At 41.1% G+C, this 243,557-nt stretch overlaps 2 protein-coding genes across 6 annotated transcripts; both read left to right on the top strand.

Moving 5' to 3' along the window:
- The first annotated feature begins 45,679 nt into the window (after window positions 1–45,679).
- Window positions 45,680–206,429, top strand: DDR2 (discoidin domain receptor tyrosine kinase 2). Of its 3 annotated transcripts, none has more exons than XM_033855804.2 (18): window positions 45,680–45,700; window positions 67,898–68,045; window positions 143,299–143,407; window positions 168,500–168,602; window positions 170,089–170,320; window positions 170,634–170,781; window positions 171,172–171,277; window positions 175,286–175,469; window positions 180,666–180,909; window positions 184,010–184,072; window positions 184,871–185,001; window positions 187,657–187,867; window positions 189,294–189,517; window positions 190,758–190,885; window positions 193,333–193,524; window positions 193,818–194,052; window positions 195,957–196,106; window positions 199,521–206,429. In XM_033855804.2, exons 3-18 carry the CDS (start codon window positions 143,326–143,328, stop codon window positions 199,653–199,655), a joined length of 2,568 nt encoding a protein of 855 aa, XP_033711695.1. In that variant the 5' UTR covers window positions 45,680–45,700; window positions 67,898–68,045; window positions 143,299–143,325; the 3' UTR covers window positions 199,656–206,429. The 3 variants fall into 3 exon arrangements, with proteins under 3 accessions (XP_033711695.1, XP_033711688.1, XP_019787540.1); XM_033855797.2 differs by lacking the exon at window positions 45,680–45,700 and adding an exon at window positions 46,060–46,218; XM_019931981.3 differs by lacking the exons at window positions 45,680–45,700; window positions 67,898–68,045 and adding an exon at window positions 130,000–130,382.
- A 4,177-nt stretch (window positions 206,430–210,606) lies between these two features.
- Window positions 210,607–243,243, top strand: HSD17B7 (hydroxysteroid 17-beta dehydrogenase 7). Of its 3 annotated transcripts, none has more exons than XM_033855787.2 (9): window positions 210,621–210,786; window positions 213,053–213,256; window positions 216,403–216,495; window positions 217,581–217,695; window positions 222,884–223,078; window positions 226,641–226,745; window positions 227,661–227,717; window positions 231,140–231,238; window positions 241,402–243,243. In XM_033855787.2, the coding sequence occupies exons 1-9, from the start codon at window positions 210,752–210,754 to the stop codon at window positions 241,501–241,503; spliced, it is 1,005 nt and encodes a 334-aa protein (XP_033711678.1). In that variant the 5' UTR covers window positions 210,621–210,751; the 3' UTR covers window positions 241,504–243,243. The 3 variants fall into 3 exon arrangements, 2 of the variants coding, with proteins under 2 accessions (XP_033711678.1, XP_073661096.1); XM_073804995.1 differs by lacking the exon at window positions 210,621–210,786 and adding an exon at window positions 211,026–211,166; XR_012331911.1 differs by lacking the exons at window positions 217,581–217,695; window positions 227,661–227,717; window positions 231,140–231,238; window positions 241,402–243,243 and having other exon boundaries at window positions 210,607–210,786.
- Window positions 243,244–243,557: the final 314 nt, after the last annotated feature.

The raw sequence follows: 243,557 nt of genomic DNA, 5'->3' as shown, positions 1-243,557 counted from the left end.
GTAGAATTTATGTTAGAGTTAATAATCACTGAGTTTGGTCAAAATCACCCTTGCTATGTGTTAATAACTTTGCCGATAGCCACAAATGAACGTATAAGCCCAATAGAGTGTGATATCTGAATATTTCTTTTTCCTCAGTTTCTCTCTTGCTTCTCAAAATTGATCCAGTTTTGATGTCTAAAAAGGAATTATTAGTGTTATCTATAGGATGGTGAACAAAAAGAATTCCATTTTCAATTTCTAGTCCTTCTATTCCTAGAAGTTCGGGCTGTCACTGGTAGTATGTAATTTCATTTCTAACTCTATCTCTCTCCAGCATTTCTTCTTGATGATTCATCATGGTACAGTAAGATCTCAGTTATCCAGGTAAAAAAGAGGCAAGGAAAAAATCATGCATAACCCAGGAGAGTGACTAAAACACAAGTCATTCAGTTGGCTTAGAAATCTGTTCTTTCTCTGGCTGAGACTGATGCTTTTGCAATTCATGATCCTCTTTGGAGCCCTGATTTAGGAAAAGCATGTTGGGAAGTGATGAATGAATGAGTCAGCCAATAAAGGTTGAGTTCCTATCACATGTCCAGCACTACTAAGGGATAAAAAGTGTAACATAGGGTCGTCTCCTTACAAAGCTTGCATTCTGCTTAAAGAGATAAAATTAACCCACTTAACACATTGGGAAGATAATCTAGTACTAAAATGTAAGGAATGAAAAGTTCAGTAACAGTTAAAGGTCATCGTTATGACCTAGAGTTTGGTGTGGCAGAACTCAGCAAAGAACCTCCTCATTTCCCTTCTCAAATTGGGGTCAGAAGTTTATGTTCTAACAAGAAAATGTATGTCAATAATTCTAATATGTATAATGAAAAGTCAGTGAGGTTTTTAGTAATCAGAACCCTGTTTTGCCCCTAGTAAGCACTCAATGTTTACTCTGACTTATTGACTTTAATTGCCTTAAAATGCAAACGTATATTGTGATTCAGAAATGGATTTTTAAAGGGAGATTATTATTCTGGGAAGAAGGAGTCACTTACCTGTGTGAAGTTGCCAGGTTATGCCCAAGTTATGGGTTAATAAAATCTGTGACAGTGATTTGCTAAGTGTGGTCTCCTGATCAGGAACATCAGTATCACCTGGAAACTTGTTAGAAATGCAAATTATCAGAATTGCTACATTACACATTTGTGGGTGGGGCCCAGAAATTTGTGTTCTAACAAGCCCTCCAGGTGATTTTGTTGCATACTCAAATTTGAGAACCACTGCCATAAGAGAATTCAGGGTGGCTAATCAAACGTTCTGAGATGGTACCAAAAAGAGAACATAAATGAGGGGAGAAACAGAGTTTCCTGGAGCAAGAATAGTTGAGCCAGAAACTAAATAGCTTTATTCTTTAAAATACCAAGGGAACTCTCTTGCATTCCTATACACTAATGATGAAAAATCTGAAAAAGAAATTAAGGAAACACTCCCATTTACCACTGCAACAAAAAGAATAAAATGCCTAGGAATAAACCTACCTAAGGAGACAAAAGACCTGTATACAGAAAACTATAAGACACTGATGAAAGAAATTAAAGATGATACAAACAGATGGAGAGATCTACCAAGTTCCTGGATTGGAAGAATGAGCCTGTGAAAATGACTATAATACCCAAAGCAATCTACAGATTCAATGCAATCCCTATCAAACTACCAACTGCATTTTTCACAGAACTAAACAAAAAATTTCACAATTTGTATGGAAACACAAAAGACCCCAAATAGCCAAAGCAATCTTGAGGAAGAAAAACTGAGCTGGAGGAATCAGGCTCCCTGACTCCAGACTATTACTGTAACTACAAAGTTACAGTAATCAAGACAATATGGTACTGGCACAAAAATAGAAATATAGATCAGTGGAACAGTATAGAAAGCCCAGAGATAGACCCACACACCTATGGTCACCTTATCTTTGATAAAGGAGGCAAGAGAATACAATGGAGAAAAGACAGCCTCTTCAATAAGTGGTGCTGGGAAAACTGGACAGCTACATGTAAAAGAATGAAAGAACACTTCCTTACACAAAAATAAACTCCAAATGGATTAAAGACCTAAATGTAAGGCCAGACACTATCAAACTCTTAGAGGAAAACATAGAACACTATATGGCATAAATCACAGCAAGATCCTTTTTGACCCACCTCCTAGAGAAATGGAAATAAAAACAAAAACTAAAAAATGTGACCTAATGAAACTTAAAAGCTTTTGCACAGCAAAGGAAACTATAAACAAGACGAAAAGACAACCCTCAGAATGGGAGAAAATATTTGCAAACGAAGCAACTGACAAAGGATTAATCTCCAAAATATACAAGCAGCTCATGCAGCTCAATATCAAAAAAACAAACAACCCAATCCAAAAATGGGCAGAAGACCTAAATAGACATTTCTCCAAAGAAGATATACAGATTGCCAGCAAACACATGAAAGGATGCTCAACATCACTAAACATTAGAGAAATGCAAATCAAAACTACAGTGAGGTATCATCTCACACAGGTCAGAATGGCCATCATCAAAAAATCTACAAACAATAAATGCTAGAGAGGGTGTGGAGAGAAGGGAACCTTCTTATGCTATTGATGGGAATGTAAATTGATATAGCCACTATGGAGAACAGTATGGAGGTTCCTTAAAAAACTACAAATAGAACTACCATATGACCCAGCAATCCCACTCCTGGGCATATACCCTGGGAAAACCATAATTCAAAAAGACTCACGTACCAAAACGTTCACTGCAGCACTATTTACAATAGCCAGGACATGGAAGCAACCTAAGTGTCCATCGACAGATGAATGGATAGAGAAGGTGTGGCACATATATACAATGGAATGTTACTCAGCCATAAAAAGAAACAAAATTGAGTTATTTGTAGTGAGGTGGATGGACCTAGAGTCTGTCATACAGAGTGAAGTAAGTCAGAAATAGAAAAACAAATACCATATGCTAACACATATATATGGAATCTAAAAAAAAAGACGGTTCTGACGAACGGGGCAGGACAGGAATAAAGATGCTTACGTAGAGAGTGGACTTGAGGACACGAGGAAGGGGAAAGGTAAGGTGGAACGAAGTGAGAGAGTAGCATTTACATATATACATTACCAAATGTAAAATAGATAGCTAGTGGGAAGCAGCTGTATCCCACAGGGAAATCAGATCCGTGCTTTGTGACCACCTAGAGGGGTGGGATAGGGAGGGTGGGAGGGAGTCTCAAGAGGGAGGGGATATGGGGATATATGTATGCATATAGCTGATTCACTTTGTTATACAGCAGAAGTTAACACTCCATTTTAAAGCAATTATACTCCAATAAGGATGTTAAAAAAAAAAATACCAGTACAAATACTGGTAGAAGAATGGAAGATGGAATTTGCAAGGCCTGACCAGTACAATTGTAATCGCTAGAACGGTGGTTTCCAAGCCCTGTAGTTTCTCTGAATCACTTGGAGAGCTTTAAGAAAAACATACTCCAGTCCTAGAGATTATGATTCTCAGTCTGGTGGAAGGCCTGGGTAGCTAATTTGTAAAAAACATTCAATGATTGTAAAGGGCAGCCAGAAGTGAGAATCACTGACTCGGAGATGTTGACTTAATTTAGAAATCAACAACCAAGGGTGAGAGGGGAAAAGTTTGAATGTGTTCTGGCTTTGGAAAAATAGACAAGGGGTGGGGCAAAGAGTGAAGAAGATTTCACTTGACAAGAGCAGCACAAACAGGATGGATGGATGGGGCCGGGAAACAAACATTCTGGAGACGATTTGATTTTGCAGATATCTCAGACTGCTAGAAAGGAACCACCCTAAACAGTGCTCTTTTTAAATTTTATCCATCTTTGGCTTAGCGTTTCCTAAAACAAGGGATGATAGGGGACAAGAGAAAGTTAATAATTTTGTTTAAAAATATTATATTTCAAGCTGAATGAGAAGTGAAAAGTAAAATGATGCATTAAGGTGATGGCATTATGGGTGGGGTGTTTTCCTCTCATAAATTTTTGGATAATTCATTCTTAGTAACTATGATGTTTTTCCTTTTATGAAGGCTCAAAGGATAAACCATGGGTATTCACATTAACTAGTTAGGTACAGCTGTGAGAGATCTTGGAGGTAAAATGGGCTGTGGTAAAGTTGGGGGGATATAAACGTACCTTCAGATAATGGAATATTGACAGTGCACTACTGTAGCGTAGAACAACATGGTCTTCATATGCTGTTCTCTCTGAGCTTGGGCATTACTTGGAACGTCTTTGTGAAATTTGATGATGTAATTCAGACTGATGTATGAAGCAAATATGCTATAAGAATTCAAGGTAATCCACTTGGAGTTAAAGCTTTTCTGTGAGAGGCTTAACATGAGTCCTGTAGCGTAATACATGAATTCAGTATTTTATTATGGCCTCTTAAAGATGAGAGGCCTAATAGGCTTGCCAAAAGCTCAGTGAGTCAGTGTTGACACCAAATATGTTTATATAGACATAGCGTTTTCAAAGTTCTGAACAAAGGACAATGTAAGAATGAAAAGTCTATCGTCATAGCTTCATGACTCATTGTTTTCACATCAGTTTTCTTATTTCTATCTCAGTGACTCTACTTCTCAGGAAGTGTTACTTCACAGATTTTCTTCTGGCAGGCAAAGTTGTTTTTTTTTTTTTTTAACAAAATGATGTGTAGAACTCATAATATATATATTTTATATGGTAAAATAAATAACATAGGTGATACGAATAAGATTGAAATGAGACTTGACAGATTTCGTTTTAAAGTTTAAAATTTCTCCTAATTTACGTATTTCTAAAAGATCTGAAATTTGACAGAAGGGAGATTAAATCTCACGAACATACAAATGAGTAATTAAGTAATGATAACTATGCCCAGCATTTCATTATGGTGCTTAACCGTGAGCCAGGCATGTATTAAGCATGTTATGTACATTGTCTCATCTAATCCTTATTACTTTCCTATGAGGTGAGAACTCTTACTGTTTGGTCCATAAGGAAACTGAGGCTTAGAGGTTAAGTAAATTGTTTAAGATTTTATATCTATCCAGTAAGAAGCAAAGCTGGAAAGTGAACCCAGAGTCTGAATCCAGAGACCCACTCTTTTTGTTAATTTTTTAATCAGAAAATTTCAAACATACACAATAGTAGAGAACAGAATAATGACCCTTTGTTACTTAGTTCCTAACAATTAACATTGGCTAATCCTGTTTCATTTAATTCCCACTTCCCAAACCCCAGTGAGTTACTTTAAATTTAATTCTACATAAAAACCTTAATATAATTCTTTTATATCATCTGCTATAGACTGGATGTTTGTGTCCTCCCAGAATTTATATATTGAAAACTAACCCTCAGTGTGATAATGTTAGGAGGTGAGGCCTTTGGGAAGTGATTAGGTCATGAAGGGGAGTTCTCATGAATAGGATTAGTGCCCTTATACAAGATACCCCAGAGAGTTCCCTTGCCCCTTCTTCCCTGTGAGGACACAGTGAAAAAAGATAGCCATTTATCTATGAACCAGTAAGTGGAAACTCACCACACAGTAAATCTGCCAGCATCTTGGTCTTAGACTTCCCAGCTTCCAGATATGTGAAAAGTAAATTTCTGTTGTCTACAAGTCACCCAGTCTATGGTATTTTTGTTATAGTAAGCCTGAATGGACCAAAACATCATCTAATATCCAACCAGTGTTCACATTTCCCCAAGTATCACATATTTATCTTTTTAATATTGATTTATTTGAATCAGGCTCTGCTTGAGTTCATTTATTGCCTTTGACTATTTGTCTGTTTTTAACCTATCCAGGTCCTCCTCCCTCTTTTTTAAAAAGTATTTATTAGTTGGAAAAAATTAGTTGTTTTTCCAGTGTCATTTTGCAGATTTTGGATTTCATGTTCATGGTGTCCTTTAGCATTTTCCTCTTCCATATTTCCTGAAAATTGTAGTTGAATCTGAAATTTGATCAGATTCAGGCTTTTTTTTTTTTTTTGATAAAAAATACTTTGTAGATGGTTCTGCATACTTCCAATACAACTTAAATCTGGATAATTCCTCCAGACCTCACTGAGGTCACCTTCAAATGAGATTGCAAGCCCTTTAAAGATAGAGGTACCCAGTGGTGCCCAGCAGTGGGAAAGGAGTCCAACTTGTCAAAGGAAGCCATTTCTCCAAAAAGCCTTGGTTCCTTTGAATAAGAAATGGTATTTAGATACTGTAAATATCTAGGCACTAGTAGTATTTATTGCTAGAGGTTCTAGACTCTTTTAGGAGACTGAGCTAGAAAATACATTTTGTCTGTTGTGAAAAGAAAAATATGATGTGTTATACTGATAATTCCAATTTTTAAAAATCAGGTACTTTTTGGACTTTATATTTGTGTCCCTTCTTAAGCTGAAAATCTTGGTTCCTAACAATCAGTGTAATTATTTATTTTCTTTATATTACTGTGATGGTTAATTTTATGTGGCAACTTGGTTGGGCCATGATGTACAGATATTTGGTCAAACATTATTCTGGATGTTTCTGTGATAGTGTTTTTGGGTAAGATTAACCTTTAAATTATTAGACTTTAAGTAAAGCAGATTGCCCTTCTTACGTAGGCAATCCCTTCAACTCCAATCACAGTTGAAGTCCCTAATAGAACAAGGACTGACCTGTCCTGGGCAAGAAGGAATTCTGCCAGCAGATGGCCTTTGAACTTGAACTGCAACATTGGCTCTTCCCTTGGTCTCTAGCTTTCTGGCCTACCCTACAGATTTTGGATTTACCAGTCTACAATTGCATTAGCTAATTACTTAAAACAAATCTCTCAATATATACACACATCCTATTGGTCTGTTTCTGTGGAGCTTAAGAGAGACTAACTGGGTTTGCCCTCCTACCTGAAACAACTAAAAAACCAGATTAAATAAATGAAACAATGGCACTGAAGACATTGGCCATCAGGCAGTGAAGGTCAGTAATCCCTGGGAGACAGGACATAAATGAAGTAAGCCCTGTGATTGTTCCAGATGGCTGCCTGGAGAGGATTTGCAGGCAATAGCGCAGGAAGGAGGAACTAGGAAAAATATGGCTGTCTCCCTGAGTTGAGGAAATAGAGCTAGGAGTTTGGGAAAGCCAAAGTAGCTGGAGTTCACAGCACAGCATACTAGAGAAGAGAGAGCTGCACAAAGAAAACAAGATCTGCAAAGGCACTTCTTTGAGTATTCAGTTGAGTATGATCACATGTGTGCAGAGAACCTACTTGAGGCTGAGGAAAGAACCATCTGAAAGGACAGTGCTTGGAGTGGAAAACCTCGTAATTCACATTATTGGGTAGAGTACTAAGAAAGTTCTTGTTTAGACTAAGTGCAGTTCCTCTGCAGCCTAACAAAGCTTAAAAGCAAGGCTGAAAGGATCAAGCTGTGTCCACGTAATTTAATGATGTCTGTATTATTTTTTTATTGCTGCATAACAAAACCATATATATTTTCTTATAGTTTCTGAAGATTCAGAATCCAGGCTTAGCTGCATGGTTCTGGCTCAGGTTCTCTCATCAGGTTGCAATCAATCTGTCATCCAAGGTGGAAATCATCTGATGGCTTGACTAGGGCTGGAGAATCTGATGCTAAACTCACTCATGTGGCCATTGGCAAGAGTCCCCAGTTCCTTTGCTATGGAGCCTCTCCAGATTGCTGCTTATAACAGGGAAGCTGGCTTTCCTCAGCATGAGTGATCCAAGCAAGAGAGAGAGCAAGCAAGATGGAAACCACAGCTTCTATAAGCTAATCTCAGGAGTCACACAGCAACACTTATTGAATTTTGTATTGGTCATTTATTGTGCAATACTGGAAGGGACTGCTTAAAGGTGGCAGAGATCATTAGGAGTCATCTTAGAGGCTGGCTGCCATGAACATAGGTGTAAAATTCTTAACATTTTAGCAAATTGAATCCAATGATATATAAAATGGATAATGTATTATAACAAAGTGGGATTTATCCTGGGAATGCATGATTGGTTTAACATTTGAAAATTAATCAATGTGATTCACCATACTAACAGCCTAAAAAAGACAACTTATAGATTAAGAAAATGCATTTGACATAATTCAACATCCTTTGCTGATGAAAAGTCTTACTGCACTAGGGATAGAAGGGATGAATGAGATAAACAAATGTCATGTATGTAGAATCTACAGTTTAATATCACAATGGTGAACGATTATATGCTTTCCCTCCCAAATCAGGAACAAGGCAGTATGTTCATCCTCACCACTTCAATGTTGTATGGAAGTTTTAGCCAGTGTGATAAGGCAAGCAAAAGATATAGAAGGCATCCAGCTTGGAAAGGAAGAAGTAAACCTGTCTTTATTTGCACATGATATGACCATCTACCAAGAAAATCCTATGGGATCTACATAAAAGTTATTAGAACTGATACGTTGGTTTACTCTTCGAAGTTGTACCTCAATTAAGAAAAAATAGATATCTTACTCCCTATGCGTTTTGAGTTTTAAAATACATTTAAAAATAATTCATTGATCAAAGAGAAAGTTTAAATAACATCTAAAATTCCGTAACTTAGTAGATGGAACAGTAGGAATGAAAATCCACCTCCATCTGACTCTAAAACGCCTGCTTTTCATTACTATGCTATCTGCTTCCTGCCGTGCCTTCTCCTAATCCCAACAACATTCTAAAAAATGCTATGTGCACCAACTATAGCTTTTGAAAGAGAAAAGTAATGTAATAGTTGTGTGTTGCAACTCCTAAGTTGTCAAGGTTGAGGAGGAATGGAAAAAACTAATAGTGAAGGGAGAGCAGTTGCTCTTAGTGAACTTCACAATTAGCAGTTCAATTGAAAGGCAACTTGGTAAGAGATTGGTTTGGCCTACAGTCTCAAAGGAGGCAGGATTTTAAGCACAACAAGAGAGATACCAGATGATGATCAGAACCAGATGGCTGTCGCCAGGGCCGTGCTCAAGTCAGTGTGAAATAAGGGGAATCACGACAAGGTTATGCAACGCCAGTCCCAAGCCAATTACTGTTCTTGAGCCTACACTACATTTCCTCTTTATAGGAAAGCGTGTGTGTGTGTGTGTGTGTGTGTGTGTGTGTGTGTGTGTGTGTGTGTGTGTGTGTGTAGTTGCGGGGAATAGCAAAGAGCAGTTCTGGGAGTAACTAACCAACATTCGAGAGTAGACTTGGGCTATATTTAGATAAGTGTAGTTGTTTCAATGGAAAAGTTTTTCTCATACTTTTTCCCCCCTCCCTTTCTTGTATTCTCAGCCCACATCTGTCCACTGCTCATAAAAGCCATACTAAGGGGCAGTGCATTTGGCAGGCTGAATTTGGCACTGGTTGGGTTGTCTCAGCAGAGAAAAAGGCCAGAGGACACTAAATTCTATTCAATCCCATTTACTGAGCTGTTGGGAAATGGAATGGGAATCTTGATAACTTGCTTCTGGGGAGTGAGAAGAAAAACAAACACAAAGCTACAGTTGTACTTTGGGTTGCAGGTGGAAGTTGAAAACTTATCCCCGCAGAGAACAAAGTTGTAAGACTAACTACTTTGCTTATTGGCCTATTCTCAGAGATGAGAATACCCTAATGGTGATCAAATTAAGGGCCCATAGTACTCTTTCAACTAACAGCTATTAGGAAAGTGCTTTTTTGCCTCACCCTATCCTTGTATCCATCTTTCAGTGGCCTTCCAATAGTGACACTCCCAGGGACTTGTTTCTGGAGTTTTCTGGAGTCCTCTGGAATGTGGCAGCAGCCCTTGGCCCCCTTGCTTGTCCTACCTTAATTTGCCCGGCTATCAGGGGGCTGGAGTAAGCAAAACTTGAGGGTAATGATGAGGTCATATCTGAAGTACTGGAGCAGAATGTATTTGCTTAAGCAGATTTTTATAGCTTGATTTTTCACTTATTTTCTGACTGCATTATAGGTTAGTTCCTGTGACTCACTTGCCTCCCAGAGGGCCTTGTCCTGGCTGGCTTTGGTTCTTGGAGGCCTCCTAGCCTTCCTGGTGGGATTTTTTCTGTGCAGTAGAGGGCAGCAGTTTCAAATGCTCAGCCATTAGGAGAAAAGTGGGAACTTGAGGTTCCAGAATGTTGGAATATGTATGTGTATCTCAGAATGCCAGCATAAGTGCTCCGTGAGTCCACTTCCCGCTCCAGATTAACATTTCAGGAGGAGTCCTACCACAACCAGACCCACACAAACGTGTCTCCTTCGTTACCACTCTTATCTGCGGAAGGCATAAGAGATCACTCATCCGAGTACTTCACTTTACAGACAAGGCAACCCAGAGCCAAAGAGAAGTGACTCCCCCCAGGTCGCATGTCTCATAAGTGACAAAGTTCAGACTAGATTCTAGGTCTGAGCTGGAGTTAGGATTTGGGCGTCATCAATTTATTGAGAGTAATTAAAGGTCTAGATGTGGATAAAATGGTAATGACTGTAGAGTAAGACAAGGAAGGGCAGAGTAGGACGGGGCCCGGACCGCGTCCCAGAAACAGTACCAACAGTATGGGTTAAAGAAATTTGTGAAATTTTCTTACTTTCATATGCTCTCTCCAGATTTCGCTCCAACAAAAGCCCTTTTGCGAAAAGGATCTGATAAATTTATTAATACTAAAATGATGCTTCACGGATTTCATTTGTTACTTCCCTTGATGTGTTTAGAAAATTAAGTGATAGTAAAAGGATTATTAAAGCAATACTCATTCTTTGCCCCACTTCTACTGAACCTCCCTCCCAGTCCTGTTCTGTAGAAGTAACCGCTTTAAATTCTTGTAGCTTTTTCTTCTGGTATTTACTTCCATATTTCCATATACAGATTTTCCTCAACTTACGATGCAGTTACATCCCAATAAATCCATCTCAGTTGAAAATATTGTAAGTTGAAGTGCATTTAATACACCTAAGCTACCAAACATTATAGCTTAGCCTCACCTACTTTAAATGTGCTCAGAACACTTACATTAGCCTGCAGTTGGGCAAAATCACTTAACACAAAGCCTATTTTGTAATAAAGTGTTGAATATCTCACGTAATTTGTTGAATACTGTACTGAAAGTGAAAAACAGAATGGTTGTAATTATATCCATTGTTTACCCTGATGATACTGGCTGACTGGGAGGTGTGGCTCACTGCTGCTCCCCTGCATCACAAGAGAGTATTGTACCACATGTTGCTAGCTGGAAAAAAAAAAAAATCAAAATTCAAAATTCGAAGTATGCATTCTACCGAATGCATATTGCTTTTGCACCATCTTAAATTTGAAAAACCGTAAGTCAAACCGCAAGTCAGGGACAATTTACACATGTATTTGTGTATGTATATACTATGATTTATTAATTTATCAATTTTAGATGTTATCCATTAACTTTCTGTTATTATAGATGAGGAACTAGCTTTCTAACACCTTCTCTTAATTATCTCCCCTTCATTCTCTTAATATTCTCCTAATATAATTATATCACAATATTTATAGTCTTATGTTTATATAAATGTGTCCCATAATTGCTCCAAGTAGTATGCTGTGATTATGCTTTCTTTTATACGTAAGTTTTGTTTAACCTAGGGTTAATAATTTCCTCATTTTTTCCATTTGCTTTGCTTTCTACTTACCTACTGCTATTTTATCTGAATACTCCAAAAAATCTGTAATGTACAAACAATAGTATTTTCAAAATTCTCAAACACCTCAGAACTCCCTTCCACTTCCCTCTATGCTCCCACATGAACTGGTTGTTTTCTAAGCCTTGTTCATGGCTTTTGTCCAGGTTCTTTCTTTTGCACCTTTCTATTGTTGGATTCTCTGTTTCCATGTCTTCTTCACTGACTTATTCCCTTGCAATGATAGAGAACATACTCCAGTACCTTCCCAAGAAAGTGTGTATGACAGGTAAATTTTTTGAATCCTTGCATACTATAAAATATTTTTCTTTACTGCCATACTTGATAGATAGTTTGGTTGGGTACAATTTTTTAGGTTAAAAAAGTTTTTCCTTCAGATTTGGGAGGCATTGATTCATTGCCTTCTAGCTTCCAGTACTGCTGCTGAGAAATCTGGTGCAATACTGATTCTCAGCATAGATCTCTGTGTGTATTGTTTTCTCTCTATAAGCTTTGAGAATCTTTTATCTCTGTTGTTCTGATTTCATGATAAAATTCCTGTTATTGATTTTGCTGACTTCTTGAGGATGCTTTCAAACTTGAGATTCATGTCTTTCAATTCTGGGAATCTTTTGTATTATTTCTTTGGTAATCTCCTCCCCTTTAATCTCCTTGCTCTTCCTGTTGTGAAACTCCAGTGAGATATTGGACCTGCAGAATTTATTCTCTAATTTCTCATATTTTCCAATCTATTTTTCTTTTCTTTTTGTTCTACTTTATGGGGGATTTCCTTGTATTTAGTCCCTAACCCCCTTTTTCCTGAATTTTTTATCTTGTCTATCATATTTATTTAATTTCTAGGAGCTCTTCCATAATCAATTATGTTTTAAAAAAATATATAACATCTTATTCTTATTTTATGTATAGTGTCATCCCTCCACTTTCTTCCATAAAAACAAACTTTATCTTGAAGGTTTAAAGTTTTGTCTGTATTACCTCTGTTTTCTGCATTAGGTATATTTTCTCCAAATACCCTTCTTTTTTGGTTTATTTTAGTGTATTTCATGTTAGAAGTTTTCCTCTAACATTTATTTATATACAGTAATTGTATTTGTTTTATTTATAAACATATTTAAGAGTAGCTCTTAAAAAAAAAGGGAAACTCCATGTGCACAGCAAGGCTTGTGTCCTTCTGAGTTTGACTGCAGGGTCTCGATGGGTTTTAGCTGGCGGTTTGGTTGGTTCAGGCTGTGCAAACAACTTCACCAAGCTCACTCTGCTTTCAAATCTGTGCTTTCTGCTGCCCTGTGCTGTTCCTGTTGCTCCTGAGCCCAGAGCCTATCTGATTAAATCTCCCTGAGAATGAACGTTGGTTCTCCCCTGGCAGAGTGGGCACAAATTGGAGATCCTGACTGCTTGGGTTGTGGAGGAGAGTCTCCCTCTCCTGTGAGCCCTGTGCCTCATCCCTGCCTGCTTGGCTACATGGGGCTTCTCAGTCCTAAGCTTTTCCAGTGCTCTCTGGGGACAATGTGGCCCACTTTTCATCCACATTTCCCTGTGGAGGCACTTAAGCTTTATGATACTTCAGCTCTGCTAAGTGTGTTAACAAATCCTAATTTATCTTCCTAAAATTTGTTGAAATCCTTGTTCACTATTGCTTCCTGTCCCACATGATCAACCCACCATATTTAGTTAGGAAGTATCATGTTTATATTTTAGAATTAGAACTTTAAGTCAGAGAAACAAATTCCTAGTTGTGTAATTTTGGATATAATGACAGCTGTTTCAGAGATTTTTGTGTTCGGGAGGGAGGGAGATGGAGTGGGATATGTGTTGGGAGACTATAAAGAAATCTTTATTGAAACCTAAACAAGACAAAGTAAAATCTTTTCTGTTTGCTGCCTCTTAGTAGTTTAAAAGGAAAAAAGAGTCTGTCTTTAAAAAAAATACAGGTGAATGAGTGAGGGCAGTTTGACTCAGAGAGGAAATAGTAGAGAATTATAAATGAAGAATATCATATGCTATTTTTCGAAAAAAATAAAATTTTAAAGCACAAATAAAATTCCTCTGTAGAGAAATAAGCTATTGATGACATTTGGGAAGAAAAGTTGAGGCTATTTCTAATCATAGAGAAATAGAAAAGTATTTTAAAAATACCTTCTCGATAGAAACTGCAAAGACATTAGGATTGCTGTAAGATCTTCTAGTAGTCTCAGAATTGAAACAAAGATTAGAGCCTTTTTATAGCTATAAAGAAAGTGAAGATGTAGATACGTGAAACTTATAGAGTTACGGTAGACTGAGTAGCCGTAAGCACACCCAGTGTCAGATCTTGGTTTCTAAATACCATTCCTTAGGGCTTCTTGGAGAAACAGCTGATTCTATGGCTGGGACAGGGAAAACACAAATGAGCATCTTGTAGTACCAGGAAGAAAGTACACAATCAACCAAAAGGATGGGGCATGTCAAAGGAACGCAGGAGTCAACTTGAAAGAGCTCCTGATGATCAAAGCTGGAATAATTTGAGTAACAAAATAAATAATGAAGTGTTGGATTATAAACTAAGGTATGAAATAAAAATACATGAGTCCATACTGATATAAATGAGTGAATGAATGAAAGGGGGAGAAGAGACAAATCTTTCTTAGAGAAGAATTCTAGAGAAGATACATCCTTCTCCAGGGGGTGAACCTCAATTATCATCCACCTCCCCTTGAGAGTGGGCTAGATTTAGTGATTTATCTCCAAAGATTAGAGTAGGGAAGGGGACACTACTAATTTAACAGTGGAGAAAACTTGCAAACCCTGGCTTAACCAAGTGATGAAGGTTAACATCACCAGTGATGTCATGTGTGTGTCATCTATCATCTGATATGCAACGAGGCAAATTCAACTCTGTGCTATTTCTTCCAGAAACTTATAACCTCAGTATAGTCATGAGAAAAACATGAGACAAATCCAGGCATTCTACAGGATACTTAGCAGTACTCTTTTTTTTTTTTTTTTTTTTTTTTTTTTTAGCAGTACTCTTGAAGACTGTCAAAGTCATGAAAAATAAGGAAGGATTGAGAAACTCACAAACCAGAGGAGACCGGAGAGACATGACAGTTAAATGCAATGTGGTACCATGAATTGGATGCTGGAATAGAAAGAGGATATTAATGGAAAAACTAGTGAAATCCAAATAAATCTGAGGTTTAGTTAATAATGTTCCAGTGTCAGTTTCTACTTTTTGAGAAATGTAAGAGTTAACAATGGGGGAAACTGTGTGAGGGTCATATAGGACATCTGTGTACTATCTTTGCAACTTTTATAAATTTAAAATTATTCCAAAATAAGTTTATCAAAAGGAAAAAAATTAAAAGTACAGTAGAAAAAAGGATACTTTTATAATTTATACTGGAGCTACCTGATGTCCCCTGCTCTCTCTACTGCTTTTGAATAGAATTACTTTTGAAAGAAGTCAATGTATTTCCTTAGGATTTGCCAAGCCAAGCATTCCTGCTCTATCTTTGTTGTGTGAAATGCCCACAGGCCTTCCTGGTTTTTCTTAAATTTATACTATGGAGAAAGCTGCCTAATTCATCTACCCTTAAAGCCAGGTCAAGTTACATGTAATGAGTAAAAACCCACCCACCGTCGGAGAGGTGCTAACATCATCCATGCTTGCACTCATCTGCCTTATTCTAGCAGATTAAGGGAATTCACACGCATTAAAGGAAACTCGGAAATGCAGAGAAATGGAAAGTGTATTTAAAGTCACCTCTTCTCTAATGCAGATGCTACTAATGTTTTTGTGTTTTTCTCTCAGATATTTTTTCTATGTATTGATACTTTTAAAAAGTCTTTAAGTAATTGACATGGCAGCATGTTGTTATTTAATATTTATAAACCTAATTTTTATTTGCTGGATAATGTTTCTTTGGATGGATTTGTTGGTCTAACCTTTTCCTTAGTGTTAAACATTAATATTTTTCTTCTAGATTTTTGCTACTATAAATAATGCTGTGACAAATATTTTTTTTAAATAAGAGGTTTTCCATATTTATGACTATTTCCTGTGTATGTATTCCCAGAAGTAGAATTATTTGGTTAAAGGATATAAATACTCTTAAAGTTCTGATTACATATTTTAATATTGCTTTCCTACAGGATTTTGCCAATCTATACTTTCACCAACTATGTTAATTTTCTACTGTTACTGTAAGAAATTACCACAAACTTAGTGGTTTAAACTATATACCTTTATTATATTTGTGCAGGTTAGATGTCTGGTATGGCTCTCACTGGCCTAAAATCAGGTTGTTATTGGGACTTCATTCCTTTCTGTTGGCTCTAGGGCAGAATCTATTTCCTTGTTCAATCAGGTGGCAGAGTTCAATTCCATGGGTTTGGTCTGAGGTCCCCGTTTCCTTGCTGCTGGCAGCTGGCAGCTGCCCTTAGCTCCTAGGGGCCTTTCTCTGCTGCGTACACGGCCCCTACTTCTCAGAAGCAGCAATGGGTATTGAATCCTTCTCATCCTGCCATCTTCCAGCTGACTTTTCTGCATTCCATTGTCTCATCTCTCTGATCCAGCCAGGAAAAGCTCTCCATTTTTAAGGGCTCATGTGATTAGATTGGGTCCACTTGGATAATGAAGGATAATCTCCCCATCTCAAGGTTCGTGCTCTTAATCACATCTGCAAAATTGCTGTTGGCTGTGTAAGGAAATATATTCATGAGTTCCTGGGATTAGGGCGTAGACATCTTTGGGAGCCATTATTCTACCTATCACACCAAAAATAGACAAGTTGTTTATTTCACCCAGTCTTAACCTCACTGGGTAATATAATTCCAAACATTTTTGTGATAATCTGATAGGTTAAAAAAATGGTATCTTGTTATTTAAATGTGTATTTTTTATTTACTTGTGAGGATGAACAGTTTTCATACTTCATACAGTTATTTTTGTCTCTTGTAATTTTTGTTTATGCTTCTCTTGTTAGCAGAAGAACATACGCCTTTTCTATAATATTCCTACCAATTCTTCCTATTGCTTGGAATTTATTACATCTTTCTTCTTGAAGACACATCTACTTCTTTCTGCCACATTCTTCTTGAAATCACAGCTGTATCTTTCTTGGTTTTCATTCTCAGTTTGCTCCAAGTGTCCTCAAGCAACATCCTCAGAAAGTGTGAATGAGAATTAAACTTTCTGAGTTCTTACAAACTTTATTCTCATACTTGATAGATATTTTGTCAGAGTAGAAAATTCTAAGTTGGAAAAAATTTTCCTTCAAAACTTTAACAATCTCACTTCATCATCTTCAAACATCTATTGTTAATGAAAAGCCTGATGCCAATCTGTCTTGTTTATTTATAGGTAAATTATTTTTCTTTTCTCTGGAAGATTTAAGAATTTTCCCTGTATTCTGGGAGATGAAATTTCACCACAATATGCCTAATAGAGGGTATGTATCCTGATACTCCCCCCACCCTTTTTTCTGGTAGTCTTTTAAAATTAGTTAATTTAAACTTTTTATTATGAAAAATTTCAAACATATAAGTAGAGAAAATAGTATAATGAACTTACTTGTATTCATGTACCCCTCACCCAATCTTGACGATCAATTTATTGCCAATCTTGTTTCATTTGAACCCTTCATTATCCCCCCAACTGAATTATTTTGAAGAAAATGAAAAGCATTATATCATTTTATCCTTAAATAATTCATTGTTTCTTTAAAAGGTAAGGAATTTAAAATTTATAAACCACACTAATAAAAATTCCTTAATATCCTCCAAATATCCAGTGTGTGTTAAACATTTCCCTGATCTGTCCTTTCTTTTGTTTTGTGTTTTTACAAGTTTTTTCCAATCAGGATTTAAGTAAAGTCCATACACTGCAATTAATTATATGTCTCTTAAGTCTTATTTAAGCTATAAATTTCACATCCCGCCATCTCTGTGTGGGTCTCTCTCTCTTTACTCCCTATGTAATTTATTATTTTAAGAAGATGGTAAAGAGAGCTTCCCTGGTGGCACAGTGGTTGAGAGTCCACCTGCCGATGCAGGGGACATGGGTTCATGCCCCGGTCGGGGAAGATCCCACATGCCACAGAGAAGCTAGGCCTGTGAGCCATGGCCGCTGAGCCTGCGCGTCCGGAGCCTGTGCTCCACAATGGGAGAGGCCACAACAGTGAGAGGCCCGCGTACCGCAAAAAAAAAAAAAAAAAAAAAAAAAAAAAGAGCTTCCCACAGTTTTGATCTTATTGATTGCAACCCTAAGTAACGAACTGCAGTATTTTTTTGTGAATTGGAGTGAGATGAGAGGCTTGATTATATCATATTCAATTTTTTTTGGGCCAGAATATGTCATAGATGGTGTCTGCCAGAAGGTACATAATATCTAGTTCTCTTTTCTGTTTGTTTTTTTTAAACTTGATCCTTCCTTCCTGCTGCAGCTATTCCTCACATTCTGGTAGTCAGCTGTTGATTTGTATTTAAGGGGAGGAAAATACAGCTGCCTGGGAACTCTGTGATTGTTTCTTTCTCCTAGTAGTCTTTATTTTAGTACAGATAGGCAAAGAGTAAGCTGTTACAGTAGTACCTCCCAACTGCCATAATGTGAGAGCTGTCTTGAGTACTGTTGCTTTTTAGTAAGTTTTGAAATTGGGAAATACGAGTCCTCCAACTTTGTTTATCTTTTTCAAGATTGTTTTGGCTGTCCTGGGTCTCTAGCATTTACATTGAATTGCTGGATCAGTTTGGTAATTTCTGAAAAAAAAAAAGCCTGATGGGAATTTCATAGGGATTGTGTTAAATCTGTATATCATTTTAGGGAATGCTGTCATCTTAATGATAGTCTTCTGATCTATGAGTAAGGAATACCTTTCATTAGGTCATTTATTTTTCAACAATTTTTTTTTTGCAATTTTCTGTGTACAAGTCCTGCACTTCTTTTGCAAATTTACTCCTAAGTATTTTTCTCTTTTTGTTACTATTATAAATGAAATTGTTACCTTAATTTCATTTTTGGAGTGTTCATTGCTAATGTTTAGAACTACAATTGATTTTTGTATATTGATCTTGTATCCTGCAACCCTGCTGAGGTTGTTTCTTAGTTTTAACCATTTGTGTGTGCATGTGTGTGTGTGGATTCCTTAGTATTTCCTATATACAAGATCATGTTACATGAGAATAGAGATATTTTTTCTTCCTACATACTGAGCTAGATTCCTTTTATTTCTCTTTCTTATCTAATTGCTCTGGACCTCCAGTGTGATGATGAATCGAAGTGGAGACAGTGGACATCCTTTTCTTGTTCCTGATCTTAAGAGGAAAGCTTTCACTCTTTCACCAGTGAGTACGATGTTAGCTGTGAATTTTCATAAATGCCATCAGTCAGATTAAGGAAGTTTCCTTCTACTCCTAGACCGTTGAATGTTTTTATCATGAAAATGTTGGATTTGTTAAATGCTTTTTTGTCATTAATTTAGATGATCATGTGCCTTTTCCTTCGTTCTACTGATGTGATGCATTACATTGAATGATTTTTACATATTGAAGCACTCTTTCGTTCCTGGTAAAAATAGCACCTGGTAATGTGTAAAATCCTCTTAGTATATTGCCATATTAGCTTAAATTTTTTAAATTAATTAATTAATTAATTTGGCTGCATCAGGTCTTTGTTGTGGCACACGGGATCTTTGTTGTGGTGCGAGGGCTCTTCTTGCGGCTCGTGGGCTTCTTTCTAGTTGTGGCGCATGGACTCTAAAGTGCGAGGCTCAGTAGTTGTGGTGTGTGGGCTTAGTTGCCCTGCAGCATGTGGGATCTCAGGTCCCTGACCAGGGATTCAACCTGTTTTTCCTGCATTGGAAGGTGGATTCTTAACCACTGGACTTCCAGAGAAGTTCCCATTTTACTAGTATCGAGGAATTTTTCTGTCTATATTCGTAAGGGATATTGTTCTGTAGTTTTCTTTCCCATGATGTCTTTGTCTAGCTTTAGTATCAGAGTAATGCTGGCCTTATCAAATGAGTTATAAAGTGATCCCTTCTCTTCTATATTTTGGAAGAACTTGAGAAGAACTGACATAAATTCTTCACATGTTTGGTAGAATTCACCAGTGAAGCCATGTGGGCCTGGGCTTTTCTTTGTGGGTAGCTTTTTGATTCTTAATTCAGTTTCCTTTATTATTTTAGATCTATTCAGATTTTCTGTTTCTTCTTCAGTCAGTTCGTGTACTTTGTGTTTTACTAAGAAATTGTCAGTTTCCTCTAAGTTATCCAATTTGTTGGCATACAGTTATAGTATTCTCTTATAATCTTTTAAAAATTATTTTTGTAAGGTTGATAATAATGTCCTTCTTTCATTTCTGACTTTAGTAATTTGGGCCCTCTCTCTTTTCTCTTGTCAGTCTAGCTAAAAGTTTGTCAATTCTGTTGATCTTTTCAAAGAATCCACCCTTGGTTTTGTTGATTTTCTCTATTATTTTTCTATTCCCTATTTTATTTATGTCTGCTCTAGTCTTTATTATTTACTTTCTTTTGTTCGCTTTAGTTCTCTTTCCTTTTTCTAATTTATTAATTAGAAAGAAGCTAGAAGTAGAAGTTAGGTTATTTTCAATATTTCTTTTTTAATATATACATTTACAGCTGCAAATTTCCCTTTAATCATCTTTTTCTGTCCTTTAACTTTAATCTATATGTGTGTTTGAATCTAAAGTGGGTCTCTGGTAGATAGTGTGTATGTATATACAGACACACAAACGTACATATATATTTAATTTTTTGGCCTTTTAATTGGATGTTTAATCCACTTACATTTAATGTAATTATCAATAATGTAGGATTTACATCTGCCATTTTGTTATCGTTTTCTATTTGCTTTATGTGTTTTTTACCCTCTGTTCCTACATTAATACCTTCTTCTGTTGGTTAAATAAGTATTTTCTAGTGTATCATTTTAATTCCTTTCCTTTTTCTTTTACTATATATTCTTCATTATTTTTTAGTGCTTTTCCTGGGGATTACAATGAACATGTTAACTTAAAAGAATCTGGTTCAAATTAATACTAACTTTATGTTGGAGAGGATGTGGTGAAAAGGGAACCCTGTACGCTCTTGGTGGTAATGTAAATTGATGCAGCCACTAGGGAAAACAGTATAGAAATTCCTCAAAAAATTAAGAATAGAACTACCATATGATCCAGCTATTCCACTTCTGGGTATCTATCTGGTTGAATATGGAAATGCTAATTCAAAAAGATACATGCACCACATGTTCATTGCAGCATTATTTACAATACCCAAGATATGGAAATAACCTAAGTGCCCATTGATGGAAGAATGGATAAAGAGATGTTATACACACATACACATACACACACACACACACACCAGAAGACAGAATACTACTTAGCCATAGAAAAGATGAAATCTTGCCTTTTGTGACAACCCAGATAGACCTGGAGGGTATTATGCTAAGTGAAATAAGTCAGACAAAGAAAGACAAATATCTCACTCATATGTGGGGAAAAAAATGAACAACAACAAAAACAACAAAAACAAACACATGGATACAGAAGGCAGATTAGTGGTTACTGGAGGGGAAGGGGGATTGGGGAAGGGCAAAATGTATGAAGGGGGTCAACTGTATGGTTACAGGTAAAAACTAAACGTTTCCTGGTGAGCACACTGTAGTGTATACAGAAGTCAAATTACAGTATTGTACACATGAAACTTATATAATGTTATAAATCAATGTCAGCTCAATAAAAAACTACCAATTTAATTTTAATAATATACAAAACTTAGTATCCACTATTGCTCTTCTCCTTACCCACTCCTTTCTGCTATGATTATCTATGCAAATTATATTGTTATATGTTATATAACATATTTTTATAATTCTTGCTTACGTAGTTATCTTCTAAATCAACTAGAAGAACAGTGTTAAAAACAAAAATATGTTTATACTGTTTTCACATATACTTGTACGGTTACTTTTACCAGTGCTTTTAATTTCTTCATATGGTTTTGAGTTTCTGTCTACAATTCTTTCATTTGAGCCCGAAGTACTCACCTTAGTATTTCTTTCAGAGAATGTATGCTAGCCAAAAATTCTTTCAGTTTAAAAAATACCTGGTAATATCTTATTTTCTTTCTCATTTTTGAAGGATGTTTTACAGGAGATAAAATTCTTGGTTGGCATTCTTTTGGTTTCAGCACTTTAAATATGTTATCCCACTGCCTTCTGACCTCCATGGTATCTGATGAGGAGTCAGCATTTAATCTTAATTTTGATCTCTTGTTATGATGAGTCAATTTTCTCTTGATGCTTTCAAGATTCTGTTTTAGTCTTGAGTGTTCAATAGGTTGACTATGATGTATCTAGGTGTAGATCTTTTACATTTATTCTCCTTGGAGTTCATTGATCTTGGATGTGTAGATTAATTTTTGTCATCAAATTTGATATGTTCTTGGGCATTATTTGTTCATATATTCTTCTTGTCCCTTTCTCCCTTGTTTTCTTCCAGGGTTCCCATTATGCATATGTTGGTACATTTGATAGTATCACACAGGTCTATGAGGCTCTGTTCCTTTTTCTTTATTATTTTTCTTTATATTTCTCAGACTGGGTAATCACAATTGATCTCTCCTCAAGTTACTGATTCTCACTTCTACCAGGTCAAATCTGTTGAGCCCCTCTAGTGAATTTTTGATTACAGTTATTGTACTTTTCAAATCCAAAATTTCTACTTAGTTATTTTTTGTAACTTTTATCTCTTTATTTATATTATCTATTTGATGAAACATTGTTCTCATACTTTTAATTCCTTGGGTATAGCTTCCTTTAGTTCTTAGAAAATATTTATAATAGCTGATTTAATGTCTTTGGCTAGTAAGTTCAACATTTGGTCTTCTTCAGGGATAGGTTTTGTTGACTGCTTTTTTTCCTTTGTGGGCCATACTTCCCTGGTTGTGTTCATGTGTCTTTTTTTAACTGGACAATTCAGATATAATAATGTGGCAACCTAGAAATCAGGTTCTCCTCTCTCAGCAGGGCTTGTTGGTTTTTTGTTATTACTATTTGTTTGTTTAGTGACTTTTCTTGACTAATTCTGTAGTCTGTATTCTTTGCATGTGTGGCCACTGGAATCTCTGCTGTATTAACTTAGAGATGAGTTATTGATTGGACAGAGATTTTCTTGAATGCTTTGAACAAAAAGTCTACCACTCTTTGCTGAGGGGCTCTGTCTTGCACACACCTTCAATACATTGACCATCAGTTTACAATTCTCCTTAAGTCTTTAGTTCCTACTTGCACAGAGCCTTGATGTTAGTTAGAGGAGAGAGTTTAGGTCTTTCTCAGATCCTTCCTGGGCATGCCTACAGATTTATATATGTGTGTGGCCTTCTAGGAATATTTTGGGACTTTCCAAAGTCCACTATGGACATAACATACCCAGATTTTCCTTTTCAGTTTTTTGACCAGCCTCTTGTTTGCCTCAACTAGTATTGCTGTCTTACATCACTGCAGTGTTAAACCATTGCCACTGATTGTTTTTTTTTTCATTTTTTTTTGCGATACGCAGGCCTCTCACTGTTGTGGCCTCTCCCGTTGCAGAGCGCAGGCTCAGCGGCCGTGGCTCACAGGCCTAGCCGCTCCACGGCATGTGGGATCTTCCCAGACCAGGGCGCGAACCTGTGTCCCCTGCATCGGCAGGTGGACTCTCAACCACTGCGCCACCAGGGAAGCCCTTTTTTTTCTTTTTTTAAATAAATTTATTTATTTATTTTTGGCTGCGTTGGGTCTTTGTTTCTGTGCGTGGGCTTTCTCTAGTTGCGGCAAGCGGGGGCTACTCTTCATCGTGGTGCGCAGGCTTCTCACTGCAGTGGCTTCTCTTGTTGTGGAGCATGGGCTCTAGATGCTCGTGCTTCAGTAGTTGTGGCATGTGGGCTCAGCAGTTGTGGCTCGTGGGCTCTAGAGCACAGGCTCAGTAGCTGTGGCTCATGGGCTTAGTTGCTCCATGGCATGTGGGATCTTCCTGGACCAGGGCTCGAACCCATGTCCCCTGCATTAGCAGGCAGATTCTTAACCACTGCGCCACCAGGGAAGCCCTCACTGATTGTTATTTATTTATTTATTTATTTAACATTTTTATTGGAGTATAATTACTTTACAATGGTGTGTTAGTTTCTGCTTTATAACAAAGTGAATCAGCTATACATATACATATATCCCCACATCTCCTCCCTCTTGCGTCTCCCTCCCACCCTCCCTATCCCACCCCTCTAGGTGGTCACAAAGCACGGAGCTGATCTCCCTATGCTATGCGGCTGCTTCCCACTTGCTATCTATTTTACATTTAGTAGTATATATAAGTCCATGCCACTCCAAAAGTCTTAGGGATAGGGTTTTATTACTGATTGAGATCTGAGTCAGATCAAGCCCTGTGAATGGACCTTTTCCAGAGAGCTATCAGGTAAAATAGTGACAGTTTTCTGGAGTTGTTGCTTTTTGGAGAGCTCCAACCCACCTCTGTCCCTTCTAGTGGCTACTAGGGTGCTTTTTTTCACAGATATCATGGTTTTGAGGCTGCTGGGTTTTTTAAGGGTCACCACAAAGCTGGGCAAAAGAGAATGAGAATATAGCAAGTTAAAACTCTACAAAGCTCATTTACCTGGTTTCAGCCATTTTTCTTCAACAAGTACTCCTCAGATTGTTGCAAGCCTGTGGTTAATTTCCAGTTTTGAAAAAGGTGATTTGGACAATTTTTTCAGTGTTTTGTTTCTTTTCTGAAGTAGATTTTTGAAGGTGCTTACTCCACCACTCTGGAAGTGCTTTTCCTTTTCCTAACATTTGCATGCAAACTCAGGTGGAAGAAGGTACAAATGCATGTAAATACATCATCTTGAAATGGCTAAATTTATTTTTTAATAATTGAACCTCTATATTACTATTCCTCCTGAAATATACTGGCCTCAACACATCTCACACAGGCAAATTATTTTATAATCATGTCTCAAGGTTTGTGAACATAACCTTAAAATCTGGAGTTCTAGCTTAAAAGAGAACACATATCATGACTAATCTAGTGACTTTGAATTTTGGAGAGAATACAAACTGGTGGATGGCAATGCATCCATATGCCTTTTTTTTTTTTTTTTTTTTTTTCAGTACGCGGGCCTCTCACTGCTGTGGCCTCTCCCGTTGCGGAGCACAGGCTCCAGATGCGCAGGCTCGGCGGCCATGGCTCACGGGCCCAGCCGCTCCGCGGCATGTGGGATCCTCCTGAACCAGGGCACGAACCCGTGTCCCCCGCATCGGCAGGCGGACCCCCAACCACTGCGCCACCAGGGAAGCCCCATATGCCTTATTTTTAAAGGATACCAGGTAAAAGATACAAATATTTTTCTCTCTTGACAGTTCCCTTAAATATATACAGACATTGTCCTTAATGTTCATTTTTATAAGTGGACAAACTGAAGCATTAAATTTTATGGTTCAGACCAGAATAATTTATAACCTATGGTTAGCTAAGAACCATTCATCTTTGAGCCTTTGTTCATCTTACTTAGTTTAGGTGAATGAACCAAAAAGGATTTAATGGGTAGTAAAGTTGGACCCAGAGCTTTGCTACACCTTCATAGGAATGCAAAAGATGAGACCCACAGGCCTCTTTCTCTGCTGTCATTAAAAAATCTCCCAACACGTTGCTTTTCTTACTTCCCATACTCTGCAAAAGATTCTCTATAGGAAAAAGCTGTTTAACTCATGGAGGAAAACTCTACCTAGTATTTACAAATAAACCCTTGACTGAAAGCATAATGAAAACATCAATTTTCAGCTGGCAGACGAAATAAAAGTTCTATTTTAGACATTTTTTTCTTATTGTTTTTCAAGTGTGCAGCTGAAATTATGATGGTAGTTTCACATTTCTATAATCTATTTTTTTCTTTTTTTATATTGGGCCTGTTTAGGTCCCCAAACCCAGAACACCAATTTTATTTTCATTTGATTCTTCTTTTCTTTGAAAACTACAAATTAAGTCCCTTTATATTATTCCAAAAACAGGCTTCCTTTCTTTTCTCCATCCTGGTTTCTCAAATAATTGCTCCTTTGTGAAGAACCGAACAATAGCAAACCACTGGTAATCTGTTGTTGGTTTAAGTCCTATGTTTAACCAGCAAGTTGTTTAATCAGAAACATAATCTGACCCATTGGGTAACCAAATTTTGTTTAATATATCTGAGAATAATATATCTCCATTTCTAACTGAGACATTCTCATCTAGTTTTCCGTGGACAACAGAGACTTTTTAGTACAAAACAAGATATACCAAAATTATATCATTTGATAAAATTTGAAAGTGGAAAATTAAAAGTTTAACCAATATTTTGTTTTTATTTTTATCATTCCACAGAAGGTTTTTGTGTGGTCGCTTTTTCTACTTTTGTTTTCATTTTCTTTGAGACATTATTCTCAGATGTACATTTTGGGATATGATTATGATTATACAATATTGTGTTTCAGATTTGGATACTTTGTGGGTTGTTTCTAGAGCCACTGTCTTTTAGACTAATTTCAATATAGAAATAAAAATGCTGGAGGACTGAAACTGAGATATAGGAGGCCAGTTCAATGCAGCCGGTCCTCAGTAACCTTCACATCTTAACTTCTCTGAGTCTCCCTCTTATTCTACTAGTAAGTCACTTCAGATCTTGATCAGCTGGTTGGGTCACCTTTACAGCATTTTCTGTGAGATGGTTGCTCTATACTGGATTGGGAATCAAGATCCTTAGGTCCTCATCCTGCCTTGTTATTAACCAGGGTGACCTGGGATCAAGTTATTTATTCTTTCTGAACCTCAGGTTTCTTCATCTATAGAATGAAGCAGAGTGTGTGGCAGGGAAAGAGCTGGGTTCAGTGAGCTTTAAGTATATTATTCTATGACTCAAAAGAGAAATATTTCTAGTTATGCAATAAAAGCCTTAATTACCCAGTGCCTTTGACTTTTCCCAATTTCCTTGATGATCATCCTCTGTCTATATATATATATGTGTGTGTGTGTGTGTGTGTGTGTGTGTGTGTGTATTTCTGTCTTCTGTATTCTAGCTAGTTAACATTTATTGAGTGGGAACTATGAGGCAGATACTGTTGTAACTGCTTTATATTTATTAGCTCATTATTCCTCACAACAAGAATCCAAGCTATATATCATGGAAATGGGGCTCAGGGAGATTAAATAAGTTGTTCAAGATCACGCTGATAGCAAGTAGCTTAACTCAAGATTTAAACTCAAATAGCCAGGTACCAGAATCATGTTCTTAAATGCTGCGTTGTATCACTTTTGTGTAAGAATCCTATGCTACATCTTAATACAGCTTCAAACTACTATCTTTTTATTCTTTGCCTTTCACTATAAAATTGTAGAAAATATTATTCCTCATTCAATGTTCCTTCTTTCCTCCAAATACTCATTCCTCAACACCTGGCAAGCTGACTCTTCATTCCCATTTTGAAGAGTTGTAACACCGAATTCAGTATCTCTTTCTCCTCCACATTCTGTTATCTTCTCTAACAGTACCTGGTTTTTACTTTTGCTCTGCCTGTCAACCACAAATGCCTTCCTCTCTTCTCTACTTCAGATACACGCAGGCATATTTGGGACCTTGTCATCGTTTCTTTTTGCCACTAAAATGTGGTCTGCACTTTCTGGCCTTGATATCTCTGTTGGCTTGGTTCTATCTGCCTGGAATTCCAAGTTGTATTTGTTCTCCAAGACCTTGAAAACTGCTATTTTCTCCATGAAGTCTTTGTGATCCATCCAACAGGTTGTTCTCTCTTCTAAAATCATATAACATTTGATATAACCCTCACTAATGGCATTTATTTTCTACCATGCATTATAATTCTGCTGGCATGAATTGAATTCCTACTATGAGCTAGAGATACTGGGAATACAAAGATGAATAAGGCACAATATTAATTTTCAAGAGGTTTTGAGGATGGTAGAGGTGACAGTCATTTGAATATTCAACATGGAGATGTGGGAGGGGAGGGAGAAGGGACTATGCTAGGTAGGGGTACTGAAACTGAAGCTTCCCTGCAAATATGCCTCTGTGGGAGGGTTTCCTGGAGAGACTAATGGACCCCAGTTAATCATCATGTTCTGTGACTGTGTAGAGGACCCTTCTTTCTTTGGGAAAATTTCTGGCAGAGACACTCAAGGCTTATTGTAATCATTTAGGAAAGTAACTGTTATATTTTCCAGGTGGGAGCCCTTAACACTTGAGAGGGAATTAAGACACTGATGGACTTAGATCTGGGTAGGATTGAAGGAAATGGTATTTGGGAGCCTGGAGTGAGCAGAAAGACCATTAAAGGAATTGGTCAAGCTTGCATTTAAGAATGATAATTATATTATAAAGGTAATATATAATGGTATAATTATAATTGTACTAATGGCTAATACTAACTGCGGAATTCCAGCACCATTATAGATTCTTGAAGTCTTGCAGCACCAACTCATTTATACCTATTAACATTTCCACAGGATAGATACTATTAACATCCCCATTTTACAGGTAAGAAAACTGAGGCCCAGAAAATTTAGGTCATGGGTAGAATGGCTTCCTTTTAAGTTGCACAGAATCCTAGAATGAAAACTTGCCTTGCTCACTGAGAATTTTGGTAAAAGTCTTGCCCAAATTCTCATTGTTAATAAGTGGCAGAGAAGATAAAGGGAAATGAGTCAAGGGGAACAAAGTTTTTGTTGTGCAAGAGGTATAAGTTCTGGAGATCTAAGCTACAGTAATGAATATAGTTGATAATACTGTATTGTATACTTGAAACTTGCTAAAGGCTATATATCTCAAGTGTTCTTACTACACACACAGAAAATAACTGTGTGAGGTGATAGATATGTTAATTAGTTTGATTGTGGTGATGCTTTCACAGTGTATGGATATATGAAAATATCAAATTGTATACCTTAAATATGTACATTTTTTGTCAATTGTGCCTTAATAAAGGTAGGGAAAAATGGTGGAACATGGATTAAAACACTGTAATTCTCAGGGACCAGCTAAGTCACCTGATGGGAGCATGCTCAGGGACTTGGCTGAAGCCACACACAACTGCACCCTTGGTGAAAGGCCTGCCAACTGCAGACTTGACTGCAGATCCAGCAACAGCTATAAGACTTGGGCCCTGCTTGACTGCAATTCTGGAGGCAGTCCCATTAATCCAGGCACCCAGCAGGGAAAGGTCTTTCAAAACCAGTCTGTAAAGACTGGAGGAGGTGTCTGCTCTTATGCATAGACACCAATGCAAGACTACATGGATCATGAAGAATGAGGCAAACAAACATAACACCATCAAAGGAAACTAATAAAGCTCAGTAACCAACCCTAAAGAAATGAAGAGCCATGAACTGCTAACAAAGAATTCAAAAGAATCATTTTAAAATCGCTAATGAGCTACAGGAGAACACGGACAAGTGAACAAAATTAGGAAAACAATACACAGACAAAATAAGAAGTTTAGCAAAGAAATAGAAACTGTTAAAAAGACCAAAAAGAAATCCTGGAGCTGAATAATACAATGACTGAACCAAAAAATTCAATAGAGAACTTCATTAACAAACTTGATCATGCAGAGGAAAGAATCAGCAAACTCAAAGACAAGTAATTTTTTTTTTTACATCTTTATTGGAGTATAATTGCTTTACAATGGTGTGTTAGTTTCTGCTTTATAACAAAGTGAATCAGTTATACATATACATATGTTTCCATATCTCTTCCCTCTTGCATCTCCGTCCCTCCCACCCTCCTTATCCCACCCCTCTAGGTGGTCACAAAGCACTGAGCTGATCTCCCTGTGCTATGCGGCTGCTTCCCACTAGCTATCTATTTTACCTTTGGTAGTGTATATATGTCCATGCCACTCTCTCGCTTTGTCACAGCTTACCCTTCCCCCTCCCCATATCCTCAAGTCCATTCTCTAGTAGGTCTGTGTCTTTATTCCTGTCTTACCCCTAGGTTCTTCATGAGAAGACAAGTAATTTGAAATGATCCAATTAGAGGAATAAAAATAATAAAAAAAGAGGGAAGAATGCCTACATGACCTATGAGACAAAAGGAAAAGAACTAGTATATGCATTATGGGAGTCCCAGAAGGGGCAGAGAATAAGGAAGTGGCAGAAAGTGTATTTAAAGAAATAATATCAGAAAACTTTCCAAATCTGCAGAGGGAAATGAACATCCAGATTCATGATGCCCAAAGAACCCCAAATAGACTGGACTTCAAGAGATTTTCACTGAGACGTATTATAATCAAATTTCTAAAAGTCAAAGACAAAGAGAGAATTTTGAAAGCAGCAAGAGAAAAACAACTCATCACATAGAAAGTGGCCCCATAAGACTGACAGCAGATTTCTCAGCAGAAAGTTTGTTTGGTTTCTTGAAAAGATAAAGTTGACAATCCTTTAGCTAGACTAAGAAAAGACTCTAATAAGATAGTAAAAGAAAGAGGATACATTACAACTAATACCACAGAAATACAGAGACTACTAGGAACAATTGTATGCTAATGAATTGGATAACCTAGAAGAAACAGAAAATTTTAACAGACCAATAATGAGTAAAGTGATTGAATCAGTAATCAAAAACTTCCCAACAAAGAAAAACCCAGGACCAGGTGACGTCCCTGGTGAATTCTACCATACATTTAAAGGAGAATTAACACCAACCCTTCTCAAACTTCCAAAAAAATAGAAAAGGAGGGTTCACTTCTGAACTCATTTTATGAAGCCAGCATTACCCTCATACCAAAGCCAAACAAGGACACTACAGGAAGAGAAAATTACATGACAATATCCCTGAAGAACATAGACACAAAAATCCTCAATAAAATACTAGCAAACCAAGTTCAATAGTACATTAGCATGATCAAGTGGGATTTATCCCTGGGATGCAGGGCTGGTTCACCATCTGCAAATCAGTAAATGTGATACACCACATTAACAGAGTGAAATTTAAAATCATATGATCACCCCAAAGGCGCAGAAAAGCTTTTGCAAAATTCAACATCCTTTCATGATAAAACCTCTCAAAACCTTAGGTATAGAAGGTATGTATCTCAACATAATAAATGTCATTAAGACAAGCCTACAGCTAACATCGTATTCAACAGTGAAAAGCTGAAAGCTCTACCTCTAAAATCAGGAGCAAGATAAGAATGCTCATTCTTGCCACTTTTATTCAGTATAGTGCTGGAAGTCCTAGCCAGAGAAATTAGGCAAGAAAAAGAAATGAGGCATCCAAATTGGAAAGGAAGAAGTGAAATTATCTGTTTGCAGATGACATGATCCTATATATAGAAAACTCCAAAGACTACCAAAAAACTGTTAGAACTAATAAACGAATTCGGTAAATTTACAAGATACACAATCAACATACAAAAATTGTTTGTGTTTCTATACACTATCAGTGAAATATCCAAAAAAGAAACTAAGAAAACAATCCTAGGGAATTCCCTGGTGGTCCAGTGGTTAGGACTTGGTGCTTTCACTGTGGGGGCCTGGGTTCAGTCCCTGATTGGGGAACTAAGATACCACAAGCCACATTGTGTGGAAAGAAAGAAAGAAAGAAAAGAAAGAAAGAAAGAAAAGAAAAGAAAGAAAGAAAGAAAAGAAAAGAAAAAAAAAGAAAAGAATCCCATTTAAAACAGAGTCAAATAGAATAGAATACTTAGAAATGTATTTAACTGAGGAAGTGAAAAATCTGTATACTGAAAACTACAAAACATTGATGAAAGAAATTGAAAAAGACAAAAATAAATGGAAAGATACTCTGTGCTCATGAAGTGGAATAATTAATATTGTTAAAATGTCCATACTACCCAAATCAGTCTACAGGTTCAATGCAATCCATGTCAAAATTCCAATAGCATTTTTCATAGAAATAGGATAAACAATTCTAAAATTTGTATGGAGCCACAAAAGATCCTGAATAGTCAAAGCAATCTTGAGCAAAAAGAACAAAGCTGGAGGCATCACACTTCCTGATTTCAAACTATATTACGAAGCTGTAGTAATCAAAACAGTATGATATTGGCAAAAGAACAGATACATAGACCAATGAAAGAGACTAGAGAGCCCAGAAATAAGCACATGCATATATGGTCAATTGATTTTAGACAAAGGTGCCAAGGATATACAGTGGGGGAAGTATAGTCTCTTCAATAAGTGGTGCTGGGAAAACTGGACAGCCACATGCAAAATAATGAAACTAGATCCCCATCTTAATACCATATACAAAAATCAACTCAAAATAGATTAAAAACTTAAATGTAAGACTTGATACTGTAAAACTAGTAGGAGAAAACATAGGGGAAAAGCTATTTGATATTGGTATGGATGAGGATTTTTCGGATATGATCCCCAAAACACAGGTAACAAAAGCAAAAATAGACAAGTCTGATTGCATCACACTAAAAAGCTTCTGCACAGCAAACAGAATGAAGAGACAACCTATGAAATGGGAGAAAATATTTGCAAACCATACATCTGATATGTAATTAATTTTCAATATGTATAGGAAACTAAAATACCTCAATAGCCCAAAACCAAATAACTGATTTAAAAATGGGCAAAGGATCTGAACAGACATTTCTCAAAAGAAGATATATTAATGGCCAATAGTTATATTAAACAGTGCTTAATGTCACTAATCATCAGGGAAATTCAAATCAAAACCACAGTGAGATGTCTGCTCATACCTGTTAGGATGGCTTTTATCAAAAGGTCAAGAGATGACAAGTGTTGCCCAGAATGTGAAGAAAAGGAAACCCTTGAATACTGTTGATGGGAATGTAAACTGGTACAGCTATAATGGAAAACAGCATGTAGGTTCATCAAAAAATTAAAAATAGAAGTACCATATGATCCAGCAGTCCCACCTCTGGCTATATATCCAAAGGAAATGCAATATGGAAACAACCTAAGTGTCCACTGACTGATGAATGAATAAAGAAAATGGGATACACACACACAATGGGATATTATTCAGCATTTAAGAAGAAGGAAATCCTGTTATTTGTGACAACATGGATGAACCTGGAGGACATTATACTAAGTAAAATAAACCAGACAAAGAAACACAAATACTGCATGATCTCACTTATATGTGGACTCTAAAAAAGTTGAACTCATAGAAGCACAGAGCAGAATGGTATTTTCCAGGGACTGGATGGTGGGACAAACAAGATGGTCAAAGGGTATAAAGTTTCAGTTATATAGGATAAATGAGTTCTTGGAATCTAATATGTAGGATGGTGACTATAGTTAGTAACTCTGTATTGTATACCTGAAATTTGCTGAGAGAGTAGACCTTAAGTATTTCCATCACACACACACACACACACACACACACACACACACACACACGGTAACTCTGTGAGATGATATAAATGTTAATTAGCTTGATTGTGGTAATCATTTGACAATGTATATGTTAATCAAAGCCTCACATGTAAACCTTAAATAAATACTATTTTTTATTTGTCAATTATGCTTCAATAAAGCTGTTAAAAATGAGCTCTGTAATTCTCACTCTAGAGCCCCTGCTCCTTACTGCTCTGTTTCCTGTACTGTTTCGGATTTTTCCTGCTGCTGGTGAAATGAGGGGACCATTGCTACATAGCCATAAGCTTTTATTCCTCCCTGGTTAGAATGCATTGGCAGGTGAGGGAGAAATGTGAAATTTTGGGATGCAGAGAAACGAGAACAAGGGTTCAGGGATAGCCCCTTTAAGGAAGTATCAGGATCGGGCTGGCCCCTAGTTTGGGTTCCCCCATCTCTATGAGTCTCATAAGGAGCGCATTTCCTAAGAACTGCTGGGATTTCAGGCTCCAGTAGCACCATGTTTTTCTTCAAGTCATTGTGACTCATCCTCCACTGATGGAGACATAGCAGAGTGAATGATGCCTGGAATTCTTCATTCCTGAGTGAGAAGATCTTATTCTCTCCACTTAGGCAAGCATAACTTGTTTTGAGGATAAGGAACAAAGCTCATAGCTAGCCTGGACCTATACTGGGATTTTCTGAAGGGATGGAAAGACTGCCAAACCCCAAAGTCTCCATCCCATCCACATCCTGATGTCCCACTACTCCCATACTGCCACATACATGCCCCTGCTTCATCTTTATCTTTCAACAGATTATCTTTCTCCACTATGAGGTTTAGATACCTCATGCAGCACCAGCTCATTTGGCTTATTGGAGTAAGAGCTGCCGAAAGAGCTGGGTACCCTTTTTTAAAAATTTTATTTTGTTGAAGTATAGTTGATTTACAATGTTGCGTTAATTTCTGCTGTACAGCAAAGTGATTCAGTTATACATGTATATACATTCTTTTTCATATCTTTTCCGTTATGGTTTGTCACAGGATATTGAATATAGTTCCCTGTGCTATACAGTAGGACTCTGTTGTCCATTCTATATATAATAGTTTGCATCTGCTAATCCCAAACTCCCAATCCATCCCTCCCCACTCCCCTTCCCCTTGGCAACCACGGATCTGTTCTTTATGCCTGTGAGTCTGTTTCTCTTTCATAGATAAGTTCATTTGTGTCATATTTTAGATTCCACATATAAGTGATATCATATGATATTTGTGCTTCTCCTTCTTAGTTCACTTTGTATGATAGTCTCTATGTCCACCCATGTTGCTACAAATGGCATTATTTCATTCTTTTTTTATGGCTAGGTATATTCCATTGTATATATGTACCACATATTCTTTATCCATTCCTCTGTTGAAGGACATTTAGGTTGTTTCCATGTCTTGGCTATTGTGAATAGTGCTGCTATGAACATAGGGGTGTATGTATCTGTTTGAATTATAATTTGTTTGGATATATGCCCAAGAGCTGGGTACTCTTGACCCCTACCTTGTTCATTTTAGTCCTCATTCCAGAATGGCCCTGAATGCTCTAGGAGCTTTGGTGTTTATCTCTCTCCAGGTGACTCCTAGAGGTGACTTCTAGGATGGGCAAAAGATATTCTCTCTGTTTTCTTTCTGTCTTTTTTGTTTAGAACACACACATTTCCAGCCCTCTCAGTTCTTACTGTGGGCATTACTTAATTAAGTCATTCAACATTCAATAAATATTTATGAGTTCCTACTATATGCCGAGAACAATTATAGACATTTGGGAATATGGTAGTAAACAAAATAAATAGTGTTTACATTCTAGTGGATATGAAGAAGTATATAGTGTGTTAATCAGTTCTAAAATGAAAAAAAAAAAGAAATGGCAGATAGAAAGTATTAGGGTAAAATATTAGAAATGGTGGTCAGATTTCACTGAAAAGTGGCATTTGAATAAAGTCCTGTAGGAAGTTAGGGAGAAATCCAGGTAACTAGGTGGGGAAGATTATTCCATGTAAAGGGAATAGCAAGTGCAAAGGCCCTGGGGCTGGTTATCTGATCTAAGGAGGCATACTGGCATATTGGAATAGTTGAAGCAAGTTGGAGCTGCCTTAGAAAGGCCATGGTTTAGGATTAGAAACATTCTGTGGAGAGGAGTGGTGCCTGGCACACTAAACCAGGTATAGCCATTGAAAGAAGGTTCAGGTGGCACAGCAAAGGCTGGCATCTAAGTAAGGAGGGCACACGTGGGTGGCAATCTGGACAAGACATTGGTAATGGGTGGAGAGTGTGTCCAAGTCGTGGTGATTTTGCCTGTTGTCTCTCAGCTTTAAATCCATTCTTCTATGCTCTGTTCTGTGACGCTGGAACTGGGTCTCAGAGATTCCTTTACCAACAGACCTCCTTTTAGATTCTGCCAATAAGAGGCAGGAGATGAGTGAAAGCTGGGAGGAGGAGAAAAGAGAAGAGAGTCATTTCCTGTTTCTTGGTATCAGAGTTGTTACTCCAGTAGTGGCCCTTAGCTCCAGCAGTAGCATTTCATGCCATCAGGGCAGTTTGGTCCAGGTTCCAGCTTCTTTCCACACTCCCATAACGAGCCTCAACATGTCATATCAATGGTACCATAAGAAACCAGATTATGAACCATCTTAGATAGGTGAGCTGTAGTTACGTGGTGCCCCCTCCTTCCAGCTCCTAAGTTCTCATAGCCCAAACCCCTTTTTTTCTCCCAGTGTTAACGTGGTGGCTGATTTCTGCAGTTATTATTTCTGATTGGTCAGTCCTCCAACACTTTTGTGGCCAATTCCTTATGTAAGATCCCTTCTGTTGAAATAGCTAGTGTGGTGTGTTTTCCTGACTGGATCCTGACTGATACAGGAGAAGAACTCAGAGCACAGAACTCAAGAGGGAGATATTACTCAAGAATCCAGGCATACAAGTAGTTGGTCAACAAGTAGTTAGCCAAAAAGTTACTGGGAATGCCTAGGTGAGACTCTGAGTGGGTTTTCTTGTCAGTTATAATTGGAATAAGGATACCCACCTTCTATTCTTGTTGAGGTGTTAATTTACCAGAAGAGATGCCTGTGCAGAGGCCTAAAAGGAGTGTGATTTCAAGTTAAAGAAGCCCACTTGATGCAGTTTGAGCAATACATGTGAATGTATTATAAGGATACAGAGTGTCTTATGGGATCCAAGAGCAGGAAATGCATCCTGACCTTGGAAGGAGCTTGGGACTGGGAACTAGAAAACTGCCAGGATTCTCAGTTGCCTTTTCATTTTCTGTACATTGACTTCATTCTTTTCTCCCTGTAGACCAGCTTTCTCTGCTTCCGTGGTCCATGTGATGCAGAGACTATTACCACCTAGGGTTTCAGAGTCAAGATCTCCTCTTTCTAAGAAACTAGTTCAGACTGGAGTTGCAATCCCTTGATGCATTTTCAAACTTTATGGAATGATTTCTTGCATTTTATGAAATATAATTCAAAAAACAGCTTGGATCACTAGCTTGGGTCACACTCTATTCAGAAAATAGCTTGTATATTCCTGATCCCTTCAATTATGGCCAAGGAAGTGAAGGTTATGTAATACAAGCATGGATTTTGGTAGTCCACCCCTGTAGGAGAGAGGGCAGTACTGAGGTCACTGTGGATTGAGCAGACCTACAAATATTTACTATCCTCGTCCTCAGATAAAACTTGGAATCAGGGCCATGACAAGATGTAGGTCTTTAATCAAAGACAGACCAGCCATGACTGCACAGATCCTCCTATATCAGGCTCAGAGTGATTCTAACAAGGTCGAGGGAGAAGGGGGTGCAACCGAGTCTGCAGGTGAGGATCCAGGGGCCTCCATTGTAGGGAGTGGAAGGGATGCAGACGTAGGATCCATCTCTCCATTCATCTCTGCCACATCTCTCTCAAGTGTATTTAGATTTCTCATGACAAAATAATTCTACCTCTATCTAACCTTCATCCTGTTGAAGAAACTGGGGCTGCCCATGGGCAAAGCAAAGAACAAGAGATTGTAGGACTTCATCTGTGTTCTCAGAGACTGCTGACATCTCATGAGGTGATCTTCTCCAGACTCCATTCCCATCTGGCCACTCCCCTGGCCTTCACTTGGTCTACAGATGCTTTACCTATTTTTTCCTATTTATTTTGTTGGCCTTAAATATTTTAACTGTTTAAAGTAAAAAAGTATTCTGTGCAATTGCACGGTGCTTTGGAAAGAGTAATGAATAGGGACTCAAGAGATGTGAGTTCTATGCTGTGCTTTCCCCTCCTGTTTTGTGTGACCTCAGAAAAGCCACTTAACTGTGCTGGGACTCAGCTGTAAAACAAGAGCGCGAGGCTTGTTGACCTCGGAGGCTCCTTCCAGCTTACGCTGAACTGGGGTCAGCGTAGAAGAATTTGCCCTTGCTTTGTGTCGCACGGGTTTTACAACTGAAACTTGTCTTGCTAGTTGTGAGAGCTCTGTCAAAAGGCCACTGGAGAATTCTGATGGAGCCTGGCTTGGTGTAAATGGTTCCTCTCTGGGATGTGAAGGGCCCTGGAGAACGTGGATTCCATCCATAAGACTAACATCTGAGCTTTCCCAGAAGCACACAAGGATTACATGGAATCAGAATCTGGTCTTTATCTTGAAAGGCAATTTGAGTGCTGCTGGACATTCCAAACTGGAATTGTACATGGAAAAATAACATTGGCCTATAAATTCCTTTCCGCTTTGAAATATGTTGTGTGTTAGAAACAGAAAGGTGGTGTTTATGGTGTAACTCAGGGCAATGGGATGGAGTTATGCATTGAGAGATGAATGATAGGGCGTTAAGCAAACAAAGTCTCTAACGTGAGATATTTTAGAGGATAAAATAATATTTGATAATTCTGTAGAGCCTTCCCCCCACAAGAACTCAGAGATATTAATCTCTGAAGCTTCTCAGTGCCCTCCATAGATACATGAGGAAAGGAGGATGAATCCCTAAAAGCAAGACTCAAATAACTAAAAGTCCTTTGATTTTTCCAAGTTTCTTGGATCCCTAACAGGACAGTCAGTGGGGATTATGTTGTTCCTCTTCCAGACGCCGGAAAAACCCCAGCCTGGACGAGAGGCAGCTGAGGGTCTTCAAATTTCATAAGGAGGGTTATCATTATGTATAAGATGATTGCTCCAAACTGGGCCTGAGCATGGAAAAATAATACTGCTGCTCAAACTCCACTCTGCTCTGAAATATGTGTGTATAAGGAGCTGGGAAATAATTTAGCTGAGGGTTATTTTCACTGAGTGCAGAGAGGAGGAGGTAACATGGTAGCAGGGGAGATTTGGGGTAGATAAAAAGCAGAACTTTTGACCCTGAGTGTTGGTAAACACGAAGGCTGTTGAGAGATCCTCTTCCCTTGGAGATATTAAAAGTAGGTTACTTTCTTATCTGACAAAGACAGTTTAGGTTTACAGACTTTAGCCCGGAGAAGGGTTACATTCCTAGGATGAGGCTGTGAAATGCATTGTTTTAAAAACTCTTTTTGTAACCCTCACTCTCCTTAGGAAATCTAAGGCTGAGCTACACTTCTGAGTTCTCCATGTCTGTTTTCTCACCCCTCATCTCAGAATTTCTACCGAGGTGAGGGTTTTGTTATTCTTTCTCCACGGTGAAAAAGGAAATGGAAGAACAGTAAAACAGGGAAACCAGATAACCTAGTTAACTAGAACTGGGTGTAAATCAAGAGGCTAGAGGCTCTCAGGTTTTTTGTTGATGCTAAATGGGCAGAAAGAGAACTGCGAAGCAGAAGAAATGGATTCAAACTCAGATTCTGCCATTTACCAGCAACAACTTCAAGTAAGTTACTACTTCCCTGAGCTTCATTTTCCTTATTTGTCAAATATCTTCACTGAGTACATATTGGGGCTGTCTGAGGATCAGATGAAGTCATGTCTGTGAAAGCACTCCTTTAAACTGTGAAATATTATATGTGGCATTGTTAAAAACACAAGTGAATAAGAACATTATTTTGGCCATTAACCTCAGCTTCCTCTTTACTTGACTTTTCAGCTCGTCCATGGAAGAGTCACAGACAGAATGATTTTAATTTTTAAAAAATTTCTCGGTCTTCCCTAGTGGCGCAGTGGTTGAGAGTCTGCCTGCCGATGCAGGGGACACGGGTTCGTGCCCTGGTCTGGGAAGATCCCACATGCCGCGGAGCGGCTGGGCCCGTGAGCCATGGCCGCTGAGCCTGCGCATCCCGAGCCTGTGCTCCGCAGCGGGAGAGGCCACAACAGTGAGAGGCCTGCATACCGCAAAAAAAAAAAAAAAAAAATTCTCATTTCCTTCTCTGGTGGAAGTGCTAAGAAGCAGTGACACAAAGATGGGCTTCAGGGGAGAAAGAATGGAATGGAAAATAATGTAGATGGTTCTCCACATGGATTACCAGACTTCAATCCCTGAATAGCTAAGAATTGACTCTTTCCCACGCACTGTACATCTTTCCTGTTCACCCATAAACACACACACTTTACTCTCAACAAAGCACATATATACATACATGTGGTCTAGCTCACCAGGTATGATCCTGGGCAAGTTAGGATTTTTGTGCATTAATTTCCACATATGGACCTTGGGGAAATAATAGCACGTACCCCATAAAGTTCTTTTGAGAAATGAAATGATAAATGTAAAGTTCCTAGAGGAATGCCTGCATACAGTAAGTACTCAGCAAGTGATTCTTTTCTGATCTCATTTTATTCTCACAACCCTGTGAGTTGTGCATTCATGTCATCCTTCATTTTATAGATGGGAAAGTTAATGACTTGTTCAAGGTGACTCTGACCACAAGGGGTTTGGACGTGGATCCTCTTCCACTAAAGTCCATCAGAGAAGAATAGCATCTAGTAGTATGTAGAGTTAAGACCCAGCCCATTGAGGGAAAGATCTCTTAGGGTTAAGATTATCTTTGAGACCTTCAAATCACTCATAAATGTAGTATTCATGCTTTTGTGGATACAACTCCATAGGATAACTATTAAGCACCCTAAAATTCTTGAATCATGAGCTAAACTCAGGAAGAAACCAAATGAAAGTCTATATGCAGCTATCTGGACATTAAGACCACTCTGCTTTTAAGAAAATCAAAGTATATCTATTGCCTACAAGATTTCCTCTGTATTGATTTTTTCAAAAATTAAGCCTTTCTGACTTAATACATGTCAATGGATTTATCTGTTATGGACAGATTAACCAAAAAAAAGACATCTTATTTAAAGGATTAGGTTCTAAAGTTGGTACTTAAGTTAAATATGTACACAATATGACTTCGCTGTATTCTTTGTCCTCTTGTTTTGTTTGGTGAGGTATAATTTCTTTAAAATCCAGGGATTGCTTTTGCGCAGCAAAGGAAACCATAAACAAGACCAAAAGACAACCCTCAGAATGGGAGAAAATATTTGCAAATGAAGCAACTGACAAAGGATTAATCTCCAAAATTTATAAGCAGCTCATGCAGCTTAATAACAAAAAAACAAACAACCCAATCCAAAAATGGGCAGAAGACCTAAATAGACATTTCTCCAAAGAAGATATACAGACTGCCAACAAACACATGAAAGAATGCTCAACATCACTAATCATTAGAGAAATGCAAATCAAAACTACAATGAGGTATCATCTCACACCAGTCAGAATGGCCATCATCAAAAAATCTAGAAACAATAAATGCTGGAGAGGGTGTGGAGAAAAGGGAACACTCTTACACTGTTGGTGGGAATGTAAATTGATACAGCCACTGTGGAGAACAGTATGGAGGTTCCTTAAAAAACTACAAATAGAACTACCATATGACCCAGCAATCCCACTACTGGGCATATACCCTGAGAAAACCAAAATTCAAAAAGAGTCATGTACCAAAATGTTCATTGCAGCTCTATTTACAATAGCCCGGAGATGGAAACAACCTAAGTGTCCATCATCAGATGAATGGATAAAGAAGATGTGGCACATATATACAATGGAACATTACTCAGCCATAAAAAGAAATGAAATTGAGCTATTTGTAATGAGGTGGATAGACCTAGAGTCTGTCATACAGAGTGAAGTAAGTCAGAAAGAGAGAGACAAATACCGTATGCTAACACATATATATGGAATTTAAGGAAAAAAAATGTCATGAAAAACCTAGGGGTGAAACAGGAATAAAGACACAGACTTACTAGAGAATGGACTTGAGGATATGGGGAGGGGGAAGGGTAAACTGTGACAAAGCGAGAGAGAGGCATGGACATATATACACTACCAAATGTAAGGTAGATAGCTAGTGGGAAGCAGCCGCATAGCACAGGGAGATCAGCTCGGTGCTTTGTGACCGCCTGGAGGGGTGCGATAGGGAGGGTGGGAGGGAGGGAGACGCAAGCGGGAAGAGATATGGGAACATATGTATATATATAACTGATTCATTTTGTTGTGAAGCTGAAACTAACATACTATTGTAAAGCAATTATACTCCAATAAAGATGTTAAAATGAAAAAAAATAAAATAAAATAAAATCCAGGGATTGTCAGGCTTTGTTAATTATTGATGTAGCAGATACTTTTGGCTTGTCTTTCTTTTTTCTTAAATGTATTTTTTATTGAAGTATAATTGACTTACAATGTTGTGTTAATTTCTGCTGTACAGCAAAGTGACTTAGTTATACGCCTATATACGTTCTTTTTTATATATTATTTTCCATTATGGTTTATCACAGGGTATTGAATATAGTTCTCTGTGCTATACAGTAGGACCTTATTGTTTATCCATTTTATATGTAATAGTTTGCATCTACTAACCCCAAACTCCCAGTCCTTTTCTCTTCCACCCCCACCCCCTCCCCCTTGGCAACCACAGATCTGTGCTCTATGTCTGTGAGTCTGTTTCTGTTTCGTAGATAAATTCATTTGTGTCATATTTTAGATTCCACGTGTAAGTGATATCATATGGCATTTGTCTTTCTCTTTCTGACTTGACTTAGTATGATAATCTCTAGTTGCATCCATGTTGAAGCAAATGGTATTATTTCGTTCCTTTTTATGGCTGAATAGTATTCCATTGTATATATGTACCACATCTTTATCCATTCATCTGTATGGACATTTAGGTTGTTTCCATGTCTTGGCTATTGTGAATAGTGCTGTTATAAACATAGGGGTGCATGTATCTTTTTGAATTATAGTTTTGTCCAGATATACTGGCTTATCTTTCAATGTATGACACCCCTTTTCTGAGAATTGACCCACCTGTGAACGTGATGGAGCAATTTTCATATTACATGACCCATTGCCCTCACAGTTTAGAGATAGAGGATGAATACATGCAACACACCTGACCAATCGAATTCTTCATCTCAGGATTCCAGAACTGGGCTTCAAAAAACTAGTCATTCTTTCTCATTCACTTGAAGTGAGGAGATATATATATATTTGAGAGATAAGACATCATTTTAGGGTAACCACCTTTAATAATGTGTGAAAAGAAGTGGAAAAGTCTGGTCTGCTGAAAAAGAATAGGTTAAAGCAAGATGTGTAGAGATAAGGAGAGAGAGATGGGAAATGAATGAATGAATGAGACAGAGAGATATAGGGAGGGAGGGAAGAAGAGAGGGAGGAGAAGGAGAAAAGAAGAAGGAGGAAAAAGAGAAGGAAAAGAAAGAGAAAACAATTAATTAGGCATTAGGTTACTGGTGGCTAATTTCTGATTTTAATTCCTTGTGAAGCTTAAATGTACCAACTGGGTTTGGTTTCTGTGAATACCCATATAGCCTCTTAAGATTTGTGTGTGTGTGTGTGTGTGTGTGTGTGTGTGTGTATTTCTTAAACTGAGTTAGTTACGTTCCTTTTATTTCCATCCTTTATTTGACTTCCTATGGCACCACAAATGTATCCAACCCTTGTGAATTTGGAGACAGAAATACTATAGTTATTTCAGCTCTTAACACTTGTATTTACCTGAACCTTGGTTTGTAGACTAGAAAAGATCTTGAAAAGTAATCTTGCACATTTCTTCCAGTTAATCCTGCATCCTGACCATTCCAGATAGATCTATCTTATTTTTAGTGAAGTCCAGGTAATGGAATTCTATACTGTTTGTCAGTAATTCGTTTCTAGTGTGAAACAGTCCTCATAACTAGGATATGTTACCTCCCATGGAACATAAATAATTCTGATTGCAATGACTCATGTTTCCCAAGCCAGTCCAGGGGGCAAAATCTGTTCACAAAAAAGTAACTAAATCATATTTCTCCACATCTGTTCCCACAATTTTAAGAATTCCAGGCTTACTCAAAACTCTGTCAAATAATTATGAGAATCTCCAGGAAATGTTTTCTGTGTATTCTGCGAATCACTGCTTTCAACTTTGAAGTGGCATTTGCCATTGTCTTTCTTTTCAGCTGTGGCTTCGTGCAGCCGTGGCTGTTGTCATATCTGAAGGAGCATACCCCTCTCCCCCAACCAGATCTGTAGACTCAAATCTGATGATCCCTCCTGATGCTTTCAGTATCCCTCAAATATTTTAGTAAAATACTGCTTTCAGCTTTTCCTTACTCTATTTTTGGTAGCATCTTCTTCTTAGAGTTCATGATTAGACCCCAGATTTGCATAAGAATAACCTGAATTATAGACATGGTAGTTTTCTTAGAGCTTCTCCTTACTTTTGACACAGCTTGGTTGCACTTGGTGCCTGTCTTTTGTCCCTTGGTTCTTTCTTCACTGAGCGAGTTCTTCCCAAAAGTCTCCTTGGTCTGCATACCAATAGACCCTTGACAGGGCTACCCGTCATTCCTCAGACAGACCCCAGTGTGTCTGAGTTTTGGAGTCAGCATCACTGGCTCAAGCTGGATTCCTAGTTATACACATACACAGAAAAACAACCAACCCTGACTATGGAGTAGAACCACCTTAAATACTGGTGTTTGAGGATTCATACTTTATCTGTCCTTTATTAGCTTCTGGCTTTATGAAATTATTATACTGTTTTCCGTATCTGACTTATAGTCTCACCAAATCTGTGAAATTATAGGTCAGGCTATCAGTGCGTTCTTCATGGTCATGCCAAAGAGGTAAGCAATTACAGGGCTAGATATTTGGGAGGATTCTAGGACTATTTCTATAACAAGTTGTCTGTAGTTGGTTCAGGCAAGCACTCAGTAAAGTGCCTGATAAATGCTCAATATATATTTATTGAGTTGAGCTGAGTTGGTCACCCTCAGCTAACTTTGGGCTTTCTAAGTTATTTGAAGTCTTCTTAATAGGTTTATCTCTGTGCTGTTTCTTCTCTTTGTAAAATAACCCTAGTTCTAGTGTTTCCTCTTAGGTCTTGTTTTCTACCTTTAATCATCCCTGTGGCTGCCCTCTAAGAACTCTCCGGATTCTCTGTGTCCTCTTCTTTCTGGCAAGTACAGATATGAAAGGCCACTTTCTGACTGAGCTTAAGGGCTTTTTTAGGGACTGAACACTGGCAGCTTGTCTCCTCATGGCATCCCAGTTGGAGGTCTTCTTGCCTCCCTGCTCCTTGCCTGAAGTACCTCTCGCTCCAAACTTACCATGGGGACGTCCTTCCATGATCTCTTTCCACTCTCCTCTTCCTGTTTGTCACACCTCTCTTCTTGCTCCTCCTGGGGGCATGCAATCCCAGATTGCCTGCCAAAGTACAAGCAGAGAAGAGTTGGGGATAGCTTAAGAGCCCAGAGGCAGTAAGTCTCTTTATGAGGAGGCCAACACTCAGAGGTGGGTTAGGTCTTTTTTTGTCTGTGTGGTACACGGGCCTCTCACTGCTGTGGTCTCTCCCGTTGTGGAGCACAGGCTCCGGACGCGCAGGCTCAGCGGCCATGGCTCACGGGCCCAGCCGCTCCGCGGCGTGTGGGATCTTCCCGGACCGGGGCACGAACCCATGTCCCCTGAATCGGCAGGCGGACTCTCAACCACTGCGCCACCAGGGAGGCCACGGTTAGATCTTCTTAACCTCTCTTTTGCCATCTACCTTTCTCTACAGATCTCCTGAACTTGAGTCTCTGCTTACCCTGCATTTCCTGTACTCACAGAGAATCAAGACCTCTAGGGCAGACCAAGCCTGTGCTTGGTAAAGAATGATCCAGGCTTGGAAGGGTTAATGCCAGGAGCCTTGATGGATGGGAAGAATTATTAGTTACTCTTTTTAAAGAGCCAAGGAAGGGTTCCTCCCTGTCACTTACACTCCCCTTTCACATGATCTCTCTTCATGGCCGTGGATAGGAAAAAAAAAAAAAAAGAGGAAAATGAAAAAAGTTTCAAAATAGTTTAGAAAGTCCTCACAAACGCTTGTGTTTCCATTTAGCAGCATGGATTCAGGACAGCCACAGACCCTCAGAGGGAGCAACCAACTGGGAATTGAGTGGAAAAAAATAGGAATCCTAGACTCTCAAACTATCCAGTTTTTTTTTTTTTTTTTTTTTTTTTTTTTGGTGGGAGAGATAGTTCCGGAGCAGGGAGGATTAAATCAAATCTTTTAGGGGAAGGGCTCAGCTCTGGGCTTTCATGGATAAAACACTAAAGATCAGCTCCATGTGTGTGACCCAACTGTCCTGGAAGCGTCAATTGGAAGAGAATCCAAACCTTAAGTTGTGCTCATAGCTTCAGCTCAAGTAAGAAAAATGAGGTGGGGGTCACAGGGTGGGGACCGAGTCTTAGATGGAAGAAGGGGAGGGCTTGGGGATGGATGCGGTGGGGATAAGGCGGAAGGGAGCTATGTCTTTAAGTCTGTCCTATGGTTATACATATTTTTTCTTCTATGAATGGGTTTTGCTGTAAATTATAGCTTTGCCCGTGGTCCCTTGGGTCAAAAGAAATAGTCTCTAAACAGAAAACAGCTCTGATTGGTGACTTTCCTTCTTCCCTCCCCAACCCCCTTCCTAATTGAAACCAAATGTGCAATATATTGGATGCTGGGATCCCTGGCGCTTTCCCAGGAATCCTCAGAATGTGAGGTTTCTCTCAAAGGCATCTTGCATCAGCCTGTGGATGTATGCCTACCACCGGGCTCCTCCACCGGCAAAGTGGAAAAAGAAGCGTTTCACAACAGATTCTTCTTTTTGGGTTGGGGGAACGCAGTGGATTATAGCTCTGTTTTCTTCTTTCCCAAACTGTGCACTCCTGGATGAACGTAAGTTGTGTGTTTTGGGGCTTTTTTTCCCTTCATTTTTTTTTTTTTCCTTTCTTTTCCGAAAACGAAAGCTCTAAATATCCTTCTCCTGGTGTCTCAGGAAAAGTTTTAAAAAGGAGGCAGAAGGGGGTTTCAAGTCAGGCGAGGAAGGGAAGGGAATGCGGCACCCTAGGCACGAGAAATCCAAGATTTCACGTTTTGGGGGGGCTGGATTTATGTTATGGAGAGAAGAATAAAGCACTGCTAACCAAAGAAGACTGAAGCATAATAAACGATTCCATCGCAGCTGCAAGATACAATAAACAACGTTCGCAGGGTTGAAACTGTTGGCAGGCAAGACAGGCCGATCACAGAGCTGGTTAGGTTTTCGGCATTTAGTAGCGGCGTTCGAGGGTCCTGAGTTTGGGAGAGGACAGCTTTTTGTATTTTTGATTTTTCAGGGGAGTCGTTGACTTAATTGTGAGAAGGACAACTTCGGGTGACGGGTGCCTTCACCTTGAGGTTTGGGGTGGTTGGGGGTCTGGGTGGATGGGGCATTTTCCAGTTGGTGATGATCCTTATCTTCCCCATTTCGCTGGCCTGGGTGCCTTTCCCTTTGTTACCGAATGACTTGGGACTGTTTGCAGTTGGGACCGCTGAGTCCTGGCTGAGGTTCAAGAGTCCCATCCAAGGGGAAAGAGAATTTTTCCAAGTGGCTGAAACTCTCAGGCCAGCCATTTGAGGTGGGAGTTCGCAGTGTTCAAGCCAGGAGGGGTTCAGCACCATTTTGCTGACTGCTTGCCTTCTGCCTCCTTTCCCTGGAGGAACGACAGAGTCAGAGTCTGTGAAGAGCCTTAGAGATCTCTTCTGACCTCCTCATTTCACAGGCGGTGGAAGTGACAGAGGGGGGTGGACACATTCAGGGTCAACACAGCACGTTAGTAGTGAAGTTGCAGATGAAATCCAAGTTTTCTTTACTGCTAATCAGTGCTCTTTCCATTCCATACCTCTATGTTCATGTTCATTTCTCTCGAGACTGAGGCGATAGAGGCAGTTTAATTAACAAGTCCCCACAAGGACGTTAGTTATCAGCAAGAGAGCATGCTAATGGCGGTTCATCAGCAGGTGGTATCTATGGTCATATTTAGTTTTGTGTCTGTGTGTAAAATAAAAAAAGCTAAGTGCTTGCTCTGCACCAGGCTCCATGCTCAGAGCCCTACGTACATAATTTGATTGAATCCTCAGAGTTCCTGAGGCATTATTCCTATTTTATGAATACGGGCATTAAAGCTTAGAGAAGAAGAATGATTTGCTTAAGGAAGTACAGCTAGTAAGGTTGAGACTCTTGCATGTCTGACTCTAAACTCTGTGCTCTGAATCACTCTGCAATAACACTGCCCTCCCCCACTCCACACACACGTTTGACTACTTTCCGAGTCAAGTTCCACGTTTCCCTCGGTGACTGGTGACTAGGAGGTGAAGGTGTCAGGCTAGGGGAGAAGTGCAGATTCTCTCTTGAAGGCCACTTCCGCACTTGGATGGGTATTTATCTGGATACCGGAAAGGGGCTGCGGGTGGGCAGCTCTCTGCATTAATTCTGGGTGTTTGGTATATACTTACCTTTGTTCTGCAAAGAGCCTGGGATTTAGATTCCGAACCCAAGTTCAAGTTCTGGCTCTACCTTTTATTATTTGGCAAAGTTGCTTTACCTTCCTGCACGTAGGCCTCTGTATTTATTACACGGTAAAAATAGCGATACTTTCAGTATTATTGTTGTTGTTGTTGTTTTTAAGAATTTTATTTATTTATTTATTCATTGGCTGCGTTGGGTCTTCGTTGCTGTGCGCGGGCTTTCTCTAGTTGCGGCGAGCAGGGGCTACTCTTTGTTGCGGTGCACGGGCTTCTCGTTGCGGTGGCTTCTCTTGTGGAGCACGGGCTCTAGGCGCGTGGGCTTCAGTAGTTGTGGCACGTGGGCTCAGTAGTTGTGGCTCATGGGCTCTAGAGCGCAGGCTCAGGAGTTGTGGAGCACGGGCTTAGCTGCTCCCCGGCGTGTGGGATCTTCCTGGACCAGGGCTTGAACCCGTGTCGCCTGCATTGGCAGGTGGATTCTTAACCACTGTGCCACCAGGGAAGTCCCCAGTATTATTGTTTCAAGAGACATTGGATGTGAATGCGTTCTGAAGGCTGTGAAGGCCTTTCCCATACCAGTTCTTGTGACAGTGACCCCTGAACACTGGAACAAAATGTGAGGCAGCCTCTGCCATGCTGGGTCATGCAGGTGGTGCTGATGCTGGTGTGAGGGTGGCTGTATTGGGCTGTGTGTGAAACCCTGGAATGGGTGGCCTTGGTCTTAGTGCCCATCTCTTTTGAGTGGAAGCAATCCCTCCTCACAGGGAATATTCCCAGGTTTTCTTTTTAAATTAATTAATTATTTATTTATTTATTTATGGCTGTGTTGGGTCTTCGTTTCTGTGCGAGGGCTTTCTCTAGTTGTGGCAAGCGAGGGCCATTCTTCATTGCAGTGTGCGGGCCTCTCACTATCGCGGCCTCTCTTGTTGCGGAGCACAGGCTCCAGACGCGCAGGCTCAGTAGTTGTGGCTCACAGGCCTAGTTGCTCTGCAGCATGTGGGATCCTCCCAGACCAGGGCTCGAACCCATGTCCCCTGCATTGGCAGGCAGATTCTCAACCACTGCGCCACCAGGGAAGCCCTATTCCCAGGTTTTCTATCTGAAACTTTCCTCTGGTGCCTGGCTTGGCCATGCTTCCTCACCCGGTGAGCTCAGTGGAAGCTGAAGGACACCATGGTGTTCAAGCTTCCCTTGCCTGGGTCTGTGCGGTCTCTGAACGAGAAAGGTTTAGTTAAGATCAGTCCACAAGTCTCTCCTCAAAGGAGATGGCTTTCGAGGAGCTTCATATCTAGTTGAGGGTAGATCCCTGACCCTGGATCTTCCTCATGTTCCCTCCTCTGTGCCTGTCATCAGAAGGAATGCAGCTGCTCCTGGGGGTGGGGTTGGAGGCCCAGCAGGGGGTGGGGAGGCCCCTGCCTCTGCTTCTGCTTAAGATCTGTTTGCTTTATAAACACTAAAGGTAAGGGAAGTAGGGAAGGCGTTTCCAGATTCTTTTACTTAGAATCCACGAGTTGTGACTCCAACAGTATCCATGTCTGTGACGTATGCAAAAAATATATATTGGTCTCTTCCCCTGGCTCCTGGCACAGAGCTCCTTGTGCTCTTGTAGTTTCCTAAGTGATAAGAGCACTAGAGCATCTTTTGTTCTAATATTTGGTCTCTGACTCCCATTCCTGACATAGAGCTCTTAAGTCCCTTGGAATTTCCTGGGTGAGAGGAGTGTCTTTTGTTCTAATGAGGTGATTTTGGGTGGGCTCCTGAATGGGGGCTTTGTCCCCAGAAAGACCAAGCCATGCTTAGAAGCTAGGAATTTTCAGCCCCACCTCTTCTTTCCAGGCAGGGAGGCAGGGCTGGAGACTGAGCTGATGATTAATCATGCCTACATGATGGAAATCCCCAAAGTATCAAGTTGGAGGAGCTTCTGGGTTGGTGAACACATCCATGTGTTGGGAAACTAGTGCACCCCAACTCCACAGGGACAGAAAATCCTACGCTGGGGACCCTTCCAGACTTTATATATCTCTTTGTCTGGCTGTTTATCTGTATCCTTTATTATATAATAAACTAGTACACATAAGTGTTTCCCTGAGTTTTGTGAGCTGGTCTAGCAAGTGATTGAATCCAAGGCTGGGAGTAGGGGAGGGGTCCTGAGAACCTCTGATTTGTAGCCAAGTTGGAAAGAAGTTGTGGGTAACTTGGGGACCTACTACTCGTAATTGGTGTCTGTGCTGCAGGGATGGTCTTGTGGGTCCGAGCCCTTAGCCTGTGGGGTCTGCACTAGCTCCAGGCAGTGAGTGTGTTAGGAGGGGAAAAAAGTGAGTTTTTCCTAGACGATGTCCAAGCACAGAGTGGGAGTGTCGTCCAAAGGAGTCTCATCACCTCCTCACTCTCCCCTCGCCTCTCTGTTAACTCACTGTTTTCTTCCCTTCTTATATAGTCACATCCCAGACTTTGTCATATGAACTATCTATCATATGCAACAAATCTAGTTCAGACCTTTCCATATGATTACACTTTTAATAGACACACTAAAAAATTAGAGGTTCCCCCCTTATATTAATGTCACACCATTTTAAATTAGCATTAACTCTCAGGCACTTCCTCCCAAGTTTCTTTGTAAGGTCCACTTTCAGGCGCTTTACATCACCCTCTCCTCAAACGCACATCTCACAGGCATTCAGAAAGCTAACGCCCCTCTGAAAACGGACCTCCACAGACCTGCTGATGTCACGCGCCAGCTGACATAAATGGTGACCTGCCCACAACTCAGACACGCTGGATTCTTTATGCCCCTTGCCCTGTTTGAAGCCGCGCAAGGTATGAGTGGACCCTCTCCTAACACTGACTACTCAGTCCAGATATGTGTCCTACATCCCCAGGCCTCCCAGAGCTTCTCTGAAGTCAGCAACCGTCCACAATGAGGGCTGCTCACCACTACGTTAGGAAGCTCAGGTAGACCTTAAGGATCAATTAAATTAGAGTATCTGAGGGTAGGGGTTGAAGTGAATACACTTCAGTATTTTGAAGTGTTCCCCATGTGATTCCAACCTGAACCTCTGCTGGTAAGTCTCCAAGTTTGTTGCCTCAGCCATTCCTCAGTGGGGAGTAAGGGCGCCCTTTATAGGACAATGCCACCCCTGTTGTCCTGTAAGGAATTTAACGGTCAGTGCCTCCCTCCTCTAGCTGGCTTCTTTGATCTTGGTCAGGACCACCTCATGGTGTCCACAACCTGCCTCTTCCCCTTAACACCTGCCTTTTCCCTGGACACTTGCCCAGGCCTCAGCCTCTTTCTGATGTGAAGTCAGACCTGATTTCCACTCCCAGCTCTATACGCACTGGCTGTGTGACCTCGGGCAAGCCGCTTCAACTCTCTCAGTTTCCTACTCTGTAAAATAAGGATCATAATTCCCATCTAATAGGTATTACAGATACCTCTTGTGAGTACATAGCATAATGTTTGGCATGTAGTTAATAAATGAAGTTGATGATGATTGCTTTTATTAATAATTTGGCACAGATGTTCAGCCACATAGCACCAGCCCAGCTATTTTTCCATATCCTTAGTCCAAAAACATTCTTCCAGGCAGCAATGTTCACCCACCAAAATCCCCTTCTACAAATAATGCTCCTCAAAGTACTTTTGCAGTGAAAAGGATATGGGTTTAAATTCTGGCTTTGCCACCACTTACTAGCCGTGTAACCTTGGACGAGATCTTGAACCTCTCCAAGTCTCATTTTTCTTACCTCATAGGTTTGGTATATGAAATAGGGGCCATTAGATATGCAAAGAGGCCAACACAGAGCCTCATACGTAGCAGATGCTCTGAGTAAGTGAATGCTCACTCAGTGTCACTTCTCTTTCTTCTTCCGGTGGAATCTTCAATGCTTTGTGGTTTAAAAGCCTATCATGTGTGAACCATCGAGATTGTTATCTTGGATTGATCCCTTTCATTTGAACACTTTGGTTTGATCATGGATGCGATCTGTTGGAAATTTGCCCTCTTTGATTTGAAAAGACAGCTGTCCGTTCATCTCCTTGCCTCCACTCCCTCATCCATTCCCACCTCACTTTTATCCAACCTTTCTCTTAATGCTCAAAACACACTTGTGCATAATGCTGTCTTTACAGGGGAGCTAAACACAAGAGTGGATTACTTGGCTAGGGGTCCGTACAACACCAGAAGAAAAAAAGGAGTTGGCACTTTGGGGCAGGTAGGGAAGAAGGGATACTATATATTATATATTAGACAAGATAATCCTATTACAATGGAGAGATTTAGTGGGCAGTATAAAACAGTATGGGTCACAATTGCTACTGCTGTTGTAACTAAATGCGAAATGCATTCAGGAAAGGGACAGATGAGTTAACAAAAGAGAAATACAGGTTTTGTGCTTCTGTAGAAGTCATCCAGCAACTAGCTCGTCCCACCAAGGCCTCCAAGATGGAGGGACCACTGGGGGAAAATTGATCTTGACTTATGTTCACCATTCTTTTCCTCTCCTACTCCTAATGCCCAAGTCTCTGCCCCTTTTCCCCATCTGGCTACTTTTTTCAGTAGTTCCTAACCTGTTTCTCTCCCTGATTGTTCTGGAATCCCTTGGCAATTCAATTTTATTTTACTTGGCTTAATTCTATTTAGCAAGGATTTATTGACTGCTTCCTAGTGTAAGGTACTCTGCTTAACATTTTCTAATAACAATAGCTTAATAAAGGAACTGAGATGTCCAGATGCCTGCCTGGGGATATTCATCAAAACACCAATCACCTAATGGCTAAAGTGATGGTCTCTCTAAACTTTCTCCATCTCTTTAAATTTTATTTGCATGCATTTGGACCTGTTATGATTGAGCCTATGTTATTCAGATATGATTTGGCTGAAAATAATTCTCTTCTTATTTTGATTTTCTTTCTTATTTTTGCTTTCTGTCCTTCCTGTTGTGCATGGAACTATTTGATGTTTCCAAGTTCTGTAATTCTCCAAGCAATGGAGATCCCAGCCTTTGACAAGTTGTATACTTATTAAATGGAATCTCACTTTGGTCTCTAAGCACCGAGAAAGGTTAGGTTTGAGCCAGCCCAAGTATCACTGAGGCCTGGAAGAGCAGTGAAAAGGCAGAAGGGTTTTAAATGGTGTTTAGACTTACTTTGAAACTCCTGGGTTCAGCTAGGCTTCTCCAGGAGATTGGCATTGTCTATAATGGATTCACTCATTCAACTGTCTTGTGGCTTGTGTTTTGTGCCTAGCGAGACCCCAAAGAAATGTTTGAGGAGTCCCTTGTACCTGCTGGTCAGAGGTTAATGCTGTGTGCTACGTGGTGTGGGTTTATAAGAATAGAACCTTGTGTGCAAAAGGTAGTGAGGAGAATATGCAGTAAGTTTTGGTCTCAGCACCATCATTTTCTAGATTTTTTACCTCAAAGAAGTCTTTTACCTTCAGTGGTCCTCAATTTCCTCATCTGTTTCCCTCATATACTTTTTTAATTTTTTTGCGGTACGTGGGCCTCTCACCATTGCGGCCTCTCCCGTTGCGGAGCACAGGCTCCGGACGCGTAGGCTCAGCGGCCACGGCTCACGGGCCCAACCGCTCCGCGGCATGTGGGATCTTCCCGGACCGGGGCATGAACCCACGTCCCCTGCATCGGCAGGTGGACTCTCAACCACTGCGCCACCAGGGAAGCCCCCTCATGTACTTTTATATCCTTTTTTTATGTTCAGAAAAGGTAATGTGTCAGAAGCTTTGTAAAGGGGAAAGCACTGTGCCTATGAAGATGGTAGGTGGGGATGCCCTTTTGAACGCATTTCATAGATAGCTAATCCAGCAAAATTTACTGTGTGCAAGGTTGCCTTGGAAGTGCTCATGCGAGCTATACCAACAACATGCCTTTCAGGACTGTAACTTCCCAGAAGCATATAAAACTTAGACGAGTGGTGAAGGTTACAAAGGCTGTTGGGGCTTGTCCTTTAGGATGTACTCTCTTGAGATTCGGGGGAACAAATTGATCTAGAGGAGAGAGTAGTGGGAGTTAAATTCACTCAAGAGTAGCTAATCGTTCCTCAGACGGATGTAGTTCTAATTCTAGAATGTGTACACTATATAGATTTTTAAAATTGAGATAACAATGTTAAAATAATATCAAAGGAAATTAAAAATAAATCCTAATCCCCCCCCCAAATCCTAGCAAGTTATCTTGTGAATACTGACAAACTGATTCTAAAGTTTATATGGAGAGGCAAAAGACCCAGAATAGCCAACACAATATTGGAGGAGAAGAACAAAGTCAAAGGACAGAAATTACTTGATTTTAAGACTACTGTAAAGTTACAGTAATTAAGACAGTGTGGTATTGCTGAAAGAATAGATAAATAGATCAACAGAACAGAATAGAGAGCCCAGAAATAGATCTACGTAAATATAGTCAACTGATCTCTGTCAAAGAAGCAAAGGCAATACAATGGAGCAAAGATAGTCTTTTCACCAAATGGTGCTGGAATAACTGGACATCCACATGCAAAAAAAACACAAATCTAGACTGAGACCTTACATTCTTCACAAGAATGACCTCAAAATAGATCATGGGCCTAAATGTAAAATGCAAAATCAGGAAACTCCTAGAAGATAACATAGGAGAAAGCCTAGGTGGCCTTGGGTATGGTGATGACTTTTCAACACCAAACGCACAATCCTTGAAATAAAAAATTGATAAAGTGGACTATGTTAAAATTAAAAAGTTTTGCTCTGTGAAAACTAGTATCAAGACAATGAGACTACAAGCCATAGACTGGGAGAAAATATTTGCAAAAGACACATCCGATAGAGGACTGTCACCCAAAATATATAAGGAACTCTTAAAGTTCAACAGTAAGAAAATGAATAGCTTGATTAAAAACTGGGCAAAAGATCTGAACAGACAGCTCACCAAAGAAGATATACGGGTGGCAAGTAAACATGAAACAATGTTCAACATTATATGTCATTTGGGAATTTCAAATTAAAACAACGATGAATTACTACTACCTACCTGTTAGAATGGGCAAAATCCAGAACACTGACTATACCAAATGCTGGTGCTGATATAGAGCAATAATAACTCCCATTCATTGCTGGTGGAAATGCAAAATTGTACAGCCACTTTGAAAGATAGTTTGGCGGTTTTTTATAGAACTCAACATATTCTTATGCATGATCAAGAAATCGTGCTTCTTGGTATTTACCCAAACAAATTGACAACTTACGTTCCCACAGAAACCTACATACAGATGTTTATAGCAGTTTTACTCATAACTTCAAGACCTGGAAGCAACGATGATGTCCTTCAGTAGGTGAATGGATAAATAAACTGTGGTACATCCAGACAATGGAGTATTATTTAGCACTAAAAAGAAATTAGCTATTAAGTCATGAAAACACAAGAAGGAACCTTAAATGCACATTGCTAAGTGAAAGAAGCCAATCTGTAAAGGCTACATACTATATGATTCTAACTATATGACATTCTGGAAAAGGCAAAACTATGGAGACAGTAGAAAGATTAGTGGTTGCAAGAGGTTACAGGGGAGGTGGGGATGAACAGGCAGAGCACAGCAGGTTTTTAGGGCAATGAAGCTATTCTGTTGGTGGTGGATACCTGCCATAAAATTTTCCAAATCCATAGAATGTATAATACCAAGAGTGAATCCTCATGTAAACTATGGACGTTGGGTGATAATAATGTGTCAGTGTAAGTTCATCAATTGTAACACATGTACCACTGTGGTGAGGGATGTTGATATTGGGGGAGGTTGTGAGTGTACGTGTGGAGATATATGTGAACTCTCTAATTTCTGCTCAATTTTTCTGTGAACTGAAAACTGCTCTAAAAAAGTCCCAAATCCCAAATTCCAAAAACTCTGATTTTATCCTGGCTATTTCTTTCTTGTTTGATGTCAGACCTTGTAATATAGTTATATAATAGACTCCTAATTATTAATTTTGTTTTTCAGTTAAGTATTGCCAGTTTATCCTAAACTTTAATAATATTATTTAATCTAATGGAAGCAGAAACTTAAAATTATCGAGAAAGACTAATTCAACAGGTTAATAGCAGATATTTGGGAAATCTCTTAGTCACATCATTCAAATTAGAATAACTTATCACTTGAAAGAATATTCATTGAAATTGTTTTAACTAATGCCACGTACAAACATTCTCACTTAAAATCATGGTATGGTGGAAAGAGTGATGGGCCAGGAGTTAACAGGGTGAGATTTAAATTTTAACTTTGCCACCTACTAGCAGTTGAACTTTGTGCAACTATATTTTTTAACCTAATTGCACTTCAATTTTCTCATCTGTAAAGGGCAATATAAAATTTCTACATTTTCCAGTTCAATTTTGCTAATCACTGCCTATACCAGCACCCATACCCCCATATTCACTTTCATAGTTAAGTGTTGAATCATTCGTCTCCACTTCAGTTTTCACTCCCCCCGCCCCCATACTGTAAGTATTCTCCTCTCTCCTCTCATGTTAGCCAAATACCACCGTTCCTTAAAGGTTAGCTTAAGTTTCCGACCCTCTGGCCAACTCAGATCTTACTTCTTGGAATCCCTAGTTCTTTTGGTCAGTATCACCTAGTCTAGTAAAGGTCATGTCTTAGGCGATCTCTATAACTCATCTTAGAACATAACCCATAAATATTTACTGAGTTCTCAAGATATAGTATGTTAGAGACTTATTACATGCCTCACATAGTAATTACTTGTTGCCAGAAAAATTCTTAGAGGGGAGTAATTGAAGCCTCACATACTATACTTTTTGTGGATTTAACAGGGCTCAAAAATTTTCTATTATTTGGTTATTCTGTAAGATTGGAATCTCAAGAGAGCCAGGTCATGGAGAGATGGTGTAAGCACTAGGTTTGCTATCAGAAGCACTGGGTTCAGATCGTGCTATTTTTAGTTGTGAAAATTGCAGGCAGTCATGTCTTCATGAGTACAAATGTGGAGGAATAGATAAGCTCACATATGAATACTTGGTGTGTACTGGGTATAAAATGCACACAGGGCTATTTTTCTTTAAGCAGTAAATAGAAAATGGTTATTCCCAGAGGGTGATGATTGTCATTCTAGGTTTTAGGATACAGCTGCAGATTTGGTTTTTCCTGGTTTGACCATGGGCAGAGCTGGTGTCTTTCTCCTCGTCATGCTTCTTTCCTTATAGGTGTGTCCAGACCTCTGATAATAGAAGTGCTTACCTTTCACTCTTCCCTTTCACACTGAGTGGTCTCTCTTCCCTGAGACCACTTTCATTAAAAAGAAAATTCTCATTTGATCATTTAGTGTCATGTAAAGAGTAAATTAACTGCTATTTAATATCATGTTTGGAGGTAAAGATTTTTCTAAGCCTTTTGTTCAGTCATTCATTAGAAAAGGGGTGTCAAGCTTCGATGTCAAGCTAGGATGTAAATTCTAGACTTACGTGGATCCCTCGAGGGAGTGTGAAAAGTTACTTACTAATCCTTTTGTATTAGCTGTATTTTTGGTGACGGACTTGGCCTTTGCAGGGTAAAAGTTGATTGAAGCTCTTCCCATTATCTCTCCTTCACAACTGTGATGTTTACTTACATCTTTCATTTTCATGACTTAGGGTGCTAACTTCTTGCCCTCTCCTAGATCCACAGGCACCCCACACCCTCTATAAAAAGGGGGCTGTGCCGTGCCTTTTGCTCAGCTGTAGGAAGTTCCCCTTCTAGGCTCCCGGGTGCTCACTTTCATTTTCCAACTGATCAAGTATTGCCAACATTTACAAAACATATTCTGTCAAAGACCTCAGGCTGTCTAATGTTATCCCATATATATATGTAAAATTCAGTGACTGTGACAGTGACCCATGTCCCCTGAATCGGCAGGCGGACTCTCAACCACTGCGCCACCAGGGAAGCCCTAGCATTATTTTTTATAACAAAGTACTTGGTGAGGTGGAATGGGGAGGTTGCTATAATATTTTCAGCGCTTGGCGCCTCTAAAGGTCTGAATCCAGCCCTTTGTAGGAACAGAAGCTATTGTCATCCACAACTTGTTCCTGAATGTACTCAGTCACCATTCCTCAGAGCTACTGGGAAAAGTACTATTATGCTCTTCAAAAATACGTTCAAGGGCTTCCCTGGTGGCGCAGTGGTTGAGAGTCTGCCTGCCGATGCAGGGGACGCGGGTTTGTGCCCCGGTCCGGGAAGATCCCACATGCCGCGGAGCGGCTAGGCCCGTGAGCCATGGCCGCTGAGCCTGCGTGTCTGGAGCCTGTGCTCCACAACGGGAGAGGCCACAACAGTGAGAGGCCCGCGTACCGCAAAAAAAAAACAAAAAACGTTCAAGTCCATCCTTACCATGAGGATGTTATTATGGTTACCACTGCATGATTCAGTAATTGGTATTGGGGAAAAATACCCACCCCACTGATCATGGGGTGTTAAAATACTTTCTCGTGGATAAAGGAAGGTTAGGTGAGAGTGGTGACAAAGCATTGGGATATTTAGGCCCATGTCATTTCCTTTCATCACAGCTCAATAATCTCCCCCCATCACCAACCACACTTCTTAAGGCCAAGTAAATGGCTTCAAGTGTAAGGTAACTGCTGTTCCACATTCAAAGAAGTACTATCTTCCCCACCCCCACTCTCCCCAACATAGTAGCTTTGCTGCTGCTGATGGAGGGTCCACTGGGAAGATAGACAGCTGCTGAGGCTGTAGGAAACTGACATCTTGTAGCGATGGTTTTAGTCATGGGTTTCTAAATGAGCAGGTTCTCTACTGCTTCCCTTGGGGAAAAGGCAGGACAGGCTTTTTCAAGAGAGACAGAATAGACTCAGCGCTCTAAAAAACTTCCCTTAGGATTATCTAATTGGGTATTACTCAAACCTGAACAATATATGGACCAATTTTATCGGGAAATTTTTTTCAGCTCCTTAGGATGATGGATCGTTTGGACACTATTAAAACATGTACAAACATAAAGCTAGGTATACACTTAAATGAGGTTCCTGGACCCAATTTCCACATGCGTGTTGTGTGCGTGTGTGTGGGTGTTCCCACACAACACCGAACAGTTCTCTGGACACCACCTGGGTGTCCTACAATTCAAATGAATTCTGACACTACCCAGAGATAGCATCAGATTCCCCAGGTTAAGGGTTCAGTCCTACAAGACCGCCCCCACCCCTTTACTACACCTCAGTTCAGAGGCCATTTGCAGGCTCAGGCTGCTATACCTGTGCTTCTGATCGACTGGCTACAAATCAGAGACTCCCAAGACCCCCTCCTTGGGTTTGATTAATTTGCTAGAGCGGCTCACAGAATTCAGAGAAACATTTTATTTGCTAGATGACAGGTTTATCATAAAAGGATTTAACTCAGGGACAGCCAGATGATGAGATGCATAGGGCAAGGTATGGGGAAAGGGAGAGGAGCTTTTGTGCCCTTACTAGGCACCATTCTCCCCAAATCTCCGTGTATTCTTCAACTTGGAATCTCTCTGAACCCTGTCCTTTTGAGTTTTTATGGAGGCCTCATTACACAGGCATGACTGATTAAATCATTGGCTCTTGGCGATTGATTCAACCTCCAGCCCCTCCTCTCCCTGGAGCTCAGTGGAGTGGGACTGAAAGTTCCAGCCCTCTAATCACAAGGTTGGTTTCCCTGGCAACCAGCTCCCATCCTTAGGTGGGGTCCTAGAATCACTTCATTAACCTAACAAAAGGCCTTTATGGCTCTTGTCACTTAGGAAATTCCAAGGGGTTTGGGAGCTCTGTGAGCCTGCATCTGTGGATGAAGTCCAAATATATATGAGAAATATATTTTGGTCCTCTGAATGACCAGATATTTATTTATTTATTTTTAGCATCTTTATTGGAGTATAATTGCTTTACAATGGTGTGTTAGTTTCCGCTTTATAACAAAGTGAATCAGTTACACTATATATTTCTTATAAATCACAATATCACAACATCTCTTATGCTTTAGTTCTTGTGCAACTATAAATCCAAAGCAGATTTATAAGTGAAATCAAATATAGTTATAAACTCAACAAAACATTATTTTAATGCGTGAGATGATTTGGTGTGTTGAAACTAACCACTAGTGTGGAGGTTAAAGATAGAGTGGACACATGTGGCCCCAGGGCCTGGTCTATATTTAATTTGGGTCTGTTGTTTAAGCAATTAATACTCATGCACAAAATGCCTGTTGGAGTGAGTTAAACAGATAGTTATTAATAGCCTTAAGGGGTTATGCGTTGAGGGGGTGGGAATCAGACCTCATACTTACTTAACCAAAGCTCTGCTGGTAGACAATAGTCAAATGTTAGTTTTAACTTGGTATCATTAGATAATTTGTTAAATGGTCTATTCACTTGAAGATAAGGTTAGCATGGGGGTGATAATGAAGTAGCTACACAATGGGTATGTAATCTAATTACTAACAGAATTAGTGACAGAACCGCTGTGCTTTGTGTGTTTATGCCTTATAGGTTTCTGCCTATAAACTGATAGGCTTCGGTATATAGAGTCAGAGCCTGCATGACACAGCTGCTTGCAGCATGAACAGGGCACTGACCACAATGGCTGAGCGGATTAAACTGCCCTGTACCACCCAATGACTCAACTCTCCCACGGCCCGTTTCCTCTGTTTCTAGCTTTGACTTGCTCTGGCTTTCATTTGGCATTTGGACGATTGTAAACACAAAGAAAAGGCAGGCCCTGAAATCACAGGGCAGTGCTTGGTTACCATTAGTATGAAAAGTTCCAAATTATAGAATCAAAGGTATAAACTTTACAAAATTCTAGAAATGTTGAGGACTGAAAGAATACATTTACACTTGGAGACACTCTGTTTTAAAACTAAATTCAAGCTACTATTTTTTTTCAGGAAAACCTTTCTGATCTGCCCTTGTTTCTTTAAATTTCATTAATAATCAAAAATGTCTAGGGAATTCCCTGGTGGTTCAGTGGTTAGGACTCAGAGCTTTCACTGCTGGGGCCTGGGTTCAATCCCTGGTCAAGGGAACTAAGATCCTGTAAGCCACAAAAAAAAAAAAAAGAAAAAACATCCATTTGTAAATTTATATATAATAAAACCTATCATGACAACGTAGTGATGAGTGCTTATGGTGTACCAAGATTTATGTTAAGCACTTTATATACTTGATCTCATTGAAACCTTATAATAATTGTGTGAAGTGGGTATTTTTCTTATGTTATATATGAGAACACATGACACTAAGAGAGGTTCACTTGCATAGTGAATAAGTAGCAGAATAAGAATTTGAACCTAGGTCTTTCTCACTGCAACACCTAACTCTTTACCACTGCTTCGTTACGCTCCTTGAGCCTGTGTCATACCTTGTGGATGTCTTTTTTTGCAAGTAGGCGCCACTGTTTTATAATCTTCTTCTTATATGCCTGTCCTTCCATGGAACCAGTGAGTCTCAAACTTCAGTATACATCAGAATCACCTGGAGTTCTTTTTAAAAATGCAGATCCCAGGGCTTCCCTGGTGGCGCGGTGGTTGAGAGTCCGCCTGCCGATGCAGGGGACGCGGGTTCGTGCCCTGGTCTGGGAGGATCCCACATGCCACGGAGCGGCTGTGCCCGTGGGCCACGGCCGCTGGGCCTGTGCGTCGGGAGCCTGTGCTCTGCGACAGGAGAGGCCACAGCAGTGAGAGGCCCATATACCGCAAAAAACAAACAAACAAAAATGCAGATCCCAGGCTCCATCTCAGACTTGGTTAAATTAGAAATTTTCTGTCCACCAGAGAGCCTGTGTCTTTTTAACAACCTCCCTTGGGTGATTCTGTTGCAGGTGTTCCTCTGCCTGCATTTACAGTAAAACTGCATTTGACTGTGGGTGCCTCGAGGACCATGATTGTTTTTTATCCACCCTTGTAGCTCACGGATTCACTCAGTAAATGTTTGTCAAATAGTTCAAAGAATGAATGAAGGAAGGAACAATTGTCAGTAGAGGATATGTTCTTGGAAAAAACATTCTTTTGGCTAGACCCGTGGAGAATTTAGAGATACATGTTTAAATATCACTTAATGTACTCAGTCTAGGCTGTCTCCTGGAGGCCAAGCACTGCAGGGAAACTATGAGAAGGAGCAAGAAAGCACAGCTCTGTCTGTGAAAAAAAAAGAATGAAAACTCGCCAGCTGCCCCAGGATGGGGTAAAATCAATCTTCGTTCCCTTTCCTAAAACTAAGATCAATTGAACTAAAAAGGTAGAAATGCCTTTGAGGCGCAGAAAAGGGTTCGTTTTCCTAGTGGTTTGTAGGCATGAAATTTTCTGCTTAACTCTTTGTTCCGAGGTCAATAAAGGATTTATTCCTTTATGCAGCAAAAGGTTTGTTTTGTTCTGTTTTTTGAGCATTTACTAAGTGCCTTGACTGTCATAAGGCACAGTCATTTCCTGAGTTTGTTATCAGCTAGAAAATTCAGGAAATGGTAAAGGAAACGTGGGGCTAGTTGCTCAGTGTCTGCAAGCACAGGAGTGCAGGGAAGGGGTTGTATTGTCAGGGGACTTGAGCTGGATGCTGGAAGTGGAGTAAGAATTGGATGGAATTAGATAGGCAGGAAGCAAAGAGCAGGAAGAACAGAGGCTTGGTAGTCAGACTGCTTATGACCCGCCGGCTCTGAACAGTGAGGATACGAGCCTGGGGTGGTGGAAATTTGCACTGGAGAGCATGGAGAAATAGCCTTGTATAGATGTGTTTTATTATATTAAGGAGAGCTGTGGATGTTGTGGAGTTTTGAACATTTTCCTTTATCTTAAAGCAGGTGCAGTGCTGTTTTGAGAAGATTAATGTGACGGCAGCATGTCAGGGAAGTTGCAGGGGAGAAGGAGTTAAGTCGGGGAGACTCACCCAAAGGCTGCTGTCAGTCCTCCAGATGTGAAGTGACAGGGTTTCGACCAGGGTGGTGGAAGGAGCAAGGACAAGCTAGAGCCGCTGTGGATGTAACTTGAAGGACACTGATGAGAGAGTATTGCTACTAATGGTGGGGCTAGAGGCAGGGTGAAACCCGCACGCTAGCTGATGTGGAGTGTTTGAGAACCTGGAAACCCATTTTCCCACAAGAAGTCAAGGTTGGAGATGATTTCCACTTCAACTGCCTTAAGCTTATAACCAGGATCCTGAGTCAAAACTTCTCAAGTAGCTGTTTCGCCCTTTGATGTTGGCAGGGCAGATGGCTCTGGATGAGACTGGGGCTCTTTGCTGTTCTCTTTCCTTCTCTGTCTCTCACTGCTACCCCACCCGGTTCACACAGGGAGGACCTCAGTATTGGCACTTCTTCTTGGGACCTAACAAAGGAAATCTTGCTAACTGGGCAAAGGTGGTCCTTCCCAAATTACAATCCTTGGAAACCAGTGGGTTTTTAAATGGACAACGATAGGGACAGGGCCAGGGCCAGAGTTCTGTGGCCAAATAAGTTTTTGGGAAGTATTCTTAGAGACTTGAGCAGGTTTCTTTACTGCAAGGACTTCCCAAGGTCTGTAATGTGGTAATAAGCGTTTTGACCGTCCAAGAGAGGTATAGCTTATAGCACTCCACAAACTTTTTGGACCATGGAGCTCATTTTTTAAAGAAGCATCTTGAGGGGAGAGGGCTACATAGCATAATTTCAAGAAATTAAAGACACGAAACATTGTCTTAAAAATAAGTCTCTTGCACTAAAGGTTGGTAGTGTAATGGAAAGAAGAAAAGAGTTTGGAATTTTAGTCTGGGGTCTACTGCTAACTGGTCATCTGGTCACTGAACTTCTCTGGCTCTGTTTGCACAGGGGCTATACTAATACTAGATGAATTCTTAAGTTCTTTCAACTCCGAAAGTCTGTGGTCATGTGCATATTCAGAAGAGGAAAATAATCTGATTTTTCTACTCTGTAATAACGACGGTAGCGGAGACAGTGGTAAGGAAAGTGAGGGCAGAGGGACAGTGACAACAAGATGAGTAAGATGTGGTTTGAACCCCTGAGCTGATTATATGGTTGGGCAGGGTCACAGTGCTGAACTGATGGAGCAGAGGTAAATGAAGCTTCTGGTTTGCTCTCAGGCTTCTCTGAATCCAAGCATGTCATACGGCGCACATGCAAGTATCCAGTTGCTAAGGCAAGACTAATTCCCAAGTCCCTTCATTTGTCTAGTCTCAGTTTTGCTGATAAGCAGCTGTGAGGCCTTGGATAAATCAGTTAACCGTCTGGGCCTGAGTCTTCTTTATCTGTAAACTGAGGGAGCTGGGTTAGATCAGGGGTGCTGATGTTTTGTGAGGAGGAACTGTTTTTAAGTTGTCTTGAGTCTCACCCAGAGGGTAGTAGGGGAAGCAGAGACGTTCTTCCACCAGTCCGTGCAGATAGGCCCCAGGGTTCTGTCTTTAGTTTTCTTCTTTTCCTTCTTCCCAGATCATCTCATCTTCTCAGACTTTAATTATTGCTTTTATGGACTTGATGTTCAAATATGAATCCATAACACCAAACTCTCTCCTTTTTATGGCCGAGTAGTATTCCATTGTGTGTGTGTGTGTGTGTGTGTGTGTGTGTGTGTGTGTATTCTTTATCCATTCATCTATTGATGGAACCAAACTCTCTCTTGAAGGCCAGACTCAGATTTCTACTCCTCTGCTCGATGTATTAATCTGTTTCCATTGAGAGGAAGCCAAATTCTTTATGTTCAAAACCAAACTCACAATCATCCTTTGTGAACCAATTCCTCTTCCAGTTTTCCCAGGTTTTGTTAATACGTAGTGACGTGCTCCTGGTCACTTGCAGGCTGGAAACGCAGGCTTCCTTGACTCCTTCCTTCTTCCCTGCTGTAGCTAGTCGCTGAGCGATCCAGTCCTCTCCACCGGATTATTATCATACCTCCACGTTATTTCTTTTCCCTTCCTGATGTCATTGTTCTAGGTCAGGCTCCCATTGGTCACTCTGCCCCTCTCTCTCCTCTAAAGCATCCCACATGCCAGGTTAAGCCTTATAGAGCCTCCCTCACCCCGTCATTCCTCTTCCAAAGCTTTTCCTGGGTCGCCTGTTCTCACCTCTTGCCGGCATCCGTAGCCTCAACCATCTTCCAGCTCTAGCTTCAATTACTGAGCTTTTCCTGTCCTCCAGCAACTATTTATTGATATCCTCATTCCATAACTTGCCTATTCAAATTGTTCCCTTTTCTTAGACTTTTATTTTTACTTTTTCTGACAAAATCCCAGTTATATTTCAAGAGTCCACTTAAATGATGCCTTCTCCCTCCTTCAAGTCTTCCCTGAACATTCCACTGGCTTGATTTCTCCTTCTTTTAGTATCTTATTCTTTTCTATCTTATTATCTCACCAGCCCAAATATATATATTATGTATATATATATACTATATATAGTAATTATATCTATTATATCTTATAATATCCACTATATCTTCTTCTTCAAGGACAAGGAACATGTTTTCTTCATCTTTAACACTTATAGTACTTGATGTATACTAGGAGCTAGAAATACTATTGGCCAAATTAAATTATTAATCTATTTTTTAAAATAATAATCTATAAATTGAAACAACCTATTAATCTTAATAATTGATCTAATCAAATGCAAATAAAATAAGGTAATCTACAAATCCAAAACTAATAAAATATTGGTTTTGGTGTCCTGCCATTCTACTTTGCATCTAGTTGAGGTATGATTTTCTGAAGAATTTTGATTTTGATTTTTTACGCTATTGGGTTAGTAAATCCTTAACTTACAGTTAAGGATAATTTCTCCCTCTGTGAGACCATTTCTATGAAGCTACCGGCCTTGCTATGTCATGACAGGACTGGTTTCCTTTCTAGTTAGAGCATCATATGATGATGTGGTTAAAAATTTGAGCTTTGGAATAGGACAAACCTGGTTTTGAGTTCCCACCCTGCCCTTGTTAGCTGTGTTACCTTGGGGAATTTACCTAATGTCTCCAGACTTTAGTTTCTTCATCTGTAAATGGAGGTCATAATGATTCTGTCTGTAATTATTGTAAGTGCTGCTTCGACTCCCGGGAATTGTTCAGAAGTAAATCTCTGCTCATCCTCACCTGAGGGGCTCCTCCAAACCTGATGGATTTTCTGTAGAGTCTGTGGGCCTAAAAGTGCAAACCACGCTGGCCTATATAATTTCAGAGACAGATGGAAAAGTTGAAACAGAAATGCCGGAAATGTTGGTGCCAGTTTTCCTGGCCTAGTGAGGAGGAAAGCAGACCTGTGTCTCTCATTTTGAATCAGACAGATGACAAACATATCACAAGAGGAAAACAAAATCTCCATCCTCTTCTCTTGTCCCAGTCTCTTATAGCTCCAGACTTCCTAAAAGACTAGATTATTGGGGTTCCCTGAAAAGCCAGCTCAGTCCATGACATGAGATCAGTCTCACACATTATTTCTGCTCATAGAACAATAAGGGGAGAGGGCTAGCAGTCACTGAGCATTGAGCACGTACTGTGTGCCAGGCACGTTTACTAGAGAATTACAATTCTTCTTCTTCATAACTATGTGAGATAGTTATCATTACCTCCATCTTACAAGTAAGTAGAAGCTAAGTAACTCCCAAGATTATACAGCTAGTAAATCTCAGAGTGAGGAAATGAACGCAGGTAGTCTGCATACATTTTAGCATTTGAAGCCTGCAATGTAATTAGACCAAATTAGCCATATGAGGTGAGGGTTTCCTTCAGACGACAGGTTTTCTATGTCAGGGAAATTGTGATCTAACAGGGCTAACCTTTGTAACCTTAGTACCACAGGGAAATAGTTTTCAGAAATACTGTCTGGGGACCCTTGGACCCTGATCCTGCTTTCTTCCCCCATGATGATGTGGCGCTGATGATAGTATGTTTCAAAAGAGGTTGATGTTTGTAAACATTCTGGTACAAACAGGCACAGAGATATTAGTACAGGTTTTTCTGGAACACTGAGGGAAGCCCCAAGTATAAAAGGACAGTAGTATTGCCAAAGTTGGGATATTTTCTCAAAGTTTGAAGACTTCAGCTGCATGCCTTGTTAGGGAACTAGAAGTCAGAGGAAGGCTGTACTAATATATGTGACATTCATTCTTGCTCCATGTGGCCACTTTATTTGCATTAAGTTCTAAATCCGTCACTGAAGAAATTGGCAACTTATGGTAGCCGTTCAGCAACCCACTTGGACCCTGTGGCACTATGTAGAGTTATATATCATTGTATCCACTGAGTGGAATACTATAGACCTGTGAAAAGGAATGACGTAACTACATATGCTGAAATGCAACTGCCCCCAACATGTATAACAGAAAAACCAAGGTGAAATATATGGGATGCTAATACTTGATTTTTTTTTAATTAAAAAAATCCTATCCATCCATATATTTTTACATATGTTTAGGATAGTTCTAGAAGACTACTCAGGTAACTGATAACTAGCTGCATCTGAGGAAGGGGACTGATAGTCCGAGGTGGAAGCGTGACTTCTTTTGACCGTATGGAGCACTGGTTCCTGTGTACTCGGGGGGTCCCTGCGAGTTCTTGAGACCCTTTCAGGGGGTCCACAGGATAAAAACTGTTTTCATAATAACACTAGGATGTTTTTGCTTTTTTCACTCTCATTCTCCCATAAGTATATGGTGGAATTTTCCAGAGGTTAAATGACTTGTGCTATTACGGCAACAAATTGAATCCAGAAGCAGATAGAAGCTGTTTGATTAAGCCAGATATCAAAGAGATTTTTAAAAATGTAAAACAATGTCACTCTTCTCACTAAATGTTTTATGAAAAATGTTTATTCAAAATTCTTATTTGTGTTAACATGGAATTATTATTTTAATGAATTAATAAGTAATAAATTAAAAATTCAGTTTTTTAATTTCTAAATTGATAAATATAGATAGCATAACCCCCATAAACAAAAACTCTGAGGATTTGTCAAATTCCTTCAGTGCCAGGGGTCCTGGGGAGGCTTCTCTTCGATAGTGGTGGGCAGAAATGTCAAACAGGAAAGAAAACGTGAATGAAGAAAACGTCTGTAATAAAACATTGCTTTCTGTTTTTTCCCCCTCTGTAAAGGGAGATCTACAACTAGTCGGGGGTTCAATGCTCTAGAAAGTGCTGAGACTTGTGACTTGAAGCAAAGAAGCTACGATCACTGAAGCGAAGCAGAGGCCAGCTGTTCCTGAGGATCCTGCCCCTCAGAGGATGTTCTGCACCCGTTGATGTAAGTAGGGCAGTCACTGAAGCTGGGTCACCACAGGAGATTGGGGGTGACAGTGTGGCTCCCCTCGAGCCCCTCACTTACCCTGGTAGGTGTCATGGGGAAAGGTGAGCCTCGGGTTCTGTCCTAGAGCTGACATCAAATGAAAAGATCATGGATTTGATTGTACAGGGAACCTGATACTGAATGTCTGTTTCCTCTTTGTACTTCATTGATCCAGTTGTAGCCAGCCCAGATTAGAGGCCCATCCTGCGGTGTCCTGTGTCCCCAGCTCCGAGTGGCCCAGGATCTCTAGGTCTTCCCTGTCCCTATAAGACCCACTGGAATCTCTGGAGTTCCTGGATCAATCTGGGCCTCTTCTAATAGAAAAGATTATTTATAAATTTTTAAATAAATTGCCCTCTTCCAGCAATAATTTGAGGTGGTTTAGAGAAAAATAATACTTAACAGAACTACTAAAATCAGGGTAAGAGAACCAGAGCCCTGAAATAAGTTTTGGGAGAGTTAAATGTACAAGAAAACCTAGCCCAGGGATGCTTATTGCGCTTAAGTGTACTACTTCGCTCTGGGACCCAAGGCAGAAAGAGAAACATGATACACTGCAGAGCTTTCATGAGGAAACCAAAAACGTTTGCACAGGTCTAGGTGGTCTGCTGTAGGTGAATTTTGGTCTGAATGGGACTTCTCAGTTCATTCTTTAGGAGACTCAAATCCCATCAACAAAACTAGGACTGTAGCAATTTCACGTGTCTGAGACCTTCTCAGTCTGGAGCTTATTGAAGGCAGAAACCATATCTCCTTCATGCCTGCATCCCTAGCATCTGGCATGGGGTCTGGCATGTGGAAGATGCTCATTGAGGACTCAGTGCCTTGATTTCGACTTACATCGCTCACAGCTTCTGTAATACTTGTTAAGTGAATGTGCAACTGAGTAAATAATGTGGACCATGTTTGGGATGAAGGATGAGGATGGGAGGGTAAAGTAGTATTTCCTCACATTCCCCAGGAGATTTCTTCTCACTGTCAAATGCTCCTGGGGTTATATACTCCTTTCTGTTTATGATCTAGGTCATCCTACCCACCCTCCCTCCGCATTACTCCTTAGCTTCCTTGTGGTGATAAAATAGCTTGGGTCCCTTTATTCCCATAGATTGCCTTGAAACTAATTTCCTCCCTCCCTCCCTCCCTCCCTCCCTCCCTTCCTTCCTTCCAATAGACTCTTGATACTGGAGAGCTAAGCAGTCTTAACTTGAGCCTTCATGGTGTACATTTCAGAATGAATAATCCATAGCTACACTTAACCACTAACCAGAGGTTACTGCAGGTTACTGCAGAGTTTCTCTATTCCATTTGACTCCTCAAACATTATTTATCTGTGACCCATTCTGCTTTACCTTTCAGAAGGGTAAAGTTACCTATCATTGTGGTCTTTTCTTCCCCTGCCACCCAACCTTAAATGACTAGTTCTAGAAATTATTATTATTATTATCTAAGCAGAGGTCTTCTTAGAAGCCCATATGATTTAAATCTATTTATTTATTTATTTATGGATGTGTTGGGTCTTCGTTTCTGTGCGAGGGCTTTCTCTAGTTGCGGCAAGCGGGGGTCACTCTTCATCGCAGTGCGTGGACCTCTCACTATCGTGGCCTCTCTTGTTGCGGAGCACAGGCTCCAGATGTGCAGGCTCAGTAGTTGTGGTTCGTGGACTCTAGAGCGCAGGCTCAGTAGTTGTGGCTCACGGGACCAGTTGCTCCGCGGCATGTGGGATCCTCCCAGACCAGGGCCCGAACCCACGTCCCCTGCATTGGCAGGCAGACTCTCAACCACTGTGCCACCAGGGAAGCCCTAGAAATTATTATTTCAATATCCAAGGCACGTGCTATAAATAGCCTTGGCTCGAGAAGCCTAATCTGGGTGCCTTCCCCACCCTTACCATCATAGTATTATGCCTAGAATTATCTCAAGTACTTTGGTTCTCCCAGGAAGGAGTCCTGGTTTCTTCTGGTCTCTTCTGGTCACCAATGCAGGCTTCCTCCTTTTCTGAGAATGATGAGACTAAGTATTTCAGTCTGTTTAGAGACTTAATAAGTTTCAGCTTCCTGTGTCTCTTATTAATAGGAAGCGTGAGTAATTTAACATCTAAACCGGAACACTTGTGAGGGAAAGGGGACATTATTAACAGAAACTCTGGAACATGAGGCTTCGTCTGTATGTATGCTCACGGACTTTTCAAAGATCTTGCATCTCTAATGAAGGCTGAATGCAGAAGGTTAACAAGAGCCTTTGGGGACAGACTCCCTGAATTCTATTCAGTTGTCTGTTTTGGGCCCAGGGGACTCTGACATACACTTCAGAGCTCTGAGTGTTTCTAATAAGCCAGTGGAGAGCCTGTCCCCTGGTGGATGACACAGCTCCTGGGGGAGAGCGGCAGGGTTGCCGCAGAACTGGTGGCCCGTGTTCGTGAGACCCAGCGGTGCAGGCCCCTCCCCCTTTGCCTTTTCCACCTCCTCCTCTGCTCCCTTCTCCTCCTTTTGTTTTTGACCCTCATTCTCTTGCTCTGCCACCCACCTCCTTCCGGTTTGTGCCCCCCGCCCTTATCTGTCTTCCCTCTTCTTTTCTCTTTTGTCTCCCTCTCTTTCACTATTTTCTGCTCTCCATTTGTCACTCACACTTCCTTCCTTTCCCTCTGTCTCCCAAAATGGCTCTTTCAACACTGCTGGAGGGCAGCTGAGAAGAGCACTGCTGCCAACGTTACTTTCTCCTTTAAAGGAAAGTCTCGTATTTCCAACTGTTTTCCCTTTGCAAGTGGTCTGTTTCTCACGAGCCACTCTGATGGAAGGTTCTGGTTTCATGTGTCCTGGGGGACATGTGTGCTAGGGCATGAAGACAGCATGGGGGGGCTGTTGGAGGGGGGAGGCCATGGGGGTGGGGGGAAGTTGGGGCCGTGACAGGAGCAAACTTGAGAGGCGTCTGCTTGTCACAGAATGGATTACAGTTGAGACGATTGAGACCCTGTGATCGTGCTGCTGCATAAACCCGGATGTCTGAGATTTTGGAGTTTGGGCTGTGCCGGGATCATTTTAGAGAAGGCAAGGTCTGGGTCAGCATCTAACTAATCAGGGAGCCACAGGTATGGTGGGTGTGCCACCTCAGGACAGGGGAGGGGAGCCCAATAGAAATGGAGGAAGCAAACCTGGCACAGGGAACTGGGGCTTAGATGTGCCAGAGGTTGATTTGGACGTTTCTGGATGAACAAGGATCTGAAAATGTTCTGAAAAGGAGAAACAGAACGGACCATGGTGATCTGAAAAAGAACCTATGGGTTAGACTACATGCTCTTTTTTTGTTGTCGTTCATGGTTATCCAAGGACTTTGCATAGTATTTTTACTTACTAACATAATAACGCTGTTTATGGAGCACCTGTGATGTGTAAGCGACTCTGGAAGTGACCTGAAGGGATTCAAATATAAACGAGAGAGAACCCAGCCTGAGTTGCTCATGGCTAATACGAGAGGGAAGGAGCACAAAAGAGAAGTATGCTCCAGGGAGGTAAGGATGTGTCAAGAGGGTGATGAAAGGTTGAAGGAAGGAGAGAGCACTTGTGTCCGGGCTGGTCAGAGAACAAATGCCTTGACTATGGAGGGCGTGGAGCTTGGGCCAAACCTTGGAGGCCAGGCAGGGATTCGATACTCAGAAAGGTGTGGGTCAGTCATTCTTGGCAGAGCGGACCTAGGCAACAAAGATGCAGAGTGACCAGTAAACAAGAATCGGATTGGGCACATGGGTGGAGGGGAAGGAGGAAATAGCAATCTCCTGGGAGCAGAGTGTTGGGGTCGAGGAGGGGTGGAAGATAAAGCTGGAAAGGAGGGAGGCTGCCAGCCTGGGGAGGGCTCTGCCTGCTGGCTGGCCTGAGACATCTGGATGCCGTCCTCGGGACTGAGCATCTGTGTGGTACATGCTCTAGGAGAGGGGGATGACGTTGCTTTGGGAGATGCTCGTTTCTGATGCCCCTCTTGCTGAGTGTGGGTGCATTTCGGAGCCAGATTTAAGGTGTCGTAATAATAAGTCTTAGGGGGAAGTATCTGGAGGCCTAAAAATACATATGCATGAAACACTTTGAGCCTGTTTTCTAAAATCTCAGTCTCTCGTTTTTGCTTTGATCTTTGTAGCTTTTAAGAGTAGATTTAAGGGTCAGCCACAAACTGTATTGCCCTCAGAGTTTACGTAAGTCTGGTAGAATCTTATTTCCATTGTTTTAATATTCAATGCCTTATAATTTCTCATATTACATCAGCTCTTTTATTCAGAGATTGTGGGCTGAAGGAATCGTGTTGTGTTCCTGGCTGGAAATGTTCACTGAATTTCCTCCTGACCCTGAATCTACTCAAAATTCCTGCTTCCTGGCTTACAGAGCCCCTGGTTCCTCCCTTTATGACGGATGGGAGGGATTGAGGGTCTTCCTGCTAGACATTCATAGCATATGTCAGGGTTTTTCACTGATGTCGTATTGTCTTACAAGAGACATTCATACAACCTCTTGTATTGATTACTTTTTTATTTATATGAGGTCCCCCCCTCAAAAGATTGTGAGACCCTCTTAGTCAAGGTCTCAGTCTCTGTCAGATATTTTTGCTTTGGCATAACATTTAGCATAGTATTATGCATGCATTATTCTGTTTGGAGGTAGAGAAACTGGGTGGGTAGTGGTGGGCTGCTGGTACCCACCAGTTCCCATGTTCTACCCCAGTATTGGGTTTTGTAGAGAATCACCAAAATAGATCTTTGCTAATTAAACATCATCCACTGACAGCATCAGTATCACCTGGTACCTTGTTGAAAATACAGAACCTCAGGCCTCAGGATCTATCAATATAATTTGATTAGTATTTGAGACACATTGGTTTCCAGATGTACTGTATACAGATCACCTGGAGATCATGTTAAATGTAGGTTCTGACTTTTTTTAGGGGTAATTTAGGTAATGGTAGAACGAGTAGGCCAGGTTTTGTAAATAAAGTATTATTAGAACCCAGCTATGCTCACTTATTTACGTACTGTCTGTGAATTCTTTTGTGCTACATCAACTGAGTTGAATAGTTGCAACAGAATTCTTCTGGCCCACAAAGTCTAAAATATTTGCTATCTGGGCCTTTACAGAAACAAGTTTGCTGACCCCCCCCGCCCCCCAGCATATGAACTGAACCCTGTTTCCTTAAAGGAAAGGACGGTAGCTGTGATCTTTTGCCCCAGTGGCAACAATTGCAAGCCCATTTTAATCCATCATGGAGTAGCTGAATCATTAAATCTTAATTCCCAAGAGGGCAGTGAAGGCTCTTGAGCCCCAAACTGATCCAAATAATGGTACCAAAGAGTCTGTGACTTTCCAAGGCCCATTTCATATCTCCCTTCTTAAAGAAATGACTGTGATTTTATTGATGTGACTCTCCTCCACAGACTGATTTCATCAATCGTTCAAAATAAGTTAGACTTTCCTCAAGAATTGGAAAGAGCCAAGAGGAAATTCTGAGTAGAAATGTTTGGGACCGAGGAATAAAGACAGCCTTGTATGGGTTTGGTAGAATCTGCCTTTTAACTACTGAACCAGTAGCCTTAGCCCAACCCACCCGTAGGCTGCTCACTGGGCAGCCAGACTCAGACGGCGTGGGCTTGGAGTCCTTCTTTTAATTCCCTGGGAGAATCCTACCACCTGTCTCTTATTTGGGGTTTCTGAATTGTGCAATGATGGCACACACAAGCTCCAAGCTTGCTGCATGTGTATGCCAAGCACACGAAGACAGAAGGCAGAGATTTGGGCCGAGAAGCAGGAAGTGCAGAAGGGGGGGGGTTGCTGGCACGGAGACATCTGCTCCACAAACACAGTGGAACAGGAGGTTGTGGGAGGAGACGGGCAGCCCCATGTAAACACTTGAGGATGTGGGCACATTGCTCTGATCTTCAAGTCTTCGAGATCCTGGCTTTCCTCCTTGCAGAACCAAATTTCAGAGGAGGTAGGCGTAGGAGAATTAGGATCCATTTTCCTTACACAGAGTTATCTGGAGCCAGAGGGGTTTAGTGTGGGATTCTGTGGGAATCTTTGCTGTAGCACTAGGAACTCTGGTCTTACTTCGTTTCTTTTCCCTCTGTCTGCAAAGCCCAGGACACTAAAAAAGGTTTTTTGAGGCAGTGGAGTAGACAAAAGTGGTGAGTCCTCTCCTCAATTCTAGAATCTATCAACCAATTCTGAGAGATTGTAGGAGTGAATTCGGGCTCCATATGTTGAGAACCATCTGCCTTGTTGCCAGGGAGCCCTCCTGGAATTCCCTAAGGTGCATTAGCTGATTAGCTCAGCTGGTCAGAATGTGGGAGTTTTAAAGCCAAAGTTACTGTTTGGGCTGGCATTTCAGCCATTCTCTCCACTGGAAGAAGCATAATGTATTCATTCATTCATTCATTCATTTCTTCTGTTACTCAATGAATATCCATTGAAAACCTACCGTGTCACAGGATGGTGGGAAAAACATGAATTGGAGAGTTGGACAAACCTGAGTTTAAATTCTAGTTTCCCCACCTGTGAGCCAATGACTCAGTCAAGTTGTAGTTTAGTTGACATGTTTCTTCCCTCCTCACCCACTTTCTCTGAATCTCCCTGAATCTGTGGGTTGGTCTGGATGATATCTTCTCTCTACTTGTGGTGCAGCTTCTGCCTAATCTGTCCTCACACCGTATTACGTCGAAATTATTCTTTTAGGTATCTCTCTCTCTCCCCAGATTGTAAAGTCATTGATGGCAGAGATCTTTGTGAATACTTGTTCACCCTTGATTTCTGACACACATTAGAATTTAAACATATGTCTGTAGCACAGAAAGGAACTGGCTATGTGACATAAGTTCCCTAAAGCATGGTTTTCTCATCTGTAAAATGAAGATGATAAGAACATACCTCGTGATTTTGTTGTGAGGGTTAAATTACAACAAGATATTGTGTGAAGAGTTCGGAATGTTTGAAAGAGTGTTCTGTAAATATAAAGTGTCTGCAGTATTGTGGTCGTTCTAATGTCTGGATTGATTGGGATTTGGTAGAAGACCAGTCCAAGAGAATCATGAGGATACGTGGGGATGCCCTAGTCCATTTTTCCTAAACTAGATGATTGAATGGGGGAGGACCTGGAGACTTAGGTTTCTGAGGCATGGTTTGGGTGTATGAGTTGACACTGGACAGGGGACACCCTCCTGCAAACTCAATGTCTCCTCCACTAGATTATCTGCTCTTGCAAGTGGGGCATGCCTTGTTTATTTCTGTACCCTTCTGTGTTCCTAAGCCCTCACTACTAGGAAAGTGATTAAGTAGATAGCTGGATTTTTTAAAAAAAATATTTGTTTGGCTGCACTGGGTCTTAGTTGTGGCACACGGGATCTTCGTCGCAGCACGTGGGATCTAGTTCCCTAACCAGGGATGGAACCCGGGACCCCTGTATTGGGAGCGTGGAGTCTTAGCCACTGGACCACCAGGGAAGTCCCAGATAGCTGGATTTTGATGGGCACTACAAGGCCGAAATCTCCTGACCCCCATATCTCCCTATATTCCTGGCTTGTATCTGTCTTGTCTTGAGAACCTGGATAGTGGGACCATTCTATAGAAAACGTAGATTGCAGGGGAAGAGAGTAAGTTCCGTTTGAAACAAGTTGAGTGTGAGAGCCAGCCGTCAAATATGCAGGGCTGGAGAACTGGAAGTCGGTGGGAGGGGGAGCCTTGTTATTTAACTTTTCACGTGTCTGTTTCAGCTCCCAGAACCAGACATAGAGCTCATTGTATAGCTCCCATGGTGCTTAGTGCTCACTCATTAACAAGCACGTGCTAAACATTTACTGATCCACTGCAAACTGTTGGGCCCTGTTTCGCATGTAGGTAACAAAGAACTGCTGCAGATGTTGGAGCAGAGTTGTAACACGATATGACTTCTGCTCCAGGAAGACCTGACCTTGCTGCGGTATATGAGAAAGATTGGAAGGGGAAGGAAGGAGGTGGAGGTGGGGAGCCCAGCAAGAGAGCAGGTGGGCAGTGAGGGAGTCTGAAGCAGAACTCTGCCAGGAGGGACGGAGAGGAGGGGGTCTGACTATACGAGAGGTTGGTGACTCATCTCTCTCCCTACCATTAGCCCTAGAGAAGTCTCCCTGCTCTGGGAGGAGCAATGACCAGCCTCGAGTGGCTTTTGGGACGAAAACCAATGACTGCATCCAAGGGAAGATAATGAGAAACACACAGGCCATGAAGATCAGGAAAGCACCACTAATCTTTTTTTTTTTTTTTTTTTTTTGCAAAACTTTACTTCCCGAAGCCCTGGGCAAGGGTGCAGAAGCCTCTGTGTGTGAACTTGGCCTCTTTACTGAGGTATACAGGATGGAGTGTCCCTTGATAAATCGCAGAACTGATCATATCCAAGAATCTGAGAGGCTGGGAGAGGAGAGGGGTGAGGCAGGTTGTGAGGAAGGGAAGAGGGCTGTAGACCTAATCAGAAGACAGGAGAAAGCAGCAATACAGAAAATGCCCAAGCGTGAGCAGACATTAAATTTCATGTAAAAACCCTCTGCCGCCCCCTGCCCTGCCCTGCCCAGCAGTCTAATTTTATAGAGATTGTTCTTTTCTTCAGATATGATATATTCTTGTAATTAGAGAAGAGCCATTAAAAAGGAGAAACTGCTTTCATTCCGTTAAAAACTCTAGCCATTCTCTCTATATAAAAAGACCCCCAGAATTATAAATCAATTCAACAAGATGAATGAATGACCTTAAAAATATGTCCATGCTATTTTATGTAGGAATTTAACTTTTATGACTCTGTTCTGAGAAAACATCCTGAAAGGGACAAAATTTACACACAGAGATGAAGCATTAGATGCAAAAAAGAAATAATGTAAGTGGCCAGCATTGAGGATATGGTTAAGTATAAAGGTTTTAAGCTTGTGAAATGATAGTTTTGAGGATTTTAGACACCACAGGAAGGTATTTTTGGTTTTATATTAAGTAAAATTAAAAGTCACAAAGTTATATAAAGGTATGGGATCCGTTATATAAAACATGCACAGGAAAAAAACCTCTAAAGGAAATATACCAGAAGATCAACCATCTTTGATTTTAAATGAGGAGATTACAGGATCATTTTTGGCTCTTCATACAACTGAAATTTCATAAATAAGCATGCATTACTTTTATATCAGAAAAAGACAGAAAAGAAGGTATGTAAGTTTTTAAAAAGGAAGATATTATAAAAGAGTATTTGTTCTTTTCAGAGAGAATATATGAAAAATCTAGGTACCCTCTTTCCTTCCCTGGGATTCAGAGATTATTTTTATTCTCAGGAAGATCTTTCCTTGCTCTAGTTAAATTATCCTCACATGTCAGTCTGTTTCTGGGGATGAAAAATAGCGAGTTTACAATCTGAGCTCTGCTCCAATATATGTGGTAGTTCTGTGTTACCTTCTTGGGAAAAATGGTGTAAACACATTGATATGGTATTCAAGGCCTTTCAGAACAAAACCCCACTCGATCTTTCCAACTTCATTTCCCATCAGTTTCCTACATGTATTTTAATTAATTGATTAATTATTTTTATTGAAGTATAATTGACCTACAACATTATGTTAGTTCCAAGTTTACAACATAGTGACTCGATATTTCTGTTCATTACAAAATGATCACATGATAAGTCTAGTTACTATCTGTCACCATACAAAGATATTACAATATTTTTAACCATATTGCCCATGCTGTACATTTCATCCCCATGATTCACTTATTCCTACCTGTATTTTCTGCTCAAACCAAAACCCCTCTCAGACTTGCTGTTTCTTGCCTGTGTCCCCAACATCCCGTTTCTGAACCTCTCCTTCAGGTTCCTGGGGACATGTTCACAGAACACGTATTAAACAGTCAAGCAGACCAGGGGCCTCTTTCAACATGACCAGGATGCTACTGCTGTGTGGTCTTTACAAGCCATTGCACCTCTCTGGACCTTAGATGGTACACCTGTGACATGAGGTAGGGTGATAGATGGTTGCCAAGGTTCCTTGCAGCTCTAGAGCTTGGCGAGCCTTGCTCCCTCATGGTCCTAGGTGGGCTCATTCACCTGCCTGCACCTTGTCTTGGGTTGTGACTGCTGCCGTATGTGCCCATGGCCCTCCTCTGCACCTGTCAGAGTCTACACTTCCTAGCTCATGTGCCTTGTCCTTCATGACGTGTCCCCCGCAGTTCCAATTAACAATGACTGTGTGTACCAGTCCTTTGGCCACTCATATGTACTGTCTCTTATGAAAACCATGTTGCATGCCAAGGATATAAAAGATACTATCATTTGAAAAATATTCAACTCCATGGGGGAAGAAAGACAAATTAAGTGAACTTTGAGATGAAGGTGCACACTTCTCTAAATCCTTTGTTTATGGTCCAGTAGGGCCCAATCTGTGATTCCCATATATATAAGGAGAGAGACTTATTTGCAATATTTAGACTATTTACAACATTCTGAAAATCCTAGGAAAAATCACCCATGAACCCACAGTAAGTCTGTGTTTCTTTATTTCGACTCAGAGGAATTTTTTCCTTTTTCACCAGCATATAAATGTGAACTTCACAGGAGCCATCAGAGAATAGTTCCCTGCTTCTATCAACCATTTGTTTAACCTTCAGTTCATGTATCACTTCTTCCACAACCAGAGCCTTCCACTCCCTTCAAATTTCTACAAATACATTGCTCCCCTCCTTTCTCTCCACTCACCATATGTTCAAACGGGACAAAAATAAGAGGTTGGTTGAGAAAACTGAAAATATGCCCAAATGTCGAGAGCATCTTTGCCATGTTCCAGCACAAAAGGGCACTTTAGAAGGAGCGGGTCAGAGTCATCTTCTGACTCAACTTCACAAGAGTAGCCGGGGCAGATGGACAGTTCCCCACTGTTTACTCTCTCTCTGCCCACGAAGCATTCCTTTTCCTTCCGTTTCTTATAAACAACAAAAGAGACTGTGAACTGCTGAAGGGCAAAAATTTTGCCTTGTTCATCTTTGCAGCTTTTTCTGGAACCAAGTGTGGTGCTAAACACAGGGTAGGCATTAGTAAGTGTTAGTAGAATGAATGAATGAACAAATGAAGGACAGACAGACTCTGATGGTGACAGGAGCAGTGTGAACTATGGAAAGAGGACAGGGTTGTAGTCAGAGTGGTGGATGGGTCATTGCTCTGACTTACTGGTTATGTAACCTTGGGCAAGCCCCTTCATCACTGTGACGTTAGTTCCCCCAGCTGTTGAAAAAGTGTGAGGGCTGTGTGTGTGTGTGTGTGTGTGTGTGTGTGTGTGTGTGGGGTTTGTGATGGAAAATGTGTACCTTAAGGAGAATATATGCAAAGTCATGTGGCACATGGTTGCAGCTAAAGAGCAGGCACTTATGTAGCACTGTTTTTCCTTAAATATTTTTAAATTAAAAAACCTGAAAATCACTCAGGAAACGCAACCCATAATCCCATCATTTAAGAATGATGTGAAATGAGAAGTAAAATTTCCCTTCTCAGCCATCTCTTTTTTTTTTTTGTGGTACGCGGGCCTCTCACTGTTGTGGCCTCTCCCGTTGCGGAGCACAGGCTCCGGACGCGCAGGCTCAGCGGCCATGGCTCACGGGCCCAGCCGCTTCGCAGCATGTGGGATCCTCCCAGACCGGGGCACAAACCCGTGTCCCCTGCATCGGCAGGCGGACTCTCAACCACTGCGCCACCAGGGAAGCCCAGCCATCTCTTTTAATTCCCCAGAGATAACTACTTTCCTTAACATTTAAGGTTTGATGCTCATCCTTCCTGATATTTTTGCAAAGTTGCATAGGCATGTCTATATGCACACATACCCACATTTTCAACACAGAACTATTCATATCTATTTGCCTATCAATTATCTATCATCTATCTATCTATCTACCTATCTTTCTTTTACCTACCTATCATTTATCATCTCTAAGCTGATTATTTGTTGAATGATAGCAGAATTATTCATTGTTTGAATATACCATAATGTATCACCATTGCCACAGTTGCACTGTTTTGTGATTACAAACAATGCTGCAGTGAACTTCCTTATACGTATACATTTATAAGCTTTTGTTTAGCACTTACTTTATCAACAAGGCACTTAAACTTTTATTATTTTCTTGACTCATAACCACTATGAGAAGGAAGGGTAGATATTGTTACTCCATTTTACGGATAAAAGGGAACAAGTAACAGCTGAATTGTGGCAGAGCCAGGAGTTCCCGGTGCCTTGAATTCTAGCTCAGAACTCCTCTTATCAAACAGTCAGGTGTGACAAAGCACTCAAAGCCCTAGTCAAGAGGGAACAGCCACAACCAGACAGAGAAGAGTGAGTCAGTGAGCAGGCAGCTGCATTAAAGTATATTAAACACACACACACACACACACACACACACACACACAAAAACAGAAAACACAAGAAAACTCAAGGCCGAACATATTTAAAAGACATTATTTGGAAGAAATGCACTAGCAGTGAGTGGGGGACCAGCATATGATGACCTGTTCTTATCTAGTTATCATCTCTTTTGAAATATTCTCCAGGTGACATCGAAAAGGTGAGGGAGGCTTAGGTTGCACAGATGTGGCAGGAGAATTACAAAGGACACCCCAACAGTTCCAACAATGACATTACTCCCACCCCACCCCACCCCAGGGAAGTATCTAGAAAGGACCTGTAGACTTCAGCTTAGGATTGGCCTTAACTGACATCTTCCTCAATTATCTGCAGGAAATATCAAGTATGTTATTAAAATTCACAGATGCAGTCGATTGTCAGAGTCACTGGAGACCAAGCATTGTTTCACAGGCATCAAGACTGTTGCGGAGGCTGGCAAGAAGGAGAACAATTCAGCCTGGAAAAATGCAGACTAATGGATACAGTGGGAAAAGGCTTAGGGGAACAGGGCTGGAGACGGGGTGAGTCAGGGAGGCACTCACTTCCGGTAGAACTTTAAAGGGGCTCTAGACACCCAGTGATCAAGATAAATAACAACATATTAAAGTACAGCAGCAAGGGAGATCCAAGCTAATTCTCTGACATGTGAAAGCCTTGGTTAAGCATGTGGAAGACATACCAACCTTAGGCTGTAATTTACAGAAAAAATACTCCGGAAGAAAAAGAATAAGTGGGTTTATTTCTGTTCGTTTCCTAGGGCTGCCTTAACAAGTTGTCACCAACTGGTTGGCTTAAGACAACAGAAATTTATTTTCACATAGTTCTAGAGGCTAGAAGGCCAAAATGAAGGTGTCAGCAGGGTCATGCTCCATCTGAAGGCTCTAGGGAAGCATCCCTCCTTGCCTCTTCTAGCTTCTGGTGACTCCTGCCGTCACTCCAATCCCTGCCTCTGTAGTCGCTTAGCCTTCTTCCCCGTGTGTGTCTCTAGGTCTCGTGCCTGAACCTCCCTCTCCTTTCTCTTCTAAAGATACCAGTCATTGGATGATATCCTAATCTAGTATGACCTCGATTCAACTTGATAACACCTGTGAAGATTCTGTTTCCAAATAAGGCCCCATTCATAGGTACTAGGGGTTAGGTCTTCTTTGGTGGGGGTGGGGACACCATTTGACCTACTACACTATTAAGCACTGTGGGAGCAGTTAACTTAGATGCAGCAGAAACATATTATCTGTTTGTAGGAATCTGGCAGCTGAGGCATGGGCCAATGCCTGCCATGATTTAAATACCTAAAGAAATATTTAAGGAAATACAGTTTGGTTTCTTTGGGGTACATATGTTATAGCCTCTGCTAATGGACAGGGTGAGAAATAGGTGCAGGATGTTTAAGAGTACTCCTGATTTCAAATATTCAAATAATAGTGACTGGAAAATCTTTTTGCTCAATTTTATATTTCTTTTGTTGACATTTTATTTTTTTCTATAAAAGCAATTTACTAATTGATTATGAGTATAATATGGATTCATGATATGAATATGATAACTTTTAGAGATTTTTCACATAAGTGCGCAAACTAGAGGAAAACAATCCTTTGTCAGACCCAGCATCCTGACTTTTGGTTCATGAAATATGGCCATTATGCCTCTAAGACCTGCTAGAAGGTGGTAAAACAGTGGGGATCTTTGGATGTCGTTTGCATTTTAAAATAAGTTGAGATGTACGTGGGAACCAAATCTGTTTCCTCCCATTTTTCAGACACATCCCAGCCAAGTTCCAAAACATAAATGGGGCATATAGTCCTTTTGTGAACATTGTTGTTATTAACATGCCATTAACATACAATTCGTTGTATCAGCAATAATAATAATATTAGTTATTTTGATTATTGTCTCATTAATCCATGATTATTATATAATCAATGTATCATAATTAAGTTAATGATTCAATAATAATAGCTAATATTTGAGTGCTTTTTATGTACCAGACACAGGGATAGATCCCTTTATGTGCATTATTTCACTTACTAATGCAGTAATTCTTTCTTACGAACAGTATTCTGTTTACTTGGGTTTGACATGGCCTACATATTTTTTCTGCTTTTGGTCAAGGATCACTAGCCCATTTAGAGATAATTCTGTACATAGGCTGTTTTCCATATGAGAGCATTTAACCTGAACTTGTAGGAAGCATGGCCAGCAAGGGCTGCTGGCACTGGTGAAGGAGTGAGTCCTGCTGTAATGAACAGAGAGAAGTCAGTTGTCATGAACACGCACATTGTTGATACATTCATTAAACTACTAAAACATTTTTTAAGAGCTTGAAAAGAGTTTACTTTTTCAAAAAGGCTAAACTTCTCTCTGCAGTGTAGTTTGTAGAAGTGATCGATTTGCTTTGTAAACATTTTTTTATAGTACAAAGGTAAAATTGAACTTATTTTATTTTAATTCAGTTTATCCCTCATTATAAACTAAAATCAGTAGAAACTAAATAACTACATAATTTTAGAAAGTGTCTAAAGAATGAAGTCCCAGAATTTGAATTAAGTGACTAAAGGAGTTTTTTCTTTTTCACACGCACACACACACACACACACACACACACACACACTGTATTTTATTTTTACAAGAGATAAATCAACTGACACCAAGCATTGTAAATGGATGACCACAGCAAAAGCAACAATGACTGCAATTACCAAACACGAAACACACTCATACTATGTCATAATATTGACATTCAGTCCAGGAATCCTCCACTGTAACGGCTCCTAAAGGAGTTTTTAGACTTTCCATTCCTGATGAAAATTTAAATTTGCTTAAATACCCAACATTTAATTGCTTTAAGTATGCACTTGTCTTGAGGCAGGAGAAGGGACTAAAATCAAGATTTGTAAATCTGAGGTTCACACACGAGTTCTCTGGGTAGAATTTGGAGGGGGGGTGTTCTAGCCTTGGATAGGAAAAAAATTCTATATTTATTTTTCTAAACTCTGACCAAAATTTAGAATTTCTTCCAATTAGTAGAAATTTATAGTATTTTTATATCACATTATAATTTTAGCAACTATCTCAAAATATTGTATATACTCATCAGCCCTTTGAAACTATAGTGTTATTAGACTCTTGACTAGATCTTGTTATTTAATGGATTAATAAGATATATTATTCTACTATACATTTTAAAATATTTTGATAACTGTATTTCAAATATTTTATAACCAGTATCGTTCGTTTTCTTTGTAATCCTATGTTCTTTTTTTTACGCATTTAACATTATTCCTGGAAAAGGCTCAGAAGATTTACCAGACTGGAAAAAGGGTCCATGGCACAAAAGTTCCATGGGTTAGGAACTTCTGGGTTGGAGGAGCCCTGCTGGGCTCTTCTCAGTTTTGATTCTATCTGTGAGTTCATGAGGGCTTGGGTGTGATGCTGTATTAGGATGTGTGTGTGTGTGCGTGCGCGCGTGTGTGTGATAGCAGGGTGTGGCCTTATAGATGGCTGATGGGTCAATAGGAAAGAAGTGAAATAGCTGTAAAGTTTTCCATTGCATGACTCCTTACTTAAGACGACACTTTGCTGTCCACCTTCACCCAGGGCAGTGTGCAGGCATCAGAATGTACATTGACTTGGAGCAGAGAGGCAGGCATCTGATCTGCACCTGGCTGCCTTGTAAGTGTGTGACAGTCTGATCAACCCCTCTGTGTCTTATCTGTAAAATGAGGTGAATAGCATCTCTCTTGCCTCATGTGATTGATCTCAGTGGTGATCGAGCAAGAGAGAGAGAGAGAGAGAGAAAGTGAAAGAGAGAGGGAATGGAAAACTTGCCTGTAAACTCCAAAGTGCCCTAGAAGCATAAGGGAGTCCTGTGGCAGAGAGCTCATCTGGACGCTGATCTAGTTTGACCCTGCAGCCTAGCACTATGGGACAGGCACAAGGAGCAGTGGGCAACTATACCCGGATGCTCTTTGGCCTGGGATGGCTGAGAGCAGAGGTAATCTAGTGGGAGAGGGCAAGGGGCTTTTGGTAGGCTGAATGATGCCCCCTGAAGATGCCCATGTCCTAATCCTTGGAACCTGTGACTGTGTTACCTTACATGGTAAAAGGGACTTTGCAGATGGATTAAGTTTGACCTTGAAATGGAGAGATTATTCTCTTTTATCTGGGTGGGCCCGATGTAATCACAAGGGTCCTTAAAAGAGGGAGTCAGGAGATCAGAGTTAAAGAGAGAAGATGTAAAGATGGAAGCAGAGGTCAGAGAGGAGAGAAGATGCTATACTTCTGACCGTGGGCCCAGGATTGTAGGCAGCTTCTAGAAGCTGGAAAAGGCAAGAAAATGGATTCTCCCCTAGAGCCTTCAGAAGGAAGAGAGTCCTGCCAATACATTGATTTTTAGGACTTCTGACCTCAGGAGAATAAATTCGTGTTGTCCTAAGCCACTAAGTTTGTGATAATCTGTTAACAGCAACAGTAGAAACCGAATACAGGGCCACTGGGCCTTTTGTTGTGGCAGAGTGCTACTGGCTTGTACAGGGCCCTTCTTGCCACAGTGCTGATGTTACCTCAATTTTTTGACTTTCATAAGTTTCATATTTTTCTCTTGTTTTACCTTTGTTTCTTTAGGCTGGTGTGGATAAACTTGAGTTACTAAAACAGCGAATAAAGAAAAAAAGTATTTTCTGACTGTCTGCATCCCCAATTAGAGAATCACCAACTCTTTCCCTTTCGTGGCATTCAAATCTCTTCTAATAGCTGCAGGGATCCTTAGGGGACGTCTCTCCAGTGGTTCAGGAACACGGGCCTCTCATCTACCCCGAGGCAGCTCCATTTTTCTCCTCTTCTTTCCCCACTCGCGCATCTGCCCTTGAGGGCTCTGATGCCTGCACAGCAGGAGGGAAGGTGTCAGCTCCTGCCGCTGCCACCACTGTTTCCTCTACAGCCACACCTCCTGCCCCAACCCAGCCCAGGGAATCACCCATGAATGTCCACCTCTGGCAGCTGTACCAAAGCTGCACTGAGACAACTCTGCTGGACCCCACCTGCCGAGTCTTGCCAAACTCCAACCCTCTTGATACCACATCTGGGTTTTTCACTGAAAAGGAGGTATCCTTTTCATCCAACTTTAATGCCAGGATCCAGCCTGTCTGGTGTTTTCAATGCCTCACAAAGAATATATATGTATGTGAGTGTGTATATATATATTTAAAATGAAAACAGATTTGTTTCAGCCTTAAGTTGAAGATCCCTCTCCCAGGTGCTCAGACACCAGGTGTGTCAGCGGTGGCTGGCGTGAGTATGACACACTGCACTGAACTCATTGCCATCCTCTCCATCAACACGGAGGCGGGTCAAGTGACCCAAGCTTATAATCCTGATTCTCTCTTCCTTAGGAGGAGCAGTTTCCCTGGTGGAGCCTCGGTCCCTCATCAGACGGACTTCTAGAAAATTCCATCTCAAAATTCCTCCACCCAGGCTAGGACATATCTGAATCCCACACAGAACTCCACACAGGCTCTCTGCTGCACGTGTGCAGTGTGGAATCCCAGCTGGACCTTTGGTTTCAGCTGAAAAATCCGTGGGCGACCCAGAATTGCTGGACGCATATTAAAACGATCGTTCTGTTCTCATTTTGCCTGAGTTTCCAAGTGTCAGGGGTTCAAGTGTAAACTCTCGAACTTATAACCTCTGAAATATATGCCTTAGTTGAGGCTAAAAAAAACCATCCACCTTTGCACTATATTCCCCACCCCCAACTGTGAAAAGAACATTTGAAGGTGGGATGCGTGGCAGGGTCGAGGTTTCAAAGGCCTGACCTAGGCTGGGTGGCAGAAGACAGAGTTTGTGTTGGATGCCCTGTTTTCCCTTTGGGCTCCTTCATCCTTTTGTGACTTAGAATCTACTTCCCTGAGCCCTGTGCCCAGGGCTGCTCTTGGCCACCCCTCCTAACTTCACTGCTTAGAAACCTGCTGTTTTTGTAGAGTTCTCCCTCATCTTAGGAAAAAGTGTTCAAAGGTTTTACGTCTATCAAATGGATCCTATTCCCTTATTCTCTTTGGAGTCCACATTTATGAGACAGCTGGGAAAGGGGAGTTCCAGGTACGTGCATTTAAGAGGGTTTGCAGCAACCACCAGCACCAAAGGCGGGGTTTCAGGCTGGCGTGAGAGGCACCTCTGGTGAGGCAGGCATCCTGGCGCTCATACACCACGAGATAACAGGCAGCAGCCCACTTCACCTGTCTTTATTCTGTTCCGTAGCCTCTCTGCCATCTAGAACAGGACGTGGCACCTGGTAAATGCTCAAAAAATATTTACTGACTGGGTGCATCTGTTCAGAGGTGATTCCAGATTGTGTCATTCAGGGTTCGAACAGAGAAGCAGATCCAGTGGGAGATACATATCACAAGCTTTATTGCAAGGATTTAGCTTGGATGATGGTGGCCACTGCCTAGGGAAGTCCAAAATCCACAGAGCAGACCATTAGGAAGGGCGGGCTGGAGCTGCTGTTTGCAGTGGAATTTCTTCTTCAGAGAAATCTCAGCTCTGCTTTTAAGCCTTCCTATTGACCGAATTGGTTCCATCCAGATTATCTAGGATAATCTCTAGGATTATCTAGGATAATAATTGATTATGGATTTTAATCAATTTACAAAACACCTTCACAATAACACACACAAAACTTTTTTTTTTTGCTTTTGAATCAGTATATTCAGGAGACATTCATACATTTCAAGAATTGCTTAAATTCTGATATCCAGATTTAAGCTTGTGAACATATGACTTTAAACATACAATTAAAGCTATTCATAATTTGCTATTCTACCAACATTAAATTACAGTTACTTTGGAGCATAAGTTAAATGGTTTAAAGTAATATATGGAATTTAAGAAAAAAAAATGTCATGAAGAACCTAGGGGTAAGACAGGAATAAAGACACAGACCTACTAGAGAATGGACTTGAGGTTATGGGGAGGGGGAAGGGTAAGCTGTGACGGGGCGAGAGAGTGGCATGGACATGTATGCACTACCACACGTAAAATAGATAGCTAGCGGGAAGCAGCCGCATAGCACAGGGAGATCAGCTTGGTGCTTTGTGACCGCCTGGAGGGGTGGGATAGGGAGGGTGGGAGGGAGGGAGACGCAAGAGGGAAGAGATATGGGAACATATGTATATGTATAACTGATTCATTTTGTTGTAGGGCAGAAACTAACACAGCATTGTGAAGCAATGATGCGCCAATAAAGATGTAAAAAAAAAATAAAGTAAGCCTGTAACATACCTGCAAAACACCTTCCTAACTCATACATGCAAATTACGTCTCATCACTCTAACCTCTAAGTTACCCTGCTCCAGAAGTGACTACTCTAAGGCTTACTGTGGTCCAAAGAGAAGGAAGAAAAAAAAAAAAGTAACCAGGACCAATAGCCAGATATATTAAAAAATGTTTAGTATTTGAATAGTATTTAGTATTTGAATAACTGGGCACTAGAGCGCAGCCAAGTTGACAGATCAAAAAGACTAGGAACTGGTGATTAAAGAAACTTCCCTCTAGTTTCCTCTTGGGCACCGAGAGCGTAGCTAATATCAACCTGAATACTTCTGATGATGTTGACTGAATTCAGCTTTGTTGCTCTCTCTGACTTCAGTTGCTTTAACCAAAAGTGCAAACCCTGAGCTGCTTCTGTCATCTGTTGATGCTCAAGGGTTCGAGTGGTCTGGAAGGGTAAGTGGCTCCTCTCTGATTTGCCAGAAGCGAGTGGTTAGGTTAGCTGAGGAGCCAGCACACTAATTTCAGTGATTTGACTCTGGTACACGTTCTGCGGGGTCAGAGGGTGGGATGATGCTTTTGCCTTTGGCCTCGGTAAACATTTTATGCTTGTTCTGGTGGTTGAAATGCTGGATTTGATCTTTTATTTATGCGCCAGGAGGTTCACAGTAAATGAGGGGTGTGGTCTGTTAGGGGAAAGTGGCTGTGGCTTGGCCGCTGTGCACCCTGTCAGCACACACGCATATTCTGTAACATGTGAATGCATCGTGCGGGGGCTGCTCCTGAGAAAGTGTGGGCAGTGGTCTGGGGGAGGGGAGGGGAGGCGGTGGAGCATGGTAGAAGCAGCACCGGCCTGGGAAGGAGTTCCTATTGCTCACTAACTCCTACTACTTCTCATCTGTCAGGTTTCTCCAATCCTCTAATCATTCCTTCATTCCCTAGGACATACTGAGTTAGTGCCAGGCTAAGCCATAGCCTTCTAGAATTCAATAGTGAACAAGACAGACCTACCCCTGTCCGTTTAGAGCTTACTATCGAGCATATACTATGAGTAATAATGATCCTATCCTTAGTACTTACTGAGGGTTATCCTGTCCTAAGCATGTTGGTTATGATGGAAGTAGCAGGGAGTTAGTGTACGTTAGGTCAGGGGAGACTCTGGAAGCAGATGACTAATTATTAATGCTTTTCCTACTTTGGACTCATGTCGTTTCTCTGACCTCATTTCCTCTGCTCTGTGTCCTGTCCCTTGGCTGTTTCGGGCCACCCCCTGGCTTGTCTACTCTCTTCAAAGACCTCTCTCTGATCATCCTCTTTATCCTGACCTTTTGCTCAGGCTCTTGTCTCGAATCTCCAGCTGCGTGATGGACACCTCCTCATGGGAACCCTCAGGCGTTTCAAAGGCATGACATCTGTGGAAGAACTCAACGTTGTCATTATTTTTTTTTTCTTCCCTTTTCTGTCTCTGAGAATTTTATCACAATTCTTTTTTTTCATTATGTTAAAATCTTAGTCACCTTTGACCTACCCTCTCTATCACACCTGCCAGTCACTTAGCCCTACCCTTAGTACCTGGGCAAGTTATTAACCACTGTGTTGCAGTTATTTCATCTGTAAACGAGTCGTGTCCATCTCATAAGGTTGTGATAAAGGTTAGATGAGTCAATGCGTGTGCAGTGCTTATTAAAGTGCCTGATATAATATCAGCATTCCATCCAGGTACATCCTCTGACCCCTTGTTTCTTCATGTTTTTCCTCTTGTTCCTTAACTTTTTGCTTTTCTAACTCTGATTGTCTATTATATTTCTAAATTATCGTTTGCAAAGTAGTCCACAGACTAGTGGCTGGACCTACATGAACTGCATGATACATGATATACTTGTTTTTCTTCACATTTCCCTGAAAACTCTCTCTCTCTCTCTCTCTCTCTCTCTCTCTCTCACACACACACACACACACACACACACACACACACAGGTATACATATAAATATATACATATATACTAAACTATAACACACGTATACACACATATGCATATATGTACTGAACTGTACAAACACACACACATATATATATAGATTCACATATACTCTCTTCTTTGATTCTTAATTAATTGACTCAATGTTTTGATAATGCTTCAAAAAGAAAAAGACTTATTGTGTGATGGTGAAAGATTAATTTTTCAAAACTGTCCAGAGAATAGCTTTCCATCCCACTCATCATGATATATATATATATGTGTATATATATGTGTATATATATATATACATGTATACATTTTTTCAATGTCCCAATCTTTCTGATAAGGGTGGATTTGCTGACTGGTCTTAGTGAAAATTATCTGGGGTAATGTTCTCAGGGACTCTCTGTCCCTGTGAAATGGATCCACTCAAGAGACACAGAAAACCTTCCTTAGATAAGCTCATGTAAATGGTTTCTGTGATGAAAATAGCAATGTGAGGTAGTGCCAGGGATTTCAGGTTCACAGAGTATAGTTAGGATTTTTCCTGACTCATTGCACACTGTAATTTCATCATTATGTACATCTTTTAATTATGGGCTCTAATTGCCTATTTTAGTTCTGTAATTAGATATAAAGATGTTAATTTTGTAGATATTACAATCAGCTCAAATATACTTCCAGATTCTTTCCCCCACCCTACCTTTAAAGGAAATTAATATATCATTAAAAAGTCTGTGCACAGGGCTTCCCTGGTGGCGCAGTGGTTCGAACACGGGTTCGTGCCCCGGTCCGGGAAGATCCCACATGCTGCGGAGCGGCTGGGCCCGTAAGCCATGGCCACTGAGCCTGCACGTCCGGAGCCTGTGCTCCACAACGGGAGAGGCCACAACAGTGAGAGGCCCGCGTGTCGCAAAAAAAAAAAGAAAAAGTGCCCAGAAGGAGCGTCTCAGAGGGCAGCTTTTGTGAGCCAGTGGGTGTTTTCATGGGAAGGATATGGGAGCATTACCCTGATTATATTCCCTGTAGACTGTGCAGCTTCATGTCAGAGAGACCTTGCTGGGTCTAGGGCAGTGAGAACTCCTTTTATTTATATAGAACCAATTTCTCTTGACTGGAATATTTAAGGTGACATCAATTCTTAATGAATCTCAGGAGAGGAAGGAACTAATGTTAGAGCAACTCTGGCTTTTCGTTTCTCTTGTGACTTATTATTTTTTTTAACTTTGTTTTTTAAAAAAAAATTTATTAGACTATAGTTGATTTACAAGTTATGTTAGTTTCAGGTGTACAGCAAAGTGAATCTGTATTACATAGACATATAGCCACTCTTTTTAAGATTCTCTTCCTATATAGGCCATTAGAGTAGTGAGTAGAGTTCCCTGTGCTATAGAGTAGGTTCTTGTGACTTATTGAAGATGAAAAAGCATTTTAGATTAATGAAGTTTATAGTTTTTATTTGTGTATGGGCAGCTGATTATCTATCTATGTTTCTATCTATCAGTCTATCCTCTCTGTATCATCAGAGAGAGGGAGAGAGAGAGAGAGAGAGAGAGAGAGAGGGAGAGAGAGAGAGAAAGAGAGAGAGAGAGAGAGAGCAATTGCCTTACATTTTTAACAAGCACAGACCTTAATTAAACTAGAATTTATTTTATAAGAACTCTCAATAATTCAGATCTCTCTTCATTTCTTTCTCTAGCTATAGCACTTTAAAAAAAAGACCTAAAAGATAGGGTTTTTCCCTATGGGCCATACTATATATTCTACATATTTATCAAGTTGCCCCTATCTATAAATTTAAGCAAAAAGAGGAGTTTGGTAGAGTAGAAAGAGCCTTAGTAAGGATCCTGGCCCTTTCATCTTCTCTTTTTGCATATATAGACTCTCTCTATTTCATCTCACTGGTCTCATACTTTAAATGCTGATTATATGCTTTTGTTCTTCAAATTTATATCTCTAGCCCCAACCTCTCCTCTGAGCTCCAGATTCAGGTAACAGTTAGAACTCTTGATATTCCCACTCGGATGACTCATAGGTATTTTATGCTTCTCGTGTCCAAAACTGAATTTACTTTTCCCCCAAACTCTTTGTTCTTCTATTCTTCCTAGACTCGGTAAATGACAACACCATTCACTCAGCTAGCCAAGGCAGAACCCTCAAAGTCATCCTCAGTGGTCCCTCTTTCTACACGTGAGCCATCAGCAAGGCTTGTTTTTTCTCCAGAAAATATCTTAAATCTGTCCAGTTCCCTCTTTCTCTGTTGCCAGCGTCCCAGTTCAGGCTGCCACCGCTGCTCACCTGGCTGACTGCAATAGCTTCTTGTTTTCTCCTCTTTGGTGCCTGTCCCTCTTCATCTTTCCCCCAATGCCAGCAAAAGCAATTGTTATAAAAACAAAACAAAAGATTGGGTCATGTCACTCCCTTGCTTAAAAAATTTTATGAATTTCCTTTGTATACAACTTGAATATCTTACCATGGTGTATTAATCATTTCGGGCTGCCGTAACAAAATGCCACAGACTGCGTGGCCTAAACAACTGAAATTTATTTCCTCACAGTTCTGGAGGCTGGAAAGACCAAAATCAAGGTCTGGCAGTGTTTAGTTTCTGGTAAGAGCTTCCTTTCTGGCTTGCAGAGGCTGCCTTCTTGCACGTGGCATAGAGAAAGAAAGTGAGTTCTCGGGTTCTCTTCTTATAAGGACACTAATCCTATCAGATCAGGCCCCCACCCTTATGATCTCACTCAACCTTGTTTACCTCCCTATGCGCCCTATCTCCAAATACAGTCATATTAGGGGTTATGGCTTCAACATGGATTTTGGGGGAGACACAAGTCTGTCTATAGCCCCTGGCTTTGAAGCTTTCTGTGGTGTGGTACTCTCCACTCACCATGGTCATCTTCATTCTAGGCACTCTTAACCCTTCTTCGTTTCTTCAACAGGTTAATTTCTTTTCTGTTTAGGACCTTTATGCAAACTATTTTATTTGCCTGGAACAACTAGCATCACCCCCTGCTTCTGCCCTTTCTCCTGGTGATTCCTTTATACCTTTCAGGTCTGAGCTTTCACCTTCTCAGGGAAGGCCTTCTATCTGCAGATACCCTTATTATTCTCAGTCCCTGTGTGCTGGACGTTTCTGTCACAGGACTCAGCATGCCTTGTAATTATTTCCCCCAACATGTAAATTCCACTAGGGCAGCAATTCATATACTCACTGATGAGGCTATCCAGCATTTAACACAGAACCTGGAACATATTCTATACTTGGTAATATATATTGAGGAATGAACAAATGAGTAACAGACACTCTGCCTCCTAGGAATGAATAATTCAGAGCAGGATTAGTGCATTTTCATAGGTAGTCAACGAACAGGGTAAAGTGTGACATTTACTTTTGGTGAGAGCAGACCATGCCTTTTGCTTTACTATTTCACCAACAAATCTCCCTTTTTTCCAGTTTTTTTCTTGTGGTAAACACACATAATATAAAAATACCATTTTTAAGTATACAGTTCAGTGATATTAAATATATTCATAGGGCTTCTCTGGTGGCGCAGTGGTTGAGAGTCCGCCTGCCGATGCAGGGGACACGGGTTCATGCCCCGGTCCGGGAAGATCCCACGTGCCGCGGAGCGGCTGGGCCCGTGAGCCATGGCCGCTGAGCCTGCGCGTCCGGAGCCTGTGCTCCGCAACGGGAGAGGCCACAGCAGTGAGAGGCCCGCGTACCGCAAAAAATTAACTAACTAACTAACTAACTAACTAATTCATAATGTGCAACCATCACCACCATCCATCTCCATAGCTCTTTTCATCTTGTAAAACTGACACTCTATAACCATTAAATGATAATTCCCCATTTTCCCCTCCCCTCAGCCCCTGGCTACCATCATTCTACTTTCTGTCTCTCTGATCCCCCTTTTGTTTTCACCAGTTCTTCTGAACACAGAATTCAGTCAGAAGTCTGAATTTGAGTCCTATTTCTGCCCCCTCCCTCATATTCTGGTGGATAATATTGTACTAAACTTATCATTTGCTAATTACCTTGTAATTATTATTACTAAAGCTAATATCAACGTTGGAAACCCATCTGGATTTTCCTTTCTAGAACCACTTTAACAGTGAGGGATAAATACTGAAAACCAATTTTTCACAATTGGGAACCGAGCAGAGACACTGCTTCATTCAACAAGCACTTCCTAAGGGCTTTTCGTGGTCCAGAGACGATGCTGGACCCTCTGGATATGGAAATGGATAATACAGGGATCACAGGCTAGTGGGAGGATGGGAATGTAAACGAATGAGTGCAAGAAAGGGATGCTGGTGTTGGCACAGCACTCACCACACAGCAGAGTGGATGGGACCACAGAGGACATGTGGTCAGTTCTGTGAGGGCGTGATGGTGAGAGAGGGGAGGCTGGTGATCATGTCACTGTCGGTGGTGACTTTACCAGTCAAAAGGCACAGATGAGCAAAGGCTCGGAGGCTGGAGATAGGTTGGGGCTTTCAATGAACCGCACTTCAGCCTGCTGAAGCATGTGTTTCAAAGAGAATGTGCCTGGCCCAAAGACTTGCACATAGTAGTCACTTAGTTTATATTCAGTAAATGAATGAGTGGATAAAAGTGGCAGGGGGAGGCCAGAGACGTTGGGAGAGGCAAGGTCATGGAGGGCCTCGTGTGCTGTGCTAGGGCTGGTGATGGGAGTTGAGAGGTGGCCAGTGGAGTCTTCTTTAAGCAGGGAAGAGAATTGCAATTTTTAAAAAATCCCTTTGGCTGCAGAACAGAGGATGTATTGGAGAGAATGAGAGTGAAGCCATAAGCACAGACAGGAAGGGTCATAGCATTAGGTGGGAGCTGAAAGTGTGGACAAGAAGGGCCTTCAGAGATGGTTATATAATCCAGGGAGAAGGCCTGGGGCTGGCTGAGCAGTGTGAAGAGGTAGAGACAGGCAGGTGGAAAGCCACAATCTGGGAACTGATTGGAATGTGTGGGAACAATTAAGTTGCATGTGTGCATTAGAGAGAGAAGGTTGGAAAGTATGTGTGTGTGTGTGTGTGTGTGTGTGTGTGTGCGTGCGTGCACATACATGTAGGAATGTGCAAGTGAGCAGTCAGAAATGATTTCTACTATTGCTTATCTATTTGGCCTACAGGCTCATGAAGTACTCCTTATGCCTTACTCCCGATCACATACTCCTGATCACATGCTCCAAGTCACATGCAGAAATGGGCAGAACAGCTCAGCCCCGTAATTCCTCCCTGAATCACACTAAGCTGTTTCCAGCCAACTTAATTAATCACTCCCCCCTTATGCTCACACAGCACTTTCCCCCATTACACTTGTCACACCACTATATTTACGGATTTATATAATACTTTCTCCTTGTTAGCAAAAGGAGAAAATGTGAAATCCTTATGGATGGGAAAACGCGTCATTTATCTTTCTATCCCCAGAGCCTAACTTATTCAGGCGCATAGTAGGTTCTCTAATGTTCGTTGAATAAGCTAACGGAAAAGCAGCAGTTTTGTAGCTTACTTAGCCAAAACCTACAGTCTCCAAAGCAAAGTCTCATTATTGCCTCCTGTATTTTGGAAACAATACTAATAATGGTTACCAACTTTAAAGAACCTGCTATGTGCTAGTTACGATGCCAGGTACATTATGTGCCATGTTTTTAGAGGTCCTTGGAGTTTAAAAACTCCTAGGAGATGAATAGTATCAACTGCCTTCTACAGATGACAGAGGGAGGCTCATGAAGGTCAAGTCACTTACCAAGTTACACACCTAGAAAGTACAGAGCTACAGCTGGAACCAAAGTCTGGCCCCTAACTCCTGTGTCCTGCAGCCTGCCGTTCCCTGTGGTGCCCCATCCCTGCACTCTGTTTCTTGCATGATGGCAAAAGTCACTGCCCTTCCTGTGAGAAATGAAAGGTTTAATCTGGTCAAAGGAAACAGTGTTTCCTCTGTGCTCAAGGAGGTTTGGCCAGTTGCAGAGAGGGAACCAAAAACAATATTATCCCAGAGATGTGGCCAGTTTGGGTTAACTCCAGTGCTGGAGGCTGGGAGCTGGTTCCCAGGAGCACAGGAGGAATGATAATCGTTCAGTTGAATTCCAAGCTCATGGCGGGTTGAGGAGAAAGATTCCCCTTCCCTCGAACGTTGGCCTTTTTCTTTTCTTCCCCTAGCATTCAGGCAGGATGCTTTCTACTCCGGGGGGGTCACTTCCAAATTCTGCTGCTACTGGGTTGCAAACTCCAACTTTACTGAGGGTTTGCTATTTCCAACTCTAGTTACTATGGTGGATTCAAACAGAAAGGCAAAGACTCCCTATCTCCAGATCGCCTTGCATGTAGTTAGTATTCTATTAATATTTTATTTGTTGATGGGTCCTAACTGGCTGGTTAGTCTTTGCAAGGCTCCATTCATGGATAAATCACAGTTGGTCTTCCCAGGCTCTTTAGCTCTTTTCCCAGTGGGTTTCTCATTGTCGTGGGTAACCCAGGGAGAAAGAGGAAGCACAGAGGAGGCTCTCCCACATGGGCAGGTGGGGGTATCCAAGGGAGGTGTTTTAGCTTGTTTTCTTTCTGCCTGACTTTTCTACACTCTCCAGTTTGGATGACTCATCCACACAGTCTTTTTATTTAGCATCTTGGGACTGAATAGCACCTCCCAGGGAGCCCTGGGAACTGGGCAGAAATGAACACGGGGAGGTTGTGAATTTTGGGCAGTCAGGGATTTGGGGGTTGCAGGGAGGTATCCTACTTCCAAAACCACTTCCCTCATCTGCTGGATATTAGCTTCATTCCCTTAGGCTTAGATCTCTACTTTAGACACACTGTTAATCACCTCTCTCATTTCATAGTATTTATACCTATGTGTTGGGGTTTGGGCAAGGGTTTAAAAAAAATTATGGAAGGAGATCCATGAAGAGTTTGGGCAACTTGTAGGGAAGGGAGAGGGTGAATTTAGTGAGACCTGAAGTCAGTAAAGGTCACTCATTTGGGAGACCCTGAGTTCTGCAGACAGATCTTCCAACATCTAGTAGTTATGTAAGATATATATAGTTATAACTGTTAAGAACATGGCCTTGCAGCCAAACTGGCTGAGTTCAAGAGTTAACTCTGTTACCTACCAGTTTTCTGGCCTTGGGCAGGTTAGGGAACTTCTCTGAGCCTTATTTACTTGTATGTAACTTAATGATAATAATCATTTTTACCTCATAGTGTTGCCGCAAGAATTGGATAACACGCTACATGTAGAAAACTCAGAATAGTACATGACACGCAGAAAACACTCATTAAAATGAGCTATTATTAATATTTGGTTTATCTAAATAAAGTCTGTCCCACCTGATATGTCAGTCTCTCTCAAATAAACCCTCTGGGATTTAGCATTAGAAACCTAGGCTTGCAAAAAGTTAGGGGTGGGAGGAACCTTAGAGACTCTGTTTTGTACTTGAGGAAATGTAGGCCCAAGGTCGCAGAGTGAGTCACGGAGTCATTAGCAAACAGTGTCTTGTCTGTTGCCCAGAACATGTTTCTTCTCACAGAGCTGCCCATCGTTGGCCTGGAGGGCAGATGGACCAGTCCTCCAGGTGTGACCTCATATCTCCCAGTAAAGCCATCTCCTCTCAAACAGTGGCACAATTTCTATGGGAGTCTGTCAGATAACATGGTATAATAGGTTGTGTTCAAAGACCAGTGAGGGAGAGAAACTGCCCCAGCCACTGATCCCCGGATTGAACTTGGTGAGGGGAGTTCAGTGGAGCCTGAGTGTCCTGGAGGCCTGTGTGTAAAGAAGTCTTTGGTAGGGAATGAGGAACACAAAAGTTCTCAAAGATACAGTTGAACATATTTTTGAGTTGAGGACTTGGGAAATTTTGTCGTGATGGTTCCTGCAATGCTGAGGCATGTTCTTAACAAAAATGATGCTCCCTAGCTCATTTCTTTCTTGTTAAAGGCCTCAGTTCACTAGTCTTAGACATATTTACAATGACGTTGGGGAAAATGGACTCCTTTAAGAAAAAAAGTGTAAAAATAATACAGCCCAACCTTAGAGAAGATTTTTTTTCTGGCGGAGAGGACTTTACTCATCATCCTATCAGCTGAACACATTTGAGTCTTTTTCTATAAACACAGTGTTTTATAAAGTTGAAATTATAGAGCTAAACATTTCTAAGAAAACTCAAGTCCTGCTCTTGCTGACTATTCTCAGGGTAGTCAGTCTGGCTTCTTTTGGGGGAGGAACATGTTGCATCCTTACAAATGGGAGCATTGGAGTCTATTTCTGTGATGGATGTGGTGGAAACCAGACTCTAAGCCCGAGCTCTGCTTCTGTGTTTGCTGGATGACCTTGAGAAAGTGTCTTCACCTTTCTGGATTTGCTTTCTAGCTTTTGGAACATAGGTTACTGATGCACGGGTGATAGTTACCAGCTGGTTTACTGTGTACTGTGCTCAGTCTTGACACAGGCAAAACATTTCCAGGGACTCAGGCTAAATTCTCATCTGTGTGGTCTTTGACTGCAATTTAGTTGATTGATTTATATGATTTGTGATTGTGGATTGATTGAGAGCTTTTACTATTTGTTTTTCTTCTATGCTCCAGGTCCTCTCCTCTCTGTGGCAACAGGGTTCATTTACCAGATCATTTTGTCCTTCTATTTTCATTAATTAATCCACTTAAGCCAACCCAGATCCCAGGAGACCTTGCGTAGATGATGGGGGTGGTAGGAGAGTGAATGTTCCCAGTGCAGAAATGTTCACAGCTGAAGGGAGCCATGAGCTGTGTGCAGAACTCCACTCCTTTGCCCTGAGTCATCTTATTTGCTGCTTCATTTCAAGAGAGGAAGGTTAATTTTGGGTCCCCTTTGGAACATTCAGGGGACTCTTGCCAAATCCATGATAGCCTTGAACGGTAACCTCATGAGGCCCCTGGATGTGTCTGTGTGTCTGCTTTGGACCAGACCCAAGGTGCTGCCCTGTGTCCTATCCACAGTGAGGGTGGAGGATGGGGCTCAATGTTTATCTTGGTAGACCTCACTTGAACTGGACACTGCTGTTTTGTTGGCTCAGGTTGAAGTATACCTCTCTTTTTTTCATTGTTCGGGGACTCTCTCCCTGAACTTGGTCTGCCGATGATTTTGACCCCTGTTGCTCAGGTCCTCTGGGATCATAAGGAGAGCACTCTTTCTCCCTGCCTGCCCAAATCTAATAGCAGTCACTTATGACCAGCATGCATGGCTACAAGTACTATCAGGTCAAAGGTCTAGCCAGTGAACTAGAACTTCACTTCTCTCCCTACTGGGGCTGAAGCTCCTGGGCAGGTGGACCTGTTAGAATACACATAGTCTGTGCCGAACTACTCCTGGGGCAAGAACAGGGTAGCCTGCTTGCTGCCTAGCTCAGGTTGTGAAGCACAGTGGAGGCAAGCAAGCATGCTGGTGCTAGGCTGGGTTCAAATGCCAACTCCACTGCTACCTGGATTTGTTAACTTAGGCAAACGTGTCTCAGTTTGCTAATTTGGTAAAATGGGTGTATTTTGAGGATATTGTATTGAGGATTAAATGAGCTAATACGTTAGATTGAAGCATATGTAATTGCTGATATTTTAACTGTTGTAAACCTATAAACATAACAAAGATTAGCAGAGTGCTGTATTTTTTTTAAAGATATTTTTGATGTGGACCACTTTTAAAGTCTTTATTGAATTTGTTACAATATTGCTTCTGTTTTATGTTTTGGTTTTTTTGGTCGCAAGGCATGTAGGGTCTTAGCTCCCTGACCAGGGATTGAACCCACACCCCCTGCATTGGAAGATGAAGTCTTAACCACTGGACCACCAGGGAAGTCCCTAGCAGAGTGCTTTAAAAACATGACTTCTATATGCTGTCTAAGAAACTTACTTCAAATATAATGATACAGGCATGTTGAAAGAAAAAGGATGAAAAAAGCTATATTATGAAAATATTAACCAAAAGAAAGCTGTAGTGGCTATATTAATAGATGTGAAAGTCCTCAACAAAATATTAGCAAATTAAATACAACAATGTATTTATACATTTTTTTTAAAGAATTGTATGCTACAACCAAGTGGGATTTATTCCAGCTATGCAAGGATAGTTCAATATGAAAAATCACATGATTACATTAATTGATATAGAAAAGTCATTTGACAAAATCCAACACCCACTCATGATAAAAACTCTCAGCAAGTTAGGAATAGAGGGGAATTGCCTCACTTGATAAAGAATATCTATAAGAGGTCTATAGCAAACAGCATACTTAATAATGAAAGACTGAATGCTTTCTCCCTAAGACTAGGATCAAGACAAAGATGTCTCCTCTTGACACTCTTATTCAACATAGTCCTGGAAGTTCTAGCCATTGCAAAAAAGAAATAAAGGAATTGGAAAAGAAGAAATACAGCTATGTTTAAAGATGACAGGATTGCCTACTTATAAAATCCCAAGAAACCTACCAAAAAACCCCCCTCCTGGAACAAATAAAGCGTTTCAGCAAAGTCACAGGGTACAAACTCAACAAGCTCATAAGATACAAAAATCAGTTGTATTTCCATATATGACCATGTGGACACCAAAATTAAAAATACAATGACATTTATAATCACTCAAAAATACTTACATATCTATTTAATAAAACATGGACAGACCTTGTTTGCTGAAAATTATAAAACCTGAGAAGAGAAATCAAAAGGACTAAATAAATGGAGAAATATACTATGTTCATGGATCAAGACTCAATATAGTAAAGATGCCAGTTCTCCCCAAATTGATATATAGGTTTAGCACAACTCTTATCAAAATATTAACAATTTTTTTTAATGAATACAGACCAGATTACTCTAAAATTTACATGGAAAGGTCAAGGAACTATAATAACTAGAACCATTTTTAAAAAGAATAATAAAGGGGGAGGAATCAGTCTACCCTGTTTGAAGACTTAAGTAGCTACAGTAGTCAAGACTGTGGGTACGGGCCGAAAGAACAGACACACAGATCAAAGGAGCACAATAGAGAATCCAGAAATAGACCCACACCAACATGGCTCTGTGTGGCTTTATTTTGCAAAAAAGCTCTAGATCCAGAGTCAGGAGGCCCAAGTTTAGGTTCCAGGACTACTATTCACTTGCTGTGTGGCCTTGGACCAGCGACTTCTTCCAGTTCTAAATGTCTTTGATTCTTTGGATCTAAATCACTTAACTTTTTCTGTCTCAGTTTCCTCTTCTATTTAAAGGGGACATCCTGTCCTCTTTTTTCCAACCCTCTGTTTACGGTGGGGCGGGGGGACAAAATACCTTTCTCTTTTATGTATCAAGGACTCTACAAGCCAAAAGAATTACTACATTGATTGAATTCTTTTTTTTTTTAAATGAAACTCTTTTTTTAAAAAAATAAATTTATTTTTGGCTGCATTGGGTCTTTGCTGCTGCATGCAGGCTCTTCTCTAGTTGCAGAGAGCGGGGGCTACTCCTTGTGGTGGTGCACGGGCTTCTTGCAGTGGCTTCTCTTGTTGTGGAGCATGGGCTTTAGGCACGTGGGCTTCAGTAGTTGTGGCACGTGGGCTCAGTAGCTGTGGCTCGCAGGCTGTAGAGCGAAGGCTCAGTAGTTGTGGCTCACGGGGTTAGTTGCTCCGCGGCATGTGGGATCTTCCCGGACCAGGGCTCAAACCAGTGTCCTGTGCATTGGCAAGCGGATTCTTAACCACTGCGCCACCAGGGAAGTCCAACATTGATTGAATTCTTAATAAACCTCAACACCATCAGAACTTGACTCTGTGCCCCCAAAGTCAAATGCCAAGAACTTTAGTGTAATTTGTTAATTTGGTTTCTTTCTTTCTTTCTAACACCATCAATTCCTCATCTGGACTTCTTAAGGAGCATGAGGAATGGGACTCATTTTTGTGGAAAAGATTTTGGAGTTCTCCAAGGCCCAAAGTTCTGGGTTTGGCTATGTAATAAACTCCTGAGAATGTCTGTGAATAAGACATTTATAGTAATTTATGAGAGGTTCAAAGATAGATACTGTGTTTCCCAGTAGAATACTTCTGCTTGTGTGGGCAGAAAGATCTTGAAATAATTCAACCAACTATCAGCCAATCACCCAAAGAAGATTATATGTGAAGTCATGTTGTGTGGGTACTGGGAGCTTCGAAAGCCACATACATGGAATGCAGATACACAGATAGACACACACACACATACAGTCTCACACACACACACAGCAATAGCATCCTTAGCATCTATGCCACCTTCTGTGTTTAGTACCGTAAATACTCCTGGTTAAAACCAAGTAAGAAAATTTAAAATATAGATGTCGTTAACACCCAAACTTTAACTGGGCCATGAGAACTTTTCTCTCTTATGCTACTGAGGCAGTACAGTATAGTGGTTAGAAGTATGAATTCTAGAGGCAGACTGCCTGGGTTGAAATCACAATCTCACCGTTTATTAGCTATGTTTTTAGACATATTATTTAACTACTTTGTGCCTGGTTTGCTCTTCAGTATAACTGGAATAATACCTATCTCATAGGATTGCTTTGAGGATTTGAAGAAATAATTTATGCTGAGCTCCTATGCATAAAACACATTTAGAACAGAGTAAAACAGACATAATTGTGTTCTTTCATATAATGTATGAATGGAGTGGGACAGTTGGAGGCCCACTGCCCTAAAATAATTTCTCCATATATCTTGTCATGGTACTGTTGCCACAGTACTCCCACAACATTATTCGTTTCTTTGTTTGAGTCACTAAATACAAAGATTTTTTTGAGGCAGGTCGGTGGAGTGATTTATAAACCAGCTTATTAGACTGAGGGGCAGTTTGAAGACCTGGGTTAGGGGCCTGGGTCTAATCTCTGGGCGCCTGTTAATAAGGTTTATAATTGTGGAGAAATCAGTTGGGAGTCGCTGAACCTCATTCTAACCTGTACACTGAGGAGGCTGAACTGTATGATCACTGAGGTCCTTTCTAGCTCTAACGTCTGAAGAGACAGGGTGCTCCTTAGATGAAGAGATTGTTCTCCTATGGAAGCTTAATAATAGTTAGATATTCATCGAGCACTGTTTCTGTAGCTGCCACTTTTCTGAGCCTTTTGACCTGTTGAACCCTTGCAGCGATCCTATGAAGAAGGCTTTGTCATTATTCCCACGTTATATATATGGAAATTGAAGCAGAGAGAGGCTAAATGATCTGCCCAAGGTCACGTGGCTATTAAGTGGCAGAACTGGGATTCATATCCAGGTAATGGAGAGTACACATGCTAGGCATTTTGTTCAGCAGCAGGCAGTGCTGGGCAAATGATAATTAAAGAAGAGGGTCTGTGTGAGAATACCTGGAGCTTCATATAGATCCTCAGTAAACATTTATCATTCTTGTTGTTGACTATGCTGATACAGATCTGGTGGGGATGGAGGAAATGCTTGAGGCACTAAACCAGAGGTGATATTGCCTGGACCAGACTGGGGTCAGGGAAGAATTTGAATTCTAAGACCTTGACCTCATCCATTTGGGCCCCAATATAGTTACTAACCTGATCCCACGATGAATAATGAGTATTTAGAGTACACATACCAAGCATTAATGGTGTAATTGAGTGGATCATTTTTATTTATTTATTTATTTGCGGTACACGGGCCTCTCAGTGTTGTGGCCTCTCCCGTTGCGGAGCACAGGCTCCGGACGCGCAGGCTCAGCGGCCATGGCTTACGGGCCCAGCCGCTCTGCTGCATGTGGGATCTTCCCGGACCGGGGCACGAACCCGCGTCCCCTGCATCGGCAGGCGGACTCTCAACCACTGCGCCACCAGGGAAGCCCGAGTGGATCATTTTTGTGGGTCCCCTTTTATAAGTTGGTAAAACCAGAGAAACAAGACATGATGTAGGTGGGCATCTGGTGTTTTCACTCGCAGCTTTTAGAAACTGCAAACCAATCTACTAAAAGTTTCCAGGCTGACTCAGTGCAAAGGTGACTGTTGTGGAAAATCTGAATGAGATTGGTTCAGCAACTCGGGTGTTATGCAAGTGAAGGGATGAAGGCAGTTGAAAGGACTTTTGCTCTGGACACATTCTAAGTGACTTTAACCAGGGGGAATACTTGAGCATGGGTTAAGGGTGAAACATGTGAGACTAACATAATTGTCCCGTCAAGCGCCGGCACACACAAATGAACATAGTCTCTTGTTCTGTACAGTGTGAGACTTCTTCTGTGTTTCCTTTCTCTTCATGTGCACAGATGCCTTTACCACCCAAATGCCTTTACCATTTGTCAGATACTTCCTAAGTGTCTTACATGTTACCTCCTTTAGTCTCATGGAAGTCATATGCCGTAGGTATAATTGTTATAGTTTACTGATAAGGCAGCCGAGGCTCAGAAAGGTTAAGATCTTACCTAAGGTAAGGAAATGGTTCAGCCAAGATTTGAAGTCAGGGGGCACCTGGCTCTAGAGTCTAGACTCTTAACCACAATGCTATACTGTCTCTATAAAATCTGCAAGGTTATTGAGTTTAAACTCTGTTGATCGCAAAGCATTTATACTCTATTTCCATTAAACATGTGAATTGTGTGTGGGTTATAGATCTGTCTGTAAGGAAGACTCTGCAGGGGGGTGTCAGTAGACAAGATAATAATCCAAAAGCTGTCCTAGGTTGAACTCACCTGTTATGGCTGCCACAACCCTGGCTGAAGAAGGTCCAGGAAACTACAAATGACGGAAAGGTAACCTGAGAATGCTCAGTTCCCGGGAGCCCCTGGGCACCTGCCAATCCATGGCTCAGCTGGTTCTGGCTGTGGTGCTGGCTATCCTCAGAGTCTTGTCAATGAGTTGATATTTTGGCAGCTTTGTTTCCCCTGTGATTCCCTTACAGCGTTCTGCCAGGGAATCGCCCACATTTTGTTGTGTGATGCGGTTCCTTAATTCAGTCTGGTCGACTGGACTTTGTTCCAGTAATCAGTGTTGTCATATGTGTTATTCTGTGGAAATGGGCTCTGGAAGGATGGGCTTCTCTAACATACTGCCTTGCACTTCAGGCCAGTGTCAGGGCTGCCCTATGGGTTGGGACCATGGTTCTGGTGCCAGCTGTAACATGACCAACAGTTGCAAAGACAACCAATGGCAAGACAACAGCACAGTCCGTCATGTAGCTGAATTCATGGCAACACACGTGGATTCACATGAATGTCTGTTGTGGGTGGCGATGGCTATACTTGTAGTGCCATCCAAGTGCCAGTCACTGTTTTGTCCTCACCATGACCCTGTGTGGTAGCTGCAGTTATTAAACTCGTTTTATAATTGTAGAAGCAAAGGCACAGAGAGAGTATGTCACTTGGCCCGGGTCACTCAGTAAACAAATGGAGGAATTAGCATTTAAAGCTAAGCAGTTGAGGCCCATCATCTGTGCTCTTGACCACCAGGCTATCCCAGCTGCCCTCTGCTGGGCTTCATAGGGGATGAAGTGACAATTAACACAGGACCTTCCCTCAAAGATTGTCTCATTGGCCTCATTTATTTAGGTTTTTGGTAGTCTTTGGGTTTACATTAAGTTGATGGACTTCTGGAAGAAACATAAAGTGTCATTTATAAGTAATGCTTCAAGATTTTGTCTCAGGCAAATTTTCCAGAGGGTTTCCCAAGAATACAGAAGGCAATGCTGAGCCATTAGGGCATAAGATCATTTAGTCCCACCTTATTATCTGTGGTTGATGGTAACGGCCATTGTATATTGAGCACATCCTGTGATCTGGGCACTTCCTAAATACTTGATGTGTGTTTTCTCCCCTTATGCTCGCAGCTGCTTTCTGGGAGTGGATTATGATTATTCCCATCTTATGGAAGATGAAATTGAGGTTCAGGGGTGCTATATAAACAGCTTGCGGTCACACAGCTAGTAAATGGTAGGGCTTGGTCTAGGAACCCAGGCAGTCTGGCTCCAGAGTCCATGTTTTTAATTAACCACCACTTTAGGGTGGAAAGATCACTGGGGTTAGGACAGTCATGCCAACTCTGCCAAAATGTCAACATGTGTAATGCTGGCCATTTCTCCGGTTCTCATTCATTCAGTCAGCAACCGTTTATAGCACACCTACTGTGTGCCAGGCGTGGTTAGTGCTGGACAAATCCTGGTGAATAAGACAGACTTGGTCCATGCTCTTGTAGAATTTACAGTTGAATTATCAGTTTCCTCATCTGTAAAAGACAAGAATTAAAATATATTAACAACATTTCTCATCCTTTTGAAAACCCATGCCTCTTTTTTTAAATAGAAAATATTACGCCTTCCCTAATGGTTTTTGAGATTTCTAAGTAAGTGAATTACCATGACTAAAAATAAATGAAAGCAATTATAATATTGAGTAATTTTTGTTTTGAATAACACAGGCCCTCATCCCTACCCCTAGGGAGATTCTTATATGCTGACCGCCCCCCCCCCCCAACCCTTGGCATTCTTTCGGTGAAGAATCATTGGGATGGTATTCTCACTCTAACAACAAAGGATCTACAGTTAAATTTTCAGTTGCTTTGAAATGTTGGCATTGTGTCTAATTTGTGTTCATTCTTTCGCCAAGTTTACGCTCTTGGGTTTGTGTGGCACATAAAACTTTACTCACTCCTTTTACTGAAAACCCCTTTCCCCATCCAGGGCATTGTCGTGAGTCATGAGCTCTCTCACCATCCGACGTTTCATCATCTTGTTTATGGAGGGAACACCAAGGAACACGCCCATGTGTCGGACACAGAGGCCCACAGGCTCCTCCTCTTTCAGTGGCCCTGTTAGGTGAAGCTTTTGGCTCTAGGAAATGTCTGGGCTGTTTGTACTTTGAAATTTGCATGGGAACGATGCTTCACAGACCTCTTGGGAACACCAAGTGGCTTATAAGTGCCTCTTGAGAAATGGGGTCTGGAAGGATGGGCTTCTCTAACGTACTGCCTTGCACTTGCTTATGCGTTACCCGTGCTGCCTTCTCATTGCTTTGGGGACTCACATATAAACTCTCAGGTATGGTGTCAGCATGCATAGTAAATGAACACGACAGACATGCTGGTTGTGCTGAAGAAGCAGAGAGCAGGATTCTTCCAAAATTTTTTTTTAAAGATTTTTTTTGATGTGGACTATTTTTAAAGTCCTTATTGAATTTGTTACAATATTGCTTCTGTTTTATGTTTTTTTGGTGTTTTGGCTGTGAGGCATGTGGGATCTTAGCTCCCCTACCAGGGATTGAACCTGCACCCCCTCCATTGGAAGGTGAAGTCTTTAACTGCGGGACCACCAGCGAAGTCCCTTTTCTTTTTTAGTTTTGACCAGAACATGAAATCTATCCCCTGAACAAATTTTAAGTGTGTAGGACATTGTTAATGACTGTAGGTACCATGTTGGACAGCAGATCTCCAGAGTATGACCCTCTTACTTAACTGAAACTTTATGCCTTGTTGATTAATAACTCCCCATTTCCCTTCCCCACCTCCTCCAGCCCCTGGCAACCACCATTCCCGTTTTTGATTTTATGATTTTGACTATTTTATATTCTTTGTGTAAATGGAATCATGCAATACTTGTCTTTCTGTGTTTGGCTTATTTCACTTAGCATAATGTCCAATTATAATGAGAATTTATTTACTTGGGGTTCTATAAGGTGTGATAGGTGTTGTGAAAAAATGCAATTTAATTCAATAAATATTGGTGCAGGCATTATGTTCAGTGACAAGCGTATAGAGATGAATAATACCAGTGTCTAGTGGTATGCTGGCAAACGATTAACAACGGGCTCTGTGCGGGAGGGAGGAGCCCTAATGTGGAGCATTTGCTGACTTCCACACTGTGAAAATACTCTGGTTGATTTAAAATACCATGGTTGATTTCAAGCTACTGACATAATGTCAACTGGCTTGCAGACTTCTTGAAAATTTAATAGTTAGCTCTCGTGAGCCTGTACAAGCTGGTCCTGTACTCTGTTGCCAATGACTGCTTTCAAGAAGTTGTCAGTTTAGACTGGAACATAGATAAATTGCAATGCAGTATGATAAGGGCAGAGATAGAAGTACATACAAGGTAGAAAGCTGTTGTGGGAGACAGTGATTAAATTCTGTGATGGGCACGTCCCCTGAGCTGCAGGGGCAGGAAAGATTGTGTAAGGAAGGCAGATGGGTAGGTGGAGACAGGACCTTAAAACATCGCCATTGTCTTCAGGTCAAAAGGAAACACCTTGGCCAGTTATAAGGCCCCTCTCAGTCTAGCGTCACCTTTCCTGGCTAACCTTTTCTTCTGGTCTTGGGAACACATCCCTGCCTTAGCTCACACTATATCCCTCCTTTGCAAAACACTTTCCCTTTGTCTCCATTTCCCTGCTTTCCTCACCCTCCTTTATGAACTCTTTCAAGTCTCAGAAAGTGTGAACCATAAAGGTAAAGATTGATAAGGCAGATTACATCAGAGTTAAGAATTTATGTTCATCAAACCTCAGTGTTAAGAAAGTGAAAGGCAAACAACAGAGTCAGGGTAAATATTTGCAGCAGTTCTAACCAATGAAGAGCTTGTACTTAGAATGTATCAACAGCCCTTACAAGTCAATAAGACAAAGGCAGAAAAAGGGAAAGAGACTTGAACAGGAACTTCACAAGCATTGATCCCCAAATGGCATATATGAAAAGATACTTACCTTCACTAGTCATTGGGGAGGTGAGATACCACCACCCACCCACCACTAAAATGAAATAGATTTGCACTACCAAGTATTGTTGAGGATATGGAACAATGGAACATAACATACATTGCAGATGAGAGTTGGAATTATTTTGATAACTTTTAGGTAGTATTTATTAAAACTGAACATATCCATATTCTATGACTCAGCAATTATTTTCCTAGATATATAGCCCACCCTCCCTACCTTCCCAAATACATATGGTCACCTAAAGGTATGTACTGGAATGTTCATAGCAGTGTCAGTAGTAATGGCTCCAAATTGGAAACAACCAGATGTTCATCAATAGTAGAAAGTAAGCTGTGGGCCCTCCATAAAGTGGAATCCCATACAGCTACAAAAGAGAAGGAAGTATTGCTCTGTATAAAAACATGGATGAATCTCGCAAATCTAACATTAAGCGAAAGGGGCAAGACACAAAGAATACAAATGAAATTATTCCATTTATACATAGTTCAAGAACAGGTAAAGCTACTGATGGGGTTAGAAGTCAGTTTCCTGGTTACCTTTGGGGAGGAGCAAGGGGGTGAGTGATTGGGAGGGCCATGTTGGAGGCTCTGATGATGTTCTTTTTCTTGCTCTGCCTGCTGGTAACATGGTATATTCATTTTGTTATAATTCATTGAGCTGTACATGTCTGACTTGTGTACCTTTCTGTATGTCTTAGAGTTTCACTGAAAAACAGAGGAGCTTCTGAACCAAAGTGTTACAAATAGAGGCAAGTGTGTGTTTTCTTAAACCACTTTTGTGTTTTCTCTTTCAGCGTTTCCTACCTTTGTGAATTTAATCATGAAATATTAAAAGATATGTTGAGGGTGACCATATACCAGGAACTATTTTAGATACTGCGGATATATAGGGAACAAAATAGAAAAAAAATGATGCTATCACGGAGCCCACATTTTCATGGGGACAGAAAGGCGGCTGAACAAATACATAAAATGTCAGGTGGTGATAATTGCTGTGAAGGAATATTAGGGGTTAAGAGTATAGCGAGTAATGGGGCTGGGGGGAGAATTTGGGTACTGATTAAGTTTTGTATAGGGTGAAGAAGACTCTGATAAGGCAGTAGTTGAGCAGGAGCCTGAATGAGGTGACAGAGGAGCCTCGGAGGTATATGGGTGAAGAGTATTCCAGGCAGAGAGAACAGTAAGTGCAAAGGCCCTGTGGTGAGGCCCCCAGCTTCCCAAGCCAGAAACTTGGGCCTCACTCTTGGCTTCTTTCTCTCGTATTCAAACCAAACCACAAATCCATTTAATTCCATATGGAAACATCTCTTAATTTTTTCACTTTTTCTCCATCCTTAGTATTCTTGCCTATCCGGGCAACGGTTTCTTAACTCTGCCTTCTCATGTCCCATTTTTTTTGGAGTCTTCTGATGGGGTGCCCCTTGTGCTCAGAGTAAATGACTCCTGCTTTCCTCTCTGGTTTCATTTCTTGCTGCTTGTGCCTTGTACCCCATGCTCCAGTCAAAAACGAAAATGAGTCCACTTCCCCAGACTCCCTCTGAGCCTCTGGTCTCTGGGACTTTCCACATGAGGGTGCTTCCTCTTTTGCAACGTTCTTTCCCCTCCCCACCTACTTATTTCAGGCTTTGCACATCCTGCAGATCTTGTCTTGATATTGTTTATTCTGGGAAGTTTCTCCTGCCCCTTAACTGTTGGCCAGGTGTCCTCCCCAGGGGCTCTCATAGCACCCTGTGTCTCTCACTCATTGCTCTCCTATGTCATTCTGTAATTGCCTTTTAGTTTTCTGAACCTCTCGATAAACTCTAAGACACAGGTGGGAAGTAACTGTTTCTGTTTTGTGTCCCAGTGCTGAGCACAGTTCCTGAAGTTTAGAAATTGCACAATAAATACTAAATGAATGAATGTGTGTTGAACTAGATCCCTGTGATGTGACAACAGTCTAGGAGTGTTTTTATTAGTCACTGATAGAAATATTTTATAGTCAAAACAATCTTCATTAACTCCCAAAGGCCAGACCAGCTTTGTGTTTAAGTTCTTGTTCCTGGTAATTTTGTGTTCCATAATTTCTCAAACACATAAATATTATCTTTCAAATGTTAAGATTATCTTATTTCACTCAATCCCATATAAAACTTCAATTCAGAGAGCTTTGAATCTATTTGCAAAAAAATTCAAATGTTGGGCTTCCCTGGTGGCGCAGTGGTTGAGAGGCCGCCTGCCGATGCAGGGGACACGGGTTTGTGCCCCGGTCTGGGAAGATCCCACATGCCGCGGAGCGGCTGGGCCCGTGAGCCATGGCCGCTGAGCCTGCGCGTCCGGAGCCTGTGCTCCGCAACGGGAGAGGCCACAACAGTGAGAGGCCCGCGTACCGCAAAAAAAAAAAAAAAAAAAAAAAAAAAAAATTCAAATGTTGAGACCAAAATGTGTTGCTCTGGCTACAGAGCAGAATCATTATTGTGACTTATTTCTAGAGTTGAGAATTTCTAGAAAAAATTTCCAAATTAAACGGTATTAGTTTTGTCAAGTTTTGGGACTGGTAGGTGGACATTCTTTCCAATTTATCAGGTATGGAAATGAAAGCTTTTAACATGAGAGAGTGGGAGAAGCAAGAGAAAGAAATAATAGAAACAGCAGAAGTAATTCTTCTTATGCTGATGGTTTGTACTTAGGTGACAAGTGATGTGCTATTGATCCCTGTGGCATGAGAATTAGAAGAGAGTTGAGCTGGGACTTAAAACGGGGATGGGGCACTGTGCTAAAGCCTCTCAAATTGACCTTTAAAAATTGCTTTAACAGGATTATTTAGAGAATTACAAATATTTGAGCATCAGACACACTCATAGCTGCCATTTATTGAGGGTTTGCTCTATGCCAGGCAATATAACTGCTTTAAGCAGACAATCTTATTTAATTCTAATAACACTTGTGTGGAATCAGTACCATTATATCCTCATCTTGCAGATGAGAATGTAAGGCTCAGAGAGGTTGAGTGATTTGCCCTAAGCTACACAGCAGGTCAGTAGTCATGCTGAGCTATGAACCCATTCTCTCTGGCTTGAAACGTGCAAGGGTCCTAAACACTAGGCTCTATTGCCTCCCGTATCAAAGCAATAGCAAACTCCATGCAAATGTGGGCATCCGAACTACAGAAGACACTGAAGCATCATCTTTTTTCACCAAAAAACACTAAAAAAACTTCACCAAGCAAGGATTCGTAAAAGAAGATCTCTAAGTTGTGGGTGGGGCAGGTGAGTATACTCTTTGAGCAAAAATGAGTTCCTCCTCTTTGGGGGAACATTGATCCTGGAGAGAAAGAGAGAGAACGGCTGGCCATCTTTCCCCGAAGGGCCAGCGTCCCCCTCTCTGGCCTCTGGGCTCAGAGCGCTGGCTGAGGGTGTGTTTGTTTGGCTGTGACTCTTTTCCTGCAGTTCCCCTCTCTAGGTGTCATATTTCGTGAGCTCCAGGGCCAGAGCCTGCCACAGAGCTCCAGGCTCCCGCCTGTTTCAGCCTGAGCCCCTGGCTTTCATCCCTGCCTCCTTGGCCAAAGTAGGGTGAGGGTTTGAAAAATGACACTGATTGGATGCACATTTGATGGGAGTGATTGCTGGACAAGCAACTCACCCATCCCCAGCCCAAAATGAAACTGACAGCTACGCCCTCCTGGTTGGGGCCCAAACCACCACCTTATTAAGAGAGGCCCCTTCCCTCTCCTCCCCACTCACACCCTTGCAGCTTGCCCAGCTCTTCCTGCTGAAATCAGAGGTAGGCCATGTGCTTCGCAGCCTTCTTCCCTGCTCTGTCCTCTGCCCAGCCACTAGTTTTCCTCTGACAGAAAGCCCTCGCTTATTTAACTGGGCTAATCCTCCGCTTCAAGCTCCAGAATTCACTTCTGGATTTCTGGACCTTGCGTCCCTGTACTTAGCTGCCTAGAATCTCCATTTTCCTGCTGAGGTTTCCATCAGAGGCCAACCCAGAGCCCTCTCCTTGTGCCTCCACTCCTCATCTTGCTGAATCCCCCATCACCCCTCTGGGTGGAGGTGAAGGTAAGATTGCTGGGGACTCAGGCATCTGAGCATCATCTTAGGGCGAAAGCACAGAAGAGAATTAATAACACATTTATAAGCAACTCTTTCTCTGCTAATTTGTTTGTTGAACTTCATAGAATTCATGGATTAAGTTTATTTGTTGGAGTGTGTGTTTCTTAGACAAGATGAAATTAGAGACTGTTTATTTTTTTATTTTTATTTTTTTTTGCGGTACGCGGGCCTTTCACTGCTGTGGCCTCTCCCGTTGCGGAGCACAGGCACCGGACGCGCAGGCTCAGCGGCCATGGCTCACGGGCCTAGCCGCTCCGCGGCATGTGGGATCTTCCCGGACCGGGGCACGAACCCGTGTCCCCTGCATCGGCAGGCGGACTCTCAACCACTGCGCCACCAGGGAAGCCCGAGACTGTTTTTAAGAAGAACCAAGGACTGTCTTCCAGGAGTGCACAGAGCAGCTCAGCTATGGGAGACAAAGTGGTCTCCTGGGAAGGTCAGAGAACCCAGGTCGTGAGACCCCCTGACAAGAAGAAATTGAAACTGCAGAATCTCACATAATCATTTGCTGAAAGCTGAAGTATCCCAGTTACTTTATAACTAATGTAGCATTAGACATACTTGGAGGAATATATTCCAGGGAGAGAATGAATCGGGCAACTTTGCATGCTAACCTGGACGGCTTTTTGTTAGGGCAAAGGAGGCGGAGCTTTTCGTTTGTTTTTGGTATGTTTGTTTTTGCTGCCAAGGGGTTGTAATGTCATGATTATTTATTATTATACGGATGAGCCCTAGCCATGTACTAGGGATAGTCAGAATAGATTTACTATGAGATGAGACATGCTCCAGTCGTTTAAACATCTCCAGTTGTAATAATAATAATAGCTACGATTTGAAGCCAAGCACTGTTCTAAGTATTAGATCACGGCGGTCCTTTTAGGAAGTTCTGCTGTTAGTATCCCATGTTTTAGATGAGGAAACTGAGGCCGAAGCATTACATAACTTACTTAAAATCACACAGCTAGTCAAGATCAGAGTAGAGATTTTAAGCCAGGCGATCTGGTTCCAGGGCCTGCGGCTCACCCACGGAGCTGTGCTGCTTGTTATGACTGTTGAAGGAGGGGTTACAGCAGTAGGCGGTCTAGGGTTCTCCATTTCCAGCCCTGAGGGTCTAGACTTACTGACTGGAATGCTAGCAAGTGCCAATTAAACAAATCTTCTCTGAGACCGAGAACAAAATCGAGGAATTTGTTGGTGACGGATGTTTGTCATTTATCTTCTTGTCCATGTGCCTTAGAACTGTCTTCTCAGGACACCTTGTTAAAGGAAACTGAACACTGAGACAGCTGACTGAGGGGAAAACCCAGAAGGTGGGAGAGTTGAGAAGGGGGAGAGGTCAGACAAATGGCAAAGCTCTGTGGGGTACCGTGTCCAAGCAGAGCAGTCCAGGGATTCAGTTCTCAGAAGCTGTCCAGGTAGATGCTCTGCTTACAGAGGGAATCAGCCCCTTGCTGTGTGCACGCTTGAGGCTGTTCAAAGCCCAGGGAACTATGTATATTCAGTATCTTGTAATAACCTATAATGGAAAATAATCTGAAAAAGTACAGGGAACTATATTCAATATCTTCTAATAACCTATAATGGAAAATAATCTGAAAAAAGTATATATTACTGAATCACTTTGTTGTACGCCTAAACTAACACAATATTGTAAATCAACTATATTTCAATTAAAAAAAAAAACCCCACCACATCAGGGGAGGCACGGTCTCTGACTCATTTAAGGTGTTTAATCCTGCTGCCCCTTCAGGCCTGCCCAGCACGAGGATGTTTTAATTTACCCTTCCATCTCCTGTATTTTCACTCTGGATGTGCCGTGGTGATTGTTTTTCAGGGGAGAAGGAAGAATAGTACTTATCTCAAGCCGGGTTGAGGTCCAGCCCAATGATTGGGGTCGGGTTATTCTCCTCCCAACTCTCCCCTGCCTCCTGCTGTGTGGGTACAGCTTACGCATCTTCAGGGCCGGAGAGGGTCATGGTGAGGAACGTGCCCACCAGCAGAGGCTGACCGCTGGGAAGCTCGTAGGCACCTTGCAACACACAGCTCTCCTCTTGAACTATAAGGGCGTCCAAGGAGCCTGTTCAGAGGGCTCCTCCCTAACTGCTCCCATTGCTAGCTTTGGAGGGCTTCTCCCATCAGTCATGGGCTCCTAAAGAAGATGCTTTATTCCTAAAGGCCTGTCCTGGGTTTTCAGAGGAAAAGGAGGAGAGATTAGTAGGTTCTCCCAAGCCTGAAATTGCTCTGTTTGATTCACAGGGCGAGGAGCTTTTAATATGTAATCCTCTGGGGGCTTTGGAGGTGCTGTGAGTATATTTTCTGAGGCTCTCCATATCCTTATTTAACCAGAAGTATCTGCAACAGGATGCTCCCTTGGCAGGGAATGAAGAAGGCCAGCATAGACTGCTAACTTACATCAGTGCACCATGATGCCTGGGAACATGGGCAGAGGGCAAGGAGATTTTGAGAACTAACTAGAGGCATTTGCATTTGTCAATGCCGTGTAAAAAAAATGTTTGCTGAATTGAATTGAAACTTGTCTCATTAGTGTTATAATTCTAAATGCAGGCCTTGCTAGGCCATAACGATTTAATGATTGCCTTCATAAGATCTATGTTGGTTCCACTCACATCCATTTACATCCCATCGTTTCAATTCTGCATTAATTTTGGACACTTCCCTGATGTCAGTTGTTTGAAAAATGTTTACCCTGTCCTGCGCTGCAAATGCAATTTCTGTGAACAACTGACTGTCGTAGTTGCTCTAACTTGGGGTTGGTTACTTTTATGGACGTTGGCTTTGAAGAGTATGGGGTGTTGTTGGAGAACAGTTGTTGGAGGCTGAATGTGGTTGTGTGATCTGGTTCCTACAAACTGTCAGGCTGGTGGCTGGATACAGGATGTCATTCTCTATTTTGTGTGTGATTCATTTAGAGCATGAGAAAATAAAAGCCAAATGTAGAGTATCTTCAACGTGTTCAACTTCTCTTAAGTTTGTTTTTACTTCCTTTCTCTAAGAATCGCTCATTATTTCTACAAATGCCATCAATTTTATGCAAGTGAAAACCCAGTTTTAGTTTCATGACACCACGGATATAAGAATAAGAGCAAAAGTTCTATACTAAAATTCTTAAACATCAATACCAAGAGTTTTGGGTTTGCAAAGAGTTTAGATAATACTCAGAAAGATCTCTTCTTCCTGATTAGCTCCCATTCTCACCTTGGCCTGTTATGTTAGTTGGTATGTGATTCAGTTAGTCAGGAAAGTGATGTCCCACACATGCCCTGAGTACAATCATAGGCATTTTCAAACAGGGATTGTTACTCATGAGAGAGCTTCTTTATTTTTTTCTCCTACCTTTTAATAATCCTTTATTTATTATTATTATTTTATTGAGGTATAGTACAATATTATATAAGTTTCAGGTGTACAACATCACGATTTTTAAAGGTTATATTTCATATCTAGTTATTATAAGATATTGGCTATATTTCCTGTGTTGTATAATATATCCTTGTAGCTTTTTTTTTTAAACTTTTTGTTTTATATTGGAGTATAGTTGATTAACAATGTTGTGTTAGTTTCAGGTGTACATCAGAGTGATTCAGTTATACATATACATGTATCTATTCTTTTTCAAATTCTTTTCCCATTTAGGTTGTTACATAATATTGAGCAGAGTTCCCTGTGCTATACAGTAGGTCCTTGTTGGTTATCCATTTTAAATAGAGCAGTGTGTACATGTCAATCCCAAACTCCCCAACTATATACCTTTCCCCCTTCCCTTCCCCCTGGTAACCATAAGTCAGTTCATGAGAGAGCTCCTTTAAACTGTCATGGACCACACAGAGGGGGCATCCAGCACATTGGCAGTGACCGTAACTTTACTGTGAGCCTATCTCTCACTATGTTTCTTGCTTGCAATAGTGTAGGATCCAAACCTTAGGATTTGCTGTCTTCTTTTCAGCCTTAGCTCACCCTTCACTTGATGTTCATTCAGTAGCAATACCCTGGCTTCCACTGGGAACACTATCTTCTGCCACTTTGGGCAAATGTGCTCCTTCCTCTCAGCCCTGGATCCTCTACCCAGGCTTGGGACTTTGTGAGTGCTCTGCCTATTGGGCTATCGTGGACCCTACAGCCATGACCTAGATCCCTGTGTGTGCTACACCTCTTTTCAGGGAGCTAGGTCAAGGACATCATGAATCTCATTTGAGTGCTAGATTGAAGATTTACACCCAGGTGAATATTTTGTTCTGGGCAGCCTGAGACTCTGAGACTCCAGGATGGTAAGGATGGTATTGAGCTTTCAGAATTTTTATCATATGATTTCAGCATTGGGATCCTTTGGTACATGCAAATCTCTACACAAGAGGAAGTTATTTGCATAGAAGCATGAGCATGCTTGAGTTGGGTCATTCTTTTACTAAACATGTTTAAATGTACATTCTAACCAAAATTTTAGAAGCAATGGCACTCCAGGACTCTAACATTGGGATTTGGGACCATGACAAGCCATTGGAAGAGATATTCTTGAGATGATGCAGCTCTGAGGTGTTACTCAGAGACATTAATTTCTTGCAGGGCACTGTGAGGAACAGGACAGAGTCCATGCCCTCAAATGGCTTATAGCTACTGTGTAGAGACAGAAAAGGAAACTATACTCTGTGTAATTAAACCAGTATTTACCTTCCCATATTCTGTCTTCTACATATGTTGTGGTGAAATGAAATAAGAGAAACCCTGAGCAGTGTTGGCTTACATTTCAATGGTATTCAAGACCCTGATAAATAATTCAGGACTTAGGGGGATTAGGACATGAGAGGGGGAACTCAAAAACAAAGATAATTTACCCATGTATACTTACAAATTAAAACACTTGAATAACTAGGATTTTATGACTGACTACAATAAATCTAATTATTCTTTACAACTATTAAGTGGCATGAAATAGGTTGACCATATTTTCTTGGAAGAGTGATCAGTTTTGCCCTCCAGATCCACTTCTGACTGAAGCTCAAAGTTGCTGTAAACAATTTGGCTGTAGTAGAGAGTAGTCTTGTTACGCCACTAGAGTCTTGTTATGCCACTTTTGCCACAGAGTCTGGACCAGATGGTATATGCATAACAAGAAAAGTGACAATGACCAGCTGTGATGTGTGCATGTGTATGTGGTGTGAACATGTGAGAGACTCCATATGTCTACAGGCCATGTGACTCTTGGGCCGGAAGTTATCATTATGTGAGACTTCCAATCTGTATCAGCATAAATAAATTGTTCTTTCAACGCCTGGGTACCTCTCAGAAACAGTCTATATCTGGAAGGGAGGGATTCCATTGTGGCACAGTGGTTAAGAATCTGCCTGCCAATTCAGGGGACATTGGTTCGAGCCCTGGTCTGGGAAGATCCCACATGCCATGGAGCAACTAAGCCCGTGCGCCACAACTACTGAGTCTGCGCTCTAGAGCCCACGAGCCACAACTCCTGAAGCCCGCACGCACCTAGAGCCCGTGCTCTGCAACAATAGAAGCCACCACAAGGAGAAGCCCGCGCACCACAATGAAGAGTAGCCCCCGCTCGCCTCAACTAGAGAAAGCCTGCGCGCAGCAACAAAGACCCAATGCAGCCAAAAATAAATAAATTAATAAAAAAAATTTGGAAGGGCTTTTCGAAGTTAGCTAGCACAATCGCCTGCACAGAGAAGGACTCTTTCCTACAGTCTCCTAAATAAGATGATTATTCAGCCTTCACTTGAATGAACACTTCCAATAATGAGGAGCTCATATCCTCACAAAGAAATACACCCCAATTTTGGATGATTCTAATTTTTAGGATGTTCCCCTTTAGTTTTGGTCAAAGTCTTCCTCTCTGAAACTTCCTTAGTTATGATTCTGAATGTCTGTTGTATAGCCTGGATCCTTCTACTTCAGGACAGTGTATCATGTGTATGAAGACCATTAACTCCCAATGGAGTCTTCTTTTTTTTCCAGTTGGAACATTCCAAAGTCTCCTTCAGTGAATCCTTTTGTTTGCTTTGTAGAGAAATAACCTCTCCCCTCTTCCCACTCATTGTGTATTAAACCCCTTGAACCCGTGGATCCTGGAAGTTCTGCTTCCTTGGACTTCCACAAAGTCTAATACACCCTGTCTGAGGAAAGTCTCATTCTTCTTATTAGTTCCAGTTGTACAGTTTTGAGTTCTTCTCGATCCTCTTTGTCTTATTTTTCTTCTCAGCATTCTTATCACACAGGCATTATTGTGCATCGAGGACTGAATCATTTTTCTTATCTTTGCTCCTTTGCAGTTATTGTCACTCTGCCTTCCTTCTTGGATTATTTCCTCCATTGTCCTTTGAAAATTTTTAACTTCTTCATAATCTGCAGAAAAAAGAGATATCTTTAGTGTCTTTTCTTTCTCTTCCAGCGGTAAAACCGGATTATATTTACAGCTCATGAGTTCAGAAAGACCAAGAACAATGTAAAGTCTTATATTCACTCTCATTTTGCTTGGATGTTGTCTACCCAACTAGATTCATGTGTGTGACTCAGTATAGACGATTTGTTGAGTGTCTATCACTACTAAAGTCTCTGGGTATGCAGTTTGTTGATGTGGGCTTAACAGTAGTTGCTTCTATGGGTAGTTTAAATTTTACCTCCAAACTATTTCAACCTCATGGCTCTCATTTTCCTCTCAATAGCTATAGCAGTTTTACTTTCTACCACAGAATGTAATCACGTAAACTTTGGTACTGCTCATTGTGAAGAAGGAACAGAATATGAGAGAGGGCATGTCCTTGGCAGTCCTTCCCTTTGTTTTGCGGATTAAGAGACAGAATCTCAGGGAGAATATTTGGTTCATCCAAGGTTACATCATTAGTTGAGCAAATGGTCAGATACTGTTTCTGCTAGACCACTTAGCTAGCTAACTCTTTTGACTTTAGTAGAGAAGGAGGCTTAAACTGTGATATTTCTGACCTCTATTGTGTGCACGTGTATGTGTGTGTGTGTGTGTGTGTTCATCTTTTCCCTTTTGCCACCTAGCACATTGCCTGATATACGGTAAGTTCTCAATAAAAGCTGGTTAACAAATGGTTAAAGTCTTTTTTTTCTCCTTTTGAAAGTTGGGAAGATGTTTAAGGGGGAATAGACCATATTGAATAATGAGGAATTAAGTATAACTAGGGAAGTTGTATCTTGGGAGAGAGAGACTGTGAGTTTGTTCAGAGATAGATAAAGCATCAGGCTGGGTGCCATGGTGCCTACAAAGCATGTGTAACTTAGTCCCTGATCTCAGTGAGTTTATAATGAGAGGAATATAGTTGGCACTATACAAATGGGATAAAAATAGAGACAAGACTGCATCGTATGAAAAAAAAATTAACTTCCAGTCCAAGAGAGAATATATCAAGATCAATGAGGAGCTCAGAGAAGGGAAGGTAATAGAGGGCTTACTAGTATGTTGTTCTTGTTGGAAGGGTGGTGAGTATGAGGAAGGAAGGGAGGCCAGATGGAAAGCGAGAAACAGGTGTGCCCCAGAACAGCGTTATCTATTTAGTTCCAGCCATGAGTGGCAAACAGACTACAAACCCACAGTCAGCTTAAGTTCCTGAGCCGGAAGAGATTAAGAATGTAAAAAAGGGAAAAAGAGTTTATTGGGCACCTACTATACATTAATTCCTGAGCACCTGCTCCATGGCAGGCAGTGTGTTAGGTGTTGGGGAGTCAGCAATGATCAAGGTAGATGCTCTCTCTGCTTTTGTGGAACATAAATTCAAGTGCCGGTTAGGCCGTGTGCTAGGAACCATCTATTCCAGGTTCTGGTTTCCCTGTTTCATGGATTTTGCAGTAGCTTCTTTCCCTCCACCCAGCACCGGCCTTCTGCCGAGTCTCCGTCTTTCCCAGGCCTAGTTCTATCCTCTGTGGGCATGCTGGGATCCCCACGGATTGGTGACACCACCCGCCGTTGGATGCGTTGCTCGGTGCACATTCCTGTAGTTACTGCTGAGTGAGGTCCTGGCAAAAGGAGCTCAATCCTTCATTTAACTTCAGACCTTCCACTTCCCTTTGAAAATGTCTGACTGACATAGTTATTGAGAAAGCTCAGCCTGAAAAGATCCTAAAGCTTAGAAAAGAGGTGCCCACGTGTGTTTGCTGTCAAACACAAATCACTGGCAGCTCTCCTCTTCACTTCCTTCTCTGGTGGAAGCACCACGTATTAGAGGGTTCAGGGCATGGGGTTGGCGTGGTGTAGAAAGGGCACCTCCCTGGCCCTAAGCCCCATCTGTCCTAAGTGCCATGTTCCCTAACCACCAGGGACAGCCTTGGAGCGGTGGAGTCACACAGCCTGAGAGCTGTAAGCGGCCGGGGAGCCAGGTTTGCAGAGTATGTGCGTGAGCCTTTTTTCCTGTCTCTGTGGAGGATTGCTTGTGTGCATGTCCTTCACCATAATTTGACACATGCCAACATCAAACAACTAACTGATGGGGCCTCTGATCGGTCACGGACCATTTTATAGAATGTGGGTTGACTAGGGACTCTTTATGGTGAGCTGAACAGCTTAGTTCTTGCTTCAGGGAGTGGGCCTTTTAGGGTCTGCCGGCTTCCCCTGAGTATTTGCCCTTTGGCTTTGGGGAAGCCCCGTGGGAGAAAGTCCTTTCCATGTCGCCACAGCTCCTTCCCTTCTGATGAATGCTTGGTGTTCTGCTCAGCGGATGTCTCCCAGGGCCCTGTGGGGGAGACCAGCCTCCTTTCTGTGGAGACCTTTGGCTGGACTCCTCTGGCTGTCCTAGAGGTGAGAGACCGCGGTTCCTGCAGCCTCAGGCCTGGCACCAGCTCATCTCTGGTGGATCCAGAACCCTGATCTCCACCCTCACTCCAGCCAGGGCCTCTGTGTCCCAGAGTGACCTTGCGGGCTCTCCCTCCCACTGGCTCTTCACAGCCCCTGCCGTCGTTGGTGATTTTCGTTCTAGACATGAGCCAATGGATTCCTGAAAGGGGTGTGTGGGCTCCCCTCACCATCTCTGCTCTGGCCTCGGTCTGGCGGCACTCTCCTCTGTGGTCTGGGCAGGGAATGATGATGAACCCGGGCTGCCCGTTGTTTTTGTTTTGTGATATTTAAAGCAACCTAAGCTCTCATTACTGTAATACAGTATGTGCCTGGGCTGGAGGGAGAAGCAGCATCCCTCCTGGACCAGGGGCGGTTCTGCGATGTTGCGGTGAAGAGCCTGGGAAAGTGCTTGGAGCCATGGCTGCTAGAGTTCAAGCACCAGGGCTGACAGGGGCCACAGAGCTCCCCCATTCTCACTCATCCCAGCCCCCTCATTTGAACCAGGAGGGAGCTGAGCCCGTTCGGGGAAAGAGATTGCTCAGGCAGTAGCATGGTTAGTGACAGAGCTGGGACTAGAGCTCGGGTCCTGAGGTGGGTTTGCTGATAGTGGGTGCAGCTTCTGCTTCTGCCCTCCTCATTAGTTCAAGATCCATTTGAGGCCCTGAACTTAATTTTGTATTTGTAATTTTATATTATATTTCTTAATAAAATGGACCCTTCCAATGGTCTAAGCTTCGAGAGCCACAGAAGCATCTGCCCCTGCCCAGACCTTTCTACTACACTGAACTGCCTGTGTGTGTGAGTGGAAGGGGCAGGTGTGAACACTGAGCTGTCCCAGTGCTATGACGCCAAACGCAGCTCTGAGGTCCGGTACCTGAGAGGCTCCAGGTCAGCCAATGAGAAACAAGGAGCACAAGTTGGAGGCAGGTGCATTGGATCCTGCAATCCCACTCCTGGGCGTATATCTGGAGAAAATTCTACTTAGAAGAGATGCATGCACCCCAGTGTTCATAGCAGCACTGTTTACAATATCCAAGACGTGGAAGCAACCTAAATGTTCATCTGCAGATGCGTGGATAACGAAGATGTGGTACATGTATACAACGGACTATTACTCAGCCATAAAAAGGAATGAAATAATGCCATTTGCAGCTACATGGATGGACCTAGAGGTTATCATCCTAAGTGAAGTCCGTCAGAGAAAGACGAATATCATATGATATCACTTATATGTGGAATCTGAAATATGATACAAATGAACTTATTTACGAAACAGAAACAGACTCACAGACATAGAAAACGAACTTACGGTTACCAAAGGGGAAAGGAGATGGGGGGATAAATCAGGAGTATAGGATTAGCAGATACACACTACTGTATATAAAATAGATAACCAACAAGGTCCTACTGTATAGCACAGGGAACTATATTTAATATCCTGTAATAAACCATAATGGAAAGGAATATGAAAAAGAATATATACATATACATATGTGTGTGTGTGTGTGTGTGTGTGTGTGTGTGTGTGTGTGTGTATCTGAACCACTTTGCTGTACACCAGAAACTAACACAAATTGTAAATCAACTCTACTTTAATTTAAAAAAGAGGTGGAGGCAGGTAGGGACTGCCTCCTGAAGACGGACTCACTTGCTGGCAATGTGATAGAAATCTCGCAAGTAGAGGAGAGCTGAGCATACCTTTGTGCCCGAAGAGAATGTCCAATTAAACGGGACTGGGTGGGGAGAATGTGGCAGCACCCAGCCCCTAAACCTCATCAACCATCCACAGGTAACCACATATTGAAAGCTGTTGCATTTGCTACTTGTGTGATCTTGGGCAAATTATCGACCCTCTGTGTCTCCATCTTCTCATCTGCAAAATGAGGATAAAAATAATAAAAACCTCAGAGAGTTGTTACGAGGGCCAAATGAGAAAATTCATATTGCCTGGTATACAATACGTGCCCCAGAAATATTTATTATTACTCTCATAAGCACTGAGAGATGAGAAATATTCTTGCCCTTCAGGAGCTCACAGTTTTACTGTGGAGACAAGATTTTCACAGACATATACAAGCACAACTAGGAAGCAATGTAAGTCACTGTATGGTGTCTGCTAAGTTACAGAGTATAGATGTGATGGAGTCGAGAGAGGAGACTCCGTTATGACCTGGAAGAAGTGCCAGAGAGGAGGTAAGAGACTAGTTGAAAAAGCCGGCACACGCCATATCTCAGCTGTTAGCAGTGAGATGGATGGGCAACTGCCACGCCTGGATTCTAAGGACCCCTCTGGTCATCCATTCATCTGCCCAACACATTCACTGATTATCTCTAGACTCTGCACCGGGAATTCAAAGAAGGCATGAAAAGGTCCCTCCCTGCAGGAGCTTACACAGTCTAGCTAGGGAGGGAGCATGCAGAGAAATATTGCAACTAACAAATGTTACATTCATATCTAGTTATATCTCCAAGCCAATCATCTGAGCCCAAAGGTGGGATGGGGCAAGTCAGACGGGTGTTCAGAACAAGAGTTTGAAGGAAAGCATGGATCTGCTTGGTGAAAAGGGGCAACTCAAAAGCCATGAGGTCTTATTCAAAGAGCTGGTAGGTGTGAGTCTTTCTTCAGGAGAGGTGGAGTTGACTAGAACATTCTGAGACCGAGACTGGGGGAGCTTTGAGGCCAGGATCGGGCAGGCTTTTGGTCTCCCACTTGGCCCTGGCAATGTAGGGTCTTTGAGCTGGGCTACGAATTGGAGAGGGTTAGGCCCGGCAGGTTGGAGAGAGGAGGCTCTTTACACATCAAGAGTAAGTACCAGGTACTGGTCATGCAAAGGGAAACTTCCTGAAGTCAGATGAAGTCTGCAGATGTTTCATAGCCTTAAATAAACTTATATTTTCCGCACCTCTTGGTTCAGAGGCTGCCAGTGAAAGTAACACAGAAGGGAATGTCCAGCTAGCAACGTGAAGGAATCATGAAATAGAAATGGCTGGAGGCTGAACTTCTCTTCATCAGTGACATTATTATTTGGGCAAGGATTGCCGGAGCTGCAGGTGCAGAGGGAGTGACTTGCTTGAAGAAAACGGTAGCATCCAGGAAAGGAATCCCAGACACTTGGTCCTAACCCAACTGCTGAATGAAGTTTTCAGGCTCTGGGATTTGGGAAGGAGCTCCTGAGCTGTATTTGTCCAAGGTCCTGGGGCCCATGAGCCTTCACTCTTAGTGTCTATATGTCCCCATGCCAATAGTTGCATAATACCCCGTCTTCCACTTTGCTCTGCTACTCCTAAACTCAGAGCAAAATGAGAAGATTAAATTTATCACTACCGCTCCATGTCCTTGCCCTGCTTGTTTTTCCTAAGACTTTTGAGTCTAAAAAGACCTTCCAAGTCCCTGAGAGGGTCTACAAGGTGTCAGAGCCTGGTAGTGATGGCAGATAAGCTGGTCAGCTCTGAATTCCTCTTTCTCTTTTTCTCTCTCATCCTTGAAGGTCTTCGTGAGCCTTTGCCTCTTTCATTGGCCAGACCATTCAAACGTTGGCAATTTTTCATGATTCCTTATTTTGTATTTTTCCTTCTTGGTCTTTCCTAAAGTCTATTTGTCCAGGTCCACTTGTACATCTCCTCTGTCACACCATCCCTGCAGCCATGGCCTGCCATGAACTTGCGTGCCTGCTATCTTTGTTTTTCCAAATGTTCACGTGTGCCAGCCGTGTAAATCTCCTGATGCTTTTTTGTTGTATTACCTCCAGGTGACCCAACCTATCCTGGGCTCACAATAGATGCCCAATATATACGTGTCACCTTGACTACTGATCGTTTTTTCTTCCTGTGCACGATTCTATTCATAATACCACTACTAATGGCTAAATCTTTTTTTTTAACATCTTTGTTGGAGTATAATTGCTTTACAATGTGTGTTAGTTTCTGCTTTATAACAGAGTGAATCAGGTATACATATACGTATATCCCCATATCTCTTCCCTCTTGCGTCTCCCTCCCACCCTCCCTATCCCACCCCTCCAGGCGGTCACAAAGCACCGAGCTGATCTCCCTGTACTATGCGGCTGCTTCCCACTAGCTATCTATTTTACGTTTGGTAGTATATATAAGTCCATGCCACTCTCTCACTTCGTCCCAGCTTACCCTTCCCCCTGCCCGTGTCCTCAAGTCCATTCTCTATGTCTGTCTGCATCTTTATTCCTATCCTGCCCCTAGGTTCTTCATAACCATTTCTTTTTTTAGATCCCATATGTATATGTGTTAGCATACTAAATCTTAATAAGTACTTACTATCTCCCAGGCACCAGTGCTTTAAGTCCTTTATATACATCATCTCATTTAATTTTAATTGTGACACCATTTTCTACTTTTACCCATATTTCGTACTTTCCAGATCTATAGAAAAGTGTCCTTTTTTTTTTTTTTAAGATTCCACATATAAGCATTATCGTACATATTTCTCTTTCTCTGTCTGACTTACTTAACTCGGTATGACAATCTCTAGGTCCATCCATGTTGCTGCGAACTTATGGTTACTGGTGGTGGGGGAAGGTGTGGAGAGGGATGGTTAGGGGGTTTGGGATTGACATGTAAACACTGCTCTATTTAAAATGGACAACCAACCAGGACCTACTGTATAGCACAGGGAACTCTGCTCAATGTTCCCTAACAACCTAATTGGGTAAAGAATTTGAAAAAGAATAGATACAGGTATATGTATTACTGAATCACTTTGTCATACACCTGAAACTAACACAACATTGTTAATCAACTATACTCCAATATAAAATAAAAAGTTAAAAAGAATTAATGTTGTGCCCAGCCAAAAAAGGAAAGCAAAGTGCCTTTCAACCCAGAGGTTTATTCGTTTCTGGCTGTTTTAGAAGTGCTTGACCTGTATCATTGCTGAAAATGTTCACTACAGAATATGGTTGCAAAGGCCTAAAAGGTGAACTCCTTGCTTCCTCGTTCAGCTGATCGTTGCAGAGAAGGTGAGGGGTCTCCCTTCTCTTCGTGGCGAGAGCACTGGTGTTAACCCTCATATACAGGAGTCTCTGAATATGTTAAGGGAAAGACACCTAGGTTTCTTTGCTGAAAGGGTAGATGCTGGCTGGTGTCTGGGATCCAAGTGTCTCCCTGGAGTTCCTCCTGCAGGGAACTGGAAGCAGTGTTCACTGGCATCACACCAGATCTCTTCTGAGGTTCAGGAGGGTTTCCTATGGCTGGATGAGATTGAATTTATTCCTGTCCCAGAGGTGCTTCAAGCCCATGTTGATTGGGCCTGTGCAAATTAGTAAGAAGCCTGATAGAGTCACGTGTTCTTAAGAGGCCAGCACGGCCACGGAGCACAAGAATAGGGCAGGCCTGGTGGAAACAGCATGACTGGAACAAGTTCTTGGCCCTCGCGGCTTTGGGCGGCTGGATTGGAAGGTCTTGGGGGCGTGTGTGCTCTCTCACGCGGGAGCAGAACAGCACTCGATCTAGCAGTGTGATCACATCACTGTCCCCCAAGACGTGGCCACCGCCCTTCTCTCCTCAGCCCCAGGCTGGTTTCTGCTGTGCTGGCTCATAGTTAAGTGCATGAGTCTTTCGTGACCTCTGAATGACTGTCCATAAAGGGTCAAGTCACTTTCTCCAGAGGCAGCATCACTCAGGATGTACCCAGCAAGGTTTAGTGCGCTTGTCAAAGGCGAGGAGTTTGTACTGTTGTTCTTGCCTGTTTTATTACCATTGAAATGACCTGCCAAGCAACTGGCATCCACTGTGTAGGTGTCAGCTGATACAGATATAAGGAGACGGATGGGGGAGACATGCTTTTTGCCCCTAACTTGCAAATGTATTGAGGAGACAAGGCCTAGGCACAGTAAAAATAAAATAGAAATACAAATATACGTGAACAATTGTGAGCCGGGCATTGTTCTAAGTACTTCCTGTGTAATAACTCTTTCTATCCTCATGACATTCTACAGGAGCAGGTGCCATTATTGCTCTCATTTTACAGGTGAGGAAACAGAAAAACCAAGGTTCAGGGGTGTGTGTGGCCAGGTCTACATACTGGGTGCAGGAGGAGACAGGATTCAAACCCGACAAGTCTGGCTATGGCCGTGGTGGCTGAGAAGGGCTACCTGAAGAGCTAGTCCTACCTCTGGGGTAGGGGCCCAGGTGCAATAGGAAGGGGGGATCCAGTGAGTAAGATGCTGCTTCGGGGTTCACTGCCAAGCCCTCAAGGGAAAGGCATCTCGTACGTGTAGACGGTTAGTCTTTCAACTCACTTCTGGGTTTAATGAGAGAGCTGTGTCTCTTGCTTACCATTGTTTCCATCTGACCCCTTTACTGTGTGGCCTAAGTTTTCATTCTAGGCTTTGAGGCAATGGACAGATTGGTGATAAGTAAAAACTTGGCAGTGTTCAAAACCCAACACTTACATTTGCAAGGAGGCTGTGCCTTACTTACCCAAGGAGGTTTTTCCAGTTATTTCTTGCCGGGTAATAAATCACCTCACAACTTAGTGGCTTAACACACAACAATCATGTTATTGTTATCATTGCTCATGTTTCTGAGGTGACTGGCCTCAGCTAGGCTGTCTTGCCCGGGGTCTCTCCTGTGGTTGCCCCAGATGGTGGCTGGGACCAGAGTCACCAGAGAGCCTTCTTCACTCACAAGTGTGAGAGTTTCTTCTGCTCTCTGCAGGGACCTCAGCAATGGTATTGGCCAGAAGACCTACACATGGCTTCTCCACATGGCCTGGCTTCCCTCGCCACATGGCAGTGGGTTTCCAGGGCAAGTCTAAGAGAGAGAGAGAGAGAGAGAGAGAGAGAGAGAGAGCCCAGTGGATGTGTATCACCTTCTGGGACCTAGCTCTGGAGTTTCACAGCCATCACTTTCACTGTATTCATTTTGTTAGAAGCGAGTCGCTCAGTCGAGCTTGTATTCAAGAGAAAGGAAATTAGATCCTAGCTCTCCATGGGAGAGTGTCAGAGAATTTGTGGACAAATTTGAAAACCATCACAGAGGTTTTCCAAATAACTTCACTCTGGTTTAAAGAAATCAGTTACTGAGATGGACAGGGCCTAAAGAAGGTGTGTGAGCTCAGAGTTTAAGGAAAGAAAAACAGGAGGTTGGGCCAGGGAGAGGCGGTGGCACCAGAGAACCAGTGCTAAGCTGGGTGACCAGAGGCCTGGCCCTGCCTCTGACCAGCTGTTGACCTTGTGGAGGCCTGTCTGCTTTGGAGGCTGCCCTACCTTCGTCACCTTTAACCACAGAGGACTGAGAAAGATGGGCACTCAGATACCTTCAAGCTTTCGTGGCAGTGGGCCTATACTTTTGAGGACTAACGTCTTCATATCATAACCTCCAAAACCCTCCAACCGTAGGCCCTCCTGCTGACGTCAGTGTGCTCAGTAGTGGTGCAGGCGGCCCTCTGATCACCAGCACATGCATCAGGGCTCCTGAGGGGCCTGGGGTAGAGGGTGGGATGCAGAAAGAAAATGAGAGGGGCTGGGTGGGACAGGTGCCCAAGTGTGGGATAGTGGAAGTCAGGGGTGGGAGTGAAATATCCCCATGAAGAGCCCGGGGCTGCTAGAGCTCAGTGAGGTTAAATGAGCTGCCCAAGGTCTTAGCAGGCCCAGGGATACTGAGCTTCTAACGGACCCTTTTGTGTTTGGAAAATGCCCTGCCTTCACTTTGTATTTACTCTCCTTTCTCCTCCCACTAATCTCATGACGGCATTAGATTTGACATCACTAGTGCTTATACAATAAAAAGGATAACAGGGAAATGATGCCACGCCGTGGATGTTTTGTGGTCCATCCTGCCCCCAGCAGGGGGAGTGTCTTCTGTGACAGTGATTTCTTTCAGCGTCCTCTGCTCTTTCTGGATGGCGAGTGAGAGGATGAGATAGCTGTCTGGCTGTTCCCCCCCAACCCTCCGCTGCTTTGGCAAACTCTAGTTGCCTCCAACGAAGGTGAAAAGAGTGAGGAAAGCAAAGTGCTCTTCTAACAAAGGCAGGAGCAGAGCTTGCTGTTGCATCCTCCTCTGAGCAGTGAAGGTCACCTTGGGTCATCCTTTGTGCTTAAACACTTACAGATTGGGCCAGTCTGGGCCTTTGGCTCAGCACTGAGCAGCTACATTTTGAGAAGCAAGAGATTGGGACTCCCAGAGGAAAGCTGGGAATGAGAAAGACATCAACAAATCCTTGGGAATCAAGATAAAACATGAGGGGGTTTGGTACAGCGATGGTGGGGGTGTGTGTGTGTGTGTGTGTGTGTGTGTGTGTGTGTGTGTGTGGCTCATCTTCTGCCAAAACCAAGCTCATTTCTGCATATTTGTTTGCTGAGTATTAAATACTCCAAAGATTGCTCTTTCTATTTGTTGAATCTGAAATGAAAAATGACTCAGCAGAGAGGAAAACAAGCCTCGAATGCCCTGAATGGCCTCTGAATGAAAATCTACAGCTGTAAATCACGTGGCTTCTCTTCTCCCCACCAGGTCCTTCAACACACACACACGCACAAGTACCACACACAGTTGTGCACACACCGCATCTCGGATCGGCTCCAGTCCGACCCAAGTCCCTTTATCTCATTTCCCTTCCCACTCCAGCCTTTCCAGGGCCCTACCCCTTCCTGTAGGAAGATCTGTCCGAGTTTAGGTGGAGGCAGCCTGGCTGCAGCCCACGGCTGATTTTCCAGAAGGGCAGACGCTTCCTATTTGGCCCCTTTCACGGGCTCAGCGTGAAGATCCCTCAGGAAGATCGGAGACTTTTTATTCTTCGACCAAGGGGTGGGCACCTCAGATTGTCTCTAGCTTTCGGACCTGGAAGGATGGATTGTCTGGGGAAAAGGACCGTCTGCCCAGTCAGATGTGCCCTGCTTTGTATAGAAACTGTACTCCTGAAAAGTTGAGTACAAACCGGATTTAGGTATACTGAATCATATTCTGAATTGCTGGAAGGATTTGCTGTCAGAGGAACCCAGTCGTGGATCCCTTTGTGAAGTGAAGAATTATTTTGTAACGTGGAGACTCCCTCAGTGATTTATGAGTTTGGTGAGTAGATGGAACATTATACCGGATGTTATTTTAAATGTATTGTGTGGAAACTTGTTATTCAAAGGTACCCAGCACTGAAGGCTTGTTCAAAGAATTCTGTAATGTGGATAAACATTTCATGATTGATGAGCTTGGCAAGTTCAGACATTTCTTAAAGTGGGATATACCTCTAGCGCTGCTTCAGAGAAAGAGGTGGTTTTTACTAATAATCAGACCTGGGGGAAAAATGAGAGCTCTACTATCTGTAAGTTACAGTCACTTCAAAGGGGCTTGGGAGAAACAAAGAACTGAAACTTTCCGTTTTGTTAAGGCAAGAAATCCAAAGGGTTGCCTGCTTTGCTTACTTTCCTTATCACTGAGGGGGAATGATGGGGCTGTTTTTCCAAATAAATGCAGTTAACTATTATAGCAACACTTATAAAAGTGTTTCCTTTTATATTTAAGTCTATATCATCTGTCTACCTCTCTATCTATCATGTGTCTATTACCTCTCTCTCTCTCTCTCTCTCTCTACCATCTATCAGTCCTATAGTAAAAAACAGACACTGTAGTAGGGCGTGTGCTTTGGAGCACAGAAAGCTGTTTCTCCACTAGTACAGAGAGCCTCATACCCTGAGATGTCTGGGTGTCTGAGTTAGGTGAGAGACCTTAGCTTCCTGCTCACCCTTTCTCACTCAGCAGTTCAAAAGTCATTTCAGCACTCATCTCCCAGGGTTCGCAGCTCTATCCTCACTCACTCTCCTATTCGGGCACTAGAGTAGAGCTTATTACTAGGGATGTGGTCTGACTCCCCCCCCCCCTCCAGCTTTATTGAGATATAATTGACGTATAACGTTGTGTAAGTTTAAGGTGTACAGCATGTTGATTTGATACACTTATATATGGCAAAATGATGATCACCATAGCATTAAGTAACACTTTCATCCTGTCCCATGATTACCATTTCCTTTCTGTAGTAAGAACATTTAAGATCTACGCTTTGGTACAAAATATAGTATCATTAGCTATAATCACTATGCTGTGCATCAGATCCCCAGAACTTATTCATCTTATAACTGGAAGTTTGTACCCTTTGATCAATACCTCTCCATTCCACCCCACACCCAGCCCCTGGCAACCACCACTCTACTTTCTGATTCTCTGAGTTGGGCTGTTTTAGATTCCACATATAAGTGATAGCATAAAGTAGGAACTGGTCTGACTTTTTAAGGCAGTTGGAAAAGAGGAGTTTGTTACTGCCTCAGCTGTGTGTAACCTGGAGCTGCAGGAGACACAGGACTGACCAGGAGCGAGCCCTATCTGTGTGAACTCTCCACAGAATGGGATGGTATCAGGCAGGATGTGCTGATGACTTGCTCTTAAACCGTGATGTGGCCCTGACTGTGTTTCAGAAAGAGGCCTTTGAAGCTCACCCAAGTACAGAAATAACTTGTAAGAAATTTGATTCTAGGTTCTTTTAAAAAAATTCCCGATAATTCCTGGCTGTGGCTGTCACACTCCCATCTGCCTAACCTTCCATTTACTTCCTGGTTTTTCCGATGGCTTTGACCCATAGCCTGTCTAGATCCTGGTGTGGGCAGTCCTGAGATGGAGAGTCAACCATCTCCCGTCGGATCTGGGAGGTCCTGAGTCGTGGCTCCTTTGGAGTCAGTGTGGAGTGTTCATCCAGCTTGGCTAGGGCAGGAGATTTTGACTGTGAAGCGGAAGTGGGGTTTTCATTACACAGGACATATACTCTCTGAGCTACACAGTCATTGACATTCCTTGGAAACTATTGGGCTGTGGGTGAAGTAACACTGGCCGTGGAGTCAGAAGAACTGGAAGGGTTTTAACTCTGTCTCTAGTTTTGTGACCCAGGCAAGTTAGAATTAATCTGACTTTGATGTAGAGAGAAGCAAGACCCCTAATCTTAAATGACTCACAGTCTGGCTTGAAAGACAGACAGAACTGTAATTCAGCGTGATGAGTGGGAACCAGCAGCCAGACCAGGTAAGTCTGCCTAGGTTGTGGGTGAAGTGACTTAGGGACTCACTTTCCTGCTTTGTAAAGGCAGGTGGTAATCTCTCCTTTCAGGCTTATTGTAAGGCTTGATGAGTATGCATTTGTAGGTATGTACTAAGGGGCAGGTGTTCTAACAAATGAAAGGTATAAGTAGCAACTCTCAAACTTTTTTTCTTTTGCTTCTCTATTTATCTGCAAGATATACTAATCGATAATATCTCTCAATACTGCAAGTGATTCTCAAAATATAAGACAGGTTCACCCAATACCTTGAACCTGTGGGATATGCATGGTTGCTTGGAAAGCACCCTCGAGATTCTGATAGACTGCCCCCAGGAATTTTTTTTTTTGTCAGAGAAACCAATGTGAATGACATTAACAGGGAACATATTTTCTTTGTTAAAATCAAAACATCTCAAATAAGGCTAGAGTTTCCCTTTGATCACCGTTTCCAATCTCCCCTGCCAAACACTATGATCTCTGAGGGAACTACTATTATCAGCATTTGCCTTCTAGGGTTCCTTGCTCTATCCTCACATACCACCCTATCCGAGCACTACAGTGTGCACTAGATCAAAGTTTGTTATCAGCATGGTGTTTAACTTTCTAGATCTTTTATGTACATATAAATGTATGTGAATGTGTGTATATATCCATAAAAGTATATAGTGTGCTTCATATAAATCTTGAAACCTGCTTGTTCACCTAAAAACCATGTCATGGGCACCTAACCATGCAATTACATGTGGCTCTAACTCATACTTTTAAGCTATTGCATAGTATTTCATAGCAGGAATATGCCACAGTTTATAGTACTCCCTTATTGATAGAAATTTTTCCAAGTTTTGTTATTTAAAAAAAATATTGTACCCACAGGGTTCAATGGTTCCAATTTCTCCACACTCTTGTCTACACTTATTGTCCTTCATTTTTTTTTTCTTTTTTGATAATAGCCATCATGACAGATGTGAGGTGATATCTCATTGTGGTTTTGATTTGTATCTCCTGATGATTAGCAGTGTTGAGCATTTTTTCATATATCTGTTGGCCATTTGTATGTCTTCTTTGGAGAAATGTCCATTCAAGTCCTTAGCCCATTTTAAGGAATTTTATTAGGTTTTTTGTTTTTGTTTTTTTTGTTTGTGTGGGTGTTTCCTTTTTTTCTCTTTTGCTATTGAGTTATATGAGTTCCTTGTATATTTTGGATATTAATCACTTATTATATTGTTTGCAAACATTTTCTCCTTTTCTGTATGTTGCCTTTTCATGCTGTTGATTGTTTGCTCTGCAAAAGCTTTTTGGTTTGAGGTAGTTTCACTTGTTTATTTTTGTTTGTGCTGCCAGAACTTTTGGAGTCATATCAATGTAGTCATTTCCAAGGCCACCATTGTGAAGCTTTTCCTCTGTGTTTTCTTCTAGAAGTTTAACGTTTCAGGTCTTACATTTAAGTCTTTAATCCACTTTGAGTTGATTTTTGTGTATGGTGTAAGGTAAGGGTTCAATTTCATTCTTTTGCATGTGGGTACCTAGTTTTCTTAATACAATTTATTTAAGAGTTTCATTTTTTCCCCATTATATATTTTTGGCATCCTTCTTGAAGATGAGTTGGCCACAACCTCTATGGAAAACAGTATGGAGATTCCTCAAAAATTTAATATAGAACTACCACATGACCCAGCAATCCCACTTCTGGGTATTTATCCAAGATAGTTAAAATCAGGATCTTGAAGAAATATTAGCACTCCCATGTTCATTGTAGCATTATTCACAATAGTCAATATGTGGAAATAAACTAAATGTTGACAAATGAATGGAAAAAGAAAATGTGGCTTCTACATACAATGGAATATTATTTAGCCTTAAAAAAGCATACTTTGCAATATGCAACAACATGGATGAAACTTGAGGACATTATGTTGAGGGAAATAAGTCAGTCACAGAAAGACAAATAGTACATGATACCAATTATGTCAAATTCATAGAATTAATGAGGGGAACTGTGGTTGCCAGGGGCTAAGGGGAGGAGGAAATGGAGAGTTAATCAACAGGCAGAAAGTTTCAATTAAGCAAGTTGAGTAGGTTCCAGAGATCTGACATACAACATTATACCGATAGTCAACAATAATGTGTTGCACACTTAAAAATTTGTTGAGGCATGAATGGATTAAATGCTCCAACCAAAAGACACAGGGTTGTTGAATGGATACAAACACAGGACCCATATATATGCTGTCTACAAGAGACCCACTTCAGACCTAGGGACACATACAGACTGAAAGTGAGGGGATGGAAAAAGATATTCCATGCAAATGGAAATCAAAAAAAGCTGGAGTAGCAATACTCATATCAGATAAAATAGACTTTAAAATAAAGAATGTTACAAGAGACAAGGAAGGACACTACATAATGATCAAGGGATCAATCCAAGAAGAAGATATAACAATTATAAATATATATGCACCCAACATAGGAGCACCTCAATACATAAGGCAACTGCTAGCAGCTTTAAAAGAGGAAATTGACAGTAACACAATAATAGTGGGGGACTTTAACACCTCACTTCCACCAATGGACAGATCATCCAGACAGAAAATTAAAACGGATACACAAGCTTTAAATGACACAATAGAGCAGACAGATTTAATTGATATTTATAGGACATTCCACCCAAAAGTGGCAGAATACACTTTCTTCTCAAGTGCACATGGAACATTCTCCAGGATAGATCACATCTTGGGTCACAAATCAAGCCTCAGTAAATTTAAGAAAATTGAAATCATATAAAGCATTTTTTCTGACCACAACGCTGTGAGATTAGAAATCAATTACAGGGAAAAAAACGTAAAAAACACAAACACATGGAGGCTAAACAATACGTTACTAAATAACCAAGAGATCACTGAAGAAATCAAAGAGGAAATAAAAAAATACCTACAGACAAATGACAATGAAAACACGACGATCCAAACCTATGGGATGCAGCAAAAGCAGTTCTAAGAGGGAAGTTTATAGCTATACAAGCCTACCTCAAGAAACAAGAAAAATCTCAAATAAACAATCTAAACTTACACTTAAAGGAACTAGAGAAAGAAGAACAAACGAAACCCAAAGTTAGCAGAAGGAAAGAAATCATAAAGGTCAGAGCAGAAATAAATGAAATAGAAACAAAGAAAACAATAGCAAAGATCAATACAACTAAAAGCTGGTTCTTTGAGAAGATAAACAAAATGGATAAGCCATTAGCCAGATTCATCAAGAAAAAGAGGGAGAGGACTCAAATCAATAAAATTAGAAATGAAAAAGGAGAAGTTACAACAGACACCGCAGAAATACAAAACATCCTAAGAGACTACTACAAGCAACCCTATGCCAATGAAATGGGCAACCTGGAAGAAATGGACAAATTCTTAGAAAGGTATAACCTTCCAAGACTGAACCAGGAAGAAATAGAAAACATGAACAGACCAATAACAAGTAATGAAATTGAAACTGTGATTAAGACAACCCTCAGAATGGGAGAAAATATTTGCAAATGAAGCAACCGACAAAGGATTAATCTCCAAAATTTACAAGCAGCTCATGCAGCTCAATAACAAGAAAACAAACAACCCAATCCAAAAATGGGCAGAAGACCTAAATAGACATTTATCCAAAGAAGATATACAGACTGCCAACAAACACATGAAAGAATGCTCAACATCATTAATCATTAGAGAAATGCAAATCAAAACTACAATGAGATATCATCTCACACCAGTCAGAATGGCCATCATCAAAAAATCTAGAAACAATAAATGCTGGAGAGGGTGTGGAGAAAAGGGAACACTCTTGCACTGCTGGTGGGAATGTGAATTGGTTCAGCCACTATGGAGAACAGTATGGAGGTTCCTTAAAAAACTACAAATAGACCTACCATATGACCCAGCAATCCCACTACTGGGCATATACCCTGAGAAAACCAAAATTCAAAAAGAGTCATGTACCAAAATGTTCATTGCAGCTCTATTTACAATAGCCTGGAGATGGAAACAACCTAAGTGCCCGTCATCGGATGAATGGATAAAGAAGATGTGGCACATATATACAATGGAATATTACTCAGCCATAAAAAGAAACGAAATTGAGCTATTTGTAATGAGGTGGATAGACCTAGAGTCTGTCATACAGAGTGAAGTAAGTCAGAAAGAAAAAGACAAATACCGTATGCTAACACATATATATGGAATTTAAGAAAAAAAATGTCATGAAGAACCTAGGGGTAAAGCAGGAATAAAGACGCAGACCTCCTAGAGAACGGACATGAGGTTATGGGGAGGGGGAAGGGTGAGCTGTGACAGGGCGAGAGAGAGTCATGGGCATATACACACTAACAAACGTAGTAAGGTAGATAGCTAGTGGGAAGCAGCCGCATGGCACAGGGATATTGGCTCGGTGCTTTGTGACAGCCTGGAGGGGTGGGATAGGGAGGGTGGGAGGGAGGGAGACGCAACAGGGAAGACATATGGGAACTATGTTTATGTATGACTGATTCACTTTGTTATAAAGCAGAAACTAACACACCATTGTAAAGCAATTATACCCCAATAAAGATGTTAAAAAAAAAAAAATCTTCCAACAAACAAAAGTCCAGGACCAGATGGCTTCACAGGTGAACTCTATCAAACATTTAGAGAAGAGCTAACACCCATCCTTCTCAAACTCTTCCAAAAAATTGCAGAGGAAGGAACACTCCTAAACTCATTCTGTGAGGCCACCATCACCCTGATACGAAAACCAGACAAAGATACTACCAAAAATGAAAACTACAGACCAATATCACTGATAAATATAGATGCAAAAATCCTCAACAAAATACCAGCAAACAGAGTCCAACAACACATTAAAAGGATCATACACCATGATCAAGTAGGATTTATCCCAGGGATGCAAGGATTCTTCAATATACGCAAATCAATCAATGTGATACACTATATTAACAAATTGAAGAATAAAACCATATGATCATCTCAATAGATGCAGAAAAGGCTTTTGACAAAATTCGACACCAATTTATGATAAAAACTCTGCAGAAAGTGGGCATAGAGGGAACCTCCCTCAACATAATAAAGGCCATATATGATAAACCCACAGCAAACATCATTCTCAATGCTAAAAAACTGAAAGCATTTCCTCTAAGATCAGGAACAAGACAAGGAGGTCCACTCTCACCACTATTATTCCACATAGTTTTGGAAGTCCTAGCCATGGAAATCAGAGAAGAAAAAGAAATAAAAGGAATACAAATTGGAAAAGAAGAAGTAAAACTGTCACTGTTTGCAGATGACATGATACTATATAAAGGGAATCCTAAAGATGCCACCAGAAAACTACTAGAGGTAATCAATGAATTTGGTAAAGTTGCAGGATAGAAAATTAATGCACAGAAATCTCTTGCATTCCTATATACTAATGATGAAAAATCTGAAAGAGAAATTAAGGAAACATTCCCATTCACCAATGCAACAAAAAGAATAAAATACCTAGGAATAAACCTACCTATGGAAACAAAAGACCTGTATGCAGAAAACTATAAGACACTGATGAAAGAAATTAAAGATGATACAAATAGATGGAGAGATATACCATGTTCTTGGATTGGAAGAGTCAACATTTTGAAAATGACTATACTACCCAATGCAATCTACAGATTCAATGCATTCCCTATCAAATTACCAATGGCATTTTTTACAGAACTAGAACAAAAATCTTAAAATTTGTATGGAGACACAAAAGACCCCAAATAGCCAAAGCAGTCTTGAGGGAATAAAACGGAGCTGGAGGAATCAGACTCCCTGACTTCAGACTGTACTACAAAGCTACAGTAATGAAGACAATATGGTACTGGAATAAAAACAGAAACATAGATCAATGGAACAGGATAAAAAGCCCAGAGGTAAACCCACACACCTATGGTCAACTAATCGATGACAAAGGAGGCAAGGATATACAATGGAGAAAAGACAGTCTCTTCAATAAGTGGTGCTGGGAAAACTGGACAGCTACATGTAAAAGAATGAAATTAGAACACTCTGTAACACCATACACAAAAATAAACTCAAAATGGATTAGAGACCTAAATGTAAGACTGGACACTATAAAACTCTTAGAGGAAACATAGGAAGAACACTCTTTGACATAAATCACAGCAAGATCTTTTTTTGATCCACCTCCTAGAGTAATGGAAATAAAAACATAAATAAACAAATGGGACCTAATGAAACTTAAAAGCTTTTGCACAGCAAAGGCAACCATAAACAAGATGAAAAGACAACCCTCAGAATGGGAGAAAATATTTGCAAATGAATCAAAGGACAAAGGATTAATCTCCAAAACAGATGCACAGCTCATGCAGCTTAATATTAAAAAAACAACCCAATCCAAAAATGGGCAGAAGACCTAAATAAACTTTTCTCTACAGATAGCCAAGAAGCACATGAAAAGCTGCTCAATGTCACTAATTATTAGAGAAATGCAAATCAATACTAAAATTAGGTATCACCTCATACCAGTCAGAATGGGCATCATCAGAAAACCTACAAACAACAAATGCTGGAGAGGGTGTGGAGAAAAGGGAACCCTCTTGCACTGTTGGTGGGAATGTAAATTGATACAGACACTATGGAGAACAGTATGGAGGTTCCTTAAAAAACTAAAAATAGAATTACCATATGACCCAGCAATCCCACTACTGGGCATATACCCAGAGAAAACCTAATTCAAAAAGACACATGCACCCCAATATTCATTGCAACGCTATTTACAATAGCCAGGTCTTGGAAGCATCCTAAATGCCCATCAACAGATGAATGGATAAAGAAGATGTGGCACATATACACAATGGAATATTACCCAGCCATAAAAAGAAACGAAATTGAGTTATTTGTAGTGAGGTGGATGGACCTAAAGTCTGTCATACAGAGTGAAGTAAGTCAGAAAGAGAAAAGCAAATACCGTATGCTAACATATATATATGGAATCTAAGAAAAAGAAAAAGGTTCTGATGAACCTAGGGGCAGGACGGGAATAAAGACACAGACCTACTAGAGAATGGTCTTGAGGATATGGGGAGGGGGAAGGGTAAACTGGGACAAAGCGAGAGAGAGGCATGGACATATATACACTACCAAACGTAAAATAGATAGCTAGTGGGAAGCAGCCGCATAGTACAGGGAGATCACCTCGGTGCTTTGTGACCGCCTGGAGGGGTGGGATAAGGAGGGTGGGAGGGAGACGCAAGAGGGAAGAGATATGGGGATATACGTATATGTATAGCTGATTCACTTTGTTATAAAGCAGAAACTAACACACCATTGTAAAGCAATTATACTCCAATAAAGATGTTAAAAAAATAAAAGGAGAGTGTAGTATAATGACAAACAAAGACAGAAACAAAATAAACAACAACAAAAGGACCTAAGTGGATTTTAGAGTAATACAAACCCTGGGTTCATGTATGAGTTTTGGTGCCTATCAGCTGTGTAACCAGATCAGTTTTAACCTCTTCCTCCTCAATTACCTTACTGATGAAAACAAACCTCATTGGGTTACTGTGAATATTACATGAGATAGCCCTTGGCACGTGTTAGATATCCATGGTATAGTTATAGTACTCCTAGGTTTGTTAATGGTTCTTTTGTGTTTGTTAGCTGCTGGACACCCTAATTTTAAGCAAACAAACAGAAATAATCACTGGTATTGGAGATTCACAGCCTGCAACCAAGTAAGAGTTTCCAAAAGGAAATTCAGTCAACACTTTTTGAGCAACTTGTGAATCCTTAGTTCAGTTAAAAAACTGTTTTTGAGCACCTCCTTTGTACGAGATATAATGCATTCTTTTGGAGATACAAGAATGAGTCATTTTGAAGCTAATGATTAAATGGGTAATTTTATAACCATGTTATGGAGGATCTAATAGAAGCAAATTCAGTGTGTGAAATGATTAAATGGGTAATTTTATAACCATGTTATGGAGGATCTAATAGAAGCAAATTCATTTCATAAGCAAATTCCTTAAAGAAGGAACCACTGGGGAAGGTCATGGAGGGGAGAAAGTAATGGCCAAGAACCCACAAAGAAGGTGTCATGAAAGAGAATTGTAGCACTCTTCTTCAAAAGGCTGCTAAGAGTGGGTGGTTACCCAAGGCAGTGCTCGCAAGGCTGAATGGCTGCTCACAAGGAGCTCAGATCTTTGTAGAAGGACATCCTGGATCATGGTCATGGGTTAGTGCTAGACTACAGCCAAGATCAATGTCTCCAAGGTCTGCCTGTGTGTTTCTTTTCTGGGCATGTTTGTTTGTGGACTCATTTATAGAAACGCAGTGTTCCTGCTGCTGGCAGTGTGTAGGCACTGAGACATATTTTATCTCTCCAAATCAATGCCATGAAACTATGGTCATCACCCTTTTGTGGTCTGTGGGTCACTTGCCCCTGCCCCCTACCGTGATGCCACTTTAGTCTTTTGTATTTGATTAGTTTCTGGCTCTATCCTCTTCAGGCAGAACTATCTGAATACCTATTTTTTTTTCTTACCATTTTGGGTGGGTCAGAGTTCTACTACCTAGAAAACATCATAGAAAGCTCCTGTTTCCTCAAAAAAGTGTCTTAGCTATGTCATCCTATTATTTACTCTATTCCCATTATTGCCCATTAAAATCTTATTCATCCTTCAAGAATCTGATCAGATGCTGATTTCATCATGAAACCTTCTCTGATCACTCAAGCTTAAAGGGATTTTGTCTCCCTTTATAATTTTGTTTTACATATTTTTCCTAACAGTGGATCCAGTGTTTGTTGACTATTAGTGTTACCTGGAAGAGAGTTTCTTTTTTAAATAAACTTTATTCTTGAACAGTTTTATATTTACAGAATCATTGCAAAGATGGTACCTAGATTTCCTATTTACCCACTACCTAAGTTCCCCTATTATTAACATCTTACATTAGTGTAGTACATATGTCATAGTTAGTGAACCAATATTGACACATCATTATTAACTAAAGTCTCTACTTTATTCAGATTTCCTCAGTTTTCCCCAAATGTCCTTTTTCTGTTCCAGGATCCCATCCAGGATGTCACATTACCTTTAGTCGTCCTGTCTTCTTTGGCTCCCTTAGCTGTGTCGGTTTCCCAGACTTTCTAGTCTTGGGTGACCATGACAGTTTTGAGGATTATGTATCAGGAATTTTGTAGAATTTCCCTTAATTGGGATTTGTCTGATGTGTTTCTCATGATTAGGCTGGAGTAATGGGGTTTTGGGAAAAAGACCACAGAGGCTAAGTGCCATTCACATCACATCGTATCAAGGATACATACTATCAGTGTGACTTAACAAAGTTGATGCTAACCTTGATCACCTGGCTTGAGGTAGTGTTTGTCATGTTTCTCTACTGAAAAATTACCTTCTCCATTTCCATGCTGTACTCTGAAGAAAGTCACTGTGTGCAGCCCACACTTAAGGAGTCGGGGGTGGGGAAGTGAGAGGGGTGGTTATGCACCACCTCTTAAAGAGTAGAGAGTATCTACATAATTATTTAGAATTCTTTTGCATGAGAAATTTGTCTATTCTCCTCCATTTGTTTATTCAATCATTTATTTATATCAACATGGACTTGTAAATATTTATTTTATATCTTGAGTTATAATCCAATACTACTTGACTCATTTTGTTGCTTAAGTTGTTCCAGCTTTGGCCACTGGGAACTCTTTCTGTTGGCTCCATGTTCCTTTGCCATAAACCCATCATTTTTTTTTTTTTTTTTGCGGTACGCGGGCCTCTCACTGTTGTGGCCTCTCCCGTTGCGGAGCACAGGCTCCGGACGCGCAGGCTCAGCAGCCATGGCTCACGGGCCCAGCCGCTCCATGGCATGTGGGATCTTCCCGGACCGGGGCACGAACCCGTGTCCCCTGCATCGGCAGGCGGCCTCTCAACCACTGCGCCACCAGGGAAGCCCTCCCCATCATTTTTGTGTATGCTTTCTCAACTTGGGGCACTAAAAGATTCTGCAGGCTCATCTGGCACTAAAATATTCTCCAAGATCATCATATTTCCTGCCCCAGTCCTGGAATTAGCAGTTTCTCCAAGGGAACCCTGGTTCCTTTTATTGGAGAATGGTATTAGAAATCAAGATCTGGGTACTAGGTTTGCTCGTTGCTATTGGGGTATCATTGTTTCTAGGCCCTCTTAGCTTATATAGCAAGGAGATAGATATATGTGTGTGTGTGCTAACCTATGTGTACACGTATTTATAAATATTTCCATATGTGACCATCTATATCTCTATTAAGCTAAACGTGAGTTCATGCTGATGTCTCAACTCTAATCCACTAATAACATGGATTATTCTGGGGGAGCTTAAAAATACAGAATTTCAGGTACCATTCTAGAGCTAATAATTCTAGAGCTAAAAAGGCTAAATATTGACCTTACATCTTTTGAAAGGCAAACACATTAACGTCATTGAATGTTTTTCTTGATTTAATACTGGAATCAATATTAAAATTATGAAAAAACATTGTAAATGTAAGTTTTACTTTATCACCATTCACAATTTGGGTAAGTATTTATCTTACTAAAACGTTGTTACCCACCTATAGTTTGGCTAATTTTAATTCCATGAGTATATGATCTAATAGAGTTTGAAAATTCTTATATTACATAACTATTGAATGTCCCAGAGTTTGAAAATTCTTATAGTATGTGACTATTGAATGTCCCATTCAAGTATTAAACTCCATGATTTAAAGTTCTGAATATAGAAATAAACACTGTAAGAACACAAAGATGCAAGTTGTGTTCATTCATGTTGAAAGTATCTGCCTCACTCATTTCCTCTTCTTCTCTTTCTTGTTTTCTTGCATTTTTGGTGGGCTGCAGGCTCCAGTTCCAACACCATCTTCTGAGATGATCCTGATTCCCAGAATGCCCTTGGTGCTGCTCCTGCTGCTGCCTATCTTGAGTTCTGCAAAAGCTCAGGTTAACCCAGGTAACACAGCCATTGCTCAGCCCCACGCTGGAAGACAGCTGAACACTCAAGCCCATCAAGGTTCATCTTGGGAAAGGCACTGCTAAGGGGCCCAAAAGGTCATTCCTCCCTCCCTTTTTTTCCCTCCATGGTGAAACCTGGCCATAGCAGGAACAGAAATTACTATACTCTCTCTATGACATATTGTGAAAGGGCTTCTTATATGGAGTAGGGTAGAATAAAAGGAAAATGTTTAAAAATGGGAGGTGGAAGAAACAAACATTTGCTTCTGCATTTTCTGGGACACCGAAGGAGAGAATTTTTAGATGCCTTGGAGAAATTCTGCAGGTTGGTTTTCTAGTTATGTTTGGCTGTCCGAGGCCTGTATTTTACTTGGATGTCATGTTATGTTTTGGGGACCCTGGTCTTGTAGGATCTCAGGCAGTTTCTCTTTCCTACAGGGTGTGGCCATGCTCAAAAATAGGTATGTTAGTCCCCTTCCCCCAATTTTTTAAATTACATGTGTATTTTAACTTTAAATTGAAGTATACAGTTGTATCACTTGTCTATTACCATAGTAATGCCGCTTAACAACTTATGCAAAACTGGTGATTTAGTCTGGTCTTTGTTGGACTATTCTTCTTGTCTCTTTTGGATTCATGCACATATCTCGGAGTAAGCTGGTTATTGGCTCATTGAGGATGGCCTTGGCTCTGACAACTGGGGCAACTTTGCTGTGCTCTCTTCCAGCAGATTAGTATAGATATGTTTTAATGGAAATTGCACAGCAGTGAGAGCAGAAAGGGAAACATGCAACATGTTTCAAGCCAGTGCTTGAGTCATGTTCTCTGAGATATCATTGTCCAAAGCAAGTCACATGGCCAAGCCCAGAGTCAGAGTGGGAGAGCACAAAAAAATTACACAGGGAAGGTCTGAATACCTTCAGGGAAGGGAAGGGTGAAGGGTTGAAGTCATTTTTTTCATCTTGCCACAAATATAAATATAGGAAAGTAGATATAGCATAAGTGCTCAATTTGATGAATTTTACAAACTGAGCACATCGATCTAAGCAGTATCCAGATTAAGAAACAGAACTGTACCAGCACTTCAGAAGCTCTCCTCACACTCTCTTTCAGTCACTTTTCCCCACCCTCCCCCCAAGGGTAGTCATTATTTTGTTTTCTAACAACATAAATTCATTCTTCCTGGTTTTGTACTTTGTTTAAGTGGAGTCATCTTTTGTGTCTGGCTTCTTTCATTCAATATTTTGTTCATGACCTTCGTCCATATCATTGCATGCAGTTGGTGACTGTCTCCATTGTTGTATATTATTATTTTATTTGAATATTTTATTTATTCAGTCTACGGTGGATGGGAATTTGGATCATTTCCAGTTTGAGCTCATTATGAATAAAGCTCCTATAACCCTTCTTGTAAAGGTCTTTTGATAGAGGTATATACTCAAGTCAAAAGACTTGACTTGAGTATATACCTAGAGTATATACCTAGAAGTGGCTTATAGTTTCATATAATCTGTTTTTCTACGTGTGGCCAAAGAGTTTTCCAAAGTGATTTTACCAACATACCACCCCATGGCAGTGTATGAGCGTTCCAGTGGCTTCATTCTATATTTGGATTCCTGAGGGCATTTTCATTTCCTCTTCTTCACATAGCATGAGTGTACATTTGTGAAATGCTCACCTTATTGCTTTCTCATAATAAGCTTAGTTGGTGTATCCCAGATCTGAACTTTGACACCATTCTTTCATTTTTCTGCTTTGTATTGCCCTCACCTAGTTGAAGTCTGGTTGCCTCCTACTACATTTACCAAGCCCAGTGTCATTCTCCCTGCTTTGGTCTCCAAGGAAGAGTTGCTGTGAATGCACAGAATGGTAGGATGTTTTGGTGCTTGGCACACTCACAGAGACTGGTGTGACATGAGGCTATTTACATGACTAAACCGAAAGAGCTAGCCATCTGTGTTTGACAGCATCGCTGTAGCCCTGGAACAGAAAACAGGCTGTTTGAAGACAGCAAGCAGTTATCTTTAAAACGTTTTCCCCCATTCCTGGCATCAGCTATTCCTGCTGGCTCTCTCTGCCAAGGAAAAAGAAATGAAGGTCTTGACTTGCAAAGAACTTTATAGGAACATGGAATATTTGAGGTATGCTGAGGGGATAATACTTCCCTCTACCATTTCTTGTATTTTACCAGCTTAAGCTGGAGACAAGCAATGGGAAGCAGTGAGTCTAGTCACAAAGCTTGGGGCTCATGGAGGCTTAGGGCTCGCACACACTGATGAACTCAGAGTAGGTACATAATAAATGCATGTTGATTTAAGGATGACTTTTCAGAAGTCCCTATTGGTGTCACCGAAGGACTGAAAGTAATAGAGTAAATTCTTGGCCAGTTAGATTTTCCGCACAGGCTGGCCATTTGGTATAAATAGATGAAATGTTGGAGTTAAGTTAGGAGAATAGGGTAGTAAACAAATCTTATATACAATCTATTGTTAAATATTGAAATATGTTTTAATGGATTATTAAGTGTAAATATTGTTTGGCAAATAGTAACTAAGCTAAGTATTAAATTCAATTAATATATAAAGTCTAAAAAAAACACTGATTTAAGCTCATTTTGAAGATTTCACCATGGCCATTGGTCAGTGAGCCTTCTGTCTTAGTATGACTTATTCATAATAAGGATATTGAATATTTAAAAATATCAATCTAGACAAAGAAGCAGAAGCCAACAGAGGGTGAATAATGTTGCTGTTTAGAGAAATTCTCTACAATTGAGATCACAAGTGTCCTGCAGTTGCCACCCCCATGGAGGCTGCAGAGTAGTGCTAGTGTGATACAGGTCAAGGCATGAGGGCAGTTGGGCTGGTGGCTCACTGCTCTGAAGCACTGGAGTTTTGACAGTGGTAGCAAAGCAGGTAGTGGGTCAGGTGATGTTAGTAGCATTTCCAGTAGTGGCAGTGTTGAAATTGGTATTGTCACTACGGGCTGCTGTGGAAGGTTTGCAAGTCCATATGGGAAATACTGACGTACAGGTGTGTGTACATAGTCTTGAAGTGTGAAAAGTGTGCCTAGCTCTCTTCTAGCTGCAACAGTGCATCAGGGATTGGGACCTACTGACTGTCAGTTCAAGGAGGAAGTCATTGGAAAAGTTTGAGGCAGTTCCCTCTGTCAACATCTTGTCTCAGGAGAATCATTTAGCTATTGGCATCTGCATCAAAGAATCATACCAACAATTTCTGAACAACATTTCTACAAATAATTAAATGATTTGGATATTATTAGAATATTCTAATGAATAATTTGTAGTTCATTTGGAAAATAATATTTAACTCACTTAGAAAATTATTTTGAGAACAATCCTAGTTACAATCCTGGCTTTGTTTTTTTTTTTAATTGAAGTGTAGTTGCTATACAATATTATAGGTGTACAGTGTAGTGATTCACAACTTTTTAAGGTTATACTCCATTTATAGTTATTATAAAATAGTGGCTATATTCCCCATTTTGCACAGTATATCCTTGTAGCTTGTTTTATACCTAATAGTTTGTACCTTTTAATCCCCTACTCTCCCCTCTGGTATTGCCCCTCTCCCCTTCTCTCTCCCCTCTGGTAACCACTAGTTTGTTCTCTATATCTGTGAGTCTGCTTCTTTCTTGTTATATTCACTAGTTTGTTGTATTTTTTAGATTCCACATATAAATGATATCACACAGTATTTGTCTTTGTCTGACTTATTTCACTTAGCATAATGCCCTCCAGTTCCATTCATGTTGGTGAAATGGCAAAATTTCATTATTTTTTATGGTTGAGTAGTATTCCATTGTATGTATACACCACATCTTCTTGATCCATTCATTTGTTGAAAGACATTTAGGTTGCTTCCCTTGGCTTGGTCTTAAATTAGTTGCATAACACTACTAAGTCATTATATTTTTCTTTGTACTTTCTTAATCCTTTCACCAGTAGTAAAATGAAGTTGGATTAGATAATATATGAGATCCTTTGTCACAAACCTACTATGACTTGGTGGTATGGGAACTTTACTGCCCATATTGGAAGATATTGCTAGGCTTTGGGCTTGGAAACAGGGTCCCTGAACTTGCATGACTATTCTTTGTAAGAAAGACCATTTGTCCCCAGCTCCCTGCCACTTCCCAGGCTCAAGGATCTAAAGTCTGAACTTCAGAAGAATCTTGCCTTTAAGGCTAAGCACATAGGAGATAGCTGATGAATATTTTTGCAATTTAAATCCTAAAATGCTCCCTAGTGAGAGGTTGAGTCCAGAAACCCCGCCCCAGCCTAGCCTGCAGGAGCTTCATAGTACTAGAAGCCACCTTCTCTAGGGAACCTTTTTCTCTAGAGGTGGGTCCAAGAGGAAACCTTTTAGACAGAAGAAATAGCACAAGCAATGGCTGGGAGGGAGAGAGAATACACATGCAGGGTGATGAGCAAAGGACCCAATAGCGCAGTTTTCCATCCTCCGGTAGGGTCCGTGGGTCAAGAACCCTCTTTCTTAACTTGGGCTGGGGCTACTGGACTTAATAGGAGAGCCAAGGCTACCTCCATGGGAAATGGACACCTCTAGACTCCACAATGAAGGACAAGAATACTCCTGGCTATTGAAGTTGTTTGATCAGTCACCAGGGTCAGGCTCCTTCAGAATGTATAAAACGGGTGTTTCAGTGGACATTAAGGGTCCATAACCTTGTGGAGTTCCAGGTAGGAGGAAGTAATAGAAGTAACCTCGTTATTCTGCAAACCTAGTCCTGAAAACCTGAAGTCCTGAGGACTCACTCAGCCAACTAGATCACTGCTGTATGTGAAGAGCATGGGGGCAATTGTCCCTACAATCCTGACTTGGCTTGTGACAACTACTTGTGGTTGGAAAAGGGAGAAACACCTCTTCTCCCCAACAGGCAACCCAGGCATTTAGGATCCATGGTACAGAGCCAGGGCAGGGCAGTGCTGGGACTTCCCATTTCCATCCTGGATTTTCCCCTCATAGGAAGCAGGCAACTTGCTAGCAGTTCAGAGCTCTGAGGTGGGGCAGTCCTCCTTTGGTATCTAGAATGTTCCCACTTTGAAAGGAGGAACAAAGACATTAAGGGTTTGAGATTCAGAGAGGAGTTCTCCTACTGGCTCCAAATTGGTTTTCAGTTCATCCCTGTGGTTTTATTCTTTCCAGCATCAGTCCTGCATGCAGTGAGTTCTTAGGGTCTAGGGACCTAGAATCCTAGGCTATTCATGCTGCAATGAACCTTAGAGATATTTAAGTCCTTCCTTCTCCTTTTACAGATAAAGGAACTGGGCGTCAAAGGGGGTGAATGATTTTTCCATGACTGCACACATAGCTAATGGCAAAGCAGGGACCCCCAGCTCCTGTCTCCCAGCCCCAGGTTTCTTCCACCAGACTACCCACTCCTCTGGGAGCCATTTGAGGAAATGATCTTTCCCTAATAATCATGTATAGCTGGGCAGCCTCATGGTTTCCTTTCTGTGACTTCTGATGTACATTTATGGGGGTGAGAGGTAATTTGGGTTGGAGGGACAGCCTGAAGCCAAGGAATAGGTAAGACAACAGGATCCTATAGAGGTCACACTTGGCACCTCGCTCTTGTTAGCACACTCAGCAAGCAAGGCTAGAGCTAGAAGCCCTTCAGGACCAACTCACCCTTGCAAAGAAACCAAAGTACTGGAGATGCTCTGGTGCTTTCCGCACAGAGTTGTCCCCTTCTCCCCACTCCCTCGTCTCCCACCAAGGCTGATACCTGCTACATTACCAACACACGTTTCCATACTGAAAAATCATTTCTGTTTCCCAGGGTTCTCATTATTCATTTTCTCCAGAGATGTGCTGAGAGGATTTATGGGGCCTCAACTGTTAATCAGAATGTGGTGCTAGTTCCAGGTTTCTGAAACCAGGCCTGAGGTGCTAAGGCTGTGTGTTTGTACGTATGTGTACGTGTGTACTTCATATGGCTTGAGCAGGGCCCTGGGAAGGCACCTCCTGGGTTGAATTTCTCTTAAGTGAACAATGCTAGCTGCTGCCCAGATTGGCTCTTTCTTGCTTGTATGTTTGTTTGTCGAGTCTAGCCTCAGGGTGGCCTTTGGTATCCTTCCTGCCAGTAAAAAGATCTCTCTCTGGGGATAACAGGAACTCATTTGCCTCTTAAGCACTCTTAGTTGTGCCAAATGGGGGAAAAGAGAATGCAAATTTTGAAGAAGAATACCAACTAATATTTAATGAGCACTTAATATATTCCTGGTACCATTCTAAGTGGCGTCAACAAATATAATCTTCACAATCATCTTATGAAGTAGGTGGTATTGTTATTCCAGTTTCACTGAGGGGAAATTGAGGCCCAGGAACATTAGGTAACTCAAGATTATAGACCTAGCCAAGTGGCAGAGCTGGGATGTGATCCTCCTCCGGGGAGCACATTCTTGACCTCTGTGCTCTACTGCCTCCTGGAGTGTTAGACTCATTTTATGTTTGTGCTACCCAATCACATCAAGTCTCCAATGTCAGGCTGGCTGAGATGGTGAAGGTATGAGAGTGACCCAGAGATAAAGGAATTTGCCAGTCTCAGTGAAAAAAGGAAGGGAGAGCACTGAGCTCAAGTAAAGGCACAGAGCCACAAATAGCAAAAACAAGAGGGTGGAGGTGGTTGTCACTGAGGGGTCATAGGGCAAAGATGAGGTCAAGGTGTTGCCAAAAACAGGAACCACATGATTTTGGGATCCTCAGTATGTGACAAGTGCTTTCTGATCAAAGGCTTTGCCTTCACCCGGTGATAACAAAATGCTGTGCCAATGTCTTCCCTCCCAGGATGCACGTTCCTTTTGCTGTAAAATTTCAACAAATCTGGGATCAAGACTTTCTAAAATCTAAACAAGCAATAAGCTTCTCTGGGCCCTCTTTCTAGATTGTCCCCTAAATTGGTGTTTCTTCTTGACCCTGAGGTCATATTACAGACAGCGTGGAGAGTATGTGCTGACAGCAGAGTGTGATGACAACAAAGATGGTGAAGAGACCACGGCAACTGAGAGGTCTAGATTCTAGTTCCAGCTCTGTCACTATCTAGCTTAGTGACTTTAGCTAACTCTCTGCACCTCACTTTGCTCCCTTATAAAATGGGAAGAATAAACTCTGCTTTCTGCACTTCACAGGGTTACTATAGGGAGACCAAATGAGATAATGAAGTCAATGGGCTTTGGAAAGTTATATGCAAATATCAAGGGTTGTGATTTGTTACTTTTGGAAGAGAAGGAAATTAAAATAACCCAAACACTATAAAACAATAGTTTCTGTCAAGCAGATGATGGAGGAGGAAAGAGAAAAAGCGTTCATTAGTGACTATTATCATCTCTTGTGGTCTCCAAGAGAGACTCAAGTTACCTTTGGAGAATAGGGGTTTCTAACAACCCTGAACTCCGGCCATCCTAATTCCAAGGGATTCAGGGCCGTGTGCCCAGGCTGAGCATATCCATGACGGTGTATTTTTTCTGGGGAGAATAGTGTGATGTTGACTTAGCTCTTGGTCTTAGCCAACAGGACTCTGAAGAGCATGGATGTGGTAAGATAGCCCTCCCAGAATTTTTCAGTGGTTTGGACACATACACAGTAAAGTAAAGCAAAAGTTAAGACATTCAAAACAATGAGGGTTTTGGAGTGGGGGGGGGCTTAAGTGGGAGGTGATGAGTTGTTAAAAAGTATGCAACTTCTTTTTTTCCTGCTTCACAGATGTTTATGACTTTGGCTATTGTCTTATTTGGTGTGGTTGATCTCTTGTGTCCTCATGACAGACACCTATCACAGTGCTTGGCCTATAGAGTCAATCAATAAATATTTGAGGAATAAAAAGAAGGCAGGAAAGAAGGGAAGTTGAGAAGCTCCCAGGCTTCTCTTTTTTTCTACAAAAATGGATCTAAATTATGCCATGTGAGACTTGACCTCACAAAGATGTTCAGAAGCTGAGAAGAGGCTATACGATATCATCCCTTTAAGTGACGGGAGTGCAAAGTAGAAGGATGATAGACTGAAGTTCCCTGAGCTGCAGCTACTAATGTGCAGTAAAGAGGTCCAGCCTCTGATGTCCGAGGGCGGAGAGCCCTTCGCCTTGCAGAGGTAGAGTGCAGCCTCTGCTTATTCCTAAAAGCTTAAGGTCTCCCTCCTTTGGCCTGTGGGCAGAGCATTTTAGTGGATATAAATAAAGAAAAATGTGCTTAAGTTTACCCAAATATGTGTAAAGCTTTTACTCTTGACTTTTCAAGGGAGGGATTCAGATTTAATCTTTTGGGTGCTGTAAGCTGCAGTCAATATATAAGGTCTAACAATGAAGAGTATCTTCTATGTATAAGCATTGCTAACTTAAGAAATGGTTCATCCTGGCATAAGAGAAGCCCTGGCTATGGGGACAGGCTAAAACCACCTTGAGAAAGCTATAATATTAGTTTGTTTGTTTTTAGTAGGTTAGACCAATACTTAGGACTTTGTCATAGCTTTTCTTATTGAGGAACTTTCTCAGTAGTGATGGACGGCTAGCCTACTACTACTACTGCTACTATAATACTAGTACTGCTACAACTACTAATTATAACAGCAACAACGACATGGTATATCTATGGCTACTGGTTGTGTTTCTTGATTAAGTAAAATTAATCCTTCATTTCTTTTATGAGGATGAATCTAAATTCCTCTCTTGAAGTGCCAAGAGTAAGAAATTTACAAATACTGGGGTAAATTCAAACATAGTTTTCTTTATTTATAACCACTAAGATGTCCTGAAATTGACTTGGCCCACTTCTCTGTGAGGCTGGGGTGGTCTTCTCTTTAGAAACGTGTTTGGGTCTTTGATTTTCTTAAGAAGAGGTGAACCCAAAGTCCAGATTGGCCAACAGTGAAAGCAGTTGGATCTCCCTTTACTTGGTGGGGTAGAATTTCTTCACTCTGGGCAATTGGTAAGGGTATAAGCTTGGGTTCTTGGTTATTCAGTGCTTTTTAAAAACTCCTGTGTTTTCTCTGTGGCCTCTCTTCCTGGTGGGTCCTGAACTCTAATCTTTGTTTTGTCAGACTCAAAAACTCAGTTCAGCCTTTCAGAGAGTTTCTCCTTAGGTTTCTCCACTGCGTCTCTACACAGCCCCATCATTTGGCAAATGTGCTGCGCAAGAAAAAAGCCGCCTGCTCGGAGGATCCCAGGTCTACTTCAAAAGCTCTTAGATTTTATCCTCTAGTGACCCTCTAACCAGTGCAAAGCCCAGAGTCAGCCTCTTGCCCTTGCCTCCAGTTGACAAAGGGCTACACATGACTACAGAAGTTATGTCACCTGTCCGATTCTCCCTTCTCTGAAGCTTCAGTTTCTCTGTTCTCACTACCTCAGCATCAATCAGATGCTTTCAGGTAGATGATTTGTGAATTTTATTCAGTTCTTCCAGTTATCCTCAGGCGGAGGGTTACTGTAAGCTACTCCATGCCACCTGGAAACAGAAATAAAAAGTTAACTTTTATCTCGTTGCCATTGTGATTCATATTAGCTGATTATGCTTTGCTTTTCGAATTGGCTAGTAGGAAGCTTAGAGACAAATTTGAGGCCCATCACCGGCAAAAGGTATAGAACCAAATGTATTATTTTGGATACAAACCTTAGCTCCGTCTTATCTTATTGTCCCTGTTCTCTTTCCCCTTACCCACATTTCTCCACTTATTTCTCTGTTTATTTATTTACTTAGTATCTTACACAGCTTTGGAAGCCAATTCCAATCTTTTTTTTTTTTTTTAGAATGAATCAGAGTAAAAATAGTTAAGAAAATAACACCTAACCTTTATTAAACGTTACTGTTCTAAGCATTACTCTGCTCTAAACATTACTATCTAGGTACTTGACATATATAACTCGTATTTCCTTACAACATTCTTATGAACAAGTACTATTATTACTGTTAAACTGAGAGGCTTAAAGCTTAATTAATCTTCCTAAGGCCATAAAACCTTTGAATTGCTTAAGAAAACGTGAATATAATATCCCCTCTCCTTCTCCTATATCACTTACTGAGCCCTATTGTCTTCCAGGAAGTGTGCTAAGTTCTTTGCATACATTATATTAAATCTCCACAACAACCCCGCTTGGCAGGCTTATTAAGAGACTAGGAAGTTGAGGTTCGGAGAGGCTTAGTAACTTGTCTTGGGGGTCGCGCAAGAGTCAGGTTTTAAGCATAGACCTGTTTTGATTCCAAACTATGCCGTGGCTTTCTTCTCAACTCCTGACTCATGGCTACCCAGCTGTGTCTTCAGCCTACCTCCCTGTTGAGGGAATGAACACACTATTTTACTACAAGTCTTTCGCTGACTTTGTTAACCAGGAAGAAGAACATATCTTGTCTGGCCCTCATCTGAGTACCCGGAAATCCAGTATAGCTTGGGGACCCCTCTTCTGGAGCTCTGCAATAACTGTTTCTGGAAAATATTTGGGGCTTTTAGGAGAACTGCAATTCTAAAGAACTGTTCCTAAGGGGAATTTAGACTTGGGCAAAAGAGGTCTTGGCAAAATAGCTTCATTGTACCTAGAGGAACCCAAATAATTTTCCTTGGCACCTAGCAAGATCCCTTTATGTAGATATTTACCTGCACAGCGAACCAGTCTGAAGTAGCCTGCTAGGTAGAGCTTATGGAGAGAAAGGGCCCAAATAACAGCTTCTTTAACTAGACTACCTTGTCCTCTCTGGAGCTAAAAAAACTAGGTCATGGTAGCCTGAGCTTGAAGAAAGAGGAACCAGGGATCAGGGCATCTGAATTTCAGTCCTGATTACCCTAGTCAGCTGTGCATCCTTGAGTAAGTCAATTCACCTTTCTGGGCCTCAGAGATTCTAATATTTAACATGGAGCCGTTAAAGGGATTGGTTTCCTAAAGTCCTGGCTCTAAAGTTTTATGATTGCAAATGTTCCTTTAGGCCAGAGACTGTCTTGGGTCCCCTGGTTGACCCTAGTAACTGCACCCCGCCCCCGTCAGTCTTAACCTTGCCTGTGCCCAGAGAGGCCCAGCTGTCAGCTCTTCGTGCCTCAGGCCTTCTGTGTGTCGTGTGTGTGTTTTCTTGGAAGCTGCATATAGGACACTCATTGATGGGGGCCTGTGGTCTGGAGCTAACAGTGAGATGGTAAACATCATGGAACAAGCAGCCCTTTCAGGCTCTCAACTTTGGCAGCACAGTGTGAAAATAGTTCTTGGAAGCTGGGGCCTGGTGGCCGCTGCTTCTCCTCAGCCTGCCTGCCAGGTTCTACCAGAGCTCAGGATGGACCGAGCTCCCGCCTGGGCATGTAGCAGCCAGTACTGGTAGTTTTCCACTCTGAGAAACTGGAAAAGTGAGTTGGCTTCTCTGTCCAGGAGACTGGTGGATAGTGGAAGCGTCAGGAAACCACCAAGACAACTCAGCAGGCAAAATCAGGTGATACTTCTTTGCTGCAGGGTCTCTTGCTTCCCTTGTTATTTTCTGCCTTTTCCTGCTGCTTTACATTTCACAATGTGGAGCTCAGAGGCAGATGGATGGGCTCTGATAAACGATGAGGTAGGCTTGGGGGAAAGTAAGGGGACCTGACAAGTAGGACTTGGCAATTCTGAGTCTTTGCTATTGGCTGGGATCCCTTCCACAGAAGGAGTTTACCAAAAATAGGCATATTCAATAGGAAAACCACACTGGTACTGCTAAGAAGGGCCACGTTGGCTGCCCTGGGCCAAGGTTCATCCTGGTTCCAAAGACCCACTAGGATGAGAAAGGCCATCCAAGATCATCTTGTCTATTTTCCTGTGTCCTTTCTCGGAGGCCCCTGGCAAGACTGATTCATCAAGACACTTTGCCTAATGGCTGCTTTGCTGGCTCTTGTCTCTGAATTCCCTTTCCTCATCCTTATATTCCTTGGTCTCAACTTCTAGACCTCCAGCCCCACTCCACTGTCTGAAGAGGGTTTGTAACACTTGTGGCCCAGAGCCTTATCCTAGTTTGAGCTGGGGATCCTCCACTGACTAATATTCAGGTCAGAACTTCTCTTCCTTTCATGCAAATGCCCACAAAGCTCTTGAAAGAGCATCCCTGCCACTCTCTGTCCTCTGGAGATGGTTGTGAGCTGGGAACAAGATGGCGCTCACTCTGACAAACCTTGACCCTTGTTGGGGAAATGCAACTGAGCAGGGTAATTTTTCAGCAGACGTGGGCTGAGTATCTTTTGTGGCCAGGCACTTTGGGAGGTTCTGGGGCAGAGAAATGAATCAGTTGCAGCACCTGCTCTGAAGAATTCAACTTGTGGTTAAGTTCACAGTCTCCATTCATCCATCCTTGCATTCATCCTTCTGTCCATCTACCCATCTCTCTACTTCTTTGTCTACTTATTTATTTGCCAAGTGTGTGTTGAGCATCTAATGGTGCTCTGTGTTGGCAGATGGTGAGGGGGAAAAGAAAGAATCTGATGTGATTACTATTCTCAAAATTGCTTACAGTTTCAATAAGCAGGTAAACAAGCACAAGTAAAACGGAAACTCTCTGATGAAGGTTGTTACCTAAAAGAACCCCCCATTTTCCCCACCATCACTTTTATCCTCATACCAAGTTTTAGTGTTTTCCATAGTTTTGTCACACTACCTGAAATAGTAATAGCTAATAAGAGCTATAGTCAAATAGACAATTTGATTGCCTATTTTTAAAAAAATTTATTTATTTAATTTATGTATTTTTGGCTGTATTGGGTCTCCATTGCTGCGCACGGGCTTTCTCTAGTTGCGGCGAGTGGGAGCTACTCTTCCTTGCAGTGTGCGGGCTTCTCATTGCCGTGGCTTCTTTTGTTGTGGAGCACGGGCTCTAGGCGCGTGGGCTTCAGTAGTTGTGGCATGCAGGCTCAGTAGTTGTGGCACACAAGCTTAGAGGTGCTCCGTGGCATGTGGGATCTTCCCTGAACAGAGCTCGAACCCGTGTCCCCTGCATTGGCAGGCAGATTCTTAACCACTGTGCCACCAGGGAAGCCCTGATTGCCTATTTGATTGTTGAAAATCTATTGCCTTTTGTCTGTCTCCCCTACCAGAAAGTAAGGTCCATGAGATAAATGATTTTCTCTATCTTGTTCACTACTGTATCTTCAGAATCGTACCTTACACATAGCAGAAACTTATTTATTAAATAAATACACAAATAGTCATTAAATAAATATACTTGTTAAATAAATCCATGAACAAATCCATTAATAAATCCATGATAGGTTGCAATAAAATATGTAATGGCCCAGGCTTACAAGGAAGTCTCAGATGTCTGCTGCCTGGTTAAATGTCATTAGTAGGGGCTATCCTTCTCTAACTTCCCAGGCCTTTGTTTTTAAGTTCTGTAATAATAAACAACATAAAACTCTCCTTTTACCACTTTTTCAACAGATATTTATTGAGGACTCAGTTAACGCCAGACACCCTACTAGAAACTAGAGAGACAACAGAGAGAAAGATAGACAGGATCCTGCCCTCAAAACATGTACTGTTTGGTGGGGAGACTGAAATTAAACAATTATTTGTTCTACACGTGTGAAAGGTGCTATAAAGGAAAAGCAGAGTGTTATAAGCATTTAACAGAGATTTCTAATTTAGCTGGGGGCTCAGAGGAATTCTCTAAGGGAGGCGTGGTCTGAGAGCTGGAGGAATAGCAGGAGTTAGTAGGTAAAGGAGGGGAAAGGAAGAACATTTCAGGCAAAGCGTACATCATGTTTAGAGAGACCTCGAGGCTGGAAGGTACTTTGTGTCGTTGTGAAGTTGAAATAAGACCAGTGTGCTGGGATATAGAGAGCAAAGATCTGGGATGTCCCGAGATGAGGCCACATTATCCTGAGAAGAATGAGAAGCTGTTAGAAGGTTTATGCTAGGGTAAGGCTTTAGGAAGCTCACCTGTGCTACTATATGGAGAAGGGACAATAGGGGAACCAGGAAGAAGAGCTAGAAGGCATTATAGTTGTCCACAAGTGAGATGGTGGAGGTTGGGCCCTGCATAGGAGGTGTGGGGAAGGAGAGAAATAGCTGGACTTAAGAAATTTGCAGGTGATACATTTGTGGGTTTTACTGATGGGCCCAGTGATTCTCAGAGGCCAAGTTTACATCCCACCCCTTGATCGCCTCTTAGCAGAGGTAACATGTCACCTATCATCCTTAATTCCTCCTCTCCAATAACCCTATATCCATCTCCAGGCAGAGGTTCAGAGACCCTGCTCTTGACTCAGGGAGAGCCCTTGTAGTTTTCGTCAATGTTGTTGCCACTCTGCTGTCTACACACAATGGGCTTAAACCCTTCTGTGTGATGCTTCGGTGTGATGGAAGGGCTGGAGGGGATGAGGAAGAGGGGAGCTCTGACACATTTGCATTTTTTTATGTGGAGAGCTGAACCCTCATCTTCTCCCCCAGTTCCTCTAATTATCAAACTTGATTGTGCATCAGAGTCACCTGGAGGGCTGGTGACACCATACTTTGCTGGGCCCCATCCCCAGAGTGTCTGATCCAGTAGGACTGGGATGGGGACTGAGAATTTGCATTTCTACCACGTTCCTGGGTGATGGTGATGCTGCTGGTCCTGGGAGCATACTTTGAGGACCGTGGCTCTAACACAACGATAGATAAGGAGAACAGAGCCTTCGGGAGGGAGTTGATACTCCTTTACACCCAGGAGAGTATCCTATGTGGGATCTCGGTGTCTCTCTCTCCCTCTTTCTCTGTTAACTAGGGTAAGTTCTTGTAAGACTTTAGTTAGAACACAAAATAGAAAGGATCCCTGAGCCCGGGAAATGTAATGGAACTGAAATGTTCCATGAAGCAGTTATAGCAGCAGCATCTCTGTTGAAACTTCTTGGTTGCTGTTCCCAGGATAAGCAGCGCCTTGGTGGGGAAGTTCTTTGCAACAATGTCATGATTCACCCCATGCGACCCTCCTTCCCCATTTCTAGTTTACTTTAGATGTTCCAGGAAGCAGTTCTCATTACATTCATGGCTCAGTGACTAGAGATACATGATAGCCAGGAATGAAAGCCCAGTGGGACTGTGAATGAGGATTTCTCCGGTTGTCTGGCAGAGTCCCAGAGGATCATCCTGGATCCAGGCTGGGAGGGATCTGGGAGCCGTGTGGCCGCACAGCAGAATCACCCGGGAGACTTTAGAAATATGTAGGTTCCTGGGCTCAGCTTCAGATATGCCAAAAACAGATCTCTAAGACGAGGCTCCTAAATATGTATTCTAGAACCTTCCCAAGAGATCCTAAAGTAATTGGTCCATGGACTGGCTTTTGAGAACCATTGCCTTAGAGGACGTCTCCTCTGACTCCCTTGTTCCCCTCAGGAAGAAACTGAGATCTAAAGAGGGTGTGTGGAGTTTGCTCAGATCCCACATGGTTTAAATCAGGGGTCCCCAACCCCCAAGCCTCGGACCGGCACCGGTCCGTGGCCTGTTAGGAACCGGGCCGCACAGCAGGGGGTGAGCAGTGGGTGAGCAAAGCTTCATCTGCCGCTCCCCATCGCTCCCCGTTGCTCGCATTACTGCCCGAACCATTGGTCGCATTACCGCCTGAACCATTCCCCCATATCCCCCACGCCCCACCCCCTCCCTGCCCCTCATCCATGGAAAAATTGTCTTCCATCAAACCGGTCCCTGGTGCCAAGAATGTTGGGGACCGCTGGTTTAAGTGGTAGAGCCAGGAATGAATTTGAAATCACTTGATTTTCAGAGGTTGTATAGTTTAGTGAGGTCACAGCCTCTAGAGTTAGATTCTAATCTGAGTTAGTAAGGTCTTGGGCAGTTATTTAAACTCTTACCAGTAAAATGGGTAATAAGTGGGAAACTTGAAATAATGAGTGACAAAATGCTTATCTCGTTGCCTGCACTTGATAAATGCTTCTAAATGGAGGCTATTCTTACCATATTTCATCGAATTTAAGAAACTTCTGACTCTAAGATGTATCATTACTTTCTGTGCCTCTAAGGAAAAAAACAAAACAAAACTATCTATGACTCACTGTTTGCTTGCAAGAGGCACTCAGATTTGTAGAGATGTTAACATGTGGGGAAAAAAAAGGGAAATGTGGTATTCCAATTCTCTTTCCTCCACCCTACGAAGGTTATTATGTTATTAAATTAAATACTTCAACAATAAATGCAGATTTCTGGAGAAGAAGCACACAGCGTTCTAGAAGAACAGCAAAGAGGCCAGCATGGCTGACGGGAAGGGTAGGGTGGAAATGAGGTCCAGGACACTCAGGGCACAGATGATGTGGAAGGTTTTTGAATTTTATTATGAGTGAGATGGGAAGTTAATGGAGTGCTTTGAGCAGAAGAGTTACATGACCTGATTTTCATTTTAGTAGATACATGGGACAAAAGCAGGCCGGGAAGAGGTTCTTGTTCTCTTCTTGGTGATAGGGGACAGTGAATTGGCCTAGATTGGTAGCACGATATTTGTAAAAGGTAGGTGGGATACAGGAATATTTTTAGAGTAGCTAATAGGATTTACTATTACCTGATGGACTGGATATGAAGTATGAAAGGAGTCAAGGATGGGCCTCAAGATCTTTGGCTCAAGTCATTGGAAGAATGGAGTTGGCTGAAATGGAAAAAGCTAGGGAATGAGTTTTGTAGGGAGACTATATTTTACTCAACTTTCTTCTTATTCCTGATCTATATCTATCTCAAAGGTTTACCTTCTGTTTTCGATAATTTTTTTTTTTTTTTTCCCAGTACGCAGGCCTCTCACTGTTGTGGCCTCTCCCGTTGCGGAGCACAGGCTCCAGACTCACAGGCTCAGCGGCCATGGCTCACGGGCCCAGCCGCTCCGCGGCATGTGGGATCCTCCCGGACCGGGGCACGAACCCGCATCCCCTGCATCGGCAGGCCGACTCTTAACCAGTGCACCACCAGGGAAGCCCTCGATAAATGTTTTTTAAGCACCTATTCTCTCCCCTGATGTGCAATGAGAAATAAAAGAAATAAAAACAAACAAGATACAGTCCTTTTATTTTTCCCTCCAAAAGTTTGGCATCTGTAGGGGAGATAGGACTCAGAAATAATTATATTACATAGCAGTCTGTACCTACTGCTATAACAGAGATGTTGAAAATGTCAGAAATCAGAGGAAGGAGAAATTTATTGGAAGTGGTACTATCCTCCCTCAGAAATGCTTGCTTTAGTTGAGTATGAGTTCATTAGCCTGCAAAGGGAGGGTGCTAGATAATAACTTAGGTTAGTCTTTCCACTGCAGGTGCACTGACCTTGCTGTACCTCCAGCAGCCAAGAACGCTCTTTCCTTGCATTTCCTGTGCCCTTTACACGAAGCATGTTCCTCTCTGGAGTCACCTGGCTTGCTGTCTTCCTTCACTGAGCTCTCTGCTCAGTCAGCTTATCTCAGAGGTCTTCCTGATCTCTTTAGTTAAAAGAGAACCTATTCCCTTTCTATACTTTATTTTCTTCACAGCATTTACCATCTCCTCCCCTACTAAATTTTTATTTGCCTTTTGTCTTCTCTCCCACCCTAGAATGTAAACTCTGTGACGAAAGGCACTTTGCTTTGTTTGCTGTTGTAACCCCATAAAGATCCCCCCAATCATTGGGTGAATGAATTAATAACAATAGGATATTTTTAAAACCATGGATTTAGTAAGCAACAAGCAAACAAGTAGATTATCATGCTGTGGGTGATGTTGAGATTGGACTGGATTCGGGAACGACCTTTGGTTTCGGAAGGGATGGAGGGTGCCAGAGAGCAGCTCGCTTACTGATCAGCTGAGCTGCCATCAGCATCCTGTCATCTTGGGAGAGACAGCTTTCCTCAGGTCATTCTTTTGGCTAAACCAGAGCAGGGCAGTCTGGTGCACTGGGACAAACTTTGTGTTAGGACTCAGAGATGTGATCTAAGTCAAACCCCTATCGTTTAATAGCCATGGGACTTCAGCTGGTTTCCTCATATACAATTTGAAAATAATAATACATGCCCTCCCTCCCACATCGGGTTACTGGGTGGGTAGAAAACAGGTAGGCGGGCTTCCCTGATGGAGCAGTGGTTAGGAATCCGCCTGCAATGCAGGGGACACGGGTTCGAGCCCTGGTCCGGGAAGATCCCACATGCCGCAGAGCAACTAAGCCCGTGCACCACAACTACTGCAGCCCGCGCACCTAGAGCCCATGCCCCGCAACAAGAGAAGCCTCCGCAACAAGAAAAGCCACCACAACAAGAAGCCCGCGCACCACAATGCAGAGTAGCCCCTGCTCACCGCAACTAGAGAAAGCTCGCGCATAGCAATGAAGACCCAATGCAGCCAAAAATAAATAAATAAATTTATTTTTTAAAAAGTCATTATAAATATTGGCTATATTCCCTGTGCTGTAAAATTTAGAAAAAGAGGTAGGCAGTTGGACAGCACTTTTCAAATTGTGAAGAATTGTATTTTAGGGGTCAAGATGGCAACTGGGGGCACTATGACATGGCTGATAGCCAAAAGAGCCAGGAATGTCTGCCGTGGCGAGCCAGGCCCCCTCCCCAGGATGTCCCTAGGGAAATATACACACAGGGGACAGTGGCAAAGGGAAGGCAAAGTTCTACTTTATTAGTAGCTGGGCTTGTGTCCTAAATGCCAATGCAGGTGCTCTGGTAAACTGGACTGGGGCATGTAGCAGGTGGGTTAAAGGCCTCCAGAAGCCTCTCCTTGCCCATTAAGTCACTGATGCTAATGACTAAAACACTTAGCACATGCAACAACATGTAGGAAAAACTTTGAGGAGGGGACCAGAGCAGACCTTTAGTCAGGGCGTGGCCTTTGCTGCCTGATGGGATGAAGCAGAAGAGAGGACAGTGCCCTGTCTGTGACTTTGAAACATACATTGACCTCACTCATTGGTAATTTTGGCCTCATTGGGATCCTGTATTAGTATTTCCTCATCCTTACTCCTCCCTTCAATTTCATGTTCCAGAGTCTTCAGATTTTGAGACTCTGATGCTTCATTCCTGAACCTCCCAGATTCAAGCATAATGATTATCTGCAGAACCAATCACCTCTGATGGAGAAATTATGTATTTGACAAGAATAGGCAAAATGATACTTTCAAATCTGACTTGGAAAATGCAGTGGACAGTAACATAGAAGAGTTTCAGTTGGGTATATGGCCATGTTTCTTGTCAAAGCTGCCTGTATATGGTTTTGCTTAATCATACTGTTTCTTAAAGTGTCAGCTGGCCCTTGACTCAGAGTCATCCTCCCCTTTCCTAGGGTTGGACAAGAATCCGGGAACTTTTCTGGGTGTGATACGGACGGAAGGGCTTCTTGCCTTCAGCTTGTCATGATTATAGTGGATATCCTTATTCTCCAAGCCCTCCATGTTCCTCAGGGACAGCAGTTTGGCTGTTTCTGTGCCAAGCCTGGGCACGATGCTCACATGAAACCATTTTCCCTTTGATGTTTTGCTACCTCTCCAGGGAACTTCTAGGAAAGGAGCTTGGTTCCTGTTAGCCCTGTAAGTTGCCTACCTTTGTCTTCTTCTAGCCTAGGGAAACCTCACCCATCTTCCTGCCGCCTCTACTTCATCCTACGGTCGCTTAATGAGGGCAGGCTTTCCAGGAAGCCATTAGTCTTCAAGCAGTTTCTTATTTCTGCCCAGTAAACATAAATCTCCCATGGGACAAAGGAACAGGAAGGCTTTGGCGATCAGCTTTGGAAAGGGGCGTGAAAATAGACAAATAAAAATCTCAATATATTATTCTACCCCAGAGGTTACTTTTTGAAAAACAGCTTCACTGACATATAATTGACATACAATAAACTACACACATTAAAAATGCACAATTTGGGCTTCCCTGGTGGCGCAGTGGTTGAAAGTCCACCTGCCAATGCAGGGGACACGGGTTCGTGCCCCGGTCTGGGAAGATCCCACATGCCGCGGAGCGGCTGGGCCCGTGAGCCATGGCCGCTGAGCCTGCGCGTCCGGAGCCTGTGCTCTGCAACGGGAGAGGCCACAACAGTGAGAGGCCCGCGTACCGCAAAAAAAAAAAAAAAAAAGCAGCACAATTTGATCTGTTTTGACATGTGTATAAACCTGTGAAATCATCACCATAATCAAGATTAAGACCATATTCGTCACTGTCAAAAGTTTCTTTGTGTCCTCTTGTAATTCCTTCTGCCCACTCCTTCCTTCCCTAGGTAATCACTGGTCTACTTTCTGTCACTGTAGATTGACTTGTTTTCATTTTCTAGAATTGTATAATATACAATATAAATGGACGCATACGGTATATACTCTTTTTGCCTGGTTCATGCTCTTCTATCCCTCAGCACAATTATTTTGAAATTTATCTGTGTTGTAGCATGTATCAATAGAGCATTATTTTTTATTACTGAGTAGCAGAGATGGGACTAGGGTGAGGCAAGGGAGGTGCCTAGGGTGCAAAGTGCAAGCTGGTGCTCACCCTCGGGATCCTGCAAAGGCAGCACTGGGACTTCCATGACCCTGGGAGTGGGCACCTCCTTGTATTTTGCACCCTAAACACCTCACTTGCTTCGTTCTAATCCCAGTCCTGCTGAGTAGCATTTCACTGCACGGATATATCGCAATTTGTTTATCCATTTACCTGTTGATGACATATGATTGTTTCCCAATTTGCATTGTCTGTTACAAATAAAGCTGTTAAGGACACTCCTAAGCCTTTGTATGGACTTACACTTTTATTTCTTTTGGACAAATGCCTAGGAGTGAGTGGCTGCAGGACAGAATCAGTGTATAGATATATGGGTCTACTTCTGGACTTTCTCCTGTTTCTTCGGTATGTTTGTTTATCTTATACCAACATCCCACTGTCTTGATTTCTGTAGTTTTATAATGTTTTAAAATCTGATGTTAGTTCTTCCTCTTTGATCTTCTTTTTCAAAGTTGTTTTGACTATTCTGGGATCTTTGCTCTTCCATATGATTTTTAGAATCAATTTGTTCGTTTATACAAAAATGCCTGCTGAGACTTTGATTGGGTAGAATGGACATCTTAATAGTATTGATTCTTTTGGCCCATGAACTTGTAGTATATTATCTCCACTTATTTAGATCTTTAATTTCTTTTTGCAGTGTTGGGTAGTTTTTAGTACACAGGGCTTTCACATTTTTTGTCTTGTTTATCCTTAAGTATTTTGTAATTTTTGATGCTACTGTAACTTGTAATTGTTCACTGCTAGTTTATAGAAACACAGCTGATTGTTGTATATTGATCTTATGTCCTGAAACCTTATTAAACTCATCTTTTAGTTCTAGTAGTAGCTTTTTTGTAGATTTCATCTGATTTCTTACATAACTGATACTGTTATCTGCAATTAAAGGCAGTTTTATGTCTTCCTTTCCGATATGGGTGCCTTTTACTATTTTTTTCCTTGCCTTATTGCTTTATCTGGAAATTCCAATATAATTTTTAAAATTGAGTTATAATTGACATATAACAGTGTACTAGTTTCAGGTATATAACATATTGATCCTATATTTGTATATATTGAGATATGGTCACCATAATAAGTCTAAGTTAACATCTATCACCATACATAGTTACAAAAATAATTTTTTCTTGTGATGAGAACTTTTAAAATCTACTCTCTTTGTAACTTTCAAATATGCGATACAGATTATTAAGTCCCATGCTGTACATTGCATCCCTGTGACTTACTTATTTTGTAACTGGAAGTTTGTCCCTTTTGATCCCCTATACCCATTTGGCTCAACCAATCTGTTCTCTGTATATATGAGCTTTTTTTTTTTTTTTTTTGGTTTTTTTTTTTTAGATTCCACATATAAGTGAAATCATATGATATTTGTCTTTCTCTGTCTGACTTATTTCACTTAGCACAATGCCCTCAAGATCCATCCATGTGGTCACAAATGGCAAGATTTCATTCTTTTTTATGGTTAAATAAACCATATATATGGTATGTATGTGTATATATATCACATCTTCTTTATCCATTCATCCATCAATGGACACTTAGGATGTTCCATAACTTAGCTATTGTAAATAATGCTGCAGTAAACATGGGGGTGCATATATCATTTTGAGTAGTGTTTTCATTTTCTTCAGATAAATACCCAGAAGTGGAATTGCTGGATTACATGGTAATTCTATTTTTAATTTTTTGAGGAACCTCCATATCATTTTCCATGGTCACTGCACCAACCTACATTTCCACCAACAGTGCACAAGCATTCCCTTTTCTACGCATCCTTGCCAATACTTGTAATTTCTGATCTTTTTGATAATAGCCGTTCTAACAGATGTGTGCTATCTTGCTGTGGTTTTGATATGCATTTCCTTGATGATTAGTGATGTTAAGCTCTTTTCATGTACCTGTTGGCCTTCTATATGTCTTCTTTGGAAAGAAGTTAGTTGAGGAATAATTGAAATCTCCAGCTATAATTGTGGATTTGTCCATTATTTTGTATTTTTTTTTTGCTTCATTTGTTGTGAAACTCTGTTATTAGATACATAAGTATTTAGGACTGTCCTGTATTCTTGATGAACTAGCCCCTGTATCACTGTGAAATCCCATCTTTATTCCTTGTCTTGAAATTTTTTGTGTCTGGTATTAATATAACCACTTCGCCTTTCATTTGATTAAGTTTTTGTAGTATGTTTTTTTCCATATTTTCTTGTGACTTATCTGTGTTTTTATATTTAAAGTGTGTTTCTCATACACCATGTGTAGTTTAAACTTGCTTTTTTAAAAAAATCCAGTCTGACAATCTCTACTTTCTAATTAAGGTATGTAGACCATTTATATTTAATGGGAGTATTTATATGATTAACTTAAAATCTATATTCTTGCTATTTGTTTTATATTTGTCCTGTGCTCTTTGTTTCCTTTTCTTCTGCCTTCTTTTCAATTAATTGAATTTTTATGATTCTGTTTTATCTTTTCTTGACTTATTAGCTATAAGTCTTTTAAAAAATATTATTTTTGTGCTTGCTTTAGCGTTTGCAGTATACATCTTTAGCTAAAGTCTATCTTCAAATGACATTATACCACTTCACATAGAGTATAAGAACCTTTCAACAAGATAACTTCCATTTTTCCCTTTAAGCCTTTATGCTATCGTTGTCATGCATTTTACTTTTGTGTATGTTGTAAACACCACAATATGTTGTTATTTTTGTTTAAGTAGCCAATTACCACTTACAGATATAAATAACATTAAAAATCATCTTATATATTTACCATGTAATTGCCATTTTGGGAAATTTGCTGTCGTCTTTATCTTTGGTCCTCGGTGCATAATGTGTCCTTTTCCTCTAGATGGTTTTAAAATTTTCTCTTTATTATCTGCTCTAAGCAATTGGATTATGATATACTGTAGTGTCGTTTTCTTCATGTTTCTTGTGCTTCAGGTTGTTAAGTTTCTTGGGTTTATAATTTTCATCAAATTAAAACAATTTTCCACCATTTTTTTTTTTTTTTTTTTTTTTTTGTGGTACGCGGGCCTCTCACTGCTGTGGCCTCTCCCGTTGCGGAGCACAGGCTCCGGACGTGCAGGCCCAGCGGCCATGGCTCACGGGCCCAGCCGCTCCGCGACATGTGGGATCCTCCCGGACCGGGGCACGAACCCGCGTCCCCTGCGTCAGCAGGCGGACTCTCAACCACTGCGCCACCAGGGAAGCCCACCATGTTTTATTCAAATAATTTTCTGTCTTTCTCCCTCCTCTTTTTCAAGGTATCCATTTACATGTATATCTAGATGTTTGAAATTGTTTCACATCTTACTAATGTTCTGCTTTTTGTTTATTGATTTATTGACTGATTCTCTTTTCGTTCATTGTTTCATTTTGGATAGTTTCTATAGTTGTCTTTATGTTCCTATTTTTTTTCCTCCAATATGTAATCTGCTTTTAATCCCATACAGTGTATTTCATCTCACACATTCAAGTTTTATCTCTAGAAATTTGACTTACCTCTTTTCTCTATCCTCTATAGCTCCCCTTATATTTCTGAACATATGCAACACAGTTATAATTATTTTGGTGTTCTTCTTTTCTAATTTAACTTCTATATTAATTCTGAATCAGTTTCAAGTGATTTATTTATTTTTCTTATTATAGGTTCTATCTCTCTGCTTCTCTTAAAGGCTGGTATTATTATTTTTTTTTTTGGCATGGGACATATCTGTACTAAAAAATTATTCATTGTTATTTAAATTTAGCCAGGGATCCTGTATTTTATTGGCAATCCTATGTCCTGAGAGCTCTAGTCCCCTTGACCTCTACAGACTCTTACCTTTGTCTTCTGAGCTCAGGGAATTCTCCAGCCTCTGCCGGAGTTTTCACTCACTGTGCTACAGCCTGGACGTTCTCTCATGGAAGTAAGCTTTTGCAGTTGTAGGCTTCATCTTCTTTGTTTCCTGTCTCTCAGGGATTGCTGCCCTTTGTTGTCTGATATTCATTATGTTGAAATCCAATTTTTCATATACTATTCCTGTTTTCTGGTTGTTTCACCCAGGAGAATAAATCTGGTCTTTATTACTCTATCTTGGATGGAGGAGGAAGTCCAATTCCAGAGGTTATTATTTTTAGCCAGAGTCTAAAACATGGTACCAATGGGGGCCAAAGCTGAGTGTTCAGTACCTTTATAGGAGAGGGTTTTTTTTAGCTCTGCTCCATAGTTTCATGAAATCAGCTATCTAGGAAAAGAAAATGCTATGGATCATAAAAGGTACCTAGTGATTATGAGGACGGCTCACCACTGTTGGGAAACTGATTAGCAATGCATGTCTGCTAATAAGGAAATGGGGATGGGCCATAGAGTTATTACCAAATAAAAGAATAAATCAGCACATAACAGTATTGTCAGAGTTTGGACCAAAAGATAAAGTTAGCTGAGGTTCAAATGCTTGGAAAATTGAACACTAATAAGTTTGGAGGCAGGGCCAGGAAGAAAAGGCTGAGAGAGTCATAGCGGTCAAACTGGGGTCATAGAGGGGCCTAGTCCCTCTTTCCTGTCTAATAATCAATTGCATTCTAGCTGGGGGTCTCTGAAAATAAAATAAAAGGATTTCCTCTCTCTTCTCTTTGGTTTCTCTTGGTTTAGCCATATGCCGCTATCCTCTGGGCATGTCGGGAGGCCACATTCCAGATGAAGACATCACAGCTTCCAGTCAATGGTCAGAGTCCACAGCTGCCAAATATGGAAGGTGAGAATGGATGCCTCAAGAACACCCGAGTTCTGGGTTGGACAGAATTACTGACTCAAGGTCTAAGGAAGAAGCGTGGTACTTGGTGGGAGCTGGTGGGAATGGGGGAAGGACATCAAAGTGGACCTGCTCTGCATGTTTTCAGGTAGAGAATTTGGGGCCCGGCAGCACGTGCTGGTCTAGCAACCTCACCCTAACCACAGGGGCCCTAGAGCCACACCACCCACAGCAGATCGGCTTATTGATATGCAGTGCACTTTCTTTATCTTACGGTCTCACCATGAGCTACTGCAGGAAGTGGACTACAGTGGTACCTATGAAAAAGTGCAGATTAGGTAGGTCACTGAGAGTTAGGAGACATGGCCCTCTTCTCAGTGGGTGTTTGTGAAACATCAATCACAGTGCAAGGCATCAAGGCCTTAAATAGACATTGAGGCATCCAACAAATTCTTCCCTCCTCTCAAGGATACCTCACATAGAAGGGCCACCCTCATCCATAAACAGAGTATGTTGGGTTTCTTGTGGTCTAATATCGGGGGTCCTTTAAAGCAATAAACTATTGCTTGTCAAAAATTATTGTCAAAAACTATTCAGCTTGTTAAGAAGTAACCTTCTTCCTGGAATCTAGTTCTTTTGGTGTAAAGCATTGATTTCTGTTAAAATGGAATCATCCATAGGAAAAGCAACCCTGTAAACCTTCTCCATGATTTCTGTCTTAGTGTATGCAAGATTAGAGTGATGTTTGGTGGGGTTGGAAGGGAGCAACAATGAGCAGGTGCCATCTGTGAGAGAAGGCACATTCCAGGGAAGAGGGAAAGGGGTAAGAGGGTCCCAAAATAAGCCTTATAATGATTTCACAGTTTTGTTTGTGGGTAGCTCAGCCTGGAGGTAGTAAAATGAAACCGGATTATTTACTATTCCCTGACATACTCTTACCCCTCACTTTCACCATAGGTTTCCATGGCTTTTTGCTGAGCTGCCATGCTCACCCTGCTGGTTAAAATTCCACTACATTACACAACCCACACTGCAGGTCTTATGATTCCTCCCTCCCCACTCTTATAACTTGATATCCAGGCAAGGAGTGGTTAGCCTTGTTATGCTGAGACTGAAAATGGGGGCTGGGGGTGAGGGTGGTAAAATAACTCAGTGGGGAATAGAGGGTAGGAAGGGTTTCACTGCATGGGACCTCCCTTGAGATCACTAAATCAGGATGGGAAATAAAGGCTCCATGTCATCTGAAGGCTTCTAGCTCCCTGGTGGTGACTGTCTTTCTGGGTTTCATGGTGCCCCAGGAAGAGGGAACTGACCACAAGTGGGTACTGTGGTGACAGTCAGACTGGTAGGGAGAGCCCAAAAAGTCCATCTGGACTGGACTCCCAGCCTGCTGTCTCTCTTCAGCACTGGGCAGCTGCTTGCTGGGGACTGGTAAATAACTCTGTGGTTTCGTGGTTCCTTCCTCTACCCCCAACCCTCGTCAACCAAGGCTGGACTCAGAAGAAGGGGACGGAGCCTGGTGTCCTGAGATTCCAGTGGAACCTGATGACCTGAAGGAGTTTCTTCAGATTGACTTGCACACCCTGCACTTTATCACTCTGGTGGGGACCCAGGGGCGCCATGCAGGGGGCCATGGCATTGAGTTTGCCCCCATGTACAAGATCAATTACAGTCGGGATGGCACTCGCTGGATCTCTTGGCGGAACCGGCATGGGAAACAGGTGAGAAGAAGACACATTCAGACCCTGGGATGTCTGGGACCATATTTTGACTTGGGCTAGAAGAGGAAGTACACAGGTTGTCTATGTAGGTATGTGTGTCTGCAGACCTGGGATGCCCTTGTAAATGTGTGACCCAAGATGAAGGAGGGTGGGGTGGGGGGCACACATAGGGATATCAAGGCTGCTGAGTGGATACATTCTGCTCCTTGAATTAAAAGGAGAGGTTCCATCAAAGAGATTATGACTTGGGGAATGAAGAAGGGTCAGCATAACTTCATAGCATCTTCTCACTCTTTCTTTTATCTCTTCTCAGGTGCTGGATGGAAATAGTAACCCCTATGACATTTTCCTAAAGGACTTGGAGCCACCCATTGTGGCCAGATTTGTCCGCTTTATCCCAGTCACTGATCACTCCATGAATGTGTGCATGAGGGTGGAGCTTTATGGCTGTGTCTGGCTAGGTAGGTCTCTAGAGAGAGCGTGTAGACCTTATTAAAAACCCCGGCCCCTGGGAAATAAAGGCAATCAAATCAGAAAGAGGAATTACTTTCACCAAGAATTTCACTGGAATTACTAATCACCAAGAAGTGATCCCTTTTGGTTAGAGTAAAGAAAGGAATATTATTCATCCACCCAGGACTTGGTGCCCCACACCTGGCATACTGCATTCCAAGTCACTTTGCTGACTGCTGCTGAGGAGTACTCCCTGTGTGCCCAGATTGAGTCCTAGGTGGACACATTGCTCAAGATTGCAGTCTTGAAGCCTCAGGTAGTTCCCTGGGATAGTTGTTCTGAGCAGCAGGTGCATCTCCTTCCCAAAGGCACTGACACGTCTGTGTTTCCTTTGGCAGATGGCTTGGTGTCTTATAATGCTCCAGCTGGACAGCAGTTTGTACTACCAGGAGGCTCCATCATTTATCTGAACGATTCTGTCTATGATGGGGCCGTTGGGTACAGGTAAATTCTGTATTGTTCTGGGAACAATAATCAATGACTCAATCAGTCAACTAGCCAATGTTTATTTAGCCCTTATACTAGGCATTGTGAGATAAATTTAGACGAAGTAAAATATGTAGTCTTTATTTGGAAGGAACTAAGAGCCTAGTTTGGGAAGACAAAGTAATCAGAAGGAAAACAACAAATTATACAAAGTAAGGGCTAAACTTTGTGGTATGGCTCTAAGTACGGTAGCCATAATTTTTGACCCTCAAAACAAGATGTGTGGTCTGACAAAAATAATAGCCTACTTATGGAAACAAAGGGACAGAAGATTTGAAGTTACAAGTATAATAAACTGGACAGGTAAAGAAGTTCAGAAAGAATGAACCCCAGAAATGTAAATGCTTTAGAAATTGTGAAAAGAAGGAGACTATTAAGGCTTACAATAGACAAGAAAAGATTCTAGGATGAGATGATAATTGGAGCAGAGGAGGTAGGTAGAGGGGAGCAGAAGAAGGGAATCAGGGATGAGGACCAGAATGGCCTGACTATAGCAAAAGCTAGAACTGGGAACAGCAGAAGGGCCAATGGATACATGAAATGAACCAAGGGAGGGCCATGGTGAAGTATGTTCAGATACAGAATGAACTTAGGGTTGGATAAGAGATGTTCCCACCTATCCCAATTCACTCCAAGTCTTGCCGTTCTTCTTCTACCCCACTTCAACACTTTTCTCTCTTAGGTTAATCTTTGTCTGCAAAGATTGAGCCTGGCAGAGAAGTTAGACCATAGTGAAGTCCACACCAGATGGTGGAGGTTGCTGGTGGTTGAGAGAGAGATTATTGAGTCTCAGGAAGAGGAGTGTGGAATTACAGCACTTCCATTGTCTTGGGTGTGAAGAATAAACTGCTGCCCTCCAGCTTCCATGCCTTGTGTGAAGCTTCCATGCCCCACTCATCCAGTCTTCTATTACTAATCACTTCCTCTCCATCTGCTTAGTCACTGTTCTTCCCCTTTTACATAATCTGTCTTGGCATCATTTCACTTAGCCACACCCAACTGCCATCAACTCAAGGCACAGAGGAAATCAGAGGTCAATTGAATTCAGTTTAGTTTAGTGAGTGTTTGCTAATCAACTGTTACTATGTGCAAGGAATTTGGTAGGGATTCAAATATAATAAAGTCATTGGTCCTACCTTTAAGAAGCTCACAGTTAGGAATGGGGACTAAACCAGGATATAAATTACTATGATACAAGCATAGGAGTAAGAGATACACAATGAGTGCTTTGGGATTCAAAGAAACAAGGAAGCTATAGAAGGAAAATAGAGCATTGGGAGTGAAAACACCTGGATTCATGTCATAAAATTATTTCTGTTTGCTATGAGGCTGAAGTGATAAAAAAAAAGTATATAAGGAAAGCATTTTGTAGAGATAATGTGCTATATACATGTAAGTTATTATCTGATTGGAGGACCAGTTAAAACATAATAGAATAGAGGAAATCTGAAATGACCCCAAAGGATGGGTAGAACTTTCACAGGCAAAGAATCTTGAAATGGCATTTTAGGCAGAGGGAATACCATGATGACAAAAGAATCATGGTTGTAAAATTTACGGGAATGTCTGGGAAAGATCAGCAGTTTAGTTAACCATGGGCCATATTTATGTAGCAAGGCAGTAGATTAGAAGCATAGCAAGGCGCATTTTGTCATATTTTGGAGGAACTTGAATGTCAGGGCCAGGAAGAAGAGGGGAGGAGGAGTTGTTCTTTACCAACATCATCACCGCAATGTGTCACTGAAGGTTTTTAAAGCTGGGGAAGAGCATGATGGGAGCTGTGCTTCAGACAGATTAATCAAGCTGCATTCAAAGGTTAGATCTGAATAGGAAGGGAGGAGATGAGGGGGACATTTTCTAATTCCAAATTCTGTCAGATGAAAAGAATTAATGACCCAGGCCATAATGCTGACTGTGGGAATGGGAATGAGAAAGATACTCATTTAGGGAATATTTGTAGTCTGATTGGATACAGGGGGCAAGACAGTAATGTGAGAAAAAGAGTTAGATGAAACAATAGTCTAAAACAATGGAGACAACATTTATTCATTCAACAAACATATTTTGAATGCTTATCATGTGCCAGGGACTCTTAGTGGATATGGAAGAGAAGTATAATTGACAGAATTGGGAAACCTAGGTGAAAGACTTAGTTTAGAAAGGGATGATGATGGATTCAGTTTGGAATATAAGTTCAAGGGACTGACAGGACATTCAAATAGAGAAATAAGGCAGGTAACTGGAAATATGCCTCTGGATGAACCCCAGAGGAAAGATAACAAAATAATCACAGAGATTTAGACACAGCCAGCTTCCACCTAATAATTGAGGTCATGAGCTATCTAGCTGGGGGGTGGCTAAGTGATGAGATACAGAGTTACCTAATTCGAGCTCTCAGGAAATAAATAGTCATAGTAGCAAAAGTTACTTATTTAAATTTTAAAAAAATTCTAAAAGTAATATATACTGTTGTAGAAATTCTAACAATTCTAAAGTATATGAAGTAAACAGGGAAAGTTTCTTTCCTTATTGATTAAATTTTGATGAAAGAGAAATTGAATAAGCATTCCTTCTAATTTGTACTGCTTTTCTGAAGACTTTCATGGGGATTTATTTTTCTGGGGATAATGGGAAATATATTCATTGCAAGTAAACTTATGTTCTCCTAGCCTTCTGATCTGTAGAGAGAAGAAAAAGATGGCAAAACCTTGGAAGGGAGATCCAGGCTCTGGTCACTGTGGATAAGGCCAGTCAAATTTTATAATTTGCCAAACATTTTTCAATGAACAAATATATTTAAAAATGTACCTGTAAGGCTGGCATAATCACTCTTAATCCTTTTTTTTTTTTTTGGTAATTCACAAACTTTACATAACATTGGTCTGCCTATAACCTCATGGGTCATATAGATTATTGCTTGAGTGTGAATATCCCAATCTCTTCATTTGGGAGACTCTTGACATATCTTCCAGAGCTCGAGGAGAGAGAAGTTCCACACGATGGGTTCTTGTTCTGTCCCTCCATAAACAGAAGAAAGGAGGTCTCTTTATGTTCTTCACATAGTCAAATTAACATCAATACACATCCATCCCACCCAGCAGTCAGGCTTCTGGCAAACTCAACCATTCAAACAGAGCCTTACACTCGGAAGTGAAAAGGGTGCCAAGCTAGAAAATAAAACGAAATCCAGTGCCTGAGACTCTCATGTGGTCCATGCATTTTACTCCATGAGTAAATTCTTCAAATATAATTCTTCAAATGTATTTAAATTTACTCCATGAGTAAATTTAAATGTATTCTTCAAATGTAATTAAAGTTAAATGTAAATCAGTATTTAAATTTGTTAGAAGTTACTTTTTCCCCCTTTTGTTCGATATCGAATCAAGTTGTTGGAGATGTGGGGTAGAAGAAGGCATGACTGGCTTCCCTGGATTTGATTCACGGAACAATGACAAGATGCAGTCAAAGTAGAGTCAGAAAAGTTTCCAACCAGCTCTGGGACCATTTATTTAGCGATGAGCAAGTGCCACCATCTGCTGTAGTATTTGTTCTATGCATTCATTCATTTACTCCTTAATGGATGAATTAGTCAAATGCATTTGATAATATTGAATCATTATATAAAGACTTGTTAAGTATATAAGAACAGGTAAGGATACAATAGATCATAGAAAGCTTTTCATATAAAATGATTTTAAAAAGGTGTTTCAAAGCTTTGCTATTATAGAGTTAAGCATCAAATAGTTTGTAAAATTCATTTATATGAAATTCTTAGTTCTCCACTGATGCAGGATAAATGAGTCAGTACTACAAAATATATTGGATTTTTCATAATTCTTCAACCTCCGAGATAATCAGCTCTTACAAAACCTGGGGTGAAGAAACTGGGTAAAAGCTCTTCCATGAATATGTAATTAACTCCAGGTTCCTCTCTCCCTTTTCCTTCTCCTCTTTTGGCTTGAGCAGCATGACTGAAGGGCTGGGCCAATTGACCGATGGGGTGTCTGGCCTGGATGATTTCACCCAGACCCATGAGTACCATGTGTGGCCAGGCTATGACTACGTGGGCTGGAGAAATGAGAGTGCCACCAATGGTTACATCGAGATCATGTTTGAGTTTGACCGCATCAGGAATTTTACTACTATGAAGGTCAGTGGAGTTAGGCGTAGAAGCCAAAATCATGGTGTAGGGAAAAAGCATGCTGGAAAGAACCCTAGGGTGGTACCAGCAGAAGGGCATTCAAGCACATATTCTGCTGCTAACTAGCTGCACGCATTTCTTGAGTCACTTCATCTGTCTGGGCTTGTTTCTTCATTTGTAAATAAGGATGTTAGATTAGGTCACTGTTTCACAATGTATTTGGCTGTTGTTGTTGTCTCAACACCAGAGTGGACATATCCGTTATGCAAAGTGGGCACAGTGTCTGGGACCCACGATACTTGTAAGGCCCATGGAAATGGGCCTTTAACTTCTTTTACTGTCAGAATAAAAGAAAAGAGCCTTAACGTTGAAAGTTTTTACCTTTTTAACAAAACAGTTGTAAAATATAACTTTAACATATTTTCTGTGGAGGGAGTGGCCCACAAAGGCAGTAGTGATGAGGGCCCTTGGAAGTCATTCCATGGCCCCACCCAGCCCTCTGCAGGGAGGGGACACACTCTTACCAGTAAGCGTGTCTCATTGCAGCTCTGATTCTCAATGGAAGAAGAAGGAGCTTTGTATTTTGAACCACTTCCCATCCCTGAGTGTTTCCTCCATGCCCACAGCACTAAGAAATCACGACAGAAGATCCCATACTGTTCTGTTCCCAGAGTTCTTTGTTTCCTATCTATTATCATTTATCTGTCTATGTGTCTGGTTCTCTTACTAGACCTCAAGCTCCTTCTCAGACTCTGCTTTCTGGTCTTTGTACCCAAGCGTCTGACACTTAATATATACAGGCTCAATAAATGTTTGCAAGTGAACAAATGATATACTTTATTGCCTACTCTAGCCATTTATGGTTATAAATATCTCTGCCACCTGGGGTAGAAGGAGGAGGAGATATGATGAACATCAGTAAGACACTGAGAATATAATAGTATTTTCCTAACTATAAACAGAAACTTGAAGAAGGACTGGGGCCAGGCAGGAGGAATCACTGTGACTCCTGGCTGGGCCACCATCCGGATTCTAGACCTCAGGCCCAGGGTTTCAGTTTGTCTTCTCTGTGGGACCTCCGTGACTCTTTGCCCAGTCAGAAGAGTTGGTTATCCAATGAGTGAGATTCAAGGGTGAAATGAGGTGGTTTTTCTAAGGCCTCAAATGTAAATTATTAGGTTTTTGGGTTTGTTTTTTCTGAAACACCATCACCCAGAAATCTGTATTAAAATGCAAGTATTTTACCTCAGGGAGAGTAAAACAATAAAAAAAAATTAATGTCTTAAATGCAATAGCAGAAGTTATTTTATCAGTTAACTATTACAGAGTAGTTAAGAGTGAGTAGGTAAATTTCATTGAGTACTTGGATGGAAGCTGAAAGACCTGGGAGAAGCCCAGACTGGGTGTGCTCTGGAGAGAGGTAAGTGCAGACCATGAGAAGAACTGGAGGGGGGGACTTAAGGCCTGATTTCCATTTTCTCTGGGGTAGGGCCTTTCAGGAGAGCCTACCCTGGATGTAAGGGTTGAGGACCTTTCCGTTGGTATGGTGAGTTCCCTGATACTTAGCTCAAATGATAGTTTTTCCTTTTTTCTTACTCAATCCCAAGTATGTTTCAGAGAGAAAGGAATGGAAGAAAAGTCCATGCAAAAAGTGACCAGATTAGACGTTAAACCTGAATTCTAGGTTCTGGGGGTAAAGAGATGAATAAGAAATGGTCCCTACCTTGGGGCAATTTGCAGTTCAGTGGGGGAAGACACTATTTATTTGCAAAAGAAGGTATGTAGAATGACATGGGGACACTGAAGAAGGGAAACTGTATCATTCCCAATAAATAAAAATTTGTTATTCTTGGCACAAACCTGGAGTCAAAAAGAAAATGCATGTCTACTACATCACTCTCACTTGTTAAGATGATCATATCTCCTAGTTGGATTAATAGCTATTAGTTAAGTGATGAGAACAGAAGGATCAACACATACCCAATCTGCCAGTGTGTTGCTCAAAATGGCTCTTGGGAAGTTGTAAAATGTGTGTGAAATCGTGGGTTAACACATTATTCTTTACAGGTTTATGGGGGGGTGGAGGGAAATATGCCCAGTAACAAGACTATGTACGCTTCAAGGAAAAATTTATTTGTATTGCTGAATAATGTGTATACCCAATATGTACCTATGAACATGTGTATCAATTCATTATAGATCATTGGGAGAATTTCTAGTCACAAAAATAATAAAATGTATTTTAAAGTCCCCATAAAGTTATAATATTTGCTCAATTGACTTTGATCTTCCTGAGTCCCCAGGAGCTCCTGTTTAACTAGTTTATCACAGATCAGAATTATTCAAAAGCATATGTCTGCATTTAGAAGGTGCCAGAAACCTCTCAGGAGCTGACTCAGAGCTAGTCTTCTCAGGACTAGCAGGCCAAGCAGGTGTCTACCATATTTTAATTTTTCTGAGACACATGAAAAGTAAAAGACGACTTTCAGGTCACTGAAGTCTTCTAGAGAGTAGTTTTTTACTTCTTAGGCAAAGTACTGCGTATTTCCCTCCCTGCTCTGATTATAGATAAAATACAGCATCTAAAAGAAAATCAACAACCCAATCCAAAAATGGGCAGAAGATCTAAATAGACATTTCTCCAAAGAAGATATACAGACTGCCAACAAACACATGAAAGAATGCTCAACATCATTAATCATTAGAGAAATGCAAATCAAAATTACAATGAGATATCATCTCACACCAGTCAGAATGGCCATCATCAAAAAATCTAGAAACAATAAATGCTGGAGAGGGTGTGGAGAAAAGGGAACCCTCTTGCACTGTTGGTGGGAATGTAAATTGATACAGCCACTGTGGAGAACAGTATGGAGGTTCCTTAAAAAACTACAAATAGAACTACCATATGACCCAGCAGTCCCACTACTGGGCATATACCCTGAGAAAACCAAAATTCAAAAAGAGTCATGTACCAAAATGTTCATTGCAGCTCTATTTACAATAGCCTGGAGATGGAAACAACCTAAGTGTCCATCATCGGATGAATGGATAAAGAAAATGTGGCACATATATACAATGGAATATTACTCAGCCATAAAAAGAAACGAAATTGAGCTATTTGTAATGAGGTGGATAGACCTAGAGTCTGTCATACAGAGTGAAGTAAGTCAGAAAGAGAAAGACAAATACCATAAACTAGCACATATATATGGAATTTCAGAAAAAAAAAACTGTCATGAAGAACCTAGGGGTAAGACAGGAATAAAGACACAGACCTACTAGAGAATGGACTTGAGGATATGGGGAAGGGGAAGGGTAAGCTGTGACAAAGCGAGAGAGAGGCATGGACATATATACACTACCAAACGTAAGGTAGATAGCTTGTGGGAAGCAGCCGCATAGCACAGGGAGATCAGCTCGGTGCTTTGTGACCGCCTGGAGGGGTGGGATAGGGAGGGTGGGAGTGAGGGAGACGCAAGAGGGAAGAGATATGGGAACATATGTATATGTATAAGTGATTCACTTTGTTATAAAGCAGAAACTAACATACCATTGTAAAGCAGTTATACTCCAATAAAAACAAAACAAAACAAATAAAAAAAGAAAATCAAATCCACAAAGCATTTAGAAAATGAAAAAATTACATATATCAAAACAAATGGGATACATATAAAACCACACAGAATAAAATTCATGGTACTGAATACATTCTTTATTATTTTTTTAAATCTTTATTGTAGTGTAATTGCTTCACAATACTGTGTTAGTTTCTGTTGTACAACAAAGTGAATCAGCCATATGCATACATATATCCCCATATCCCCTCCCTCTTTAGCCTCGCTCCCACCCTCCCTATCCCACCTCTCTAGGTCATTGCAAAGCACTGAGCTGATCTCCCTGTGCTATGCTGCTGCTTCCCACTAGCTGTCTATTTTACATTCGGTAGTGTATATATGTCGATGCTACTCTCACTTTGCCCCCGCTTCCCCCTCCCCCGCCCCCATGTCCTCAAGTCCATTCTCTATGTCTACATCTTTATTCCTGCCCTGCCACTAGGTCCATCAGTCTAACATCAAAGGTAAATGCATAAACCAATTAATTAAAGTCAGAAAACTATAGAAATGATCATAAATCCAAGACCTTATTTTTGGAAAAATAGAAAAAATTTTACTATACAAATCAAGAAAAAATAAATTGAAAGAGATTCTGAAACATATATATTTATATATAAATGCATTTTAAAATATATTCTATTTATTATATAAATATGTTAAGTCCACAGGAGAATGAAATCCTGTGCTATTTACTTGCATTCTAGAAGGATTCCCAAAACATCTGTAGGAAAGATTATTACCTTCCCCACAGGCTACTTATCCAACACTTTGCAGATTTCAAAACATCTGAAAAATGTATTGAAGCTGTAGTTGGTATTTCTTTGATTTTGTTCTTAGCCTTGTTCCATTTACTTGTATTCAATAAACTAGAACTGTTAATTCATCCCAAGGAAGGTACAACAAAAAAGCTACCTTCCTAAAGGCCTTCTTTTCTCATCTCAGAAAATATCTATGAGGAAGATTTGAGGCTCTCATCAGAATGGCTTTACCTAAGCTGAATTTAATTAAGAGAGATAATTAAGTTTTGTGTCTCTGGCTGACAAATGCTAATACCCGGCAATGGAAATGAGATTTCTAAAGAGAAAGATGAAATTATATTGGATTGTGTATTATTTCAGGTTTCTCATCGAAACCTGCTGAAAGAAGTGGACTGGCTTTGGAATGTAAATAGGAGAAAGTAGTTCAGAATAGCTCCATTCTGGGCAGATAGCAACCGTGATTGAGAGGACTAGAGTGGTTGGGTTATAGAGCAGAGAGAGTTCAGGGCAAGGAAGGAACTGAGAGGATGCTGGTCCAGCCCTCATTTAACAGATAAGGACGCTACTCCCAGCAGCATGCAGTGAGGTAGCCAGAGGAGCACAAATGCAAAGAGGTGACTGGGGTAGCAGCCCAGGTTTTATAAGGTATCACTGCCACTGTGAGATTCCTAGAAGGGAAAAACGCAAGACTGCAGAGCACCAATTATTCACCAAGGGTGGTGCTCAGAGAAATTTGGCAGGTCTAAGATCTTACTGGGTTAGGTTGCAGTGTGTCCCTAGTGCCACCCAACAGGGTCACCCTGTCACTCACATGCCTCTTTCTCTGCCAGGTCCACTGCAACAACATGTTTGCCAAAGGAGTGAAGATTTTTAAGGAGGTACAGTGCTACTTTCGCTCTGAAGCCAATGAATGGGAACCTAACGCTGTCTCCTTCCCCCTTGTCCTGGATGACGTCAACCCCAGTGCTCGGTTCGTCACGGTGCCCCTCCACCACCGCATGGCCAGTGCCATCAAGTGCCAATACCATTTTGCTGACACCTGGATGATGTTCAGTGAGATCACCTTCCAATCAGGTTGGGAGCTCGGGGGCCCCTTAGGGAACTGGGAGCAGGGTGGTGAAGGAGGAAGGCAGTGTCCAGAGCTTCTCACTGGCGGGTGTCTGAAAGGAGGACGGTTGTACAGGTGGCTTCTCATGGGTAGATAGAGGGACTCTTTTCTGCGACTAGTGTAGTTGTGGAAGGGTAGGGATGAGGATGTAGAAGTGGACAGAATGTTTACTTGGCTCTCACACATATTTGTCTAAAAGAGATGTAAGATAAAGGATTAAAGAAAATGAGTACAATGTGTTAAAACCTTTATGTAAATCAAGCCAGTTAAGAGGAAGGGCACCTAAACATTATTAAAATATTTAAATGAAGATGTCTAAATAAAAGTGAAGAGAACAATGAACCCCCATCCATCACCTAGCTTTACTAACCATTGATTTTTTTTTTGTCATGCTTGTTTCCTTTATCCCTCCCTTTTTGGTATAGTATTTTGAAGCAAATCTGAGACGTTATTTGATTTCACTACTAAAATTTTAGAATACACCTGAGAAAATAACATTACCTTCATAATAATGCCATTATTACATCCAACAAATTTATTAGTAAATAATTCCTTAATATAATATAATAGCCAGTCCACATTCAAGTATCCCTGATTGTCTAATAGTGTCTTACTACAGTTGGCTTGATTGAATTAGGATCCAACTAATTAGCCCCTCTTGGTGTATTTCCTTTATTATATTACTAGGTGGTATCTCTTTTAACCTAAAACAGTTTTTTAAAAAAATTCCATTCTGGTTTTGCTGATTACTTTCTGTGGTGTAATTTTACTGGAGCTTCTATCCTCTGTCATCCTGTAGACTGGTGGTTATATCTACAGGTGAACTTGATTCAAATTCAGTATTCATTTTTGCCAAGGATTTTTCATGGATAGTGCTGTGTACTCTATGCTGAACCTCATCATGGGGATGTTATGTTAGAATCTCTTACTTTCAGTGATGCTAAGATTGATCTCTGGGCTCAGGTGGTTATCCTTTCATTGAAAAGTTCCCAATGAACTTTCTCCTTAGGTTTTATCCTCCATTGATGACCAGTGCTTAAATTATTTCATTAGGAGTTGCTAAATGGTGATTTTCTAATTCTTTTATTCCTTCTGCATTTATTACCTGAGTTTCTTCTGAATAGGAGAACTATTCCCCATATGCTTGTTAACCCTGAAATACAGTTCATGTTGGAAGGGCAGCATACATAATTAATTTTTTCATCAATTTACAGAGTAATGAGTCAATGCTCTAGCAACCTTCAGTGGTATCTAATAGATTTTATTTTGGTTTTCATCCTCACTAACATTAAAGAGGACACATTTTTAGAGGTGTGTTTAAAAAAAGGATTTTTTAAAAATTTACTTATTTGGTTGTGCTGGGTCTTAGTTGCAGCAGGCGGGCTCCTTAGTTGCAGCTTGCAGGCTTCTTAGTGGTGGCTCGCCAGCTCCTTGGTTGCAGTACATGTGTTCCTTAGTTGTGGCATGCGAACTCTTAGTTGCAGCATGCATGCAGGATCTAGTTCCCTGACCAGGGATCGAACCCAGGCCCCCTGCATTGGGAGTGCGGAGTCTTATCCACTGTGCCCCAGGGAAGTTCCCTCTCTGAGGATTTAAATCTTATGACAGGATTCTTTACCTGCCTTAGAGAAGCATCCATCTCTTAATCAAAATAGAAGTCGCTAAGTATCATATATGTACAGTTGACCCGTGAACAACATGGGTTTGAACTGCACGGGTCTATCTATATATGGATTTTTTTCCATAGTAAATATTACAGTACTACACAATCCACAGTTGGTTGAATCCATGGATGCAGAACCTCGGATATGGAAGAACCATGTATATGGAGGGCTGATTTTAAGTTATATGCAGATTTTCCACCGCGCAGAGTACTCAGTGCCCCTAACCTGCACGTTGTTCAAGGGTCAATGGTACATCTCAAAGAGGAATATAATTACTTAATTCAATACAGTTTCTTCCTGAGAATCTCTTCTTTTTTATTCTACTGACCAGAGTCCTTTTAGACACTGTCTTGAATCTCAGTCTTAAGGGTCTGACTTTACAGCACTTATCTGATTGTTCCTTGTATATCTCCTTCACTGTTACTTCCTCTTTATACCATATACTACTTAAAATGAACATGTGTGCATTCATGCATAAAACATTATTGAGCATCTACTATATACCATGCACTGTCTTATTTATTAGGTTACAATGACAAACAAGACAATGCCCTTGACCTAAAGGTGCCCAATGTTTCATAGAAGATGGATGAGTAAACTTAAAATATGAAACACTGTGGTATGTACTAAATGATATAGGCACTGGGTACTACGGAGCCAAAGAAGAAGTAAATCCAAATCAGACTTAGGCAGGAGTATATTATTTGGGGTAGGGTGGGCTACTGTAACAAATACTCCAATAACTTATTATTGCTGCCTAATTATTATTTATTATTACTGATAGTCTTTGCATATTCTAATTCTTGACCCCCTTGATTAGACAAGTCAGAGGGAAAAATTAGTTACCAACATCAATCTGTCAAATACACTTTTGGGAGCTAGTCCTAGAAGCTTCAACATCACTGTAAAGGGTACTCTATTTCTAAGGAAGAAGGCTTAATTTACAAATTAAAGAGCTAGGACTCTGAGGCATAGTGAAAACTCTTTTGTAAAACACTGTAATTTCCTTGAAGGGAAAGCGCATCTGAACCCTATGTCTGTCCTATGTCTACTTACCCATTGTATTCTCTCTACATTTTGTCGAATTTGGATCTCACTTCCTATGCATGATTTATGATAATGTGTGGTCACAGCCCTCTGATAACTCTCTTTAACTTTTTTGTACCATGACACTTAGTAGGTAATAATTGAAACAAAATTTTTACAAAAGAAAAGTTGCCCTTACTATTTAGATGAATGGCAATATTTTTTACTTAATATATTATATGATTTAATTTCTAAGAAAGGCTTGTAGCAACCCAGTAAATCGATTTCACAAAGTGCTAGCTTACAACCTGCCTTCAGAAAAACCACTACCGAGCTGTCTTCTTCCCAGCTCTGACTCACCCTTGTTTTGTGACAGATGCTGCTATGTACAACAACTCTGGAGCCCTTCCCACATCACCTGTGGCACCCACAACCTATGGTATGTATGCTTCTTGGTTATAAAAGTTAAGTTGAAGGGACCTCCTGGAGGATGAAGAAGGGTGGAGATTTGCAAAGGCTTGACTGTGTAGCAGGCTTGATACCAGGTGGCTTTCAATGAAGAGTAGCTCTGGAAAGATAGGACAGACCACCTCCAAAGTTAAGGGCCCAACCTCACTCTCTTCCCTGCTGGTCCATGTGATTCTTCTGCTGAGGCAGAGTCTGGAGCTGTTCCAACTGCTTCTTAGAAGTTTGGGAAGCTTGGAGCCAAAACATGGAAAGGGCTATTTCTAGGTGAGACCCATTGTAGGGATCTTAATGAATGAATGGAACAAAAAGCTAGTCTCTCCGATTGGAGAGAAATATGGAAAAGTGTATGCATTGCTTCAGTCACTGGCTGTATAAGTCAGCAATCTGGGAAACACGTGATCAAGTGTCTCCAAAGAGGACTCTCAGCTGCCTTGGCATGTCTCAATGCAGAGTGAAACTGATTCTTCACCTGTTTTTCATGAGGTGTGATTAGGGGCCATGGTATAAAGGGAGCAAAATTTTGGGAGGAATGGAAAACCTCTCCATTATCCAGTCTAATACATGAGGAAGAGGAAGCTACTGTCCCATGGAGGAGGGCTGTAGGATATAAGAGCACAGGAATACAAGAGTAGCAAGACCAAGTGTTAAGTGGCATCTTGTGGAATTATCCTGAAGGAATAGGTTCTGCCTTCTTATCTCTAGTCCAAGCCCTTATGCTCTTCCTTGCCCCTTGAGATGATAATATTCTTCGTCCTTTTCCTGGTTACAGATCCAATGCTTAAAGTTGATGACAGCAACACTCGAATCCTGATTGGCTGCTTAGTGGCCATAATCTTCATCCTCCTGGCTATCATTGTCATCATCCTCTGGAGGCAGTTCTGGCAGAAAATGCTGGAGAAGGTGAGGAAGTGCAGGACAATCACGGGGTAGGAAGCGGCTCCATCCTTTCCTGTGCTGCTTCGTTAATATCCAAGCCAAGTTTCTCACAGTTCTATTCCTACTTCTTTTTGTACTTGAAAGTTATGGTTGGGGAGAACCTGTCAGTCCAGTGGTTAGGACCCTGTGCTTCCACTGCAGGGAGCACATGCTTCCCCGCTGGTTGGGGAACGAAGATCCTGCATGCCACATGGTACGGCCCCAAAAAAAGAAAGTTATGGTTATGCATCCTTCTGAGTGCCTCCTCAGATTCTTTTAGTCTAGGCCAAATGATCTATGTACTTTCTATTACATTTGTCTAACACTTTATAGTCTGCAAAGACTTTTTCCTTGATTTTACTTGAACCTCACTGAATAATTGTGAGTTGGGCAGAGCAGTTATATTTAACTGTTTTGCTGATGAGAAAATGTGATGTGCTCAAGGTCATACAGTTAATGTCCTGCTTTCTATGCTTGTTCTAATGGTCAGTCTTGAAATTTGTTGACTTCTTTTCTTCTAAAATATATACCTTTCACCACGGATGGAATATCTACGACTTTCCTTGGTGTCTTAGACCAGATAGCAATTCTGGGCACTGCTGCTAAATGTGTGATACTCTTGGGGTTGGCTGATGATAAAGTGTTTCTACCTTTAGTCATGGACATTGTCCCTTGTCAGTGAGCTCAAATGGATGTGGACTGTGAGAGATCATAGATACTCTGGGCTGTGAGGCTTTGAGGTGCCCATCGAGGACAGGGAACAGGAGGGAGGGAATAGGCTGATTGTGTTTATAGCCTAAATATTTGGGGATGGGATCTCAGAGGAGACCAGTGCCTATGTAGAGTACATACCAGACAAAGGGAAAGGGCACCGTGAGAATGGACTGGAACCTTCTGAACTCTTTGTGGGTAGGACAAGAGGAAGGGGCTGAAATCAGAAAAGTGAGGGGAATGACCCAGACAAGTAGCACGCAATTCCTTCTGATGTGTTACACATTCAAGTTCTGAGATGATTGAGGTTTATTTTAAGGATTTTAGGCAGGAATATTTCACAGAAGAGAGGGTCTCTTTGCTTCCCACAGAGACTTCTAACATTAGTCTAAAAATAAATTAAAGGTTTCAATCCATAAATAGTGACTGAAGGCTGAAAGGCAGAATCCACAGAGAGCTCACCCACTGGCGTGATGAGGCAACATCAAAATCTTTTGTCTTTTAGAATGCTAGAACACACGTGGTATCTAAATTCCAGGATGCGGGGTAGCAGAGAGTGGTGGTGGTAGCAGCTGATGGTCTGATGGTTCATTGGACAGCTTGAAGCTGTGTTCTTACTGAACAGTCTGTTATGACTGCATTTTAGTTGACGGGGGAGAGTCTGTGTTCTCTTCTCTGTGAGCTATTTTTCTCTTTATTTGAGCCAGAATTTACCACTCTTTGAGTCTTTCTTTTGAGTCCTACTGGCATATATTCATGGTCTGGGAGAAGAATTTTGGATTGGAGACTCTCCAGGTAAAAGGGAGAACAAAAATTTTGCCCTTGAATATTTAACTTGGTCCTTCAAGAAATTCTTTCTGTCCCTGTACATCCTGAGTAAGATAACTCAAGATGCTCTGGAATGACACAGGATTTCTTCTGGGGGAAAGAATTTTTTTGTAGAAGACCCTTAAGCATACCTATGTATTCCAAATACATTGCTCAAAATAGCCTTATGCTGTAGCATTATCTGCAGGATACTTACAGTGGTGTCCTCAGAATTCTCTCTTTGAGAGAGTCAACCAATATTTATTGAGTACCTAGTATGTGCTGGGCTGCATGCTCAGTACTGAGGATATTACTGCAACAAAGGAACTCTCAGTCTAGGGTATGGAGCAGACATCTAAGTTTCTCCACTGAGCACCCAAAGTGTGTTTGTTGGAGTAGAACGTTTCATGTGTTTAAATCCAAATAGTCCCCTATACTTAGATTATGAGATTTTCCTTTTGAAGGAGCAGGCAGGTCATATTAAATAGAATGACAGAACAATTAGCTGTTTTATTCTTCTTATTCCTGTGTTAGGTATAATTCATGTTAGTATCCCTAGCACCTAGGGCTTTCCTTTCTTATTTTGTAGCCATTTTATTTTTGGTTAGTGAAAATGCAGGGTCAAGCGGGTATTACCCTAATCTACAATGCCAGAGTGGTCAGGTGAACTACAGATTCATCATGTTACAGCACATTTGTTACGTTAATAAGCACTTTAATTTATGCCTACACAAAATCAATCAGTTGAGTGGTGTCAGGAAAACCCATTATTTAACAGAACATTGAAAACTCTAAGACTGAGAAACTCTTTGATTGGCTACTGATAGGTTCTAATGGTGTCACGTGAATAATGCTTGTAAGTGTTTCAATGGAAGTTAATTAATGTTGGCAGTGCAGAAATTTGGAAGTCAAATTCTGCCTTGAAGAAATGAAAGATGATTCTGAGTTTCTACAACACAAGCATTTGTGGAACCAGACTGAAGCCCTGTCACTTGCATTGCTTCTGGAGTTTGAGTATTAGAGAGTTATTTCATCTGAGTGGACGAGCTGGGTTTAAGAAGAGGAGGGAGTGATGATCCCTTTTGTGTCAACATGCCTTTTTCCCCTGTCCTTCTCTTTCAGGCGTCCCGGAGGATGCTGGATGATGAAATGACAGTCAGCCTTTCCCTGCCAAGCGAGTCCAGCATGTTCAACAATAACCGCTCCTCATCGCCAAGCGAGCAGGAGTCCAACTCCACTTACGATCGCATCTTTCCCCTTCGCCCTGACTACCAGGAGCCGTCCAGGCTGATACGGAAACTCCCAGAATTTGCTCCAGGGGAGGAAGAATCAGGTGAGGATGAAACAGTGAGCAGAAAATTGAGGGACAAGATTTATGAAGGTGTGACACTATTGCTTCTACTCAACCAAGTCTAATTTTAGCCTAGAGAAGTCCACCTTCTCCTGGGAAGTCCACACTGTCTTTCTAGATTTGGTCTACTGCTGCTCCTAATTGAATCTGGACATCTCTCCTTTGCTACTGCACGTAGCAAATGTTTGGAGGGACCCACATGTCAGAAGAAGAAAAATAAATAAAATGCGTTCCTAAGGCATTAACACCAGAAGAACCTAAACAGTCCAACTAGTCCAACCTTCTCATTTTTTATAGGAGGAAAGTGAGAAGGCCCAGTTAAGGTACTCGCCCAACATCAAACAGCAATAGGGGTAAATTCAGGACTAGAATTTCACTTGGAGAAAAAACAACGAAGCTAAAGAGATCCTAGAATCCCCAGGTTTTAGTCACCTAGATAATTGAGTTATTTAACTTTTGTTCATTTCTCTTTGGTGAAAATTTACTTGACTAATACAAGATTTTATTATGAGAGCAAATATTTCTTGTCTTTTCTCAATAAAGCGTTGCTTCGGTAAAATGGTGCCAATTGATTCACATTCCAGTGTCTTTTAAAAAGAGCTGCAGAGTGACATCAGAGGGGATGCTGGGGTCATCGCTGAGGCTCAGAGCAGCTTTTCTGTCCATAATGTCAGCATCCGAGGAGTGACCCCAGTCAGTGGAAGAGGACTGATGGTGTTCAGGGGAGAGCTGACTGGAGAAGTAGCAGGACTAACCATGAGAGCAGAGGCTTTTCAAGGGAGTCCTTCCAAAGGAAGAGAGGAAACTAATGTGTATTTACCACTCAGTGGATAGCAAACATTGAAGGAGCGTATTGAACTACGGGAATTTTACAGAGACAGCAAGAATAGGGATGTAATTTATTTCCTAGGCTGTAGCAAAGTGATCTACCTACTTTCTGAAGTCTAAAACATCCCCCCTCATATTTTAATATTTTTTTAAGTTAGGATGTGTCTTAAGCTAGATCATATAAATTTAATCACAGTTTTTAATCCCTGAAATAGGTTATTAAAATCAGCGACTATATCTTAAAAGTAAGGAAATATGCCATTAAATCCTAAAACTTTAATACTCCTACCCTAACTAGTATAGCGAGCCTTCCTGGAGCTTCACCACAATTCCACAAGATTAACCAAGGAGGTTATTAATGATCACGTAGTTATGAGGCGAAGATAAGAGATAAAATGGTGCCTACATTCTGGAGGCCACGAGAAAGAACCTCCAGAGGAACCATTCTCCAAGTAAGAATGTCATGGCCTAGGTTAGGCTGTCTTGGGGGCATGTTTTAGCTCTCCTCTCATATTTCCTTTCTTGAAGATATCTCCAAAGAGGCCCCTTGGAACGAGACTCATTGTCCTTGTCTTCGCAGGCTGCAGTGGCATTGTGAAGCCAGTCCAGCCCAGTGGGCCTGAGGGTGTGCCCCACTATGCAGAGGCTGACATTGTGAACCTCCAGGGGGTGACTGGAGGCAACACCTACTCCGTGCCTGCCATTACCATGGACCTGCTCTCGGGGAAAGATGTGGCTGTGGAAGAGTTCCCCAGGAAACTCTTAACTTTCAAGGAGAAGCTGGGAGAAGGCCAGTTTGGGGAGGTGAGCTGATTCTTTGAGTGGGGCCTCCAGTCCTTGGTCGTTCAAAGGAAGTGGTTGAATAAAAATGGTCAGTAGAGCAAACTGTCCCATCCAAAGTGGATTCACACCAAATGTCTCCTCCACTTGTCTCTCCTTGCATTGTTCTCTAGAAGACTAGTATTGGTCAGCCTCATCTTTGTCAAACAGCTGTGGAAATCCTGGGAATTCTGATTTCTATATAAGAGTTTTTAAAGCAGGAAAGTCACTAGACTTAGATATTCTGAAAAACGTTCAATATTTTCAAAAATTTTTACAACAGGTTACAAAGGGTGGGGACCCATAAGATGTGATCATCTTTTATAAACTGTCCAAGAACATCCTGCTATTGGATAGCCACTTTGTTTTTTCCCTTTTAATTGGAGTTACATGTAAAATGGTCAGAAAACAACCTCGCCCCTGCCTTTGGTCCCAGAACCAACCACTAGGGAATGAATCACTAACCAAGATAAGGAGGAACACACTTCTCAATTGCCCTCAGAGTGATGCATGTAATATTTGACTTTTCACTCTTACATCAGTCACATGAGCCTTCTGAGAATTCAAAGCAATGATTTAAGTGGCAATAGAAGCTCTTCAACACCACCATCTAAATTCCAAATGTAATTTGGTTTCATAAGAATATGTTATTGGTTTCCAGCATGGGTGGCGTGCTTTAACCTTGGTTAGGTTTGGTGGTGGTGGAGGTAGAAGGGTCCACGGCATCTGTCTGTGGTGTTATATACACTCATTCTGTCTCCTGGGTTGAAAACACAGGCTTGTTATACAGTTACTAATGCCTAGAGGTTCCCGATAATGCTAATCCCATACTAAGGGCTTACCTTAGAGAAGAAATTGCCTTATGTTTTGCACGATCCTGTAACTAAACTTCCTTGAATCAAAGTTCAAGTATTTATACCGAATGACATTTTATAGTGGGCTATGCTTTAATAAAATACCATGTTATAGATTCATTCACATAGTTAATGTTCCAATCAATGTATTTCTTTTATAAAGCAGTAACATATCACTTAGCTGGGTACCTTACCATTTTCTTAAATCAGTTATTTGAGTCAAAGATGTGTTGCACGTATCTTCTTACTGGTCTTTTTGATTATTTTGCCTGAGTTGTAAGAGTTAGTTTATCTCCAGGAAATGCCCAGCAAGAGTACTGAGACATCTTCAGGAGAAATGATGATGCTGAGACTAGATGACTTTTGTCTAGGTTCATCTCTGTGAAGTGGAGGGAATGGAAAAATTCAAAGACAAAGATTTTGCCCTAGATGTCAGTGCCAACCAGCCTGTCCTGGTGGCCGTGAAAATGCTCCGAGCAGACGCCAACAAGAATGCCAGGTCTGTGGTCTGCATTTTAAATTTTCCTTTATGTGTTTCATCTTCAGGATCAGGAACCCTCCTGGAAACTTCTGAGTAATTTGTTGCTTTTGAGATGGGAAGGGCTGTGAGCTACCTCACATTTCCATTGTTGTGCTTTATTTTTCTGATGGCTCAGTAGTCTTCAGCTTCATTCTCATCTCTCTCAAAAACAAATGTACATTTTCTGTTGGGTATGCTACACATTCACTTCCTAACCCCCTTTGCACAGCACTGTACACCCCAACACACACTAAAGACTGAATACGTACCTCTTCAATCATTATACACAGACACGCCTGAATGTCATTACCTCCCCTTGCAGACTTTTCACAATCACACACATCTTTCTTGCTAAGTTTCTCCCATTCTCCTTTTTCCCCCCACTTCTCTATTTACTTTCTCATCCTCTTTTTTCTCTTTTATGCTCCTTTTCTTCTATGTCCAGCAACCCCCCAAATGAGAAGCTACCTCTACTTGGAAAAGTATCCATGGACCTCAAAGCAAAAGGATCCACAGTCCTTTAGCAGTTTTCCAAACTGGCTAATAATCTCTTGGATCCTTTACTACATAAATTGCAGTTTCCAGCCACACTGCGTTGTCTGACAGCCTTTCCATTACAGTAATGGTGAGTTAATCCTCACCCAGAGAGGCATGCTGGTTGAAAGCTGGTTGTATGTGTCTCAGAGAAATCTGCACATCTGGGTAACATATGTATTTCCCCATTTGTGTTGGCTTGATGTGTCTCACTGATATTCAAATTTAGAGAAAGTTTATGATCCCTATTCCTTAAATTATCATAAATTCCAAAAATGGTGTTAGGGTTTTATTAAAAGTCTTGCAATTGAAAGGATATGGCATGAAGAAGAAAGAAAGGCAAGGGAACAGAACTGTGGAGGTTTTGGAATTTTAACTGCAAGAATTTCAATTTAAGGATACTAGTATGAGTGAAAAGGGACATCCTCTGGGTCCCATAGAGAGATAGAATATTCCTGATATTAATCTTAGCACGTGATTGGAGAAGGTGGCAAAATGAAAGAAAAAAACTATGGGATGTGACAAAGCCTTTGCCCATTGTTTTTTTTGGTGACGTTTGGTGTCCCACCTGTGCCCACTCCAATTTAGCAGTGATGGATGGCTTAGGCTCTGAGCTCTCCCAAGCCATGGACCCCCCCCGGCTGGGTTTGAGATTGAAGGGGTAATGAAAGAGGAGAGGTGTTGTATCAGGACCACACTGATTTCAAGGATTTTATATTGACATAGTATGACTTCCAGTCCAGGATTCCTAGGAAACTCACAGGAGACTTATAACAGGTCTGCTTCAATAGTTTTGAGAATGTGGGCTAGTCTCACTAACCCAAATATTGCTACTTGGAAGGTTATAGCCCACTTTGTGACTCAAGGGTGGTTGTCACCATCTATTCAAACAATTATTAGTTTTGGCCAAGTGAGTACTTCTTTTGAAATGATGCTGCATTACCACTGTGAACTTTAAACAGCTGTTTTGAACAGGCTACTAAATATGTGTTGTGACTGACTGCTGGTGCACCCTGCATTAAAAGAAACCAGTATGAGAAAATAAAAAATTATCAGATTAAACCAGAGGGTGGTTATTCACTTTATAAAAAGTGCCTTCACTTTACTTATAGAGTGACTCCATGGCTTTTTTTTTGTTTTTCTCTTTTGGGGGGTGCTGCATTGGGTCTTTGCTGCTGCACGTGGGCTTTCTCTATTTGTGGTGAGCAGGGGCTACTCTTCGCTGCAGTGAGCGCACTTCTTGTTGTGGTGGCTTCTCTTGTTGTGGAGCACGGGCTCTGGAGTGCAGGCTTCAGTAGTTGTGTCACACAGGCTCAGTAGTTGTGGCTTGCGGGCTCTAGAACGCAGGCTCAGTAGTTGTGGCGCACAGGCTTAGTTGCTCCGCGGCATGCGGGATCTTCCCGGACCAGGGCTCGAACCCGTGCCCTCTGCGTTTGCAGGCAGCTTCTTAACCACTGCACCACCAGGGAAGTCCCTTCATGGCTTTAAAAAAGGTAAAGACCCCAGTGCACTTAAGATATGCCTTTCAGTTGAAGGTTTTATTTTTAAGACTAGTTTTTAGCAACATATATTTGATTTAGCAAATATTAATCACTTTCTATGGGGCAGGCCTTCTGTTGGATACTAGGGATGCACATGTGAATGTCATGGTCCATGTTCCTCATGGTCCATGTTCCCCCCGCCAAATTATAGTTGAATAAGGGCACATCGCATTCCAGGATGAGTAGAATGAGACAGTTTCCAGGTACCAATTTCTCTGTTCTCTCAAAGGTTATCCAAAGGGAAACAAGACTCAGTATAATGGTTAGGACTAGACTTTGCTGTGTCTTCTTTGCCCTCTTGATCCTAACTCTGGCAACCTCTGGGTTTATCTATGTCTCTGTCCTCCAAAGGAATGATTTTCTTAAGGAGATAAAGATCATGTCCCGGCTCAAGGACCCAAACATCATCCGTCTCTTAGCTGTGTGTATCACTGACGATCCTCTCTGCATGATCACTGAGTACATGGAGAATGGAGATCTCAATCAGTTTCTTTCCCGCCACGAGCCCCCCAGTTCTTCCTTCAGCAACGTACCCACTGTCAGGTAAATACGCCGGGTCTTCTGTCTCTTCCCTGTGTTCATGAGACTAAGCTGGGATCTGAAGTGGGGAGCAGTGAGCCTTAAAGTTCATCATTGTTCTGGAATGGTTGGGGAGGTTAGTATGCAGGGAATAATAAAGCAGCTGCCCTTTAGGGGAAAGCAAAGAGATTCATAAAGAATAGAGAAGGGATGTTGAGGTTGGAACCCCAGTTTGTTGGTACCAACTATAGGGTGTGTACCTTTCACAGCTTCTTCTTTCCAGAGGCTACTTTCTCTCTTCCTTTATATTTCCTCAGTTATGCCAACCTGAAGTTTATGGCTACCCAGATTGCATCTGGCATGAAGTACCTTTCCTCGCTTAATTTTGTTCATCGAGATCTGGCCACACGAAACTGCTTAGTGGGTAAGAACTATACCATCAAGATAGCTGACTTTGGGATGAGCAGAAACCTGTACAGCGGTGACTACTACCGAATCCAGGGCCGGGCAGTACTCCCGATCCGCTGGATGTCTTGGGAGAGCATCTTGCTGGTGAGTTTCCTGTGTTTCTGAGCTCTGCCGTAGCAGCTGGCACGTAGGCAGATGCAGACGGTGTGTAGGGGTGCACCTGAGACAGCAGGAGGCAGACAATAAATAGACTTTGATATTTTCTCTGACTTGATATGATTTACTTTGTGTACTAATTACTATTTTTAACACTTGCCTGTTTCTGCTGATAAAATATAACATGCTTACCGTAGAAAGTATGGAGGAAAAGGTTAAAAATATACCCATAATGAGAAGAGATTTAGTACCATTTTTTTCATCTCTACCCTTTCCACCTACTGACTGATCTTAATTAATTTAGAGTATTAAAATCTTGTCATTTGAAGAACTGTTATCCACACAAAATATTTTTCTTCTGTATTAATTTCATAACCATGTTTCTAATTAATTATTTAGATGGATCTCTATATTTGTATTTTAATGATTTTCACCATTTACTTTTTAAGGTCCTCATTCTTTGCTTTATAATTTTTATCCAGCTCTTGGTATTCTGGACCACAAGTGAATACGTTTTTTTCAAACGCCTCTTAGAAATATATCTTCTGACCATGCGTATTTGGGACAATTTACTGTTGATTTTATACCACTTAGCTGATTTATAGAATTATTAGACTTTAAACTTTTACTTCCTACAATGCTGTGAATGTGTAATTTTGTCTTTTGTCATTTAATATTGTGGAGAAAAGCCTGATAGCAATCTAGTTTTGTTAATTTATTATTAATCTGTTTGTTTCTTGTTCATATCTTATAGGGTTCATAATTAATGTTGAAATAAGAAATGTATAGTTATCCCCTTCCTCTCACCAAGATAACCACTATTAATATTAATATTTTAGTGTATTTCCTTTGAGGATTTTTTCTATACATGTATTTCTCTGAATATATGTATTATATATATAATTATTTTACGTATTGGGACGATACTATGCACATACAATTCTCTCTCACTGGCAGTAAATATTCTTCAAAAACATGATTTTAATTGCTGCATAATATTCTATTGTGTGGATATATCCTATAATTTAATAATGTCACTATAATTTGATATTTAAGTACTTTCCAATTTCCTTCGATTATAAATGATGCTGTGATATATACCATTTTATGTAAATCCTTATAAAGATCTTTATCATCTATATAGACGAATCACATATTTTACTCATTTCTAATGCGATTATTAAGCTTTGCTCCCTTTAAAGGTATTGTGTGGTGTTGTAAAAGATTATTAGACCAAGATTCAGAGGGTTTTGGTCCAAATCTCAGTTTTTCCATTATTAATGGTCTCGTTAACCAGGGAATTTTAGTAAACCTCTTGTCTCACCTTTCTGATCTGAAAAATAAGGATAAATAATATCATCTATGTCAGCACTGTATTTATTGAATAGAACATATGCAAGTATTTAATACCTGCTGATTGCATCTGAATCTCATTGCTGTCACTCGTTAGTCTATCCTTCAAGGCTGTGACGATTATTGAACAAGGACTACTAGGGGCATTTACACTAGATTTCCGTATCTCTCACATAGAAACAATTGCTTCCCATTCTAATTTTGCCTTTCCCCTGGGCATTTCTCCAAGGCTACCCTAGATCCTAGAGTTTGACCTTCTAACATGCACTGGAAGAGCCAGATAGCTTACGGCTGCATCCTTTTCAGCCCTTGGATCTCATCTCCAAGAGAAGTATACCTCAGCAGAGATCCTGAGGGTGAGAAAAGGGCCTGTAGCTTGGCATCGAGACAACTTCCTATTGTTGTTTCCAGATCGCCCATGAGTATCTTGGCAGTCCCAGTATTCCTTGCCCTGGGTTGTAAAAGTGGCAAAACTCCAGATTATGAAAACCTAATCAGCTCTTGTTATGCACAGATTATTCTTTCTCTTATTTAAACAGGGCAAATTCACCACAGCAAGTGATGTGTGGGCCTTCGGAGTGACTCTGTGGGAGACCTTCACCTTCTGCCAGGAACAGCCCTATTCCCAGCTGTCAGATGAACAGGTCATCGAGAATACTGGAGAGTTCTTCCGAGACCAAGGGAGGCAGGTGAGAACTGTTGGGGTTGGAGAGATGTGGCCTTGGGTGCTCTTGAAGGAGAGAGAAAGAAAAGTTCTGACTTAACAGGATAGGTCTGAGCTGGAAGATGGGCTACCTGGATCATAGTTGTGTGTCACTAATTATCCAGCTAATGTAAAAGACCAAGAACTTTTGTCACTAATTATCCAGGTGATGTGAAAGACCAAGGTCCTCCCTAGGCATCCATACACTCTGCTTTATCCATGTGTCAACCCGTTGGTCATTGGAGAACATGAGGGGTCCCCTCAGGCTGCTCCCCAACTCAAAGATACCAGAAAATAAAATCCTATCTCTCATGTTTGATCTATTTCCTGGTCTAGGCTCTATGGTTTGTCTTCCTGGTTGAGAAACATAGGAACAAAAACGTAAGCTTAAAAGTGAATGAGGGATTTATTAGCATTCGTTAAAAATCTGGTTTGGACTGTCTAGAAATGTTTCTTGACCTACATGTCCAGAGACCTTCAGGTACATCCTGGCCTTGCTGTTCTTGGAAGGCACCTCTGGGCCCAGCTGCTGTGGCATCTCAGGACTCAGGAAAAGCTGGGCTTCTTAGCTTACAAGGGCCCCAATTCCTAGTTAAGATACTACAAGTTTCCTTTGGATGACTCAGTGTTTAAAGTTCCTGTGAGACGTGGGATTGAAAGCTTGCTGGTGGTGGGAGCACTGAAACCCCAGAGTGGCCTGGCTACAGCACACACTTGGAGTGTGGCATCTCAGGCAGGAAGATGATAACAGTTGAGGAGAGGGAGAAGGCTCTTGCAGAAGATTAAAAGTAGATCCTCTGTGGCTTAAATGGATCAAAGCAAGCAAAAGATAAGGGAATGACTAGAGATTGTACAATATGCAGCTTAAAAATAGGAAGGAGGGGTCCTAGAATTTTATCTTGATACTCTGTAGATATTCTGGTAGCAGGAGATCTAAATTATCTATCTCGATTATGGAGTAATTGCCTTCTTACCTTGGCAAAGGGCAGATTTACTCCGGTGTGCATGGATAAGAGAGTAGAACAAGGAAAAATGTTTTTTCTCCTGGACTAGTAGCACATCGTGGCCACCTGGTTGACCTACTAGATTCTTGTGGCCAATTAAAGGCGGTGCATTCAATTAGAAAGTGTAATTTTATTATCATAATGATTCTAACTTGAGTACATCCTAGAATTGTAGGCAAAGGGAGGAATATTTTAAACCTTTCAGTTTCCCTCCTCTTATTATTCAGTGACTGAAATCCCACATGGAAAAAAAAAAATTACACGAAGCAAAATTGAACTATCAAACATTCAGGCAAGAAAGGCATGCTTCCCCTCCCCCCACTTCATGTCCACTGTCTGCTTTGCATTTGAATAGTAAAGTCAAATATTTGACTGAAGCCAAGGCCAAAGCCAAATATTACCATTATATGCTAGTAAGCTTCTCATCTATAAGTTTATAAATTTTTGATAAAAGTTTATTTAATTTAACATATGGACTTACTAAACATAATTTATTAAATTTGTATTTTATTACAATTTACAAAATTTAATTACTTTAAATTTTATTAAAATTTCAGTATTCAAATTTTAAAAGTTTGACATTAGAATTAAGGATGGTAATTTCTCAACACTATCAGCTGCTAGATGGATTTTATGGTCTCTAGACTACACATGTGTGATCTAATTTGTTTTCACATGGCACAATGTCACCAACTTGTTGAACATAGCAGATATAATGCAGAAGAAAACTTTTCAGTAGCACAAATTCTAGAAAGAATCTTATACTTAGGGCTCACAGCTTACGCAAAGCTTAAATCTTTTGTATTCAATTGGAAGTCTATAACAATAATTTCAATAATTTTAAAATGTATTTGACATTTTTGTTTTCAATTTATTTTTACAAACTGTAAAGAATTCTCAGACAGCACTTTTCTTAAAAGCTCATGGTCTAAATGGAATTAAATAATTAAAAACTGGGACTTCCCTGGTGGTGCAATGGTTAAGAATCCACCTGCCAGTGCAGGGGACACAAGTTCATGCCCTGGTCTGGGAAGATCCCACATGCCGCGGAGCAACTAAGCCCGTGCGCCACAACTACTGAGCCTGTGCTCTAGAGCCCGCGAGCTACAACTACTGAAGCCCGCATGCCTAGAGCCCATGCTCCACAACAAGAGAAGCCACCACAATGAGAAGCCCACGCACCACAACGAAGAGTAGACCCCGCTCGCCACTAGAGAAAAGCCCATACACAGCAACGAAGACCCAATGCAGCCAAAAATAAATAAATGAATGAATGGATAAATAAATGAATAAATAACTAAAGTTTAAATTTAAAAAAATGAATGCTCAAAACCATCATAAGATATCATCTCACAACTTTAGAGTGGCTGTTATCAAAAAGACAAGAAACAACAAGTGCTAGTGAGGATGTGGAGAAAAGGGAACCCTCATGCCCTGTTGCTGGGAATGTAAATTGGTGCAGCCTCTGTGGAAAACAGTGTGGAGGTTCCTCAAAAAATTAAAGATAGAGCTTCGTTATGATCCTATGATGCATGACATAAGCTGGTGTTGGTGTGGGAGAAGGCAAGATGGAAATAGTTAATGATTTACCAGCTGCAAATGTTGGACCCATGTTTCAAAGAGCTTGAGAAATTTAGGTTTGCTTTAGGAATATGTCAATATACCAAGGTGTTAAAAAACATAGGTAAGGAAATGACAGCAACAGATTACAGGCAAACAGAAGATGACCTGGAGTCAGTAGAGTGGCATCTTGCTGGTGGAAGCAGTCAGTAACTGGTTCTTTGGGAGTAGAGCCAAATACAACTCTAGGCTGGAATTCAGGGCAGGGCTGTAGAGGGGGTAAATGTACAAATATTGGTGAATAATGTAAGGAAGAAGTCCAATCTTCTCTCCCTGGGCCAGTACAGGAGAGAGGGAGCACAGAGAAGGTTATGGTTAGGAGCTACATGGATATATCCCACATCTCAGTGACTAGGGTTTTATTCCAATAAAGGAGCTGAGGCAGCTAGTATACTTTCTGCCCTTTTGCCATGATTGGCTCAATCAGAATAAATCTCATTGTGGCTAGGCTATAAATAGAGGTTTGGTGTTCTAATCACTTGCTTTCCAGTCTAAGATGTCTTCTTGCTTCAGTTTCATCTTTTGCATGATGGTAGGGACCACAGGATGGCCCATCAGGAAATTCTGCTCCAGAGAACTGGAAAAGACAAAAGGAATGGAAAAGGGACTGATGGGATTTAGAATCCTCATGAATAGGAAGAATAGACACCCCACTCATTTCACTTTCCAAGTCCAAGAAAATGGGGAGTGGGCAAATCATACTATGATGCAACTGCTCTTCCTTTCTCTGCGCTCTTCTTAATAGTCTCATTTTTTGTTCATTTTTCTTTCCAAAGACTTACCTCCCCCAGCCTGCCATTTGCCCTGACTCTGTGTATAAGCTGATGCTCAGCTGCTGGAGAAGAGACACCAAGCACCGTCCCTCATTCCAGGAAATCCACCTTCTGCTTCTTCAGCAAGGGGACGAGTGATGCTGTCAATGCCTGGCAACAGGTCCTCCTCACAAGACCTACCACTCACCCACGCCTAAGCCACTCCATTTGGACATTGAATGGACCTGAGAGACAGAGGCTTGTTTGCCTTTATCTCTTTCTGTCCCTCGTCTCCCTCCACTCCACTCCCCCACTCTCTACCCCGACACATATATACTTTTTTTACATTAAAGAACTAAAAAAGAAAAAAAAAAAGCCTAGGGCAGAATAGGGCAGATAAAATCTAGTAAAGAATCTTACTTGATATACTAAAAAAGTTGGATAACAAAGGCTAGATAATTGAGATAATTTATAAAGGTTAAATATGCTTGTGTTTATGAATGTGCAGATTCTACAATATGTTTTCCATGTCATCTTTTTAAAAAAAATGGTTTCAGAAAGAAAACACTTGAAGAGTAGTAATGTCTTAGGAAACGTGAGATTAGACTTAGGGAAAATACTTGGTAAGTGTGGAGAATCTGATGAAATGGTATTCAGTAACTAGTCACCAATGGTTTAATTTCCTAATTCGGCCTGTAGACATGTCCTGAACTCTGCATTTTCCTCTCCTGGCAAAGTAGATGTTAACATGCTTGAAAAAACCCACCTTCTTTGAATGGGTGTTTTGTTTGTTCATGGTCAGGGATCACGGTTGAGATCTATATGCATAGGAGATACAGAGGATGTACATAGGAAAGAATATCTACTGCAAGGCTATATGAACAGGAATCGTCATTTGCAAAACAAAAACAAAAACAAAAAAAAGCCTCGTGCATGGAAATATTCTTGAATAGAGAATGGACACAGGGAAAGAGACCTGTGGAGGACAGGTAACAGATGTGATATTCATTTCTGTAGAGGGTCCTCCTCTTGTCTTGTTCAGACATTTTCAGGTGTGTGTTTTCATGACAGCCTGATTTTGAGTCGGTACAAACTGTTGTTTTTTGATATCTTGATCCTAGGCCTTTTGGTTTATCTTCTCCAAATTTTCCAACTCTTTTAATGGATGAATACCAAATGGAACCCAAGGGCTGGTGATTGAATTTCTCAGGCATAAATCTGAAGGCCATGCACAATAGGGAATAGATATGTTCTGAGCGCTCCCAAAGGGTTGACTGAGGACCAATGAGGGGAAGTTACAGGGAGATTGATTTCCACTCCTTACTAGGGAAAACATAACCAGAGGTAGAACATGCAAGGATGAATGGGCTGCCTCCAGAGATGGGGAGTCCTTTGTCACTGTCCTCTTGTCAATAGGGTTTCAAACATAAGTGGTTGTGGGAGATGATGTTTAATGTCCTTTTAACCCTAGGAGTCCCTTGAGAGGAGCAGGTTGAGCGTGGAGGAGTCATTCGCTGCTGTTGCTTGGTGTTCACGCTCTTGCCTTGGAGATGGTATGACCAGCAGAAAAAGAAAGTTTGAGGTTCTGGCTTCAGAATCCATGGATACTGATAACACTGTCAAATAAGAGTCCCCTCAGAACAGATTCTGAGCTTTCACACTCCACAGATCCTCAGATTCAGTAGGAAACAGGGAAAGAGAACCCTCAATTCCCTCTGAGGAGAAACAAGAAAAGATCGCAATATAAGCTTCCCAAACTTAGAAGAAATAGACCTGACCCCTTGGGTCTGCTTCTGTTGCCTTCACCCAGCCCACCTTCTACACAGTCTCTCAGGAACTTGAGTGTTTCCCCCTGTCCAGCCTTCAGCGTTGCTCCAGGCCACAGCAGAAGCATAAATCCCCAATCCCCAAGGTTCATTTTGCGGGTCATCTTCCTTCCCCTAGAAAACACCCTTTCCCCATGGTTGTCTTGTGAGTCTGGTCTTCAGTGTCTCCCAGGACTAACTTTGGAGAGAACATCAGTTTGGGAGCTGTGACCCTATTTCTGCCTCAAGCCAAGTGTATCATCTTGGACAAGTCACTTTGCTTCTCTGGACTTTTGTTTCTTTATTGGAACAAGTTAGATGAGATGGTCTTGAAGTCTCTTCCAGTTGTGATACGTTCAGTGCTCATTGGATAACTGGATCTACAGTTGATGCAGACTCAGTTATCTGATCATCTCCTTCTCTGAAGATCGTGGTCAGCAAAAGAGATCATGTAGGGAAGCCACTATAATAGTAGTAATAGTAACACCTGTCATTTGTTCAGTGCTTTAAAGTTTACCATGTAGTGTACCACATACATTATCTCATCTGATATATGCAGGGCCAGACATGTTCTTTTATACTTGGGGCCTGCCACACTCTCTACATTCCCAAGATCAGTGTTAACTTCATGTATTATTCAGAGTTCTCCAGAGGAACAGAACTAACAGGCTATATATGTATATGGAATTGGGGGATTGGCTTACACAATTATGGAGGCTGAGAAGTCCCACAATCTGACATCTGCAATCTGGAGATCCAGGAAAGCTGCTGGTGCTGTAGTTCTGAGAACCAGAAGGCCAATGGTATAAGTCCCAGTTGAGGGCAGGAGAAGACTGATGTGTCAGCTCAAGCAGTCAGGCAGAGAGGGCAAACTCCCCCTTACTTTTTTCTTCTATTCAGGGCTTCATTGGTTTGGATGATGCCCACCCACATTGGAGAGGGCAATCTGCCTTACTCAATTCACCAACTCAAATGCTAATCTCATCCAGAAACACCCTCACAGAAACACCCAGAAATAATGTTTAATCTGAGTGCCACATGTCCCAGTCAAGTTGGCACGTTAATCATTCCATTTCAGTAGAATCATAGGGACTTGAAATCGGGGCCTGTAGCTTATTCTCCTTTATCCACGTACTTCTGGCAGGAGTACATCCAGACCAGGCCATGACTTCCTATGTGGCAAGAGGAAAGACATAATTTCCCCTTCCTTCGCCTTATATCTCTCCACTTACTTCTTTTTACAATTCTGCGTCAATACACTGCATTTCATGATCCCATAAAAAATCATATTTAAAATGAATTTAGTATGTCTGGATTTTTCTGGCCTTGAGTCATAGAGGTAATCTATTTCAAGTAGCTGGCAAATATGTATTGTCAGGTACAGTTATCTTTTTCTGAGATGAGGAAGGCACCATTTTCTGGTGCTAAGGCTTTGGTACTACAGATACAGTTTTAACTTCTCCCTTAGTCAGACCCATCGAGTTTAGCAGCACAAATCTGAGAGACCCAACAGAGCGCAATGGCGAAGGCTTAGTATGTAGACTTTAAAGGTAGCTGGAATCCAAATTGGAAGAATGAAGCGAGGAACTATGTAGAAAAGGAGATAGGAAAAGGGATGAGAAACTGTGGGGCCTTGTTACCTTTCTAGGAAGTTATCCTCTTCATGATATATGTGAAATATTTTATGTCCAGATTGTGGTTTTGGGGTATTCAGATTTAAATGTATACTTTTGCTGGTGAATGTGCTAATAGCTAAGTCCAAATCTTGATGTGCTGTCCAGACACATACGTGCTCAGAAAAGATCTGGAGTAGAAAGAGGCCCCCGAGGGGGAAAAGTGGTTTTAATGCAATGGAAAGATCGCTTGCAAGTGTATAAGACTATATGACAAAGGGCATTGTATGGAAATGGAGCAAAGGATGAATAAATGAACGTGCATGTGACTGGACCAGGCACGTGGGAGTTAGAAAGAAGACTACATAATAAAGGATAATGGAGAGTGCGTGAGAAGGATGGGGGAGGTCAGGGCAAGCAAGATAGACACAGGGGGTGCTGCTGAGAATCCATTCTGAAGCATGAAAGCAGATCTCTCTGAAGAGAGAGCCGAGAGAGGACAGAAAGTAAGTGTGTTGAAGATAAAAGATAGATGTATATGGAGAGAGAAGCAATTCTGGATGATAGAGATTATAAAAGTATTTATTTAAAAAATGAAAAGTCAGGTGCAGAGTATGACATGGAAGGGAGCTTTTCAGAGATTTAAGAAAAGGGCAGCCCAGCATGAACCTAAAAACACACAAGCAACCACCAGGGAATGACCTTTTCATCTCACAGGAAGTGGGAGAGGGAGGCAGTTTGAATACGTGTGTTCTAGACCACCTCAGGTCCTGGGGTTTAATGGTGGTGAGAAGAAATCAACTTTTTGTCTGAACAGGACATGGCTTTCCCAGTGCTGCTTTGGAAATGAAGACCAAGAGATGGGGAATTTATGTTAGCTCAAGAGGCTTTGTGTTCCCTTCTTTGCTTCTGTGAATGAAATCCATTTTAAATAATGCTCATCACTGTTGTGCCTAGAAAGGCCACAGGGAAACATTGGAACAACAGGCTTAAGTTAAACTAGACTGAATCTTGTTTGATATCTGCACAAAGAGGTACATGCCATGTTGGAACCATGTGTTTTTCTAGTCTCATCCAGACTTCCTACAAGAAAGCCATGATGTGGGGCTAAGCCGTATGTTTTGAGTAAAGGAGAACTGAAGAAGGGGAAAGAGATGAAGATGTTCCAAGGAAATAGTCTAAAACAGAATAGCATCTGTTTTGCCCAAATATACCCCAAAAATGAAGAAAATTACAGTTAAGGCTTAAATTACTCCCAGTATAGAGGTAGGAAGGCTTTGATCCTACATTGAGTTTATAGACCTGGAATTTGCCATCTTAGTCTTTTCAGTAAGACCTCTGACCTCTGGCAGTGCATATGGTAGGTTTCTGGAAGACACAGATCCAGATCTATGCTGGAATTTCCTTCTGAATTAAAATTTAACATTTTTATAGAAACAGATGAATGTCTTTTCCACTTGGTAAATGTCTTGGAATGCTAAATTGAGATGGAAAGAGACTGGAATGGTTAATGTTTATTGGATTTCTGGCATTTTGAGTTCTCTGCTACAATTAGCTACATTGCTTGGCTCAGACCATGGTGGGTAATTTGTTTAGTTGCTGTATCCTTTTTTTTTTTTCAATTTGTTATTTTGAAATGCTTTAAGACTCCCAAGAAAATAGTACAGAGTGGCCTTTCCCTAACACCAGGCTTTCCAATTGATAACATTTTACATAACCATAGTCCAGTTTCAAAACCAGAAAATTGACATTGGTATAATACTATTAACTAAACTACAGACCTTACTCAGAGTTCACCAGTTCTTCACATGTACACATTTCATTTCTGGATAGTTTTAACCCTTGCTGATTTGTAACCTGGTCTTCTTGGTTGCATCAGGAAAGACATTGTCTGGATACAATTCTATAAAATCCTAAAGAGAATATAACAAAATTAATCTGTTCCTTTATCAACAAGCAATATCCTACCTAGACTGTTTCCACATTTTCTGACTAGTTTGGCTGTTCAGCATCTGAAACATTCCAAGAACGGCTTAGAAAAATCAGGCAACACAAAGGACAGTAAGACCCACAGCTCACTAGCTAGGATAGAAGGAAATTAATTATAGGTGGTTTCTGCGGTTCCTACGAGTAGGATTTGTATGATGGCAAGGAGAGGACTTTAGAATAAATCAGAATTTTGGTCAAGAGTTAAGGTGGTACTTCCTTAATGGCACCAGGGAGAGCTTTTGGAAGGAATAGAGTACAAGGGTAGAGACCCCTAGTGAGTAGCAAAACACTATTCTCAGAAGAGTAGAGAAGTTTCATTTGCCTGAAAGTCTATTCTTAAATGGAATAGCAACCACATTGGACCAAATGAAATGCAAATACAGCTGCAACCTGTAGGTTGCAGCTGTAGCCCAGAGGTTTGGAGGGGACAGGGGAGTTGAAACTCTGGTTTTTGTGGATTACAGCTTTGAGTTTTATGATGGCATGTTTAAGCTGCCCTGTTTAAGGGTCACAAGATTCTACGTGAGTTCACCTCTGTATACCCCATGTCCTGTAAAGTTCCTAGCACATAGCGAGCACACCACAAATATTTGCCGAATGTTGTTTTTTGAATGAATAAAAGGTAGAAGCAGACACTTGTCATCCGGCATAACTGGGGTGAATTTAGGGAAAATTGCTTTGCTCTAATGTAGAGGGTTTATTTTCAAAGGAGGAAAGAGGAAAAAGTGCCCAGACTTGTACCTGTAAGTTACATCCTCCATTTCTAGGTTTACTGATGGTGAAATTGATCTATGGAAATGTCTTATCCTTTGAGGTATTTAGACAGAAATGCAAGGTACTTCTCTCCATGGCACCCCATCAAGAGCAGGGAGCGACCCTGGCCCCAAACCCAGCTCTTTTGGAACAAGATTTTTAGTTTCTCTTGCAAACACCTTGTCAACAACTTCACGGGCCTGCAAAGGAGAAAGATGGGAGTCCCAAGCTAGCCCATGCTTACCCACATTCACAACTGCATGTAAAGGAATTTGCAAAGAGACTCAAGGGAAAGCCCAAAGGGATAGGTAATCACTTGCAGTGAAAAACTGTTTTCTTGAAAAGAGGTTTGGAAATAATTGAAAGTTGAGTGGATTCCTACAAACGCACCAAGAGTTTGTAATCTAGCCTATTCATTTTATGTCCTTTACTATTCATGATATCCTATTCTTCTACCCCGTTGTCTGGGAATTTTTTCTGAGGATTGACTTTCTGAAGCAATGTGGTGCACTCTTCCTATGAGGAGGAAACATCTGGGCTTTATTCTGCAGGCTTTGGAGGATGATGTGTCTTGTCAAGGGGTAAATAGCAAACTGATTTAATTTTTGCTTAAAACTATCTTAGTCATTCCAAAATAGAATGCATAAAAATTCTCTGTATTAGAAAAAGAAATGAGATATACCAATTGTATATTGTCTTTTCTTTATTTATTCTCTGTAAGTCTGTCAGATGATAAATTGTAAATAACGATGATTAAAGAAATATGCTACTGACGGATCCTTTTTTCTGTGAAAATAGCACTGTTTCTGGGTTTTATTACCCGTAACTCCTTACTCCCTTACATCCTTTTTGGAGAAGTGATGGGAGGTGGGGACACAGTTAAGGGGTGTATGTGGTGGGGATACCTGTTTGTTGAGGGTTATCCGACAGAGGGTTATTTACGTAGGCCTCGCATATATTAGTTGATTGTTTATTGGAAGAAAATTACTTTGGTCCCTGGCATATCCAAACATACTAGAGAGTGGGATTTTATGTTTTCACATTGGTCCAGTTCCAGGGAATCTAGTCCAGAATTAGGGATCCTTTATTATTGTTGTTACAAAGTTGTCTTGTTTGATACACAGAAATCCCTTCTAAATCCAAATATCGTCTGTCTCAAGACCGCTCACGCATACAAAGAGCAACAAAAAACTATGAACAACCAGAATACAGACTCAGTCTTCATAATAGAGAGTAGGATGGAACCACCCAAAACAACATACGTCTTACCTGGTCCCTGAAGAATACATTTATACTTTTAATAATCTGAGTAATATGAACTTATTTTTTTTTCAGTGACAGCCATAGTAGGTAAGGGAATGGATATAAATTCCCAGAGAATAACCAGAGGACTCATGAATGTACACTCTGACCACCAGAGTGTCTGGTTTGATTCCAGGACTGAAGGCCAGGTGTTCAAGTATCTGTGTAGTGAGAGTGGGGTATTGGGGGTGAAGGAGAAAAAAAAATAAACAGGAACAGAGTTCCTGTTTATTTATTTGAGCAGAGATGCTCAAAGAGGTACAAATAAACAGTTCCTGTTTATTTATTTGAGCAGAGATGCTCAAAGAGGTACAATTCTATTCTCAACAACTATTGCCTAAGTTTAAAGGTAGACATGAGTGATACATTTGCGTCCATACGTGATAAGCCATAGATACATATTATGCATATATCTGAAAATATAATTCGTTACTGAGGACGGAGATTACGTCTGCTCTTTTACATTTGAACTAACAACTTGAAGGGCACTGCATTTTTCAAGTGCTAAGAACTAGAAAACTGATATATCTCCATTTATAACTTTATACTCATTTGTATTTGAAAAAGTAATGTATACACTTATAACATCCTCTGGTCCTTGAGTCCTCCAGAACAATAGCTTCTTATGCATAAGCAACAGATGACCTTTTACTATCTAATGAAATGGGTAAAATCCCACTCAAAGTAGTTTTGAACCAGGCTGGTTGTATAGTGATTTGAAGAAAAAAAGAGATGAAAGATATCTACAAGAAAAGTCACATGACCCCACTGGCAGCTGTTCTTTTGCCCCTGTTTGCAAACCAGAGGGAAGTTAGTTCTGGAGAGAATTATAAGGGCCCAGAACAGAGCTCTGTTATGGAGGCTAAAGATAACTTTACTCATCTTTATCTACCTAAGAGCTATTTCAGGCACGATAAAAGAAATCAGAGATCAGTTTCAGGGTTTAGGGTAAAGGCAGATTTATTATATGAAGTAGCGAACAGACAGTCAAAGGTAAAGTGGCTACATTTACTCTTCCAATCATGGGGCCAAGGATTGGGATAAATGGGATCACTGTGCACCATGTTTCCTTCTGGTATTTCCAGGAAAATAGTCCATGAACAATACAAACTCAAGGTGACTAGTTTGAGATGATAAAAAAAATTACATTTACTTGTAAATAAAAATGCAGTATGACTCTTACTGAGCAGTATCCTACATGTGATAAAATATTTTTAAAATACAAAATTAAATATCTGTCATCAACAGAGTTCTATTCTCCTTGTCTCTCTGGCACCTCTAGCAGTTCAGCCTGTCTTTCAAAGGTTGCAGAACCTTGAAAGTAGCAACTTTATTTGAAAGAAGGAAGAGGAGACCAAGGTCTCCTCACATGGCTTGGATGGACATCATGATGGAAGGAGAGACGGCTGGTCTTGCTCTGAAGTCTTCAGGCCTTCCCTTAAGTCACAGTCAGTCCTACACTGGTTGTCACCCTTAGATTGTGAAGATGCTGCATCTTCACCTTATTTGTAGGAAAGAGTTTTTCATAGGATAGCCACACAACACTTGTGTCCCCTCTCTTATTCGTTTTACAAGTCATCTCAGAGCTCTAAGACACTCTAAAAGGAGACTTTGGGTCTAGATTCTAAAGTTTGGGGTGTACCGTCAGGCCTTATAAGATGGCCTCTCTCTTGCTCTCTGTACAGCCCTGCCCTACCTGGCCCTGCCTCACCCTTACCTTATGCACATGACTGCCTCCTTCTCCTAAGCACAAAGTTTAATTAGTAACTACCTCTATGATCAGCCCACCCCCCAGCTAACTATTGTTCTAGCCCGAGGACCAGAATGACTCCAGTATGTTTGATCATCAACAAGAAAATCTGGCCCTTGCAATGGTTGCTAAACCAAAGAACAAGACCTTCCAGCAGTCCCCCTGGCAACCAAGGAGCTCTTTTGATGTCAAATCCCCTATTACTGATAACCTTCTCCTCTACTGTGTAGCGAAGATTGCTGCCTTGTCCTGCCTGCTGTTGGCCATACACAGTGGGGTGTCACTCCAGGATCATTGCCTCTGACTTGTAAGGTTCCCTGTGCAATAAATCATTGATGTCTCTGTAGCTGACTTCTGGTTCTTTCTTTGGTCTAGCGACTGGGCAGTTGCAAGGATTGCAAGACTGCAGGGTGCAGCCCAACATGGGGTTAATTTTACCCCAAGACTGAGAAAATATTATTAAATTGTGGCCTCTTAGAATAATTGAAAGTGGGATTAAGGATAGTAGCTGTGTTTCACCTAAATAATAAAGAAGAATTGATAATTTAGGAATCAAATCTTTAATAATCACATTTATTCTTTCAGTCTAATTTTATTGGTATAGGATTTATCTCATACTTAACTGATACCAAATTAATCAAAACCTCTAGGGTATTCAAAAGCCAATATAAATGATCTCAGTCATATCTTTCAGAGATCATTGCTGTTTATAAATAACTAAAATTTTGAAAGAGGCTGTGAAATAAAGCGTGTTCCACAGAGTTTGATACATGATGCGCAGTATTCCTTAGTGTGGACCGGGACTGGTGATGGTCACATTGTTACCAGTCCACAATAATCCAGAAACCTAAAGTAATTTTTTTTTTTTTTTTTTTTTTTTGCGGTACGCGGTCCTCTCACTGCTGTGGCCTCTCCCGTTGCGGAGCACAGGCTCTGGACGTGCAGGCTCAGCGGCCATGGCTCACAGGCCCAGCCGCTCCGCGGCATGTGGGATCCTCCCGGACCAGGGCACAAACCCGTGTCCCCTGCATCGGCAGGCGGACTCCCAGCCACTGAGCCACCAGGGAAGCCCCTAAAGTAAGTTTTTACAGCAGTTTGGCAGAGTATCATCTGTTGAAGCTAATAAAAAAAATTGGGGCTTGTATGCCTTTTGCATTTTATTTCATTTTTCTAGTAATTTATTTTTATTGTATATTACAAAAGTACCCATCTGGGATGGCTTTGAAAAACAAAGCGGGTCTTTTACCACAAAGAGTTTGAAACATAATGAAATAGGAGGTTACAGTACACGACCCATTGCGTCCTACGGAGTTCTGAGATTCTCTGGTTCCATACCATATTCCAAGTTTTGAAAATTGGTACTTCATGCTTGATTCTACGTAAAGTTCTTAATAAAACAAATGTTCATTTTCGCGAAGATGAGTTTTTTAGAGGAGGAGGAGTTCTGGGGCAGCTGGGCTGTTAAGTGGCACAGTGCCTGGATGGAAAACTAAGTAGATGATAGTCCCCAAACTTCAGTTCCTAGATTCAAACCTTTCCTCTAAAATGAGGAGCTCTGGTGCAAATATCCTGAGGTCTTCCTGCAGTGAAGCGCCAATCGGAGGCGCCAGGGTATCGACCCTGTGTATACCACGAAGCCCGTACCCTACCGCTCTGCTGGGAGCACAGCCCAAGCAAGACAAACGCCTTACGCCCCCGGCGCGCGCAGGGTCTGGGGCGGGACACCTGCTCCGCCGAGGGGCGGGGCGAGCAGGGTCAGGGGCGGGGAGAGCCCGGATTGGCTTGGGCCTTGGGCGACATGCGGCTCCGCCCCTCGGCCTATCTCACTCCATCCCCGCCCCCGCGCCGCGAGCGGAAGGCGGGCTGCGATGGAGGAGGGACCCAGCGCGAAGTAGATGACGCAAAGGGAGGCGGGGCCCCGCCGGGCCCTGATTGAAGGGCTGGGGGCGCGGACGGGGCGGGGATACGGGTCAAAGTATAATACTTGTGAGAAGCCTTGCGCGGTACCTGCTTCCTGGGTGCGTGGTGATAGGGTGCGCGGCCATGCGGAAAGTGGTTTTGATCACCGGGGCGAGCAGGTGAGGGCTCCATCGCGATACTGGCGGCGGCGGCGGCGGGGTGGAGTGGGGGGGCGGTCCGAGGGAGCAGGAAGTACCGGACCAGGAGGACCTGCCGCAGACCGACCCTGGGAGCTCCCGTCGCTGACCCTGCCTCGGTGGGGACTATGGCCGAGACCCTGGCCCGCTCTTCCCTGGGTCCCCCACTGCGCGAGGTACCGGACTTGTCGGCCCAGTGAGGGGCTCAGTAACTGGTGCTTTGAATTAAACATGACAGCGGAAAGAAAACTAGAGCGCCACTAAGAGATGAGTCTCTCAATGACGATACTGTCTGTATCCAGGGAAAGGGCGCTTCCCACGCAGACCTCGCCTCCTTCCCGTCTTTGACTTTCTCATCACTGGTAATTTAATCGTGACCAGGTTGCCATATTTTGTACTCCAGCTGTTTTTTTTGTGCTAGGCTTCTGGCCCTAGGTAAATTTCAGCGTCCATGAGCGTTAGAACACTGGGGGGGAAAATCTCATTCCATGTAACACCGTGCTAGACACCTAGTATATATACTCTTCAGAAACTCAGAGAAAAGCAACTTTTTCCTGTTAAGGCATGAAAGGAGTGCAAATAACCATACTGCCAATGAGTAATTACTCCAGGGTTGGGCATTTGGATTCAGCCTCTTCTAGTGCCTGTTTTACTTCTCATTTGCTATTAAGTGAACAGTGTGTGGAGGATGAAAGTAACGAAACCATTTTTCTAATTGTTGCATTTAGAGTTTTGGGGGGATTAAGACTGAGGATATGTTAAATGTCATTTAAAATTAGTTCACTTTCAGTTATCTGGCCATGTCCATGTTGACTAAGCCAAACCTGGCAGGTGTCTGTAATGGGCAGAATTTTAGCGTGCCCTCACCTGAGTAACTTTAACAACTGGGTCGGTGCTTCCTATGTGGAAGTTGCTTAAATAAGTCAGACTTGATTTTGTGTGTTTGTTTCTTTTACAAATATTGTGATACGTGCAGTTGTATATTTGTAGTAAAGGCCTATTCTCAAGTGGGGATGAATAAACATAGCTATATTTGATGCTCAGGTTACTGATGGTACTAGGCTTTTTGCCTGGAATCAGCTTAAGTCTTGGAAGAAAACCCATTTACCCAGGTTTTCATTGTTATCAGCCAACCTGGTCTGAATGCTGTCCCCATTATGTGGTTTCACAATGCTCTTTCTGAAGGAGGTCATTTATCTTTGACACTTGTACTCATCCCTGCTTCTCTCTCCTGGTACCCATCTTATATGTCCCATTCCTATCTTCTACTTAATCATGTTGAGTTCTTTCTCTTCCTGTTGGTTATTCAATCATAGCAGTTGAGAGGGACTTGTATCTCCTGCCATGTTACTTATACCTTTTCCTTGAAAGATTCATCCATTCCTTATCAGGAATTTCTGGTGCTCCTGCTACTGGCCATGATACCAACAGATAGTAGAGCCCTTGCCCTCGAGGAACTTAGCGGAGTAAAACATGCACACCGGAAAACACTAATAAGATGTTCTTTTCCACATTTGCTGGTGATGTACTGAATCACTTTCATGAGTGTCATAATCAGTGTAAAGTGAAAACCACTGGCAGGATAAACTCTGTCTTAAAAGAAATGCTAAAGGAGAACTCTGATTTGCAGTCGAGTTATTTGGGTCATCGAGCTTTTGCAGAATAAAAGAGACACAAACGGGACAGCGTCCTGAGCCAGTGACTATTAGAGTTGGAGGGTTCCCCCTTCTTTACATAATTTTTTTTTCTTTTACATTTTTTTATTGCAACATTATTATTTTTTTTATTGCTTTACAATGGTGTGTTAGTTTCTGCTTTACAACAAAATGAATCAGTTATACATATACATATGTTCCCATATCTCTTCCCTCTTGCATCTCCCTCCCTCCCACCCTCCCTATCCCACCCCTCTAGGTGGTCACAAAGCACCGAGCTGATCTCCCTGTGCTATGCGGCTGCTTCCCACTAGCTATCTACCATACGTTTGGTAGTGTATATATGTCCCAAAATGTTCATTGCAGCGCTATTTACAATAGCCCGGAGATGGAAACAACCTAAGTGTCCATAATCGGATGAATGGATAAAGAAGATGTGGCACATATATACATAATTTTTGAATTCTTTCTGTCTACCTGGGCTCCTGGTTGGGGCTCAAGCTGACAAAATCAGTCTTCTGAGCCAGGGAGAAATGCTTCTATTTGGCACCATCTCATTGAATGCATATCCTGTATCTGAATTGTCCTTTCAGTGGCGTTGGCCTAGCCCTCTGCAGGCGGTTGCTGGAGGAAGACCATGAGCTTCACCTGTGCTTGGCGTGCAGGAACATGAGCAAAGCGGAAGCCGTCCGCACTGCTCTGCTGGCCTCCCACCCCACCGCCGAGGTCTCCACCGTGCAGGTGGATGTCAGCAGCCTGCCGTCAGTGTTCCAGGCCTCCAAGGAGCTCAAGCAAAGGTATGCCTCTTGTGGATGGCTTTTCTCTCATGTGATCGTGCAACACAACAGCTAATAGAATAAGAAAGGATAGGAAAACCTAAAAAAGAAATAGGTGCAGTATAAAAAGAAGTTACGCTGAGGAAATCTGTATAGAGTGACCCGTTATTGCCTTGCCTCAGTACCAAAATTTCATTCTCAGTCAAAATCATGACCATTCCATGAAGATTAATTTATCAGTGTATTTTGACATGTGGTCAGTTGTGAAGCTTTATGTTAGTGTAAGTCCTTTGATGTTTGAATGCATTTTTTGCATCTTTCCTTCACATAAGAACTTCATTAAGTGGTAGGGCAGGTACTGACAAGTGAAGAAACTTCCCCAGGCCACTAAAAATTTGTTCATACCTGGACAGTAATTGGCATGTAATAAACATTTGATAAATATTTAGTATATGAAGGGATAGAGTCCTTGGATGTATAAATTCCCAGAAAGTGTGTACAATAAATTGCATATGGGTGCACAGTGCATTTTTCTGGAGAGAGAGGGCATGCTTTTTATTAAATTCTAAGAGGAATTTATGATCAAAAAGTCAAGAACCCTGCACTAGTCCATGCTGAGTCCTAGCAATATCTGGAATAATTAAATTTAATCAGTCATTTAATTTAAACAATAAATTATTAATTATATTTTTGTAATTGAGGCCCTTACAAAGCAAGAGCTGCTTTATTTCCTTGGACAATAAAATGAACTTCAGTATACATAAGGAAGACCTTCTTGGTTAAAGCGTTGGCTGAAGAATAATAGTTTGCTTTTGTTTTGTTTTTGTTTTGCGGTACGGGGGCCTCTCACTATTGTGGCCTCTCCTGTTGCGGAGCACAGGCTCCGGACGCACAGGCTCAGCGGCCATGGCTCACGGGCCCAGCCGCTCCGCGGCATGTGGGATCTTCCCAGACCGGGACACGAACTCGTGTCCCCTGCATCGGCAGGCAGACTCTCAACCACTGCGCCACCAGGGAAGCTCAATAGATTGCATTTTGTATATGTTTATTGATAGCAATTTGCATTACCCTGTTCCACATGTACAAGTTACAAAGTGAAACTGGTTTTCTTCGGCACAGTTTTCCCTGCAGCCTTAGCCCTTTGTAAATGAGGGTTTGCTCTCCTCTACTGCTGAGCTCCTAGAATTTTCTGTCACACTGTCTTTCTAAAAACTGAGCTTTTCTAGGTTTCACATCTACTTTTCCATAACTTGTCTCCAAGTCTGTGAAACTATACAGTCAGTGTCCTTGCTGATTTAAAACCTTCAAGTCGGGAGAGCAGTTATGAGTTTCAAGTCGTGTTTGCAGGCTTTCTGTCCCCAAACCTTCTCAGCCAGTTGGCTCTCTCATCCTGTTTTGTATAGATTTAGTTATTGCCTTGTTTAGCAGAATAGAACCTTCATCCTCAGTTAGTCGTAGCCCATTTCAGTACAGTTTTGAGATTTCATGTTGCAACATTCATAGTACTGACTATTCTCAACTGCCTTCAAAGGCTCAGGATAGGTTATCACAGTTTTAGTAATTTAGTATTTAGTAAGATATTTAGTAATTCGACCCAAACATAAGGGGGGAGGCTGTGGGGAAGAAGGTAGCACTAAGATGGTGAGTTGTCCCAGCTGCCTGTCAGCATTTAAGTGCAGCATTGATGTATTTATTTAATCCTCAAAACAGCTCTCTTTGAGGTGGGTGGTATTATCCGAATTTAGGAAATGATGGTTGTAGTGATACTGACAAATTTGGGAATATGTGACAGTGTCCAGATAGATCTCTTGCTTATACGAAGGATGTCTTGCACTTCATGGCCCAAATGGATATCTTCGACTGTGGACCTAAATTTAGAGGCTAAGAGAGCTTGAGAAGGGCCCTTTCTAGTTGGCTGAAGCAGCACCGTTCCTGATGCTGGTCTTTCCACCTGTGATACTCTGTTCTATTAGATTTGTGCCGCTGAAAACTGATAAGGAATAGTGGTTCCGTTTTATCCAGAATAGAGCACTTGTGTCAGTCATTTAAGCTTTCAAGGGTACTATGCCGTTTAACTGCAGCCAGACCTGAATTTGGAAATTTGCCATTTCCACTCTCTGCTACACATTCCCTCTCCGTTCCCAGCGAGATTTGTTAGTATACTTAGGTGAAAGTTTGCAAGTTAGATAATGGAACAACTAGCAATAGCTGGACCCATACTGTCTTTGTGGCTCGTACATGGATAACCTGATGGTATCAGTATGAGCAATTTAAACAGTCAGTTTATAATTAGAGCCATGCGGCTGTTGATTACTTATAGGATGATCAGGAAATGTCGTGTGTGGTGTGTATTGGTAACCATGTATGATCCTGAGGTACCAGCTTTAGTAGCTGTGGCCCGTGTTGTCCTGGGTTATACGGAGGACAGGGAGACAGTGTGGTGCACAGAATTCTAGGCGACATTTTGAATATTCATAGTGTCTGTAAGTGTAATGAGCACGGGCTCTACTTACCTTGAATCTAGTTCAAAAAGAATACACTTAGATCAAGGTTTACGTTGGTGAAAAAGGCTTCGCAAGTCAGCATTTCACACGTGTCCTGGAGGGAGCCTATCGGAAGCACCTTACCCCCATTCAGCTTCTATAATCTCACTGTATTCTTGTGAGCTTTCATCATTTTATGACACAGAGCACCTGGCCATGAACAAGGAGAGGTTTCCACATGGATCTAATGCTCTAGTGGATATCTTGGCGTTCAGATTCCAGCACTGATGGATCAGATTACATAGATTTCACTTGTCAATGAGGGAAGATGTGAATTAAAAAAAAATGCAAAAAACTTTCTAAGACCAGAAGGAGAGTGGGTTTAATAGAAAGTTGTTTCAGTGCCTTGTTGGGAGGACTAAGCTGGAAGGGGCATTGATCAGAGAAGATTGGACTTCAAAGCCCGTTATAGCTCTCCAAATTCTGTTTGAAGCCACCATCAAAAAAAAGAATACTCAAATATTTACCATGGCTAAAGAAAAACTGTTGAGAATGTAATACTGATGCTTTAGCTTGCTATGGCCATCTTTTTGGTTCAGAAAGTACTTTCTGTCCTTCATAGGCCTTCTTTATTCTAGTTGCTCAAAGAGATAACTAACGATCTTTTCTTGGTTTTACTTGCAGGTTTCAGAGATTTGACTATGTATATCTAAATGCTGGGATCATGCCTAATCCACAGCTAAATATCAAAGCACTTTTCTGTGGCCTCTTTTCAAGGTAATTTCCGTCTTCTAGGTGAACTGATTAGAAGGAAGGTGTTTATTACTTTGCCTAGTTTTGCCCTCAGTAGGATAACTTGAGATGAGGGGGTGTTGAGAAGGATGAAGACAGAAAGGGCGTGTTGCAGCCATGTCATGAAAGAAGGTTTCATCTTTGTGAGGAACGTTGCAAGTCATGATTCTTATTGTGTTCTTGGTCCCCAGGACATTCTGAGTGGTTGGACGTTTTGGCAGGTCAATTTTGGTCTGCCTGACTGTGTCTGTTAGCAAGAACATTTCAGAACTAGGCAGAATTGTCAGTGAGACTCTAATACCCAGGAAGGCAACTTGAGAAGCAATTTCTCAGCTGTATGCCAGGTGCCCTGACCAGTAGGCTGGGGAAATGTACAGACCTAAATACCTTCCTGGGAGATTCTCTATATGCACTATTAGAGTGGCTTCCAAAAATGTTTAACCACAACCTACAGTAAGAAATAAATCTTATTTTGTGACCCAGGGTACTTATTCATAAACAGATATTACTCTCACTGCATGCTATTTCCTATACTGCTACTTATGTTTTACTTCTCTGCCATTAAACAGAGCCCTACACACAAAATTCCACGCTGGTCTTGACCTACGACATAGATCTCACAGCAAATCAATTAGTATATTCGATGCTTCAAGAATTCCTGATAATAAAACAGCCTGTTTAACTTTGTTCAGCAGTTAAAAGTCAGTGTTCAGGGGATGACTTTTTCTTCTTGGCGTAGCTATTATTTCCCCAGGGCAGCTGACTTGTAACCTGGTTTGGAAAGAGGTGACAAGAGTTTTTGCAGCAGGTTTTTGAGAGACTCAGGTTCCTATTGGTAGTATGAGCTATAACTGTGTAAGTCCTTCTGTGAATTGGGGCAAGAAAGCATTTTTGCATTTGATTTAGTACTCATGATAACCCACTCTGAGAAATAGGTATTTTTGTTCCTGTTATTACAGAATCAAGGAAAATGTAGTTTTAGGGTGGGGGAAGGCAGGAGGGGGTGTCTGTTTAGTATCTTCAGTTAAAAAAGCTTTAAAAAGTCATGCAATTGTCTTCTACTGTTTCAGAAAAGCGATTCATATATTCTCTACAGCTGAAGGAGTGCTGACCCAGAGTGAAAAGATTACTGCCGATGGCCTCCAGGAGGTGTTTGCAACCAATGTCTTTGGCCACTTTATCCTGGTAAAAAGGCTTTGGGCTTAATAAGCCAACACTTAGTACTGTGATCCTAAACACTTGCATAGATAGATCACAGTGCTGTTTCGTTAAGCTCATTAGTTTATGGCTAGCATTAAATCTTTGCGTGTTTAAATAGGGTGATCACTCTACTCTTTGAAGACATTGCTTAAAGCAGCCTACTGGTATATTTTTTCTTTTGACATCAGCTTTAGAGATCGGAGAGAAAGTAAGGTATAAACACACAAGCACCTTCAGAAACAATGTACAGAACTGAGTAAGTGCACCAGTACTGTTCTAAATGGTCTTTGAAACTGGGCTTTGCATCAGATAGGATGGGGTGACAGGGAAGCCATTATTAAACACTACTTCATGGTTAATCTTTTACTATCTTGATTTGAGATTTTTTTTTAAGCATCCAGTCTGGTGTGCCACAATTTCAGGCAACTATAAAGTTAAGCAAGGGATGTGCAACTTGTCTAGGTTGTTCTGTGCTTTTTCCTCAGGTTTAGTCTCATAGGACAGCTTTAATATCTAGATTAAGTAATGGCCAGATATGTTGCCAGTTGCTTTTAATTCCTTGGTGCGAGAAGAACTCCTTCTAATGTTGGGTTTGCTTGCATAGAACTTGTATCTCTGACACTTTTATATTCATGATCACTTTTTTCACCTTAAACCTAATTTCCCTCAAAATTGGACCTCCTTGAGGACTAGCCTGTATATACATAATTTAAGATATACATAAACATTGGAATATTGTGAAACCACTAAAAGAAATCCGATAAATATTTTGCACTTACATGGGATAGCCTCTAGTATTTCATTATTGAGAAGAAATAGCAGGTTGCAATTTGTATAGTGTGATCTCATTTGTGTAAACAAACAAAAATATATATCTTTACACATTGTATATACATGTATATTACTATTTCTAGAATGATACAGATGAAATTGGGAACAGTGGATACCTTTGAACTGGGGTGCTAGAGCATCAGGGATGAGTGGGAGATTCATGTTTCATTCTAGATCCTTTAGAATGAAACATGAATCTTAAAAAAAATATGTGGTATTACCTTTTCAATGACAAAAGTTAAAATATAGTTCAGGATGGGATTGAATTCTTATATGGTCATGTTTTATAACTCTACAGGGATTCATTATCTAATATTTCCTTTATCTTTTCATAATCCTCTCCTCTTTGCTCTCTTTTCAAATTATTAAATTAATTGGCAGTGGTAGAGGGTAAGTTAATTGTTGCTGTTAATAGTCTGTTAATTTTTTGATGAACCTATTGTTTAAAAAATTAAGTTGTTAAGGATATCTAGTATTGGGGTAATCCAGGTTGGGGGAATGGCAGAGGAGAGTTGTGGCCAAAGGCACAGTTATTACAGATGTCCTTGTGACATGACTTATCTTTGTGTATCCTTATATAGGTAGGCCTATCAGCAGGGGTTTTGGGATTGATTTATCAAATAAAATGATAGGAAGGTTGATGATGCCTTCCACTCTCTCCAAATTAGTTTTAGGAATCTTACAACTTTTTATGGATCACAAACTTGGATTCTATGTCCAGATGTAAATGCATTATATAAATGGATCCATCCCCAGTTTGATTATAAATGACCAAACTTTTAGGGCTGTTAAAAGAGTAGAGAGAATTTCTGTAAAGTTCCAGGCACAGTGCAATATTACAGTTGTGGAACCAGGTAACTGATTTAATCTCATGTTCATGAGTCTCTTGATTGTGTTTGATGTAAATGTTCATTGCACATCTGGAAGATTTCCTAGATTTTTCTTTAATAAAACTTCAGTTTTAGGATAATCTTAGATTTATAGAATTATTGCAAAGAGAGTTCCTGCATACACTATGCCCAGTTTCCTCTATTATTGACATCTTACATTAGTATGGTAGATTTGTCACAATTAGTGAACCAATATTGATACATTACTATTAATGAAAGTCCATACCTTATTCAGAACTCTTTAATTTTGTGTGATGTCCCTTTTCAGTTCTAGCACCCCTTCTAGGATACCACATTACATTTAATAGTCAAATCTCCTTAGGCTCTTCTTGGTTGTGATAGTTTCTCACACTTTCCTTGTTTTTGAAGACCTTGACAGTTTTGGGATTACTGCTCGGGTATTTGTACATGGTCCCTTGATTGGGATTTGTCTGTTTTCCTCATGGTTAGATTTGAGAAAATGTGTTTTTAGGAAGAAGACCACAGAGACGGAGTGCCATTCTCATCACATCTAATCAATATGTTTTATCAGTATTGATGTTCTTTTTTTTTTAAACATCTTTATTGGAGTATAATTGCTTTACAATGGTGTGTTAGTTTCTACTTTGTAACAAAGTGAATCAGTTATACATATGTTCCCATATCTCCTCCCTCTTGCGTCTCCCTCCCTCCCACCCTCCCTATATCACACCCCTCTGGGTGGTCACAAAGCACGGAGCTGATCTCCCTGTGCTATGCGGCTGCTTCCCACTAGCTATCTCTTTTACATTTGGTAGTGTATATATGTCAGTGCCACTTTCTCACTTCATCCCAGCTTACCCTTCCCCCTCCCCATATCCTCAAGTCCATTCTCTATGTCTGTGTCTTTATTCCTGTCCTGCCCTTAGGTTCATCAGAACCTTTTTTTTTTTTTAGATTCCATATATATGTGTTAGCATATGGTATTTGTTTTTCTCTTTCTGACTTACTTCACTCTGTATGACAGACTCTAGGTATATTGATGTTCTTTTTGATCCCCTGACTTGAATCAGTGTTTGTCAGGTTTTTCCACTATTAAGTTACTTGTTTCTTTCTCCCTTTACATACTGTACTCTTTGGAAGAGTTACTATGTGTAGCCCACACTTAAGGGGTTGTGCTTGACCTCCTTAAGAGTAGAGTAGTTATTGCAAGTAGCTCTCTGCAAGGGAGATTTGTCTATTCTCCTCCACTTAAATCTTTTTCCAATCACTTATTTACTGGCCTATTATTCCTCAGTAAAACTGAAAAAAATCATTTGTTATATCCATGCAGATTCATGGATATATATTTTTCTCCTTTGTATTATAAATACTACTTTATTTTCTTGCTCAAATTATTTTAGTTTGGGCCATTGGGAGCTCTTTCAGTTGGAACCTCTATATCTTTTTTAAAAATTTATTTATTTATTAAAAATTTTATTGAAGTACAATTGATTTAGAATGTTGTGTTAGTTTCAGGTGTACAGCAAAGTGATTCAGTTATACGTACATGTATGTGTGTGTGTATATATATATATATACACACACACACACACACATATCTTTTTTTTCAGATTCTTTTCCCATATAGATTATTACAAAATATTGAGTATAGTTCCCTGTGCTATACTTGTTGGTTATCTATTTTTTATATGGTAGTGTGTATATGTTATTCCCAAATTTCTAATCTATCCCTCCCCCCTGACCTTTCCTCTTTGATAACCATAAGTTTGTTTTCTGTGTCTGTTTCATAAATAAGTTCATTTGTATCATTTTTTTAGATTTCACATATAAGTGATGTCATATGATATTTGTCTTTCTCTGACTTACTTTACTTAGTATGATAGGTCCATCCATGTTGCTGCAAATGGTATTATTCCATTCTTTTTTATGGCTGAGTAGTATTCCATTGTGGCATATATATCTATATATCTATATATCTATATATCTATATCTATCTATCTATCTATCTATCTATCTCACATCGTCTTTATCCATTTATCAGTCGATGGACATGTAGATTGCTTCCATGTCTTGGGTATTATAAATAGTACTTCAATGAACATTGGGGTGCATGTATCTTTTTGCAGTATGGTTTTCTCCAGATGCCCAAGAGTGGGATTGCAGGATCATATGGTAGCTCTATTTTTAGTAGAGCTCCTCCATACTGTTCTCCATAGTGGCTGTACCAGTTTACATTCCCATCAGCAGTGTAGGAGGGTTCCCTTTTCTCCACACCCTCCCCAGCATTTATTATTTGTAGTCTGGTATGAGGTGACACCTCATCGTAGTTTTGATTTGCATTTCTCTAATAAGTAGCGATGTTGAGCATCTTTTCATGTGCCTCTTGGCCATCTGTATGTCTTCTTTGGAGAAATGTCTATTTAGATCTCCTGCCCATTTTTTGACTGGGTTGTTTGTTTTTTCTGATATTGAGCTGTATGAGCTATTTGTATATTTTGGAAATTAATCCCTTTTTGGTTGCATCATTTGCAAATATTTTCTCCCATTCTGTAGGTTGTATTTTTGTTTTGTTTATGGTTTCCTTTGCTGTGCAAAAGCTTTTAAGTTTAATTAGGTCCCATTTGTTTATTTTTGTTTTCATTTTCATTACTCTAGGAGGTGGATCCAAAAAGATATTGCTGCAATTTCTGTCAAAGAATGTTCTGCCTATGTTTTCCTCTAGGAGTTTTATACTATCTGGTCTTACATTTAGGTCTTTAATCCACTTTGAGTTTATTTTTGTGTATGGTGTTAGAGAATGTTCTAATTTCATTCTTTTACATGTAGCTGTCCAGTTTTCCCCTCACCACTTATTGAAGAGACTGTCTTTTCTCCATTGTATATTCTTGCCTCCTTTGTCTTAGGTTAACTGACCATAGCTGAGTGGGTTTATTTCTAGGCTTTCTGTCCTGTGGAACCTCTATATCTTCGACGTGCCCTCATCATTATGGCTTTCTGGTTTTGTTTTGAGCACATCCTTTCTGGCATCACATGATGTTTAAGACTCATCTTACGTATTTCCTATCCCAGTCTTAGAATCAGCCATTTTCCTAAGGAGATCTGTTTCCTTTTATTGGAGAATGGTACTAGAAACCAAGGTCTGGGTGCTTATTGCTGTTGAGATAGCATTTGCTTCTAGGCTCTCTCAGCTAACAGAGCAAGGATGTATCTACGTGCATACTAACCCATTTATGTATAAATATCTGTAAATATTTTGTATGTAACCATCTGAATCTTTATTAAGCTAATCATGAGTTCACACTGATGTCTCTGACTCTAATCTCTTACCACATAGATCAGTCTAGTCTCTTCTCTTGTGTACCTGTGTCCCACTCTACCAATGACATACCTGTTCAATTCTAGTGTACATTTATATTGGTTTCAAAATTGTTATCTTGTACTCCCCCAGTATATTTTGATACATTTTTTTGTTTCTTTTATTCCTCATTCAGATTCGGGAACTGGAATCTCTCCTGTGTCATAGTGACAGTCCATCTCAGCTCATCTGGACATCATCTCGTAATGCAGTGAAATCTAATTTCAACCTTGAGGACATCCAGCACAGCAAAGGCCAGGAGCCCTACAGCTCTTCCAAATATGCTATTGACCTTCTGAGTGTGGCTTTGAACAGGAACTTCAACCAGCGGGTGAGGCCTGTCTCAGTGATATGGAAATGGCAGGGCAGTGATTTCTGAACTACCACTGATTTCCTAGTAAGATGGCTGGCTTTCTAGTAACTATGGTAGTTTAGAAGATGAAATATTGTTTCTTGAGCAGGATTGCTATGAGGACAAGATAAGACATGATGAAGACTGATAGTTGGTGTATAGGAAAGTTTTAGGGCCGAGATGATTAGCTCCTGACCTTTTAGATATATGGGGGTTCACTCACCATTCCATAGCTCTTCAAGAGCTATATTTTATATAACAGAATGATACTACTAACAATGTCAGTAGTTACTGTTAAGCATTTGCTATGTTTTAGGTGCCATCCTTTTTATCTATGTATGCCATTTAATACCTTTCCCATCATAGTACGGTAGGTCTGAGTATTCCCATTTTCATATGAGGACACGAAAGATTGGAGCCCTTAAGTCATTTACCCAGAAGTCACGCAGCTAGTAAAGGGTAGAGCTCAGAGTTGAGCCCACGGCTAACTTCATAGCTTGGATTTTTCCCACTAAGCCATGCGGCCACCCAGTGTTTATTATATCTGATGTTACAGGACAGTTGGTACTTAGAAAGCCTTCTGGAGAGTGGTGACCTTTGGTGAGGCTGCAGAGCTCTGTCTCTGTGAGGACCCGGGTTTTGAGAGCAGCTGTTGTCAGTCATGCTGGCTCCTTGTGTCCTCTGTGGTCTGGAACTTAGTGCTTCTTTGTGTGTCTCTCTTGCCCAGGTCTAAAATCTTAACTGGAAATCTCTGGTCTTTCCCATGGGCATTTTCCTTTGTTTGCTTTGACTGTGTTTTTTGAGTGTGGGACTGGGGAGAAATTTAATTCCACTAATATTTACAAAAGACTGACCATTTTTAGGGTACTGGCTCAGGCTCAGAATCGAGGAGGAAGGAAAAATAAAAAGACAGTGCAGAAACTATCTGCCCTTAAGGGACATTCTTTGATCACACTTTAGGTACAGCAATCTAAGCCTTACGTAATGGTCTAGACCTGGTTGATTCTGCAGTGGAGACCTTCATCAGGTGGAATTCTCACTTCTGAGAACTGGCTCTTAGAATCAAGCCTCTTAGTGAAGAGGGTGGTATAAAAGTAGAAGCTATGAGCATATTCTCTAGAAATGCATTTGAATCCTTGCTTTGTCACCAGCTTTGTAAACTTGGACAAATTATTTAATCTCCTTGTACTTCAGTTTCCTTATCTGAGAAACAGGGATAATAATAGTGCCTGCCTCATAGATTTGTTGGGAGGCTTGAATGATGGGATTGGTACGAAGCAGTCACAGCCATGCTTTGTGCTCAGAATGTGTGTGTGTGCTTGTGTGCGTGTGTGCATGTGTCTGCACACATGTGAGCGTGAATGCGTGGGGGGTGGGAGGGTGTGTGCTTGTGTGCATGCATACACGTGTGAGTGTGCCTATCCACATGCACATGTGTGGTGTTTTTGGGTGTGTGCATATGTATATGAATGTGATTGTATATGTGGTATGTGTGCTTGGGTATGGGTGTCTGTGGTCATGTGGTCTGCACCTGTGTGTGCGTGTGCTTATGTGTGTTTGTGTGTTGACTGTTCTTCTTGTTATTATTTGAGCTCAGTGTGTGGGTCCAGTTGTGAGCCTCCTCCTGAGATTTCTTGAGATGTTTAAAAACTTGTCACAACTGCTTGTCCTCTGGAAACTCCCTTTTAGGGGTAAGGTCAGAGTGGATTAGCTTCTCTTTTCATAATAAGCTCTGGGATTTTGCTTGTCTTAATTGTCAAATAAGTTTTGGGATTTCATCTTTTACAGAAAAGGGAAATTTAGCTAATGCTGCCGCCTCCTAAAATCTGTGTGATTATTTTGCAGCCTGTGATTTTTCTCCTTGGCTTTTATGAATAGAGAAGTAGCTAATAAAGAACTACCTCCCTTTGAAGCCTTGTATGACTGGAAATGTTGTTAGGTCTGTACAAGCTACCTGAAAGACTAACCATCCATGAATGGCCCCTCACACAGGCCTTGTGGAAGTACTCAGGGTCGTCACACTCATTCCCTAGGATTAAACATGTGGGGTGACTGTAGTCTTGGATAAGACGGCCTCCTTGCTTGTTTCTTTTGTTGCTTAATGTCAGAAAGTTGTATGTGTTGGAAGCCCTGGATTTTAGTTCACAGATGTCTTCATTTAGGGCTGAAAAGGCCCTAACTGTTCCTGGCTAGTTCCCAGAATAAGAAATTTTCCTTAGCTATCTTTGGGGCAAAATATTCTTGGGAAGAATTTTTGGTCTCTAAGACTCCTGACTGTTTTCAGAGGACTGTTGGTAAATCAGGGGGACTCTCGGGGGCTGGATTATCCGTGTCAGGCACCTCCAGGCCCTTGCAGCACTGAATAAAGAAGAAGACCTTCCAGCTTTTGATGCTCAGGGTACTTTCTGTCCACTGAACTGACTGTGCTACACTGGCATTTTCTATTTTTGTTTAAAAGAAAAATAATAAGATTAAAAGTAATAAAAATATAAATTAAAATGGTCAACATCAAAATAAGGTAAAATGCAGTGAAAATTAAACCAAATAAACTAGTAAAACAAATCCCAGTGCTCCAAGGATTACTAAAGACCACCCAGGGCCTCTTCTATTACTAATACGTGCCGTATGTTAACTGGGGCTCTCTTTATAGAACAGATCTTTCTAAAATGATGAGTCCTGGGCTAAGAACCTGATTTAGAGATCTTCAGTTGGAGGAGGTCTTTGTGGAACCACACACAGCCCTCATTCCTCTCTGATGCCAGGAGCTCCCAACTCAAGCTGGAGATATGGACCTTATATACCTGCAGGGAAACAGACACAGTTGAGGTTTAGTTGTCTATATTTACTAGATCAGAAACTTCTTGCAGGCAAAGACTTTACTGTGTATGTCTTTTTTTATCTTAACTGCTTATTATTTTTTTAACATCTTTATTGGAGTATAATTGCTTTACAGTGGTGTGTTAGTTTCTGCTTTATAACAAAGTGAATCAGTTATACATATACACATGTTCCCATATCTCTTCCCTCTTGCGTCTCCCTCCCTCCCACCCTCCCTATCCCACCCCTCCAGGCGGTCACAAAGCACCGAGCTGATCTCCCTGTGCTATGCGGCTGCTTCCCACTAGCTAATCTACCTTACGTTTGGTAGTGTATCTATGTCCATGCCACTCTCTCGCTTTGTCACAGCTTATTTTGATTGGTCAGCTGATCTTCAATTAAGCTAATAACATGGAAAACTCAGGTAACCAGGTCCTACTTTTCTCGTCCAGCTTCAAGCTTGGTTATTCTTTGTTCTCTAAGTTTCTTGAGAATAGAGACTTTATCTTACTATTTTTTGCATCCTGAGTGCCTCTCAGAGTGAGTTCTCAGTACATGATTCTTAAACTGAAATGGTCTACCCAGCTTCAAGGACAACTTAGAGCATAAATCCTTGATGCCCTGGCTTGCTGGCTCATTTGTGTATCTCCTTTATTAACTAGCACATAGGTGACTCAAAGTATGTTGAATTAAAATTAATTGCTACCCCTCTCTGTGTTCCCAGGGTCTGTATTCCAGTGTAGCGTGCCCAGGTACGGTGTTGACCAATTTGACATATGGAATTATGCCTCCCTTTGTGTGGACGTTGATCATGCCAATCATATGGCTGGTAAGTGATGAATACTTCTTGTCTTAGTTTACTTAAGCTGTTCGAGTTGGAACCAAAAAGTTGTGTTTCAGGGTTGGGAAATAAGAAATTGAGTCTAAAGGTGGCAGAATTCCATTTCATTCAAGGGTTTTGACGTTACTTAGTATGTAATCTCTGCTTCATACTACCTGATATTCCGACTGTACCACCATCTGAGTGTCCACTTTTCTTTAAGGGAATGTTTCTTTGGTCATGCACCATAGATCCCAAGAGTTCTATGATTATATAATTTTGGGAAACCTGTGTTCACATGTTATTGAGACGTATATTATGTCTCAGTAATATGTTATATACGTCTCAGAGACATATTAATACGTCTTTTGTTACCCAAACGTTATTGACTAGAGACGTTTCAATATTCATAACAAATTACCGGCTACAGGCATTAGTTTCTGCAAAAATCCCCTGGTCAATAACGAGTTAAACGATATCAAATTGGATTTCTCTGAGCTTTTAATGTAGTCAGATGCATTAAAAGTTCCCCAAAAGTGTACGATTGTGCATTGTATGATCATAGAATCATGTTTTTGCTTGTTTGTTTTGTATTTTGAGTATCTTGCAGGACCAGTGTCCTCCAGCACACATTAGAAAATGTTGCTTTTAGGAAATGTCCCTCCTTATAGAGCTCAGGAAAAAAATATCCCTCCATTATAGCAGGCAGAGAAAAAAGATGAGAAGGAAATATGCCTTCATGTTAAAAGTGGTTGATTGGAGTAATGGAGATTAAGTGATATTTCTTATTTAGATTTCTTTATTTTTTGAAACTTAAAAAATGCTCTATAATAAGAAATGCAGGTTGTCTTTTATTAATATTTAAATGAATAATGCTTTTGTGACTAAACCACCACGAAATGACTATGGTTTTCTTTTTCTTAGTTCCGCTTTTTCGCAAATGCTTTCACGTTGACACCATACAATGGAACAGAAGCACTGGTATGTTACTAGAGTTTTAATATATTGTATTCACTTCACAGATGTAGACTGTAAGTTCACTGGTTTAGAAACAATCTTAACAGAAAAGATAAGAGAACAAGCTCTGAATAATCAAGGTCCTGTTTAGGACTAAGTTCTGAGCATTAGGAGTGAACTTTGAAAGTTTAGTATGTTTCATGGCACTGGATACCATGGTTGTGGGGACAGCACTTCTGTAGAAGCAAAATATATGAGCAGCCGGAGGAGAGCACAGCGTGGAATACTGCAGCGGCAGGCAAAGCAAGACGGTGGCTGGGCAGTCAGTGTGAGATTTCCTGTGGAGAAGGTGTGTTTCATGGGTCAAGAGTAGAGGCAACGAAGTCCACCTCCATTTCCTTATGGGAAGGTTCTCTTTTCTCTGTTAATATTCGAGAATCGAGTTGTTACTTTATTAGAAAACAAGTTCGTTTCCTTAAATCGCACATGTGTGGATTGCATGTATTTCCTCATCAATGGCAGACATTAGTAATGGATCATAATACTCTGTTCTGCTTACATAAATGATGTCTCTGAGTGTTTTTCAACTCAAGGCCCAACGACATCCACTACTAATGGATCAGAATCATCATACAAGATGAAATTTATTTGTCCTCTGTGCTTTACACCATCTGGTTGAAATTCTATTGTACTAAAGTCAGTTCTGTGTGTGTGTGTGTGTCTCCCTCACTCCATTTAGCTCCCTCAGGACTTTTGCTAGGCATCTTGAAAACCCGAGAGCCTAGCACTGTAGTGCTCATACTTAACAGATTCTTAAATCGTGGCTGAATTGAAATTAAGGCAAACGTTAAGGGAATTGACTTGGCACTCTTCTTTTGGTAAACATTGCAGAAACAAATGCATTGATTGTAGAGACACACAGTAGAAGCAAGTACTTTTAAACTAATCTTAATTATTTCTTAAGGTATATGTCAAACTATTTAAGATAATGAATAGTCCTTTAGGGCACTCATTCCACACATTTATGTCACTGAAAATCAAGTCTAGAGGTCAAGTATGTATTGAGTGTCAGTGGTGTGGAAATAGAAGTCAAAATCTAGTTAGAAGTCAAAATAGTTAGAAGTTACTAAGGAGCTTAGAGTCATGTTTAGAAAAAAAGAATGAATAGAGAAAATAGACAAGAAAGTAAGACATTCTGTCATCTGGTGGCAAGTACTGTAGGGATAATCAGAAAGGAGGATCACAGGGGGGCTGGACTAGTTGGAGGAGGCTTTGCTTGCTGAGTCGGGCTTAATCCGGGCTCTGAAGGATAGGTTGGATTTGGATGAGATGAGCAGCATGACCCCAGTGTCACAGTTTTAAAAGTTTGTTGTGACCCTGCTGTAATTTCCTTCAGTGTGGATGGGTGGGAGGTAATTACCACTTAGTGATGGTTATATATGCTGGTGGATACAAATGAGGGTTTGAGCACACCACGTGTGTAGCAAGAATCTCTTCAATCTTTGGATAAGTTTTATCTCCTTAGATGGTTTGAACCTGAGTGGCCTAAAGCACAGTGGTTAAGAATGTGCTATATATAATTCTATTACTATAGAATTATAGTAATTCTGTTCGAATTCCATTTCTCCAGTTTCTGGCTGTGAACCCTTGGGCACATGTTTTTCACTCATCTAAGCCTTTTACTATTAACTGTAAAATAGGAATTATAGGAGTAAATGAGAGAAGGCTTATTGTAAAGGATTCTGTGTATTTCAGCATTTGAGATTTTAAAGAAGACCATCTTAATGAAACAAGTATAGTTCTGGCATGTGAACTGACAGATCAATGGAACAGAATAGAAAGTTGAGAATAGGCCCATAGCATACAGGGATTTGGTATATGATAATGATGGCCTTCCAAAACAATGGGGAAAAGATGGTTTATTCAGAAAATAATAGAATAGGATCTTTTCTTCTTACCTTACTGTCAAATAAAATTCTAGGTAAGTTAAAAGATCCATAAAAATTAAAATATATAGTTACTAGAAAAAAATACAGGTCGTGGGGCACTAAGATCCTACAGGCTGCTTGGTGCTGCCAAAAAAAAACAAAAACGGGGAAGTTATAAAATAATTTAAGAGTGTGGAGGCTTAGCTATGCCCAGTAACCATAAAAGAAAAGACTGAAAATTTTGATTTAATAAAAGTAAAAAAAATTTTACATGACTAAAATTCTCACTACACATACACTCAAAAGAGTAACCACAAAGTGGAAGAACACCTGCTACTCATACCATAGATAAAGGGTTACATTTTCTTAATATCTAAGGAGCTTCAACAAATCAAGAAAAACAACCTATTGGAACAATAGGCAAAGGACATGAACAGAGAGTTTTGAAACTGTTTTAATCATATGAAAAGATGCCTAATCTTACTCCTACTAAGAGAAATGCGAATTAAAACTATAATGAAAAACTGTTTTTCAACTCTGATTAGCAAAGATTAGAAAGTTTGATAATGTACTCTATTGGCAGTGGTCTAGGGAAATAAGCACTCTTCTACATTGCTGGGGGAGAGTAGACTCATATAGCCTCTATGAAGGACTCTTTGACAAGATCATTAAAAATAATAAACACACATACCCTTAACCCAGCAATTCCATCTTTGATATTTATCTTATAGATGTACTCAAACTTATATGGAATGATGTATTCATCATTCATCACAGTGAGGTTTGTAATAGCAAAAGCTGGAAAGAACCTCTAGGTCTAGCAGTTGAAAACTGATTCTATAAAGTGTGGCACATCCATGAAATGGAATACTGTGCTACTTTAAAAGAGAATAAAATTTTCATATACTGATTTGAAAGTATCTCCAAGGCCTGTTCAAGTGAAAAATGCAAAGTGTGGAGTAGTGTGTATATTTTGCTTCCATTTGCATAAGAGAAATGGATATATATGTTTTTAAGCAAATAGATTTCCTTAGAAGAATATACAAAACAGTAGCATGAGTGTTTGCTTCCAGAGAGGAGAACTGGGTGGCTAGAAAGTTGGGGAGGAAGACTTTTTACCACGTACATCTTTTGAAAGTTGTACGTGTGTGTGCTTATCTATTAATAAAATATCACATCAGTGACCCATACTTTACTGTGGCGTGAGCTGAGTATCCACTCTGAATAAGCTCCAGACCACATGGCATGAACTTTAATCTGGGGATTAAGAGAAGAGACAGCTAAAATATGGTTTTTTGCTTTAAATAAAAATTTCACAGGATGCTATTAAGCAGGCTGCCCTACTGTCTTCCTTCGAATTATAGTAGTGGTTCATGAAGGCATCACAGTGAGCTGATGCTGTTCAGGAGGACTTTTAGGATTTGTCTGGGGCTCTGTAAAGTGCCGATTGTACATCCCCTCCAGCCTCACTCACCTTGGGCAGAAGAGAAGAATCACTGACACCCTCTTCTTTTCCAGGTCTGGCTTTTCCACCAAAAGCCCGAGTCTCTCGATCCTCTGGTGAAATATCTGAGTGCCACCACTGGCTTTGGAAGCAATTACGTAACGTCCAAAAAGGTAAATGTTTCCTTTGTTTCACTGAAGAGGTTGCTGCTGGGTTCCTGACCAGCCCTACCAGCTGCCCAGCTTCTCTCTCCTGGGCCTCCTGTCTCCGCTCGCTGGCATCATGTGGGCCTGTTTTCATTTCTTTCTGCTCTCTCCTGCCTCTCAGCCATGGCACACCTTCTCTCCACCTAAACTGCTCTTACCCTTCTTTCTATTGATTCATTTCTACTGTTTATCTTTAAGATCACAGCTTTCACGTGACCTTTTACATCAGGTCAGATGCTTTCATGCTAGGCTTTTTTGACCTCTTATGCCAGTTCTGTGTAGTATTCATTCAGTAGCGGGCCACCTTGTCCAAGGATAAGCTCCATGAGGAGGGGGGGATTGCACCCCCTTTCCTAGCATGTTCCCTTGCACATGGCAGGTGCTCAAGAAATGTGTCACAAGTTGGATGAAATATAAAGCATCTTTCTGAGTGAAGTTAGCTTCCCTTTGAGTGTTCAGTTCCACTTATGACAACTGTTAGCTTTAATAGACTGGTGTTTTGAGGAGGAACGGGATGGAGTTTGGAAAAAAAATGAATGCTGTGTTTTGTAGACTCTGTGTAACCTAAAATGAAATTAAACATAGTTACAGGAGACTTCCCTGGTGGCCCAGTGGTTAAGACTCAGCACTCCCAATGCAGGGGGGCCGGGGTTCGATGCCTGGTCAGGGAACTAGGTCTTGCATGCCACAACTAAAAATGATCCCGTATGCTGCACCTAAAGATCCCACACGCGGCAACGAAGATCCTGTCTGCTGCAACCAAGATGCGGCACAGCCAGATAAATAATAAAGATAAACCTAGTTACATATTAGAAAAATGAAAAAAGTTTTATTTTGACCCTGTAAGGGATTAATTTTGTTGTTGTTTTTTTTTTTTTTTTGGCTGCATTGGGTCTTCGTTGCTGCACGTGGACTTTCTCTAGTTGCGGCGAGCGGGGTCTACTCTTCCTTGCAGTGCACGGGCTTCTCATTGCAGTGGCTTCTCTTGTTGCAGAGCACGGGCTCCAGGTGCGCGGGCCTCAGTAGCTGTGGCTCACGGGCTCTAGAGCACAGGCTCAGTAGTTGTGGCGCACGGGCTTAGTTGCTTTGAGACATGTGGGATCTTCCTGGACCAGGGCTCGAATCCGTGTCCCTCGCATTGGTAGGTGGATTGGTAAGCGGATTCTTAACCACTGCGCCACCAGTGAAGTCCTAATTTTGTTGTATTTTTGTCATGAGTAAGGTTTACTTTAGCTTCCCATTTTTCACTGCCTATCTTATTGTGAGGAGGAATCGGCATAAAATAAAATTAGATTGAAGCAAATAAGTTAGCTAAGTTAGAGTCAAAATTGTCAGTGATCTTGTCTATGTCAGTAGCTTGAGGTCTAAGGGGAACCAGGCTCTCTGCTTCCCGTGGTATATGTTTACTGAAAATGAACCTATGAACCTCCAGTGTTTCCCAAATACCTTTTGTGGGATAGTTCCTTGAGAAGATTTGCAGAAAGCAGTTTGTCAGCCAAGTAAATTTGAGAAATGCTTCATATTATATGTCCCTCTTTCAGAGACATGCACAATGCACATTAGCCCAGTAAAGGCTTTGGGAGGTTGATACAGTTAAGAAATATGCGTGACGTGTTTCATCCTGCTGCTTGCAAGCTATTCTTGACTATACAACTTTTTCTTTTCTCTTTAAATTTTACATAATGCTTAACATCATCCCAAAGAACACACTTTGGGAACTCTATTGTAAACTAATGAGCTTACTTTTAGGCCCTCAGAATTTGTTTGGACTTACTATCTATTGATCTTGAAGGAATAATTGGTTTACCAAGGGGAGAAAATGTTTAATTCTATAAACCAAAGTATTTTATTAGCATTTCATAGAAATGCATTGCAGAATGTTTTTTTTTTAACACCTTTATTGGGGTATAACTGCTTTACAATGGTGTGTTAGTTTCTGCTTTATAACGAAGTGAATCACTTATACATATACATATGTTCCCATATCTCTTCCCTCTTGCATCTCCCTCCCTCCCACCCTCCCTATCCTACCCCTCCAGGCGGTCACAAAGCACTGAGCCGATATCCCTGTGCCATAGGGCTGCTTCCTACTAGCTATCTATATTACGTTTGTTAGTGTATATATGTCCATGCCTCTCTCATGTCCTGTCACAGCTCACCCTTCCCCCTCCCCATATCCTCAAGTCCGTTCTCCAGTAGGTCTGTGTCTTTATTCCTGTCTTACCCCTAGGTTCTTCATGACATTTTTTTTCCTTAAATTCCATATATATGTGTTAGCATATGGTATTTGTCTTTCTCTTTCTGACTTACTTCACTCTGTATGAGAGACTCTAGGTCTATCCACCTCATTACAAATAGCTCAATTTCATTTCTTTTTATGGCTGAGTAATATTCCATTGTATATATGTGCCACATCTTCTTTATCCATTCATCCGATGATGGGCACTTAGGTTGTTTCCATCTCCGGGCTATTGTAAATAGAGCTGCAATGAACATTTTGGTACATGACTCTTTTTGAATTTTGGTTTTCTCAGGGTAAATGCCCAGTAGTGGGATTGCTGGGTCATATGGTAGTTCTATTTGTAGTTTTTTAAGGAACCTCCATACTGTTCTCCATAGTGGCTGAACCAATTCACATTCCCACCAGCAGTGCAAGAGGGTTCCCTTTTCTCCACACCCTCTCCAGCATTTATTGTTTCTAGATTTTTTGATGATGGCCATTCTGACTGGTGTGAGATGATATCTTATTGTAGTTTTGATTTGCATTTCTCTAATGATTAATGATGTTGAGCATTCTTTCATGTGTTTGTTGGCAGTCTGTATATCTTCTTTGGAGAAATGTCTATTTAGGTCTTCTGCCCATTTTTGGATGGGGTTGTTTGTTTTTTTGTTATTGAACTGCATGAGCTGCTTGTAAATTTTGGAAATTAATCCTTTATCAGTTGCTTCATTTGCAAATATTTTCTCCCATTCTGAGGGTTGTCTTTTGGTCTTGTTTATGGTTTCCTTTGCTGTGCAAAAGCTTTGAAGTTCCATTAGGTCCCATTTGTTTATTTTTGTTTTTATTTCCATTTCTCTAGGAGGTGGGTCAAAAAGAATCTTGCTGTGAGTTATGTCATAGAGTGTTCTGCCTATGTTTTCCTCTAAGAGTTTGATAGTTTCTGGCCTTACATTTAGCTCTTTAATCCATTTTGAGCTTATTTTTGTGTATGGTGTTAGGGAGTGATCTAATCTCATACTTTTACATGTACCTGTCCAGTTTTCCCAGCACCACTTATTGAAGAGGCTGTCCTTTCTCCACTGTACATTCCTGCCACCTTTATCAAAGATAAGGTGTCCATATGTGCGTGGGTTTATCTCTGGGCTTTCTGTCTTGTTCCATTGATCTTTCTGTTTTTTGTGCCAGTACCATACTGTCTTGATTACTGTAGCTTTGTAGTATAGTCTGAAGTCAGGGAGCCTGATTCCTCCAGCTCCGTTTTTTGTTCTCAAGATTGCTTTGGCTATTCGGGGTCTTTTGTATTTCCATACAAATTGCAAAATTTTTTGTTCTACTTCTGTGAAAAATGCCAGTGGTAGTTTGATAGGGATTGCATTGAATCTATAGATTGCTTTGGGTAGTAGAGTCATTTTCAAAATGTTGATTCTTCTAATCCAAGAACATGGTATATTTCTCCATCTATTTGTATCATCTTTAATTTCTTTCATCAGTGTGTTATAATTTTCTGCATACAGGTCTTTTGTCTCCTTAGCTAGGTTTATTCCTAGATATTTTATTCTTTTTGTTGCAATGGTAAATGGGAGTGTTTTCTTGATTTCACTTGCAGATTTTTCATCATTAGTATATAGGAATGCCAGAGATTTCTGTGCATTAATTTTGTCTCCTGCAACTTTACCAAATTCATTGATTAGCTCTAGTAGTTTTCTGGTAGCATCTTTAGGATTCTCTATGTATAGTATCGTGTCATCTGCAAACAGTGACAGCTTTACTTCTTCTCTTCCAATTTGGATTCCTTTTATTTCCTTTTCTTCTCTGATTGCTGTGGCTAAAACTTCCAAAACTATGTTGAATGAGAGTGGTGAGAGTGGGCAACCTTGTCTTGTTCCTGATCTTAGTGGAAATGATTTCAGTTTTTCACCATTGAGGAGGATGTTGGCTGTGGGCTTGTCATATATGGCCTTTATTATGTTGAGGAAAGTTCCCTCTATGCCTACTTTCTGCAGGGCTTTTATCATAAATGGATGTTGAATTTTGTCAAAAGCTTTCTCTGCATCTATTGAGATGATCATATGGTTTTTCTCCTTCAATTTGTTAATATGGTTTATCACATTGATAGATTTGCGTATACTGAAGAATCCTTGAATTGCTGGAATAAACCCCACTTGATCATGGTGTATGATCCTTTTAATGTGCTGTTGGATTCTGTTTGCTAGTATTTTGTTGAGGATTTTTGCATCTATGTTCATCAGTGATATTGGCCTGTAGTTTTCTTTCTTTGTGACATCCTTGTCTGGTTTTGGTATCAAGGTGATGGTGGCCTCTTAGAAGGAATTTGGGAGTGTTCCTCCCTCTGCTATATTTTGGAAGAGTTTGAGAAGGATGGGTGTTAGCTCTTCTCTAAATGTTTGATAGAATTCCCCTGTGAAGCTATCTGGTCCTGGGCTTTTGTTTGTTGGAAGATTTTTAATCACAGTTTCAATTTCAGTGCTTGTGATTGGTCTGTTCATATTTTCTATTTCTTCCTGCTTCAGTCTTGGCAGGTTGTGCATTTCTAAGAATTTGTCCATTTCTTCCAGATTGTCCATTTTATTGGCATAGAGTTGCTTGTAGTAATCTCTCATGATCTTTTTTATTTCTGCAGTGTCAGTTGTTACTTCTCCTTTTTCATTTCTAATTCTATTCATTTGAGTCTTCTCCCTTTTTTTCTTGATGAGTCTTGCTAATGGTTTATCTATTTTGTTTATCTTCTCAAAGAACCATCTTTTAGTTTTATTGATCTTTGCTATTGTTTCCTTCATTTCTTTTCCATTTATTTCTGATCTGATTTTTATGATTTCTTTCCTTCTGCTAACTTTGGGGGTTTTTTGTTCTTCTTTCTCTAATTGCTTGAGGTGCAAGGTTAGGTTGTTTACTCGAGATGTTTCCTGCTTCTTAAGATGGGCTTGTATTGCTATAAACTTCCCCCTTAAAACTGCTTTTGCTGCATCCCATAGATTTTGTGTCATTGTGTCTCCATTGTCATTTGTTTCTTGGTATTTTTTTTATTTCTTCTTTGATTTCTTCAGTGATCACTTCGTTATTAATTAGTGTATTGTTTAGCCTCCATGTGTTTGTATTTTATACAGATCTTTTCCTGTAATTGATATCTAGTCTCATGGCGTTGTGGTCGGAAAAGATACTTGATACAATTTCAATTTTCTTAAATTTACCAAGGCTTGATTTGTGACCCAAGATATGATCTATCCTGGAGAATGTTCCATGAGCACTTGAGAAAAATGTGTATTCTGTTGTTTTTGGATGGACTGTCCTATAAATATCAATTAAGTCCATCTTGTTTAATGTATCATTTAAAGCTTGTGTTTCCTTATTTATTTTCATTTTGGATGATCTGTCCATGGGTGAAAGTGGGGTGTTAAAGTCCCCTACTATGAATGTGTTACTGTCGATTCCCCCTTTTATGGCTGTTAGTTTTTGCCTTATGTATTGAGGTGCTCCTGTCTTGGGTGCATAAATATTTACAATTGTTATATCTTCTTCTTGGATCGATCCCTTGATCATTATGTAGTGTCCTTCTTTGTCTCTTTTAATAGTCCTTATTTTAAAGTCTATTTTGTCTGATATGAGAATTGCTACTCCAGCTTTCTTTTGGTTTCCATTTGCCTGGAATATCTTTTTCCATCCCCTTCCTTTCAGTCTGTATGTGTCTCTAGGTCTGAAGTGGGTCTCTTGTAGACAGCATATGTATGGGTCTTGCTTTTGTATCCATTCAGCCAATCTGTGTCTTTTGGTGGGAGCATTTAGTCCATTTACATTTAAGGTAATTATCGATATGTATGTTCCTATTCCCATTTTCTAAATTGTTTTGGGTTCGTTATTATAGGTCTTTTTCTTCTCTTGTGTTTCTTGCCTACAGAAGTTCCTTTAGCATTTGTTGTAAAGCTGGTTTGGTGGTGCTGAACTCTCTCAGCTTTTGCTTGTCTGTAAAGGTTTTAATTTCTCCATCAAATCTGAATGAGATCCTTGCTGGGTAGAGTAGTCTTGGTTGCAGGTTTTTCTCCTTCATCACTTTCCGTATGTTCTACCACTCCCTTTTGGCTTGTAGGGTTTCTGCTGAGAGATCAGCTGTTAACCTTATGGGGATTCCCTTGTGTGTTATTTGTTGTTTTTCCCTTGCTGCTTTTAATATGCTTTCTTTGTATTTAATTTTTGACAGTTTGATTAATATGTGTCTTGGTGTATTTCTCCTTGGATTTACCCTGTATGGGACTCTCTGTGCTTCCTGGACTTGATTAACTATTTCCTTTCCCATATTAGGGAAGTTTTCAAGTATAATCTCTTCAAATATTTTCTCAGTCCCTTTCTTTTTCTCTTCTTCTTCTGGAACCCCTATAATTCGAATGTTGGTGCGTTTAATGTTGTCCCAGAGGTCTCTGAGACTGTCCTCAGTTCTTTTCATTCTTTTGTCTTTATTCTGCTCTGCAGTAGTTATTTCCACTATTTTATCTTCCAGGTCACTTATCCGTTCCTCTGCCTCAGTTATTCTGCTATTGATCCCATCTAGAGTACTTTTAATTTCATTTATTGTGTTGTTCATCATTGCTTGTTTCATCTTTAGTTCTTCTAGGTCCTTGTTAACTGATTCTTGCATTTTGTCCATTCTATTGTCCATTCTATCTCCAAGATTTCGGATCATCCTTAGTATCATTATTCTGAATTCTTTTTCAGGTAAGCTGCCTATTTCCTCTTCATTTGTTAGGTCTGGTGCATTTTTATCTTGCTCCTTTATCTGCTGTGTGTTTTTCTGTCTTCTCATTTTGCTTATCTTACTGTGTTTGGGGTCTCCTTTTTGCAGGCTGCAGGTTCGTAGTTCCCGTTGTTTTTGATGTCTGTCTCCAGTGGCTAAGGTTGGTTCAGTGGGTTGTGTAGGCTTCCTGGTGGAGGGGACTAGTGCCTGTGTTGTGGTGGATGAGGCTGGATCTTGTCTCTCTAGTGGGCAGGTCCACGTCTGGTGGTGTGTTTTTGGGTGTCTGTGGCCTTCTTATGGTTTTAGGCAGCCTCTCTGCTAATGGGTGGGGTTGTGTTCCTGTTTTGCTAGTTGTTTGGCATAGGTTGTCCAGCACTGTAGTTTGCTGGTTGTTGAGTGAAGCTGGGTGCTGGTGTTAAGATGGAGGTCTCTGGGAGATTTTCGCTGTTTGACATCATGTGGAGCTGGGAGGTCTCTTGTTGACCAGTGTCCTGAAGTTGGCTCTCCCACCTCAGAGGCAGAGCCCTGACTCCTGGCTGGAGCACCAAGAGCCTTTCATCCACACGGCTCAGAATAAAAGGGAGAAAAAGTAGAGAGAATTAGTAGAAGTATGAAGAAATAAAGAAAGAAAGGAGGGAAGGAAGGAAGGAAAGAAAGAAGGTAAAGTATAATAAAGTTATTAAAATTAAAATTATTAAGAAAAAAATTAAAAAACCAAGGACGGATGGAACCCTAGGACAAATGGTGGAAGCAAAGCTATACAGACAAGATCTCACACAGAAGCATACACATACACATTCACAAAAAGAGGAAAAGGGGAAAAAATCATAGATCTTGCTCTCAAAGCCCACCTCCTCAATTTGGGATGATTCGTTGTCTATTCATGTATTCCGAAGATGCAGGGTACATCAAGTTGATTGTGTAGCTTTAATCCGCTGCTTCTGAGGCTGCTGGGAGAGATTTCCCTTTCTCTTCTTTGTTCTCACAGCTCACAGGGGCTCAGCTTTGCATTTGGCCCTGCCTCTGCATGTAGGTCTCTAGAGGGTGTCTGTTATTTGCTCAGACAGGACAGGGGTTAAAGGAGCCGCTGATTCGGGGGCTCTGGCGCACTCAGGCCGGGGGGAGGGAGGGGCACTGCGTGCAGGGCGGGCCTGCGGCGGCAGAGGCCGGCATGACGTTGCACCAGCCTGAGGACCACCGTGCGTTCTCCCGGGGGAGTTGTCCCTGGATCCTGGGAACCTGGCAGTGGCGGGCTGCACAGGCTCCGCGGAAGAGGGGTGTGGATAGTGACCTGTGCTCGCACACAGGCCCCTTGGTGGCGGCAGCAGCAGCCTTAGCATCTCCCCCCTGTCCCTGGGGTCCGTGCTTTTAGCCGCGGCTCGCGCCCGTCTCTGGGGATCGTGCTTTTAGCCACGGTTCGTGCCCGTCTCTGTAGTTCCTTTAAGCAGCGCTCTTAAACCCCTCTCCTCGCGCACTAGGAAACAAAGAGGGAAGTAAAAGTCTCTTGCCTCTTCGGCAGGTGCAGACTTTTCCCCGGACTCCCTCCCGGCTAGCCGTGGTACACTAACCCCTTCAGGCTATGTTCAAGCCGCCACCCCCAGTCCTCTCCCTGTGCTCCGACCGAAGCCCGAGCCTCAGCTCCCAGCCCCGCCCGCCCCGGAGGGTGAGCAGACAAGCCTCTTGGGCTGGTGAGTGCCGGTCGGCACCGATCCTCTGTGCGGGAATCTCCCCGCTTTGCCCTCTGCACCCGTTGCTGTGCACTCCTCTGTGGCTCCGAAGCTCCCCCCTCCGCGTCCCGCAGTCTCTGCCCGCGAAGGGGCTTCCTAGTGTGTGGAAACCTTTCCTCCTTCACAGCTCCCTCCCACTGGTGCAGGTGTCGTCCCTATTCTTTTGTCTCTGTTTTTTTCTTTTGCCCTACCCAGGTACGTGGGGAGTTTCTTGCCTTTTGGGAGGTCTGAGGTCTTCTGCCAGCATTCAGTAGGTGTTCTGTAGGAGTTGTTCCACGTGTAGTTGTATTTCTGGTGTATCTGTGGGGAGGAAGGTGATCTGCACGTCTTACTCTTCTGCCATTTTCCCAGCACTGCAGAATATGTTTTAACCTTTGATTAATTTTGGGTAGTCAGCTCTCTGCTCTGTTTAAAGGTTGGGTTGAACTAAAGAGAGCTATAATGTCTTTTCCAGTTACAACATGAAAAAACACTAATATGATTGAACGAATAGAAATATTTTTTCCAAAATGTTATAAAGTTTTCTTTCATTTTTTAGCCTTTTAGCTTCATGAAGAAAGAGGCTTTTTTTAAGTTTAGGCTCTGTGTTGACTTGGAAAGAGATAACAAACACTTTATAGGGGCTGAAAGTTTGCTTTTACGTACAGTGTGTAAGTTAAATTAGATTTTCTACATAAAAGAGAAGAGTGTAAAATAATAGTGGATTAAACAAGATAAAAGCTTAGGTTTCTCGCATGTAAAGCAGTTTGGAGAGGCAACCTTAGGCTGGCCTGGCAGCTCTGCAAATTATCAGGTGCCCAGGTTCCTTCAGTCATCCCTGAGGTGTGGCCCTCATCCTTATAGCTCAGGGAAGCAGCATGGAAGAAGGGAGAAGGAAAGGGGTGCCCCATTCCTTTTAAAGAGAGTCCTGGATAGGTACCATACCACACTTCCACTTACATCCCATTGGCCAGAACATGGTCACCTGGTACCACTAACTTCAGTGTAGGCTGGAAATGTAGTCTTTCATCTGCAGGGCTGTGAGCTCAGCTAAGATCAGGGCTCTTTTACTAAAGAATGTGGATATTAGGAAGTAAGTAGCAGTTGGAATTAAAAAAAAAATTCTTGATTTTCCTCTCTTGGCCTTTTTTATATCACAGATGTTTGGTGTCTTCTGTTACTAGGTACACAGCAGTTAGGGGAGACAGCAAAGCTCAGATCTTTCAGTCTTGCTATTTAAGGGAAGCATCAGTAGGCTTGGTGAGTGTTAGAGTTTGGATGGAGAGTTAATGTGTCCTCAGGATTCCTAACATTCCCCACGTGGCTGCCACCACAGCCCATTCCAACTGGCCCTATTTTGGGTTCTCTTACCTGTGTTATTTAAATGGCTCCCTTTTATTCAAATACTATTCATTTCATTTTTCCTTCGTAGTCATCCCCATCTTTGTTTCTTTTCCAGATAGACCTAGATGAAGACACTGCTGAAAAATTTTACCAAAACTTACTGGAACTGGAAAAGGATATTAGGGTCACCATTCAAAAAAGCAAAAACCAGAGCTGAAAATGGTGCTCTCTGAGCACCATTTTCATGCCTTCTGTGGATTCTGGAGCACCTGGGTTTCTGAGTTGGATGGTGTGCATTTGTGGTAAACTGTGAGTTCTGATTTTCTCCTTGTTTCAGAATTACCTCTATGACTGTGTGTGTGTTTGTGCATGTGAGAAAAAGATTGATAAAATATAATATATTCTTAAGAATGGTGTTATATCAAAATTGTCCTAAGTGTCCATCATTGGATGAATGGATAAAGAATATGTGGCACATATATACAATGGAATATTACTCAGCCATAAAAAGAAATGAAATTGAGCTGTTTGTAATGAGGTGGATGGACCTAGAGTCTGTCATACAGAGTGAAGTAAGTCAGAAAGAGAAAGACAAATACCATATGCTAACACATATATATGGAATTTAAGAAAAAAAAATGTCATGAAGAACCTAGGGGTAAGACGGGAATAAAGACACAGATCTACTAGAGAATGGACTTGAGGGTATGGGGAGGGGGAAGGGTAAGCTGTGACAAAGCAAGAGAGTGGCATGAACATACATACACTACCAAACGTAAAATAGGTAGTGGGAAGCAGCCGCATAGTACAGGGAGATCAGCTCAGTGCTTTGTGACCACCTGGTGGGGTGGGAGGGAGGGAGACGCAAGAGGGAAGAGATATGGGAACATGTGTATATGTATAACTGATTCACTTTTTTATAAAGCAGAAACTAACACACCACTGTAAAGCAATTATACTCCAATAAAGATGTAAAAAAAAAAAATTGTGCTAGTCACAATTTGTTTATTCTGTTAACTGCAGCCCAAGCTACACTTCATGGGATGAGGTGTAGACTTGAATAATCATGACACAGACACACACTGGTTCTCCTTTTCACCTGCCCCAGCAGGAGGAAATACTGCCCATTCTCTGAGTGACCATCTTAGCCTTGTTCCTTTCGAGTAGTTTTCCTAGGTCTTGTACCTTATTTCTTCTTCCACATGCTGCTTTTACCAATCCTAATACAGATGCCCATGTAATTAATCATAGTAACAAAGTATATGTATTTGGGCCACTTGAATTATTTTTTTCTTATTTTAAAAATGTCTTTTATTGAGATTGATTTAGTCCATGTTAATAGTGGGCCTGACCTTTAACACAATTTGCAAATTTGTTTATTACTTACCTACTCGTTTTCATGACATTTTAGTGGGTGTAATCTTGCAGCAAAAATGATTTATTCAGATTGTTTCAATGAAATTTTCCAATTGAATAATTACTGGTGGAATGTCTCCTGGTATCAGTAGTGGTTGAAAGTGGTTAGGACTTAGTTTGCATGATATGAAGACAAAATGCTAAGATGCTTAGATGTTTCAACCAACACCTGTAATATAACAGTTACAGTTTGAATGAGTTAATGTGAAAAATTATATGTAAATATAATTTATTTACATTTTAAAGTATGGATTTTTGGTTATACTTTAAGTTTGTTGCTAAAGATATTTTTAATAACAATAAACATGTGAAAATGAGGGCTGAACACTGTCTTCAAGAAAGAAGGGTAAAGTTGGAGAGCTGAAAGCAGAGGTGGTTTTTGATCTTCTGTTTACTCGCTGTTAACTGGGAAGAAGGACTTTGTTATGGATCTCAAACTCTTCATCTGTGAAGGAATTATCTTTCTCTTCCTCTGTTCATGGGTCTGAAGTGAGCATTAAATGCAATAATATGTGAATGAATAAAGAGCATTTTCTGAGAATGATGACTAGAAAGTTTTTATTAGAGATTAATAAGCCAGAGTGTCATAGTTGAAATATTACTGTGTAAGGCACTGAGTGACCACGTCCCACCTAACTGAGAGTTGGTTCTGTTGCCCGAATGTTTTGTTTTAAATTGAAGTACAGTTGACTTACAGTGTTTCAGATGTACAGCAAAGTAATTCAGTTATTTATATATATGTATATTTCAGATTCTATTCCATTATAGGTATTACAAGATATTGAATATAGTTCCCTGTGCCATACAGTAGTTCCTTGTTGTTTATTTTACACATAGTAGCATGTATCTGTTAAT

The sequence above is a fragment of the Tursiops truncatus genome, chromosome 1 (assembly GCF_011762595.2).
Source record: "Tursiops truncatus isolate mTurTru1 chromosome 1, mTurTru1.mat.Y, whole genome shotgun sequence".
Classification (NCBI taxonomy): domain Eukaryota; kingdom Metazoa; phylum Chordata; class Mammalia; order Artiodactyla; family Delphinidae; genus Tursiops; species Tursiops truncatus.
This window is presented reverse-complemented; position numbering and strand designations above follow the sequence as displayed.

What these genes read in the sequence shown, in the direction of transcription:
- DDR2 (XM_019931981.3), top strand. An exon ending in ACAGCTGCCAAATATGGAAG is followed by an intron (nt 168,603 to 170,088) that starts GTGAGAATGGAT and finishes TCGTCAACCAAG; the next exon opens with GCTGGACTCAGAAGAAGGGG. An exon ending in CTTGGGAGAGCATCTTGCTG is followed by an intron (nt 194,053 to 195,956) that starts GTGAGTTTCCTG and finishes TTATTTAAACAG; the next exon opens with GGCAAATTCACCACAGCAAG.
- HSD17B7 (XM_033855787.2), top strand. Translation starts at nt 210,752, where the DNA reads ATGCGGAAAGTGGTTTTGATCACCGGGGCGAGCAG. An exon ending in TTGATCACCGGGGCGAGCAG is followed by an intron (nt 210,787 to 213,052) that starts GTGAGGGCTCCA and finishes TTGTCCTTTCAG; the next exon opens with TGGCGTTGGCCTAGCCCTCT. An exon ending in TCATGCCAATCATATGGCTG is followed by an intron (nt 226,746 to 227,660) that starts GTAAGTGATGAA and finishes TCTTTTTCTTAG; the next exon opens with TTCCGCTTTTTCGCAAATGC.